The 288358-nt window shown below is 42.3% G+C and overlaps 2 protein-coding genes and 2 pseudogenes across 4 annotated transcripts; 3 read left to right on the forward strand and 1 right to left on the reverse strand.

Moving 5' to 3' along the window:
- Positions 1–13661: 13661 nt before the first annotated feature.
- Positions 13662–203551, forward strand: LOC148020560 (chitin elicitor receptor kinase 1-like). The gene is made up of 12 exons (XM_087699387.1): positions 13662–14904; positions 44760–44793; positions 44913–44939; positions 44992–45269; positions 61145–61317; positions 61402–61491; positions 128429–128531; positions 201932–202080; positions 202166–202248; positions 202359–202503; positions 202644–202742; positions 202828–203551. Exons 1-12 carry the CDS (start codon positions 14265–14267, stop codon positions 202969–202971), a joined length of 1965 nt encoding a protein of 654 aa, XP_087555513.1. The 5' UTR covers positions 13662–14264; the 3' UTR covers positions 202972–203551.
- On the reverse strand, positions 18117–21907 carry LOC148020561 (uncharacterized). Of its 3 annotated transcripts, none has more exons than XM_087698339.1 (4): positions 21711–21907; positions 19323–20486; positions 19188–19232; positions 18117–18958 (listed from the first exon to the last, which is right to left on the reverse strand). In XM_087698339.1, the coding sequence occupies exons 2-4, from the start codon at positions 19449–19451 to the stop codon at positions 18269–18271; spliced, it is 864 nt and encodes a 287-aa protein (XP_087554465.1). In that variant the 5' UTR covers positions 19452–20486; positions 21711–21907; the 3' UTR covers positions 18117–18268. The 3 variants fall into 3 exon arrangements, with proteins under 3 accessions (XP_087554465.1, XP_087554464.1, XP_087554466.1); XM_087698338.1 differs by having other exon boundaries at positions 18117–19081; positions 19176–19232; XM_087698340.1 differs by lacking the exon at positions 19323–20486 and having other exon boundaries at positions 18117–19081; positions 19176–19232.
- Positions 95334–102010, forward strand: LOC148020562 (uncharacterized; annotated as a pseudogene).
- Positions 203552–277686: 74135 nt separating the features above from the next.
- LOC148020563 (uncharacterized) lies at positions 277687–278214 on the forward strand (annotated as a pseudogene).
- Positions 278215–288358: the final 10144 nt, after the last annotated feature.

Raw genomic sequence — 288358 nt, forward strand, 5'->3', positions numbered from 1 at the left:
GGAAGGCCAGGGAGCCTTATAGTGCAGTGCACAGGAATAAATCATGCATTGTGCATTGAGAGGCCCAACCAGTGCTTGCAATACTCCGTTCACACATCTTGTCTCTCATTTGATTTAAAGGGAAATATTGGTCACTCACTCCACCCTCTGTCTCACACTCTTTTGATAGATACAGAGAGCAACCCATACTCACATCCCCATCCTATTAGGATGAAAGCTCGCATCACTTAGGGGGTTGGTGATGAAGATCGCGTCGGCTGTTATTATCACCAAAGTATTGAAGGTGATGCGTACCCAGGGAGGTAGCTGACACATCTGGTACTTCAATGATTGGTATGAAAAGTCGTCTATTAAAGAGGGCAAACTAGCTGATATTGCAGAGATAGTGCACCAAGGGAGGTGGCTTCAACTTGCTTGCGAAAATGTGTTGCTGATGAATCAGCTATCCTGAACTATGAGGTGTTACCACCTTTTCCACAGCCAGCTTCCCGCCCAAGGGTGTTTACCACCTTGTCTTGAAACGAGGCCTGCTATGACATGGAATTTCTTCCTTTTCTTCCATAACAGTTTTCTTTTCCTTTTTCTTTTTCTTTTTCACTTTCAGAAGGAAAATGGTAGAAACACCATTTTTCAGAACCATCCTCTCCACCACAGTTGATTGAAAATAGAGGATAAGAGATCAAGGACAGGAGATGGGCCAGAGGGAACAAAGGGTTGTATGCACCTCTTCAGGGGTGGTAGAAGAACGGCTATCAAAAGTAGCATCAAAAGAATTACAGTGCCACGCCAATGAGGGAAATGAGGGGGTGACTGTGATTGTCAAGATCCCCAAGGAGAGAAATACTTCTTCAGGCGATAGCCATTAATAAGAAAGGGATCATCAGAGGCATCAACGGTCTGCACTTGGAAAGAACCATTAGGGTTGACAGCAAGTACCTTGTACAGGCCCGTCCATCGTTGTTGAAGCTTACCAAGAAACTTGCCAAATCTTGAATCATAGGCTAGGAAAAGGTCACCTTCTTTGAACTCCTTGTGCTTGATGAAATTGTCATGATAGGCCTTGCGTCGCACTTAAGTGGTTTCCATGGACTGTAGGGTCATCTGCTGAATCTCATCTAAACATTCCAACTGCAGGAGGTGTCGTTTAAGTGACTCATCATCTCCCAATCATTCTTTAACTGCCACTTGCAAAGAGGGCGATTCCAGTTCAACAGGGAAGACGGCTTCAGTACCATACACCAACTGGAAAGGGGTCTGTCCTGTAGCAGCCTTATGGGAGGTTCTGTACGCCCAAAGGGCCTCTGTAAGTTGATCGTCCCATTCATGACGATGTGCGAAAATCGTCCTTGTCAGGATCGAGTAGAGGATGCAATTGGTGACTTCAACTTGGTCGTTGGCTCTGGGGTAATAGGAAGTGGACTTGCGATGGCGGATCTTATATAGTTTTGTCAACTCTTTCATGATCTTGTTAAGGAAATGAGTACCTCTGTCACTTACCAATTCGAGGGGATTGCCAAAACAGGTGATAATATTCTCATACATGAACAGGGCTACGCTGTTACCATCGTCCCGCTTCAAAACTTTAGCTTCATACCACTTTGTGAAATAATCCATACATACTAAGATGTATCTGTTCTGCTTCCGTCTGGTGGCCGATGGATCAATGGGACCCACGAAATCAATCCCCCACTTCTCGAACGGCTTTGGGGGGAGAATAGGTTGCAATGGCATGGCACTTGTTTTGGTGGGTTTTTTCATTCGCTAACAAGCATCGCATCTCTTGCAGTAGTCATATGCATCCTTGTGGAGGGTCGGCCACCAGTATCCTGCTAACAGAGCCTTTCTGGCTGTTTCTTCTCTTGCGAAGTGTCCACCACATGGTTCGTCATGGCATGCTTTCAATACTATGCCGATTTCGTCTCCTGCAACAATCTTCGCAACACTTCATCTTTGCATTTCTTGTATAGTGCACCGCCTAGCAAGGTGTAGGGAGCTGATTCTAATAGAAGCTTCTTCTTCTCACGGCTTGAGATACTAGGAGAATACTGTTGAGTTGCCAGGAGGTTGGCTATGTCTGCATATCATGGAATAACTGTTTCGACTAAAAACAAGAAAGCATCAGGAAGGTCTGGATCATCATATTCCTCTTCTGCAGTTTGAGAGATCTGTGACACAGATGATAGGCTAGGACATGGGAACGACCAAGCTTAGTGACCACTTCAAAATCAAAATCCTAGAATAGGAGTAACCATCTCATTAGTCGTCCTTTAACGTCTGCTTTGTTCGTCAGGAAGGACAGGGCTTCATGATCCACGTAGAACTTGAAATGCATTGACAGTAGATAGTGTCTCGAAACTTTTCCAGTGCAAACACCATTGCCAAGCACTCAAGCTCTGTCACTGTGTAGTTCTGCTCTCTATCAATGACCTTTCGGCTTGCATAATATATTGGTTGATCTAATTTAGAGGGGCCCTTTTGACATAGAACAACACCTAGCCCTTCAAATGATGCATCTGTGTGCACATGGAACTCCTTTGTCCAGTCTCAGGAGGCTACAAGATGGGTGCTTTGATGAGGCATTGTTTTAGGGTATTAAAGGCTTCTTTGCAGTTATCAGTTCAAAGGAAATCCGTATCTTTCCTTAGAAGCTTGTGCAGAGGGGCTGCCTTGGTTGCAAAATGTGCAATAAATCTTCTGTAGTAGCCCACATGGCCAAGAAATCCTCTTAGTTGCTTGAGGTTTGTTGGTGTTGTCAAGGCGACAATCTTCTCAATCTTCGCTGGGTCTGTTGCAATCCCTTGTGCAGGGACAATATGGCCTAAAAGAACTCCTGATGAGACGCCAAAGACACATTTGTCAGGGTTGAGAGAAATCCCATACTCTCGACATCTGTCAAAACATTGCTCTAAGTGTCCCCAATGCTCACGGATTAAGCTATAGACACAGAAGTCATCAAGATACACCTCAATGAAATCATGCAGATGATTCTGGAAGGCAGCCATTATTACTTGTTGGAAGGTGGCATGAGCATTACAGAGCCCAAATGGCATCACTCTATAGGCATAGGTCCCCCATTCTGTGGTGAAGGTTGTTTTGGATTGGTCCTCTTCTGCAATTTGGACTTGGTTATATCCGTTGAATCCATCCAAGAGGGAATAGAGCTCATGGCCTGCCACTGTGTCTAACAGTTGGTTTGTGAAAGGGATAGGAAAATGATCATTCTTCGTCTTCAAGTTCAACTTTTGAAAGTCCACACATATTCAAAATTTCCCACTTTTCTTGGATACTACTACAATGGGCGAAACCCATTCATTGTTAGCCACGGGATAAATGAACTTGACTTCAATAAGCTTCAATAATTCGGCCTTCACCAAAGCTGAATAATTAGGATTCATATGCCTTTGTCTCTGCCTCACAGGTTTGGCATCAGGGTCTAGGTCAATGTGTTGTTGGAATACTGTGGAATCAATCTTCTTTAGGTCTTTATATGACCAAGCAAACACATCTAAGTTCTCCTTCAATAGATCTCGCAAGACTACTAGTTCTTCTTCTAGAAGATTTAGACTCACTTTCAGGTGACGTTCAGTACCGCCAGTATCTAGGAACGTCACTTGCCTTTCACCTTCCACTTTGTGGATAAATGTCCCATGGATTGCTTCTAGATAAAGGTCTAACTCCTTCAAGGAAGTAGTGTCATCATCTGATGTTTCACTAGAATCAGTGTCCTCCTTCTGAACAAATGACTCATTTTTCTGTTGAGATTGCTAGAAGGGTATCAAAGCTTTGTTTGCTTCTGTATGAGTAGTGATTTCTTCTGGACTTAGGGATTCATCTTTAGAGGATGCGTCTAGGAATGTCAAATAGCACGAACCCTCTATAAGCCGTGGCTCTGATGGCTCTGGCTTCTGTTGACAAGGGACATCATCATCATCTTTTCTCCAGAATGACTAGTCAAGGTGACAAGAGCCACTGGTGAACTTAATTTTTATGCCTTTGATCCATTGCTTATGCAGATTCTGCATACTTTGTGGTCTATTGGTCAACCCAAATGGAACCATGGTCATTCCATCCAATACCCTGGGATCTTCGGTCTCTGAGGTCTCTGTAGGGACATCAACAAGATCATCCACTATTAGAGGAATGTTTTCATCTGCTCTTTCATAACCTGCTTCATTTTCTTCCTCATCATTTTCATCCTCTTCCTCTGGAGACTCTGTCTCTGCTTTTGTAGAGGCTCTGTAGGAGAATAACACATCTTTTGCCTTTGCGTATGCTTATGTTTCTGCCTCTGTCTCTGTCTTTGCTTTTGCCATGTAACAGGGAGAACAATGCATCCATGCTTCTATTTCGCTGTCAGGGGTGATTTCAGAAGCCAATTCGGATTGAGGCAGGAGGTATTCTCCCATGGACAAAGACTTTGCTTCCTTCGGTAGTTGGCTTACAGTGCCCACTGTTAGGGACTGTGCCTCTGTTTTCTTGGGAAATATATGTTTAACAATCTCTTCGTCTCCTGATGTACCATCTATTACTTCATTGGAGGAGTCGGTTATAACTTTGATGGATGTAGATTTGTTGCCTTTTTGTGATCCATACAATTTCTACACCACTTTACATGGTCCTCTGCCTAGAGTCAGGGTTCCTTTGAACTAGTCCGTCCTGGCTCTTACTTCAAAAAGCCAAGGTCTTCCCAACAACAAAGGGTATGAGGTCCCATAAGAATTTGGTTTGACCACTAAATATGCCAGCCAATAGTCTCTTCCTACAAGGGTTGTTTTTACATATGGGAGGATGCCCAATGGTTTGATTCTGCTTTGGTATACCAATCTGATAAGCCACTGTGTAGGTTGCATACCTTGTAGGCCCAAGTCCTTCATTGTCACATCCGTCATTATGTTTATTGATTAGTGCCTCCATCAATCAATGCATTTGAAATACAGCATCATTCTATCCATACACTAGTCTCTGGGCTTTTAGGGTCTAGGAAGGCGTTAGCCACATCCACATCTACTTCCTTCATAGGTTCTGAGGCTCTGTTGGACTTTGTTGTTGTTAGGGAAGCAATCCGTAGGCCACATCTTTGAGTCAAGATGCTTTTGAATTTCTTTCGGCAGCTGGGAGATAGCATCAACAACTATCAAAACGTTAAGTTTGGTTTAAAAGTATCTAGGTTTTTTACCAAGTCATATTCTTTTATGGGATCCATGAGCTTCTCTAGCCTGCTAGGGAATGGGGCTATACCCATTTTCATCTTTCCTTTTTCTTCTAGCAATGGCAGCATTGGCACTTCCTCTGTTTTTGGAGGTGCTTCTGTATCATCTATCTCATGGATCTCTAATCCTGTTTCTGGACTCTCTATGACTCTCTGTAGCACTGCAATGCTATGTACTGCATTGTTCTATCCTCTACTGCTTTGTCCCTCTGTTGGCAGGTCAAACTTCACAGTCTTGGCAAGGGAGTTGTCTTCTTTCTAGATAACTGGTTCCTTCTGCTTGGCGCGTGTGATAGTGACAACTTCTAACTCTACCAAATTAGATGCATGCTCTTGTGCCTTCTGCTGGCTATTAGTGGCATTGGCCTTTACAGGGGCTGGACTTGGACAATCCTTTACAGTGTGGTCTTCTCCTTTGCATTGGCTGCATAAGGGCTTGTATTCCATAGATCTTCTAGGGTTTGGACAATTCGGTGAGATATGGCCATTTTCTCCACATCTGTAACATTCCACCTCGGATCTCTAACCACCACTAGACTATCGTCCTCAATAACTTTGAGAGAAAAATCTCATTGGACGAAATTAAGACCAAACTTCCTAGGCTTTGCTCCAATGTCCTACGTTGTCATTTTGGATTCTAGTAAGTTGAATCTTGCATTTTCATCTTTTTGTCTTCATTCATGCATCTCTTTCAAAGAGCAGATATCCTCTGTATGGTTCTTCCATAAATAATAGGAACCAAAGCTCGAGGAATGGTTGGTTTTCGGGTACATTCAGTGGCTAAATGTCCCGCTTGATGGCACTTTTCGCACCATGTATTAAACGTATCACATCTCTCCCAGCTCCTGGGGGAGTGGATATATTGGCAGTATTCACCTTCAGCGTCTGTAGCTACTCTGTAATCACATCCATAAGCTCTTTCTTAATACTTGCGACTGAATTGGATAAGTAGTCCTTCAGATTTTCACCTCTTGAAGTACTTGTAGTAGGGTTTTGGGAAGCTTCTGTAATTATTGCATACATTGGTTGGGTTGATCCAGAGGGTCCTCTGTTCTGATCTGATTCAGAGCTCCTGTTGAGACTTGAGGTTATTGATTCTAGTTGGTAGGGTTTCACTGTTGTTGAGTCACCATTGGAGGAACTGTTTGAGGCCAATGTTATTGTGATTGAACCATCATTTGAGGCACTGCCATCTGCGGTGACCACTATGGATTAGGTACATTGTACTACATCACTATTTGCATCTAGGAATAGGGGTAGGGAATTGTCCCTGGGATTGCATTTGGTAGGTATACCATTGCTGGCATGGGAGGAGGTAAAACTCCTCTTCCTATAGTCATTGATAACCTTGCTTCAACTTCGTCATACAATCTTGCATCTTCCACTGCAGCTTGCAGATTGACGAGTTTTCTCAATTTCACGAATTTGTGAACTTCTAGTTGTAGACCTCTAAGAAACACTCCTTTTTGGATACCCTCATCCAAATGATGGTTAGTCCATCTCTTCATAATGGATTCCATTCGCGAAACATAAGGTTCTACTCTTTCTCTAGAGGACTGACTTAAAAGTGGCGGAGAATATCACTAACCAATGCTCAGAGGTTCTGGCATTGTTAGCCACACATGCTACCATAAACTCTGTTACATGAAGATCAGGGTCTTCATTGTACTCTCCCTTAAAAATTGGCAATGGGACTACATTTGCTGGCATGTCATCAATATTTCCAGGACGAATCTCATTAGGAAGGGGACCTTGAATCACCATGGGGACTTTTGTAAAGAGTACTTTTAGGGCGTCAAAAGAGGCTTCTACTGCAAGCTCGTTCTTGCATTCTCTCTTCTCACGTATCTCTAGACTCGTTCTAATGCTTGCCTCTTAATTGCGTCATTCATCAGGGGGTTTGCTCCAACCACTTAGTCTATACTCAACAGAATAAAATCAGAGAGGGCTTCAGTCTCTTGAGGATTCTCTTGCCAACATCTCTGAATTCGGCTTTCAAACCACTACAAAGGGGAAGATATTCCGTTTTGAAAGTATCAAAACTCATTCTTGTTAGGATCGTAGTTGCGCCATCATTATAATAATGCCAACTTTTGAGGGTTTCAACAGTGTATGTTATGAAAAACACTCTGTCTACCAACTTCCAGTGGGTTGCTAATTGGACAAACAGAAGATTGTCAGTGCACCAAGCATCTCACGTATCTTGCTGTTGAGCATCCACGAACAAATTCCAACTCTTTTCTTTCTTGTTTTCGTAAACTTCCACTGACCACGACTCCTAAAGCTTCTTCACGATCTCCCACTTGATGATGTCTGGAAACTTCTCAATGAATACCAAATCTTCCATGGATGGTCATTCTCTCTGTTTCTACCCTTCAGTTTGTTCCCAAACAATTTGCCACCAAGATGCAAGTTTCTGTTGCTTCAACAGGAAGAGGAAATAGTCCACCACATAGAGCTTGCATCATGATGGTAATATGTTTACGCCATTGTGGGATAAACTTCTTGTATAAAGTGGCTTTGGCAATAAAAATCTCCAACTCTTCAGTGGAAGAAGGAACTTTGCAAGCATCCATTGAATTCTCCTCTTCTTGGAAATGCTATTTCCTTCATTTTTAGCCTCTTCTGATGCTTGTTGATGGCAAGTTTCCTCGACTGCGCACCAAAAACATGAAGTCCCAAGAGAGACACCAAGGAAAAGAGGATTCTATTATAAGAAAATCTATCTTGTAACATCAACAAGCTTTTATTTTATTCTTTTGATGACCAAAACAAGAAAAACAACAAATCTTCACGCAGCATCATAGTAGATATCTCCCACGGATTTGATAGAATCAACCATAATCTTCAACATCTTCAAAGAATCCATCAATAGAATAAAGAACACAAAGGAATACACCACTTTTGAATGGAAATCAATCACATAGTATTCATCTTCATTGTCTTCATAGTTTTCTCTCTCAATCTCTCACAGTAAATACATTGTTTTGATAGAATTGGCTAGCTCTAACTCTCATTCTCTCTCTCTCTCTCTCTCTCTCTCTCTCTCTCTCTCTCTCTCTCTCTCTCTCTCTCTCTCAATAGTACATTATCTCCTCACTACAATACTCAAGAATGGCACTTAATAATCCTTCTTAGGTCGTGGATGCACCTCCCAAGAGGTATAGGAGGTATGAAATGGCACCAGAGCCACTACAGTGTCTCTTCATAACTCACTATTGTCACTGTCACTTCAGTCTTCAGCAGCTGCTTCTTCCATTTATTTTAGCTCTCTTGAACTTAGATTCATCCTTTCCAAAAGTTAAAAAACTTTCCCAAAGTTACACATACATTCTATAGAACACTTACAAAAGATCTACAAAACAGAACAAAACATGAACAGAGCAGAGACAGAGGCTCTACAGAAGGTCTACAGAGGGCTACAAAAGGTCATCAAAGAACATTCTATAGAACACTTACAGAAGATCTACAAAACAGAACAAAACATGAATAGAGCAGAGACAGAGGCTCTACAGAAGGTCTACAGAGGGTTACAAAAGGTCATCAGAGAACATTAGATCCTTCTAACTCATACCAAAACCATTCCAAACTATCAAAAACTATTCAATAAGCTTTCAAAAGATTTCAACCTTTATCAATCATCAATCCATGCTTCATACAGAAGAAAATCAAAACAAAACAGAAACTAAACAAAAGGTATTAGAATCAATCAGAACCTCAAGAGAACCTATTAGAACATCACAGAGCTTCATATTTCCACACTAAGAATCATCATGAGCTTCCAAAACATAATCAATATAATCCAAAACACTCTCAAACATTCCCAAAAACAACCATACATCACTCAAAATCCATCAAAAATCAACCATTCAGACCTCAAAAACAACAAAAATCAGTCTTTTTCCACTCTCAACACTTACATTTCATGTCTTAAAATGTACATCTTAAAATGTTTATTTTGACATAATGTAGATCCTCATATTTTAAAGTGTGTGGGTAGGTGTTCTCTATATAAATGTCATAAAAAACTCCACTATTTCAAAAGCATATATATATATATATATATATATATATATATATATATATATATATATATATATATATATATATATATATATATATATATATATATATATATATATATATATATATATATATATATATATACGTACAAATTTTGCATATAAAACCAAATTATTACACAAACTCAAATAAAAAATACTAAGACTTCGTACGCTACATGAGACTCAGAGAGAGAGAGAATATAGAATCTTCCACTCAATGTCTTAAAACCAGTGTAGAAGATAATAAAATAAACATAGATTTAAATCCCCATATTGTTGATATCTTAAGATGTTGATATCTTCCATTTCATGTCTTAAAATGCATATCTTATAATGTTTATTCCAATCTAATGTAGATCCTCATATTTAAAGTGCATGGGTAGGTGCTCTCTATATAAATCCAACATTGAAAACTCCACCATTTCAAAAGCTAAGAGAGGGAAACACACACACACACACACATAGAGCTACTTTCCATACTCAAATGTATGCAATATATCACCCTATCCATTTGTTTTCACAGAGAGAGAGAGAGAGAGAGAGAGAGAGAGAGAGAGAGAGAGAGAGAGAGGTATCTCATCCACTACAATCTATTTATTAGAGCAAGATAGAGACAAATATGTGCTCTCCCTCCCCCCCCGTTTCTCTCCCTCTCTCTAACCAACCAACCAACCTACTAACAAAACTAACCAACCTATCGACAAAACTAACCTACTTCATATCGTATATAAAAGAGAGAGAGAGAGAGAGAGTCCATAACTAATCAATCAAATTTTCTTCCCCTCCTCCCTTCCCTTCTCTCCCATACCCGATTTATTTATCAATTAATTAAAATTAATAAAACCAATAATTATTAATTAATCTCTCTCTCTCTCTCTCTATCCCCATACTTGTGTCAAGAGAAAGAGAGTCTATAATTAAGTAATATTCAATTAATTAATTATTAATCGATCAATAAAACTAATAATTAACCAATAATTAATAATCTCTCTCTCTCTCTCTCTGTCACTCATAACAAACATAAACTTACTAACATACATATGCAAGCTTACTAATATAAACTTGCTAATAATTATTATTATTATTATGATAAACTACTAACAAACCAAATAAACACACACACACACACACACACACACACATATGCATATGTGTATGTGTGTGTGTGTGTGTGTATAACCACTCAATCATTCTAATTTTCTCTCCCATACTTGATTTATTTATCAATTATTTAAAATAAAAAAACCAATAATTATTAATTAATCTCTATTTCTTTCTCTCTATCCCCACACCTGTGTCAAGAGAAAGAGAGTCCATAATCAAGTAATATTCAAATAATTAATCAATAAATAATAATTAATAATTTCTCTCTCTCTCTCTCTCTCTCATAACAAACATAAACTTACTAACATACATATGCAAGCTTACTAACATAAACCTGCTAATAATAAAAATTACGATGATAAACTACTAATAAACCACACACACACACACACACACCCATCCCTAAACTAATAACATAAACACCATATTGAAGATGAGAGACCAGCAACCCTAGACAACAATTGTAAAAAACCACCCGAAAGACCAAAACATGCACAAAGAGCAACATCAACCAAAACTTTAGTCAAAAGCGTGCTCTCTCTCTCTCTCTCTCTCTCTCTCTCTCTCTCTCTCTCATATACGTCAATAAAAAATCAACCAATACTAATAAAAAATCACTAAACTAAATAAACAAAGTAATCATTAATAAATCAATTATAAATACTTAACTAACAAAATACTTCACTAAATAAATATATCAAAACAAACAAATATAATAACAATCTCTCTACCTCTCTCCACTAATAAATAAAATAACCAAACAAAATTAATTAAAACCAAATCAATCAATCAACTAATAATAATAATAAATCATAAAACTAAATAAATAAAGCAATCTTCAATCAATCAAATATAAATATCTAAATAATCACCAAAATAAATTAACATATAATAACACACACACACACACACACACACACACTCTCTCTCTCTCTCTCTCTCTCTCTCTCTCTCTCTCTCTCTCTCTCTCTCTCTCTCTCTCTCTCTCTCTCTCTCTCTAAACTTAACTAATTTATATACCACTTTATACATAAACATAAATTATAAACATAAACAAACATCAACTAATAATAATAATAATAAAGACTAAGCCAACAAAACAATTTACTACATAAATATGTACAAAAATAAACAAATATATAATAACAATTTCTCTCTCTCTCTCTCTCTCTCTCTCTCTCTCACTCCCAATAATAAATAATCACTAAACTAAATAAATATATATTACTTTATAAAAATCACTAAAATAAATAAACAAAGTAATCATCAATCAATCAATTATAAATACTTAGCCAACAAAATAATTCACTAAATGAATATACCAAAACAAACAAATGCAATAACAATCTCTCTCTCTCTCTCTCTCTCTCTCTCTCTAATATAATGAATAAAATAACCTAACAAAATTAATCAATACCAAATTAATCAACCAACTAATAATAATAATAATAAATCACAAAACTAAATAAATATAGCAATCATCAATCAATTAGATATAAATATATAAATAATCACCAAAATAAATAAACATATAATCACACACACACACACACACTCTCTCTCTCTCTCGCTCTCTCTCTCTCTCTCTCTCCCTCTCTCACCCCCCAATAATAAATAATCACCAAACTAAATAAATATATATTACTTTACAAAAACTCAACCAACACTAATAAAAAATCACTAAACTAAATAAGCAAAGCAATCATCACTCAATCAATTATAAATACTTAGCTAACAAATAAATATAATATAAATCTCTCTATCTCTCTCTATACTAACAAGCAAAATAACCTAACAATATTAATTAATACCAAAGCAACACTAATAAATAAATATACCAAAATAAACAAATATGATAACAAATTCTTAATCTCTCTCTCCACTAACAAATAAAATAACCTGACAAAATTAATTAATACCAAATCAATCGATCAACTAATAATAATAATAAATCACAAAACTAAATGAACAAAGCAATCATCAATCAATCAAATATAAATATATAAATAATGACCAAAATAAATAAACATGTAATAACACACACACACACACACACACACACACACACACACACACACTCTCTCTCTCTCTCTCTCTCTCTCTCTCTCTAAACTCAACTAATTTATATACCACTTTATATATAACATAAATTGTAAATATAAACAAACATCAAATAGTAATAGTAATAGTAAATACTAAACCAATAAAATAATTCACTAAATAAATATATACAAAGATAAACAAATATATAATAATAATTTCTCTCTCTCTCTCTCTCTCTCAATAATAAAAAATCACCAAACTAAATAAATATATATTACTTTATAAAAAAATCAACCAACACTAATTAAAAAAAGCACTAAACTAAATAAGCAAAGCAATCAATCAATCAATTATAAATACTTAGCTAACAAACAAATATAATAACGGTCTCTCTATCTCTCTCTCCATTAACAAACATATATAAACTAACAAAATTAATTAATATCAAATCAATACTAATAAATAAACATACCAAAACAAACAAATATAATAACAATCTCTCTATCTCTCTCTCCATTAACAAATAAAATAACCTAACAAAATCAATTAATACCAAATTTGTCAATTTACTAATAATAATAAAAAATCACAAAACTAAATAAATAAAGCAATCATCAATCAATCAAATATAAATATATAAATAACCACCAAAATAAACAAACATATAATAGCACACACACACACATTGTCTCTCAACTCAACTAGTTTATATACCACTTTATACATAACATAAATTATAAACATAAACAAATAATAATAATATACTAAACCAATAAATTAAATCACTAGATAAATTATATATGCAAAAATAAATATACATATAATAATTTCTCTCCCTTCCTCTCTCTCTCTCCCAAGACACGTGGGGTGGGGGGGGGGGGGGGGCAGACGGATGGATGTGCTAAATATTTATCCTCTCTCTCTCACTCACTCACTCACTGACTGTCACTGTCACTCTCACTCATTTATTCTCTCTCACTGTCTCACTCATTTCACGCGCGCGCGTGCGCACACACGTGACACACTCTCTCTCAAGCTGGGCGGGCTGGGGAGCGGGGGGCCAGACGGACAGGTGGGCTTTGCAGATGGGGGAGCAAATGGACGAGCGAGCTTTTTGGGGCGGGGCAGTGTGGCGGTGGGCTTTGGTAGAGGGGCCACCGGCCAGGGCTACAGCCTACCGGGCGAGAGAACGGGGCCCACTGACTCCAATCTCCCGAGTCCCACGCCTTCTTTCCTCCCCCGACACGCAATGACGAGTCGACGACGATGCACCGAGCCTAGTGGGCTGGCGGCCCCGTCCAGGCTCCCACTCCCGCACCCTGACTAACTACCCACAGTGCTGCCCTGGCTGACGACACGCAAGGCCTCCCTCGATGGACGACACGTGCGCCCCTCCTGACGACACGAGAGAGAGAGAGAGAGAGAGAGAGAGAGATTTACCAGTCTGTCGGTAGGCAGGAGCAGCACAAGCATGCAGGATCAGTCTGTCGCCCACACGAGCAGCAAGAGCAAAATGCGGGCAGGATTAGGATGGTACAATAGGAGAGTGGATTCAGTGGAATCTATCAATCAACACCACACCTGGTCATAATAATCATGAACGTCCTTTCCATAGAACACCCGATTTAATTTTGCTTCGGTGATAAAAGGCAGGTTCTGAGGTTTGGAAACTTTGTACATCACCTAAGGTACAGATGCATCGTGATTCGTCACACTGCAAGTCCGGGAAAATTGTCAAAAGAACTTGCTGATTCTGCCTGAGTATCAATCGGCACTTTGATGAATTGCACTCTCTCACTGTGAGCTGTCCGTCTACTGCGCACATCCCCATTCGCGCGATCGTGATGAGTCTTTCTCACAAGCTTACCCTCTTTCTCTCATCACCACTCTTCCTTTGCCTGTACAGGCTCAGCACGAATGCGAAAGGAGACTGCATTCCCCCATCTGGATGTAGCGTCGCTCTGGCTTACTACAGAGTGACGCCGAATGACACAGTGGGTGACTTGGCCCTCCGCTTTGGCACGAGCAGCAGCACTATACAGCAATACAATAACTTACTAGACATTGACAGCATTCTGGCAGGCCAGATACTTTACATTCCTTTTCCATGTGGCTGCACTGAAGATCAACTGGGTCACTCTGTACTCTATGCAGTTGTTAGTGGAGATAGCGTGGACAACATTGCGCGCCTAAAATTCAAGAATCTTACTCGCCCCGAATGGGTTCTCGCTGCTAATAACGTTGACCCGTTCAATTTACCCGTGCATACTGTCTTGGATATCCCTTTGAACTGTTCATGTGGGAATCCAGATGTAAGCTCTCAATATGGTCTGTTTGCAACTTATGTGGCACAACTGGGTGATAATGCTTCAAGCTTAAGTGCAACCTTTGGTATTCAAGCACAGATTCTTAGAAACTACAATAATGGTTTGGATTTGGACCGCCTGACAGCCTTTGAAGATATTATTTTTGCTCCTGTAAAAGGTAAGGCATCGAACTATTTGCTGTTTGATTATCTTTTCATTGATTCCTCTTCTTGCCGGACAATCTTTGCAGTTAGTGTTTCCACGAGGCAACTTCTAAACAATGCTTAGTACACGATTCAACTTCCTAACGCCCAGGACAACCCACCAAAGAAGAAGAAGAAGAATCCTATCCTATTTGGTGGCTGAGAAGAGGGCTGTTTTACCACTGAATGTAGGGTGTTTGGTTCCACTGGAAAGTTGCATTTGTATGTTGTCCTTAGAATAATGATGGAGCATGAATGGGTTTTTGCTTGCATGTCTTGGCCCGTGACATATGGATAGTAATTCTATCAAACTTTTAACCTTGGATTATTTGCTGAAAGGAAGTTTTACTAGAATTTATTTGTCAATTGAGGCATAAGACTTTTTGAGGACTCATGCGAATGCATAACCTGTGGGAGCACTCATACAGGGATGTAGGAAGGGTGTCTTCACTGATTTATTTCCTACATCTATCTAGAATCGACAGAATGATTCGACCTCCTACTCGTTGTTGAGACTTGTGGGCACACCACCATATGCATCATGTTATGGCACCAGAGGAGAGAGCTTTTGCAAGGTTTGTCTAGAGGGGAAGCAACATTGTACCGCCTTTCGTAGATGGTTGATGACTATTCTTGTCAGATTTACTCCTTGCTTGCAAGTCGGAGATTTAAGTTTGTAGAGGAGTGAGCCTTGTTTAAGATTGAGGTAGGTAGGCAAGTGAAACATATTAGGGGTGAAAATGGTGGTGGGTTTATCGATTGGCATTTCAGAGTTTGTGTAGGGGCAGATGCATTGGCTGCCGATTCATGAGAACTCATTTTAGCGCCTCAGGCGTGTCCACCTTAGGAGGACTGAGCAGCCACTCTTTTGGTCACTTTGCATTTCTCTCGTATGGTGGCCACTTTTGAGTTGTATCCACACACACACACACACACACACACACACACACATATATATATATATGTCCTTGGGTGTGAGATCCTTGCTCTTGCAAGTGGAGAGAGGCTGCTATATTTTTGGTTCCTCCTTGCTACAGTGGTGGCTGTTGTATTTGCTTTGGTTGCCCTCTTATGGATGAAGTTCTGTTGCTTTCATTTGTCTCTATATGTTCATGTGTTGTGCTTCATTCTGCTTTATCTGGAGCCCATTTCGGATTGGGAGTAGCAAAACACAAGGGCATTTTCAGCCTTGGTATATCTAGTGGTGCCCAAGGTCTAATCATCTCTACTTGTAAGATAGTTGAGGTGGTTTTGGATGACCTATAGGATATGTACGAGCAACAATTTTCTATGAGGGTTGTTCATCCTCAAGGCTAGCTCTATTCCTTCAATTATAGTTTGGATGAGACCATGCAGTCCTTCCTCGTGTAGATAAAGGTTATCCATGATGAGTTGGTGACTTTTGTGAGAGTCTTTGAATGCAGAGCCTCGTGCTCAAGCAATCAGTTTGAAGTTGCTCTTTTCTTGTTTATGTGATCCCTTATGGTAGGAGATTCAATGGGACACATCTCTCGAAGCCACAGCTCCAATGTGAGACGGTGAAAAAAAGTGCAAACCTCAATAGGTTCTAAAGCTTGGTCCACACTTGTCTCCAGTATGTAACTCCTCCAAATCTACAAACAGACTGCTGTCACTGCAAGTAAGGAAGAATAACATCAAGGATGTAGCATTGACTGTGTTCCATACATTAACTTGATCTTGTGAATCTCCATCAGCAGGGGTAGCACTTGGGCAGGGAATGGGTTGGGAGACAAAGGTCCACATCTTGTAGAGTCAAGAAAGAACTTGGCCTTACTATTTGGTGCCAACCAACATTTGAGCATCCATAATGAAGAAGTTAGAGGCACAACTAAAGGATAATGATCATAAAAGGTGAGAGATGAATGCAAATACAAACTGCTGAAGCAAAGATTACTAGGCTAGAGACAAAGATATTGAATGTGCAATGAAGATGTACAAAGGAAACTTTTAGGTAGGCAAAACTGGAGAATGCTTGCCGAGTTGTAGGACAACAATTTGAACGATCTGAAAATCATCATGTGGATCTGACCTAAAATGGTTGTCATACTTGACATATTATTGTGTGCCTCGATATGGAGCTAGACACATGCTCTCAAATTTCAATACCCCCTCTTAGCAATAGATTGGGGAACAAACAAGAACGAGAATGAGCTAATGGGCGAGGTCACAAATGAATATGTACAAGAGGAGGGGGTAATGAAAGTGGGCCCCCTCTTGACCAAAGTAATGATACAACTCACAAAGGCCCAATTCCAACTCTGTAGAATAGGTCTCTAAGGCTGCTGAAAGGGAAAAGCCTTAGAGAGAACATCCATTGTAAATGGCAATGGCCCTCAAACTGTTTACGTAGTTATGCATAAGATGACCTTGTGAATTCCGAGATGTCGAGATGATCTTGGGAATTTGAACCTCAAACTTTGGAGCTGGCAAACTTTCGTCATTTGAAAATGGGAGAGAGGAAGATCCTGTCGAGTCTCTAAAATTAAAGGCGTGTGTTAACACAAAAGTATAATGCATCTTGGCCTAATTTTACTCCACAAAAACAATCCCAAAAAGATTTATTAATAAAACAAAATCCATTATTCTGTTTTTAAAGTGAAATTATTATTTTATTTCAGTGTGACAAATGTCCAAAAATCCCCTAGAAAAGGATGTGTTCCTCAGTCTTGCTTTATCAGCCATCAGCCATCTCACACTCCTCTAGCAAGGCATGCCCTCATTTAGAGCTGTCCCCGGCTTGAAGGACTTGCCACCCTGCTGTAACGCTGTTGGAGGTGCCCCAGCAGCCCTCAAATTTGAAGGGTACCATGACTTTTCTTTTTGAAGGGCAAAAATGAGTCTGCACTTCAAAAATGATGGCTAAAAATAAGGGTTAACTTTCATTAGATAAGTACATTTTTTATGAGCATTTCTAAGTTGAAGGATGCTTTTTAAAAGTTTACTTCAACTTTCATATATTGTAGTATAAGAGTAGAATAGTCGAATCCACATATAACACAAGTAAAGTTGGATTAGATTATATATGCACTTACAAATTGACTTAAATAGACTTTTTAAAGCACTTACAAATAGACTTAAATACATGAAAAAGAGAGAACATGTATATTTGATATCATATAAATTTAGGTAAGCTGCCAAAAAAAATGTTAAAGATCATTACAAAAAATTTCTATTGTCGTAGTACTCATAAGAGGGCATGTACATTGCATATCATATAAATTTAGGCAAGTTGCCAACAAAATGTTAAAGTGATTACAAAAAGTTCTTGTACAATGCCCATGACATAGTATAATATCCAAAAGTCATTGTTGTTACTTCTTATGATGCCCCTAAAGCTTGAGTGCGTCTCACCTTCATATTTTTCCATACCTCAAAAATCAAATTCCAATCTACTTCTTCCAAGTTTTCTGGAGAAGAAAGAGACATGAACATGAGCATATCTAAAGTGGTGAGAGATAAACATGATCTCTCATCACTTTTAACACGATTCTGTTTTGAAAACCCTCTTTCACAAGCAGCTGAACTTGCAGGTAGGACTACCACAATCTGCCATAACTTGTACAAAGCAGGAAACATTTGCATCCATTCTATTTCCCCACCACATTGTCTCCAAGCTTCAAGAAGTCCCTTTGAGGGATAGGATTCAAAGAGATATAGAACAAATCTTTGCAACTCACCTTCACATTGCTCGGGCTGAATTAAAGACCTCTCTCCTTTACCAAATTTCTCGCAAAGCTGAGAGAGATATTGTCGAACTGATTGGCCTCGAATTTGTGGATCTTTGGAATAGTTTTTAGGAGAAAATAGCTTTGCTGCATTGAACAAGTGATGATCTTGAAACCTTTCATCAAAGTTGATTATCAACCTCTGAATAAAAGCCTTTGCTAACCATGTACATTCGTCAAAAGTGATCTCTTGTGCTTTTCCCACTAATGAAGTGAACTGCAACACATGTAGATGTATAACACCTTCTTTGTCTTTCACTGAGAACAATCCATTGTTTGTTGCCTTAATGAAGCTAGTTAAGTACTTAGATCCATTTGCAAATGTATCAGTCAAATACCAACCCTTCAAGAGATTGATAAGCACATCTATCTCTCTTCCAATCATTGTAATGTCACAATCATTTTCCTGAAATTTTTGGCTCAATACATTAGTTTCTTTAAGTAAATCTGCCATGAAATGAATAATAAATAGCAATTGAAAATTTGTTGCTTTTTTATACATTGCTGGATACTTTGTCTTCCAACATTCCAACAATATAGGCAGCACTTTTACCAACCTACAATGACAAAACAACTAAGTTTTAAAAAAAACAAGAATAAAATTAGAATTAATCTAATCTAAAGCTAATAACTAATCAAATGTATACCTTTTCATGACATTTCCACGCGACAACCATCTCACACCATGAATTCTCATTATCTCGTAATTTCTTGGTAAAAAGGCAAGCATGAGCTTGCTCACTTCGGCTCTTCGAAGAGACGAATTTCCTATCCATTCTCGAACTTTGTTAGCAAAGCTATCCACATAGCTAATCTCTGCAAAGCATTCACATGTATCTTTAACTACAAGTGCTTCCTTATGGGCAATACAATGTACCCCAAGCAAATGTGGTACATCCTTGCAAAGCTTTGCAAATAATCCAGATCTTCTTCCAACCATAGACGCAGCACCATCCGAGCCCATAGCAACCATCTTAGAAAGTGGAAGATCTAATTGATGCAGCACTTTCATAATGCCTTCATACATGGATTGAGCCTTTCCATCATCAATACCAATGAGTTTCACAAAGGAGGTTTTAGGAGAGCCTACACCACCATCCTTTAAGTATGTGATATAAAGGATGAGATGCTTCTCAAACCTTCTATCCGTGCTTTCATCTACAATGATAGAAAAAAACGGACTGCGCCCAATCTCCTCCTTAAGTTGTTCCCAATATACCATATACATGGCTGAGAGAAAATCTTTTCCAGAGGATGGATTGATATAAGCTGAATACTCGCAAGAAAGAGGCATGCTAGGAGTTTTCATATACATGAGAAATTTACATTCATCTTCAAATGCTTCTAAAGACATGTCCTTTATGGCAACCCTATACATGATTTGTATAACACTAATAATTCTACACTTCTCATTGTCTACCATAAGTTCCACATGCTTTTCAATATGCTTTACATTTTCACCAGCCATAAAGCTTTTGCGCTGAACTGCTAACTTATGCGACTCGGAGGCATTATGGATAGCCAATGCTTGCTTTTGAATGGTAGTGCTACCTTTTCCTCCAAAAGGATTTGACATGTTCAATGAAGTGCAAATTGAGCACTTCACTCTCTCCTTCCCCTCTTCATCCAAGATTGAATAAGACCAAGGATAGAGAAGCTTCCACGAGGATACATAGCTACGAACATATACTCTCTTTTTCCCATTAAGAATACCATTTGCACTTTCATTCTCTAAACATTCTGCATTTGGAAAAGTAATCCCAATCTGCTCAAGCAATCTTTGACGCTTATCCTTTTTAGGCCTTCCCATCCTAAAATAACATATCAACAAGACTTTAAAACTAACATGCATGTAGCACTTGATATGCATACATCCACTCCTTTCTTTACATTTTGATGAATTTAATAGTGTGGATGAAGTTGTAGAATAGAGAGCTACCATTAATAAATCATATTCACTTAATATCACATAAAATAGAGCAAGCTTACCTATTTGCTTACTTATATATACAAAAAATAGCACAAACACCCAAAAATCACACCAAAACCTAAAAAGTGACATGAAACTAATTAACATATGCATCTAAACATGCATTCAAATTATCAAAAAAAAAAATAGCACAGCCACCCCATAATCGCATTCAAATAATGTATTTAACTGAAACTGAAGCAAGTTAATTCTATATTACATGTATCTAAACACAACTCAGAAGATCAATGACTTGAGTAGAATCAAAAATCACAAGTCAAAAAGCTTGAAACTAAAATAAGCTGATTGTAGACATGCTTGAATATGGAATAAATTGAGGTGTTAAGCACACATTTTTTTTTCAATGTCTTATACAATTGCCACAAAGAATAGCTAGCAAATGTAATAAGATAGTTACCATATTCAATGCATGCTACATAGTCTACATTGTTCAATCTATGCCTAATCTTATCCATGGCAATACCTACCAACTGGCAATCATATTTTGTAATGCATGGACTTGCATTGAGAAGGAACTTATTTCTATGTCTCTCCACACAACTCTTCAAGGAGCAATTAGCATCTCTATTTACTAGCATAGGTATAATAAAACCATTGCATTTGTGATGAAAACTCTTCAAGTGGCAACTGTGGTTTCTAGTGAGTCTTCAGTGCTAACACCTTGCATTTACCACCACGTTTAAATGTGACTCAACTAGAATTTGTGGTTAGGAAATCATTATTATGTTCTCTTTCATGGGATTTGCATAGCAAGATAAATTAATTCAAATTTCACCATCTTTATTTTCAGCATAGCAAGATAAACATAGCATAATGACTACAAAGCAAGATAAACATAGCACAATGACTACAGTACAGCTCTATTTCTGCATTATAATCTATTGTTCTTGCTCATCCAAATTTGCAGGTTTCATTTCTATGATTATGATATTACAAGACAGATTATAACCAAGAGATTCACCAATGCTTGATAGATGGCACTCCCAATAAGGACAAACACACACAAATTTGCAAAACAAAGTTTCAAAATCCTAACCCAATTTACCTTATCAAATTCGACAATACTGGACTTGGAAGTTTGATGACTGGAGAGGTAGAGCTGAGTCTCCAAGATCAGGTGGCAAGTCGAGTTGTGAGAGAGAGACTTGGGGACTCGGGAGCCCAAGCCACAGCCTCTAGGGCCCAGGCCGCAGCCTCCAGGGCCAAGCGAGAGAGAGAGGGGGAGCCCAGGCCACAGTCTTCAAAGCCCAGGCCGTAGACTCCCAGCCGCCAGCTGAGTAGAAGCCTCCAAGGGGGAGCCCAGGCCGCAGCCTCCAGGGCCCGAGTGAGGGGAGAGAGACAAAGCTCCCCCTTAGGCCGCAGCCTCCAGGGCTCGAGTGAGGGGAGAGAGACAAAGGGACTCCCGAGTCCCAACCACAACCTCCAGGGCCGTCTTCACGGGAGCGAGGGCAGGGGCCACTGGGCCAGTCCGCCACGGCAGGGGCCACTGGGGAGAGAGACAAAGGGACTCCCGAGTCCCAACCACAGCCTCCAGGGCCGTCTTCAGGGGAGCGAAGGCAGGGGCCACTTGGCCAGGCCGCCACGGCAGTCTTCAGGGGAGCGAGCGTGGCGGTCTTCAGGGGAGCGAGGGCAGGCCGCCACGGCAGTCTTCAGGGGAGCGAGGGCTGGGGCCAGTGGGCCACTGGGCCAGTCCGCCACTGGGCCAGTCCGCCACTGGGCCACTGGGCCAGTCCGCCACGCAGGGGCCACTGGGCCAGACTCCAGTCCGCCACGGCAGGGGCCAGGCTCCAGTCCGCCACGACAGGGGCCAGGCCCGAGGGGTCACGGCGCACGCCCTGCGGCCCTAGAGGCTAGGGATTACAGGGGCCTTAAAGGAATCAGGGCCCAGGCCATACTTCAACGAGAGGTAAACGGTAACAGGTTCCAGAGTCCAGACTCCATACTTCAACGAGAGGGCTTCAAGCGAGACTCGAGAGGCTTTAGAAGTTCAGCCCTCAAGGCTCAAGGACATTCCAGCGGCCAGCCTCCAAGCTCCAGCGAAGAGCGAGAGGGAGACTCGAGAGGACTCAAGTCTCAGGAGGAGAGACTTGAGAAATTAGGAGGAGAGGACTTGAGGAGGAGAGACTAGAGTCTGAGACAGTGAGACTTGAGAAATTAGAAAGTGCCCGCTGATGAATGGCCCTTGAGGCTTGAGGCTTGGCCCTTGGGCCTTGAGGCTTGGAAGTTGGCCCTTTAAAGTTTAGGTACCGACTCCACATGGCACAGGAATTTAAGGATTTTGGAAGGTGGACAATAACCAAATTTATTATTTTGGAAGGTGGGTGACAGCCTACAGGTGTACCGTGTACCCCATAGTAGAAGTCTAGAACTTAGAATCTAGATTCTAGAGACTAGAACTTAGAAGTCAGGATTCCAATTTCCAATTTCCAAATCTAATTTTTCAAAATTAAAATTAAAATTAAAATTTATTATTAGATTTTAAAATTTTATTTGAAGGGTGTCTTCGAAATGCACCCTTCTTTTGAAAAGTGTACTTGTTTTTTACATTTCTCTCTGAAGGCTGATTTTATTTTTCAACTTTCCTTTGAAAATTCATAAAAGGTTTAACACTTCAATTGTTGAAGGTCATTCTCATGAAAAGCGTTTTTTTTGAATGTCACATAAGTTGTTAGGCTTCTAGAGAAGGGTTAAAACCCCTTTGAAGGGCGTTGCAACCTTCAAATTTGAGGGCTGTGCCCCAGCCTTGCTGCTGCCATTTTCGAGCAACCAAAATCATGGCATGTATTCAACATTAAATTGTAGTGCTTTAATGCCTAATTTTTCTCCTTAATAACAGCCCCAGAAGGCTTTATTTGTATTTATTGACTTTTGTTTTTCACAACAGGACCAAGGCCCAAAAACCCCCGTTATAAGAACATGTTGTGGGCATCCTCTCGAGTCTCTACCCCCGTTCATTTTTTCACCCCTCCTCATCAGTCACTCTCCGTCTCCATCGGCTGGGGACCTGCTTCTCACTGTTGTCACAGATCTAGGAGCTGCCTAGCCAGCCACCATCTCTCTTGGAGGCTCATCTTCTGCAGACGACTTGGTTTTCTGCATACTATATGCTGCATTTTTTATCCTGGTGGCCACCTAGCTGATCAAGGTCCACGGCAGCATTTGCCTTCAGCCCTAGTAGCACTTGTGTTTTGCTGATTGGAGGCATCCTACCAGCTGTCGACACCAGATTTCTTGCATTTTGAGCTCCACCCAGGCATACCCTACAGCCATCCAGCTTGCTGCACACATTCGGAGTTCTGACATCATCATATTCTCATTCTTTGCATTTTTGTTTTAATGTTGCTGGACCTGCATATACTGCTGCCATCTTCATTTGGAGGATTCCCATCACCATCATCGACACTCCTTTGCTTGAAAGACAGTGTCTCGTTCCCTTCACAGTGCAGCTCCCTTCATCGGTGCTACTGCCTAGTCAGTCATTAGGAAATCATAGTCATCTACAATTGATCAATGCCATCGACTCATCTCAGCTCACTTCAGTACGGATCTATGAGACACGGAACCACAAGGCACCTTGTATTCATTACATTGTACATTACATTCATCTGTCGAGTTTTTGAGTTCATTCCCTGTCTTTCATTTTACTCCACACACACTATGTTTCCTTTGCGAATTGTATTGTTTTTTCACATGGTATTAGAGCAAAAGTGCCTTAAGAGCTAAAGATCTTCATCCTTTGTCATTCAGCCTGGTTCAGTGCCCTCACTGATGCTTTGGGTTGCATGCAGGGACTGATCAGTTTGCTTTGTATCCAGCATTCTATTCAGATTAGTGCAGTTCTTTCTATCTATTTTTTGCATTTATATCACTCTCTCTCTCTCCCTGTTTGTGTTCTTCTTTCATTGTGCACTCTTGCATGGTATCATTGCCAAAAGAGAGGACTTGGAGGTTCTAAGAAGAGGAGACCACACTCTACTTGCTGTTTTGTGCAGATTTGTTGCAAAGATTGCAGATTTTGTGCATAGTTCGAGCCTTCTACGACATGTGCAAAGCATCTACATCCTGTGTTGCAGCAGTGTAGCTGATTTCTCCTCTGTCTAGGAAGCCCAACGTCAAAATACAACAGTTTCTTATGTGTTTTGTAGATATCTTGAAGGAAGTATTTCTGGTTCGGTAGGTTTGATGACATCGATGAGGAAACTGACAATATTCTGAAGATTGATGTTCTTTGTCAGTCAAAACTTTGTGAAGATAGTTCTGATTGTCAGATCACAAAGATCAACATGAAGAGGACTGAAGACCAGAGCCCCAGTCATCTAGAGACTGTCACCCCGATAGGCCCAGAAGAATGGACCAGTCTCAATCACCACCAACTTCTCTATATGTTTCAAATAGGAGGGCTCCTATAGAAGGACCGCACATGGCCATTCTGGCGCGCTTTGTGCATGTGCTTCCTCTCACATTGCTCAAGAAGGATTGACTTGATGGCACCAACTACTCCCTTAGGTCTTGCAAAGTGGAGTGCATATTGGATACCTTTGATCTATGGGCTTTTATGACTACTTCAATACCCTGTACCTTGGAGGATCCTTGTATTGGTTCTACTATTGACTAGGCAGCTCTTTGGGATTAACTCAACTCTCGAACATGATCTTTTCTCTTTATGAGCCTTCCAGGATTTAGTTCTTGTTCTTGTTCATCGTAGAATAGGGACCATATTGTGAAGAAAATTGCTAGGGTTTGCATTGAGGAAACACAAAGTGTATGACCATGACAGAAACACAAAGAGACAGACACAGACATAGAAAGCAAAACCCAAAACCTAAATGCAAAACTCAAAACTCAAACCCTAAATGCAAAACTCAAAACTCAAACACAGGAACTCAAACAACACGAATAGAAGAAGGAAAAGAAGAACACAACTCTGAAGTGAATGAATACTACAAATGAATGCAAGAGTGTACAGATACTCAAGGGCATAGTAGTGTGTCACATGATCGTACTCAGCTCCCTCACCATACAACCCTAGCCATTGCATTATTTCACAATCCTACCCCTCACAATCCTATACCTTTACACGATCCTACTCTCCACCAACCCTATCCATCAATCCTACATGATCCTACTCTCCACCCAACCTATCTACCAATCCTACATGATCCTACTCTCCTCACCAAACGACCCTAGCCATTGCACTATCACTATGCCACCCAACCATCTTCACATAATCAATGACAAATAATCCTACCATTGTATCCACCATCCTACAATTCCACAACACTATTATACCATCCACATAACCAAGTGGCATGGCTACAAGCACTACCCTAGCCATGAGTGAGTCACTATCCATAAGCCCCCAAACTATTGTATCATACATCACCCCCCAACCACCATGAGGGAGTCACTATCCATAAGCCCCCAAACGATTGTATCATACATCACCACCCAACCACCATCACATCTTGGCCTATAATGCATACACAGTTATTCCTTTCAATAATACTATAGGTCTATAGCCAACATATGATCATGAGTGAGGACTTTGTATTCTTCACTGTATTCTTGCCTCTTAAGGTCAACACTCCATTGGACCTTTTTTTGCTTATGTAATGCACATCTATAAATCACCCACACCTCCAAGCATTCCTTGGAGAAAAATTGCAATAAAAATGGATGCTATGTTTTTGAGAATTCTAGGATATTCTAATAATATCATTGCTAGGGAATAATCATATTTTATCTATCATTGAAAGCTTTAGTATACATGCAATCCTGATCTTTGGTGATACAAGGTTTCAAGACCACTCGATAGTGATGGCCATAGAAAATGTATGTATCTATGTTATATGTAAGCATATATGTATGTATGTTAGTTATTTTCATCCCTGTGTGTAAACATGCATTATTATGTGTAAGAGTACATATTTAGGTGTAAACACCTTTACCCCACTTAATATATGGAGGGGATGCAACAAATGCAGATCTCAGGAGGACCTAGAGCACCAAATGCAAGCTGGACAGATGACGAAGAGGACTGGCAGTTGTTGCCTGGTGTGGAGGAGCTGTTGCCTGATGGAGGAAGCTATTGCCTGGGAAGATGACACCAAATGCAAGCAGTTGAGGGTGATGAAGATGCTGGCGATGGCTGGAAGATGAGAAACGTGTCAAAAGATGACGTACCAGCGAGACAGTAGGGTTTGCGGGGAGGAACACGGAGTGAACTCAGCAAACATGGAGAAGAGAAGAGAAGGGAGAAGAAACTCTGATGAATGGAATGATTGTGATACAAGGAAACAAGGGTGCCGTAGCACAAGGAAGATGATGAAGACACCTAGGAACCACGAACCGCAATGTCCTCATGACGGGATGTGAGAACAGTGGAGAGGCTGGAGAGAAGAGGTGATGGACTGAATGAATTAGCCGTAAGGAATGAATGAGAGAGCGGCCTATAAATAGACATAGTTAGTCTAGGATGACGCTCGTTTTTGGGGCTGCAAACCCTAAACGCAAAATGCAGAAATACAAACTGCGGGTGAAGGGTTTCTCAACACCCCCTCTCAGGCCCAAAAAGGGAAACAAGAGAAGAGTGAGGTGGAGATGGAATGCTACATGCTGAAGAATGTGCATGCAGCAAGTGCCACTTGGACAGTGTCACTCGTGGAGAAATTGTTCACTTGCCCAAGCACCCTAGTACAAAGATGATGAAAAAACATGCAATGCAGAGGAGGAATGTTAGACTTTGTGTGGTGCCGAGAACCATAAGGATATGCTCGTACTCAAACTTGAGAGTTGGCTCCATGCTGACCAAGTGACCAAGGCAAGAAGAAAAGAGAAGGAAGAAGATGTAGAGGATCCCTAAGATCCAAGATTTCCACCTAAAAGGTAACCTGTAGTAAAGAACAATAGACAGAGTGAATTGGAGAACTCGAAACTCAACCTTGGGAGAGAAGCCACTAGCTCCGTGTATCCATGCTGAAAGGAATATGAAGGCCTCGTCACTAAGTCGCGGCTATAACCTTCAAGGTTCCGATCTAGGTGGTATCTGAAGTTCCTGGGTATCTGTAGAAGAGATGACTGGTTGAAGATAGATACCCCAAGAAAGTAGAGGATAGGTGAAGAACTTGATGTGGAGTAGGTTTTCCCTCTGAGGTGGGAGATGGAGGGACCCCTGCTGAAGTCAAAGAAGTAGATGCCCCCTCTGAGGGCAAAGAAATAACATCTCCCCTCTGAATTCCCCTCTAAAGTAGATAGGGAATCCCAAAACTCATGGATCACGGACTTCGAAATGTTTGATGACGAAGGAAGTATCGCTGGTCATGCCGAAGAAGGTATCTAGAGTGCCAAAGAGCTCCCAGAGGTAGCCTCTTGAACTTAAGTAGTCGAGGGTGGAAAAGGGTGGGGCTCAAAATGGGCAAGAGGTGGGCAACAATCACTGTCTCTCAGTGGAGCGGATTGGGTAGCCGAAGAAGAAGAAGGAGTCAAGCAACTAGTGTCTCTCAAAGGAGCGGACTGAGATGAGGCGATGATATCAAACAATCACTGTCTCTCGATGGAGCAGACTGTAGAATCGTGGGCCGTGGTAGCCACTGTACCTGAAAATAGGTGGGAGAAGATTGCCGTTGGCATTGCGACGATCTCCAGGAGGTCGTAGCGCCAATCGATCCTCCATGTGCTCGAAAGGACTTAGTGTGTATTCGATGCGTCTTATTGCCTTGAGCATAGTACTCTGATAGTCAATGCAGAACAATCTCTATGGCCCAGAAAGGAGAGGTGGCACAAGGAGTGCCTGGTGGAAGACACATATACTTTGGGGGGGTGGGGAGCAAAGGTCGATGCCGACAATCTTCGGTGGGATGACCGTTCGTGCCACAGTAGGAGCACCGAGTAAAAGGGCAATTTGTTGGTGGAGACGCCATGGTACCGGTGTGGTAAAGTGATTGGATTGCCTATTCTATATGGTGTATCTAGTTTTCTCTTCTTGATTAGGCAATCAAGATCAACACCACCGCATGCTCTACTATAGTGTTCTATATCTTGGTCCATGATGGTTCTATGAGATTAAACCCACCTCTTTTACATTGCATTGTTAATTGCACCGCTTAATATTTTTGATCATCGTCTGACTTTAGAGAGTCAGTAGTGGCGAACTCGACGAGTAACCACCGATATTCAGCTAGCTTGACTTTCAAATCATCCCCTTCCTTAATAGAGAATTCTTGACGCTCAAAGTTGAGATTGATGCACCGAGTACGATCTCGGGCCGCATAGCGGTCAAGAAGGTGACTTCAACGCTCTTATGCGAGCGGGAAGTGTTGTAACTGAGAGTGAAACTCAGGAAGCAATCCCTGCATTAGCTCAACATTGGCTATGGCATTGCGGGCTCTCCATTGACAGATGTAGTCCGGGTGAGCTAGTCGAGGGTCCGTGGCATAGGCTCTAGACCAATGGCGAGGTCCCAAAGACCTTGAGACTCAAGCACTTGTTGCATGAAATTCGGCCAAGTGGTGAAATTTGACCTATTAAAACGAGTCTTATCCGTGAAGGCATTCTTGGCCGTTGCAATAGGAGTGGTAGTGCTTGGAGATGGGTAGTGTGAAAAAGTGTAATGGGGGTAAGATGGGGGAGTGGAGTACACTTGGAAATGGATCCTAGAGTGCCCACCAAGCATGCAAGTAGTGTGCAAAGTGGATCCATAGGTAGGGATGGGTTGACTAGGGATGGGCATGGTAGCCGTATGAGTAGCCCATGGTGGAGGTGGGATGGGAACACGTGGAGTAGAAGATGGAAATCCTTACGTAGGTGTAACCAAAGGTAAGTGGGATGATGCACCATAAGCTGAGGATGGAATCCCCTGCGGCTAAGTGGTCATATGAGATGTGAATCTAAGGATAGTGAGGGGGATGCCCATCACAGTCGTCCCAGGTGCTATGGGTGTGCTCATTTGCGGAATGGTTAGAGGCATTGTGTTAAAGGGTGGCATTTCTCCTAACGAAGTACCATGGTGCAAAGAGGTAGAGAATGGGTTAGAGAAGGAGACGCCCATCACAGTCGTCCTAGGTGCTATGGGTGTGCATTCCCCCTAACGAAGTACCATGGTGCAAAGAGGTAGAGAATGGGGTAGTGAGGGGGATGCCCATCACAGTCGTCCCAAGTGCTATGGGCGTGCTCATTTGCAGAAAGGTAAGAGGCACTGTGGTAAAGGGTGGCATTTCCCCTAACGAAGTACCATGGTGCAAAGAGGTAGAGAATGGGGTAGATGAGGAGAAGGTGCTAGGAGTGGAGATGGAAGATCCAACCCCTAGTGTGTGTGAAGCAGATGTGGAGTGTAATCTGAGATTTTGAAAGGATGAAGAGAGATGATCAGGGGTGGAGGTAGAAATAGAAGTTGTAGATGTACCTGAATTCCGTCTGCTTCGTGAGACTCCTCTATTAAAGTTCACATACATAAAGCCATCCGGATCCTGCACCTCAAAAGAAGAAACATGCGAGGGTTTTGATTCATTAAACTCAAAAGGGTTGTATGAACTTGACATTGGACTTGGCTGAAATGATGAAGATGGATCGCCAGACGCTCCAAATGCCGTATGTCTTGCATGATCGGAGAGGTGGCCAGTCTCACCAACCGGTTCGAATGTGGTAGCAAAGCTTGTAGGAGGGGTGCAAACATTACCGTACCTGTTGTGATAGTACTCCTCAAAGTCCTCCTTTGTCATGTTAGTGAAATCTAGAATAGGAGTAGAAAAAGAAGGTAAAGGTGAAAGTGGAGTGTCGTCTTCCTCACCGAGTCCATAATGCCGTCTCAGGGCCTCCAGTGATGGAGAAGCCTAATAGGACATTATAGGAACTGGAGAAGAAGGTGTTTGGGACATTGTGATTCGGTTACGAGTCGTATTGTGTGCCTCGAACAAAGACTAGCTCTGCACAATATCCGCAGGATACTCTTTACAAGAGCACCAGCTTTGATACCATGTGAAGAAAGCTGCTAGGGTTTGCATTGAGGAAACATAGAGTGTACAACCATGACAGAAACACAAAGAGATAGACATAGATATAGAAAGCAAAACCCAAGCCCTAAATACAAAACTCAAATCTCGAACACAAACAAAAAAAGGGAAAGAAGAACACAACTCTGAAGTGAATGAATACTGCAAATGAATGTAAGAGTGTACAGATACTCAAGGACATAGCAGTGTGTCGAAAAGTGACGTCCACCAGAGACGGATTCCAAGTGTGTGACCACCAGTCGGAGTGTAGGATGGAGAGGATGCAGCAAATGCAGATCTTAGGAGGACCTAGAGCACCAAATGCAAGTTGGACAGATGACGAAGAGGGCTGGCAGGTGTCGCCTGGTGTGGAGGAGCTGTCGCTTGGGAAGATGACACCAAACGCAAGCAGCTGAGGGTGATGAAGATGTTGGCGATGGCTGGAAGATGCCAAACGCAGCTTGGAGGAAGGCACCAAGGCACTGCAAGGGCTGATGGAGAGGTGGCAGCAGTCTCGAAGGCTGGACAGACACGTAGAGGTAGACTGATGGCTGAAATCTGCACTCAAGGGTGTGAAACCTGCACAGACAGAAATGAGAATGAATGGGGGCAACCTATCTATTTATAGATGTTGAAGGGTGCCCCAAAGAATTAGGGTTTTTGTGGGACCGCTGAAACTCTCTCGGACCGCTTTTCTTTTTAGGATTTTTCATTAATTAAGTGTGTTTTGGGGCTGTTTTAAGAATGCTAATCAGCTGAAAAGCGTGTTTTAGCTCAACACATAGTGTAGATTGTTGTTGTAGCATTTTAGGATCGTCTCAAGTATGACACTCTTGGAGGTGTTTTTGGCATCTTTGACACCACACTTGACTCATCTCTGCTTGGTCCTAGAGACATGGAGATTCAAAGTTCCTTATATAGTCTGCACCTCTATACACCCTCATCTTCATTTATCATATTGTCTTACATTTGTGTTTCTCTATCTTGACCCTAGCATTTCTTTGCATGATATCAAAGCCAAGTGCTCTTGACTAACACCTGAGCCTTGATTTGGAAAGCTTGGCATTTGAGAGCATATAAGAGAAAATTTAGGGTTGTCTCAACCAACATTACCAAACCAATCTCCCTTGAAGCCTATTCATTTGGTGTTAATTTTCCCATCATTGTAGACTCTAAGGGATTGGTACCATAAATCTTCAAATAAGACTAGAGGAGAGGATGATGGATCCCCTTTAAGATCAGTTTATCTCTTATCTAGTGATAAAAACATGGAAGTCTTGTTATTGAGGCATCAAAGACTCATAAGAAGCAAGTCCAAGCCCTCCTTTGAGTCAAATTTGGTCTCGTAATACTCCTTTGTTGCCTTTGACATATGATCCCAATGACTAAGTCCACAACCTTGAGGGAGGTCCACAATAGTGAGAGCTACAAGCTTGAGAGAATTAGGAACTTCGAGCTCAAAGGTGACACACTGACATGGGCACAATGGGATATCCAATGTCTACACTCCCATTGGAATCGGTGTAAGATATGTATGATTTACACTATGCTATTCCCTCTTTTGTTACTCCTATTGAAGTGCAAGCTATTGGTATAATTTACCATGGAGACCCAAACTCATACTAGTACATAATATGAGAAGAGGTGGGTCTAGAGATAGGACTTGTATACCTTCTCAAATTATATGCTTATATTGATGATTTTGCTTTTGATGCATTATCAAATAACACTCATAAACCCACCCATCTTAATCTTAGTGAGAGTGCGCAACAAAAAGAGGAAAGTGAATATGGAGAGGAGGAGGAGACAAAGAGAGCACAGGAGAGAGAAGGAACAATGTAAGTACAATGGTGAAGGTACAAGGCTGCAATAGTTAGCCCCAACACGTAGCTCTAAACATAAGTGTGGGCGCCAGACGGTAGTAGGGGAATGAGAGAATGAGGAGGGCTGGCTGATCACGAAGGATCAATGATGGATAATGGATAATGAAAGTGGGAGGGCATGCTACCTATATATAGGCGAAAAAGAGGAAAAACCCTAAATGTGGTCAAACCCCTAAAAAAATAGCCAAAAGTACACAAAAAGAAATGCACTAATGTGCCCTCCATCTACAGTGTCTAAAACACATAAAATGACAGACAAAGACAATGTTAGAGCTTCTAATGTTCTCTTCTGACTTAGATTGAGATTCATAGGCAGGAGATGACCACACAAGGCATACATGACTGCTAACACCCTTCTCAGATCTTGGATGTGGTAGAAGGCCAAAGGAGATGCGGATCCAAGGGTAGTAGGAAGAGTGCCAATGCTGATCTAGTCTGTCGATGAAGAAAGCCAGCCAAGGAGTAAGACCCCTCTCCATATAACAGTCGATCAAGTGGAAGGCCACCAAAGGGCAATGGAAATGAAGAGGCCTCAAATGGATCATTCCAAAAAACTCTAGTCGAGGATGGGTAAGCTAAGCCTCTAACCCAACTATGAGATGATAGTGAGGAACTATTGAAGGTGCCATAAGTTGCATAGAACCACCAGGGACCAAGGGCCAAGGAGTAGAGAATGGTAGCTCGATGGGTAGCCGCATAAAAGAAAGGCCCAAAGTAGATTGGAAACCTTGAAGAAACTTCTCACGATCTTGGGAACCCCCCTCTGAAACACAAAGGGCTAGGAAATCCACAGCCGCATCACCAATATCATCCCCCTTTGAAAGGGATGGGAGGTATGAGGAAACCACCAGGAAAGATGGTGGGGGATGGGATGGAACCTGTGGAAAAAATGGTGCACAATTGGAAACAAGTGTGGCTGTAGAAAGATGCCTTAGAGGGCCCTGCACAAAGGAAGAGGAATGGAGCATAGATAGCTCCCTCTTGCCAACTTGTCACAAATGTGGCTCTAATAGAAGAATCCTCAACAAAGATGGTCAGGTCGGTGAAGACAACGCGGGTTCTGAGACGAGGAAGGCCATGAATCAAGAAGAGAGGGAGGCCCAAGTTTGGAACATGTAGGGCCTTAAAAACGAAGCTCGATGGGCAGTTAGACAATAGAGCCAAGGTGCCAAACCACTAGGCATGGAAGAATAAATGTGTAGAAACACTGACACAATGGAAATAGTGGGTGCCGAAGTAGAGGTGGACAAAGACTTTGATGTAGATCCACCCTTTGCTCTCGGATGAAGGTGAAGGTATATCCTTCAGCACTTCTCCTCGGGGTGGGAGGTCTTCCCGCAAGTCAAAAGACAACTCCAACTTCTTCCTCTTCCCTTTCTTTTGCTTGACTTATCCTATACCTGTAGATAAAGCTACATAAGTATGGCCATGTGCATGGGTTCTACAAGAATTTGGTTCATTGTGACGTGCAACCTCCTTAAGCACCAATGAGACTAGCTCCTTCCAAGTGAGTCTCCCGACTATGAGAAGTGAGAAGATTCATGTAGAACACATCATAATGTTAGTGATGGAAGATGTGAGAGAAGTGTCACAACTAGATCCTTCGAAGACATGTCGGCACCAAGGAATGAAATCTCATCCCGAATCTCCTCCATCTTGTGGATGTGATCCCTCATCATAGAGGAATTTGTGACAAAGAGCTGTCGTAGCTTCAACTCGAGATAATCGATGCCCAAATGTCTGGATCCGCAAGAGAGATGCCAATCTTCTCCAAATCGCTATAGCGGTGTGGATACATCAAACATGCATGAGCATAGAATCTATATAACTCAATAAGAGAAAAGAGCGGGCTCTGGCATTCAACCAATCCCATAAAGCTGTGAAATTCATGGTCACACCATCGTGATGATCCATGATAGGTCAGGGTGTAGGGATAGTAAGAAAATCCCAAAGGTCACAATTGTCGAGGAGACACTCCATGCAGTACGACCATCGACCATAGAGGGTTTGTCCCATCTAGCTTATCAGATGCGGAGAGAGAGGGTAGGACTGGCACTTGCATAGCAGATGCCATCAATGCCAATGGGGGGACTAGAAGCCCCAAAAGAATACAATAGGAAAGAGTAATAAGATGGTGGTCGGTCTAAATGATCTCAAAACACATGATCCCCCATAGCATACATGTCGGCCATAGATGTCTTGTACTTGCAAGAAAACAAAGAAGATGCTACAACTGGACTGTCCTCAACCTGTATGGGGTCCGTCAACCTATGAATCGGAAAAGATTGATGGAGACGGGGGAGCATCCAAGGTAGGAAGGGAGAACTGGATGCTGGGAAGATATGCTGACAGAAAACACAGGCTGTAAGCTCTGCAGATGATGATGTCAGCACCAAAAAAGGGGTTCCCAGTCCAAAACAGAGATGGATCCAGTATATGCAGCAACAAAGTGTGTCTGTCCACGTGATAAACAGGCCCTCCAGCCTACAAACACTGAGGTGCTGTCCATGTGAGGGGAAGACCCTCAGCATGAAAATGCAGCAAACACAGGTCTGTCAGCCTGGAATGGGGTTGCCCTATTTGCAGGAGTAATTGCTTGGCTTGGAAATAGAGTATCCCACACAAAACACAAATTTTGCTGCCTGTAAATAGGCCACCCAGGCTGCTGTGATGCCGTCCAGCTCAGGGGGAGACTCCTAGCTGTTAAGCACAGGTTGTACATGTCGCTTTCCACCTGAAAATGAGCCACCTGCTCCTGGAAATGGGCCGCCTGCACCTGCAAAGGACTTGCCAGCAATTAGGAGCTGCTGCTTGCCTGTAAGAAGTACTGGACTGAAGGGCTGCCTGCAAAACGCAGGTCTATAGATTAAGAAATAGGCCGCCCAGCCTATCAAAAGACTGCCCAGCAATGGATGAGGCAAAACACAGATATGCTGCCCCCAAAGCTGGTGATGAAGATGACTAGAACCCCAAACAAAGTGCTCCTCTTCAAGATCTCCGGCTCCCATGTGTGACTTTGATACCATATGAGAGTGCACAACGGAAAGAGGAAAGTCAACATGGAGAGAAAGAGACTAGGAGAACGTAGGAGAGAAACCAGCCTTTCTCCTTGGATAGGATGATAAATAACCTGATTAAGCACTAATCACAACAATTAGGAAATAAACATAAATTGAAATGCACAATTTACCTTAATAATCTTGGATAATAGACACCTTGTTAGTCTGAAAACTGATGGCCCTTTTGGTATTTTTAAACTTCAATTGCCAATGGATGTATTACAAGCTGAGAGATGGAACCACATTGAACCTTTTTTTAAAGTTTTTTTTTTTTGGGGGTCTTTTGGGTGGAAAGTTAATTTTAGGGGTGGCGGCTGATTAAGTAATAGTGGTCCTAAAGACGTGAGTACGAATGGTACACCCAACACATCACAAAACAGTACAAGCCTATCCAACCACTCGAGGATGTCGATGATGAGGAAAAGGTGATGAAGTATCATGGGAAGAAAGATCGTGGTGTAATTTGCTAGTGGAAACAACTTAGGATCGGTCTAGTGGTGCTCTACACAATGGGATGCATGGTATACTACATGGTGAGAAATGCTCATGCAATAGGTGCCATTAGTGTATCTCGTGGAGACATTGTTCACTTGTCCAAGCGTCCTAGTACAAAGATGATGAAATCATACAATGCATAGGGGAAGGTAAAACATGCGAAAAGGTTGATGTCGAAGACAAGTGCCGAAACCTGTAGAATACCAAGAAGGGTAGGAATCCCCTCTTAACCTAGATATCAATGCTGAAGAAGAGGAGCTTGAGAATGTCGGTCTTTGTGTGGTACTGAGAACCATGTGGATGAAAATGATGAAGCGTCCCTATTGGAATAGCAAGGATAGAAGACACTACCATGATAGCATTAGAAAAGACGATAGCATTAAAAAAGATATTGCACGATCTGTTACGAGGGAGGAAGTCTCCATATTGATAGAAGAGCAAAACTCCAAGTAGATAGAACCATGAAAGGAACAGTGTGCATCTCCTGCCTCCAGTTCAAGAAGGACTTGTGCAAGCCTGTATGTTAGCCCTACACTGAAATACAAAACCTTGCAAAAGAGATCAAAATCTGCTAGCACAGAGGTGGGTAGTGAGATGCTCCAAAAAACAACATTGAAAATAAAATAAAAGAAAGAAAAGCTAAGTGCAATGCAATGAGTATGGAAGTATGTAGCGAAAGTCTGAAAAGAGAAAGGCTAAGTGTATGGCCACCATCGCGTACGGTGAGCCGGGGAAGTGGTTCTAGAAGGTGTAGTGAATGTCTTAGGAATGGATGTGTAAAGTGCAATAAGTGAGCCACTAGCAGACCAGTTAGTCAATCCTCCAGGTATAGTGAAGGAGGTAGGTTAGGGAGACTGTCTGCGTGCCACATATTAAGTAGCCATCGGGGTAGATAGAACAGATGGTGTAGCAGTGGGAGGCGTAGCCCCACTGGACTAGCCAGCCGGAGTGGAGACTGTCACAGCAGTCTGTGGTGGCTTTCTAGAAGGAAGACCCTAGGCCTTGGTATGTCACTTCTCATCCACATGGATTGACCTATTTTTCTTAGGAATTTGTTGTGAAAGAGGTAGTATTTCTTTGGTTCCGTCTGAGGAAGTGGTGTCACCCTTGTTTTGGCTTGCCTTCGCATCTTGTGAGTTCTTGCCATTGCTGGTTTTCCCTCTTTAAGAAGAGGCAAATAACCCTTGTCCCTTTGAATGGATATATATAGAGGACTTCTTGGGGACGTGATTATTCAACCTCGCGTAACGCAAGAATTGGCACTATCACAATGATGTGAAATTTAGGACCCCAAGGATGCAGTGGGTGTCAAATGTGAAAGTTGTAATAAGTTATCTCGATAGGTACTAGGTGGTACCCAGTGTTAGATTTGGTCCTAGACTAATTTATTGGCCACTAATGCCAGTGGTGACATTAGAGACTAGGCATTAATTAATGCCAGTCTAAGGATCAATATTGCTCAAGGTTACTTGGAAGACAAATGCGCCTAGCCAATTTAATTATTGGTTGTTGAAATTAATTTTTTGAGCATTAGAATAATTATTAAATTAATTTTCAGAATTAATATTTTAAAAATTAATCTAATAAGCTAGATAATACTGAAAAATGGGATTAGAAGACTGTTACTTGGTAAAACTTGCCCATGCAAGTGGGAAAAAGGTTTTTAGGGGCTTGTGGAGTCTATTCCAGCCATTGTAAGAGAGAAGGAGGTTGTTAGAGAGCAAAAGAGAGGTTACTGATGTGATTTTTGCAGCCACCGAGGATCAGTCCTATAGGAAGTGATAGCGATTTGGAGTCCTCCGGGAGTAGGTGATAATAGCCCAAGGTCCTTTTGGTGCAGGTGATAGCATATAAGAGGGAGTAACAGTCTTTTCGATGGTCCTAAGGCTATAGGTGATAGGTTGCATGATTGTTTGAGCAAGGTAGCAGCAGGTTTTTAGTGTTTCTTGCGATGAAACTCTGAAGTTTCTCTCTCTATAGCATTCTCTCTCATCTCCTAGCCATCTCAAGTTATCTTAGCATTTTCTAGCAGTTTGAGCCATCAAAGGAAGAGAATTTCATCAATCTCTATTGTAAAGTCTAATTTACAGTAGAAATTAGGGTTTTGACAACCCCCTTGGGATACATGCTCAGAATTGAGGGCCTGGGGCTTGAATTTCAGCAGCTGAAATTAAGGAACTTTAGGGAGATTCAAGAGGCCATTTAGGCAATATCAAATTTGGGGCTGAAATTGTCTTTCAAGGAGCAAGGTGAATGCCAATCGCCAAGCAAACCAAGGGGCAAATTGGTTTGGAGGCTTGCCAGTCAATTTTAACAGCAAGAGGTACTTGGATTAGCTGAGGAGATTAGAGGATGTTAGTTGCACTCCTTCCATTTGCAATATAAGATAAATAAATACCGAAAGGGGCGCCAATTTTGGACAGTAAGAATGGCTTCGGATTGTGAGATGGGATCAAGCAGGGATGATGCCTCTCGATCTGATAATTCACAAAGTGTTGGGAAAAATGCAGTGCTTCATCTTGGACAAGGCACGCAACATGGACAGCAAGTTGATAATGTTGGTTTAGACCAAAATGTGGATGCTTCTAGGCCTTTAAAAGTTGATGACGAGCAAGAGCAAGAGGAATTTGATAACATTTTAAAGATCAGCTGATGACAATAGCTAAAATGTTTGTGTAATTGACAAATTATCCTTAGTTCATGCACTTTTTGAATCCCTTAAAGGAGGGTAGTAAAGGCAAGAAGAGGAAATCGTCTTCATCAAGAGCTTTAGGGCAACAAGATGCACCGAAGAAAGAGTCAATACAACAACATGATGCTCCAAATATGGGTAGTGAGCATAATCAAATGGAGTGAGTGGGGCAATTGATGCATATGCAAGGCCAACTTGGAAGTGCCAATCCAATGCTTTTTGGACAGCAGGACATGCGTGTAATGATGGGGCAGCTAGGGTACTTTGGTGGTGGCACTAGTTTCCATGCTATGGTGGACGAGGGACAACATATGGGTATGTATGACACAACCCCTTATCATATGCAGTTGCCAATGCATGGGGTGCAAGGCCCAATGTATCTGGGTATGGTTGAGAATATGCATAAATGAAGGATGGAAAAAAATCATTGGCTTATCAGATTCTTTATCAGGCTATGAGGCAAATTAGGCGAGAGACCAATAGAAATGTATAGCAATGTTGGATGGGGGCACAAAGTGGCACATTTGGCAATGCATATAGATAGCCCATTGTGCTTGGGACTCATGGTATTAATGCTGGTCATGAAAATGCTCTATATAGTGTTGGTTATAAGGAAAAATGCAACGAGTAATGCATGCAATGTATAGGAAAATGTATCTTGGTATGGCTAGTACTATGTAAATTCCCATGCACAGTCACATTGCAATGGTCCGAAATATGGAAATAAGAATGTTTCCTTATGCATTTGGTGCTCCTAGCATGCTAGGTACATGATGGGCTAGTTAATTGGATGCAATGTTGCATATTAGTTAAGTTGAAATTGCAACAGTGTGAAAGTATAAATCATGGAAATGCTTAAGGGGAAGAAAGACCTACAACCTAGTGGAGGTCTAGAGGCAAGTAAAGTTAGAGATTAAGTTTCCATATGCTTCTTGGTGAAGCTTCGGCATTGTTTCATCAATCGATGCAAAATGGATGGAAGAGGATGACTTGGTAGGCCATCCTTAGTTATTGCAACTTTACCAAGATGCCTTTCAGCTAGAGCTGACTTAGTTCAGACTAAGTCAGGTTTAGTAAAGTAGGGGTCTGAAGCATTGCCTAATGCTCAAGGGGAAGGTAGCACTTTCACTCCACGAGTTTTGGACAGCTCTCGTATGTAGTGTATCTCGGATGTATTTAGTATGTATCCAAGATACTGTGTTGATTGTATGTCTGCCATGAGGTTACTACTCAGTGTAGTCACTATGAGATGTATGCAAATGAGTATGAGTTTTACCTCGGCACTGAAACTATACTTTTGTATTAGTTTTGGCATGGGTTTTTGTCTCAATATTGAGATAAAAAATTCTGATCTGTTTCATCTTAGTTTTTGATCAGTTTGACAATTGTTTATGGTCACTTTTGGGATCATTTTTGCATTAGTTATTGATTAGTTTTTGCAATTAGTTTGTGATCAGTTTGGGGTCACATTTGCAACAGTGTGTGATCAGTTCTTAGAGCAATAAGTGATCAGTTTACGATCAAATTATGCTTAGTTTTCAATGGTTTACAGCTGATTCCATGCACAAAAATGTGTTAGTAAATGCCATTGATGATTTCAGTCATGGTTTATGCTGAGAATATGCTTTACTATGGTTGTGAAGTCAAAAGAGTTGAGAACATGAGTTATGGATGCATCCAATGGGTTTCTAGCAACAGTTTTGGATAGTTTTTCAAATTTATGTCATGTTTATACTGGCTTGAAATTTTCAGCAAGGTTTGGGGCATGTGGCATGGTTAGACAAGAGTGGCTAATGTTGTGATTGCGATGCTTCATGGAAATTCTAGTGCAGTATGCTTTGCCTTTGATACAAAATGTAGTGCAATCGAGGACGATTGTAGGGATTTTAAGGGGAGGATCTATCACAGTAATGTGAAATTTTGAGATACTCTAATCTTGCTGATAACATTTGATTAAGATATTAATCAAATGTGCAAGGTTATTTAGCACATGTGATGCATATGGCAATTATTTTATGGTAACAAGTCAAGGATGTTGAGGATATAGTGGGTGTCAAAGGTAAAAGTTGTAATAAGTTATCTTGATAGGTACTAGGTGGTACCCGGTGTGAGATTTAGGCCTAGACCAATTTATTGGTCACTTATGTTAGTAGTGACATTAGAGACTACGCATTAATGAATTAATTAATGCCGGTCTAAGTGTCAATAATTGCTCAGGGATACCTCGAAGACAAATTGGCCTAGCCAATTTAATTATTGGTTATTAATTTTTTGACTACTAGAATAATTATTAAATTAATTTTTAAAATTAATATTCTAAAAATTAAAGGTTGCCACTTGACAAAACTTGCCTATGCAAGTAAAAAAAAAGTTTTTAGGGGTTGTTGGAGTCTATTCCAGTCATTGTGAGAGAGGAGGAGGCTGTTAGAGAGCAAGGAGAGGTTGCTGATGTGATTTGCAACCACCAAGGATCAGTCCTACAGCAAGTGACAGCAATTTGGATCCCTCGAGGAGTATATGACAACATATAGAAGGGGGCAATAGTCTTTCCGGTGGTCATAGGTGATAGGTTCCATGGCTGTTTGAGCAGGGAAATTGTAGTTTTTTAGCGTTTTGTTGCGATGAAACTCTGAAATTTCTCTCTCATTACCCAATCATCTTTCACGTTATCTTAGCATTTTCTAGCAGTTTGAGCCATAAGAGGAAGAGGTTTTAGTTAATCTCTATTGTGAACCCTAATTTACAGTAAGAATTAGGGTTTTGATAATTGTCTTGGGATGCGTGCTTAGAATTGAGAGCCTAGAACTTGAATTCTAGTAGTTGAAATTGGGAAATTTCAGGGAGATTCAAGAAGCCATTCAACCAATATAAGATTTGGGGCTGAATTTGTATTTCAAGGAGTAAGGTGAAGGCCAATCTTCAAGCAAACTAAGGGGCAAATTGGTTTGGAGGCTTGTTGGTCAATTTTGACAGTAAGAGGCACTTGGATTAGCAAAGGAGATTGGAGAATCTTAGTTATACTCCTTTTTTTTTGCAATATAAGATAAAAAAATACTGAAAGAGACATGATTTTTGGGGCCAATCGGGTGTCCAATGTTCAAGATTAAAGTGGTAAAGTGTGCATTTTCAGTTTATGTAAATTTTATGCTTGCTGTAATTAGTGTTAAATTAGGTTTTCTTACCACCTTATTTGAGAAGGAAGGATGGTTTGAGGCACTCAAACTCATAGAAGGTTGGCAATCTCGGTAGTGAGATAATGTGTTGGATGAAATGGAAGTATTTATTGGGCAACTTGTTCAAGAAGAACGTGACCTGATCGTCGTTTGACTTCAGGGAAACAGTAATGGAAAACTTAGCGAGTAACCGCCGACATTTGGCCAACTTGACTTTCAAATCACTCCCTTAATGGAAAATTCGTGAAGCTCAAAATTGAGATTGATACGTTGAGTGCGAAGATCTTGAGCCGCATAGCGGTCAATGAGATGAATCCAACGCTCAAATGTGAGGGGAAAATGTTGTAACTGAGAGTGGGATTCAAGAAGCAATCCCTACACTAACTCAACATTGGCTGTGACATTGCTACCAATGATGAGGTCCCAAAGTCCCTGAGATTCAAGCAATTGTTGCATGAAGTTTGATCAAGTAGTGAAATTCAATCCGTTAAAATGAGTCTTGTTCATAAAGGCATTTTTGGTTGTTGCAACAGGAGTGGTAGTGGTCGGAGATGGAGAAGGTGTGTAATGGGGTTAGGCTGAATAGGGGGGATAGGGTGAGGTGAGTGGAGTACATTGAGGAAGGAAATCCCAGAGTCCTCACCATGAATACGAGAAGTGTGCATAGTGGGCAAGAGATAGGGTATGGACATGGTAATCGTTAGTGAAGCCCAAGGTGGAGGGATAGGGACACGAGGAGCAGAGGATGGAAATCCTTGTGTAGGAGTGGCCCAAGGAATGCGTGATGGCAGTCCATAAGTAGAGGATGGATATCCCTGTGTTTGAAAGGTCATGCGAGGGGGTTGTGAGTATCTGGGGGTAGCGAGGGGGATACCTATCATAGTTATCCCTAGGTGTAAGGATGTGGTAAAGTAGGGGTATGCGGAAGGTACAATGTTCAACGGTGGCATCCCCCCTAACGGTGCACCAAGAGGTGGAGGGTAGATAGATGGTGGGATGGAGAAAGAGAAAGTGTTAGGAGCGGAGATGGAAGATCCAACCCCTAGTGTACTTTGGGCGGAAGTGGAATGTAATGCAAGATTTTGGAATGAAGATGTAAGTAGATCAGAATGTGGAGAAGATAGTGGTGGGATGGGAGGGAGTTGAGAAATGTGGTTTACTTGCTCAAATGAAATAGATGGTAAAGATATACATGATAAAGAGAATCTGCTTCGAGGGACTTCTCTATTAAAGTTAGCATACTGAAAATTGTCTAGATCCTACACAACAAAAGAATAAACAGGAGAGAGTTTTGACTCATACGACTCAAAAGGGTTATACGAATCTGACACAAGGCCTGGCAGAGATAAAGAAGATGGATTGCTAGATGTGCTGAATGTCATTATCTCTCCAAGATTAGAGAGATGGCCAGTCTCACCAATCCGTTCAGACGGAGTAGTAGCACTCTTGGAGAAGTGTAAACGGAATTGTATGTGACGTGCAAGTATTCCTAAAACTCTTCATTTGTAAGATGACCAAAATGAGAAGAAGATGGTAAAGGTGAAGGTGTGTCTACCTCCTCCTCAAGACCATAATGCCTTCTTAGAGCCTCCGGTGATGGAGAAGCCTGATAGAGCATCATAGGATCCGACGAAGAAGGTGCCTAAGACATTATGAGTCACAATCAAGTCGCGTGTGAGTCTCACACAAATACTAGCCTCCACAATCACGGTAGGATACTCATTAGAAGAGCATCGGCTTTGATACCATGTGAAGGTATGTTAGGGTTTTGGGGGACCACTGAAACTCTCTCGAACCGTGCACCAAATTTGTGTTTTTCATTAATTAATTGTGTTTTGGGCCTGTTTAAAAATGATAATCAGCTGTAAAGCATGTTTTTGCTCAACATGAGGGACTTTCTGAGGAGTGGTAGCCATAGGATGGGCCGCAATGATCTTGAAGGAACTAGGCATATACTGGAGAACTTGTGTGTACTAACTATGGGTTGATGACCCGTGTTATGTAGGATAGAGAGTCGATATACATGAAGGAGACATTGTAGTCTAATCACTGGTGGGCGGAAGGCCATGGAGCAGGAGTTGGAGGCTATTGGGCAGGATGGCACTTGGTATCTTGTGCCACGTCCCGTTTATAAGAAGGTGATTAGAGTCAAGTGGGTCTATTGGTTTTGAATGGGTTGGTCCTTGGAGACTTGGATAGTTTGGCACTCCCATGTTGGTTTCCTCTTTGGTTGAGCTTCACCCTTTTGGACCAGCAGGGAGGCTTCCCCTCCCAAGGCTAAGACTCAACCTTTCTTGGGGCCATCATAGAGGTCATTCATTTCATTGGTTTCTAGGTTGAGACACGTACTTCACTCTCCTTTGTCGTCAAATGGTTCTCCTCCCCTCTTTGGCATTGCAATGATAGGGTGAGAGGTGGTGCGTACTTCTCCTTCCACCTTGTGGCAGTGAGAGGGGTAGTTTATTATCTTGGTACTTACAGGGATTTGATCATTGTATCTATTTCATTATGTATTTGCATCATCCTCTTTTTGCTCGTGCTATTTTCCCATAAAAGTGTCTCTACTCATGCAAAAAGTCTTTATTGTCAGAGGAGCTTCTGCCTTTCACTTCAACTTTCTGGTGATGCTTCTTCTTGTGAATATGATTACTGTTTTCTCTTTTTAATTCACCCTCCTCTTTCACAAAGAAAGCACCGTACAAGCATTACCTCATTGAATGCATAATGTATTTCTGAAAATGATAGCTAATTCTCATTTGCAAGTTCTGTGAGGTTCTAAATTGGTGTTTCATGGGTTGGATTCCAGATGGAGATGGCAACTACCCACCATTCAACATAAGGTAAAAAAAATCTCTGTTGATCTTATAAAGCATGTAACTGTACAGTTGGATGTTCAGTTTTATGAGGTTATTACTGACTAGGTCCTATTACTTGTGTATTATATTCTTTTTTTTTTCAGCACAATCGGTAAGGAGCTAGGGCTTCAGTTCATTATTTATTCACAATATCATGCTATGGGAACAATCCTGGTGGTATAGGCTTCTATGGAAAATAGAAAATCTCAGGATCATGTTTGCCCAACAAACTGTGGTGAAACCTAGTCTCATACTTGTCTTTTCCCCCTATTCAGAACAACAAGCAAGTGAACTGAATAAGTCGGCCATAATTGGGGCATCAGTTGGTGGAACAGGCCTGCTTGTCATTCTTTTTGCTGCTTTGTTATACTGGCTGTCCTTGAAACATAAAAAAGCAACAGGATACAACAAGCAGCAAGTTACTGTTGATACATACAACAGTTCATCGGGAGAAGTTCCAGGTCAGCTACTTCAATGCATCTTTCTTCCAAATTTTGAATTTTTACCTTTTTCAGAAGCACATCATGAAAATGGTTGTTCTTCATTTTCTGTTCACTGAGAATATGGAAGGTTAACTGCTTTACTTCTTTAATTTTTCTGCTGATTATTACAAGCTTTTCTCATTCCTTTGGACATTGCGCTGCAGAGATAGTCATGGTCCTTCGTCTTTGTGCTAATTGGGAACCTGGCAGTTCATGGAGACTGAACTAGTCATGGTCCTTCGTCTTTGTGCTAAATGGGAACCTGGCAGTTCATGGAGACTGAACTGTTAAAAGGAAAACGGATTACTAAGTAGAAGATGTAAAATAGGCCATCAAAAACAGAAACTGGGGTGAATGATATTTAAAAACCCTAGCCCATTTTCGCTTTCTGCTCATTCTCAACATTCAGATGTTGCTTTTGGGGTTAGAGGGCTGTCCAAAGCAGGGGTGACCTGCTGTCTGCTGAGGCCGTTCTTTCCTTTCATGGGAAAGTTGGTGAAAGCCATGGCACAACTTAATTGGAATTAGTGGGGATAAGAGCAGTTGCCCTTTAGTCTTTATGAATTGAATGTTGTTGTTACAGTAGTGCAGGTTTGAATTTACTCAGTTTGACAGTGAATTGGGTGTCCAAAGATTAGGACAAATCATTGGGATTGATGCATAATTAGGGCTGAGGCTTCTTACAATAGATTAGGTCAGTTTGGAATTGAGATTTGTATCTATCACACATTGTTTGTAATGCGCAACAGTGTGGGACCAAGTTTGCACCTCTTATGTTACATTTTAAGGTCAATTGGACCAAGAGTAACATGTATTCATATGGATATACTTGTTGAAGTGTGATTGGGGATAGATTTGTCATGCATTTGAGAAAAGTTGGTGAGAGGAACTAAAGACATTGCGGTGATACAAGTCTGGGCTAATTCAAGAGCAAGGCAAATGGAATCATTGGACATTGAGAGTGTTGGTTTGTGATAGCAGCTGACTTATGATTCATGGAAGCTTTGACTAATGATGAAGAAGTACTGTAAGTGGTGTAAACCTTTTGGGCCTCTTGTCTTCACTACCTTTTAGATTATGTCTACAGGTAGGTTTCATAACAAGCCCATGCATTCTACCAACTCATGTCGCCCAAATGCAGGCTGCCACATGGACGTTGACATCCAGCATTGGTGTGTGCTGGTCATATATAAAACCCCCAAAGATATAAGCTTATCATACCCTTTTGTAGCCAAGGTTTGCACTGCATGAAATTTTTTCTTCCCTTGTAAAAAATTTTCTACTTCTTCCCTCTTCTCTTTGTAAGGACAATTCCATGGAGAGTGGGTAGGTAACAAACAAGAGAAAAATAAATTTTCTTTCTTAGGCTTATCAAAATGCTCTTGATTTAGCCCTAGGATTAGTAGCATTCATGCTCTATCTTTTATAAAACGGGGTTGGAGTTTCCTACCCTTGGTAAAAGAAAATTTCCTTTTACATTTCCTCGTACATCTAAAGGATGGTTCCTTTGGTTTGGGCTTTTTCTCAATGGGATTTGTAGATGCGCCCAAGTATATATTATTTTCATATATTTGTGCAAACTTTATCATCTCTTCAAGGGTCTAAGGTGGACTATGTTTTACTTCCCTTTTACAAGCATTATCTTTCCCCCATATAAAACCTCTGGTTTTTTGAAAATCAATCCTTTCCTAGCTTGAGAATTATTTTGCGATCCTCTACAGTGTATGCCAACAAGGGTCTACCCCTTTGCATGAACTCATTCATGTTAGAATTTGCCAAAGAAGTTGCTATTTTAGAAGAGAAGTTGGTGTTTTGGAGGAACTGTTGATGTTTTCAGCCTGTATGCAATTCCGAACATAGTCTTATACATAGCCATGCACATGTGGTCTCTCTTAGCTTTGCTCGTGATATTCTTAGCCTTGCGTGCCATTTTCTGCAAATGTGAAAAAAAAAACGTAGAAACCCTGCTTTTTGAATTTGGGGGTTTTTAAAAAATTCTGCAATTTCTCATCTATCTTGCTCATCTCATCCCCAATTTCAAAGAAATTTTCAATTTCTCACACTTGATGTCAAGAAAATTGGGGGTTTTCGATTGACTTGTCCAATTTTTGAAATTTCCTAAAATTCATCTGAGGAAATTTAGGGTGTTTGCCTGATTTGAGCTTTTGTGCGTAAATCTCTACCAAAATTGGCAACATTGCACAATTTCTTCGACATTGGTTGGAGAAATTTGGGGATTCTTTGAATTTTGGGTCTGGCTTGCATCTTGAAGTGAAGTCAAGTTGTTGGTTGGTGTTTGCATTTCACCCTTTGTTGAATTTGTCTTTGAGGGGGGGCATGGCAGCCCCTCACATTTGTGGAATTGACATGTCTCTTGTTGCAAGAGGAATAGACTAGGAAGAATGTTGCTATGTGTTTAGGTGATATAGCCATGCTTTCTAAATACAAAGGCAAAGAGAAAGAGGTGTAAAAAATCAGCCGACGGCTGATGTGGGACAGCCATCTTGCAAGGTTGCCCATGATGCAAATAAAGACAAGAAGAAAAGAAAATGCCACTATTGTAAGAAGCTTGGTCATGAGTCATGACATTGAAGAATGCAGAAAAAGTTTGGCCAAAGAGAAGAAGAAAGACTTTGGTTTGGTTGTCTAGGAGACATCTATCACTTGATCTTCGGATGGGGATGCTATAACCAACCTCATTGAGGAGGATTATGCATTTTTGACATGCAATTATGATAGTTCTATGGCTGATTTTGCATTTAATGCTGTTGAAATGCAGCATACATGGTACTTTGACAATGGGGCATCCAAGCATATCACTCTAAGAAGTGTCTATTTACATCTATGCATTTAGTCCTTGCAATGAAGAGAGTTACATGTGCAAATAACTCTACCTATGATGCCAATGGCATTGGTTCAATGCCGATTATTGTTGCAAATGGATCAAAATTTATGCTTTTGGATATATTGTTTCTACCTAGGATTACATAAAATCTCTTGTCAATTTCAACATTCAATAAACAAGGATTTCAGTGTCATCTTTGAGGATGACAAGTGCATTTTGGGAGACAAAGAGCTTGATTATGCTCCTCACTTTTTAGGCACTTTGTATGAGGCCTTTTCTTGTCGGATACATAATATGACGACTTCAATGTTGTTAGATGGTGGATGCCTTATCTCCTATTGAGACCCCATCTCGCCATACATGTGAGGGATGTATTTTGGGCAAGATGTATCCTTTTGCCTTCAAAAAGGATGGTGCTGTCCATAACTTGCAGCTTATACACTCCGATGTATGTGTCTTGTGTGGACACGAGCTCTTAGGGATCATCTATATTTTGTTACCTTTAGAGATGACTACTCTCGATAAACATGGGTGTGTCAAAAGATGACGTATCAGCGAGACAGTAGGGTTTGCAAGGAGGAACATGGAGTGAACTCCGCAAACATGGAGAAGAGAAGAGAAGAGAGAAGAAACTTTGATGAATGGAATGATGAAGTTCTGAATCACGGAGTGAATGTGATACAAGGGAATAAGGAACCACGAACCACAATGTCCTCCTGAAGGGGTGTGAGGGTAGTGGAGAGATTGGAGAGAAGAGGTGACAGATTGAATGAATTAGCTGTAAAGAATGAGTGAGAGAGTGGTCTATAAATAGGCATAGCCAGTCTAGGGTGGTGCCTCTTTTTGGGGTTGCAAACCCTAAAAGCAAAACACAGAAATACAAAAACGTAAATTGCGGGTGAAGGGTTTCTCAACACCCCCTCTCAGGTCCAAAAAGGGGAACAAGAGAAGAGTGAGGTGGAGATGCAATGCTACATGTTGGAGAAATCTCATGGAGCAGGTGCCACTTGGACAGTGTTCCTCGTGGGGAAATTGTTCATTTGCCCAAGCGCCTTAGTACAAAGATGAGGAAAACATGCAATGCATAGGAGGAATGTTGGACTTTGTGTAGTGCCGAGAACCACAAGGATATGCTCGTACTCGATCTTGGAAGTTGGCTCTATATTAACCAAGTGACCAAGGCAAGAAGAGGAGGAAGAAGATGTAGAGGATCCCTAAGATCCAAGATTTCCACCTGAAAGGTAACCTACAGTAAAGAACAATAGACAGAGTGAATTGGAGAACTTGAAACTCAACCTCGGGAGAGAAGCCACTAGCTCCGTACATCCATGCAAGAAGGAATACAAAGGCCGTGTCACCAAGTTGTGGCTGAACCTCTAAGGCTGGTAGGTAGATCCTTGAGATCTTGGGAATCAATAGGTGAGATGACTGCTGGAAGGAAAGAGTCAGTGTATCCCATGACTCTTGTATCCTTGCCACCACAATAAATGCACATAGCTGTCGTGCCCTTCAAGTACCTCATGATACTCTTGACGGCATCTCAATGCCGTCGGCTAGGAGTAGCCATATAGCGTGTCACAAATCCCATTGCAAATGCTATGTCAGGGCAAGTGGCGATTATAGCATACATCAAATTGTCCATTGCAGATACATAAGGGATCTTGGCCATCTCAGCCTTTTGCTCATCAAATTACAGACAATCGGCCTGACTAACCTTCACATGAGAAGATAAAGGACAACTAATAGGCTTAACATCCTGCAGATGAAACCGCTTAAGGACCTTTTGGATGTACTCCTTATATGACAAGTAAAGGAGTTCCTTAGAGCGATTGCACGTAATACGCATGCCAAGAATATGTGAGGTCTATCCCATGTTTTTCATCTCAAAGCTTTTATTGAGCTGACCTTTCAAGGCATCCATCTCATCATGAGCACTCCTAAAAATTAGTATATCATCCATATAGAGGATCAAAATCATAAGGTTGCCATCACGAGCCTTCTTCGTGTATAAACACGGATTCATATTACTGCGGGAATATCCCTGTGAATGCATAAAAGCATCAAACTTGTGGTATCATTCCCTAGGTGCTTGCCCAAGGCCATAAAGGCTCTTTCTCAATTTGTATACTAGGTAGTCCCTACGAGGTTCTGCAAATCCCTTAGGCTACTCCATGTAAATCTCATCATACAAGTTCCTATGAAGAGGTGCCATCTTGACATCCATTTGATAAAGATCCAAGTCAAGGTGAGTAACCAAAGCCAGTACTAAATGTAGGATAGTCATCTTCACAATAGGAGAAAAGACTTCATAAAAGTCCACACCATACTTTTGCTTGAAACCCTTAGAAACCAATCTGGCCTTGTATGCCGGCTTGGGGCATCCAGGGATACTTTTCAACTTATACATCCACTTGCATGGCAAAGCATGCTTTCCACTGGGCAAAGGAACCAAATCCCATGTATGATATTTTTGTAGTGAGTCATACTCTGACTGCATGGCCCTCTTCCAAGAGCGACTATCACCTTTACGCATGGCCTCATCATAGGTAAGAGGCTCAAACTGCGCAAGCTATTGTCTATCTCTAGTAGACCGCTCAAAATAGGCTGTGGAACCTGGACATCTTGTGGACCATTAGGGACTTGGGCCACGAGAGCATTAGCCGTTGCTGCAAGCTGTACAGTAGTAGGAGGCCCCTCTTGAAATATTACCTTGCATATCTCAATGACATGCTCATGTTGCTTATGCATTTTATCCTTGTGGAAAACAGCATCATGGTTGCGGATAACCTTTCGAGCCTGCGGATCCCATAGATGATAGCCCATCTCACATGCATCTCCATAACCAAGAAAGATACATTTCCTAGACTTAGGATCGAGCTTATTGCGCTTGTCCTTGGAAACATGGCAAAAAGCCTCACAGCCAAAGACATGCAAACGAGCATATGAGGGAGGTTTTCCAGACCATACCTCCTTTGCAACTTGATAGTTAAGAGAAGTACATGGGGACTAATTTATCAAGTGTACGGCAGTAGTAACTGCTTTAGCTCAAAAATGCTGTGGTAAGCGTGCTTGACTAAGCATATTGTGAACTTGCTCTTAAATTGTCCTATTCATACACTCAGCCATACCATTTTGAGGTGGGGCATACGAGGCGATCAACTGACGCTTAATATCCTGCTCATTACAAAACTGCTCAAAGGTTTTAGAGACACACTCACCCCTATTATCTGATTGTAGACATTTCGAGCTATACCTACATTGGTTCTCTATGAAAGCAAGCCAATGTTGAGATGTAGCCAAGACTTTTGATATTTGTGTAATAGGATATGCCTAAACCTTATGCGTATAGTCATCAATGAAGATAACCAAATACTTTGTGCCATCTAATGATTTGCAGGACACAGGACCATATATGTTTGAGTGAACAGGAGCCAAAGGCTCACCCTTGCGTGCCATAGTAGACTTTTTTATGCGTATTACGTGTTTGCTAGCTATAGAAACAATGATCACAAGTCTCAAAGCACTTATAGTCAAGGGGCGGAAGATACTGCAAACGGGTAAGCATTTTCATTCCTTTCAAGGAGATGTGCCCAAGGCGACGATGCCAAAGAGATATATATGGAATTGCATCCACTGCCAAAACATAGTCAATTGACCCAGATACAAGCAAAGGCTAGAGAGTATTGGACTTAGCACTACGTGTAATCTTCCATGAGAAATCACCAAAAGAAACTACATAGCCTGCATCATTCAAAGTGCCAGCAGAGATAAGGCTTTTCGTTAGAGCTGATACATGATAGACATTATGAAGAGTAAACGTGCTACCTGAGTCAAACTGCAGTTGGACATCACCAATACCAACTATCTCTAATGCCAGGTCATTACCCAAACGGACAAATTCGGTCAAAAAGCGATAAGAGTGGAACCACTCTCTATGAGGGGTCACCTGAAAGGAAGCCCTTGAATCTATTAGCCAACACTAAATATACCCTGACAAAGCATCAGTCGGTTGTTAAGTATCAAGAGAAGAAGCTGTAAGTATGAAATCATCATCAGAATCAGCCTCTGCATGATATTAATCTCTTCAAGTTTAACGTTGGACTTGCTAGGGACAATGTTGTGATAATCATTTTTGTCATGTATTTTACCCTTGTCCTTTTCCTTGCGCATTTTATGACATTGTCGCCAAATATATCCTACTTTCTCATAGTAATGACAAGTCAATGAGGACTTACGGCCACGGGACTTACTACAAGACTGTCCACGTGACTGAGAATGAGACTGTTGAGAGTCTCTTCCACGGCGGTCATCACGGCTCCTACTATTATTTCGTCTAATTGTCAAAGCATGGGAGGTACGGGAAGCCTTGACATTCTTTTTGTTAACCTCTTCATTCAAGAGTGCACCCTCTACATCCTGTACTGCAGCCCATCAATAAGCATGTTTACACACATAGCAATATGAAATGTATTCCATGATTCAAGCAATGTAACCAAGAGGAACAAAGGGGGAAAATTACCCTTAAATTCAATCCCCTGCAAATACAAATGGCTGAGAATAGAATGAAACTCATTTAAATGGACTGACATGGAAGTGTTCTCCTTTATGGGAAGGTCCATGAGTTGTTTGAACGAATACATTTGAGAAGCGGGGCTTTACTTGTCATAAACATTACGAATCTTATCCCACAAGTTCCATGCGAATTGCGCATCAGCGCGACAACACTATAGAACACTTGTTTAGAGAGGAATAATATGATGGTGGAGTTACATAGCTCATCTAATTCAGCCCAATCCTCTGCATCAATACATTCAGGCTTGATACCCTAATGTTTCAAATGCTTAACCTGCATTCTCTGCACTAAAACTTTGGAGATTCAGGCCTTCCAATAGTTGTAGTTGGTGCCATCCAACTTGTTAACATTAAAGATAGCACTATCATTGGAACCACCAGCTATACTGAGACCAATTAAATGCACAGAAGGGAAAAAGAGATTGCTGTAATAACCTGTAAATCCGCCCCAAAACCATTGCCAGATCAAGCTGAAAACAAGTGGTACTGACCAAGTAATGAGCTGTCCACAAACTCAATGCAAAGAATTGTCAAATGGAGGTGACTGCTTGCATAAATAGTGTAGTAAACTGTAAGTAAAGCATGCTGAAAATGAAGTACAGCAGTAAGAGATCAATGCCAAAGAGGGGTAATCATAGATACAAGACAAACTGCAACTGCCAGGAATAGCTCCAACTAGTAGTGAGTGAATATATGACTGGCATCGAGAACTGTCAAAGGATCAGTGTGTTAGACTAAGATTCATCCCATAGGCATAACCATCATGCATAGAGTAGGTCTCATGGGTAACAGAAGAGACCAACCCAAGGCACAATGGACTGAGCAATGTAATGGAAGCTCAATACATAGCCACCTGAGATGCATACATCACTGATACCATTGTGATAGAGGTAGGTGCCGACCCAAAAGGAATGTCAGATCAGCCCACTAAGCGTACATAAAGCATGATAAGAGCATGTACATGTCACTAGGTCCCATAGTCTCATTGTAAGACCCTCAAGGTCTATTGCAACCAAAGGCTCAATGTAATATCTAAGTGTCAAGTAGCAGCTCCCACTAGAAAAAAATTTGAATGCCAGATGAGCAAACAAATCTCAAAACATCATGTGGAAGGCATCCATACATCCAAAGATCCAAGTAGCATATAGCGGGGAGCACCCGACAAAAGTTACATCTCCCATTGGAAAAAAAGTTGAATGCTAGAAGAGCAAACAAAGCTCAAAACATCATGTGGAAGGCATCCATACATCCAAGATCCAAGCAGCATATATCCGGGTGCACCCGACCCAAGTAACTTTCAAAGCTCTTACTGTAGCATCCAATGACAATACGCAACAATGAAGGACAATCAATGTCAAGAGCTAAAGCTCCAATCTCAGCTCAAAAGCAATCCGGAAGCCTAACCAAGCATGTAAGATCAATGGTATACCCCACTGTAGCATTCAAAGTGCTCAGGAAGCATCCAATAGCAATAGGCATATAGGATCCCTGATAACATAGTATTTAGCCCTACTTATCACAACAGTAAAAAACCTCTGTAAAACTGAGCAAAAGAGTGCTCAAGTCAGTCCCATAGCATTCCAATACATTGGCATTACATTCCCAGACGATCCAGCATCAAATAGACATCCTGGGAAGCATAAGTGACCTCTAGACAACGAGTGAAGGGCTGTCCAGAACTGTAATACAGCAAACTGTCATAAATTGTAAGCTAATGGTTGAACCTAGGAGCTCCAACGAATGCCCAAACTCATGCTAAAGGTGCCGGGTACAATGCCAAGTGATTGCCCAAGTTTGGAAGCAATGCTAGGAGTTGGAGATGAGGTAGGATGAAGCAGACTTGAGCAAGAAAGGGGGCAGCCCAGTCATTGCAAATTGCGCCTACTGTCCTGGGCTTAGTGCTGGCTGGGCTGAGGTCAATAGGGCTCAAGGGGAGCTCAATGAAGCTTCGAAACATGCCTTGAAAAGTTGGGAAGTAAGTAACAATACATACCACTTCAAGCTGGCTGCCATTAAAACTGTGAGCTGAAGGTATTCTCCACAAGCTAAAGCAATGTCGGGTCGGGCTCGAGCTCTCGGGGAAGATAGCTTTGATACCAGTTGAAGGGAGTGAGCCTTGAAGTGGAAGCATGGAGCACAAACAAGAGGTATGGTGGAAGAGGAGAGAGAGAGAGAGAGAGAGAGAGGATGTGAGATGAGAATCAGTGGGATGCCTTGTGTGCGGTTGAGCACAAGAGTCATGGTGAAGCAGGAAAAGTTGTGGATTGCCATGGATTTCGCTTGTTTTATGCAGGGACACATGCAAGGCATTATTCTGGTGTGCTTATGATTGTGCATGAGAAATATCAGCCTGTTCTTATTAAAAATGATGTACATGGCCGCTTTGTGGTAGTTGAAGTTTTATTTGAAGGAGAGATCTTATGGTTGCTGGGCCTCTATGCTCCGAATGATCCTTTATCCCGCCGGGATCTTTGGCATTCTTTGAAGACCTCCTTGTCACTTGGCAGACGGGGTTTCTTAATGGGGGATTTTAATATGTGTGTGGATTCTTCACAGTCCACTTCCGAGCATTCGGTGATGGACCCGCCGGAAAGTCCGGTGTGGAATGCGTTTGCACTTGCGGTACTTAAGCAAGATCTATGGTCTTGGCTCCACCCTTCTTCTACAGGGTTCACTTTTCGTTCGGCACAGTATGCAACTACATGGTCGCGGTTGGACCGAATGTACATTATGCAGGATGATGATTTTCTTCCTGAGATGCTGGAAATGACAGTCTTACAGCAATATGCCTTGTCGGACCATTTCCCTCTCCAGCTGGAGATGCTTGCACAACCTGTTGCACCTTTTAAGCAATTGCTGGATAGACTCCCTTTATGTTTCAACTCGTCTTATTTGAAGCACTCAATCTTTCGGGGCTATATGCAACAATTGATTGACAGATTTTTATTGGACTTCGCCATTGAGGGCACTGCTTCCTTTCAACGATTGCTCTCAAATTTGCAGCGGGTTGCTCGGCAGTATGGGATTCACCATGCCTCGCTTTGTCGGCGGCGCCAACACGCAGCGGAGGACTTACTGGCTTTGGTTCGTTCTCTACTGGTGGACACTCCAGATGATGAATTTCTGCTATCACTGGCAATGCGCTTGGCCAATCTTATTATAGAGTTTCAGTTAAAATCTTATCAGCAGGCCAAATTGCACAATTTGACTGAGAATTTGCAAGATAGTGCGTGTCAAACTCATAAGTTCTTTCGTGCTCTACATGCCTCTCCTGCTCGAGAAAATATGACTCGACTCCAGAATTCAGACGGTCGAATGGTCACACTGACCCTCGGACTATTGTCAATATGTGCCGGAATTATTTTCTAGATCTTCTTGGTTCTTCTCAGTCACCTTCTGACCAGGTTACGCAGGCACGTTCAGTCTTCTATGACCTGGCCCGACATCAAGTTCCACTTGATATGCAAACTGCGTTGGAGATAGATATTTGTGTGGAGGAGGTTATGGAGGTTTTGTTACACCTGCCCAAGGATGAAAGTCCTGGTTGGGATGGTCCCACCAATGAATTCTTTGAGAGTTCGGCTACCCAACTGGTAAATCCATTGACGGCTATGTTTCAGCAGGTTTGGGAAACAGGGTCCATGCCTTCCTCCTGGAAAGGTCTTATCAAACTGCTTCCAAAGGTCCCTTCGCCGTCGATGTTGCAACATTGGAGACCAATTTCTTTGATGGGTTCGACGTATAAAATCTTTTCCAAAGTGCTGGCGAATCGGCTCCACAAGCATCTTCCGGCCATTGTGCATCCTCTTCAATATGGTTTCATTAAGGGTCGCAATATTTTGCATAATATCTTAAATGTGCAGATAGCTATTGACTATGCAAGGCACTCTAGTCAGGAAGTGGTCTTGATTCAATTGGATCTGGAAAAGGCTTTTGACTATTTAGACTGGTCTTTCATTGCACAACTTATGTCTACTATGGGCTTTGGTACTTGGATGTCCCGCTTGATCTACACCATTAGTGTTGCGGCTTCTTCGCGAGTGATGCTAAATGGTGGAATTACCGAGCCCTTTGTCCTTGCACGCTCTGTGAGACAGGGCTGTCCGTTGAGTCCTCTCTTCTTTGCCCTGGCAACTCATCTGGTTCTTTCGATGTTAGCTTCCATGGCAGCTTCTACTGAGTTGGCCTGATTGTCTCTTCCGTTTGGTCAGCACTTCATTAGTCAATCTTTGGTTGATGACAGCTTCATGATTTTGCGAGCGGACAAGGACAATATTCACAAGGCATTAGATGTTTGGAAGCTCTTTGGCCATGCTTCTGGTCTTTGTATCAATGCTTTCAAATCAGCCATTCTCAGTTGCACGGAGTCCGATTTACAGTCATTGGGCTGGCAGGGACAGGTGGTTCCCCGTGGCTCCATTGTCAGGCATCTTGGGTACGCGTTGGGTGTTGATATTCGGCCAAAACAACTACTATAGTGGATTTCACAGAAACTAGCAGCTAAGTTTCTGTATTGGAAGTCGCAAGCTTGGCTCTTCCATGTCCGCCTCAAAGTGGCTCAGATAATTATGCTGCAAATGCTCACTTATTTCTTACCATTGCTGCCTTGGACTTCTACGACTTTGAATGCTCTCACTCGGCCCATTCGTTTCATGTTATGGAAGAAGGATTCACTGCATGCAGGTATTTCATGGATTTCGTGGTCACATACATGTACTCCCAAGTGCCTGGGTGGTGGAGCTATTTTGGATGCCGAAACTCATATGCTGGCTCTTCGTTGGTCTCTTTTTCGTGCCATGTGTATGGAGCATCACCCGTAGGCCGTTATAGCCTGGTATTTTCTTGAGGACCATGGGCTTCTGCATGGCAATACACAAATTCGGAGCTCCTGGTGGCATATTCTTAATGCAGACTCTCGGTTTTCGAGTCCTTCCTCATCCCTGCTTGTTCATTTGGTTGGCTCCTGGCAATTGGTTCTCCAGAAGGCGCCTTGGCATCCAGCGGAGCAACGCTTACATACTAACTCTTTTCAACTGGAACTGTTGGTAGCCTCGAGATTACTTTCATGGGACGGCAAGCAAGAGCTCAGACCAAAATTTAACCGTATGGCCCGTTTGGGGTTGACTTCAGTTTGCAGATGCCACCGTTGCTAGTCGCAATGTCTTCATATCGTTTCGTACGGCCAGGAGGCTTTTCAGAATCCCTCGTGGCTACCGTGATTTGTGGGAACACCTTCTGTCAGTGCTTCAGAGCAGGCAACCCTTTCCTGCCCTTGCTGTGGATCGTCCTTGGCAAGACTGGGTCCTTGTAGGTCGGTTGAATTTGGAAAAGGCCTCAACCAACCAGGTGTACCATCTTCTGATTAAAGATCATCAATGGCTGGTTACTAAAGCTAATACTATATGGGGGTTGCGCAAATCTCAGTCATGGTGGAAGGCAACTGTGATGGAGGGCTGGTTGAACAAGATACCTTTCAAATGCAAGGTTTTTCTTTGGAGGGTAATGATTGGTGGTCTTCCTCTTGCCTCGGCCCTTTCCAAGCGTCGAATCTCTAACGGCAATTGTTTCTTCTGCACCACTACTGTGGAATCGGCCTGCCATCGATTTATTTCTTGCCCTCTCGCAAAGAAGATCTGGTTGCTTTTGTCGGCGGTTTGGCAAGCTGTGGTGGGTTTTTTACTAAGCCCTTTTGATTGGGTTTTTGTACGCCCAAAATACCCCGCACCAGCTCAGTTGCATGAAGATCTTGTTCCACTTTCTTAGATACTGGGGATGCTGGCACAATTGGACCACTCGGGATGCCTTCCTTTTTGATTCGGCCTCTAATGTTCCGGTTCACATTGCCAGGCTTAAAGGCCTCTTGCTTTGGCAGATAGATCTCATTCGGCACTCTAACTTGCTCCCTAGGGAAGACTTACTCCCTTGGCATATGGCAATTTCTGCTGTGTCTTTGCCATGATTTTTGTAACTCCTTGGTTTTGTACTGATAGTTTACACATGTTGGCTTAGAGTCAAAAAAGAGAGACAGAGAGAAATGAACTTTACACATGATGGCTTAGTGTCATCGTGTATCTTGTAATCAAGTAAACTTGTACTCTTTTTTCGTAATTAATACAATTACCTTTTACGAAAAAAAAAGAGAGAGGATGTGGGAACTCCAAGAGTCACAATGTGTGACAGGCTTTCCCTTTATTCAAATGTCATCGAAAGAATAAAGAATAAAGTGACATTGATGGGCATCCGCCACTTGCATTGTACAAGTGTGTAGGTAACTAATACACGGTGCGGGTATTGTCAGTGTAACTAATACACGGGTGGCTAGGCATAGGTCCTTTACCCCCAACACTCCCTGCCTAACATCTGTACAAATGATTGGGTGGATGAAGATGAGGGGGAGGATGTGTTGTCCTCATTGAGAGCATGGTGTTGCCTCAAGGTCTCTTGTAAAGGAGAAGCTGAGAAGACAATGGCTTCCCAAGAGTAAGATGTGTATCTCTTGTGTTTTGGTTATCATCACTCATGTATCTTGCATAAGCCAAGACTTCACAAGTAGCTGCATGATACTGTTCAATAGGGTATTGAATTTGATACTAGGTGAAGATATGCTAGGGTTTGCACTAAGAAAATATAAAATGTACAAACATGACTAAAATGCAATAACTTGGACAAAAATGCACAATGCAAAATAGCGATGAAGGATGAAACTGAGTGAATGGATGAATCTAGACAATGCTCAAAGGCAGAGCAATCCGACAACTAATGACTCTTGTGGAAGTAGGCTAAGGGAGGTGTTTGATTGTGTTGTCCACTAGAGATAGATCCCAAGTGCAGTAACCACTAGTTAGAGCAAAGGATGATGTAGAAAAGTGCTGAAAACTCAAAAGTGACCTATTGTAGATGTAAACACATATCAGGCTGATGCAAAAAAGTGCCGAAATACTTTACACACAGCAGCTGACTGTATGGATGATGACATGCCAGTCAGGGTGGCCTGATCAGCAATTATCGAGAGCAGACAAGCAACTAGGCAATGATGAGGGAGTGCTGTGAACAATGAAATGCAGCTGTGGAAGGTGATGGAAACAATGTAGATGTTCTCTAGATGACAAACAGTAGTAAGGCAGCCTGTTCTAATGAGAATGAGCAGTTCACCAAGTCGTGATGAGCAGGGTGGCAGCTGGAAACTCTCTGATAGGGGCTGGAGTAGTCGCAAAGGGGACTGGTGGCAAGAGCAGCTAGAACCAAATGTAGATTTGGGCAGTCTCTAAATGGTCACTACAGCAGCTGGTGATGATGGGCAGACTCCAGAGGCTAGGGATGCAAAAGGATGCAAGTTACCTAGCACACTCTCTACTAATAGAGGTGGAACTAACCAAAGTTGAGGGTTTTGGTCATGCAACATTGAAGCACACTTGTGCATATGAGTTTTGGAGCTTTTAATGAGCTAATCAAGGTTTAATGTGTAATGCACCTTTCTTAGCTTAACGATCCTATGGTTTTTCCAGTTGTAATATGCAGTAGTTTGAAGACCTTGTAATCATTTCACTTGGGTCTCTCCAGGTACTTCAGCAACATGTTGTGATATGCAGTAGTTTGAAGACCTTGTAATCATTTCACTTGGGTCTCTTCAGGGACTTCAGCAAGATGTTGGGGCTGCTACATACAGATCATGCCTCACAAAGTGGTGGTAGCCAATCAGGTTCATTTGGCAACCATGTGGTATATCACTTCATGTTTGGCCTTTTCTAGATCATGGATTGGCTAGATGTCGTCCAGCTCCATGCTAGAAGCAAATAAAGCCTCCAGCTTGTGGCACTAGTTGTGGCTGCCATAAGTTGTCATGATGATTGTGTTTGATGAGGATGGTGGGATTATTACCAGAGTCATACGTGGAGCAACTTTAAACATTATGTTACAGCATGATTGCAGGCTGCTGCACTTGTTTGTTTGTTTGTTTTTCCAGATGTACCTGAATTCGGGTTGATTATTGTAAATAGATGGCAAGCCCCTTGACAATCTACTATAGTTTTTCTATAGGTAATCTGAAAAGTTGTTTTTGTGTTTCAAATTCACATGGTTCTAATGGTATGTCTCCACCTTTAGCCTATTGAAGAACTGATGACCTTTGTCTGGAAAAGTGGCTTGTGAATTCTATTTGGTTTTGACCTGGTCCTATGTGCAATTGTACATTAACTTCAGGTCGATTGACACCAGGTCCATAAGATATATTCCCTTTGGTTACATAGAATTTTTCTAAAAAATTAGCATGTGAGCACTTAGAAAATTTGTGTAAGTATCTTGCTTGTGTTTTCATCACAAGGATGACAAAAAAGTTTGGCTGATTAAACAAGTTCTGCTGAGCAGTGTTTCTGTCTTCTGCACAAGTTAGATAGCTGGCTTATGCAGAACAGTCATGTTTAATATTTTTGTTAAGCAGGGACATCACAGAGTAGCATCTTCACAGATGGTGCATCATTGACATATTCTACAGACAGACCCATTGAGTTTACTTACAAAGAGCTCGCAGAAATGACTGATGGCTTCAGCAGCTCAAATCAGATTGGTGCTGGAGGATTTGGAGCTGTTTATCTTGGTGAAACAAACAAGAAGGTACTGCTTTCCTGTGAGACCCAGTTTTTCCTTGTCTCTTATTTCGGATATTTCTTAGTCATGTGAGTCAGGGTGTAATTGTAGAAATTGGCAATAAAGATGATGGCTATGAAGGAGACAAGGCAGTTTTTGGCAGAGCTTAAGGTGCTTGCTCGTGTTCATCATACAAATCTTGTAAGACCTCTGTGCCTTCCACTTAGCAGGACATCTCATTTGTATGGTTTAGTCTCATACATAATTACTAGCTGTTTACCAATTGTAACCTCGTGTGTATTTCTACTGAGTGTACAATAGAGAAGTGTATGTAGAAGTGAAATTTTTATAACTAGAGTGTAAAAGACAAATCTCCAAGGTCCGAGTTGTCAAATTAAAAAAATTTGGAGGAGTGTTGGTACATAGAAGGCATCATCAAGTGCCAAATTTATTTGATATGAATCCTACTTTTCAAATGATCTTTACTAAAGATTACGTGTCCAAGGTATCAAGAAAATAATCAATCACAGGCATTGAATTGTAATTATAATGATTAATCTTATTTGAGCCCTATGATATAGATGCATATTGGCACTACCTCCTTTACAAGCTATACTGGACAAGGAAAGGGTTTTCAGCTCCAAACTATAATCAAGCACAAGCATCTGTTCAAATACTTCAGTATATTGAGAGGGGACATGCTAAGAACCTCCAAACAGTTTTTGCACAGCTATGATAGCAAAATCTCATGCTCATCCAAAAAGGAGATGGTTGTAATTGAACCAATTCAATAAACTCAAAGGTGGTCTATAACTGATGCATGATATCAATCACCTTAGTGGCATGAGAACCTATCATGATAAGATCATCCACATGCGAGATAATGAACCATGTGTGATGAGCTTGCTTCAGGCCATAAAGGGCCTTTCACAGGAAGTACACACTAAACATTGTGTCTTTGGAATGATGAAACCCTTGGGCTACTCCAAATAGACCTCTTGTTCAATCCCACCAATAAAGAAAGCACTTTTAACATCCATTTGATGATAGGCAAGTAATGAGGAGCCAAAACAAGCCATATAGTAGTCGTCTGGGCGATAGGGAAAAAGTATCTGTCATCATGTATGCCCTCTCAATGGACAGCCCTTGGCCACAAGACGGGCCTTGTACCTATCCATCAATGTATGATTAGGACAGACCTTCACTTTGAAGATTCACTTTGCAATGTGAGAGTCTATCTATCAAGACCAAGTGTAATCCTGGCAATGGAACCAGGTTCATCCTCCATGGCATGTCTCCAATTATTCATGGAAAGAGCTTTTGACATGGAAGAAGGAACTGTGGTGTCAAGCCAAGCATGGCTTGTGTGAAAGGATGATACTGGGGTTGAAGCACAGTGAGGACAACATTGACCATTTGTAGGCTTTAGAATCTGACAAATAGTAGAGCCATGAAGTGTGGTCTTGTATCAATTTGGAACGGCCCTCATAGATGAGGAGGGAGGGGTGAGCTGGGTAGGTGGATTCAAGATTGGTGCAGAGGGGATGGGGATGAGAGGGGTAGGCTGTGGAATGGCTGTGCTTAACTGGGAGGGGAGGGCTGTCATGCAAAAGTGATAGGCACCTGATCTTGCAAGAAAGGAAATGTGGAGTGCTGTAGATTGGATCCCTTTGAAGAGTAGTAAGTACTCAAAAAAAAAGTCATGGCTGATAAAAACGAAAGCATTTTCAGATCCAAAAGTTGGTCGGGCATAGGACTAGTGCTATGATCAATGAAGATGCCGTTTGGACTTATGAACCCAACATGTATCCTTTTCCATCTAACACTATACATAGGCGTTACAACCAAAAATGTGTACATGAGATACATAGGGCTGTATACTTGAATAGGCCTCATAGAGAATGATGTCTTGTAGGGCTGGAATAAGACTGGTCAAGATGATAATCCACAGTGATAAGAGAGGCCATGGAGTTGAGTCCATCTTTAAAACTGTTTGCTCTTCTGCTCAACAACCCTACTCTGCTGAGGGGTGTGAGGAATGAAGACCTGATGTTTGATATGTCTGTCTCTGCATGGTTTTTGAAACTGGTGGTTACAAACTCACCATCATTGTCATTGCGGATCTTCCTGAACTGCCTGCCTATCTCTATCTGAATTGAGGCTAACCAATGTTTAAGCCTGGACTAAAATAAACCCTACACATGTGGGAGTAATCATCAATCAGCACAGGGAGAAGTACTCAATAGGGCCACCATTCATGTGAACCAAATCAAGACTAGCTGAAGCATGAAAGCTGGCCTCTCTTGGAAATGCAGCAACATGCCGCTTGGCCTGCAAGGGCCTTAAAGGTGCCTTCTCTTCCTTCAGTTGAGATACTCCTGAAACATTGGACTTGGCATGAAAGCATACTGAAGTGGAAGGACAGAGGACCAACATCTGGTGCCAATGGTAGATCTTGCATGGTGGCCAAGGGCCTTAAAGGTGCCCTTCTCTTCCTTCAGTTGAGATACTCCTGAAACATTGGACTTGGCCTGAAAGCATACTGAAGTGGAAGGACAGAGGACCATATGTCTGGCTCCAAATGTAGATCTTGCATGGTGGCCACGAGACTAGCAAATGATAGAGGGACGGATCTTTGTCAACTAAAGAGACGTATGAAATGAATCTGCTTGAATATTGACAGCAATCTTGAAGGTGCTGAAGGAGTTCAAAAGCAAATATTTGCATGGATACGTGACACTTTTACTGCCAGAAACTGACTATCTGGTTTTCTTGAGCTGATCATATAGCTCAATGTACTTTTGGACTTAATGAAGAAGTTTGTGTCCATCAAGCTTTGAATTCATAAATCCAATGTTGAAGGAAAACAGTGCATACCAGCACTCTCGTTCTCAATAAAGTTCCTAAAGAGAAGTTATTTTGTGTCTACCTTGCATAACTGAAAACAGTGCAAACGCCTTCTCCAGAATGACAGTGATAAGGCAGCTAGGGTTGCTTGATTCTTCAAGTCCGATTCTTGAGGGCATTGGGATCTTGGAATGTTGGCTCCTGGCCTTCTATTGTCCCAATCTTGGTGCATCTTTAAGAATTTACATTTTTTTTAATGGACTACTTGTCATCTACTGCTGAGGATGAAAGCCACAATTTCTGGGGAGTATGGATTGATCTTGAAGAATAGGTCAGAAATGGAGTGCAGGCAGCTCAGCTACCAAAATGAAGTGGTCATGAACTAGGGCAGCTTCAACTTCAGAAAATTGTCGAGGGTTGAGCTGCACGAGATGGGATGGACTATGGTGGATACAACTCTGGTTGTGGTTGGAGAGAGAGAGAGAGAGAGAGAGAGAGAGAGAGAGAGAGAGAGAGAGAGAGTCTTTCGACACTTTCTTTGAGGACCTGATGGTCTGATGTAACAAAATGTAAACACAGAGAGAGAGAGAGAGAGAGAGAGAGAGAGAGAGAGAGAGAGAGAGAGTTCTCGGATGACCTGATGGTTTGATGTAACAGAAAGTAAGAGATACAGAGAGATTGCTGACTTGATGGTCTGATGTAAATATTTACTACTTAATTCAATTATCTTCACGAGAGAGAGAGAGAGAGAGAGAGAGAGAGAGAGAGAGAGAGAGAGAGAGAAGGAATAAACTAGGGCTGAGGGTCGAGGAGCGATGGCGACTCTGCTCGTGACGGGACGTTTCCTGCTGACGCGATCTTCCCTGCACCTCCTGCTCGTCTAGGGCAGCGCCTCGACCCAGGTGTGAGAGAGCGAGAGAGAGAGAGAGAGCGAGAGCGAGAGCACATGCGCCTGCTTCGGACGCCCTTTGCGTTGCCCTGCGCGCTGCCCTGCCCTGTCGCCCGTCACTACCCCCTGCGTGCCCTTCGTCGCCCTCTGCCCCGTCGTCCTTCGTCGCCGCCTGCACTGTCGCCCGTCGATACCCCCTGCGCACCCTTCGTCGCCCCCTGCCCCGTCGTCCTTCGTCGCCTGCGTGACGTCCTTGACCTACCTGCGTGCTGCGCTGCTCTGCCCTGCGATTTCTTCGCCGCCCTGCCCTGCGTGCCGCCTGGCCCCTTCCCCCAGGGCAGCGCAGGCTTGACTGGACCCTGCGTGACGCTGGGGACCAGCAATCCGACCCTGCGCAGGATCGACCTCATCTAACCCAGCTCGCCCTCTGCCAGGACGTTCCGTCGCCCCCTGCCTGCTGCCCGCCCTGAGCCACCAAGGGCCAGCAGCCAGTCACCCCCAGGTTGCCACACAGAGCGCGCGACAGCGTGAGTCAGTAACGGGAACGAGCCCGTCTCTGCCTGCGAAGAGGTAGAACGGCCGGTGCTGTCTTGCTTCCCGTGAGATTTTCGTTCAGCCTCTGACCGGTATATGCAGCAATACACCATGGCCGGTTTGGACTTGGATTTTATAGACCAAACGGTGGCAGCGCTTGGTCCGGACTCTGATACCGAGGAACCCGATGATATGGTTCCGTGCAATGAAGAGACGCCCACTGCTCCTGACTTTCAGCCTGCAGGCAAACGCACCAAGCACACTCCGGAGGCGTCAATGGATCATCAGGATCGTTCTTATGCGCAGGTTGCTTCGGACTCTGCAGACTCTCAGGATGTTGACTGGGAGCATTTGCTAGAGTTTGCAAACACTTTACTTGGTGATTATGTTCAACATAATCAGGAAGCCTTTTCTGAATCTGCACCGGAAGATGTTTTGGAAGCCACTGTTGACCCCAAATCTGTCTTGCGCTCCTTTTCAGTATTCTATGATCGCGCGGTGATACTCTTCTTCACTGGTAGAATCCCCCAGATTTCCCGTATTCGCCAGTGGCTGCACAGCGTGCTACAAGGGGAATGTGTTGAAGAGATTTTTGTGGGCCCCCGCGGGTTTTTTGAGGTGTTCTTAAAATCTGAGATGCACCGTGTTGCTCTTCTGTCTAAACTGCCTTTGTTTCTTGATCGCCGTTTGGTCCATGTAGTACCATGGCGCCCAATGGCAGATTTTCAGCGCCTGCTACAACGGGAGTGCCCTGTATGGGTTGAAGGGGAAAATTGTCCGGCTGTTTATTTGCCACTGTTGAAGGAAGCCATGGCTGCTGTGGGCACGGTTCTGGTCCCTCCAAGTTTAAGGGCAGTGAATCGTAATCGCTTATGTATGTTATGGGACACTACCAGGAAAAGGCCCGCGTGGTTACGTCTCAATTGCTCTGGCATGCATTCCTTACACTTTCGTTTGAAATGGGGCACTTTTGCAGGACACTGCTTTTCCTGTGGCAAATTAGGGCACTTCATGGCCGAATGCCCAGAACAGCAACACCCTTCAGATGCGGGGCATGTAGCGCTCCCCATGGAAGATATGGTCTGTGATGTCCCATCGCAGGATGCTATTCATCCACCCAAAGCTCTGGATAAAGGTAAAAAACAGGTTTCGGTTTTAGCCTCCCATGGCACCGACTGGGTTGAAGTACGCGCAAAAAAAGGTAACAGGGCGACTGCTGGTATGGAGAATTCTGTGCCTTCTGCGCCACAAGATTCCATGCATACTTATATGTGCAGGAAAGAAATGTTGCCGTCAGAGCACTCTCCTCCTGCGATGGCTTCCTCTGCCCCCCGTCCTCAGCCTCCTCGGAGAGTGTATTCGGATCGTCCAAAGTGTCCACCAGCTAAGCTGACTTTTGATGCCCGAGGCAATGTCATTACCCCCTGGGATCGTCGTTATCCCCGCTCCATTCCCAGGCCAGCAGATATGCCGTCCACCTCCAAATCTGCTCCGTAGAACTCTTTTGCCGTGTTGGCTGATTTCTTGGATGAGGGAGTCCTGGATATTCTCGCGGATAAGGTCAAAGCAAGGCAAGCCGTGCCTTGTACCTGATTTTCTTTTACAACAACCATGAAAGTAGCCACTTGGAATGTGCGAGGAATCTGTTCTCGCCATAAGCAACATGCCATGTGGACTGTATTGCATGAGAATCAGCGGGATGTCTTGTGTGCTGTTGAACACAAGAGTCACGGTGAAGCTGGAAAAGTTGTAGACTGTCATGGCTTTCATCTGTTCTATGCAGGGACACAGGCCATGCGTTATTCTGGTGTGCTTATGATTGTACACGAAAAATATCAACCTCTTCTTATTAAAAATGATGTGCATGGGCGCTTTGTGGTGATTGAAATTTTACTAGATGGAGAAATCTTATGGTTACTTGGTCTCTATGCACCGAATGATCCTTTATCGCGCCGGGAGCTTTGGCATACTTTGCAAACTTCTTTGTCACTTGGCAGACGGGGCCTCTTCATGGGCGATTTCAATATGTGTGTTGATTCTTCGCAGTCCACCTCGGAGCATTCGGTGATGGACGCGCCGGAAAGCCGTAGGTGGCATGAGTTGGCTCTTGCTGTTCTTAAGCAAGATCTCTGGTCCTGGCTGAACCCCTCTTCTACAGGGTTTACTTTCCATTCCGCTCAGTATGCAACAACTTGGTCGCCGCTGGACCGCATATACATCATGCAGAATAATGATTTCCTCCCTGAGATGCTTGAAATGAAAGTCTTGCAGCAATATGCATTGTCGGACCATTTTCCTTTGCAGCTTGAGATGCTCGCACACCCCATTGCACCTTTCAAGCGATTCCTGGACCGGCTCCCTTTGCGCTTTAACTCCTCTTATTTGAAGCATGCAATCTTTCAGGGTTATATGCAGCAATTGATTGATAGATTCTTACTGGACTTCTCTTCTCAGGGCACTGCCTCCTTTGAAAGATTGCTCTCTAATGTGCAGTGGGTTGCTCGCCAGTATGGAATCCATCATGCCTCTCTTTGTCGACAGCGTCGGCAAGCCGCCCAGGACTTGCTGGCTTTGGTCTGTTCTCTGCTGATGGATGCTCCAGATGATGCGTTCTTACTAGCACTGGAAATGCGTGTGGCTCATCTTATTCAAGAATTTCAGTTGAAATCGTATCAGCAGGCCAAACTGCAGCATCTGACGGAGACTTTGCAAGATAATGCGTGTCAGACTCATAAATTCTTTCGAGCCCTCCATGCCTCTCCTGCTCGAGAGAATATGACTAGACTTCTGGATGCAGACGGGCAACTGGTCCTTGATCCGCAGACTATTGTGCATATGTGCAGGGATTATTTCATTGATCTTCTTGGTTCCACTTCGCCACCTTTAGCCCAAACTACTCAGGCCCATTCAGTCTTTTATGACCTGGTTCGTAATCAGGTTCCGCAAGACATGCAAGCCACTATGGAGTCAGATATTTGTGAGGCGGAGGTTGTAGATGTTTTGTTACACTTACCCAATTGGCGAAACCATTAACGGCTTTGTTTCAGTAGGTGTGGGAAATGGGGATTATGCCTTCCTCATGGAAAGAAGGACTTATTAAATTGCTTCCGAAGGTTCCTTCGCCGTCTATGTTGAAACATTGGCGCCCAATTTCTTTAATGGGGTCTATGTACAAAATCTTTTCCAAAGTAATGGCGAATCGGCTCCACAAGCATCTCCCTGCCATTGTACATCCACTTCAATATGGCTTTATTAAGGGCTGAAACATTCTGCGCAACGTGTGAAATGCGCAACTGGCGATTGATTATGCACGGCATTCTAATCAGGAGGTCGTACTGATTCAATTGGACCTGGAAAAGGCTTTCGACTATCTGGACTGGTCTTTTGTTGCAGAGCTTATGTCTGCTATGGGCTTTGGTGATCGGATGTCTAGACTGATCTACATCATCAGTGCAGCGGCGTCTTCGCGAGTCATGTTGAATGGAGGCGTTACCGCACCATTTGCCCTTGCCCGGTCTGTCAGACAGGGGTGTCCATTGAGCCTGCTCTTCTTTGCCCTTGCGACCCATCCGGTTCTTTCGATGTTATCTCATATGGCCGCTTCCACTCAGTTGGCTGGATTGTCGCTTCCTTCTGGACAACATTTCATTAGTCAATCCTTGGCTGATGACAGTTTTATGATTCTGCGGGCGGATAAGGATAACCTTCGCAAAGCATTGGATGTTTGGGCTCTCTTTGGTCAGGCTTCCGGCCTTCGCATCAATGCGTTGAAATCAGCCATTCTCAGGTGCACGGAGTCGGATTTGCAGTCATTGAATTGGCAGGGTATCGTTGTGCCTCGTGGTTCCATTGCCAGACATCTTGGCTACCCCTTGGGTGTTGATGTTCCACCAAAGCAGCTTCTTCAGTGGACTTCTCAGAAACTGGCAGCTAAGTTCCTGTATTGGAAGTCTCAGGCTTGGCCATTCCATGTTCGCCTCAAAGTAGCCCAGACAATTATGTTGCCGATGCTCACATATTTCTTGCCCTTGCTGCCCTGGACTACTACTACTCTGAATGCTCTGACTCAGTTTATTCGTTTCATGTTATGGAAGAAAGATTCCTTGCATGCAGGCATTTCCTGGATTTCTTGGTCGCATGCGTGCACCCCCAAACGCATGGGTGGAGGAGCTATTTTGGATGCCCAAACCCACATGCTGGCCCTCCGTTGGTCTCTTTTCCGTGCTATGTGCTCAGATCATCATCCGTGGGTCGTTATAGCCCGTTATTTCCTTCAGGAGCAGGGGCTTCGGCATGGCAATACCCAAATCCAGAGTTCGTGGTGGCATGTCCTTAATGCCGATTCCCGATTCGCTTGTTCTTCTTCATCCCTGCTTACCCATTTGGTATGCTCCTGGAAACTGGTCCTCCGGAAGGCTTAGTGGCATCCAGCGGAGGATCACTTGGTTGCTAATTCGTTTCAACTGGAAGTGCTGGCAGTCTTGCGGATACTTTCATGGGAAGGTAAACAAGAGCTTCGACCACAATTCAACCGTATGGCACGTTTGGGCTTAACTTCAGTCGCGGATGCCACCCTTGCCAGTCGCAATGTGCTAATATCATTTCGTACAGCCAGGAGAATCTTTAGGATTCCTCGTGGATCCATGCATTTATGGGAACAGCTTCTGATGGTGCTTCAGAGCAGACAACCCTTTCCCGCCCTTGCTTTGGATCGTCCTTGGCAGGATTGGGACTTTGAAGGCTGGCTGAGTTTAGATAAAGCTTCCGCTAACCAGGTCTATCATCTCCTGATTAAAGATCATCACTGGCTGGTCACTAAAGCTAATGCGCTATGGGGATTGCGTAAATCCCGGTCATGGTGGAGGGCAACTGTGATGGAAGGGTGGTTGAACAAGACACCCTTCAAATATAAGGTCTTTCTTTGGAGGGTGATGATTGGGGGTCTTCCGCTTGCTTCAGCTCTTTCCAAGCGACGAATATCCAACAGCAACTGTTTCTTTTGCACCACTAGTGTCGAATCCGCCCGTCACCGATTTATTTCTTGCCCTATTGCTGAGAAAATATGGTCATTCTTGTCAGGCGTTTGGAGAGCGGTGGTTGGCTTCTCGCTAAGGCCCTTTGATTGGGTCCTTGTGCAGCCCAAATACCGAACATCGGCACAGCCACATATGAAGCTTGTGTTTCACTTTCTTCGATATTGGGGCTGTTGGCATAACTGGACCATTCGGAATGCTTTTCTTTTTGATTCCGCCTGTAATGTTCAGCGGCATATTGCTAGGCTTAAGGGTCTCTTGTATTGGCAGATAGATCTTCTTTAGCATTCTGACTTACTCTCCCGGGAGGACTTGCGTCCTTGGCATATGGCAATTTCCTCTACGTCTTTGCCATGACTTTGTAACTCTTAGTACTGGAACCTTTTCACATGATGGCTTAGTGTCATCATGTATCTTGTAATCAAGTAAACTTGGTACTTTTTTCGTAATTAATACAATTACCCTTTACGAAAAAAAGAGAGAGAGAGAGAGAAGAACGATGGCGGGAGCGGGAGATGTCGCCGCCTGTGCGTGCCGTCCCTTGACCTAGCGCCCCGTCTGTGCCTGTGCGTGTCGCCCCCTGACCTGCACCCGTCGTCACACCTGTTCGTCACGCGTACTTGTTGGCCGTCACGTCTGACCAGCCCGCCGTCACACCCTGCGCTTGTCGCCCGTCCGCGTCACCCCTGCGCCCCTCGTCAGCTGTCCTTTTCAGACCTGCCCCTGTTGTCCCTCGCCGTCTGCCCTGTGCTCCAGACCATCGCCCATCGCCCATCCGCGTCAGCCCTGCGCCCGTCTTCTTCAGACCAGCGCCCGTCGTCCCTCGTCGTCAGCCCTGCACCCGTTGTCAGTCTTGTGCCTGTCGTCGGCCGTCGTCAGTCGTCATCAGACTTGCCCGCTACCAGACACTGCCGTCGGACCTGCTCGCGCTCAAACCCGCCCGCCTGAGTGACAGAGAGAAAGAGAGAGCGCGCGCCCGCTGCCTGGACGTTCCGTCGCCCTCTGCCTGCTGCCCGCCCTGATCTGCCCGTTTTGCCACCAAGGGGCAGTAGCCAGTCACACCCAGGTTGCCACATAGAGCGCGCGACAGCGTGAGTCAGCAAAGGGAATGCGCCCTTCTCTGCGTGCGTATGTGCCTTCTCTGCACAGCGGCTGTCTGTTTCTGCGCACGCGCTTCCCAAGCTTCTTCGTCAGTCCAGTGCCGGGTCCGTTTTGCCTAAGAAAGAGGGAGTGCAGCCTGCGCATTCCTGCCTCCCGTGAGATCTTCATTCGGCCTCTGACCGGTATATGCAGTGATACAACATGGCTGGTTTGGACCTGAATTTTATAGACCAAACGGTGGCAGCGCTTGGTCCGGACTCTGATACCGAGGAACCCGACGATATGGTTCCGTGCAATGAAGAGATGCCCACTGCTCCTGACTTTCAGCCTGCAGGCAAACGCACCAAGCACACTTCGGAAGAGACAATGGATCATCAGGATTGTTCCTATGCTCAGGTTGCTTCGGATTTTGCAGACTCTCAGGATGTTGACTGGGAGCATTTGCTAGAGTTTGCCAACACTCTACTTGGTGATTATGTTCAACATAATCAGGAAGTCTTTTCTGACTCTGCACCGGAAGATGTTTTGGAAGCCATTCTCGACCCCAAATCTGTCTTGCGCTCCTTTTCAGTATTCTATGATCGCGCTGTGATACTCTTCTTCACTGGTAGAATCCCCCAGATTTCCCGTATTCGTCAGTGGCTGCACAGTCTGCTACAAGGGGAATGTGTTGAAGAGATTTTTGTGGGGCCCCGAGGTTTTTTTGAGGTGCTGTTAAAATCTGAGACGCACCGTGCTGCTCTCCTGTCTAAACTGCCTCTATTTTTTGATCGCCGTTTGGTCCATGTTGTACCATGGCGCCCAATGGCAGATTTTCAGCGCCTGCTGCAACGGGAGTGCCCTGTATGGGTTGAAATGGAACATTGCCCGGCTGTTTATTGGCCACTGTTGAAGGACGCCATGGCTACTGTGGGCACTGTTCTGGTCCCTCCAAGTTTAAGGGCCGTGAATCGTAACCGCTTGTGTATGTTATGGGACACTACTAGGAAAAGGCCTGCGTGGTTACGTCTCAATTGCTCTGGCATGCATCCTTTACACTTTCGTTTGAAATGGCGCAATTTTGCAGGACATTGCTTTTCCTGTGGAAAATTAGGGCATTTCATGGCCGAATGCCCAGAGCAGCAACACACTTCAGATGCTGGGCATGTTGCGCTGCCCATGGAAGATATGGTATGTGATGTCCCGTCGCAGGATGCTATTCACCCACCTAAAGCTCTGGATAAAGGTAAACAACAGGTTTCGGGTTTGGATTCCCGTGGCACAGACTGGGTTGAAGTATGTGCAAAAAAAGGTACCAGGGTGGTTGCTGGCATGGAGAATTCTGTGCCTTCTGCATCACAAGATTCCATGCGTACTTATATGCGCAGGAAAGAAATGTTGCCTTCGGAGCACTCTGCTCCTGCTATGGTTTTCTCTGCCCCCCGTCCTCAGTCCACTCGGAGAGTGTATTCGGATCGTCCAAAGGGTCCACCTGCTAAGCTGGCTTTTGATACCAGAGGCAACGTCATTACCCCGTGGGATCGTCGTTATCCCCGTTCCATCCCCAAGCCAGTAGGTATGCTGTCTATCTCCAAATCTGGTCCGCAGAACTCTTTTGCCGTGTTGGCTGATTTCTTAGATGAGGGAGTCCTGGACATTCTCGCCGAAAAGGTCAAATCGAGGCAAGCTGTGCCTCGTACCTGATTTTCTTTTAAAAACACATGAAAATAGCCACGTGGAATGTGCGAGGAATCTGTTCTCGCCATAAGCAACATGCCATGTGGACTCTATTGCATGAGAATCAGCGGGATGTCTTGTGTGCTATTGAACACAAGAGTCACGGTGAAGCCGGAAAAGTTGTGGATTGCCATGGCTTTCGTCTGTTCTATGCAGGGACACAGGCCATGCGTTATTCTGGTGTGCTCATGATTGTACATGAAAAATATCAGCCTCTTCTTATTAAAAATGATGTGCATGGCCGCTTTGTGGTGATTGAAATTTTATTCGACGGAGAGATCTTATGGTTACTTGGCCTCTATGCTCCGAATGATCCTTTATCTCGTTGGGAGCTTTGGCATACTTTGCAGACTTCCTTGTCACTTGGCAGACGGGGCCTCTTCATGGGGAATTTCAATATGTGTGTTGATTCTTCGCAGTCCACATCGGAGCATTCAGTAATGGACGCGCCGGAAAGCCGCAGGTGGCATGAGTCGGCTCTTGCTGTTCTTAAGCAAGATCTCTGGTCCTGGCTGCACCCGTCTTCTACAGGGTTTACTTTCCATTTCGCTCAGTATGCAACAACATGGTTGCGGTTGGACCGCATATACATCATGCAGAATGATGATTTCCTCCCTGAGATGCTTGAAATGAAAGTGTTGCAGCAATATGCCTTGTCGGACCATTTTCCTCTGTAGCTTGAGATGATCGCACAACCCATTGCACCTTTTAAGCAATTTCTGGAGAGGCTCCCTTTGCGTTTTAACTCGTCTTATTTGAAGCATGCAATCTTTCAGGGTTATATGCAGCAATTGATTGATAGATTCTTAATGGACTTTTCCTCTCAGGGCACTGCTTCGTTTGAACAATTGCTCTCTAATGTGCAGCGGGTTGCTCGGCAGTATGGAATCCATCATGCCTCTCTTTGTCGACAGCGTCGGCAAGCAACGGAGGACTTGCTGGCTTTGGTCCGTTCTCTGCTGGTGGACACTCCAGATGATGCATTTCTACTAGCACTGGCAATGCGTGTGGCTCATCTTATTCAAGAGTTTCAGTTGAAATCGTATTAGCAGGCCAAATTGCAGCATCTGACGGAGACTTTGCAAGATAATGCGTGTCAGTCTCATAAGTTCTTTCGAGCCCTCCATGCCTCTCCTGCTAGAGAGAATATGACTAGACTCCTGGATGCAGAAGGCCACCTGGTCCTTGATCCGCAGTCTATTGTGCACATGTGTAGGAATTATTTCATCGACCTTCTTGGTTCCACTTCTCCACCTTCAGCCCAAACTACTCAGGCCCGTTCAGTTTTTTATGACCTGGTCCGCAATCAGGTTCCGCAGGACATGCAAGCTGCTATGGAGTCAGATATTTGTGAGACGGAGGTTATGGATGTTTTGTTACACTTGCCCAAGGACAAAAGTCCTGGCTGGGATGGTCTCACCAATGAGTTCTTTGAGGTCTTTGCTACCCAACTGGCGAAACCATTGACGGCTTTGTTTCAGCAGGTGTGGGAAACGGGGATTATGTCTTTCTCATGGAAAGAAGGACTTATTAAACTGCTTCCAAAGGTTCCTTCGCCGTCTATGTTGAAACATTGGTGCCCAATTTCTTTAATGGGTTCTATGTACAAAATCTTTTCCAAAGTAATGGCGAATCAGCTCCACAAGCATCTCCCTGCCATTGTGCATCCTCTTCAATATGGTTTCATTAAGGGCCGAAACATTCTGCACAATGTATTAAATGCGCAACTGGCGATTGATTATGCAAGGCATTCTAATCAGGAGGTCATACTGATTCAATTGGACCTGGAAAAGGCTTTCGACTATCTGGACTGGTCTTTTGTTGCAGAGCTTATGTTTGCTATGGGCTTTGGTGATCGGATGTCTCTACTGATCTACATCATCAGTGCAGCGGCGTCTTCGCGAGTCATGTTGAATGGAGGCGTTACCGAGCCATTTGTCCTTGCCCGCTCTGTCAGACAGGGGTGCCCTTTGAGCCCTCTCTTCTTTGCCCTTGCGACTCATCCAGTTCTTTCGATGTTATCTCATATGGCAACTTCCACTCAGTTGGCTGGATTGTTGCTTCCTTCTGGACAGCATTTCATTAGTCAATCCTTGGCTGATGACAGCTTTATGATTCTGCGTGCGGACAAGGATAACCTTCGCAAAGCATTGGATGTTTGGGCTCTCTTTGGTCAGGCTTCCGGTCTTCGCATCAATGCGTTGAAATCAGCCATTCTCAGCTTCACGGAGTCGGATTTGCAGTCATTGAACTGACAGGGTATCGTTGTGCCTCGTGGCTCCATTGTCAGGCATCTTGGCTACCCCTTGGGTGTTGATGTTCCCCCAAAGCAGCTTCTACAGTGGATTTCTTAGAAACTGGCGGCTAAGTTTCTGTATTGGAAGTCTCAGGCTTGGCCATTCCATGTTCGCCTCAAAGTAGCCCAGACAATTATGTTGCCGATGCTCACATATTTCTTGCCCTTGCTGCCCTGGACTACTACTACTCTGAATGCTCTGACTCAGTCTATTCGTTTTATGTTATGGAAGAAGGATTCCTTGCATGCAGGCATTCCTGGATTTCTTGGTCGCATGTGTGCACCCCCAAACGCATGGGTAGAGGAGCTATTTTGGATGCCCAAACTCACATGCTGGCCCTCCGTTGGTCTCTTTTCTGCGCCATGTGCTCAGATCATCATCCGTGGGTCGTTATAGCCCATTATTTCCTTGAGGAGCATGGGCTTCGGCATGGCAATACCCAAATCCAGAGTTCTTGGTGGCATGTTCTTAATGACGATTCTCGGTTCTCTAGTTCCTCTTCATCACTGCTTGCCCAGTTGGTATGTTCCTGGAAATTGGTCCTCCGGAAGGCTCGGTGGCATCCGGCGGAGGATCGCTTAGCTGCTAATTCTTTTCAACTGGAATTGCTAGCAGTCTCGCGGTTACTTTCATGGGAAGGTAAACAAGAGCTTCGACCACAATTCAACCGTATGGCACGTTTGGGCTTAACTTCAGTCACGGATGCCACCCTTGCCAGTCGCAATGTATTAATATCGTTTCGTACAGCCAGGAGGATTTTTAGGATCCCTCGTGGATACAGGCATTTATGGGAACAGCTTTTGAGGGTGCTCCAGAGTAGACAACCCTTTCCTGCCCTTGCTTCAGATCGTCCTTGGCAGGATTGGGACTTTGAAGGCCGGCTGAGTTTAGGCAAAGCTTCCGCTAACCAGGTCTATCATCTTCTGATTAAAGATCGTCAATGGCTGGTTACTAAAGCTAATGCTCTATGGGGATTGCGTAAATCCCGGTCATGGTGGATGGCAACTGTGATGGAAGGGTGGTTGAACAAGACACCCTTCAAATATAAGGTCTTTCTTTGGAGGGTGATGATTGGGGGTCTTTCGCTTGCTTCAGCTCTTTCCAAGCGACGAATATCCAACAGCAACTGTTTCTTTTGCACCACTAGTGTCGAATCCGCCCGTCACCGATTTATTTCTTGCCCTATTGCTGAGAAAATATGGTCATTCTTGTCAGGCGTTTGGAGAGCGGTGGTTGGCTTCTCGCTAAGGCCCTTTGATTGGGTCCTTGTGCAGCCCAAATACCGAACATCGGCACAGCCACATATGAAGCTTGTGTTTCACTTTCTTCGATATTGGGGCTGTTGGCATAACTGGACCATTCGGAATGCTTTTCTTTTTGATTCCGCCTGTAATGTTCAGCGGCATATTGCTAGGCTTAAGGGTCTCTTGTATTGGCAGATAGATCTTCTTTAGCATTCTGACTTACTCTCCCGGGAGGACTTGCGTCCTTGGCATATGGCAATTTCCTCTACGTCTTTGCCATGACTTTGTAACTCTTAGTACTGGAACCTTTTCACATGATGGCTTAGTGTCATCATGTATCTTGTAATCAAGTAAACTTGTACTTTTTTCGTAATTAATACAATTACCTTTTACGAAAAAAAAAGAAGAGAGAGTCTCTGACACAGAGGAGGTTCACGCGCTGCTTTTGTTTTTTCGTTTTCCTTTTCAGTTTAGGGCGGGGTCACATCTGACCTGCCTGCACACCCTGTTCTTTCCCCTGCAGCTGCAGTATTAATTGTCCACCTGCCTTTCCACCTCACGCCTGTTCCTCCTACCTCTCTGTAGCGCCCGACTGAAAGACAGCAATAACCTGTCCACTGTTTCTGCATCTATGCAGACAGTTTCCACAGTGTGCCTGAAAGAGGCAGTCCCAGCTCAGTTCTGACTTTGCCAGTCAGGGTTTAGAAAGGCATTTGTGATCGGAATTGGGTTCTGCTATTGCAAATCTGCAGGAATCTAATGGTATTGATATGGCCTTTCTTGATCAGTAGATTGGGCAAGGGAATGACAAAGACTTGGCAGATTCGGATGGTGATTCGTTGGCTGAAGAACTCGGGCTGTTGCTGGATGGTGATGAGATGGGCGAATGTCGTAGGATGTCGGTTGAAGAACCAGTCTTAGGCTCGAATTTGTCTCAGCCAGAGGTTCATGTTTCGTACTCACAACCTGATGGGTTTCTTTAGTTCATTCTGGCCATTGCCAATCATCTTATGTCGGATTATGTCCATTGTAATGAGGGTAAAGCTAACTCATTACCGGATGGAGATCAAGTAGTTGCAGTCATGGGAACTGACCTGATCTTACAGCAGATTGCTGCTTTCCATGAGAGGGCAGCCATCTTTTATTTTACTGGAAGGACTGCTTTGATCACTAGAATTCGTGCTTGGCTGCAGTCCATGCTCGTCAGTTTTGAACAATGCTCAGATGATGCTTCAAGGCGTATGTAGATCCCCCTGGTTGAAGAGATTTATGATGGTCCGAAGGGGTTCTTTGAGGTTCATTCCTCCACGGAAGTATGGGCTCTTATTATGCAACATATTTTTTTGTTTATGGACGGGAAGCTAGTTCATGTGGTTCCTTGGAAGCCCATGGCTAAGTTTCAGTAGGTGTTGAAACAGGCATGCCCAATTCGGGTAGAGATGGTTGATTTCCTTGCACATTTCTGGAGACTCCTCCCTTTGGTTTTGAGAACCCTTGGGGAGGTTTTGGTGGAACCTCAACTGGCTTCCCGCAATTAGAATATGACATGTGTGCCTTGGGATATAGGGAAACCTCGCCCAACAAAAATTAGTTTTGAGGTTCCAGGGTTACAAACGTTAGTGTATGAGTTGAAATGGGGTACTTTTGCAGGACACTATTTTAGATGTGGCCAATTGGGCCATTTCATTTCGGAATGCGACAAAAATATGGAGGTAGTGCAATGCCCTATGGATCCAAACATGGAAATGCAAGACCACCTCCCTCAGCAGACGATTCGGAAGCTAGTAGCTGATCCAGAGCATCTCCCAACATGGTCGTAATGAAGGCAAGAAGGATATTTCCCACGTTGGTGGGGAGTGTGCTTTGCTTGTTGGTGGGCGAAATTTGTCTCCTCAGGAGGATTCTTGGGTCATTGTGGTTCGTCGTAATGCCAGACAGGATTCTTGCTCCCATCCTCTGCCACCCCCAATCACTCAGACCTTTCAATGTAGAGGTAGGGGGTTTTATATGAAACCTCAATCTTCGCGTGCTCCGGTAGTGGAAGATAAAAGGACTTCTGATTCCGCTTTGTGCTTTGATGCGCGTGGGAGGCTTGTGCCTCCTCGGGATGTTTTCCATTCCCAACAATTGGAGTTTCCTTCTTGTGCTTCGATTGCAGGTTTGCAGAGGGTAGATCTTGTAGGTGTTATCCGAAGTGAAATGGAGAGATTCTAGGCTGCCAAGGCTATTGATGTAAAAGGGAAAGGGAAAGTGGTGGTTCAATAGTTTTTCTCATTTGTGATTGATCATGAAAATTGCTTTGTGGAATGTGAAAGGTATTTCTTCAGGCAGCAAGCAATATTGGTTGTGGAAAGTTGTGTTAGCTAGAAATTGGGATGTTTTTTGTACTGTGGAGCATAGCAACACGCTTTGGCTGGATCTTCTTATGTATACAAGGATTATGCGGTTTTTTTTAGTGGTTGAGCTTCGCATAAATGGGGAGTTATATTGGTTGTCAAATCCTCCCTGCAACCATCGTTGATTTCTCATGACCCTCGTGGCCGATTTGTGATTCTGGAAATAATTTACGAGGGAGAGGTCTTGTGGTTTGTAGGCGTGTATGCTCCTTCTGCTGCAAGGGAATGTCGTCAGCTTTGGGATGACCTACACTGCCTTGCCATGGCTTTGTTATGGGTGATTTTAATGCATGTGTTTCTGGGGATCAAGCAACTTCTCTGCATTCGGTTATGGATGGTCATGAGCGACAGGCTTGGGATGCTCTTGTAGCGGTATCTTTGAAATAGGACATGTGGTCTTGGATGTATCCATCACAAGCCGGATATACTTATCATTTTTTTCAGCATCCTAATACTTGGGCCAGACTGGATAGAATCTACATTTTCCAAAGTGACTCTTTTCTTCTTGCAGTCATTGATATGTGGGTGGAAAGACAACATGTTTTGTCAGATCATTACTCTTTGGTCTTGGAAATGAGCCACAGACCTGTTCATGCATTTAAGGCTCTCCTTGCTCATTTTCCTCTTCAGTTTAATCAATCTTTTCTGCAGCAAAACCAGTTTTTGGAAGGTGTTCAGCAATTGATAGCTTCTTTTAGCTCGAGGGTCCTATTTGGAGGGATGGAAGCATGGGCATTTTTTAGGGATAATGCGCGAGCGTTATCCCGACAATATGGTATTCAGCATGTTTCCTCTTTTCAAGCTGAATTGCAGCATGCTCAATCTTTATTGGCTCATTCCTTATTCATGTGTCAGATTTGGGATTCCAATGATGACTTGCTCACATGCATTGAATGTTTGGAAGGCAGGGTTCCATCTCTTCAGGAAGAGGAATATGGAAAATACAAACAGCTGGCCAAAGCCGAAGCTTTACATGATAATAACTGTCAAACTCATCAATTTTTTGCTGGTTTGCATCAGAAATATGCCCGGGAAAATATTGTGCGCTTAAAGGATGGGCAAGGTGATATGGTGACTAATCCTGCCTCCATCTTTCGGATGAGTGTTGACTTTTATAGGTCCTTGTTGGGTCCGCAAGAGATTCTTTCTGGTGTTGTTCTCTCTGCTCGAACATATATTTGTGACCTGGTTAGTAATCAGGTCAAACCAGAATGGGTGAACTTAATGGAGGTTGATATTTCAAAAGATGAAGTGGAAGAAGTGCTGTCCCACTTGTCTCGAAGGAAAATTTCCTAGCTCGGATGGGCTTCCTAATGAGCTGTTTTCAGTCCATGTGGAACTTCTTAAGGACCCATTAACTCGCCTGTGTTAGCAAATGTGGAATTTTGGTATGATGCCTTCAGATTGGAAGATTGTTGTCATTAGGTTGTTGCCCAAGGTTCCCTCTCCAACCTCTTTGAAACAATGGAGACCCATTTATGTTATGGGGTCATTATATAAAATCTTTTCCAAAATTATAGCCAACAGATTGTAGAAAGTATTTCCGCACCTTGTTCATCCATGTTAATATGGTTTCATTAAAGGTCGGAATATAATGCACAACATTTTGAATGTTCAATTGGGAATTGACTATGCCAAAGCTTCTAGCCAGCAAGTTGTTATGCTTCAGCTGGATATTGAGAAGGCATTTGATCATGTTAGCTGGTCATTTTTGCGGCAATTAATGTCTACAAGGGGTTTTGGTTCCTGTATGATTTCTCTAGTTGATACCATTAGTTAGGGTGTTGTGGCTTGTATTGCTCTTAATGGAGGGATTATGGAGGAAATTGCCTTATCTTGATCTCTTCGGCAAGGTTGTCCTCTCAGCCCTTTGCTGTTTGCTTTGGTAACTCACCCGATGCTCTCATTATTGGATAAGTTGGTAGCTCAAGGTGAGATAGTTGGCTTATCTCTTCCCTTTGGTGACCAGCTTGCGAGTCAATCTTTGGTAGATGATTATTTTATGTTCCTCAAGGCCGATCGCACTAATGTTAATCGGGCAATGGTGGGGTGGAATCTTTTTGCTTTGGTATCGGGTCTTTATATTAATACTCAAAAATCTGCCCTTGTCTCTTGTACGGAGAATGATCTGCAGGCCTTGGGCTAGAATGGAATTGTGATTCCAAAGGGCAATATGACCAGACACTTGGGATATCCTATTGGTGTGGAGGTAGGTCCCCGTGCCTTGCTGGATTGGATGGCCTCCCGGATCATGACAGGTTCATGTACTGGAAATCTCAGAGCTGGCCTCTACATGTTAGACTAAAAGTGACTCAATGCATTATGATCAGTATGATTTCGTTCTTTCTGCCACTGCTTCCTTGGACTAAGAAGTCCCTTTTGGATTTGGTTCAGCCTATGAGATTCATGCTGTGGAAAAAGAAAGGCAATCGTTTGGGTCAGGTATGGATTTCGTGTCAGCATGTGACTACTCCGAAAAGGATGGGGGTGCAGCTTTGTTGGATGTTAATTTGCATACGGCCGCTTTGAGGCTATCCCTTTTGCAAAGTCTATGTATTCAGAGTCATCCTTGGTCAGATATTGCTAAATTCTTCATAGAAAAGATAAGCATCTCTCATGGTAGCACGGTTATTCACGCTTCTTGGTGGCACGTGCTTAATTCCACTAGGCCTATTAAGGTCTCTCAGTCTTTCCTCCTTTCTCATTTGATTGCATCCTGGCAGGAGATGCTACGTTTTACAGTTTGGCGCCCTCCTGATATTCGTAAGGAGGAAAATTCACTGCAAGGAGAAATACTGGCTTCCTCAAGGTTGTTGGATTGGCCACAAAAAGATTTGTAGCAAGACAAGTTTAATTGGATGGCTCGGTTGGGGTTGAAGACAGTCCTCGACGGTGTTATTTCTGGGAAGCCCCGTCTTTACTCTTTCAGGCATATTCGTCAGTACTTTAGGGTGCCTCGTGGATATAGTGACATTTGGTCATCCATATAGGATAGACTTCAAAGGTTCTCTCCTTTGCTTGTGTTACAGCCATTGTATCTATGGCGTGACCGGATGTTTGTGCTTCCGGATGATTTTGAGAAAAGGTTAGCTAATTAGATATATCATCAGATGGTGGAGGCCAAGAGATGGGTCACTGGGAAACTTAATAAATTATGGCATCTTTGGGATAGCAAAAAGAAGTGGCGGGAAAGATTTATCTAGTTTGGAAGTCTAAGGTTCCGTATCAAGGTAAAGTGTTCATGTGGAGGCTGCTCATTGGGGGTCTTCCGACGGGAGATGTGCTCCATGCCCGAAAGATCTCCGTAGGTGGTGGTGTTTTCTGCACTACATGTGATGAGACATTGCTTCACCTCTTTGTCTCTTGCGCTGTTGCGTGACAAATTTGGAGTTTCATTTCCGGAGTGTGGTCCTCGGCGACTTGGCACCGCACACCAGCTCATTTGTGGATTATGGGAAATATGCCCTCTATGTCTTCTTTGCATTCAGATTATTCTTGCCTTTTCCATTTCCTTAGATGGACAGCCCTATGGCATATATGGCGTACTCAGAATGCCCTTATTTTTGATTCAGCATCAGGGATCCATGGGCATGTGGCCCGTGTGCGTGGATTAGTGCTATGGCAAATCTCTTCTATGATGTCAGGTGACTTGGTGGTTCTTCTGCATATTGTTGCTCCCTAACTGGCTATTGTTTGCTAACTGTTCTTTCGTGTGATTTATTAGTGCTACTCATGTAATAGGTTGTTCAGGTTGTTTTGATAGCCTGCAGGCCTCATGTAAATATCTCCATAGAGAGAGAGTTTATGTCTGTTAGTTCTATGCTGACCTGATGGTCTGATGTAAATATTTACTACTTAATTCAATTTTCTTTACAAAAAAAAGAGAGAGAGAGATTACATAAGGCCAATGTGGCCTATGACAATCTAGGGTACATTCATGACTAATGTCATCTCATCAATAAAGTGAAGTTAACAATAAAAGTAGCAATAAAATAAGTTGTCTATGCAATGAAAAAGAAGTCCTAATCTAACACTACTACAATGCTAGGGACTACAGACAAAATTGATCTCAAGATCTGCACATTATGTCATCTATTATGTGGTCGCTAGTTGCTTGATGGATGTGCTTGGTAATCAGTCTCCACTGTCTCATAATGATGGCTCTGATCTGAGTGTGGTACAACCTCCTTAGTCATGGTCCTGGTAGATAGGGTCGTTGTGCTTAGTGAAGTGACTCCATAAATGGCTTTGTCCAGTGTGACTCTGCATCATGGAGTGGGAGGTGCTTAGCGTGTGGCTGTGTCTCTGATAGACTAATAGTGTCTGTAGGATCTGATCTATGAAAACAGTTTGTCATTGCTATCTATGTGTGAAATCAGCCTTCTTTCCGTAGAGGGGTGGTAATAACCTGATTATAACTCAATTACAGCAAGTAATAATTAATCAATGAAATGCTGAAAGACAAACATTTACCTATCAATCTTGGACATTGGATACCCTGTTGGCCCCAAAAATAGCATCCCTTTTGGTATTTCTTTATTTTTAATTGCGATTGAATTTGAATACAATGGGATTCCTTCAATCCCCTTCACCGTCAATAATGACCACCAAGTTTTCAAATTGATTTGCTCAGGCAATTGGCCTTCACCGACTCCTTGGGAAACAATATTTGCCCCAAATTCAAATGTTGGTTGGTCCCTCACTTGAATCTTGCTGAGAATTAATTCTCAGCCTTAAAAATTCAAGTCTTGAGCCTTTGATCTCTTGGCACGCTGCCTGAGGTTGCTATCAAATCCTAGTTTCTATTGGAAATTAGGGTTTACAGTAGAGAAAAATACAATTTCTTAGCCTCCAAGGATTAGAATGCTAATATCTTCGGAGCAAGACTGGGAAATGTTTGGAGCATGAAGAGAATGCTGAGGAGAGAAAATATTCAGAGATTCATTGCGAGAAGTTGCCTGATTTGAGCCAAAAACAGCTGCTGCCCTATCCTAACAGCCACAAGAACTATTGCTAGCACTTAGAGAAGCCCAAAATGGCTGTTGCCTAGTTGAGAGGACCCCTAGCTACTATCACCTACTCCAAAACTGCTCATGACTTGCCGGAAATGGCCAAAACCTGCTGGCAACCTGCTGTTGCAGCCTCTCCACGACTAAATTCCAACAAGAATGAATCTTCTCTCTCTCTCTCTCTCTCTCTCTCTCTCTCTCTTTCAGAGCTACCCAATAGCCTCCACCAGCTTGCAATTGGCAAGTGTGCCAAGTGGCAGCCTTCCAAACTCAAAATTTCAGCATTATCTGCATTATTAAATTAATTTTCAGCTTTAAAATTTTGAAAACTAATTTAATAATTATTTTAGTCCCAATAGCCTCCACCAGCTTGCAATTGGCAAGTGTGCCAAGTGGCAGCCTTCCAAACTCAAATTTTCAGCATTATTAAATTAATTTTCAGCTTTAAAATTTTGAAAACTAATTTAATAATTATTTTAGTGCCTAGAAAATTAGCCTGACCAGTCAACAATTAAATAGGCTAAGGCAAATTCATCTCCCAAGTATTCTTGAGTCTTCTCTAGCCCTTGGATTGGCATCAAATCCCTAGTGTCACCAATTGACAGTTATGGCTAATAAAATGTATTGGGCCAATTTCTAGCACCAAATACCACCTAGTATTTGTGCAACATTACTTGAGACAACTTTTGCCTTTGACATCCATTGATTTCCTCGGGTCCTTGACTCATAAAATGAAATAATCTCAGTTGGACTTCACATGTGCAACTCATAAAATTAATCCAAATGTTAAGTAAAGCAATTAAAATTTCAAATCCTTGTGACAATGTGGGTCCATATAGGTGAGATGGCCTCCTGTCTTGCAGTAGTGTTGTGTGATACCTCTAAAGCTCTAGGAGGAAGAGACCTAGGCGTCTCTAGTCATGTGGCAAAGAGGTCCAAAACCATCATTTCTTCATATATAATGGCCACATCTTCAGAACCCCTAGTGCTTTCTGGTATTCTAGTTGCTAGATAAAATGTGCTTACCCACATGTACCTCCGCACATTTGGTAATGGATTACCTTTACATTGGTGTGTTTCTGTGTACAAGGCTATGCCTATATTTCAGAAGCTATCTTCAAAGTAACCAACATCCAAGCCTAGACTCCTAGAGCTCCATTGTGGTTCCATACTGACATCTTAAGTGTCTTATAGGTCTCATAGCATCATGTGGGCCTTCTTTCAATGATGATGACTCATCCATCCCTATAAACAGCCCATTTTCCCTCTTTGCGAGATTTCAACACTTTGGACATGTGTTCCTTGCAATGTGCTACCTATGTTGGGGTAAGGTCCTCATCTAAATAAATCTTCTCATATTTGAGGGTGTTAGCCTAGGTATGAAGTAATTGCACGATTCATTGATAGAGAATGAAAGATAATGAATTAATTAATTGATGTAGAATAATGCTCAATCACAAAATGAGAGGTGTTGTATTGATGATTGAAGGAGAGTACAATGCTCAAGGCGACCACAATAGAAAATGGCACACTTATGTGCTAGTGATGTACAAAGTGCCTTTATAAATCTAACCTCGGATGACTTAATCATCATATGTAACCCTCATTGAAATGCTAACCCTAGTATGACTTAGTGTCTAGGACACTAGGGGCAAAACTTGCATAGTTTAAATGCGTAGGAAGCCCGGATCATGAATCAAAGAGCATCAATGTATAGCCCATGAGATTTCCATTATAGACTAACTTAGGAAAGATGACAAAATCCTAGAAGAAATCACATATTTGGTCATGATTGCACATACTCATCTTGATGGATATAGCAACTTATGACAACACAATGAATGGAAGATTATGTTTTGAAAGGTATCACATGTAGAGATTACCGAATAGCTCGAAACTCTGATGAAGTAATAGCCTCTATAAAAAGATATGTCAAAATGTCTTCTAAATAACCAACCTAATCATGATCCATGAATCCACGTATAAGTGAAGAAACAACCTTAAAGAAGGCTTAAATCCTAGGTGTCCTTGAGATGTGTGAAGATACTCTTCATTGCTTGCCAATGGTTCACAAAAGGGTTGTCAATGGTTCACAAAAGGGCAGCTGAATACTCTGTTGGTGCATAAGAGGGATTGCTTGCACACATGGCTATGCCCCCCCTTAGGTACATGAGAAATAAATGAGAACAAATCTTGACAAGAAGTGATGTGCTAATTCCTTTGGTGTTTGGTGAGGTTGCCAGTCTTGTTGGTAATAGCAAGAGTGGGCTCCTCCTCCTCCGATGCAATGCACTTATGACATTCAACGATGTTGTTCCCCAATTTTTGGCAGAAATTACATCTCTTTGCTTTTATGGATGCACCTTTTGAAGAGTAGGAAGAGGATGGACCAGCATGGAAATGTGTCTTGGAGAAATTATTTGATGAAAAAGATGAATGACCAGCATGGGTCTTTGCTGGTTTTTGACCAATGTGCTTGTTCTTTACTTTATTCTCCCCTTTACCATGATGGTGGGTAGAAAAGGCTTATTCAATTGCCATGGTAGCATTGCGGTTGAGACAACTTTATTCTTCCTACAACAAAAGTGACAGAAGCTGGTTGAAGACATAGGCAACTTTGTTGCCCGTAGTTATCGACCACAAAGTGGTAGCAAAACCTTGATATGACTCCAGCAGATCTTCAAGGTGATGGAAACAAGCTGATTATTTGGGATCATTTCATCAATATTTAATAATTGCTCAATAAGATCTTTGATGCTTATAAAATAAGCAGTCATATTACCTCCTTCCATGTGAATGTCTTCTAGTTGCTCACATAGGCAAGCAACACAAAGTTCATTGTGCACTTGATATAATGATCCTAGCTTCTCCCATGCTTGTTTGGCTATTTTACTGCTTGCACAATCGGATGTGTGGAATGATACCTCTCTTCATTGATAAGGCAGTTAAGGCATGAGCTTGGGTGTTAGGGCCATCCCACCGAATTTGCTCTTGAGTAGGAGGCAATGTTGAAGAGGAAGATGACTCAACATCATGAGAGCCGATTATGCAAATAATAGTAGAAATAAATAATATCTGCCCAGTGAATGCACCCAAAAGATACAATCTTTAATCTTGATGGAAATCAGCAAGTTTTGTAAAGGACGTCTTCAATGCGTAGTAGCTAAAGAAGATTATTTGAGGCAAAGGCCTTTAGTTGTAAAGAACATCTTCAACGTGTAGTAGCTAAAGAAGTGTTGGAAAATGAAAGCCAGCTATGGAGGAGAGAAAAGAGAGACAATGAGGTAGTGTTGAAGCAAAAGAGTAGAGTGTACTTGCTGAACTGAAAGAATGAGAATGAAAAGTACAAGATAGGTCTAAGATAGACCTAGCTCTAACTCAACTAGATTTAACCGACTCTAACTCTAGCTCTAAGAGTGGTGACACAACTTATAACTTTAGTTGTGTTCACACTAAGAACTGAAAAGGAACTAAAGACTTGAACATTGGGCACTACCCATAGAATTGGTGAATTCTAACACCCCTTAGTAGTGCCAATGTGGTAAAGTACAGGAATGATCAATCACCAAAGGGTAGTAAGTTTAAGGACTTGTGAAAGCCTCAAAACTTCTCATGAGGTAGTACCTTGGTGAAAATGTCTGCAACATTTTCCCTTGTAGGAACATACATCAAGCTGATCTCTCTTGCATAACATCTCTCTTTGACATAATGGTAATGTACCTCAATATGTTTTGTGCGAGCATGAAACATAGGATTTTGTGCCATTGCAATAGCACTCTTAATTGTTAGAAATAATGGGTGTTGGTAAATATAGATCAACCAAACAATCTAGGCAACCATACATATTCCAGTGTTGCCATGAAGGTTGCCCTGTACTCAGCTTCACAGGACAAGGTAGCCACTGTAGGCAGTTTCTTACTTAGCCATGAAATGCATAAACGGCCCAGAAAGAAACGGTGTCCACTAATAGAGTGCCTAGTGTTTGCATCACCAGCCCAATCTGAATCACTGTAAGCCTATAAATGCAAGTTTTCCCCCTTGGGAAATAATAATGCATGTGACTAAGTACCTTGCATGTATTTGAAGATTCGCTTAACAACTTGCCAATGTATAGTCTGTGGGCTATGTATATACTTGCTCACCCGAGATACTGCATACTGAATGTCAGGGCGTGTGTTGTAAGGATGAATAAGACAGCCAACAGCCTGGCTGTAAATTGTAATGTCACACATCTCTTCACCATCATGCATAGACAACTTTAAGCTTGGCTCCATATAGAAGTGCATATAGGTCATAGTTGCCTTTGTATGTGGTACGGACTGGTTCGTACGGTACAAACCGTATAGTACCGTACGGTACATATCCGTACGAATTCGTACGAATTTTTGGGCCTGTTTTGGCCACGTCGCCTGCGTCGCCTGGATCCCGCGTCTTGCGTTTTTGCGCCACTGCTTTTTCTCTGTGTGCTTGCGTGTCACTTTTTGGGGGGTGGGAAGCCTTGGATACCTCACCCCACCCCCTTTTCCAACCATGCACTCCCCTCCCCAGCCCTCTTTGGATTCCTTCTAGTTGGCAGCCCTCTCTTTGACTGTTGACCCCTCTTTGATTGTTTGAGCTTTGACCCTTCTCTCATCTACAAAGGTGCTCCTCTCCTCCATGCTTCCACACCAATTCAGCAAGCACTTGTGACTTACCATTCTCATCTTCCTCTCTTGGATCTCGTCACTCGATTCTTGAATGGATGTGTGATTTGTCATTCTCGAATCTCACGAGTCACCTCCCATCTCCTCTTTCCCGCACCCTATCGAAGCATTTGCCATTCTCAAATCTCATCTCCCATCCCCTCTATCCCGCACGGTGCACCCTATCAAAGCATTTGCCATTCTCATCTCCCATTCCCTCTCTCTCACTCTTGCTCTTTCAATTTTACCCCAACCCTCGGGCCTCTCAAGTCTCCCTCTCAACTTTCAAGAGTTGAGACTCAAGCATCTCTCTCTCTCTCTCTCTCGGGCCTCTTTATCCGTTATCCGCACCATGACTCGTGAGAAGCATGAGGCCTTCAATTTGCATGCGATCCATATGGAGAGGAACACAAAGAAGTCCAACTCCCACCATTGGACATGCAAGTATTGCAGGAAGCGCTATACAAGTGGTGTAACTTGGCTTCTCCAACATCTTTCCAAGACGGGGGGGCAAGTTGCTTCATGCAAGGAGATCCCTTAAAACATTGCAGAGGAGATTCTCGCCAAGATGAGAGGGGGATCCACAAGAGGAGGAGAAGTGGCTTATCGGCACCAACTCCTATGCCTACTAACGAGGAAGTATCCAATGTGGGCGTGTCTTCAACCGATGCGGGAGAGACCTCTACCATTGGTGGTGGGGGCTCCATATCTGCATCCGGATCCGATAAAAGACAAAAAGTGGAGGCTCATGCGATGTCGGAGAGACAATAGTCTCTCTCTCAAGCTCCCAGTCATGTGCGTAGATCGGTTGTCTTTCTTAGAGAAAGGCAACGACTTGCGGACATTGAAATTGCACGCACGGTGATTGAGTGCAATCTTGCATTCAATGTCCTAAAGCAAGAGCAATGGAAGAAGATGGTAAAATCCATTGCCAATGTGGGTCCATGTGAAAGATGGACCAGTGTCACATACAACGACATGAGGACGAGAAAGATTGATGAAGAGAAGGAGAGGATTGATAGAGCCCTTGATCCTATTTGGGCCGTATGGATAAAATATGGTTGCTCCATTCTCACCGACGGATGGAGTGATCGTAAGAAACGGGGCATCATCAATATACTCGTCTCATGTCCACTTGGCACTTACTTTTTGCGGGCCGTAGATAGCGACAAGAGGGGGAGAAAAACGACGGGCGCATTCATCTACCGCTACATTCGACAAGCTATCATTGAGGTATACATTGCAATTTGCGTTTTAAATTTGTTTCACTTTCTTTCATTATGATAATATCATGATTTATGATTGAAATTTGATTTATACATAACTTGTAATTTGTAAATTGTGGTCGTAGGTGGGCCCCTCAAATGTGGTGCAAGTTGTTACCGACAATGCATCGAATTGTCGGTGCATGGGCCGTTTGCTTGAGACCGAGTTCCCTACGATTGTGTAGACTCCATGTGCAAGTCATTGTTTGGACTTACTCATGGACGACATTGGGAAGCTCAAGTGGGTGAAGAGGGTGGTCCGCAAAGCTACATCAATTGTCACATTCTTCACGGTAAAGGTAAAGGTGCTTGCAATGTATCGTGAGCATAGCACATTGGAGTTGAAGAAGCCTTCTTCAACTCGCTTTGCTTACATGTGGTTATTGCTGGAGCACCTTTATGAGGTGCGGTCTGCCTTGCGCCAGACAGTGGTGTCCACTCTATGGAATGAGTGGGATGAGCATGAGACAGAGGAGGCTAAAGCCATGCAGTGCTTGTGCCTTAATGAGCAGTTTTGGCAAAAAGTCCGTGCCGTTGTCATTGTCGTGACTCCCTTTTATAGGGTGTTATGTATGAGTGATTGCGAGGGGCCCACTATGGGCCTTCTCGTTCACTTCTTTAGAGCCGCATTGGCAGAGGCATGTGCTTATACAGTGATCACAGAGACATAGCGTGCACATGTTTTAGAGATAGCAGATAGGAGATGGGAGTGGATGCATAAGCCCATCCATGGTTTTGCCGCATTGGTACATCCGGCCTACAAGTCACCGGCGGTCATGGATGATAGAGAGTTGCGTTCAGACCAGCTTGCTTATTTAACTCGTGTGGTCCTTGTGGATGACCACAATGCAGTGTTAGAGGAGCTAGAATGCTATGCAGATCAGAGAGGGCATATGGCTTTTGCTTCTCCCACTTGTTGGAGGAGAGTCTCACTTGTGAAGCCTTTATTTTGGTGGCAAAACTTTGGATATGTACTAGAGACCCTTCAGCCCTTAGCCATGAGGGTCCTTGCTCAGGATTGCTCTTCGGGTGCATGTTAGAGAAACTGGAGTGCCTATTCTCTCATTCACACAAAGATTCGTAATCGGCTTAGCACATGACAGTTAGAGCGACTAGTCTATTGCACATGATGAGGGCTATGATGAGCATGGATAGTCCAAAGCAGGTAAAGTTTAAACACTTAACCATAATATTTAAAATTTGTTGTTTTAACTTTTAAACTTTGAACTTTGAAGTTTAAACTTTATTCTTTACAATTTAGACTTTAGCATTTACAATGATCAATCTTATATGCATCACTGCATTGTGTAGGTGAATGTTGATACATTTAAGTTGACGGGCGACACTCTTCCGAGTATACATAAGGAGGTGGACGAGGAGGAGGAGATGATTTTCACAGAGCTCTATAGAGAGCTTATAGCAACAGATACTCGTGACACTCGGAGTCAGCATGCTCATGGGCGAGGAGTTCGAGTAGGTAGTAGCAAGGGCATGGTCATTCGACGCCCTTCATCATCGAGGAGGGGTGGTTTGAGTGGCTTGCAGACATATGTAAGGCGGGGCTCTAGTAGCTCACATCCTATGCCTCATGATGACATTCCCCCCTTGCCTACACAGCCGCCACCTAGGGAGCCATCATTTGATGATGATGGTAACCTGATCAGTGAGGATGAGTATGAGTGTCTCATCATCGGATGCCGAGGAGTCATCTTCAGACTCTCTTGATGAGCAGTTAGATGGTTCTGATGATGATGATAGTGATGCCTCATCATAGATTCATATGACATAGATCTCTTTTTTTTTGTATCAGATATACTAGACTGTGGACTATAGTTGTATCGCATGTTTTGCGTAGCCCATGTGACCGTGATGATCATCCTCATGTATTCATCTTATTTTGTAATGAAATGGCTAGTTCCACTTTAAACATGTATTCTATGATCTATCATTTAATGTTTTATGATTTTTGTTATTTAAAAAATCATCTTAAATTTTTTTTTGGTACTAATATCGTACCGTACCTTATAAAATCATAAGGTATCAATTAGTACCGTATTTTATCGTACCGTACCGTATCGTATCGTACCTTTTGTGCCTGACAACTGTGATATAGGTTTGCAATCTTGCATATTAAAAACCTATGTAACAACTTATCCATGTACTATGACTGTGACATGATGATACCATGCTGATTTTGGGTGAACTAAATCCCCCAATAATAGTGTAGACAGCCCATATCTGACATGGCAAATGCATGTTTTAATTCAGCCTTGAAATTTGCAATTTTTTCTTCTAAAGGTCTAGTGAGCAACATGCCATCTACATAAAGAATGATAATCAATAAGTTCTCCCCCTTCATTCTCAATGTATAGAGTGGGAGCAGTTGGATTGTTTTTGAACCCTTTGCTGGCTAAATATGCATCAAATTTAGTGTACCATGCACAAGAAGTCTATTTGAGACCATAAAAAGCTTTGTTTAGCTTGTATATCATGTGCTCTTCCGTTTCACCACAAACCTTGGAGGTTGTGACACATAAATATGCTTATGCGAATCCCCATTCAAGAATGTTGTCTTAATATCCAACTGATGTACCTTCCAACCATAATTTGCAGCCATAGCAATTACACATCTTACCATATTCATACGGGATGTAGGAGCAAAAGTCTCTTCATAATCTATGCCCTTCTTCTGTGTGTAGCCTTTTGTTACAGGCTTATCATCATCCAACAGTGAGCTCATAAATACATGTTTATTACAATTATCTATACTTCGTAAAATTAGCCAAATGGGCTCCCCTTGTATCATGTGGTGCTACATGTCTAACAGCTCCATAGTTGCATTCGTACTATGTACGGACTAGTTCGTTCTGTACGGTTCGTACCATACCATACGGTACATATCTGTACCATTTCGTACCAAAATACATGCTAGTTTTGGCCTCTGAAGACTAGACCATATAATATCTTCCAACTCCTAAGCCTTATGTTATTATCATAATTCCAAGTCTCACACACACACTCTCGCTCTCTTTCTGATACACGACAGAGTATGGCGGATACCACTACTACTGCCACACAGCCTACAGGAGTACATCATCATTGGACCTCATCTTCTATAGGTGTCCCTTTGGATAGAGCAGTGGCACTTAGCCGGTCTAGGTGTCCACGTCCACCCGGATGAAGGCCTAGACATCCACACCACAAACAAATTAAAGCCATCATTGAGCACCACAGGAGACAGATGCCGAGACGTCTCAACCATGCAGAGATACACCTCCTTAGAGGACAAACATCTCATTGATGGAGAGTTTTCCTTTCTCTACTTTCACTTTTAGCATTGACATCTTTTCCTTTTATAGAACACTATTTCATTTTTTCAGTCTTATAGGCATGTTTTTCATCTTTTCTTGTTCTAGATGAGAAACACACTATCATTATATGTATCACTTTGGTCTCATAGGCCACATTGGCCTTTTAGAGACGTTAATATACACACTCTCTCTCTCTCTGACAAAGGAGAATGCTGTAGTGAGAATGCTGTGACGAAGGTACTGACGCAGGAGCACTGAGAATGCTGTAAATGTACTGACGTAGGAGTACTAAGTGAACAGTGACGGGATGTACCTGCAGTAAATAGTGGTGGGCCTTGTGAACAGTATCTGCAGGGATGCGCAGTGACTGATGGGACAGTTTTGTGTCATGACTGTGACTGTATAAGAAATCTGTTGACTCCCTCAGACTGACGTGAATGCAGACTTGTGTGAATGTATTGAGATTGCAGATGTACTCAGACTGATGTGAACCTTGCCGTGCTGTGTAGACTGGAGACCTGCGTGAATTCACACTGACGCACATTAACATTTCATGCTACAGTGACAGTTTAGGTGAGATTGACAGTTCTATGCTACATTGACAGCTTATGCTACAGTCATATTTTATGATGCAGTCACATTGACAGTTCATGCTATAGTGATAGTTTATGTTACTGGTTTACTATTCTAGTCAGATTGTAAACAGTTTTATGCTATAGCACATACTATAATCATGATGGAAGAAACTGACAATGAAGGAATCACAAAACCAACCATGGAAACAATGTTCCATACACTGCCAAAGAACACGGGATACAAAACCTATGGGCGTAAAACCCGAGATTGGAATGTCTCTCCAGGGTCAAGTAGATATGGGAAGACATCCCACAAAATTAATGAAACACTATATGAGGAGATGTTGACCATACTCCGTGCTAAAATGCATATCATGAGGAAGGAAATGGAAAATGATATACAAGAGCGGGTTCGAGCTGAAATGATGGAAGAACTAAAAAAGGAGATGCAACAAACATTGGATGCACACATGGCAGAGAAAGACTTAACGATCTCTAATCTACAAGAAGAACTAGAGGAATGCAAAAAGAAACTGGATGCACAAAAGGAACCACAAATCACACTGGAACTACAAAAAGAAATGGATGTTTTAAAAAAGGATATGCACACCTATGCAAGTGTGGTGGAAGGCACCCAAAAGAAAATGGAGAATGTTGAGAATATTGTTAAAGAAAATGCAGAATGGATAGATGTGGCAAAAAAGAACAAAGGAATGCATGGCAACAAAGTGGAAGTTATGAATGCCACCTTGGAAGAAGAGGCAAAAAGACGGGCACGCGCACTCCATGTAAGAGTGGTTGGACTAGATGAGAAAAGATCCCCAATTGAAGATGCTACAGCTCTTGCCACCAAAATTAGGGCTATAGATGTACCCATCATTGGGGCTTGGCGAGTCGGGAAAGCTGACACAAAAACAAAAGTCCTCATCTTGAAGTTTGGAGACTTGGAAAGAAGAGAGCCTTCCTCTCCAAGAGGATCGCTCTCAAAGGAGAAAAGATCTACCTAGATAAAGACCTCACCCCAGCCCAGATAGCCCACGGGAGGGAAAATATGCCACGTGTTCTAGAGGCACGGAAAGCAGGTAAATGGGCTATCTACAGAGATGGAAGAGTCATCATCACAGAGAAAAGGATAGCATGACGGTGCGCGGCCTATGAGACCCTGAAGTTCACACTGTGGAATTGCAATGGCTCCCTTAAGACAGATGTAGGTTATTTTGAGGATACTTTCAAAGGGATAGACATTGCTATGTATACTGAGACACATCAATGTAAAGACAGCCGTCTATCTGATGTATATGGATATAGATGGGAAAGTGTATATCGCCCTCGGCCTAGGCGGCCTGGAGGGATGAGGGGATCAGGAGGTGTGGCAATTCTATTTAGAGAAGAGCTCCGAGATACAGTCCAAGTGGTACATAGAGATGTAGAGGCAAGATACATGTGGATCAGGTTACGTACAAGTAGAACTCGAGACATGTATATTGCCATATGCTACTTTCCCCCTGCATGCTCTAAGTTTGCTCCTAAAGAGGCATCCCCGTATACACCACTATATGAGGACATAATGAGATTTATGAGAATTGGGGATGTTCTACTAACAGGAGACTTTAATGCACGCACAGGAAACAACCAATCTGCTTTCTTTGACACTAGTGATGAGATGTTCAGAGATATTGCATTAGATGAAGTGGGATTAGTTAGATCAGCCCAAGATAGAGAGATAACAGAATATGGAACACACCTACTGGCATTGGGAAGTGCACATGGTTTGGCCATCCTTAACGGGCTGCCACAGTGGCCAAGATCTAATGGTTTCACATGTTGGAATAACAAGAAAGGGTCAAGCACAGTGGACTATTTGATTGGATCACCCAACTTGCTACCTGACATAAAAAGCTTTGAAATCTCAGACAGACCAATTGGATTAGCAGCAGACCATGCTATTCTAGCTTTCACAATGCAATATGGGCATATACACGAAGCACAGCCATACATACCAAAATTACCATGCTATGATTTTGTGGAAGCGACCTCACACATATACAACACTACTGTGCGAGATGCATTGAGGGAGCTAGACACACAGGCCTCTCTGGATGAGTTTACAGAACAGTTGGCCGAGATAATACACACTTCAGCAGCCTACGCTTTCCCACACACTACACCGTCAGATAAACCTCCATGAGGTAATGCCCCACAGAATGGTTGGTATGATGATGAGTGTAGAGAGACACGAGCACGTTTTCAGCGAGAGGTGGCACTTGGCATATGTACACATAAGCATGCTCGAACACTCTTCAGACGATTGGTACGCAAAAAGAAGCAGGAATACCTGAGCAGACTAGAAACAGAAATGTATTCCATGTTCTTGGGACAGGACAGCAAGAGAGCATGGAAAAAGATGCATGAGAACCAGCCACCCTTACAGATTACTAGACCGGATGGTTGGCATGGATATGCTTGCACACTCTATGATGTTCCTGGCCAAGAGCGTATGCCACTCCCCTCAACCTCAAGACCAGCAAATTGCAGATTTTTCACATAAAAAAAAGTGAGGAATGCCATATGGAAACTGAAAAATGGAAAAGCCCAAGATCATGATGGTTTAGTAGCTGAACATTTCGCGCATGCCTGTGATATCTTGGCACCAACGCTGGCTCACATCTTTAATAGGGCAGTTTGTGAGGGATTTCCAACCTATTGGTTAGACCATATTGTTGTGCCACTCTTTAAGAGTGGAGACCCCGCGCTACCTAGTAACTATCGAACTATCATGATTGGACACATGCTGGCCAAAATATATGGCTCTATCGTGGAACAAGCATTGAGTGAATGGGCCGAGATGCATGGCCTGAGATCAAAAGGCCAGGCTGGCTTCAGGAGGGGATATACAACTCTAGACCATATCTTTACATTGAGGGCAATCATCGAAGAAGGCAAGGCATTCAAGAAAAAGATCTACTGCTGTTTTGTGGACTTTCGCAAGGCCTTTAACACAGTGCCACGTGCTAGACTCATGAGAAGAATGCAAAACATTGATGTGCCTATAGAGATACAGTGGAGTATCTATGCCTTGTATGAGACAGTGATGGGCAGAGTACGAACACCTGAGGGCATCTCAGATACAGTCAATAGCACCATTGGGGTGAAACAAGGCTGTCCACTTTCACCGACACTATTTGGGTTGTACATAGATGAAATTTCAGAATATGTGGACAGAACTGGTGGAGCCGGAGCCAGCCTAGCTGGAGTGCTGATACCATTACTGCTTTATGCCGACGATATTGTACTTATATCTGACTCACCTGAGGGACTAAATAGACACTTGGATGCATTATCAGCTTTTTGCAGAGATAGAGATCTTAAGGTGAACCTTGGGAAAACTAAAGTTATGGTATTTAACACTTCAGCTGCTTGGGTGACAAGAGCTGAGCACCAGTTTACTTTTGATGGAGAGCTAGTGGAGATGGTTAGGAAGTATGTCTATTTGGGGGTCACATTGAAGGGACCACAGTTCTCTTGGAGAGAGACATCAGAGGCTCGTTTGACAAAAGCATATGCAGCCTTAGGTGCATTGGAGAGGCAATGTGCTCACATACAATTTCATGAGCCGCGCACCAAATTGTGGCTTTTTGACACCTTGGTTACACCTACACTCCTATATGGGGCAACTATTTGGGGTCTGAGTCTCTTTCACACGAGGAGACAGCCTTTGGGAGACCAGGATGGACCAGAGAAGGAATACTATGACGGGTGGGAGCATATGGAAAGACCACTGGTCATGATGATCTTGGGTATGATATGAGCGAAGAGCTCGACCCCAAATGAGATTAGCAGAGCTGAGTTGGGAGCATCACCCATGGTGGCTGAGGCCTTGGTCCAGGCAGTGACTTTCATACATAGACTATGGGAGCTCCCCCAAGATAGATACCCACGGCTAGCCCTGGCCTCTTCTAGACAACTAGCAGCAAATGGTGACAGACATTGTTGGTATGCTCAGATGAGTACATGGATGAGTCTACATGGGCTGCAGATTGATAGACTACCCCCCTTTGACTATAGCCTAGATTGCCCTATACTTGACCTAAGCCGATCAGAGCTAAACCATGTGATTAGAGCAAACATACTGAAGTTAGATACGGAGAAGACCTGGATCCGACCCCCCTCTCCCCATGGCACGAGGATGGCACACTACCAGACCCACTTCCTTCAGATATTTGAGGATGGTTTCATCACCCGACCCAATTACATGGACACACAGTTGCCTCATGGACTATGCACAGTTATTGGTCAGATCCGCACCTCATCCCATCACCTGAGGATTGAGACAGGCAGATGGGAGGGTATACAGACAGAGGAACACTACATCTGCCAATGCACTGTATATTATGATATACGAGGTAGATGCTACTGTCTGTTTCGAGAGGGTTTTGGACCCTTGAGACGGATCATGCAGTTTGAGGATCAAAGATGCTTGGGATTCTTCCTCTTGGAGCTCCAGAGGCGTAGAGCAACAATTCTATGAAGTAGGAGGCCCCCACAGCTCGGCTCACATAGACAGAGAGTAGTCACTGACTTTTTCACTGATACAGGACAGAGTATGGCAGATACCACTACTACTGCCACACAGCCTACAGGAGTACATCATCATTGGACCTCATCTTCTGTAGGTGTCCCTTTGGATAGAGCAGTGGCACTTAGCCGGTCTAGGTGACCACGTCCACCCGGACGAAGGCCTAGACATCCACACCACAGACAAATTAAAGCCATCATTGAGCGCCATAGGAGACAGATGCTGAGACGCCTCAGCGATGCAGAGCGGGACAGTCTGGGGCGCAGGGCAGGGATCCGGCGTCAGCCAAAACCCTAACGCACAGGGCAAATGGGCGAGAAGCAAGCGCAGAGGCCGCAGTTCAGGCGGATGAGGGACGCAGCCGATGGGCCTTCCGACAGGAGGGCGGCGGACTCAACCGTAGTCGACGGGACTTCAGGGGCAGGTGATGGGCCTGCGGGTGACGACCAGAAGGGGGCGGCAGGCTCGATGAGGGCCAGGTGATGACGACGAGGCACCAGGAGATGGCGACGGGGCTGAAGGCGACACATCCTCTCTCTCTCTCTCTCTCAAGCATACATGCCTCTTATTTGTATGATCATTCATGTATGATGTATCCACTCCTATGTATGTACTTATAAGTTGTAGCACATGTTGCGCATGCGGCATATGCCATAGAGGTTTTGGCGTGTTACCCTCAAGTATTCATCTTATATACTCCAATAGCATTGCTATTTAGACTCTTAACATCTGTTCTATCATCTATATTTCAAAATAATGAAGTTATTTTTTTTTCGTACTAATATCGTACCGTACCTTATAAAATCTTAAGGTACCATTTAGTACCGTATTTTATCGTACCGTATCGTACCATATTTTTCGTACCTGACAACTATGGACTTGTGGGACTATGTTACAGGTGATTTGCATTGTCCAAGAGATCTTGCACCTCAAACACCTCAGCATAATACTAGAGGACAGGCTACTGGTGCTGTTGCCCCTCCTCCCCCTCCTACAGAGGATCAGAGAAGATGAGACTCCAAAGATGCACAAGTACTTTCTTTGATTACCTTATCAGTGAAAAGATCGATCATTCCACACATCCAGTCTTGTAAGACCTCAAAATCAGCATGGGATTGACTTGAGTGTATGTTTGCAATATGTAACAAGCTAGAATATCTTATCTCTGTAGAGACTTGGCCAATGTGAACATGGATGGGGTTGAAAGCATGACAGATCACCTTACTCACATACAAAATTTACGCGAGCAACTGCTCAATGTGGATGAAGTCATTCAAGATGCTGAATTGGTAAACGTCACATTGAACTCTCTTCCAGAGTCGTATCTTGGTTTCCACACCTCTTTAATGTTGTCTTTGGAGGAGGGGTAGTTGCCTCTTACATTTGTGGAGTTGTAAGGCTTCTTATTGCAAGAGGAACAGACTCGGAAGAATGTTGCATTACATTCAAGACACGTGGCTATGCTTTCATAGTTCAAAGGCAAAGGAAAAGTCAAGCAAAATGCAAAAAATCAGCAAAAGGATGATGCTGGATAGCCATCAAATAAGGCTGACCAAGACATAGAAAAGTCTTTAAAAAATGGAAAATGTCATTATTACAAGAAGCCAGGTCACTATATTGATGAATGCTATAAGAGATTAGCCAAAGAGAAGAAAAAGAACTCCGATTTGTATATCCAAGAGACATCAACCAGCAAATCTACTTATAGTGATGCTTGAACCAACTTAATGGAGAAGAACTATGCATTTCGAACTTGTAGTTATGATTCTTCAATGGCTAATTCAACATTTAATGCTACTGAAATGCAATAAACATGATATTTTGACAGTGGAGCTTCAAAGCACGTCACTTCTTTTGTTTTCCTCTTTGCATTCAGCCCCTCCTGGGAAGCGTGTTACATGTGCAGACAGTAACATTTATGATGCTTATGGCATTGGGACAATCACTATTACTGCTGCAAATGGTTTTGACTTTATGCTTCCAAATGTCTTGTCTATGCCTATCATTACAAAGAACTTATTGTCTATCTCTAGTTTTAATAAGCATGGCTTTTGAGTCATTTTTTAGGATGACAAATGCATTATTAAAGACAAGGAGATGGATTATGCACTCGGGTTGTCTAGGACTATGTATAAGGGTTTTTTTTTTGTTGCATACCTATGATGCACAGTCTCATGATGCTTTGGCAGTCACTACTCTATCTTCCACTATGCAGAATGCGAAGCTATGGCATGCATGCTATGGACATATGAGTTTTGGGAGTTTGATGACCCTTCAGAGGTGTCATATGGTAGATGCATTGCCTCCAATGGAGACTCCACCTCCTCGTGCATTGGAGGGATGTATTTTGGGTAGGATGCACAAATTTTCCCTCAAAAAGGATAGTGTTGTGCATGTTGTCGAGAAATTGCAGCTTATTCACTTTGATGTTTGTGGTCCTATGAGGACACGTACACTTGGAGATCGTCTTTACTTTGTTACATTTATTGATGACTATTCTTGGTATACATGGGTGTATAGGTTGAAAGCAAAATCTGATATGTTTATGCATTTTAAACATCTTGTTGCAAAACTTGAGGTTGAAACTAGCTTGAAAGTGTAGACACTTCACACGGATAGAGGCGGGAGTACATGTCTCGTGCTTTTGAGACATATTTGCTTGATCATAGCATTACACATCAAGCCATTGTTAGAATGACTCCTTAGCAGAATGGTGTGCTGAAAGGAAGAATCGCACTCTTATGGAGATGACTCGTCGTATGCTCAAAAGCAAGGTGTTGCCTCATAAATTTTGGTTAGAAGGCGTTCAGTGTGCAAATCATGTGTTGAATCGTGCACCCACTAAGGCACTAAAGGCAATCACCCCATTTGAAGCTTAGCATGGCAAGAAACCCAAGGTTGACTACTTTCGGGTGTTTGGTTGCATAGCCTATGCACATGTTCCCAAAGAGCTTCATGGGAAGCTTGATAACAAGGGTGTAGAATGCATATTTACTGGCTATAGTTCAGAAAGCAAGGGCTGTTGCTTCTATGACCCACGCACAAAGAAAATTTTTGTCAATAGGGATGTCATATTTCTTGAAAATGCTGCATTTTCACATAATCGGTTTCAAATGCCAGCCATCCATGACATTGGTGATGTTTTTGAGGGTCTCTTGCCACTTTCTTTGGAGTCCACGCCTGATGTAAACTGCCGGACAGACATAATACAGCAAGTTATTGCTACACCACATGCACCTGAATAGCAGGGTATTGATGAAAATGCTGCATTTTCACATAATCGGTTTCAAATTCCAGCCACCCATGACATTGGTGATGTCTTTGAGGGTCTCTTGCCACTTTCTTTGGAGTCTACGCCTGCTGTAAACTGCCAGACAAACATAATACAACAAGTTGTTGCTACACCATATGCACCTGAATAGCAGGGTATTGATGATGGTTTGCCACCTGCAATGGAAGATGCAATACAACATAAAAGGGCTGCTGTAAATGCAGCAAAAACAATCCGGAGATGGCTGTTACAAACTCTCTAGGACAGTAAAATGGATGCTCTTTTAGGCCACGCTATTGCCTTCTCCAGAAGAGGATATCGCCATTCCAATAGTCCTGGCCATACTTCCTTGGGCATAATGGGTTACTGGTTGATGGAGGAGCTTGATAAGGAGGTGGAGGTAGTTATAAGTGCTAATGAAGGAGGTATGGGCAATTAGCAAACTCTCTTGCAAAATGTGCAAAGGAGGGGATTAGGTCAATAGGCTAGAACAAGTTTGTTCTATCAACATGGGTTGCTCTAATATTAGGGTTCTTTTGGAAATTGATCTCTCGTGTTCCTTTTCTTGATAATCTTGGTCATGCTTTCTTCGGTAGGGATAGAAAAGTGGATAAGCCCACCGATCTTTCTTTTGTAGATGAAGGCTTCTACCTTATGATTTTATAAGGTACAGTATGATATTAGTATGAAAAAAAAACAGAAACTTGGTTATTTTGGATTATAGATAATAGAACACATGTTTAAAGCTAAAATAGCAATGTCACTTGAGTTAATAGGATGAATACATGAGGATAACAAGGAAAAACCTCATGCACATCTGTCGTCGACTGCCAGCCCTTTGTTTCGCCCTCCTGCCCCTGCACTGTTAGGGTTGTGCCTTGTCACACGTGTTATTGGGACAGGCCACGACTGAGGCCGACAGGTAAAGCTCAGGTTTCATCGGCTGTGCTTGCAGAATACGCCCCTTGTCACAACTCTGTAGAAATAGAATTTGTATCCTTTTTCATTAATTTGTCTATATAATGATTTATTAAATTTGTTTACTTTGCACTAATTAGATATAAAGAAAAGTGCATTGGAGCTGGCCAATGATGAGTGGTCACAGGTTATGGTGGACCCACGCGGTGGATTAGAGAAAAGATAGTTCACACTTCCACCTATATGGCCCGATTGGGCGCCTGTGACCAGAACTCACGCATATCAGGGTTAGACTCGCACACAGAAAGGATAGATGCCTTGAAGTGTGGGCTAAATCCGCCAGAACAGACAGTTACAATCAACAAGATGGCATGATCATGAAATGCTTGTACAATGTGCATGTGTGGGCTGAAAGCTTGAAATGCACATTTCTTTACATAGGAAAGTCACATGAAGATTCTGATACCGTTTTTGCGATGTACACTGAAAAAGCTTTCATATGACACCCATATTGGGGGGGTCCCTATTTTTTAGGAGGTTTCTATTCTTGACAGTATTCAGCCCAAAAAGGAAGGCCATAGAGAAGAGACAAGTGTCAAGACACTTGCCACACAAGTTTCCAAGTGTTCCACCACTTGTCACATCTCATGACATGTGGCTGGGCACTTGTCTTGTGCTACTCCACTTTCCCCTTTTGTACTAGCTCTTCCCTCTCCTATAAATAAGAGCTCGTTTTTCTTCATTCAGCATCATTTTCCTTTGTAAACTCATGTACAGCATCCACAGATAGCCAGAAACTGGCCCCATCCATCCCCATCATCATCCCCCACTTCTCCATTATCAAATTCCTCCATATTCCCTCTTCTATCACTGCTATTTTACAGGACAGCAAGCCTGTAAATTCATTACAGCACCCCCTTCTCAAGCTCTTTCTTCCATTTTAGCAACAAGAAGCAAGCCCTATCCATGCTGATCAACGATGAAGAAAGGCTGATTTCCCCTCTTTCTTCTCTCATACTGTAAAGAAATCAGTACTCATCATTGCATAATAGATAATGCATGTGTTTGTACATCTTTGCATGATCTTGTGAGAGTGAGAATTACTTCTCCTCACTCTCAGGTTGATTGTAACTGAGCTCTTTCCTAAGGGACTTGGGTTGAGCAGAAATACATTCCTTCCGGGGGGGGGTTGCCCATCTTCAACCCTCAATCTTGTCTCCATTACTTTTACATTTTTATGGCTGTAATTTTGTGAGTAATTTTCATTTTCAACTTTAAGTGTTCATTCTCTTTTATATTAAATCTCGAAAACAAGTGAATATCATAATTGTTAAGCATACTACGTGGTTCGGGGCGTTTACACCCCTGGACAGTGCATCTGTACAGAAAAGAGAGAGAGAGAGAGGGAGAGAGCTAGAGAGAGGCCTGCGTGTATCTGCCTCCCGTGAGCTCTTCACTCGGCCTCTGACCGGCATACGTACTGATACAATATGGCTGGCTTGGATCTGGCTTTTATAGACCAAACGGTGGCAGCTCTTGGTCCAGATTCTGATATCGAGGAACCAGAGGATATGGTTCCGTGCACAGAGGAGATGCCCCCTGCTCCTGACCTCCAGCCTGCGGGCAAACGCACCAAGCATACTTCTGTAGAGACAATGGATCATCGGGATCGTTCCTATGCTCAAGTTGCTTCTGATTCTGTGGACTCCCAAGATGTTGATTGGGAGCATTTGCTGGAGTTTGCCAACACTTTGCTTGGCGATTATGTTCAACATAATCAGGAAGTCTTTTCTGACTCTGCAACGGAAGATGTTTTGGAAGCCACTGTGGACCCGAAACATGTCTTGCGCTCCTTTTCAGTGTTTTATGAACGTGTTGTAATACTCTTCTTCACTGGTAGGATCCCACTGCTTTCCCGTATTCGCCAGTGGCTGCACAGTCTACTACAAGGGAAATGTGTCTAAGAGATTTTTGTTGGGCCCCGGGGTTTTTTTGAGGTGCTGTTGAAATCAGAGACACACCGTATTGCTCTCCTGTCTAAACTGCCATTATTCGTTGATCGCCGTCTGGTCCATGTTGTGCCATGGCGCCCAATGGCAGATTTTCAGTGCCTGCTGCAACGTGAATGCCCTGTGTGGGTTGAAGTGGAAAACTGTCCGGCTGTTTATTGGCCACTGTTAAAGGACGCCATGGCCGCTGTGGGCATTGTTCTGGTCCCCCCCAGCCTAAGGGCCATGAATCGCAACCGTCTGTGTATGTTATGGGACACTGCTCGGAAAAGGCCTGCTTGGTTATGTATTAACTGCTCTGGCATGCATCCTTTACATTTTCGTTTGAAATGGGGCAACTTTGCAGGACATTGCTTTTCGTGTGGAAAATTGGGGCATTTTATGGCTGGATGCCCAGAGAAGCACCACACTTCAGATGTCGAGTATGTTGCGCTGCCCATGGAAGATATGGTGTGTGATGCTCCGTCACGCAGGATGCCACCCAGCCACCTAAAGTTTTGGATAAAGGTAAACAATAGGTCTCGGGTTTGGATTCTTGTGGCAACGACTGGATAGATGTACGCGTGAAAAAAGGCAACAGGCTTGTTGCTGGCATGGTGGATACTGTGCCTACTGCCTCACCAGATTCCATGCGTATGTATATGCGCAGGAAAGAAATGTTGTCTTCAGAGCACTCTGCTCTTGCTATGGTTTCCTCTGCTCCCCGCCAACAGCCAACTAGGAGAGTGTATTCGGATGGTCCAAAGGGTCCACTTGCTAAGCTGGCTTTTGATACTAGAGGTAACGTCATTACCCCATGGGATCATCGTTATCCCCATTCCATCCCCAAGACAACGGATATGCCATCTACCTCCAAATCTGGTTGTCAGAACTCTTTTGCCGTGTTAGCTGATTTTTTGGATGAGGGAGTCCTGGACATTCTCGCAGAAAAGGTTAAATCGAGGCAAGCTGTGCCTCGTACCTGATTTTCTTTTGAATACACATGAAGATAGCCACGTGAAATGTGTGAGGAATTTGTTCTCGCCACAAGCAACATGCCATGTGGACTGTATTGCATGAGAATCAGTGGGATGTCTTGTGTGCTGTTGAGCACAAGAGTCACGGTGAAGCAGGAAAAGTTGTGGATTGCCATGGCTTTCGTTTGTTCTATGCAAGGACACATGCCAGGCAGTATTCTGGTGTGCTTATGATTGTACATGAAAAATATCAGCCGGTTCTTATTAAGAATGATGTGCATGGCCGCTTTGTGGTGATTGAAATTTTATTCGAAGGAGAGATCTTATGGTTACTTGGCCTCTATGCTCCGAATGATCCTTTATCTCGCAGGGAGCTTTGGCATACTTTGCAGACTTCCTTGTCCCTTGGTAGATGGGGTTTTTTGATGGGGGATTTTAATATGTGTGTTGATTCTTCATAGTCCACATCAGGGCATTCGGTAATGGATGCGCCGGAAAGTCGTATGTGGCAGGAGTTGGCTCTTGCCGTTCTTAAGCAAGATCTCACGTCAACATACGTCTCGTCAGACTCTTGCAGAGAGGCATGTACACCAAGCTGATCGTACACCAAGCTGAATAGAATGATGTGGTAGCTGGTGATATGAAAGTACAAGGCTAGGGATTTATTTTATAGCATTGGGATTCCTCCGAAACCTAACCCTAGACTTACTGAGGTATATTCACTGTGCACACACTAACACACTTTAATGTGGTGTGTTCACACATGGAGATAGTAGCTAACTAACAAACCCACCTTTGAGTCATGGGTGACTGAGTGTGTGACATATAACATAAGAAAAGCTCATGGGAAGGTCTTACCTCAAATAGGGTGGTGTCTAATCATGTACAATAGGTTTGGGAGAGGAGATACATAAGAGTGAAAACATGTTTTAGGATATTTATTTATCTAATTTATATTTTTGGGTTGAACAAACTTTTTGTTTAGGAGGGAGAGGCCTTGAACTTTACCTACCCGTGTTTCGGTTTTTGGCCAACATGCAATGTGTTTTAGTTCTTAGCTTTTGATTCTAGCCTTCAAATTACACTTTAATTGGATGTGTTTGCATCCCTATTTCTCTTCATTAAAGCCATTTATAGTGAGAGCAGGTGAGCAATTACTAACTCTCAACTCTTCTCCTTATCTATCATCAAGGTTTCCCCAATTTTCAGCAACACATATAGGGCCGTCGATAGCTCAACCCATCACGTCGCAAGCTGCTCCCCGCTCCGTCTAATCGCACCCAACACATATAGGGCCGTCGATAGCTCAACCCAACACATATAGGGCCGTCGATAGCTCAACCCATCACGTCGCAAGCTGCTCCCCGCTCCGTCTAATCGCACCCACCATAGCTCAACCACGCCATTGCCAGTGCCCAGCTCGACGACTCGCCCCCCCCACGCCGAGTCCCCCCCCCCCCCCCCCCACCTTGACAATTCGCCCTATTCCGCTCTCGGCCCCGCCCCAACAGATTCGGCCTGCTCCAATGGTTTCGGCCAACAGATTCATCCTTGCCCCCCGCTCCAATGGTTTCGTCTCTCTCCCCCCCTCCCCCCCCCCTCCCACTCCAACAGATTCGACCGCCCTATCCCCGCGCTCGCCTACTCCCCCCCTTCCCTCTAGTTGTTCCCTTTATCTGCAGCAACTCTTTCCCCTCAGGTAGTACCGTGACGTGATTGGTAGTTGTCTCCAAAGGGACGCGCAATGGAAACCTCTCGTCAGACGCCGGCGCACTCAGCAAGTGCCCCCAGTCAAACACCTTGCACATCGTCCTCTCTGAGGAGCAGCTCTTAGTTGTTTGAGCTAAGGAGCTGGAGCTAAAAGAAACAACGATTTATGGTTAGGTAGTAGGACATTTCCCAGCCAGGGCCCAACTTCGAGACTGGCGTCACTCCACGTTGCACATCGGCACAGTGCAGATCGTGGAGGCGGTCCTATGGGCCAAGGGATCTTCGTGGTCCGGCTCAGTTCTATAGACGCAGGTTGCGAGTTACTTGCCAGTTCACCATATGGGTCCAGGAAGGGGTTCATATACATGGTCCCTTGGTATAGTTGCTTTACTGTGGAGGCATTTGCACTCCACCACAGGTTTCTTCGGCACCTGGTCACCCTTCTTTTCCCTGGCATGGCGATAGAGTATCGCCATTTGGTGGAAGACTTTGGACAGCTCTTCGGCACTATCCTTCCTACATCTTTCGCGGATGCAGTGACAACAGCAAGAGTCCCAAAGGTATCGGTGGCAGTGAAAGAGGTCAAGAATATCCCACAGCTCCTAAAGATTAAGGCAGGCAGGTACTTCTTTAGACAGTAGGTCATTGTGATTGGGCAACCAGGCCAGTGTTTGCGTTGCCACGACTTTGGGCATCAGGCAGCAGTTTGCACACGTTTCGGAGCCAAGGCAACTCCGTGGATAGGCCCGCAGGTGGACATTGACAGCTTCACACGAGTCCAGAGACGACAGAGAGGGAGACGGCAGGGGAGGGCGCAGCTAGCTTCTCAGACCCAGTCTCATCAATAGGGAGCAGGTGGGCGAGTGACGTCCCCTCGACAGAGCGCTCCACAGCCCCCCCCGCCCGCCCCACCCGGCAGGACCGCAGCCCCCCACATCCACCACCCACACCACGGACTACCTCACCTGAGATCCCATAGCCCCCACACCCATCCCCCCCCACATCCCATGCCCCCTCTAGCCCCCCACTGACCCTGGCCCATAGCCCCCCTTTCTAGGGCCACCAGCCCCCCCCCACACCCGCCATGCACGTCCGCCCATCCCACCATCCCTCGATCCTCTTCCCCTCCACCACCTCCCCTACCGAGCACCCCCCTTGATCCACACCTGGTTCAAGTGATCCCCCCCAGACCCACCCCCCCTCCTCCCACAGGAGGTGATGAGCCACACACGCCTACATCATCCTCGCACCAGCAGTCTTCCCCCTCCCATACAACCATGAGCTCATCCGCCCTTGCCGCCCGTCACACTTTCTCGAGACAGGTACAGTTGTTGCCACAGGAGTTCTTCCGCAGTGGCCCATGGTCCTACCTGAGAGTTGCGGAGTGCGGAGAGTTTCTACTACCTCTAGAGGTGGGGATCTTTGTGGTTCGTAAGTCAAGGAGGGGCAAGGTCCATCTACTAGTACCACCAGATGGACCAAACTACGCCTTTTTTCTTGAGTCCTCTCACTCAGGGGAGCGGACGACTACATAGATAGAGGAGTTAAAGAGTCAGTTGGGGCGGACCGCATCTCCCAGTGGATGGGAGAAGGACTAGCATTGTTTGCACAGTAGTGGCCTGGTTGCATGATGGACATTAATTGGTGGACTGGTGCCGAGGTCCCACACTTGAGCATTATCTTTTGAGCCCCTCCACAGTGGAGAGCTCCGAGGGATGTGATCGAGTGGCCCTTGGCACAGGCGACTCGTTTCTGCTAGTGTACAGAGCCACGACTCTCAACATGCTTGATAGATGCATTGATAGTACCACTTGGAGCATCTATCACCCATATGGTCTAGCCGAGGGCCACCACAGGGGACTGGAGTTTGCCGTCCAGACCAGCGACAAAGCATACTTGCATGCCTCATAGTTTTTGCTCCTCATCAGAAACCTCCACACCGAACAGATGCCTGTTCGATCAGTCATAGGTTTCCCCATGAGCTTACACCTTGCATCTTGAAATGTGAATAGTCTCCACTACAGTTGGGCACGTGGTTTTAGGAAGTTGATTGTTCAGTAGGATTTGCAACCTGCCCTTGCCGGACGGATCGACATCTTACTTCTACAGGAGCACAAGCTCACCCCCACCACCTAGGCCCAACGGGTCGGAAAGGTACTTCCGGGCAGCTCGCACACTTACTGGGAGCATGCCATAGGTGCCCATTGCAGAAGTGGAGGCGTATGCACCTCTATTGGCCCAAGTCTCACCGCCTGTGTATGAGACCACGAGACGATAGTGGTAGGGAGGGTTCTATGGATCAAATTGGATATTGGGGTCTTGTGCATTGGAGTCCTCAATGTCTACGCCCCTACGGAGGTTAGGGCACGCAGAAGGTTCATGGTGGAGATCGCGGATGGACTCCCAGAGGTGAACTCCTGTATTGTTGGAGGAGACTTCAACAACTTGGAGGCTTTGGAGGATTAGCAGGGTAGAGACAAAAACTACCACGGCATGGCTAGGGAGGAGTACGAGGCATGGGAGGTCTCTTTGCTGGCAGTAGGAGCACTCGATGCTTGGAGAGACCCTTCCTTCCACAGGAGGGAGAGATCATTGGACTTCTCTTGGGGATACAAGCGGCTAGGTGGAGTTGTGCTAGAGCGGTTGGACAGGTTTTATGTGGAAGAGTGGGGAGGCTCTCGTGGAGGCCAGATTGAGCAGTTGGCAGGCACCATGTTGTCCCCCGGTTCTCTTGACACTTGATCCCCCTGCATCCGCCCTAGACACACGATCCTGTCAGATCCCTGACTCGATCTATGGATGGAGGAGGTAACAAGACAAATAGAGCAGATTTGGACCAGAGAGTGAAACAGGAGGGACTGGATAGCTGAGGAGGTTGCAGAGGTTCTAGCTGAGTCGAGCAGAATCTGCCAAGCGGCAACCATACAGGCTAGGTAGCAGAGCTAGGAGGAGGAGAGAGCACTCTGGCGGGACCTTGTAGCCACACAGAGATTATTACAGGAGGCACTAGGGGATCCCACCCTCCATGCACAAGAGGTGCGCGCGTGAGTAGCCATTGCTGGCCTTGAGGACAGGCGTTCGGAGTTCTCTTTCCAAACCTCAGTAGCCTTCTGGGCACGGAAGGGGGACACGATGTGCTGGGAGTTCTTCCAGGTGCACCAGCCTTGCACCGCAAGAGAGCAAATATGCAACCTTCGGGATTAGTATGGGAGGACACGCGAGGTGATGGAGTTTGCTACCGACTATTACACGCGCCTTTTTCAACAGGAGACAGCTTCAGCTAGAGAACAGAGATGTAGACCGCAGGTTTGGGATCACATCACGTCCCTTATCACAGAGGAGATGGGATGCTCCCTCCTAGCCCCCTTCACAGAGAAGAAACTAGAGGAGGCTTTCCATACACAAGATGGGCAGAAATGCTTGGGAGAGGATGGCCTCTCTAAGGCCTTCTTCACTACCTACTGGGAAGTGGTGAAGGCCCCTACTGATGGCCTTCTAGGAGACCGTTGGAGCTTTCCCAGGCCTTATTAGTCCACAGGCCTTATCAGTCTTCTCCCCAAAGGGGGGGACCGGTTGGAGCTTTCCGAGTGGAGACCGATCACCTTATTGTCTGTGGCCTATAAGGCACTAGCAAAGATGATTGGTAGGCAATTATGCCCCGTGCTTCCAGACATCATCCGTGACACACAAATAGGCTTTGTCTAGGATAGGAGCATCCTAGACAATGTATTTACCTTCTTTGAGGCGACAGAGTGGGCTCAACATAGTGGGCAGAGACTGGCCATACTACTCTTGGATTTCGAGAAAGCTTATGACAGGGTGGACTGGGATTTCCTAGAGGGGACCATGATGAGGTTGCGATTCCCCCAGGTTTGGATTTGCAGGGTCTCCACCCTTTACAGATTGGCCACCAGCAAGGTTCTCATAGGCGGAAGGCTAGGGGAGGAGCTTCGACAAGAGAGATCGATTCGACAGGATTGCCCCATGGTCCCTTACCTATTTCTACACTTTGCAGAGGCGATGTCTCACTTCCTCACGTCACGTGTAAGCGGATTGCGCGGCCTCCGACTTCTAGTGAGAGAGGAGACTAAGTTGTTAGACTCAGAGTATGCAGATGACACATCACTCTACATAGAGGACGATGAGTTGATGCTGGAGTGAGTGAGGCTGGCTCTTGATGTGTTCTGTTCTGCGACGGGAGCGAAAATCAACTGACGAAAGTCGGTTGGTTTCCTCACATACCCGGACTCTAGCACGGAGTGGGGCGTCCACTTGGGATTTAGATGGGTGAGCAGAGGGCAGACCGTCCGGTACCTAGGGTTCCAAGTGGGACTCGACATCACTCCTGTCCAACAGTTTCTTCATGTCCTTGATTCTATTCGGAGGAAACTGACCTACTGGAGCATGGCTCGCCTCTCACTAGCGGGCCGAGCCCTGGTGGTTACCCGGGTCCTCCTAGCGACGGCTTGGTACATCGCCTTGTGTTAGTGCTTCTCCTCATCATGCGTAGTGCAGCTTCGCCGCCTAGTCCGGAATTTTCTTTGCTCAGGGTTAGATTGTTCCAGGGATTTGAGGGCCGAGGTGGCGTGGGCGACCATCATATGGCATCGGTCAAAGGGAGGGCTTGGGATCAGACCCAGAGTATTGGAGTATGCCCCTCTTGGGCAAGCTAGTTGTCCACAGCCTCACACTAGGCGGGTAGACTTGGAAGGTCTTATTGTAGGAGAGCCTTCGGGACTCTAGACCGAGGCTAGGCAGTGAGTGGAGGCCGTCCCTGAGATGGATCTTCACATCAGCCCAGATCACCTTTCCTACGCAGCTTACTCTGGGTGTGGTAGGGTCTCTGTAAGGCCCTAATCCAGAGCCCCCGAGGCTGCCAGGAGGAGATAGACTGTCAGCGGGTGATCTGGAACCCGCAGGTCAAAGATCGGGAAGGGGCACAGATTGGCTCGTACCATCAGGACATGACAGGAGGTATATAGGATGGTGAACGAAGAGGTGCTGCAGCGAGTATCAGGCTGCGAGAGAGAAGTGGAGTTGAGGAGAAGGGAGAGACGCATCAATACCTATGGAGTGGCTTGCTCCCCTGATATGAGAGCCGATAGTGCCCGGGGAGGTATGGGCAGCTAGGTTTTCACCAATAGGCATCTCCCTTCAAGTGGGAGGTAGAGTGGGTGGTGCCCCATAGGGGACTTTCTTTGCCGTTTAGGAGGGGGGGCGTCTGGCCCTTGACAAAGGGCAGCAAGACGAGGGGATAACTGCCCTTTCGTGGAGGAGGATTCGGGTGGTGGGCCTTTATGGGAAGACTGGATCCCTATGTTTTCTGGAAGGAGCTTAGGGAGTGGCGCCTATGGATATGGGAGAGCAGACTACTTGATGAACTGGAGTGGGATCCAGGAGAGTGTCTATGGCCGGCCTCTGCGGTCGCCAAGAAGCCACCCAGGTTCTTAGAGTGCACTGCCAGGATTAGTAGATACGTACTAATCATAGTTGTCAGGTACGAAAAGTACGGTACGGTACGATAAAATACGGTACTACATGGTACCTTAAGATTTTATAAGGTACGGTACGATATTAGTACAAAAAAAAAACTTTATTATTTTGAACTATAGATGATAGAACAGATATTAAGAATCTAAATACCAATGCTATTGGAGTATATAAGATGAATACTTGAGGGTAACACGCCAAAACCTCTATGGCATATGCCGCGTGCGCAACATGTGCTACAACTTACAAGTACATACATAGGAGTGGATACATCATACATGAATGATCATACAAATAAGAGGCATGTATGCTTGAGAGAGAGAGAGAGAGAGAGAGAGAGAGAGAGAGAGAGAGAGATGAAATGACACGAGCGGATCGTGGTTGTGACTTGCCGCCTGCCCTATTTCGCCATCCGTTGGCTGCTCCCACCGGCATGCAGACAGCGTATGCGCCACTCGTCAGTCGTCCGTTCTGGGGGTGGGGGTTCTTGCCGTCGCCCTTCAATCCCGTGGGCCCTCGTTTCTTACGTCCCGGTCCTGAGCGCCGCCCTGCTTCATCCCGCCCTTTCTACTGCCCAATCGCGCTGCCACGTCTGCAGTCGCCCCGTTTCCTTCGACTGTTCTGCTGTTCGCGGCTCCGCCTGCTTGTGTTTGTCCTTTTCTTTCAAGGCGCCCAACTGCTGTAAACCCTACGCCCGACAGTCATTAGAGAGGTAGTGTCTCGGCCAGAGTGCCCACTAATCTATAAAAGAGAGAGAGAGAGAGAGAGAGAGAGAGAGAGAGAGAGAGGAGAGAGAGGCCCGCTGCCAACTTGTGAGAGAGAGAGAGAGAGAGAGAGGGCTTAGGGGGAGAGAGAGAGAGAGAGAGAGAGAGAGGTGGGTTGAGCGATGGCGGGAGATGGCGCCCTGTTGCCTGCGTGCCCCGTCGCGCCGTCTAACTGCCCGACGCCTGACTGCCCGTTGTGCCCTGTCACCTGACTGCCCATCGCGCCCCATCGTCGTCTGACTGCCGCTGTGTCCTGTCGTCTGCGAGCCTGTCGCCTGAGTGGCCCGTTCTCTGCGCGCCCAGTCGCCTGCCTGCCCCGACACCTGCGCGCCCCCGCCCACGAGCCAGGGTGCCCCGTCGCCACGTCGCCCCGTCCTGTCCCTGCCCTCGCCCTCGCCCGTCAGTCGTCTGTCCCCTTCAGTCAGCCCTGCGCATCGTTCCGCCTTGTCTACTGCCTGTCCCGCTGAAACGTTTGCAGCCGCCCTGTCAACTTCGCCTGTGCTGTTGTTCGAGGCTCCGCCTGCGTGTGCTCCTCCTTTCGTGCAGAGGCGCCCAGCTCCTGTAAAACCCTAAACCTGACCATCGTCAGAGAGGCAGCGTCCGGGATAGCGTGCCCCCTGCTCTGTACACAGAGAGAGAGAGAGAGAGAGAGAGAGAGAGAGAGAGAGGGAGAGAGAGAGAGAGCGGTCGTGATCTGCACTGTCGGTCAGTCCTTCTTCGAGATCAGCTCGTCATACACGATGGCTGGTTTGGATCTGGATTTCATAGACCAAACGGTGGCAGCACTTGGCTCGGACTCTGATGCTGAGGAACCGGAGGATATGGTTCCGTGCACTGAAGAATTGCCCCCAGGTCCTGACATCCAGCCTACGGGTAAATGTACCAAGCATACCCCGGAAGAGATAGGTGTTACTCCGGATCGTTCCTATGCGCAGGTTGCTTCGGATTCTGTGGACTCTCAGGAGGTGGACTGGGAGCATCTGTTGGAATTTGCCAACACTCTGCTTGGTGAATATGTTCAACATAATCAGGAAGCCTTCTCTGACTCTGCTCCAGACGATGTTCTGGAAGCTACCGTCGACCCAAAAACTGTCCTACGCTCCTTTTCGGTATTTTATGATCGCGCGGTGATACTCTTCTTCACTGGTTGAATCCCGCTGCTTTCCCGTATTCGCCAATGGCTGCAGAGTCTGCTACAAGGGGAATGTGTTGAAGAGATTTTTGTTGGATCCCGAGGTTTTTTTGAGGTCCTCTTGAAAACAGAGACGCACCGTGCTACTCTCCTGTCTAAACTGCCTTTGTTTTTTGATCGTCGGTTGGTTCATGTGGTTCCATGGCGCCCGATGGCAGATTTCCAGCGCCTCTTGCAACGTAAATGCCCTGTGTGGGTAGAAGTGGAAAATTGTCCGGCTGTTTATTGGCCGCTAGTGAAGGATGCTATGGCCGATGTGGGCACGGTTCTGGTCCCTCCCAGTCTCAGGGCTGTGAATCGCAACCGCTTGTGCATGTTATGGGATACTGCAAGGAAACGGCCTGCTTGGTTACGCCTCAATTGCTCTGGCATGCATCCGTTACACTTTCGTTTGAAATGGGGCAATTTTGCAGGCCATTGCTTTTCCTGTGGACAGTTGGGGCACTTTATGGCTGAATGCCCCGAGCAACAACACGTTTCAGATGCGGGTCATGTTGCTCCGCCCATGGACGATATGGTGTGTGATGCTCCGTCGTTGGATACTATCCACCTGCCCCAAGTTCTGGCCTAAGGTAAACAACAGGTTTCGGGTCTGGATTCCCGTGCCACTGATTGGGTTGAAGTACGTGCCAAAAATGGCAACAGGTTTGGTGCTGGCATGGAGAGTACTTTGCCTACTACCTCACAAGATTCCATGCGAACATATATGCGCAGGAAGGAAATGATGTCTTCCGAGCGCTCTGCTCCTGCTATGGTTTCCTCAGCTCCTCGTCATCAGCCCGCCAGGAAAATGTATTCGGATCGTCTAAAGGGTCCACCTGCACAGCTGGCTTTTGATACCAGAGGCAACGTCATTACTCCGTGGGACCGTCGTTACCCACGTTCCAACCCCAAGCAAGCAGATATGCCGTCTACTTCCAAATCTGGTCCTCAGAACTCTTTTGCGGTGTTGGCGGATTTCTTGGATGAGGGAGTCCTGGACATTCTCGCCGACAAAGTCAAATCGAGGCAAGCTGTGCCTCGTACCTGATTGTGTTTTGTATACACATGAAAATAGCCACGTGGAATGTGCGAGGAATTTGTTCTCGCCACAAGCAACATGCCATGTGGACTGCATTGTATGAGAATCAGTGGGATGTCCTGTGCGCTGTTGAGCACAAGAGTCACGGTGACGCCGGTAAAGTTGTGGATTGCCATGGCTTTCGTTTGTTCTATGCAGGAACACAGGCCATGCATTATTCGGGTGTACTCATGATTGTACATGCCAAATATCAGCCTGTTCTTATTAAAAATGATGTTCATGGCCGCTTTTTGGTGGTTGAAATTTTATTCGAAGGGGAAATCCTATGGTTACTTGGCCTCTATGCTCCGAATGATTCGTTATCTCGCCGAGAGCTTTGGCAGACTTTGCAGACTTCCTTGTCACTTGGCAGACGGGGCTTCTTCATGGGGGATTTCAATATGTGTGTTGATTCTTCCCAGTCTACATCGGAGCACTCGGTCATGGATGCGCCGGAAAGTCGTATGTGGCAAGAGTTGGCTCTTGCTGTTCTTAAGCAAGATCTTTGGTCCTGGCTACACCCGTCTTCTCCAGGCTTTACTTTCCATTCGGCCGAGTATGCCACAACATGGTCGCGGTTGGACCGTATATATATCATGCAGAATGATGATTTTCTGCCTGAGATGCTCGAAATAAAAGTGTTGCAGCAATATGTCTTGTCGGACCATTTCCCTCTGCAGTTCGAGTTGCTTGCACAACCCATTGCCCCTTTCAAGCAATTTCTGGAGAGACTCCCTTTGCGTTTCAACTCGTCCTACTTAAAGCATACAATTTTTCAGGGCTATATGCAGCAATTGCTTGACAGATTCTTCTTGGACTTTTCCTCTCAGGGCACTGCGTCATTTGACAGATTGCTCTCTAATGTGCAGCGGGTTGCTCGGCAATATGGGATCTATCATGCCTCTCTTTGTCGGCGCCGTCGACAGGCAGCGGAGGACCTACTGCTTTTGGTTCGTTCCCTGCTGGTGGACACTCCGGATGATGCATTTCTGCTTGCACTGGCCATGCGGGTGGCCGATCTTATTAAAGAATTCCAGTTAAAATCGTATCAGCAGGCCAAATTGCAACATCTGACAGAGACTTTGCAAGATAGTGCATGTCAGACCCATAAGTTCTTTCGAGCTCTCCATGCCTCTCCTGCTCGAGAGAATATGACCAGACTCGAGGATGCACAAGGCCACCTTATCCTAGATCCACAGACTATTGTGCATATGTGCAGGAATTATTTCCGTGACCTTCTCGGTTCCGCTTCTCCACCTTCAGCCCAAATTACTCATGCCCGTTTGGCTTTTTATGGCCTGGTCCGCAATCAGCTTCCACAGGACATGCAAGCTACCCTGGAGTCAGATATTGGTGAAGCAGAGGTTATGGATGTCTTGTTACACTTGCCCAAAGATAAAAGTCCGGGTTGGGATGGTCTCACCAATGAGTTCTTTGAAGCTTTCGCTACCCAACTGGCGAAACCATTGCAAGCTTTGTTTCAGCAGGTGTGGGAAACGGGGATCATGCCTTCCTCATGGAAACAAGGACTTATTAAACTGCTTCCAAAAGTTCCTTCGCCATCTAAGTTGACACAGTGGCGCCCCATTTCTTTGATGGGTTCAATGTACAAAATCTTTTCCAAAGTAATGGCGAATCGGCTCCATAAGCATCTCCCTGCCCTTGTGCACCCTCTCCAGTATGGTTTCATTAAGGGCCGAAATATTCTACACAATGTTTTGAATGCCCAATTGGCCATTGATTATGCCTGGCATTCTAATCAGGAGGTGGTACTGATTCAACTAGACCTGGAAAAGGCTTTTGACTATCTGGACTGGTCTTTCGTTGCTGACCTTATGTCTGCTATGGGCTTTGGTGCTCGGATGTCTCATCTGATCTACACCATTAGTGCTGCGGCGTCTTCGCGAGTCATGCTAAACGGAGGTGTTACTGAGCCATTTGTCCTTGCCCGTTCTGTCAGACAGGGGTGCCCTTTGAGCCCTTTATTCTTTGCCCTTGCGACACATCCAGTTCTTTCCATGTTATCACATATGGCCGCCTCTTCCCAGTTGGCCGGACTGTCGCTTCCTAGAGGACAACACTTCATTAGCCAATCCCTGGCGGATGATACTTTTATGGTTTTGCGTGCGGACAAGGATAACCTTCGAAAAGCATTGGATGTTTGGGGTCTCTTTGGTCAGGCGTCAGGCCTTCGTATCAATGCGCTCAAATCAGCCATTCTAAGCTGCACGGAGTCGGATTTGCAGTCCTTGGACTGGCAGGGTCTGGTTGTTCCTCGAGGTTCCATTGTCAGGCATCTTGGATACCCTTTGGGTGTTGATGTTCCCCCAAAGCAGCTTCTGCAGTGGCTTTCTCAGAAAATGGTGGCCAAGTTTATGTATTGGAAGTCTCAGGCCTGGCCTTTTCATGTTCGCCTCAAAGTAGCCCAGATAATTATGTTGCCAATGCTCACATAGTTTTTGCCATTGTTGCCCTGGACTCCTACAACTCTGAATGCTCTCACTCAGTCTATTCGCTTCATGCTATGGAAGAAGGACTCATTGCATGCAGGTATTTCCTGGATCTCGTGGTCGCATGTGTGCACCCCCAAACGCATGGGTGGCGGAGCTATTTTAGATGCCCAAACTCACATGCAGGCACTTCGTTGGTCCCTTTTCCGCGCCATGTGCTCGGATGATCATCATCCGTGGGTTGCTATCGCCCGTTATTTCCTCGAGGGCCATGGGCTTCGGCATGGCAATACCCAACTCCGGAGTTCTTGGTGGCACGTTCTTAATGCTGATTCGCGGTTTTCCAGTTCTTCTTCATCGCTGCTTACTCATTTGGTGTGTTCCTGGAAACACGTCCTTCAAAAGGCTCAGTGGCACCCAACGGAGGATCGCTTGGCTACAAACTCTTTTCAATTGGAATTACTGGTAGTCTCGCGTTTACTTTCGTGGGAAGGTAAACATGAGCTTAGACCACAATTCAACCGGATGGCACGTTTGGGCTTGTCTTCAGTTGCGGATGCCACCCTTGCCAGTCGCAATGTGCTTATATCGTTTCGTACTGCTAGGAGGCTTTTCCAGATCCCTCGTGGATATAGGCCTTTATGGGAACAGCTTTTGACGGTGCTCCAGAGCAGACAACCCTTTCCTGCTCTTGCTTTGGATCATCCCTGGCAGGATTGGGACCTACAAGGCCGGCTGCATTTGAGCAAAGCTTCTGCTAACCAAGTGTATCATCTTCTGATCACAGATAATCAATGGCTGGTTACTAAAGCGAATGCTTTATGGGGATTGCGTAAATCCCGATCATGGTGGAGGGCAATTGTGATGGAGGGCTGGGTCAACAAGACACCCTTTAAATACAAAGTCTTTCTTTGGAGAGTGATGATTGGGGGTCTTCCGCTTGCTTCGGCTCTTTCCAAGCGACGAATCTCCAATGGCACCTGTTTCTTTTGCACCACTACTATGGAATCCGCCCGCCACCGATTCATTTCTTGCCCCGTCGCTAAGAAAGTCTGGTTATTTTTGTCGGCCGTTTGGCGAGGGGTGGTTGGTATCACACTGCGCCCCTTTGATTGGGTTTTGGGCCAGCCCAAATACCCTACTCCCGCACAGCCACATATGAAGCTCATGTATCACTTTCTTCGATATTGGGGCTGTTGGCATAACTGGACCATTCGGAATGCTTTTCTGTTTGACTCCGCCCATAATGTTCAGCGGCATATTGTAAGGCTTAAGGGCCTCTTGTATTAGTAGTTAGCTCTTCTCCATCGTTCGAATTTGCTCTCTACGGAGGACTTCCGTCCTTGGCATATGGCAATTTCCTCCGCATCCTTGCCATGAAATTGTAACTTGTAGTACTTAGCACCTCTTCACATGATGGCTTGGATTGTCGTCATGTATCTTGTAATCAAGTAATCTTGTATTTTTTTCGTAATTAATACAATTACCTTTTACGAAAAAAAAAAAAGAGAGAGAGAGAGAGAGCAAGGCCGACGCCGTTTCTGCTTTCCGTGAGCTCCTGGTTCGGCTGACCGGTACACGTAGTGATACAACATGGCTGGTCTGGATATGGCTTTTATAGACCAAACGGTGGCAGCTCTTGGTCCGGATTCTGATACAGAGGAACCCGAAGATATGCGACTCCTTATAATCCGCAAGTGAATGGACAAGTCGAAAGTACTAATAAGCAGCTTGTGGGTATCTTGTCTAAGATAGTCTCTGAGAAGAAACGAGACTCGGACAAGAAGCTGTATGTGGCAGTATGGGCCTACCAGGAAAGTATATATGGACAGTCCAAAGGATCCACCTGCTAAATTGGCTTTTAATACTAGAGGCAATTTGATTACCCCATGGGATCGTCGTTATCTCCGTTCCATCCCCAAGACACCAGATATACCGCCCACCTCCAAATCTGGCCGTCAGAACTCTTTTGCTGTGTTAGCTGATTTTTTGGATGAGGGAGTCCTTGCCATTCTAGTAGAAAAGGTTAAATCGCGGCAAGCTGTGCCTCGTACTTGATTTTCCTTTTGAATACACATGAAGATAGTCACGTGGAACGTGCGGGGCATTTGTTCTTGCCATAAGCAACATGCCATGTGGACTGTATTGCATGAGAATCAGTGGGATGTCCTGTGTGCTGTTGAGCACAAGAGTCACGGCGAAGCAGGAAAAGTTGTGGATTGCTATGGGTTTCGTTTGTTTTATGCAGGGACACATGCCATGCATTATTCTGGGGTGCTTATGATTGTTCATGAAAAATATCAGCTGGTTCTTATTAAAAATGATGTGCATGGCCGTTTTGTGGTGATTGAAATTGTATTTAAAGGAGAGATCTTATGGTTACTTGGCCTCTATGCTCCGAATGATCCTTTATCCCGCTGGGATCTTTGGAATACTTTGCGGACCTCCTTGTCACTCGGCAGAAGGGGTTTCTTGATGGGGGATTTTAATATGTGTGTTGATTCTTTGCAGTCCACATGGGAGCATTCGGTAATGGACGCTCTGCAAAGTCGTGTGTGGAATGTGTTGGCTCGTGATGTTCTTAAGCAAGACCTTTGGTCTTGGCTACACCCTTCTTCTACAGGGTTTACTTTCCACTCTACGCAATATGCGACTACGTGGTCGCGGGTGGACCGCATGTACATCATGCAAACATATGATTTTCTTCCTAAGATGCTCGAAATGAAAGTGTTGCAGCAATATGCCTTGTCGGACCATTTCCCTCTACAGCTTGAGATGCTTGCACAACCCATTGCACCTTTTAAGCAATTTCTGGATAGACTCCCTTTGCGTTTCAACTTGTCTTATCTGAAGCATTTAATTTTTCAGGGCTATATGCAGCAATTGATTGATAGATTCTTATTGGACTTCTCTTCTAAGGGCAATGCTTCGTTTCAACGATTGCTCTCTACTGTGCAGCGGGTTGCCCGTGAGTATGGGATCCATCATGCCTCTCTTTGTCGGCGGCGTCGACACGCAACGGAGGACTTATTGGCTTTGGTTCGTTCTCTGCAGGTGGACACTCCAGATGATGTTTTTCTGTTGTCACTAGAGATGTGTTTGGCTGCTCTTATTAGAGAGTTTCAGTTGAAATCTTATCAGCAGGCCAAATTGCAAAATCTGATGGAGAATTTGCAAGACAGTGCTTGTCAGACGTATAAGTTCTTTCGAGCTCTCCATGCTTGTCCTGCTCGAGAGAATATGACTAGACTCCAGGATGCAGGTCAAATGGTCCTTCATCCGCAGACTATTGTGAATATGTGTAGGAATTATTTCCTCGACCTTCTTGGTTCCACTTCTCCACCTTCAGACCATATTACACATGCCCGCTCAGTTTTCTATGATCTGGTCTGCAATCAGGTTCCATAAGACATGCAAGCTACGTTGGATAAAAGTCCTGGTTGGGATGGTCTCACCTATGAGTTCTTTGAGGTCTTTGCTACCCAATTGGCAAAACCATTGACGGCTATGTTTCAGCAGGTGTGGGAAACGGGGTTCATGCCTTCCTCATGGAAAGAAAGACTTATTAAATTGCTTCCAAAAGTTCCTTCGCGGTCTATGTTGAAACATTGGTGACCAATTTCTTTGATGGGTTCTATGTATAAAATATTTTCCAAACTAATGGCGAATCGGCTCCATAAGCATCTTCCTGCCCTGGTGCATCCTCTCCAATATGGTTTCATTAAGGGCCGCAACATTCTGCATAATGTATTAAATGTGCAATTGGCTATTGACTATGCAAGGCATTCTAATCAAGAGGTGGTGCTGTTTCAATTGGACCTGGAAAAGACTTTTGATTATCTGGACTAGTCTTTCATTGCAGAACTTATGTCTACTATGGGCTTTGGTGCTCGGATGTCTCGTTTGATCTACACCATTAGTGTTGCGGCTTCTTCGCAGTCATGCTAAATGGAGGTGTTACCGAGCCTTTTGTCCTTGCCCGCTCTGTGAGACAGGGTTGCCCTTTGAGTCCTCTCTTTTTTTCCCTTGCGACTCATCCAGTTCTTTCGATGTTATCTCATCTGGCAGCTTCTTCGCAGTTGGCTGGATTGTCTCTTCTTTGTGGACAGCACTTCATTGGTCAGTCCTTGGCTGATGACAGCTTTATGATTCTGCATGCGGACAAGGATAATCTTCATAAAGCATTAGATGTTTGGGCTCTCTTTGGTCAGGCCTCTGGTCTTCGCATCAATGCTTTGAAATCAGCTATTCTCAGCTGCACGGAGTCGGATTTGCAGTCATTGGACTGGCAGGGAATGGTTGTTCCTCGTGGTTCCATTGTCAGGCATCTTGGGTACCCTTTGGGTGTTGATGTTCCGCCAAAGCAGCTCCTAGAGTGGATTTTATAGAAACTAGCAGCGAAATTTTTGTATTGGAAGTCACAGGCTTGGCCCTTCCATGTTCGCCTCAAAGTGGCTCAGACAATTATGTTGCCAATGCTCACATATTTCTTGCCATTGCTGCCTTGGACTATTACTACATTGAATGCTCTTACGTAGTATATTCGTTTCATGTTATGGAAGAAGGATTCCTTGCATACAGGCATTTCATGGATTTCTTGGTCGCATGCATGTACCCCGACACGCATGGATGGTGGGGCTATCTTAGATGCCAAAACTCATATGCTGGCACTCCGTTGGTCTCTTTTTCGCGCCATGTGCTTGGATCATCACCCGTGGGTTGTTATAGCCCGTTATTTTCTTGAGGATCACGGGCTTCTACATGGTAATACCCAAATTCGGGGTTCTTGGTGGCATGTTCTTAATGCAGATGCTCTGTTTCTAGTCCTTCATCATCTTTGCTTGCCCATTTGGTATGTTCCTGGAGATTGGTCCTCCATAAGGCTCAGTGGCGTCCAGCGGAGGACTGTTTAGCTACTAACTCCTTCCAACTGGAATTGTTGGCAATCTTGCGGTTACTTTCTTGGGAAGGGAAACATGAGCTTAGACCAAAATTTAACCGCATGGCACGTTCGGGCTGGACTTCGGTCGCAGATGCCACCCTTGCCAGTCGCAATGTGTTGATAGCGTTTCGTACAGCCAGGAGACTTTTCAGGATTCCTCGTGGATACAAGGATTTATGGGGACAGCTTTTGATGATGCTCCAGAACAGACAACCCTTTCCTTCCCTTGCTTCGGATCGTCCCTGGCAGGACTGGGACCTTGCAGGCCGACTGAGTTTGGAAAAGGCTTCAGCTAACCAGGTGTATCATCTTCTGATTAAAGATCATCAATGGCTGGTTACTAAAGCTAATACTCTATGGGGATTGCGTAAATCTCGGTCCTGGTGGAGGGTAACGGTGATGGAAGCCTGGTTGAACAAGACACCTTTCAAATATAAGGTCTTTCTTTGGAGGGTAATGATTGGTGGTCTTCCGCTGGCTTCAGCCCTTTCCAAGCGTCGCATCTCCAATGGCAATTGTTTCTTTTGCACCACCAGTGTGGAATCGGCTCGTCATCGATTTATTTCTTGCCCTCTCGCTAAGAAAATCTGGTCCTTGTCGGCAGTTTGGCGCGTGGTGGTCGGTTTCTCGCTACGCCCGTTTGATTGGGTTTTTGGGCAGCCCAAATATCCCACACCGACACAGCCACATATGAAGATCTTGTTTCACTTTCTTAGATATTGGGGCTGTTGGCATAACTGGACTATTCGGAATGCTTTTATTTTTGATTCCGCCTCTAATGTTCAGGGGCACATGGCCAGGCTTAAAGGTCTCTTACTCTGGCAGATAGATCTTATTCGGCTCTCTGACTTGCTCCCTCAGGAGGACTTACTTCCCTGGCATATGGCAATTTCCTCTGTGTCTTTGCCATGACTTTTGTAACTCTTGGGTTGTTTACTTCTTGTAGCGAGAGAGAGAGTTCTTGCACACGATGGCGTAGAGCCACCGTGTATCTTGTAATCATGTAAACTTGTACTTTTTTTCGTAATTAATACAATTACCTTTTACGAAAAAAAAAAAGATGAAATGACATGAGATGCTTTATTAACGTCTACAAGAGGCCAAAATGACCTGTGAGACCAACAATTACCAAACAAACCACCAAAGGTTTTGGTAAAAGATTTATGAATTTTGTTATGGTTTTGTTTGGCATTGCTAAGGCTAAAGCAACTACCGATGGTACATTCACTAATTCGTGTACTCTTAGAAGGTATATTAGGCCAAGCTATCCTCTGGCCTAGTTTTATTAGCAATGTGTACTAATGCTTTGGGTTGGGTGGTGCAAAATGAGCTGTGAACAAAGGTAAAATTAGTAGGATTAGGCTACTTGATGATTCTCAAATGGTGCTGAATTTATTTATTTGATGACACCAACATATTGTGAAAAATGATGGGACATCAATTAGAAATGTTTGGAACTGCTTGAATACCTTATGCATGGCCTTTGGCTCTAGGATAAATCATAACAAAACATGTATGAGGAGTCTAATTAAGCTTCCATCCCCTTTCTTGGTTGATCGATCAAGGCTACAAAATCACCACCACCACCACAACAACAACAGTCAACAACCCAAACCACCACCACCACCACAACAACAACAGTCAACAAACCCAAACCACCACCAACAACAACCAAAAAAGAAAAAAGAGAAAAAAAAGTGCTTGTTTTTTGGTACGATTTCGTACGAATTCGTACGATACGGTACGGTACGAACCGTATAGTACGAACCAGTTCGTACTACATACAAGTGCAACTATGGTACTAATGTGGGAGAATATGGACTGGGTGCCGTCACGTAGCAGGCACTGGGCAAAGCATAGCATCATGGAGCCCTTCCGATGGACCTTCTGGCGCCACTTCTTCAATTTACACACTTCAGTTATGATTTCTCATTGACAAGCCTAAAAAAGGATTGGTGTCCACACAGTGGTGCACAACCCTAGAGGCTAGATAGCTTATGCCTATAAATAGGCCGTCACTTCATTCATTCTTCAACCCACTTCAATCATTCTTCATCCCTCTTCCTTCGTCATTCCAACATTGCTGCCCATGCCCCTATTGGAGGACATCACAATTCATGGTTACCCTTCCTCTTCTCCTTAGGCATCCTGTTGCCTCATCATTAAGTTTGCATTTGGAGATCTTCTACAGTTGGTGACCTTCTTTCCTTGCTGGCAACATCTCTTTCGCCCATTAGGTGCCTTTTGGATCATTGCATTTGCTGTATCCGGAGGCTCTCCACCAATAGGCATCAACTCCCATTAGCTTGGTGACTTGCTGTCATTTGTGTTTTGTATCTGCAGGCCTTCCCTTTGCCAGGTGTCAACTCCCAGCACCTGGCGACAACATTTTGCATTTGGTGATTGCCTTCTCACCCCTGGCTTCAGTTCGACACCCCCCAAGTATTTGTGTTTTACAATCTAAGGATTTCCTCTACATATGGCATTATCACCTGGTACTTGGCGTTAGTATCTGGGCTGCTTTCCTTGCGTTTGACAGCTTCGAGACACTTTGGGATTTGCATTTTGTGGCCAAGGTCACTCCCCGGTATGTGAGGACTATGGCTTGCTCCCTTGACAAATTTGGTGATAATCTTTCTCATTTACGACGGCATCAAAGGACCACAGTTCGCTCCCTTGACAGTTTTACTTCACCTTTCAATGATTACTTCGATAGCCCACTGCTTGGAGATTTGTGTTTTGCTCCCTTCATTGTGCAGATTCTCGACAGATGTTGCCGCCTAAGTCAGACAGGACAGTGCAGTTATCTTTTGACCTTCGGCTTGTTGTACCAGCTTTTCTTCTCATAGCATGATTCAATGCATCATCACTGTGTTCTTCTTGTGTTTCTGAGTTTTTCTTCTCTCTCGATGTTTGTCGTACACATTTTGTGTTTTTCCCTGCAAATAGTTTGTAGGTTGGGCATCATCTGTTGATTTTTCCTTTCATTTCTGCTACATCAAAGATACCCTTATGTTCTTCTCCTAGCTAGCCTCCCTTTTACAGGTTGAGACTCCAGTGCTATGACTTCTCCATCAGTAGGCGTTAGCTCCCATCAGCCTGTCAACTTGCTATCATTTGCGTTTTGCATATGGAGGCCTTCTCTATGCCAAGCATCACCTCTCAGCACTGGGTGACTGCATTCTGCATCTGGCGACTGCCTTCTCACCCTTGGCTTCAATCCAACACTCCCCCCATGTATTTGTGCACTGCAGCTTGGGGACTTCCTCTACATTTGGCATCATCACTTGGTACTTGGCCCTAGCATCTAAGGATTGTGGTTCGCTCCCTTGACACCTAATGATCATCTTCCTCATCTTCGACGGCATTAGAGGACTGCGGTTCGCTCCCTTGACAGCTATCCTTCAACTTCCAATGATTACTTCAATAGCCCACTGCCTGGAGGACCGCCTTTCACTCCCTTCACTGTACAGATTCCCCATTGATGTCACTGCCTAAGTCAGACAAGATAGTGCAGTCATCTTTTGAGCTTTGGCTTCGTTGTATCAGCTTTTCTTCCTATAGCATGATTTAGTGCCTCATCACTATGTTCTTCTTGTATTTCTGAGTTTTTCTTCTCTCAGTATTTTTCGTACACACTGTGTTTCTCCCTGTAAACCCTATTCTCTCTCTGCACCATTGCATATTTTTTGAAAACTCTCTACATGTCTCCTCCATAGAAAGGGAAAACTGGGACAGGTCTGAACTCACTTTTGCTTTCCTATTCTGAAATGTAAAGAAATAATCTGATGCAGTGCTTGCAGAAGTGAAATTAACATCCTTTGGTGGTGTCAAAGGTGTGTTATCTCTCTCAACTACAAGAAATGTGACTTGTAGATTTTGAGGGACATGTCTTGTCAAACATAGGGATCCATCGGCTACAGTATCATAAAATGTGTAGGCTATCTAGCATCTCTAAATTAAATGGTATTCTGATGCAGAAACAAGGTCAAAAGTGCAACAATTTTCTTGCTCCATGCTCATACAGAAATCTGACATCTGGAATCAATTTTACAAATTTGCACCCACTGTTTTGTATTCACCAGACTACATTTGTAGATTTTTGGGGATAATCATACTGTCTCCAATTCCAACTAAACTAGTTATGTATATGTTAGTAGATATGTTATCCATTGTCTTCTTCTGTGTACATCTGCTGCTTGTGAGCTTCAGTGTGAGCCAGATGAGGATTTTGGGAGTTCTGTCATTGTCACAGACTGTCAGTTCGTCTTGTGTGTCAGTCTTTTCCATTTCAGGAACATTATGTGGAGATTAGCCATTTTCCACCAGTTTGTCCTGATCTTAATGGATTGCATATGCCACTTATGCCACATGGCAGCTGGGCACCTTATCTGCAGCCTCTAGGTTGGCCATTTTCAACTGGTCAGATAGCTTTCCAGACATTTGCAGCAGGTTGGGCCTGTGTAAAACATTAGGCTTGAATTGCTTTCTGAGATCAGTCTGGTGCCCTGCCCTCACTCAGAATCTCCCTAACACACCTCTGCAATGTGCAGGGGCTGATTGTGTGCAGCCTTGTATCAATGTTTGGCATTAGTGTTTTTCTTCTGTTCTTGTGTGTTTCATCTCTGCTGTCTCTCATCTCTGTGTTTCTTCTTCCATGGCACACTCTCACAGTATAGCATGTATTGCCTTTCTAGTATTACTATGTTTAATTGGATTGTTGCATATAAAAAGTTTGTTTATGTTTCTCAACAAGTTTTGTCATACTTACATTGGCACTTTTATCTCTCTCTCTCTCTTTTGAATGCATTCAATTTTTTATTGAATGCTACATGTGCTACATGTCAGACATCTCCATTGGCATTGCATTCAGTTAGTTTGCCTTGAACCATTTTATGCAGGTCCAGCTAGTTGGATTCTGCACAACGGACTCATTGTTTCTTGTGTATGAGTTTGTGGAGAATAATACACTCAAACATCATCTTGATGCTTTCAAAAGAAAAGGTACATGCCATAATTTTCTTTTGACTCTTACTTTTGAAGACATAGTTGTGGATTGGCATAAATTTTAGACAAGAATTTTTTTGTCAATCATTGTCTTGGATTAGTCCTTTTTGACATGTGATTACAAACTATTAGGAAATCTGAAAAAACTAATTCGAGCCATCACAACCTCGTATATGTGCATCAAGAAGGAAATTGGGCCAATGTGGGACTTAGAATGCTACATAACTCATAATCAGGATGCCGATAATTGTCAATGATTTGAGTCTCTATTTTCATTTTGCTAATTCAAAGCTTCTAGTAGAAATTAAATTCAGCCCTAATAGATGGGAAACAGATACCTGTGGATTACCCATATCCTTCTTTAAATTCCTAAGTGAAGAACTTCCCTTGTCCAGGAAAATAAAACATGATCTTATGGTGATGCTAATATGATCTAGAAGGGGTAAGGAAAGTCATGTGGTCCACCAACTTCCACGTATATTTTGTTTGACCTTAACTTACAAACACCCAATTTCAAGGCCAGGTGTGCATATCTGCGATTTGACACGGTAAGTTTAGAACAATGTTCACTCTGAGGTTGAGTTTCTGTCCATCATCACCAACAAGTAGTATCAAAGCCACATCGGCCACCCTACAGCCACCTCGGCTACCCTGCAGCCACCTCAGCCACCCTGTAGTCTGCTGCCAGTTCTGCTCGAGCCATGTCCGCCAGCTCAGCTCTGCCCACTAGCTTGCCAGTTCTGCAGCAGCCCACCTGCCAGCTCTGTGCCACGCCAGATTTGCCCACAGACGCCACCCTGCAGTCAGCCGCTGCCCTGTGCCTAGCGTTCTGCCAGCTTCGCCTGCCCTGTTTGCTACAGCTCCACCAGCTGTTTCAGCAGCTCCCCCCTGCCATGTCAGCATCCTTCTGGCTCGTCTTCAGCTGTCACGTGTATATTTTATTATTTTATTCAGAATATCAGAGCCAAAACAAAGGGCTTTTGCAGGGAAAGGTCAATTTCTGCTTCAGCAAGTGGTTCAGTGCACAAATTGCAGAAATTTGCAGGCATTTGGGTGAGAAAATTTGGGGCTTTGTGTCTTTGGTAGACATTGGCACATGTTTTGTGGTTTCAGTCTGAAATTGACTGAAATTATGCACATTGGATGGTCAAATTTTGGGGCTTTTGTGTTTTTTGTGCTGCTGAGCACTCTTATTGCATTGGGCAGTGTGCAGCTTGCTGAAATCTGAAAAATTTCAGCACATTGAGGCAGTAGCGGTCAAGTGTGACATTGTTTTGTTGATTACAACTTGGCATTTGCTGTATTTTCTGGAGATTTGCAAATTTCCAAGTCAAGTCAGCTTTTGTTATGGCTCTTGTGTATTTGGGACCAACATGAGGCGATGTACCAGGCCATCGCTAGGAGGACCTGGTTAACCACCAGGGCTCGCCCGGCTAGTGAGAGGCGAGCCGTGCTCCAATAGGTCAGTTTCCTCCGAACAGAATCAAGGATAGGAAGAAACTGCTAGGCAGGAGTGATGTCGAGTCCCACCTGGAACCCTAGGTACCAAACAGTTTGCTCTCTGCTCACCCATCTAAATCCTTAGTGGACGCCCCACTCCATGCTAGAGTCCAAGTCTGTGAGGAATCCAACCGACTTTCGCCAGTTGATTTTCGCTCCCGTTGCAGAACAGAAGACGTCAAGAGCCAGCCTCACTCTCTCCAGGATCAACTCATCGTCCTCTATGTAGAGGGCTGTATCATCTGCATACTTTGAATCTAACAATTCAATCTCCTCTCTCACTAGAAGTTGGAGTCCACGTAATCCACCCACACGTGACTTGAGGAAGTGAGACATTGCCTTTGCAAAGAGTAGAAACAAGTATGGGGCCAGGGGGCAGTCCTGTCAAACCAATCTCTCCAGCCGAAACTCCTCCCCTCGCCTTCCGCCTACGAGAACCTTGCTGGTGGCCGATCTGTAAAGGGCGGGGACCCCACGAATCCACACCTGGAGGTATCCCAACCTCACCATGGTGCCCTCTAGAAAGTCCCAGTCCACCCTATTATAAGCTTTTTCAAAATCCAAGAGTAGTACGGCCAGTCTCTATCCATTGTGTTGAGCCCACTATGTCGCCTCAAAGAAGGTAAACACATTGTCAAGGATGCTCCCATCCTGGACAAAGCCTGTTTGTGTGTCATGGATGATATCTAGAAGCACGGGGTGTAGTCGCCTATCAATCATCTTTGCCAGTGCCTTATAGGCCATTGACAATAAGGTGATCGGTCTCCACTGGGAAAGCTCCAACCGGTCTCCCCCTTTGGGGAGAAGATTGATAAGGCCTGCCGAGAGACTCCTTGGCATCTGTCGTGAAGTGAAAATCTCCTGGAAGGCCATCAATAGGAGGTCCTTCACCACTTCCCAGTATATAGTGAAGAAGGCCTTGGAGAGGCCATCCTCCCCCGGGCATTTCTGCCCATCCTGTGTATGGAAGGCCTCCTCTAGTTCCTTCTCTATGAAGGGGGCTAGGAGGCAGCGACCCATCTCCTCTGTGACGAGGGACGGGGCGTGATCCCATACCTGTCGTCTACATCTTTGTCTTGTAGTTGAAGCTGCCTCCTGCTGGAAAAGGCACGTGTAATAGTCGGTGGCAATCTCCATTACCTCGTATGGGCTAGAATGAGTCCTCCCATATTGATCCCGAAGGCTGCGTATCTGCTCTCCTGCGGTGCGAGGCTGGTGCATCTGGAAGAACTCCTTGCACATTGTGTCCCCCTTCCGTGCCTAGAAGGTTGTTGAGGTTCGGAAAGAGAACTCTGAGTGTCTGTCCTCTAGGCTAGCAATGGCTACTCTCGTGCACACCTCCTGTGTGTGGAGGGTGGGATCCCTTGGTGCCTCTTGTAATAATCTTTGTGTGGCTGCAAGGTCTTCCCGGAGTGCTCTCTTCTTCTCCCAGCTTTGCTGCCTGGCTTGTATGGTTGCCTCTTGGCAGATTCTGCTCGACTCTGCTAGGACCTCTGCAACCTCCTCTGCTATACGGTCCCTCCTATCCCAGTCTCTGGTCCAAATTTGCTCTATCTGTCTCGTCACCTTCTACCTCCTATAGATCGAGTCAGGGATCTGACAGAATCGTGTGTCTAGGGCGGATGGTGGGAGGTCAAGTGTTAGGAGAATCGGGCAATGATCGGACAACATGGTGCCTGCCAATTGCTCAATCTGGCCTCCACGAGAGCCTCCCCACTCTCCCACATAAAACCTGTCCAACCACTCGAGCAGGACTCCACCTAGCCGCTTGTATCCCCAAGAGAAGTTCAACGACCACTCCCTCCTGTGGAAAGCAAGGTCTCTCCAGGCATCGCGTGCTCCAATTGCCAGTGAAAAAAACCTCCCATGCCACGTGCTCCACCCCAACCATGCCCTGGTAATTTTTGCCTCTGCTACCCTGCTGGTCCTTCAAAACCTTCAAGTTATTGAAGTCTCCTCCAACGATCCAGGAGTTCCCACTACCTCTAGAGGTGGGGATCTTCGTGGTTTGTAAGTCAAGGAGGGGCAAGGTCCATCTACTAGCACCATCTGATGGACCAAACTGTAGAAGAACTCTTGTGGCAACAACTGTGCCTATTTCGGGAAGATGTGACGGGCGGCAGGGGCGGCAGGGGCAGATGAGCTGGTGGTTGTATGGGAGAGGGGGGACTGCTAGTGCGAGGAGGAAGTAGGCATCTGTGGCTCGTCACCTCTTGTGGGAGGATGGGGGGTGTGTCTGGGGAGAACCACTTGAACCGGGTGCGGATCACGGGGGCTGCTTGGTAGGGGAGGTGGTGGGGGGAAAGAGGATCGAGGGATGGTGGGATGGACAGGGATGCATGGCGGGTGTGGGAGGGACTGGTGGCCTTGGAGAGGGGGGGCTATGGGCCAGGGTCAGTGGGGGGGGGGGGGGCGGGGGGGGGGGGGGGGGGGCATGGGATGTGGAGGAGGGTGGGTGTGGGGGCTGTGGGAAGTCAGGCGAGGGAGTCTGTGGCGCGGGTGGTGGATGTGGGGGGCTGCAGTACTGCTGGGTGGGATGGGCAGGAGGGGCTTGTGGAGTGCTTTGCCCAGGGGGCGTCGCTCCCTCTTGCCGTCTCCCTCTCTGTCGTCTTTGTACTTGTGTGAAGCTGTCCGCATCCACCTGTGGGCCTGTTGGTGGAGCCACCCTAGCACCGAAGTGCGTGCAGTGTGTTGCCTAGTGCCCAAAGTCATGGCAGTGCAGACACTGCCTTGGTTGCCCAGTCACAATGACCTATTGCCTAAAGGAGTACTCGCCTACCTCAATCTCTAGGAACTATGGGATATTCTTAACCTCTTTCACTGCCACCCGTACCTTTGGGACTCCTGTGGCTGTCACTGCGTCTGCGAAAGATGCGGGAAGGACCGTTGCGAAGAGCCGTCCAAAGTCTTCCACCAACTGGTGATACTCTATCGCCAGGCCGGGAAAGAGAAGGGTGACCAGGTGCCGAAGAAACGTGTTGTGAAGTGCAAATGCCTCCACAGTGAAGCCATTGTACCAAGGGACCATGTATATGACCCCCTTCGTGGATGCATAGGGTGAGCTAGCAAGTAACTCATGAGCTGCGTCTGCCGAGCTGAGCTGAACCATGAAGATTTCTTGGCCCATTAGAACCGCCTCCACATCTGCACTGTGCGGATGTGCCGCATGGAGTGAAGCCAGTCCCAAAGCTGGACCCTGGCTGGAGAATGTCCTACTACCTGACCATAAATCGTTGTTTCCTTTAGCTCTAGCTCTTTAGCCTGGACGGCTAAGAGCTGCTCCTCAGAGAGGATGACGCGCAAGGTGTTTGACTAGGGGGTACTCGCTGAGTGCGCTGGCGTCTGACCAGAGGTTTCCATTGCCCATCCTTTTTGAAAAGCTACCAGTCACGTTGCGGTACTACCTGAGGGGGAAAGTTGCTGCGGATGGAGGGAGCAACTGGAGGGTTGGGGGGGGAGGAGTTGTTGTTTTGGTAGTGGGGGAGGTGTTGGACACTGCGGATGTCGGGTTACAACGGATACCACATGGGGGGGTTGTATGTCTGCCGGACGGAGCCGAGATTGTGGAGGAAAGGTAGCGCATCGGGGAGGGGGGTGGAGGGGTGGTTGGTGCAGAGGGGGGGGGGGAGGGTAGACAGTGTGGGAAAAATAGCAGCGTCATGGGGGAGGGGGATGGTAGGGAGGCAGTGTGTCCCAGGATGACGGGAGGGGTGGAAGGGCACAATGGAAGCGGCCAGACAGGGCGGGCGTGAGCTATCGGGGCAAGGGCGAGCAGTCGAGGATGGCACGTCAGATAGGGCGGGTGCATCAGATGGAACAGACGCATCAGACGCCCGTCAGACAGGGTGGGCACATCAGGCGGAGCGGGTGCGTCAGATGGGGGGGGGGGGGGGGGCGAATCAGTGTGGGGGGCGAGCAAACGGGCTGGGGTGATCAGTCGGGCGGGGGGGGGGGGGGGGGGGGGGGGGGCGTGAATAGTCGGGGCGAGGGGCAGCAGTGCGTCGTGACGGGACGGAAGCTTCAAAAGTCACAACTGGTATCATTGGCACATTATGTTATGGACTTTATGAGTTAGATGCTCACTCAGTTGATCAGTCAATTTATTTGGCATCTACTCGTACTCTTGCTATGTCGTCACAGGCAGAGTTATGGCATGCTCGTATGGGGCATGTGAATTATGGTAGTTTGATGCTTATGCAATGTACTCGGATGTTGAAAGGCTTCTCTCTCTTGAAGAGACCTCCTGAGCATATTTATGAGGGATGCATTTTGAAAAAAAAATGCATCAATTTTCTTTTCCTCGTGATGTTTCCTTTAAAGCTATGGCAAGGTTGCTGATTGTGCATTTAGATGTATGTGGACCCATGCAGACAAAGTCATTGGGTGGATGTTATTACTTCGTCACCTCCATTGACGACTTTACACGTTTTCATTGGGTTATTCATTGGTTAAAAAGTCAGAAGTGTATGATGCATTTTTGGCTTCTACTGCACTTGTGAAAAATCAATTTAGCTCTCAAATTAAGACTCTCCATTCGGACTGAGGGGGGAATATATGCCCCGAACTGAGGAGGGGAATATATGCCTTTTTTGTTGAATAATTTTCTGAAGCAAAAAGGCATTGCACATCAATATACTACTGCATATACTCTATAGTAGAATGGGGTTGCAAAAAGGAAGAATCGGTCACTCATGGAGATGGCCACATGTATGCTAAAAGCTCAAAAATTCCAACATGGATTTTGGATGGAAGCAGTTATATGTGCTTGTCACATTTTGAATAGGTGCCCTACTAAGGCATTGAAAAATATAACACGTTTTGAGACTTGGAACAAGCATAAACTTTCAGTTGGTCATTTTTGTACTTTTGGGTGTCTTGCATATGCTTATATTCCCAAAGTATTGAGAAAAAAGTTGGACAATAAGGCTGTCAAGTGCATATTTGTGGGGTACAGTAGTGAAAGAAAAGGGTACAAATTGTACGATCTTGTTTCCAAGAAAGTTTTTGTCTATAGAGATGTGATTTTTCATGAAAAATGAGAATTATCTCTAGCTGGTTATGACACATATCAGGCTGCAAAAGATGTGTTTGAAGGGCTGCTGCCTATTTCTTTTGATGATACAACTAGAGCTTCATTAAATGAACAACATGTTCAGTCAGCTGCTCCATTAAATAATATAGAAATTCAGCCTATAGCTGATTTGAATATTCAACAAGATGTTGAACATGAGGTTCATCAAGAGGATGTACATAATCAGAAGGCTAGATATATACCTAGATGGTACTTGTAGACTTTATAAGACAGTCATTTGGATGCTCCTCTTGCTAGTCATACTTGAAGACAAACATGTCTGCATGATAATGCTAATGCTATGGAGTTTGTTATGACAACAAACACGCTTGATGATGATGAGCTTGATTCTTTTGAGGATTCACAACAAAGTGTGCATTGGATGGCAACAATGCAAGTTGAATATGATTCTATCATGAAGAAACAAACATGTGATTTAGTTACATTGCCTGTTGGAAAGAAAGCCATTGGTACTAAGTGGATCTATAAGTTAAAATGAAAAGCGGATGGATCCATTGATAAGTACAAGGCTAGGCTTGTAGCTAAAAGGCTATGCACAAAAGAAGGGCATTGATTATGAGGAGACATTTACTACTCCATCTCGTATGACCACTCACTATTAGTTGTATGGTTGCATTGACTGCCCATTATAGTTAGATTGTGCGCCAACTCGACATTAAAATTGCATTTTGACATGGGGAACTTAAGGAAGAAGTGTATGTTCAGTAGCCCATGGGTTTTGCAGTTAAAGGATCCGAACACTTGAAATGCAAGCTGAAAAAGGCTTTGTATGGTTTGAAACAAGCTCTATGAGCTTGATATGCTAAAATTGATGCCTTCTTAATCAACCAAGGGTTTATTAACAACCCATCAGATTCTACTCTTTACGTATGCAAAGAGGGGGAATCATTGTTGGTCATTTGTCTTTATGTGGATGATCTTCTGCTCACAGGGCCACATGCTAGTCAAATTTTAGTATTAAGAAATATTTGCAGTAAACTTTTGATATGTCAGGTTTGGGGCCGTTGCATTACTATTTGGGCATTTGGTTTATTCATAATACTAGAGACATTGGTTTTTCATAGTCGAGATATATTGGTAAACTCCTTGAGAGATTTGGTTTCCAGGATTGCAAGCTAGTATCTAGTCAGGAAAATGGGAGAGTATCTCCATGGATTTTATTGTTGCTTTACCCAGAACACAGAGGGGGCACGACTCTGTGGGTGATTGTGGATAGGTTAACCAAAATGGCTAGGTTCATTCCAACTTCAACTGATGTTAAAACACCAGAATTGGCTAGATTGTTCATAGAGAATATATACCGATTGTATGGCCTTCCGGCAAATATAGTTTCTGATTGCGATAGAAAATTTGATAGTCAATTTTGGCGTGCGGTATTTAGGAAGTTGGATACTAAACTTAGCATGAGTACGGTGGATCACCTGCAAACTGATGGGCAAACTGAAAGGGTTAACCAAATCCTTGAAGATATGCTTAGGGTATAAGTAAGTAAAAGGCAAACTAATTGGGAAGAGTATCTACCGATAGCAGAGTTTGCATATAATAGTGCCAAACACTCTTCCACTAGATATAGTCCATTTATGTTAATGTATGGATTTCAGCCCAGAGCTCCTTATGCAGGAAAAGGTTCAGGCAGCCAAGGATTTTTTGGAGGATATGAATAGTATGTTAAATTTTGCTCAAGAAAATATTAAAAAAGCTCAAAATTGAGCTAGAGCATATGCAGATCCTCACTGAAGAGCATCTCAGTTACTTTTCAAGAAGACCTTCTCTCTCCTCTTTTCCCCAAGCTGTCATGGAAGCTCCAGCCCAAGAAACTCAGAAATCTTGCTCCCCCTCCTCTTCCTCAGCAAGATTGGCTTGTCCCAAGGTCTTCCTCTCAGTTGGAGCAGCACATTGAGCAGCAGCATCCTTGGCTTTCCCCTGCTTGTGGCCCCCCAAGAGCAGCCCGAAATTTGCGGTGCAAAAAACGGGCTGCTTCCTGGCCTGCAAGACAGCCCTCCCAACCCTCCTCTCCTTCCTGGCTTTACTCCTGGCCCTTGGCAACTTTCTTGGGCAGCATCAGAGACATCTTCCTCAGCCCTTGGACTCCCCTTTTGCACTCAAGAAACCCTGGTCTGGTGCAGTCCATGGCAGCCATGGAACCTTGACATCAAGCTCAGAAATCTTGAAGATTTTGGTCTCTCCTTGGTCCTCGGGAGTCCCTCTTCAACATAGCTCAAGATTTCAGCCATCAAGCAGAACGGGAAGAAGATTACAAGCAAGATTTGAAGGCATGCACTTGTGGGCAGCCATGGCTATGGAGTAGGACTTCAATTTTAGCAAGAACTCTTCATGGGAAGGTCGTGAACCATCCTGCCCCAAGCTTGACTTCACCCCTTCTTGACGAAGCACACCCATTTTGGAGCCATGGAGCATGCGGGATCAAATTGAGCTCTCATGAAGGACTGAGGTGGCATTTGTGGCTGCCTTCTTCTCCAAAAGACTCAAGGTAACCGATTCTTGGCTATCATTCTCTCCGTTTAAGCCTCTTGTTGAATCCCATCAATTTGTTTGAGAGAATGTATGAGTCCAAGTAGATAATAGGAGGCCCCAGACCTTGAATGCATGCTGAGTATTAGTCCCAATCATTTCCCTTTGATCTTATAGTGCTGAAATGGATTTTACTCATGCTGAAGCTTCATTGTGATTATATTTTACTTACCCATAACCCGTTTGGCTTCTTGTGAATTGGCTGAGCCAAGAAGTGATTAAAAAAATCCATTGTATAAGGGTGAGTAGGCAGTGAGTCACTGCCGGTAAGCTCTCTATCCCTATTTCCCATTCCAATTCCATGCACTTTATGAAAAGCCCAAAGTTTTGATTCTTGAAATGCATCTCATGTTGGTTGTTTAATTAATAAATGTCTGCCATGTATATTCCGGGTGAGGAAAAGCCCGATGCCAAGCGAGATGGCAAGACAAAAGAGGGGTGACTCCCCCTTGCCATCAAAGACCCTGAAGGGGTGCACAACCCGGCCCGGGGGGAACTTTGCCCACCTCTCGGTGATCCGGAGCCCAACAATTATTGCAGGTGCATGTACATTTGATGGAATAGCCCAAACCCTGATCACTTGAGCTTACAAACCCCTACATGCATTGGTAATGTCATAAACCACTTGGTAATGTATGGTGGATGCAATGCAAGAAGGGCAGGGTATGCAGTTGTGAAATGGGTCTTAGCAATGAGCTATGGATGCAAAGGATGTATGAATTTATGGGGCATTGAGAGCCACCATTAAGGCCCTGGATGTCTGGGATAAGACCCTCACCATTGGGATAAAGTACGCTCCTTGAGGGGGTCTTTGCAGGATATTGCAGACAGCCAGTACTACACAGTCAGCCCGCAAGAATTGACTACAGCAAAGCCTTCTCGTGTGACAGAGTGCGAGCTCTATACCTTGATTCGAAGAGGGCATCTTCCCCTTCGATCTGAGCTAAAAATCTCCCCGTTCCGCCCTACAGTTTGGGAGATACACTCAGTTTTGTGCTCAGAGGTACTGTGGGACAGGCAGCAGTCCTACACAGTCAGCCCGCAAAAACTGATTACAGCAAAGCCTTCTCTTGTGAGTGAGCGTGAGCTCTATAGCTTGATTCGAAGAGGGCATCTTCCCCTTCGATCTGAGATAAAAACCTCCCCATTCCGCCCTACGGTTTGGGAGATACACTCAGTTTTGTGCCCAGAGGTACTGTGGGACAGGCAGCCCACAAAAAGTGATTACAAAAAAGCCCTGATCATTTACTGTCGGAGATATTTTTACATAGTCTCGTAGAGGGGATCGAGGGCTTTCATTTGAATCAGAAAGTTTGGCAATCGGAGTTCCCTAGCTCAAGTTATCGTCATTTGTGTAACAAGGGGTCTGGTGGACTGCACTTGGGATGGCAGGCCACAAGGGTAAAGCAAAGGCCCAGGAGGAATTTCAGCGTGAAATAAGGGACTCGGGTGCCTCAATGAATGATCCTAGCTCAGCCTAGGAGGATCGTGAAGACTTGTTTGAAGAAGGTGCCCCCGAGATAGATCGCTTGTCTCTACTCAACCAAATTGTAAACGCCCCGAACAACGTAGTATGCTTAACAATTATGATATTCGCTTGTTTTCGAGATTTAATATAAAAGAGAATGAACACGTAAAGCTGAAAATGAAAATTACTCACAAAATTACAGCCATGAAAATGTAAAAGTAATGGAGACAAGATTGAGGGTTGAAGATGGGCAACCCCCCCTCCCCGAAGGAATGTATTTCTGCTCAACCCAAGTCCCTTAGGGAAGAGCTCAGTTACAATCAACCTGAGAGTGAGAAAAAGGTAATTCTCACTCTCACAAGATCATGCAAAGATGTACAAACACACATGCATTATCTATTATGCAATGATAAGAACTGATTTCTTTACAATATGAGAGAAGAAAAAGGGGAAATCAGCCTTTCTCCATCGTTGATTAGCAGTACATGGATAGGGCTTGCTTCTTGTAGCTAAAATGGAAGAAAGAGCTCGAGAAGGAGGTGCTGTAATGAATTTACAGGCTTGCTGTCTTGTAAAACAGCAGTGATAGAAGAGGGAATATGGAGGAATTTGATAATGGAGAAGTGGGGGATGATGATGGGGATGGATGGGGCCAGTTTCTGGCTATCTGTGGGTGTTGTACATGAGTTTACAGCAAAGAAAAATGATGATCAATGAAGAAAAACGAGCTCTTATTTATAGGAGAGGGGAGAGCTAGTACAAAAGGGGAAAGTGGAGTAGCACAAGACAAGTGTCCAGCCACATGTCATGAGATGTGACAAGTGGTGGGACACTTGGAAACTTGTGTGACAAGTGTCTTGACACTTGTCTCTTCTCTATGGCTTTCCTTTTTGGGTTGAATACTGTCAAGAATAAAAACAACCAAATTTAGTAAGCACAGTCAGAGTACAGAACTTACTATTTTTAGAATGACATCCCTATTTTTTAGGACTAGCATTTTTAGGCTAATTCGAGGCTCCTAAAATTTAGGGACCTCCTAAAATTTAGGGATCTCCTAAAATTTAGGGACCCCCCCAATATGGGTATCATATGAAAGCTTTTTCCGTGTACATCGCAAAAATGGTATCCGAATCTTCATGTGACTTTCCTATGCAAAGAAATGTGCATTTCAAGCTTTCAGCCCACACATGCACATTATACAAGCATTTCATGATCATGCCATCTTGTTGATTGTAACTGTTTGTTCTGGTGGATCTAGCCCACACTTCAAGGCATCAATCCTTTCTGTGTGCGAGTCTAACCCTGATATGCGTGAGTTCTAGTCACAGGTGCCCAATCGGGTCATATAGGTGGAAGTGTGAACTATCTTTTCTCTAACCCACCGCGTGGGTCCACCATAACCTGTGACCACTCATTAGTGGCCAGCTCCAATGCACTTTTCTTTATATCTAATTAGTGCAAAGGAAATAAATTTAATAAATCATTATATAGACAAATTAATGAAAAAGGATACAAATTCTGTTTCTATAGAGTTGTGACATAAACCCTATGCCAACATGAGACCCGTCATGCTGAAAGACATCGAGAGATAGAGCAACGCCACAGGAAGATGGAAACCCGCCAAGATCATCGTCATTCCGAGATGATGGCCAAGATGGATTTACTCATAGAGCGCATGGTCGCCCTCATCCCCGCCATTGCCCTCCCCTCGGATCGACCCAAGGAGTATGTCCCTCCCCGTGAGGCTAACCGCCCCCCCTCCTTGGAGATCGGGCGCAGCCCACAAGGTCTTGGTGGTACCCATGGCATTCCCCATAGCACTTATGAGACGGGTGAGCCCTCCACTCGACATGATGAGCCCCTCCTTCCCTCCCCCGTTACGAATCATTACAGCCCATCATTGGCACCCCAACTCCCCTGTAACAGAAGCTACTTGCACACTCAAGGGAATGGCTCCAATGCAAATCTTGGGCAGCATGGAATGCACGGAGTGCATGGGCAGTATGCATATGGCAATGGGCAGCATGTATATGGTAATGGACAGCATGGACATTTTGGACAGCAAGGTCCTAATGGGCAATTTGGTCCTCATGTGATGCACAGGCAGCATGGCCCCCATGGGAATTTTGGACAGCAAGGCATATATGGGCAGCATGTAGCACATGGCATTCATGGGCAACCAGGCCCAAATGAGCTGCGTGACAAGATTGTGTTTACAAAATTCAATAGGCAATCCTCATTCCCAGCTGAACTAGAGGAATGGACCTCTAAATTGGAAGCCTATTTTCTCACCTCCCCCCGTACCGATGAAGCAAATATCATTTTTGCCTCCCTTCACTTAGAAGGTTTTGCCCACACATGGTGGAGATTTGTTCAATGAGAAAACCAGCAGTTTTGTGATTGGGAAGAGTTCAAGATGCATATAATCCAAGTTTTTATCTCCCCGGTGAAAAAAGAACGCTTGGCTAGGCAATGGTATCAATTTGATCAACGAAATCTCACCGTGAGGGAGTACACCAACCAGATTATGAACCTATCCATGTATGTTGAGGCAGTTAGTGATGAGGCCAAATTGCATAAATACATTTATGGGCTGGATGCGCATCTCTCAGCTGATGTAATGGCTCAAAAGCCAGCCACCCTGTTTGCAGCCATAGAATTGGCCGAACGCTATGGTCGAAAGTACCGCCACAATGAGAGCATGCAGCCCATTGCAGGACAGCAAAGATACCCTATTAGGCAATCCCCATATGCTAATAATTATCGCAGCGACAATGTAGGGAATGGCAGCCCCAAAATTCCTACTTACCCCACTTTTAATGCTGAAAGGAAATATAGCAGTTTTGGGACAGCACCACCCTCCAAAAGTGACCCAAAGTATGCTGAAAATAAGGCCAGGAATGGCTTCGGTCCCAAACGGTCAAAAATTCATTCCTCCTGAAGTTGTCAAGGATAGAAAAGCCAAAGGCTTGTGTTTTAAATGTGGGGATAAGTACACGACTGATCATGCAACCAAATGCCCCTTTAAGAACGCCACTGTCAAGTTTAATAGCATGTATGTGCTGGAAGATAGTGACAAGCTGGAAGAGGACATGCATGACAGCTCTCAAATAATGACACTTGCTGAAAATGCTGAATATGAGGAGGATATTGATCCCGATCAGTTTTATGGCTCACCGGACGGGTTCTCTTTTGACCCCGGTGGCTGCCCCATTGATGACATGCTTGGGAATGACCCTTGGCACCCCTCATTCACCGCTATATCAGCCTGCTCAATCTCCATGGATACATGGACCAGCTCTAGGAGTCCGAACACCTTACGGGTGCATGGTAACATTGATGGCAAGAGTGTATACATCCTCATAGATGGTGGCAGCAGACACAGCTTTGTAAATAAATCAACTCTTGGCCGTTTGACATGTGTTCCCATTGAATTACAGCAACCTCTTCGGGTTCAAGTGGCCAATGGAAATGAGGAAGTGAGCTTCCATGTATGCACACAAGTGTCTCTTATGCTAGTTGAAAATTACACAGCAAAGGTGGACTTGATTACCCTTGATATGGGCCCCGTGGATGTTGTATTGGGATGTGATTGGCTTCAGCAGTTGAGAAAAATCTCTATGGATTTCTCTCAGCTGTATATGGAGTTTGTAATGCATGGGCAGCTTGTACACTTGGAGGGAATCAAAGAAAATGCAGATTTTCAGCTTATAACAGCAAGACAACTTTAAAAGGAATTCAAGAAATGCTCCCAAATCTTTGTCTTGCATTTGCATAAGGATAATGATGACCAACACACCTTGGGGAAGCAAAATGCAGCACTAAAAGTACTTTTGGCTGAATATGACGACCTATTTCAGTCCCCCCACTACCCTTCCCCCTCAAAGATTGGTGGATCACCCGATTGACTTGGAGCCCCATGCCAAGCCCATCAATAAACCCCCATATAGAATCTCTAAATGTGAGAGAGAGGAAGTAGCAAAGCAAGTCAAGGAGCTCACTGAGATGGGATTCATAGAGCCTAGCTCTTCCCCTTATGCCTCCCCGGTTCTATTGGTTAAGAAAAAGGATGGATCTTTCCGGTTGTGCATTGACTACCGTGATCTCAATAAGATCACCGTCAAAAATAGATACCCCATCCCTCGAATTGATGACTTGCTTGATGAACTCAAGGGAGCACGCTACTTCACTAAGATTGATTTGCGATCCGGTTACCACCAAATCAGAATGAGGGCGGGTGATGAAGTCAAAACAGCCTTTCGGACTGACCGTGGCTTGTACCATTTCCTTGTCATGCCATTTGGGCTCACAAATGCACCCGCCACATTTCAGAGCTTAATGAACAAGATATTGCAGCCATGGCTTTTCCAGTTTGTGTTGGTATTCTTTGATGATATACTCATTTACAACAAGATATTGCAGCCATGGCTTTTCCAGTTTGTGTTGGTATTCTTTAATGATATACTCATTTACAGCAAGTCAATGTATGAGCACTTGAAGCATGTCAGGCAGATTTTTGATGTACTGAGAGAGCACCGCCTCTTTGCCAAAGAAAGCAAGCGTGTCTTTATGCAAACAGAGGTTGAGTACTTAGGACACATCGTTAGTGAAAAAGGCATCCAAGCTGATCCTAAAAAAGTGCAATGTGTCCGAGAGTGGCCCACCCCCACTAGCACTACCTCCTTGGGTGGTTTTCTTGGTCTCTCCTCCTTTTATAGAAGATTTATTCGCCATTATACCACAATTGCAGCCCCGCTAACAGACAAGCTGAAAAAAGAGGCTTTCCTATGGGATGAATTGGCTGCCCGCAGTTTTCAGCAGCTGAAAGACTTGCTCACTTCAGCCCCCATCCTCGTATGCCCTAACTTTTCAAAGGATTTTACCATCCAGTGTGATGCTAGTGGACGGGGTATTGGTGCAGTTTTACTGCAGGAACACGGGGTAATAGCATTTGAGAGCCAAAAATTGGATGATAAAGAGAGAGAGAGTTGCATGTCTATGATCAGGAGATGTTGGCAGTCATTTATGCTATCAAAAAGTGGCATCACTACTTGTATGGTAACAGATTTAAGGTGAAAAGTGACCACCGTGTGCTCAAATATTTCTTGACTCAACCTAACCTCACTCCCCAACACTACAAAACTATGACTTTGAGATTACCCACACCCGTGGCAAGGACAACGTAGTGGCTGATGCACTCTCTCGCATGTGGGCATGCAAGGTTTCATCCATCACTGAACTCCACCATGATTGGATTGAAGAGCTCCAAGAGGCATACTTGCTTGATGCTGAATTCAGCCCTCTTTTCCAGAAATTACAGCAAGGTGTCATGGATGACAATTCCCAATATCAGCTCCATAATGGCCTCATTTGGATCCATGGCCGTATTGTGATTCCCCATGCCTCTCCCTTCACCCAAAGGATCCTTGAAGAGATGCATTCTTCACCGATTGCTGGCCACTTAGGGGTCTTCAAAACATATGATCGAGTTTCAAAAAGCTTCCATTGGAAAGGCCTATGGTGGGATGTAAAAGACTTTGTGTCTAGATGTGTGCCTTGCCAACAAAATAAAGATAGCTCTCTTAAACCGGGTGGCTTGTTGCAGCCTTTACCTATTCCCGAAGGAAAATGGATCCACATTACCATGGATTTCATCACAGGTTTACCTACAACCAAGAAGGGTTGGGATAGCATATACGTGGTAGTTGACCGACTCACTAAAGCAGCCCATTTCATCCCTACAAAATCCCAGTTTACAGCATCCCAAGTTGCCACTCAGTTTAAGGAGCATGTTTTTAAGTTGCATGGCTTGCCCCATAGTACATGACCGGGACACCAAATTTATGAGTCAGTTTTGGCAGACCATTTTCAGCTCCATGGGGACCAAATTGGCTCCGTCCACAGCCTATCATCCCCAAACGGATGGGTAGACCGAAAGAGTCAATAAGTGGCTTGAAACTTATTTGTAACATTTTTGTCATGATGTGCAGAATTCTTGGGACGTATGGCTGCACTTGGCTGAATTTTCTTACAACAACTCCACTCATTCAAGCATTGGAGTCTCTCCCTTCGAAGCATTGTATGGTTATCGAGTGCCCCTTCCTACCGTGATCTTCAATGAAAAGCTCAACCCCTTGGGAAAAGAAGAGTTGGACCGCATGCAAGCTCTACTTCAACAATGCAAGGTAAACCTCAAAAGGGCTCAAGAGCACATGAAGCTCCATGCTGATGCAAAAAGAAGACCCCTTGACTTTCAAGAGGGTGAAATGGTACTCCTCAAGGTCCCCAAGTCCCGTTATGCCACGCTAAAGGACGGCTCTTGTAACAAGTTGGCACACCGTTACTATGGGCCCTAAAAGATCATTAAGAAGGTCGGGGACTTGGCTTACCGTCTCCAACTCCCTCCCACCACTAAGATCCATGATGTCTTCCACGTGAGCCAATTGAAACCTTTCATTGGCACTCCCAAAGATCATGTAGAGGAGCTCCCACCCATAGATGAGGAGGGCCTTATTCAGTACATTCCGGAAGCGGTCATTGGGCAATGTGAAAAGCAACTCCGCACCCGTTCCATACATGATTACCTGATCAAATGGCAAGGCCTACCAATAGAGGAAGCCTCTTGGCGCCCAGCATCTATATTGGATGAATTTCCACACCTCAAGGAGGCTGTGTTGGCTGGCACTTCACCATGACCCCTGTTTTGGGCTGCAGTCTGCATCTGGACAGCCACCTGTTTTGTACCAGATTTGGTCTCAATCCATTCTCAGCCCCATCCTCCATACATGGGCTGAAAGTACACCTCGAGGGCTCCGTGCCGACACCTTATTTGCCCCGATCGGAGTTCCCTAGTGGAAGTTATGGCTGTTTTTCTCCAGCCATACCACCTGGGACTGCACACTAGAAATTCCTGGACAGCCCTTTATTTTGTACCAGTTTTGGTCCTGACCTGATTGCAGCCCCGCCTCACCCACATGGGCTGAAAGTACATCTCATGGGCTCCGTAACGACATCTCAATTGTCCCATTCGGAGTTTCCCACACAAAGTTATGGCTGATTTCCTACAGCACACCCTTACAGTCCATGACTACATCCCTTGTTTTTTAGGACAAAAACTTTATGAGACGGGATGGTTTGTAATGAACGGGGATCACAAGAATATGGCATGGGAACATACCAGTCACACTGACGGTATATAAGGTGTAAAAGGGTATTTTGAGGCATCACAGAAATTATCAAGAAACTCTCTTTTCACCTTCTCAAGCTTCCATGGCTTCCTCTTCTTCTTCCTCTCTCCCTCTTTCTCTCTCTTCTTCTTGCCTTCCTCTCTCCTCTCCCTCTTCTTCTGCAGTCCTTCTCTCTCTCTTTCCCCTTAGTTAGGACAGTTAGGTCTCCTTCATTACATTAGAATGATAAAGTGTGTGGGCAGAAGACTGCTATATATAGCAATAATATGGGACCAACCAAAATAGCTGTCAGCCAGTCTAAATCTGCCTGACCTGGTCAATTTTGGACAATAGCCCAAATAGCCACCTAAGATAGCAGTTAAATTTGTTGCCTCTAGTCCGCTGACAGTGTTAGTAGTAAATGCGTCACCCTGATTAGCACATGAAAACTGCAAGCCTGCTGCGAACTGTTTTGGACTACATGTGACACCTATCTACCTACTCACAACTGACAATACTGACCCAACCTATCATACAAGAGTCATAGTTGATAGGTACAAAAGGTACGGTATGATAAAGTATGGTACTAAATGGTACCTTATGATTTTATAAGGTACGGTACAATATTAGTACGAAAAAAAAAAGGATGATTTTTCAAATAACAAAAACCATAAATCATTAAATGATAGATCATAGAATACATGTTTAAAGTGGAAATAGCCATTTCATTATAGAATAAGATGAATACATGGAGTAATCATTGTGGTTGCATGGGCTACACAAAACATGCGATACAACTACAGTCTAGTATATCTGATACAAAAAAAAAAAAAGAGATCTATGTCATACGAATCTATGATGATGCATCACTATCATCATCATCATCAGAACCATGTGAGTGCTCATCAAGAGAGTCTGAAGATGACTCCTCGGCATCCGATGATGAGACACACTAATACTTATCCTCACTAATGAGGTTACCATCATCATCAAATGATGGCTTCCTAGGTGGTGGTTGTGTAGGCAAGGGGGGGATGTCATCATGAGGCACAGGATGTGAGCTACTAGAGCCCTGCCGTACATATGTCTGCAAGGCCCTCGAACCACCCCTCCTCGATGATGGAGGGTATCAAATGACCATGCCCTTGCTACCACCTACTCGAACTCCTCTCCCACGAGCATGCTGATTGCGAGTGTCACGAGTATCTGCTGCTATAAGCTCTCTATAGAGCTTTGCAAAAATCATCTCCTCGTCCACCTCCTTGGTGAATGTATCAACATTCACCTACACAATGCAGTGATGCACATAAGATTGATCATTGTAAATGCTAAAGTCTAAATTGTAAAGTATAAAATTCAAAGTTCAAAGTTTAAAAGTTAAAACAACAAATTTTAGAATTTAAATGTTATAGTTAAGTGTTTAAACTTTACTTGCTTTAGACTACCCATGCTCATCATAGCTCTCATCATGCGTAAGTTAGCACGGCAATAGACTAGCCGCTCTAATTGTCGTGTGCTAAGCCGATTGTGAATCTTTGTGTGAATGAGATAAGCACTCCAGTTTCTCTCACATGCACCCGAATAGCAATCTTGGGCAAGGACCCTCATGGCTAATGGTTGAAGGGTCTTCAGTGCGTATCCAAAGCTTTTCCACCAAAATAAAGGCTTCACAAGTGATTCTCTCCTCCAACAAGTGGGAGAAGCAAAAGCCACATACCCTCTCTGATCTGCGTAGCATCCTAGCTTCTCAAGCACTGCATTGTGGTCATCCATAGAGACCACACGAGTCAAATAAGCAAGCTGGTCCGAACGGAACTCTCTATCATCCATGATCGTTAGTGACTTGTCAGCCGGATGTATCAATGCAGCAAAACCATGGATGGGCTTATGTATCCACACTCATCTCCTCTCTGCTATCTCTAAAACATGTGCATGCTGTGTCTCTGTGATCACTGTACAAGCATGTGCCTCCACCAATGCCGCTCTAAAGAAGTGAACGAGAAGGCCCATGGTGGACCCCTCGCAATCACTCATACGTAACACCCTATAAAAGGGAGTCACGACAATGACAACAGCACAAACTTTTTGCCAAACTGCTTATTGAGGCACAAGCGCTGCATGGTTTTGGCCTCCTCTGTCTCATGCTTATCCCACTCATTCCATAGAGTGAACACCACTATCTACTGGTACAAGGCTGACCGCACCTCATAAAGGCGCTCCAGCAATAACCACATGTAAGAAAAGCGAGTTGAAGAAGGCTTTTTCAACTCCAGTGTGCTATGCTCACGATACATCACAAGCACCTTTACCTTTATCGTGAAGAATGTGACAATTGATGTAGCTTTGCGGACCACCCTCTTCACCCACTTGAGCTTCCTAATGTCCTCCATGAGCAAGTCCAAACAATGACTTGCACATGGAGTTCACACAATCGTAGGGAACTCGGACTCGGGCAAACGGCCCATGCGCCGACAATTCGATGCATTGTCGGTAACAACTTGCACCACATTTGAGGGGCCCACCTACAACCACAATTTACAAATTACAAGTATACTTATTACTAACAATACTTAGAAATTGGAGGTTAGAGAGAGAAAGAGCCTAGAGAGAGTTGAAACTTGAGCCTTTCAAGTTTTAATTTTCAACTTTAAACTTTCAAGATTCAAGAATGAAGAGAGATGGGGCTCAAGGGTTGGGGGCCTTGCGGCCTAGGGGGAAAGAAAGAATCGAGATAGATCATAGATACTAGAGAGAAATTAATTACTAGAATAGGGAGATAGATAGTCATGCATATGCCATTATTCATAAATCAAATTTCAATTACGAATCATGATATTATCATAATGAAAGAAAGTGAAAAAAATTTAAAAGGCAAATTGCAATGTATACCTCAATGATAGCTTGTCGAATGTGGCAGTAGATGAATGCGCCCGTCATTTTTCCCCCTCTTGCCGGTATCTATGGCCCGCCAAAAGTAAGTGCCGAGTGGACATGAGATGAGTATGTTGATGATGCTACGTTTCTTACAATCACTCCATCCGTTGGTGAGAATGGAGCAACCATATTTTATCCATGTGGCCCGAATAGGATCAAGGGCTCTATCAATTCTCTCCTTCTCTTCATCAAATTTTTCCGTTCTCATGTCGTTGTATGTAACACGGGTCCATTCTTCACATGGACCCACATTAGCAATGGCTTTTACCATCTTTTTCCATTGCTCTTGCTTTAGGAAATTGAATGCAAGATTGCACTCAATCACCGTGCATGCAATTTCAATATTCGCAAGTTGTTGTCTTTCTCTAAGAAAGGAAACCGATCCATGCACATGACCAAAAGGTTGAGAGAGAGAGGATTGTCTCTCCGGCACCGGATGAGCCTCCACTCTTTGTCTTTTACCGGAGTCGGATGCGGATGTGGAGCCCCCACCACCAATGGCAGAGGCCTCTCCCGCATCGGTTGAAGATACGCCCACATTAGATGCTTTCTCATTAGTAGGCATAAGAGTCGGTGCCGATAAGCTACTTCCTCCTCTTGTGGATCCCCCTTTTATCTTGGCGAGAATCTCCTCCCCAATGTTTTGAGGGATCTCCTTGCATGGAGCAACTTGCCCCCTGTCTTGGAAAGATGCTGGTGGAGAAGCCTAGTTGCACCACTTGTATAGCACTTTCCGCAATACTTGCATGTCCAATGGTGGGAGTTGGATTTCTGTGTCCTTGTCCAGATGGATCACATGTAAATTGAAGACCTCGTACTTCTCACGAGTCATGGTATCGATAACAGATAAAGAGGTGAGAGAGAGAGAGAGAGAGAGAGAGAGAGAGATGCTTGAGGCAGGGGATGAGAGAGAGAGAGGGGAGAGAGAGAGAGAGAGAGGAGAGAGAGAATGTCGTCGTCTGAGCGCCCAGCCCTGCCGCCGGTCGTCTGACCTGCGGGTCGTGGTCGTAGCCCTATCAGTCCTGCGGATCGGGGTCCCTGTCGTCGCCGTCAGACCTGCGGGTCGTAGTCCTTGCAGTTGCCCGTCAGACCTGCGCGTCGTGCTCCTGAACCTGCTTCGTTAGGGTTGCGCCTTGCCCTATGCGTCATCTATACTCCCTCTGGACAGGCCACAGCTGAGGCAGACAGGTAGCAAACAGGTATGTAGCACTTAGGGGAGTGTGTAGCAACGTGGAGATGTCAAACAATAGACCAACGCGTTGGATCAGACTCATTACCGACCTGCCTGTAACCCTGTCTGAACTGACAATTCAGATTATCATGGGACAACTTGGACAGGACATACCGGGACAGTCGTTCACACTGCACATGTGACTGTGGACAGGGTCACTTCAGACAGCGATTAATAGTGCATACAGTAACTTGTGCGCACACACACACACACACACACACACACACACACACACACAGCTGGAAAGTGGTGCTCCAAAAGGTGCGTTGGCATCCAGCGGAGGACCGCGTGCATACTAACTCCTTTCAACTGGAATTGTTGGCAGTCTCGAGATTACTTTCATGGGAAGACAAACATGAGCTCTGACCAAAATTTAACCGCATGGCCCGTCTGGGTGTGACTTCAGTTGCGGATGCCACCCTTGCCAGTCGTAATGTCTTTGCATCGTTTCGTAGGGCCAGGAGACTTTTCAGAATCCCGCGTAGATACCATGACTTATGGGAGCAGCTTTTGTTGGTGCTTCAAGGCAGGCAACCCTTTCCTGCCCTTGCTGTGGATCGTCCTTGGCAGGACTGGGACCTTGGAGGCCGGTTGAGTTTGGAAAAGGCCTCTGCTAATCAGGTGTATCATCTTCTGATTAAAGACCATCAATGGCTGGGTGTTAAAGCTAATACTGTATGGGGATTGCAGAAATCTCTGTCATGGTGGAAGGCAACTGTGATGGAGGGCTGGTTGAATAAGACCCCCTTCAAATGTAAGGTCTTTCTTTGGCGGATGATGATTGGTGGTCTTCCTCTTGCCTCGGCCCTTTCCGAGCGTCGAATTTCGAATGGCAATTGTTTCTTTTGTATCACTACTGTGGAATCGGCCCGACATCGATTTATTTCTTGCCCACTCGCCAAGAAGATCTGGTCGCTCTTGTCACAGGTTTGGCGTACAGTGGTGGGGTCCTCTCTAACCCCTTTCGATTGGGTTTTTGTGAGGCCAAAATACCCCACACCGCCATAGTTGCATATGAAGATCTTGTTCCACTTTTTCAGATACTGGGGATGCTGGCACAATTGGACCACTCGGAATGCCTTCCTTTTTGATTTGGCCTCTAATGTACCGACACACATTGCCCGGCTCAAAGGTCTCTTGCATTGGCAGATAGATCTCATTCGGCTCTCCGACTTGCTCCTCGGGAGGACTTGCTTCCCTGGCATATGGCAATTTCCTCTGGGTCTTTGCCATGACTCGTGTACCTTTTTGGTGGTTTAGTACTGGGATCTTACACATGTTGGCTTAGAGCCCTCGTGTATCTTGTAATCATGTAAAATTGTACATTTTTTCGTAATTAATACAATTACCTTTTACAAAAAAAAAAGAAGAGAGAGAGAGAGAGAGATAATGTGGGAGCACGCGACCGCGACCCTCCTCAGATCAAAGAGTTGACCTGCCCTTGTACACACACACACAGAGAGAGAGAGAGAGAGAGAGAGAGAGAGAGAGAAACGGTGGCAACCCTTGGTCCGGATTCTGAAACAAAGGAACCAGAGGATATGGTTCCTTGTACAGAGGAGATGCCACCTGCTCCTGACTTTCAGCCTGCGGGCAAAAGCACCAAGCATACTTCGGAAGATACAATGGATCATCAGGAACGTTCTTATGCTCAGGTTGCTTCTGATTCTGTGGATTCTCAGGATGTTGACTGGGAGCATTTGTTGGAGTTTGCCAACACTCTGCTTGGTGATTATGTTCAGCATAATCATGAAGCGTTTTTTGACTTTGAAACTGAAGATGTTTTGGAAGCCACTGTGGATCCAAAAAATGTTTTGTGCTCATTCTTAGTGTTTTATGAATGTGTTGTTATACTCTTCTTCACTGGTAGAATCCTAATGCTTTCCTATATTCGCCAGTGGCTGCAAAGTCTACTACAAGGGGAGTGTGTTGAAGAGATTTTTGTTGGGCCTCGAGGCTTTTATGAGGTGCTATTGAAATCCGAGAAGCATCGTGCCGATCTGCTGTCTAAACTGCCATTGTTCTTTGATCACCGTTTGGTCCATGGCGCCCAATGGCAGATTTTCAGCGCTTGCTTCAACATGAATACTCGGTGTGGGTTGAAGTGGAAAACTGTCCAGCTGTCTATTGGCCACTGTTAAAGGATGCTATGGTCGTTGTGGGCACTGTTTTGGTTCCCCTGAGCCTAAGGGCCACGAATCGTAACCGTTTGTGTATGTTATGGGACACTGCTCGGAAAAGGCCTGCTTGGTTACGTCTTAATTGCTCTGGCATGCATCCTTTGCACTTTCGTTTGAAATGGGGTAACTTTACAAGGCATTGTTTTTCGTGTGGAAAATTGGGGCATTTTATGGCCGAATGTCCAGCGAAGCAACCGACTTCAGATGCTGAGCATGTTTTGCTTCCCATGGAAGATATGGTGCTTGATGCTCCGTCGCAGGATGCGACCCAGCCACCTAAAGTTTTGGATAAAGGCAAACAATATGTTTCGGGTTTGGATTCACGTGACAATGACTGGATAGATGTACGTGCAAAAAAAGGTAAAAGGTTTTATGCTGGCATGGCAGATACTGTGCCTAATGCTTCACAAGATTCCTTGCGTACTTATATGCGCAGGAAACATGTTGTCTTCAGAGCACACTACTCATGCTAGGGTTTCTTCGGCTCCTCGCAATCAGCCTACTAGGAAAGTATATACGCATGGTCCGAAGGGCCCACCTGCTAAGTTGGCTTTTGATGCTAGAGGTAACGTTATCACCCCATGGGATCGTCGTTATCCCCATTCCATCCCCAAGACAGTGGATACACCATCTACCTCTAGATGTGGCCGTTAGAACTCTTTTGCCGTGTTAGCTGATTTTTTGGATGAGGGAGTCCTTGACATTCTAGCAAAAAAGGTTAAATCAAGGCAAGCTTTGCCTCGTTCCTAATTTTCCTTTTTTGAATACACATGAAGATAGCCACGTGGAATGTGCGAGGCATTTATTCTCGCAATAAGCAACATGCCATGTGGAGTTTATTGCATGAGAATCAGTGGGATGTTTTGTGTGCTGTTGAGCACAAGAGTCACGGTGAAGTAGGAAAAGTTGTGGATTGCCATGGGTTTCGCTTGTTTTATGCAAGGACACATGCCATGCATTATTCTGGTGTGCTTATGATTATACATGAGAAATATCAACCTGTTCTCATTAAAAATGATGTACATGGTCGTTCTATGGTGATTGAAGTTTTATTTGAAGGAGAGATCTTATGGTTACTTGGGTTCTATGCTCCAAATGACCCTTTATCCCACCGGGATCTTTGAAATACTTTGCAGATCTCCTTGTCACTTGGCAGACGGGGTTTTTTGATGGGAGATTTTAATATATGTGTTGATCCTTCACAGTCCATATCAGAGCATTTGGTGTTGGACGCTCTGAAAAGCCATGTGTGGAATGTGTTTGCCCTTGTCATACTTAAGCAAGATCTCTGGTCATGGCTACACCCTTCTTCTACAGGGTTTACTTTTCATTCTGCACAGTATACAACTATATGGTCACGGTTGGACCGCATGTACATCATGCAAGATGATGCTTTTCTTCCTGAGATGCTGGAAATGAAAGTGTTGCAGCAATATGCCTTGTCGGACCATTTTCCTCTACAGCTTGAGATGCTTGTTCAACCCATTGCACCTTTTAAGCAATTTCTGGATAGACTACCTTTGCGTTTCAACTCGTCTTATTTGAAGCATTCAATCTTTCAGGGTTATATCTAGCAATTGATTGATAGATTTTTATTGGACTTCTCCTCTGAGGGCAATGCTTCTTTTAAACGATTGCTCTCTAATGTGCAGCGGGTTGTTCGGCAGTATGGCATCCATCATGTCCCTCTTTGTCGTCGGCATCGACAAGCAGCGGAGGAATTATTGCCTTTGGTTCGTTCTCTACTAGTGGAGACTCTAGATGATGTATTTCTACTGCCATTGGCTATGCGTCTGGCTGATTTTATTAAAAGAGTTCCAGTTGAAATCTTATCAGCAGGCCAAATTGCAAAATTTGACTGAGAATTTGCAAGACAGTGCTTGTCAGACTCATAAGTTCTTTCGAGCTCTCCATGCATCTCCTACTCGAGAGAATATGACTAGACTCCAGGATGCAGAAGGTCAAATGGTCATTGATTCTTAGACTATTGTGAATATGTGCATGAATTATTTTCTAGACCTTCTTGGTTCCACTTCTCCACCTTCAGACCATATTACACATGCCCGCTCAGTTTTCTATAATTTGGTCCGCAATCAAGTTCCATAAGACATGCAAGCTACGTTGGAGACAGACATTTGTGAGGCGGAGGTTATGGATGTTTTGTTACACTTGCCCAAGGATAAAAGTCTTGGTTGGGATAGTCTCACCAATGAATTCTTTGAGGTTTTTGCTACCCGATTGGTGAAACCATTGACGGCTATGTTTCAGCAGGTTTGGAAAACGGGGTTCATGCCTTCCTCATGGAAAGAATGACTTATCAAACTGCTTCCAAAAGTTCCGTCGCCGTCTATGTTGAAACATTGGCGACCAATTTCTTAGATGGATTCTATGTATAGAATATTTTCCAAAGTAATGGCGAATCGGCTCCATAAGTATCTTCCTGCCATTGTGCATCCTCTTCAATATGGTTTCATTAAGGGCCGAAACATTCTGCATAATGTCTTAAATGTGCAAATGGCTACTGACTATGCAAGACACTCTAATTAGGAGGTGGTATTGATTCAATTGGACCTAGAAAAGACTTTTGATTATTTAGACTGGTCTTTCATTGCAGAACTTATGTCTACTTTGGGCTTTGGTACTCGGATGTCTCGTTTGATCTACACCATTAGTGTTGGGGCTTCTTCGCGAGTTATGCTGAATGGTGGTGTTACCGAGCCATTTGTCCTTGCACGCTTTGTGAGACAGGGTTGCCCTTTGAGTCTTCTCTTTTTTGCCCTTGTGACTCATCCGGTTCTTTCAATGTTATATGGCAGCTTCTACTCAGTTGGATGGATTGTCTCTTCCTTTTGGACAGCAAGCACTTCATTAGTCAATCCTTGGCTGACGACAGCTTTATGATTTTGCGTGCGGACAAGGATAATCTTCGCAAAGCATTAGATGTTTGGACTCTTTTTGGTCATGCTTCTGGTCTTCGTATCAATGCTTTGAAATCAGCCATTCTCAGTTGCACAGAGTCAGATTTACAGTCATTGGACTGGCAAGGAATGGTTGTTCCCCGTGGTTCCATTGTCAGGCATCTTGGGTACCCTTTGGGTGTTGATGGAAATTGGTTCTCCAGAAGGCTCAGTGGCATCTAGCGGAGGACCGCTTAGCTACTAACTCTTTTCAACTGGAATTGTTGGTAGCCTCGCGATTACTTTCTTGGGAAGGTAAACATGAGCTCAGACCAAAATTTAACCGCATGGCACGTTTGGGCTTGACTTCAGTGCAGATGCCACCCTTGCCAGCAGTCGCAATGTGTTGATATCGTTTCGTACAGCCAGGAGGCTTTTCAGGATCCCTCGTGGATACTGTGATTTATGGGGATAGCTTTTGATGGTGCTCCAGAGCAGACAACCCTTTCCTGCCCTTGCTTCGAATCGTCCCTGGCAGGATTGGGACCTTGCAGGCCGGCTGAATTTGGAAAAGGCCTCAGCTAACTAGATGTATCATCTTTTGATTAAAGATCATCAATGGCTGGTTACTAAAGCTAATACTATATGGGGATTGCGTAAATCTCAGTCATGGTGGAAGGAAACTTTGATGGAGGGCTGGTTGAACAAGACACCTTTCAAATGCAAGGTCTTTCTTTGGAGGGTGATGATTGGTGGTCTTCCTCTTGCTTCAGCCCTTTCCATGTGTCGAATCTCCAACGGCAATTGTTTCTTTTGCACCACTAGTGTGGAATCGGCCCATCATCGATTTATTTCTTGCCCTCTCGCAAAGAAAATTTGGTCACTTTTGTCAGCGGTTTGGCGAGCAGTGGTTGGTTTCTCGCTAAGTCCTTTTGATTGGGTTTTTATGCGGCCCAAATACCCCACACCGGCACAGTCACATATGAAGATATTATTTCATTTTCTTAGATATTGGGCGTGTTGGCACAATTGGACCATTCGGAATGCTTTTCTTTTTTATTCAACCTCTATTGTTCAGGGACATATTGCTAGGCTTAAAGGTCTCTTGCATTGGCAGATAGATCTCATTCGGCACTCTGACTTACTCCCTCGGGAGGACTTACTTCCCTGGCATATGGCAATTTCCTCTGCGTCTTTGCCATGACTTTTGTAACTCTTTTGTCATTTAGTACTTTATAAATATAACATCCATTACGGAAAAAAAAAAAAAGAGAGAGAGATGCTTGAGTCTTGACTCTTGAAACTTGAAAGTTGAGTCTTGAAAGTTGAAAGGGAGGGAGACATGAGAGGCCCAAGGTTTGGGATAAAGTTGAAAGAGCAAGAGTGAGAGAGGGGATGGAAGATGAGAATGGAAAATGCTTTGATAGGGTGCGGGATAGAGGGGATGGGAGATGAGATTTGAGAATGGCAAATGCTTCGATACGGTGCGGGAAAGAGGGGATGGGAGGTGAGATTTGAGAATGACAAATCACAAGTCCATCCAAGAATCAAGATCCAAGAGAGGAAGATGAGAATGTAAGTGCTTGTTGAATTGGTGTGGAAGCATGGAGGAGAGGAGCACCTTTTGTAGATGAGAGAAGGGTCAAAGTTCAAATAGTCAAAGAGGGGTCAACGGTCAAAGAGAGAGTTGCCAGCTAGAAGGAATCCAAAGAGGGTTGGGGAGGGGAGTGCATGGCTGGAAAAGGGGGTGGGATGAGGTATCCAAGGCTTCCCACCTCCCCAAAAGTGCTACACAAGCAGGTGGAGTAAAAGCAGGGCACAAGAAATGCGTGATGCGGGACGCGGGACGCACAGGATAGGTGGCCTAAATAGGCACAAAATCACATGCGAATTTGTACGGATATGTACCGTATGGTACCGTATGAATCGTACGGTACGGACACATACGTACGTCGTATGGAGGCAACTATGACAAGAGTGCACAACTGCAGGCAACTACTCTAGAATGCCTAGAGTGACAAGAAATGCATGTAATTTGCCCATCTCTGAGGAATGTCTGTCCAAGGGATAACCATATCTCTAATGCCATGGTGATGGGAGAAGAGAAAGGTGTAGTGAATAGAGAAGATTAGAGTGGGTGGAGAGATTTGAGAGATTGTTTTTGTCCAAGTATACAAACATGGAGTATTTGAGAGAGAAGATGAGATGTTGTAGCATTTTTCTCTATGTTGTGCAACCTTTCCTTAAATAAGCAATTGCATGTCGTTCTTGATTTAAGATTCCACCAATGCAATCTGTTGAAGCATCACTTTCCAGAAAGAAAGGTTTTGACAAATTTGGTTTTATCAAACTGGTTAGTTGTTGCTGATACAAAATTTCAGAGCTTCAATAGCTTTCTTCTCCAATTTGGTCCATTGAAATACCACTGCTTTCTTAGTTGATTCATGCAATGGTTTGGCAAACACCACAAACCATTTGATGGATCTCCTTAGAAAAGAGCATAATCTCAAAAAACTTCTAATCTCATGAATATTGGTCAATTTTGGCCATTCATGGTCCGACTAGTGAATCATTTCTAAAAGAAATTACTCTTTGTGCAATTAACATTAAGTTTATGTTTTCAGAGTTCTTAAAATACTAGTTTCAAGTGTTGCTTATGCTCTTCTTCATCTTTTAAAAAGAACCAGAATATCATCAAAGAAAGTACATATAAACTTTTGATGTGTTCTGAAGATTGTTTCCATCATTCTAATGAAGATTACAGGTGCCTTGGTGATACCTCCAATGATATTCTACTTTCCTATGCTATGTATACAATTAGGATACTTATGGTGGCAAAGAAAATTTTGATTTGCATCCCCTAAGACTTCAAGCCCTAGAAAATATTGTAATTCGCCAAGATCTTTCATGTCATATTCCATTTCCAATTGATGTTTGATAGCATTCATGCTTGCAATACTAGTCTTGGTAAGTATGAGATCATCAACGAGAGATTAAAGAAAGATCGATGTAGTATTCTTACCTTCTTGCTTTATGCAGAGATTAAGATCAGCATTGCTGTTCCAAAATCCATGAGCTTGCAAGGAGTTTATCTTGGTGTGCCAAGATCTAGGAGCTTTCTTCAACCCATATAGAGACTATTTTAGCTTGCACACCTTGTGTGGATAGTTGGCATCTACATATCTCGGTGGTTGTTGCATGTAGACTTCTTTTGAAAGAATGATTTGTGCTAACAATGTAAATCAAATGGGACATCTAAGGGCCAAATCCCATCATTTACATAAGCTAGGCTAGAAAAGACCATTCTAAATCATCAAAGGCTTTCTCTTAAGTCCAATTGAATCATATATTACTATTTCTTGATTTGTGTATTGAGCATAGTCAATCCTGGTTGTGCATACAAGATATTTCTCCCCTTGATAAACCCAAATTGAGCAGGATGGAAAATATCAAGAAGGTATTGCTGCAATCTATTAGGCAACACTTTTGTAGAAATTTTATACATGTTACCCATCAAAGAAATAGGTCTCCAATGCTTAAGAGCGGAAGGGAACGACACCTTTGGAATCAATTCTATAACACCCTCTTTCCAAGAGTTAGGCATATGCTTAGTTGCTCAAACTTCCTACATGACACACGATGGAAAGATGTTGCCAGTTGAGTTGCATATGTCGCAAAAAACTCATTGGTAAGGGCATACCAATCAAGGCTCCATGTTTCATTTTCTCAAATTTTGGGGATGCTAGCATAATTGGGTCACTTGAAATGCTTTTGTTTTTTATTCTAGTTTTGGTGTTCAACATCATGTGGCGGGACTAAAGGGCCTTCTTCATTGGCAACTCAATTTTGATCATCATGTGAACTCTCTCTTTCTTTCTCTCTTTTTCGTAACCGTCAATTGTATTAATTACAAAAAAAGTACAAGATTACAAGATGCAAGATGGCTCTAGGCCATCATGTAGAAAAAGATGGAAAGTCATTGCAATTGAATAGAGAAGATTGTCGTATGCCAACAAACCAAATCCTCCCGATGAAGAAGATCAACATATTGAATAAGATCTAACTGCCAATGTGGAAGATCCTTGATTTTGGCAATGTCCTTGAACACCTATGGCTGAGTCAAAGACGAAAGCATTCGAGGTAAACCAATCATGCTAACAACAACCCAATTATCCCACAATCTAAGAAAATGGAACACAAGCTTCATATGTTGCCGTCGGTAGGGTGGGATATTTTGGTCGGGCAAAGACCTTGCATTTAAAGGGTGTCTTATTTAGCCAACCCTCCATCATAGGGTTCTTTCACCAAACCTTAGAATTATGCATACCCCAAGTCGAATTGGCTTTATTGACTAGTTAATGATGATCCCTAATCATGAGATAATAAACATGGTTATTTGAAGCCTTTTGAAGGTTAAGACAACCAAGAAAATCCTAATCCTACTAGGGATGATCAAGACTCTATAGGTTGCACAAGTTGCAACATCTTGTCTAGCTGACCCCATAACTCACGATATCCATGAGAAATCCGATAAAGTCTCCTATCTATGTGGAAGGACATGAATCCCCATGGATGACAAGGGTGGCATCAGCAATAGAAGTCAAACCTAAATGCGCCATATGGTTAAATTTAAGACAAACCTCCTATTTCCTATCCCAGAGTCATGACACAACCAGTAGCTCTAAAGTCTAGCTAGAAAGAATTAGCCATTGAGCGATCCTCCATAGGATGCCAACGCACCTTTTGAAGAACCAAACGCCAAGAACAAAGCAAATGATTCACCAAAGAGGAGGAAGGTGTCGAAAAGTGGGCATCAAAATTAAGATTGTGCCACCATGAAGCCTATATGCTAGTATTATGGTGGATGAGGCTCCGATCTTCCAAGGAAAATTGGACAATAAAGACCCAAGGGTGATAATCAATGCACCGAGCTCGAAAGAGTGACCAGTGAAGGGCCACCATGTGAGTCTTTGCATCAAGAATAGCTTCATACTTTTAGGGATACAAGCATGACTGCAAGAAATGCAAGATATTCTTGCATGCAAAGAATCCTTCTTTCACAACATGAAGTGTACATGCTTCATAAGGGCATTTAGAGTGGCAGTAGTCCAGGGCTGGAGTGGGAGGAAGTGAGCATCACTAGCATGATGGCTTGTGCAACTTTGAGACACACATGGAAGGGCCAAGCCTAGGATTTCCAATACACAAAATTTACCTTCTTTTGCGAAATCTAATCCAAGAAAACTTTGGGCTGAAAATTGACCCCCAAGGGATACCTTACATATCTGGCAACATTGCCACAAGGTATGATCAACCCCTACGATCCCAAGGACTAAAGATCAGGTTCAATGGAGCTGACAAGAGAGAAGTTTGCAGCGTTGACATGAAGACCAAAAGCATGACCAAAGAGATTCCAAACATCCAATACCTTATAAAGATTGTTCCTTTTTGCATTAAGGATCATGAAGATATCATCGGCCAAAGATTGTTGAGCAATAAAATGTTGTCCAAAAGGAAGGGACAAGCCAAACAGTTGCCTAGTGGCCACCATAAGAGATAAGATAGTAAGGACCGAATGAGTTACCAAATCAAAAAACAAAGGACTCAAAGGGCAGCCCTATATGATCGAGGGCTGAAGAGAAATGGGATTAATGACACCACCATTTAACATCATTCAGGAGGATGCATCAACGCCAATCGTATGGATCAACTAGGACATATGTAGCCCAAATCCCATAATATGCATAAGTTTTGCAATGAAGGACCAATTTAGATAATCAAATGCTTTTCCAAGTCTAGTTGCAATAAGACCACTTTCTAATTAGAATGCTTGGCAAAGTCAATCCCCATTTATATGTTCAGTACATTATGCAATATGTTCTTGCTATCACAAGGACGTGAAATTTTGACATGCTCTAATCATGCCAATAACATTTGATTAAGATATTAAGCAAATGTGGAAGGTTGTTTAACATGTGATACACATGGCAGTTATTTCATAGTAACAAGCCAAGGACCCCAAGAATGCAATCGATGTCAAAGGAAAAAGTTGTAATAAGTTATGTCTGACAGGTACGAGGTGGTACTTGGTGTCAGATTTGGGCCTAGACTAATTTATTGGTCACTAATGTCAATTGTGACATTAAAGACTAGGCATTAATTAATTGATTAATGCTGGTCTAGGGGTCAATAACTACTCGGGGATACTTGGAAGACAAACTGGCCCAACCAATTTCATTATTGGTTGGTGAAATTAAATTTTTGAGCACTAGAATAATTATTAAATTAATTTTCAGAATTAATATTGTAAAAACTAATTTAATAAGTTGGATAATGCTGAAAAGTAGGATAAGAAGGTTGCCACTTGGCAAAACTTGCCATACAAGTGGGAAAAGCGTTTAAGAGATTGGTGGAAGTCTATTCCAGCCATTGTGAAAGAGGAGGTTGTTAGAGAGTAAGGAGAGGCTGCTAATGTGATTTGCATCCAACAGGGATTGGTCTTACAGCATGTGATAGCAATTTGGAGCCCTCCAAGAGAGCAAGTGATAGCAGCCCAAGGTCCTTCTCGTGCAAATGAAATCATATAGAATGGAGCAAGAGTCTTTCTGGTGGTCCTAAGCTGTAGGTGACAGCTTCCATGACTGTTTGAGCAGGTTAGCAGCAAGCTTTGAGTGTTTCTCGCGATGCAACTCTGAAATTTCTCTCTCTACAGCATTCTCTCTCATCTCCTAGCCATCTCTCAAGTTATCTCAATATTTTCCAGCAGTTTGAGCTATCAAAGGAAGAGGATTTAGTCAATCTCTGCTGTAAACCCTAATTTACGGCAGAAATTAGGATTTTACAACTGCCTTGGGATGTATGCTTAAAATTGAGGGCCTACTTGAATTTCAGCAGCAGCTGAAATTAGGAATTTCAAGGAGATTCAAGAGGCCAACCAGCCAATATCAAATTTAGGGTTGAATTTGTCTTTCAACAAGCAGGGTGAAGGCCAATCCCAAGCAAACTAAGAGGCAAATGGTTTGGAGGCTTGCTATTTAATTTCAACGACAAGATGCACTTGGATTAGCATACATGATCAAAGGATCTTTGTTGTACTTCATCCATTTGCAACATAAGGTCATTAATTTTTGGATCAATAGGGTGTTCAATGTCCAAGAATAAAGTGGTAATATTTGCATTGTCAGCTTATGTGAATTTTATGGTCGATGTAATTAGTGCTTCATCAAGTTATCTATAACCCTATTCGAGGAGGAAGACTGGTTTCACATGCCCTTGATGAATCCATATTGGTTGGGGTGCACAATGTAAGGGAGGCACTTGTGGAGGCCAAGACTCTAGAGAAGATTTTATACATTGATCCTGTTAGAGAGATGGGTCTCCAATGTTTCAACATGAAGGGAGAAGGCACTTTCAGAATCAATTTAATGACTCTCTCCTTCCAAAATGCTAGCATAAATTGTATTTTCTAGACTTGTTGGCAATGTGGCCAAGGGTTTCACAAGACTAGTGGCATAAGTGCCAAAAACCTTGTTAATGAGGCTATCCAACCAGACTTTTATTATACATGGGTAAATGCAATGATACATCCATCACTTCATCCTCACAAATGCCACTTTCTAAGGCATCATAGATGTTAGGTGAAACATGATCCCTAACCAAATTATAAAAGCCACATGAGTGTTGGATATCTGTACAGAAGGGGTTTGAGCCAAGCCAAGAAGATCTAGAAAATAGTTTCGGCACATTTGAATAATAGTCTATGGATCCGTGACCACGTCGCCCTACTAGTTCTGGAGTCTAACCATATTCTCCTACTTAGGGGAAGGGTGCAAACCCCAAAAGAATTTATGGGTTTGGTAGGAGGCATCTTGCAAATTTTCAATCAGAGATTTCAATTTTGTTGGGTATTTGACTCACGCCTCACTTACGCCTACGCTCATATGGGAGTGTCAGTGATCAGTAGGACACTGGGGCACTTTTTACTCTCGGTAGGAGAGGTTTTTTCCCCCAGACTTATGATCTTATTGTCGTATGTACTTATGTGCTTATGTTACACACTTATGGGCACTTAGTGTGTGTCGGGTGTGAACACCCCCTACAACCCTAAGGTTTAAGGGTTGTACTTTGTACTTTCTGGACACACTCTTTCAGTCTATTCTCTTGGGTGTCGTGCTTCACTCTGTCTCTCACTCTCACACTGTCTATTGAATCTCAGCTGCACCTCGATCCTTCCATCTCACATTTGGTATCAGAGTAGTCTTCAGTCTGCTGTCTGCAGCCCCCGCCAGCTCTGCCCAGTCGAGCCGCAGCTCGTCTGCCCACCCGTCTGTCAGAAGATCGTCATGCATTACCAACGACCAGTCAGCCAGCTCGCTTGGGAGCGTTGCCTTTCTGCCTGTGCCTCCCCTGTACCACACCCGTCAGCAGCACCGCTTGTGCCTGTACCTGCGCCACCTAGCCCTACCTACGAGTGATGAACCTGCGTCTCCCCTGTAGTGCGCTCGCCAGGGACGTCAGCCCGTCTCCTACACCCGTCTGCGTGTGCAGCACCGCCTAAGCCGCCTGTCGTCCAGTCGTCACTTCAGACACACGTTCGCGCGTCAATCGCCAACACAGATTCAGACGACACACGTCTACTCGCTAGTTGCAGCCATCCTGTTCATCAGCGCCCAAACGGCCGCCGGCCTGCCCAGTCCACGTCAGCATTGTCGCCTGCTGCACGTCAGCCGTAAACATCTGCTCAACTTTTCAGCACGCCCGACTTCCGTCAGACCAGTGCCCGCCTATCAGTTTGCCGCTAGTTGCAGACGTCATGCCATCACGTCCTGTCCGCCCGCTGCAGTCCACGTCAGGTGTGTTTTTTTTAAAAAACAAAAATATTTAATTTTAGCACAGAACAAAGTTCTGGAACAGGAGGTTCATACGCGGCAGGCACTGCACGAATACATGCGACAAATTTGATGCAAATTTCTGGACTGGATCATCAGAAATTTTGGGGCTTTTGTGTATTTTGAGGACAGTTGCATATGAGCTGCTGATACAGTCACAAAAAGACTGTTTTGACAGACATTTTGGCAAAAAATTTGGGGATTTTGATATAGCAGTGTTGCTGTGCACTGTTTGCACCTTGGGAAGCGTGCATAAAAAGACAGTTTTTGACAGAGTACGCCCTTGAACATTAATTGCAGAAGCGTGTTTGCTGCAATTTCTGGAAATTTGCAGATTTCCAGTCCATACTGCTTTGACATTGCTCATTTGTCTTTGGAAATTTGTCATAATGGCAAATCAGGGAGGTGATGTCTTTACGTATGTATCCAAGGAAGACAGATTGGACGGAAACAACTATTCCCTTTGGTCATTCATGATGAAGAATGTATTAGTGGCCAAGAATTTATGGGATTATGTCAGTGGAGAGGAAACTCGACCGAGAGTTGTAGCTCCCGTTACTCCTCCTTCCCATGGCGCACGTGGACAACGGGGACCTCAGCCCGCTCCACCTCAGCCACTTCCTCCAAGAACTGCAGCTCAAAAAGCTTGGGATACACGTGATGCACAGGCCTTGTCGCTGATTGCTCTGGCAGTTCAGCGGTCCATCATACCTCACATCCGTTCGGCATCTTCTTCACGAGATGCATGGTTGACTTTGGAGCATATGTTTGCAGGAAAGAATGAGACTCGGATCTCTTTCTTGAAGAAAGAGTTGGAAACTCTGAAGATGCATGAGGGTGATTCTATACAGGATCACTTAAATAAGATTCAGGACTTGAGAGAGCAGCTCATGAATGTAGATGAGTATTTTTCGGATGCACAGTTGATATCCACCACCTTGAATTCCTTACCTCCTTCGTACTTGTCTTTTCATATTGCATTGAACCTCACCATGAGGATTGCTAAGCACCCACTCACTTTTATTCAGCTGGTTAGTTTTGCGTCTAGAGGAGGAGCAAACAAGAAAAAATAGTGGTGTGGATGCTATAGTCTCTGAGCAGGCTTTTGTGGCAAGACAGAAAGGCAAAAACAGCAAGGTGAAAAATGCTCCACAGAGTTCTGGCACTTCGGGCACATCGCAGAATCAGACACAAGGGGGGACGCAAGCTAAAAAAGGAAAATGTCACTATTGTAAGAAGCCTGGCCACTATATCACTGAGTGCAGGAAGCGTATCGCCAAAGAGGAGTCAGGAATGTCTGTTTCTACTACTCCTTCCACTGCTAGTGAGCCCACGTCCTTTGTTGTGGACAAGGACTATTGTTTTTACACTTGCAGTTATGACATCTCTTGGGCCGATAGAGCACTTAGCTCTACAGAGGATGCTAGCACTTGGTTCTTTGACAATGGTGCTTCTAGACATATTACATCTCGCAGAGATTTGTTTGCTTCAGTTAGTGCACCTCCCGTTGGGAAATCGGTAGAGTGTGCCAATAATGCATCATACCCTGTTCGTGGTATTGGGGAGATTCAGCAAACAGCCATTGATGGCTCTATTCTCCGCCTGCAGGATGCTTTGTTTGTGCTTGGAATCAAGAAGAATTTGCTTTCTATTTCTTCTTTTGTCACAACTCTATAGAAACAGAATTTGTATCTTTTTTCATTAATTTGTCTATATAATGATTTATTAAATTTATTTCCTTTGCACTAATTAGATGTAAAGAAAAGTGCATTGGAGCTGGCCACTGATGAGTGGTCACAGGTTATAGTGGACCCACACGGTGGGTTAGAGAAAAGATAGTTCACACTTCCACCTATATGACCCGATTGGGTGCCTGTGACTAGAACTCACGCATATCAGGGTTAGACTCGCACACACAAAGGATTGATGCCTTGAAGTGTCGGCTAGATCCACCAGAACAAACAGTTACAATCAACAAGATGGCATGATCATGAAATGCTTGTATAATGTGCATGTGTGAGCTGAAAGCTTGAAATGCACATTTCTTTGCATAGGAAAGTCACATGAAGATTCGGATACCATTTTTGCGATGTACACGGAAAAAGCTTTCATATGATACCCATATTGGGGGGGTCCCTAAATTCTAGGAGATCCCTAAATTTTAGGAGGTCCCTAAATTTTAGGAGCCTCGAATTAGCCTAAAAATGCTAGTCCTAAAAAATAGGGATGTCATTCTAAAAATAGTAAGTTCTGTACTCTGACTGTGCTTACTAAATTTGGTTGTTTCTATTCTTGACAGTATTCAACCCAAAAAGGAAGGCCATAAAGAAGAGACAAGTGTCAAGACACTTGTCACACAAGTTTCCAAGTGTCCCACCACTTGTCACATCTCATGACATGTGGCTGGACACTTGTCTTGTGCTACTCCACTTTCCCCTTTTGTACTAGCTCTCCCCTCTCCTATAAATAAGAGCTCGTTTTTTTTCATTGGGCATCATTTTCTTTGCTGTAAACTCATGTACAGCACCCACAGATAGCCAGAAACTGGCCCCATCCATCCCCATCATCATCCCCCACTTCTCCATTATCAAATTCATCCATATTCCCTCTTCTATCACTGCTGTTTTACAAGACAGCAAGCCTGTAAATTCATTACAGCACCTCCTTCTTGAGCTCTTTCTTCCATTTTAGCTACAAGAAGCAAGCTCTATCCCTGTACTGCTGATCAACGATGGAGAAAGGCTGAATTCCCCTTTTTCTTCTCTCATACTGTAAAGAAATCAGTTCTTATCATTGCATAATAGATAATGCATGTGTGTTTGTACATCTTTGCATGATCTTGTGAGAGTGAGAATTACTTCTTCTCACTCTCAGGTTGATTGTAACTGAGCTCTTCCCTAAGGGACTTGGGTTGAGCAGAAATACATTCCTTCGGGGGGGGGGGGGGGGGGGGGGGGGTTGCCCATCTTCAACCCTCAATCTTGTCTCCATTACTTTTACATTTTTATGGCTGTAATTTTATGAGTAATTTTCATTTTCAGCTTTAAGTGTTCATTCTCTTTTCTATTAAATCTCGAAAACAAGCAAATATCATAATTGTTAAGCATACTACGTTGTTCGGTGCGTTTATAGTGGCCAGAGGGCTGTCACAACTCTATAGAAACAGAATTTGTATCCTTTTTCATTAATTTGTCTATATAATGATTTATTAAATTTATTTCCTTTGCACTAATTAGATGTAAAGAAAAGTGCATTGGAGCTGGCCACTGATGAGTAGTCACAGGTTATGGTGGACCCACACGGTGGGTTAGAGAAAAGATAGCTCACACTTCCACCTATATGACCCGATTGGGTGCCTGCGACTAGAACTCACGCATATCAGGGTTAGACTCGCACACACAAAGGATTGATGTCTTGAAGTGTGGGCTAGATCCACCAGAACAGACAGTTACAATCAACAAGATGGCATGATCATGAAATGCTTGTATAATGTGCATGTGTGAAACTGGCCCCATCCATCCCCATCATCATCCCCCACTTCTCCATTATCAAATTCCTCCATATTCCCTCTTCTATCACTGCTGTTTTACAAGACAGCAAGCCTGTAAATTCATTACAGCACCTCCTTCTTGAGCTCTTTCTTCCATTTTAGCTACAAGAAGCAAGCTCTATCCCTGTACTGCTGATCAACGATGGAGAAAGGCTGAATTCCCCTTTTTCTTCTCTCATACTGTAAAGAAATCAGTTCTTATCATTGCATAATAGATAATGCATGTATGTTTGTACATCTTTGCATGATCTTGTGAGAGTGAGAATTACTTCTTCTCACTCTCAGGTTGATTGTAACTGAGCTCTTCCCTAAGGGACTTGGGTTGAGCAGAAATACATTCCTTCGGGGGGGGTTGCCCATCTTCAACCCTCAATCTTGTCTCCATTACTTTTACATTTTCATGGCTGTAATTTTTGTGAGTAATTTTCATTTTCAGCTTTAAGTGTTCATTCTCTTTTATATTAAATCTCGGAAACAAGCAAATATCATAATTGTTAAGCGTACTACGTTGTTCGGGGCGTTTACAGTGGTATCAGGGCTGTCACAACTCTATAGAAACAGAATTTGTATCCTTTTTCATTAATTTATCTATATAATGATTTATTAAATTTATTTCCTTTGCACTAATTAGATATAAAGAAAAGTGCATTGGAGCTGGCCACTGATGAGTTGTCACAGGTTATGGTGGACCCACACGATGGGTTAGAGAAAAGATAGTTCACACTTCCACCTATATGACCTGATTGGGCGCCTGTGACTAGAACTCACGCATATCAGGGTTAGACTCGCACACAGAAAGGATTGATGCCTTGAAGTGTGGGCTAGATCCACCAGAACAGACAGTTACAATCAACAAGATGGCATGATCATGAAATGCTTGTATAATGTGCATGTGTGGGCTGAAAGCTTGAAATGCACATTTCTTTGCATAGGAAAGTCACATGAAGATTCGGATACCATTTTTGCGATGTACACGGAAAAAGCTTTCATATGATACCCATATTGGGGGGGTTCCTAAATTCTAGGAGATCCCTAAATTTTAGGAGGTCCCTAAATTTTAGGAGCCTCGAATTAGCCTAAAAATGCTAGTCCTAAAAAATAGGGATGTCATTCTAAAAATAGTAAGTTCTGTACTCTGACTGTGCTTACTAAATTTGGTTGTTTCTATTCTTGACAGTATTCAACCCAAAAAGGAAGGCCATAAAGAAGAGACAAGTGTCAAGACACTTGTCACACAAGTTTCCAAGTGTCCCACCACTTGTCACATCTCATGACATGTGGCTGGACACTTGTCTTGTGCTACTCCACTTTCCCCTTTTGTACTAGCTCTCCCCTCTCCTATAAATAAGAGCTCGTTTTTTTTCATTGGGCATCATTTTCTTTGCTGTAAACTCATGTACAGCACCCACAGATAGCCAGAAACTGGCCCCATCCATCCCCATCATCATCCCCCACTTCTCCATTATCAAATTCCTCCATATTCCCTCTTCTATCACTGCTGTTTTACAAGACAGCAAGCCTGTAAATTCATTACAGCACCTCCTTCTTGAGCTCTTTCTTCCATTTTAGCTACAAGAAGCAAGCTCTATCCCTGTACTGCTGATCAACGATGGAGAAAGGCTGAATTCCCCTTTTTCTTCTCTCATACTGTAAAGAAATCAGTTCTTATCATTGCATAATAGATAATGCATGTGTGTTTGTACATCTTTGCATGATCTTGTGAGAGTGAGAATTACTTCTTCTCACTCTCAGGTTGATTGTAACTGAGCTCTTCCCTAAGGGACTTGGGTTGAGCAGAAATACATTCCTTCGGGGGGGGGGGGGGGGTTGCCCATCTTCAACCCTCAATCTTGACTCCATTACTTTTATATTTTTATGGCTGTAATTTTGTGAGTAATTTTCATTTTCAGCTTTAAGTGTTCATTCTCTTTTCTATTAAATCTCGAAAACAAGCAAATATCATAATTGTTAAGCATACTACGTTGTTCGGGGCGTTTACAAGACAAAAGGGGAGAGCTAGTACAAAAGGGGAAAGTGGAGTAGCACAAGACAAGTGTCCAGCCACATGTCATGAGATGTGACAAGTGGTGGGACACTTGGAAACTTGTGTGACAAGTGTCTTAACACTTGTCTCTTCTTTATGGCCTTCCTTTTTGGGTTGAATACTGTCAAGAATAGAAACAACCAAATTTAGTAAGCACAGTCAGAGTACAGAACTTACTATTTTTAGAATGACATCCCTATTTTTTAGGACTAGCATTTTTAGGCTAATTCGAGGCTCCTAAAATTTAGGGACCTCCTAAAATTTAGGGATCTCCTAGAATTTAGGGACCCCCCCAATATGGGTATCATATGAAAGCTTTTTCCGTGTACATCGCAAAAATGATATCCGAATCTTCATGTGACTTTCCTATGCAAAGAAATGTGCATTTCAAGCTTTCAGCCCACACATACACATTATACAAGCATTTCATGATCATGCCATCTTGTTGATTGTAACTGTCTGTTCTGGTGGATCTAGCCCACACTTCAAGGCATCAATCCTTTCTGTGTGCGAGTCTAACCCTGATATACGTGAGTTCTAGTCACAGGCGCCCAATCGGGTCATATAGGTGGAAGTGTGAACTATCTTTTCTCTAACCCACCGTGTGGGTCCACCATAACCTGTGACAACTCATCAGTGGCCAGCTCCAATGCACTTTTCTTTATATCTAATTAGTGCAAAGGAAATAAATTTAATAAATCATTATATAGACAAATTAATGAAAAATGATACAAATTCTGTTTCTATAGAGTTGTGACAGAGGGCTGTCACAACTCTAGATACCAGGACGGACCGGGTTATCTTAGCATAAACATAACTCTTTATATTTGTATTGTTTGTTATGTTTTCATAAGCCAAGAAGGTTTGGACTACCTTTACTAGCGGAATATCAGGATGCATTTGTTTAAATGAATTAGAGAGAATCGCCGATAACCACTTTAATCCATTCGCACTAAGTTTATAGCCTTTTCATTTATCTCTACTTACTTCATGATTCAAACGCAATCATTACGTTCCTCAACTCCACTTTGAGCATAACAACAACATATCTACCTGGCGACGCTTGCAACCGAACGACTTCTCGGTGGTCTGCGAGTTAGAACCTTGCGGCGCGTTCCCTCTTCCGGATAGACTTGGTCGCTGCACACCACAACCGTATTTTGATTTCTTTACTACACGGTGTAAGGAGTCTTAGAGCATAAGGGTTGTATTCTTCACAAGAGAAATAGATACAAGAGTGAGATAAAAGGACTATAACTTAGGCTTATGGATTATTGGGTTATGGCTATCTCCCTAAGGGGTTTCTAAGCGCTCATCGCAAGTTCCCCAGAGAGATGGTGTTTCTCTCCTTCGTCCTTGGACGAGGTCTTCTCTCTTCTTGAGCTCCCCGAAGAGATGGTGTTTCTCTTCTTCGTTCTCTCGAAGAGTGTTCTCTTCCTTCCTTCGAATCCCCTAAATGAGAGTCGGGCTTGAGTTTATATAGGCGTTTGTAGTGCGCCATGCTTTTACAAAGTTGATTTGACATGATGTAGTGCGTGGTAGTGCGCTACTTTTATAAAGTTGATTTGACTTTTTGGTTTGCGTGGTTTATTCGGGCACGCAATCCTTTTACATTTTTATCACTTTTGAGGTGGAGGAAAATGGCTGAATGCGACGTATACACTTGTCACATTCTTTTGTGTGATTTTCTTTACAGAATACCTCGCGACATTTTTCCGAGGATTCTACATTTTCCATTATGTCTCTGATTACTGTATCTATAGTTGTAATGTCCTTTTCGGACATGGGAGCATAATCTTGTATTAATATGGTGACGTCAGCCTGTTGATAGACTTTGCTGACCACGTGTCCTGTTTTCTCCTCTTTTATCTTTTTCAATTGTTTTAGAATAATTTTCAGCCCTTAAGCTCTTTTGAAGTATAGATTGTTAATTTCCAATCTATTTTTGTTAATTGGATTTTCCGAGTTGTCAATTTGAATTGATTCTTGCTTGTTGATTTCTCGGAGGATGGCCAGATGGACTCCTCTTGGCCAACTAGGTTCTAGGGCCGCATTGAAGAATTTGAAGTTGAGTTTGGCGGTTAGATTTTTAGATTGAATAAGGTTCGCGCTCCATTGGAAGATGTGCGAGAAACCTTTAATCTCTTGGAGGTTGCCGGTGTAGAGTTGATCAAGATAGCCGAAGTAGAATAGCTTGCTTGTCCATTCTTCATTGGCTTCTGGTAGGCATATTATTCTGGGATATGCCGTTTGTGTTAGCTTGATGCTTTTATTTTCTTGCTTCTTCATTTGTATTATTTTTTGGGTTATGATTTGGTACTCTTTACCAAATTCTTCTGGTTTGATTGCTTCGTATCTGTTATCTTCAAAGGTAATCAAATCGTTAGAGTTATAATCTGCCACTCGTTTGGTCGGCAGAGTGTTATATACTGATTCTTGCGAATTCAGTATGTTATCTCTCGATCCTTGCGGATTCGATACAGTTATGCTTTCCTTTTCAGGAAAGGAGTTATACGACCCGAGGAGCACCGGGATAACCTCCTGCTCCTTGTCCTTCTTTAGCTGCATTATCTTCAAAGTTTGTAGGTTAGTCAAAACATTTTGAAGATTTATTTTGATGTTATCGACTTCTTGAAGAAGTCTCTTGATTTGATCCTCTATATTATCCATCGGCTGCTTCTCTGGTCAAAATATCAGCCAATACGTTAGTAGCACTTTTAATATGAATAATATCGAAATTATAATAGGAGAAGAATAGTTGCCAACGCTTAAGTCTGGCGTATTGTGGTACGTTTTTTAGGTTATTATATATTAATCCTCTTACCTGCGTATTATCTGTCCTAATTATGAATTTCCTTGGTAATAGGAAGAAATTGAATTTTTCTATTGTCCTTTTTATTGCTAGTACCTCTAGCTCATTGATGTGATAATTTTTCTCTGTTTTAGTAAATGTACCACTAGTATATCTACAAATATTTTCGTTATCATTGTTATCTTCTTTTTCCTTGAGTACACCCCCCCAAAAATTTTCTGAGGCGTCAGTCTCAATTATTAATAATGTATTTTCGGCTGGTAAGCGAAGCCGAGGAAGATTTTTGGAGTAGGATTTGATGGTCTGAACCGCTTTCGTGTGTTCAGGCTGCCAATGCCATGGAGCATCCTTTTTTAATAGTTTTTGTAGTGGGTTTCTATGTTTCGCTAGATTTATAATAAATATTTCAGCATAGTTAGCGCACCCTAGAAATCTTTGTAGTTGCTTAGCATCTATCATTTCATCGGGAAATGTTTCTAACTTTGCCGCTATGTGGGGTTGTAATTCTATTCCTTTATTATCTATTATGAGTCCAAGATACTCGATTCTTTCTTTAAAAAGTTCGATCTTTTTTAGAGAAAGGTTGACACCATTTTTCTGAGAAATTTCAAGGAATTTCTGCAGATGTTGTTCATGTTGTTTTTCGTTTTTACTCATTATTAAAATATCATCTACATATATTATACAAAATTCATGTATTTCAAGATAAGTTTTATCAAGCCATTGTTGGAATTCTTGTGGTGAATTCTTTAATCCAAAGGCTAATATTGTCCATTCATAATGCCCTTGGGGCGTACTGAATGCAGTATATGGTATGCTGTTAGGTTCAAGCTTAATCTGCCAGAAACCACTTTTACAGTCGAATTTTGAGAATATATTTTTATATCTGATTTTATCTAGTAGCTGGGATTTGTTGGGTAGAAAATACCCATTAAATTTCGTATATTTATTTAGAGTTTTATAGTTAACAACCATTCGAGCTTTTTCTCGTTTTTGTTCAGAATGGTTTCTTACCATAAAAGCCGGTGATGAATGAGGGCTTTTACTATGTTGGATTATTCCATGTTCTAGTAATTCTTTTAATTGTTTATCAAATTCAATTCTATCATCTTCGGAATATATCATTGGTTTACAGCGTATGATTCTATTTTCTGTTAGTTCTATTTTTGCTGTCGTCCGATGTTTCTCCCAAAAATGTAGGGGATTATCGTGACATAATTTTTCAAAATGACTCATATATTGTTTTGCAAGGTCTTTATATTTTTCTTGTAATTGTTCTAATTTTTTATTTTGGAATATTCTATTGATTCCATAATTTAATCTTTTTGTTTGTATTATTTCTGTTCCTAACACAAATGTTATAGTGTGTGAGTTTTGTCGATATTCATCAAAGCAATTTATGAAATTATTTCCTAAGATTATATCTACCCCTGTTTGATTATTTTCGAATATTTCATCGATAGTTAATTGTTTTCCTTCTATTTCAATTTTGACATTTGCTGCTTTGTTTTTGTATTGTGTTTTATGACCTCCCATGTCGAGGCCGATAACTTTGTCGGTTTCTGGGATCCATTCATCATAATGTAAAACTTCTCGTTTACATACTGATATGAATGATCCATTATCAAGGAAAGCGTCAAACTCTCTCTTGATATCTTTGGTGTATATCATTATTTATATATATATATTATTATTTAGTTCTCCTAGGGTTTTGCCGTATTTCAGCATTTTCTAGTCGTGACTTCTTGATTATTAATTTGTATTGTTAAAACATTGTTCTCTATTTTATATTTTTGACAATCAGCTTCTAAGAATTTCATTCCTAGAATGATTTTATATTGTTCATTAGTTATTCCTTCGTCTATTAACAAAGGGATTTTGAATATTAAGTTTTCTATTTTTATCTCAACTTCTACAGCTTGAGATGTTTCATATGTTTTACTTGTCCAGAGATGGGCATAGCTTTGTTTAGCTATCAGCTCTGTTGGGTATAGATATCCTATATTATTTCTTCTAATATAGTTGTCTGCACAGCCTGTATCAATAAGTATCTTAATAATTTTCCAATGTTGACCATTGAAGTATTCTCCTTTGATTTTAAAATGTTCATTGTTGTATTGATTATACGAAGAATTAATTATTTGTTTTTCTTTATTCTGGTCTCCTCCCCTTTTGAAAGAAGGGGCGCGCAAAAATCCATCATTATCCACAATGTGGCGGGGTTTTTGCGGTATTATTTGAAGATTTTGTTTAGGTTTAAGATCAAGATCCCATTCTTGATCATCTTGTATTAATGGTCTGTTTATAGTGGGTAACTCTATTTCTTCGAAAGAAGAGTAGAGGTCATCTATATGTATTATGTCTTGATCTTTATAGCGGACAGAATGTACGCTATTTGTCAAGGCGTAACTTATACCATAATGAATATTGAACACTTTTGTTCCTTTAAGGAAGTTATTAAAGCGTTCAAATTTATATGCTAGGGTTAATGTTGAGTCTAGATTTTTATCATTAAGATTGATTGTATATTTTGGAAATAAATAGAAACCTAGCTGCTGATAGGCGAGGTTCCCTTTCATTATCCCTAGTAATGAATCTGATCTATCGACTATTCTATTATCTAGAATAGCTAACTTGATAGGTGTGTCAATTCCTTCGCGGAAATGAGCTTTGATTAGTATATGTACACCTCCTAAATGTAGGAACTGTATTTTGTTTCTATCAGTTTGTTTTATCTGATTGATCTTTTCTAATAGATCTTTTTTAAGTATTAATGGTAAATTGACATTTCCTGTTGCATTTTCGATATCTATCGATTGTTCTTTTATCTTTAGACCAAAATATATGATATTTTCTCGCTTGAATAATGTCATCCACTGTTTATACAGGGACTTATTAAAGGCTTGTTCTGTAGTATCTTGTATTTTATCTTTAGATAATTGCCTAAAGATGTTTTTATCGAACAACAATTGTCGAGAAAACTCATGTGAGTTTTCTGTTTCCTCTTTGTATATCGGATTATCCATTATTCTGAATCCGTATCTGTTGCAGTTTCGGATTCGATTATGAAATACTCATCTTCTGATGAGGATTGTCCTTCTTGATATTTCTCTAAGCCATAGGAATATAATTGATTATATTTTGTTGATTTTTTTCTTTTTGGGCATTCGTTGGCGTAATGTCCTTCTTCTTGACAAAGCCAACATTTACATTTCTTTGGTTCTTTTGTTTTACGATTTTTCCTCATTATTCTTTTCTTAAATTTATATTTAGGAATATATTTTTTAGTTATTCTTTTTGGAAAATATTTTCTTTTTGGTGTATATTTTCCTTTTCGTTTTCTATAGTTTCTGTTGTATCTTCGGACATCTCCGAATGTTAATTTCTCGCTATTTTGTGGACAACATAGTCCATAGTTTACATGCTTCCTTATTATGTATTCTTGTTGTGCGTTGATGCACCATTTATTGATACTATTTCGTGTATATCTGATTCTGGCACCCAATGTGTCAGTTTTATCTTTTAACCAAGTCTTATATCCAAGACTTAATCGTTGATTATATGGATATGGTAGCTTTGCAAAGTATAATTCCTTTGCATTTGCCAGTCTTTCATCTCCAAGTCCCTCATAGTAGAACTTTGAGAATGCACATGTGTAGGCTTCGAAACCACACATTGTTACAAGTTTTAATCTTTGAATGTTGTTATATGCATTATCGCGTTGTATTTTTTGTTCTTCCTCTTTGTGGGTCGTCCACTCTTCACCTTGAAATTCTTTTCGTACTGCATTTTCAAATCTTGTGAGGATTCTTTTAGCAGTATCGTTTGCTGTAACAGTGTCTGTTGCAGCGTTTCCTGTTTTAATTTCATTTTTGACTTCGTCGGTTTGTTCTTCCCACCAATTGGTGACATTGCCTTGGAAGGATGTTACTATAAATGACGGTATGTCTTCTAGTTCTATTTTCTTTGTAAGTAAGGCATGGTTCATACTTTTGACCCATGTCTCTATAGCTTTGTCTATATCTTTTTTACAATCGAGATTAAGCCATGTGCCTCCACTTGGCATCTCTGTCATATTTTCATAGCTATTTTTCCAGGCTTCTGCTGGATCTTTATATGGTCTATAGGATGTAGATGTTTGTCTCTTATATCCAGGTGCTAACCTTCTATATAAGTAAGGTGGTGCACTAGGTTCATATGTTGATTCTAAGGTATTAGGACGGACCGGGTTATCTTAGCATAAACATAACTCTTTATATTTGTATTGTTTGTTATGTTTTCATAAGCCAAGAAGGTTTGGACTACCTTTACTAGCGGAATATCAGGATGCATTTGTTTTAATGAATTAGAGAGAATCGCCGATAACCACTTTAATCCATTCGCACTAAGATTATAGCCTTTTCATTTATCTCTACTTACTTCATGATTCAAACGCAATCATTACGTTTCTCAACTCCACTTTGAGCATAACAACAACATATCTACCTGGCGACGCTTGCAACCGAACGACTTCTCGGTGGTCTGCGAGTTAGAACCTTGCGGCGCGTTCCCTCTTCCGGATAGACTTAGTCGCTGCACACCACAACCATATTTTGATTTCTTTACCACACGGTGTAAGGAGTCTTAGAGCATAAGGGTTGTATTCTTCACAAGAGAAATAGATACAAGAGTGAGATAAAAGGACTGTAACTTAGGCTTATGGATTATTGGGTTATGGCTATCTCCCTAAGGGGTTTCTAAGCGCTCATCGCAAGTTCCCCAGAGAGATGGTGTTTCTCTCCTTCGTCCTTGGATGAGGTCTTCTCTCTTCTTGAGCTCCCCGAAGAGATGGTGTTTCTCTTCTTCGTTCTCTCGAAGAGTGTTCTCTTCCTTCCTTCGAATCCCCTAAATGAGAGTCGGGCTTGAGTTTATATAGGCGTTTGTAGTGCGCCATGCTTTTACAAAGTTGATTTGACATGATGTAGTGCGTGGTAGTGCGCTACTTTTATAAAGTTGATTTGACTTTTTGGTTTGCGTAGTTTATTCGGGCACGCAATCCTTTTACATTTTTATCACTTTTGAGGTGGAGGAAAATGGCTGAATGCGACGTATACACTTGTCACATTCTTTTGTGTGATTTTCTTTACAGAATACCTCGCGACATTTTTCCGAGGATTCTACATTTTCCATTATGTCTCTGATTACTGTATCTATAGTTGTAATGTCCTTTTCGGACATGGGAGCATAATCTTGTATTAATATGGTGACGTCAGCCTGTTGATAGACTTTGCTGACCACGTGTCCTTTTTTCTCCTCTTTTATCTTTTTCAATTGTTTTAGAATAATTTTCAGCCCTTAAGCTCTTTTAAAGTATAGATTGTTAATTTCCAATCTATTTTTGTTAATTGGATTTTCCGAGTTGTCAATTTGAATTGATTCTTGCTTGTTGATTTCTCGGAGGATGGCCAGATGGACTCCTCTTGGCCAACTAGGTTCTGGGGCCGCATTGAAGAATTTGAAGTTGAGTTTGGCGGTTAGATTTTTAGATTGAATAAGGTTCGCGCTCCATTGGAAGATGTGCGGGAAACCTTTAATCTCTTGGAGGTTGTCGGTGTAGAGTTGATCAAGATAGCCGAAGTAGAATAGCTTGCTTGTCCATTCTTCATTGGCTTCTAGTAGGCATATTATTCTGGGATATGCCGTTTGTGTTAGCTTGATGCTTTTATTTTCTTGCTTCTTCATTTGTATTATTTTTTGGGTTATGATTTGGTACTCTTTACCAAATTCTTCTGGTTTGATTGCTTCGTATCTGTTATCTTCAAAGGTAATCAAATCGTTAGAGTTATAATCTGCCACTCGTTTGGTCGGCAGAGTGTTATATACTGATTCTTGCGAATTCAGTATGTTATCTCTCGATCCTTGCGGATTCGATACAGTTATGCTTTCCTTTTCAGGAAAGGAGTTATACGACCCGAGGAGCACCGGGATAACCTCCTGCTCCTTGTCCTTCTTTAGCTGCATTATCTTCAAAGTTTGTAGGTTAGTCAAAACATTTTGAAGATTTATTTTGATGTTATCGACTTCTTGAAGAAGTCTCTTGATTTGATCCTCTATATTATCCATCGGCTGCTTCTCTGGTCAAAATATCAGCCAATACGTTAGTAGCACTTTTAATATGAATAATATCGAAATTATAATAGGAGAAGAATAGTTGCCAACGCTTAAGTCTGGCGTATTGTGGTACGTTTTTTAGGTTATTATATATTAATCCTCTTACCTGCGTATTATCTGTCCTAATTATGAATTTCCTTGGTAATAGGAAGAAATTGAATTTTTCTATTGTCCTTTTTATTGCTAGTACCTCTAGCTCATTGATGTGATAATTTTTCTCTGTTTTAGTAAATGTACCACTAGTATATCTACAAATATTTTCGTTATCATTGTTATCTTCTTTTTCCTTGAGTACACCCCCCAAAAAATTTTCTGAGGCGTCAGTCTCAATTATTAATAATGTATTTTCGGCTGGTAAGCGAAGCCGAGGAAGATTTTTGGAGTAGGATTTGATGGTCTGAACCGCTTTCGTGTGTTCAGGCTGCCAATGCCATGGAGCATCCTTTTTTAATAGTTTTTGTAGTGGGTTTCTATGTTTTGCTAGATTTATAATAAATATTTCAGCATAGTTAGCGCACCCTAGAAATCTTTGTAGTTGCTTAGCATCTATCATTTCATCGGGAAATATTTCTAACTTTGCCGCTATGTGGGGTTGTAATTCTATTCCTTTATTATCTATTATGAGTCCAAGATACTCGATTCTTTCTTTAAAAAGTTCGATCTTTTTTAGAGAAAGGTTGACACCATTTTTCTGAGAAATTTCAAGGAATTTCTGCAGATGTTGTTCATGTTGTTTTTCGTTTTTACTCATTATTAAAATATCATCTACATATATTATACAAAATTCATGTATTTCAAGATAAGTTTTATCAAGCCATTGTTGGAATTCTTGTGGTGAGTTCTTTAATCCAAAGGCTAATATTGTCCATTCATAATGCCCTTGGGGCGTACTGAATGCAGTATATGGTATGCTGTTAGGTTCAAGCTTAATCTGCCAGAAACCACTTTTACAGTCGAATTTTGAGAATATATTTTTATATCTGATTTTATCTAGTAGCTGGGATTTGTTGGGTAGAAAATACCCATTAAATTTCGTATATTTATTTAGAGTTTTATAGTTAACAACCATTCGAGCTTTTCCTCGTTTTTGTTCAGAATGGTTTCTTACCATAAAAGCCGGTGATGAATGAGGGCTTTTACTATGTTGGATTATTCCATGTTCTAGTAATTCTTTTAATTGTTTATCAAATTCAATTCTATCATCTTCGGAATATATCATTGGTTTACAGCGTATGATTCTATTTTCTGTTAGTTCTATTTTTGCTGTCGTCCGATAATTCTCCCAAAAATGTAGGGGATTATCATGACATAATTTTTCAGAATGACTCATATATTGTTTTGCAAGGTCTTTATATTTTTCTTGTAATTGTTCTAATTTTTCATTTTGGAATATTCTATTGATTCCATAATTTAATCTTTTTGTTTGTATTATTTCTGTTCCTAACACAAATGTTATAGTGTGTGAGTTTTGTCGATATTCATCAAAGGAATTTATAAAATTATTTCCTAAGATTATATCTACCCCTGTTTGATTATTTTCGAATATTTCATCGATAGTTAATTGTTTTCCTTCTATTTCAATTTTGACATTTGCTGCTTTGTTTTTGTATTGTGTTTTATGACCTCTCATGTCGAGGCCGATAACTTTGTCGGTTTCTGGGATCCATTCATCGTAATGTAAAACTTCTCGTTTACATACTGATATGAATGATCCATTATCAAGGAAAGCATCAAACTCTCTCTTGATATCTTTGGTGTATATCGTTATTTTGATATATATATTATTATTTAGTTCTCCTAGGGTTTTGCCGTATTTCAGCATTTTCTAGTCGTGACTTCTTGACTATTAATTTGTATTGTTAAAACATTGTTCTCTATTTTATATTTTTGACAATCAGCTTCTAAGAATTTCATTCCTAGAATGATTGGATATTGTTCATTAGTTATTCCTTCGTCTATTAACAAAGGGATTTTGAATATTAAGTTTTCTATTTTTATCTCAACTTCTACAGCTTGAGATGTTTCATATGTTTTACTTGTCCAGAGATGGGCATAGCTTTGTTTAGCTATCAGCTCTGTTGGGTATAGATATCCTATATTATTTCTTCTAATATAGTTGTCTGCACAGCCTGTATCAATAAGTATCTTAATAATTTTCCAATGTTGACCATTGAAGTATTCTCCTTTGATTTTAAAGTGTTCATTGTTGTATTGATTATACGAAGAATTAATTATTTGTTTTTCTTTATTCTGGTCTCCTCCCCTTTGGAAAGAAGGGGCGCGCAAAAATCCATCATTATCCACAATGTGGCGGGGTTTTTGCGGTATTATTTGAAGATTTTGTTTAGGTTTAAGATCAAGATCCCATTCTTGATCATCTTGTATTAATGGTCTGTTTATAGTGGGTAACTCTATTTCTTCGAAAGAAGAGTAGAGGTCATCTATATGTATTATGTCTTGATCTTTATAGCGGACAGAATGTACGCTATTTGTCAAGGCGTAACTTATACCATAATGAATATTGAACACTTTTGTTCCTTTAAGGAAGTTATTAAAGCGTTCAAATTTATATGATAGGGTTAATGTTGAGTCTAGATTTTTATCATTAAGATTGATTGTATATTTTGGAAATAAATAGAAACCTAGCTGCTGATAGGCGAGGTTCCCTTTCATTATCCCTAGTAATGAATCTGATCTATCGACTATTCTATTATCTAAAATAGCTAACTTGATAGGTGTGTCAATTCCTTCGCGGAAATGAGCTTTGATTAGTATATGTACACCTCCTAAATGTAGGAACTGTATTTTGTTTCTATCAGTTTGTTTTATCTGATTGATCTTTTCTAATAGATCTTTTTTAAGTATTAATGGTAAATTGACATTTCCTGTTGCATTTTCGATATCTATCGATTGTTCTTTTATCTTTAGACCAAAATATATGATATTTTCTCGCTTGAATAATGTCATCCACTGTTTATACAGGGACTTATTAAAGGCTTGTTCTGTAGTATCTTGTATTTTATCTTTAGATAATTGCCTAAAGATGTTTTTATCGAACAACAATTGTCGAGAAAACTCATGTGAGTTTTCCGTTTCCTCTTTGTATATCGGATTATCCATTATTCTGAATCCGTATCTGTTGCAGTTTCGGATTCGATTATGAAATACTCATCTTCTGATGAGGATTGTCCTTCTTGATATTTCTCTAAGCCATAGGAATATAATTGATTATATTTTGTTGATTTTTTCCTTTTTGGGCATTCGTTGGCGTAATGTCCTTCTTCTTGACAAAGCCAACATTTACATTTCTTTGGTTCTTTTGTTTTACGATTTTTCCTCATTATTCTTTTCTTAAATTTATATTTAGGAATATATTTTTTAGTTATTCTTTTTGGAAAATATTTTCTTTTTGGTGTATATTTTCCTTTTCGTTTTCTATAGTTTCTGTTGTATCTTCGGACATCTCCGAATGTTAATTTCTCGCTATTTTGTGGACAACATAGTCCATAGTTTACATGCTTCCTTATTATGTATTCTTGTTGTGCGTTGATGCACCATTTATTGATACTATTTCGTGTATATCTGATTCTGGCACCCAATGTGTCAGTTTTATCTTTTAACCAAGTCTTATATCCAAGACTTAATCATTGATTATATGGATATGGTAGCTTTGCAAAGTATAATTCCTTTGCATTTTGCCAGTCTTTCATCTCCAAGTCCCTCATAGTAGAACTTTGAGAATGCACATGTGTAGGCTTCGAAACCACACATTGTTACAAGTTTTAATCTTTGAATGTTGTTATATGCATTATCGCGTTGTATTTTTTGTTCTTCCTCTTTGTGGGTCGTCCACTCTTCACCTTGAAATTCTTTTCGTACTGCATTTTCAAATCTTGTGGGGATTCTTTTAGCAGTATCGTTTGCTGTAACAGTGTCTGAGGAGAGAGACACCAGCCACCACGGCAGGGGAAAGCTTCAATGTGTCAGATTAAAATGCAACGGCTTCCCATAAGTAAACTTTCCGATCCAGCAAAACTACCACAAGGACTCCACATGATGCTAGCAGGAACATCACATCCCGAACAAAGCACGCAAGGTCAATTCGTATCAACCCTGCTTTGTAACTCCTGGCTGTCACAAGCGAGACAACTCCTGAAACCACTGTGGTGACGAATAGCGCTCCTCTCCTCTTCTCCCTGTAAATGCAACTCGTAGATACAACATGCATAGGACTAACTTTGATAAGCCTTCCAAGCTTTAGTCCATTGTGCTTCCTCTACAGGATGGTTCTTAAATTTTACTAGATATCTAGAATACCTTCGGCCAGTTCTTCGTCGGTTTGTTCTTCCCACCAATTGGCGACATTGCCTTGGAAGGATGTTACTATGAATGACGGTATGTCTTCTAGTTCTATTTTCTTTGTAAGTAAGGCATGGTTCATACTTTTGACCCATGTCTCTATAGCTTTGTCTATATCTTCTTTGCAATCGAGATTAAGCCATGTGCCTCCACTTGGCATCTATGTCATATTTTCATAGCTATTTTTCCAGGCTTCTGCTGGATCTTTATATGGTCTATAGGATGTAGATGTTTGTCTCTTATATCTAGGTGCTAACCTTCTATATAAGTAAGGTGGTGCACTAGGTTCATATGTTGATTCTAAGGTATTAGGATACCTTGATGTTAATTGTTCAATTGCACTTATTGCCTCTTCTAAACCCATTTGTTCTGTGAGAACTTTTATTGGGTCATTTGATGCTTTTGATGAACTTGGTTTTCCAGAATTCATCATCGTGTTTATATTATCGTTATCTGTATTATTAATGTCCATCTCCCCCAGTTGAGAAGAGATGTCATCTTCATAGTCACTAGAGAGATAGTCCATTAATTATCTCCTGGTAATTCTAGATAATGATTATGATATGTTATCATATTTCTTGTTCGTCTATTTTCATATGTGAGTTTATACAAGATATAGTCTTGTCGTAATTCTTGTTTAATATGTCTTAATGTTTGTGGATTTATATAATCCCTTATTGATTTATTCATGTATCCTGCAAACGTGGCGAGATTTGCTAGATACCAAATAAGATTATTTATATTATGAAAGGACGGTTGAAACTGTCCGTTGTTATTATGACAATTCGCATATTCATGCGATATACGCGTTTGTAAACGCTGTACATTATGTTGTTGATAAGCCTCAAATAGATTAGGCTCGGTCATTGATTCTAAGAGTTGAACTTCTCTGTATGGTTCTGATTTCTTGGACTGTAAATACATTTCCAAGAATGAACTCAGAATAGACTATAGCTCTCCAAAACATTTTGATGAGCTCGATTCTGACATTGATTTCTCGAGATACTTCGATGTCAATGTCTTGGAATGTCTCCACATTTCCTCCAGAACAAAGGACGTAGAACGTTCCTTTGATTAGTCTTTTGACTGCAACAATATGTTCGGCGATTTCGTCGACCTTTTGACGGAAGACTTCGATCTCCATCTGCATGTTTATGTTAAAGATCTACTTATCTCAGATACTGTTTTTGACGTCAGATCTATTGGATTGAGTCTTTTGTTTATACTTTCTATAGATTTTTCTATTTTAGAAAGTCTTTTTTCTATGTTATTTTCTTTTTCTATAAGTTGTATTAATTGTTCGTTATTCTCAACCTTTTCGATTTGTTTTATTTTTTCTTTGAGGTTTTCTATTTGTTCGTTTAGATCATTTATTACTTGTTCTTTTGATTGTATATTGGAGTTGTTGATTCCAAATGTTTTTATTAGATATAGCGATATCCAGTTTAATTGATTATTTCCCCAAACATCAGAATCGTTGATCAAGTCAAATGGCTGAAATCGGCCATATTGAGCTGCTCTGAATCTGTAGCTGTTTGTGGGTAACCTTATTGGTTCTATATTTTGAGATTGGATACTTACGTTGGGTAAGTTATCCATCTGTGGATCCTATTGACCCTTGTAGTCTTACTCGATCTGAGGTTATTTCGATTGGATTATTATTATTATCTGTAAATTGGATTGGTATTATTTTTCTTATTATCATTTGAGCAATTCTATCTTGACTTTTTATTGTTATGTGTCTTAATGCCTTAATTATTATTTTTAATTCTCCAGTATAATCTGGATCTATTATACCTGGTTGGATTAAAAATCCTTTTACTATATTACTTGACCTATTATGTATTTCTACATAATATTTTTTGGGCAATTCTAATCTTATTCCTGTATTTATAATTTTGATTTCATTTTCTAGTATTGTTATTTCATTATTTATTTTTATGTCGTATCCTACACTTGACTGTGTTTCTTTGCTTATATATCGCATGAATATGCGAATTGTCATAATAACAACGGACAGTTTCAACCGTCCTTTCATAATATAAATAATCTTATTTGGTATCTAGCAAATCTCGCCACGTTTGCAGGATACATGAATAAATCAATAAGGGATTATATAAATCCACAAACATTAAGACATATTAAACAAGAATTACGACAAGACTATATCTTGTATAAACTCACATATGAAAATAGATGAACAATAAATATGATAACATATCATAATCTTTATCTAGAATTACCAAGAGAGAATTAATGGACTATCTCTCTAGTGACTATGAAGATGACATCTCTTCTCAACTGGGGGAGATGGACATTAATAATACAGATAACAATAATATAAACACGATGATGAATTCTGGAAAACCAAGTTCATCAAAAGCATCAAATGACCCAATAAAAGTTCTCACAGAACAAATGGGTTTAGAAGAGGCAATAAGTGCAATTGAACAATTAACATCAAGGTATCCTAATATCTTAGAATCAACATATGAACCTAGTGCACCACCTTACTTATATAGAAGGTTAGCACCTGGATATAAGAGACAAACATCTACATCCTATAGACCATATAAAGATCCAGCAGAAGCCTGGAAAAATAGCTATGAAAATATGACAGAGATGCCAAGTGGAGGCACATGGCTTAATCTCGATTGTAAAAAAGATATAGACAAAGCTATAGAGACATGGGTCAAAAGTATGAACCATGCCTTACTTACAAAGAAAATAGAACTAGAAGACATACCGTCATTCATAATAACATCCTTCCAAGGCAATGTCGCCAATTGGTGGGAAGAACAAACCGACGAAGTCAAAAATGAAATTAAAACAGGAAACGCTGCAACAGACACTGTTACAGCAAACGATACTGCTAAAAGAATCCTCACAAGATTTGAAAATGCAGTACGAAAAGAATTTCAAGGTGAAGAGTGGACGACCCACAAAGAGGAAGAACAAAAAATACAACGCGATAATGCATATTATAGAGTTGTGACAGAGGGCTGTCACAACTCTATAGAAACAGAATTTGTATCTTTTTTCATTAATTTGTCTATATAATGATTTATTAAATTTATTTCCTTTGCACTAATTAGATGTAAAGAAAAGTGCATTGGAGCTGGCCACTGATGAGTGGTCACAGGTTATGGTGGACCCACACGGTGGGTTAGAGAAAAGATAGTTCACACTTCCACCTATATGACCCGATTGGGTGCCTGTGACTAGAACTCACGTATATCAGGGTTAGACTCGCACACACAAAGGATTGATGCCTTGAAGTGTGGGCTAGATCCACCAGAACAGACAGTTACAATCAACAAGATGGCATGATCATGAAATGCTTGTATAATGTGCATGTGTGAGCTGAAAGCTTGAAATGCACATTTCTTTGCATAGGAAAGTCACATGAAGATTCGGATACCATTTTTGCGATGTACACGGAAAAAGCTTTCATATGATACCCATATTGGGGGGGTCCCTAAATTCTAGGAGATCCCTAAATTTTAGGAGGTCCCTAAATTTTAGGAGCCTCGAATTAGCCTAAAAATGCTAGTCCTAAAAAATAGGGATGTCATTCTAAAAATAGTAAGTTCTGTACTCTGACTGTGCTTACTAAATTTGGTTGTTTCTATTCTTGACAGTATTCAACCCAAAAAGGAAGGCCATAAAGAAGAGACAAGTGTCAAGACACTTGTCACACAAGTTTCCAAGTGTCCCACCACTTGTCACATCTCATGACATGTGGCTGGACACTTGTCTTGTGCTACTCCACTTTCCCCTTTTGTACTAGCTCTCCCCTCTCCTATAAATAAGAGCTCGTTTTTCTTCATTGAGCATCATTTTTCTTTGCTGTAAACTCATGTACAGCACCCACAGATAGCCAGAAACTGGCCCCATCCATCCCCATCATCATCCCCCACTTCTCCATTATCAAATTCATCCATATTCCCTCTTCTATCACTGCTGTTTTACAAGACAGCAAGCCTGTAAATTCATTACAGCACCTCCTTCTTGAGCTCTTTCTTCCATTTTAGCTACAAGAAGCAAGCTCTATCCCTGTACTGCTGATCAACGATGGAGAAAGGCTGAATTCCCCTTTTTCTTCTCTCATACTGTAAAGAAATCAGTTCTTATCATTGCATAATAGATAATGCATGTGTGTTTGTACATCTTTGCATGATCTTGTGAGAGTGAGAATTACTTCTTCTCACTCTTAGGTTGATTGTAACTGAGCTCTTCCCTAAGGGACTTGGGTTGAGCAGAAATACATTCCTTCGGGGGGGGTTGCCCATCTTCAACCCTCAATCTTGTCTCCATTACTTTTACATTTTCATGGCTGTAATTTTTGTGAGTAATTTTCATTTTCAGCTTTAAGTGTTCATTCTCTTTTATATTAAATCTCGGAAACAAGCAAATATCATAATTGTTAAGCGTACTACGTTGTTCGGGGCGTTTACATCTTTGGCACGTTGTGGTTTGCACGTCACATTTGATGATGACCGTTGCATGGTTAGAGATAAAGAGCGCATGACTTTGGTCTTGACAGGATCTTTGTGTCATGGTTTATATGAGTTGGATGCTCTTTCAGTAGATCAGTCGGCATACTTGACATCCACTCTTACTCCTGCTATGATACAGACGGAGTTATGGCATGCTCGTTTGGGGCATGTAAACTTTGGCAGCTTGATGCTTTTGCAGCGTACTCAGATGCTGGATGGCTTACCTCTCTTGGAGAGACCTCCTGAGCACTTATGCGAGGGATGCATTTTGGGAAAAATGCATCGTTTCTCATTTCCTCGTGATGTTGCTTTCAGAGCAACAATCAGATTGCAGTTGGTGCATTCAGATGTTTGTGGGCCTATACAAACCATGTCATTGGGCGGTTGTTATTATTTTGTGACATTCATTGATGACTTTACACGTTTTTGCTGGGTCTACTGTTTGAAAAAGAAGTCAGAAGTGTATGATGCATTTTTGGCTTTCGGTGCACTTGTTGAAAATCAATCTGGATGCAAGATTAAGACTCTCCGTTCGGACCGAGGGGGGGAATACATGTCCTCTATGCTAAATTATTTTTTGCAGCAGAAGGGCATAGTCCATCAGTATACTACTGCCTATACTCCACAGCAGAATGGGGTAGCAGAGAGGAAGAATCGGTCACTCATGGAGATGGCCAGATGTATGCTGAAGGCAAAGAGCTTGCCTCATAGTTTTTGGATGGAAGCAGTCATGTGTGCTTGCCATATTTTGAACAAATGCCCTACCAAAGCCTTGAAGACCATCACACCTTTTGAGGCTTGGAATAGCCGTAAACCTTCTGTTGGTCACTTTCGTACCTTTGGGTGTCTTGCCTATGCCCATATTCCACAGGTACTTAGAAAAAAGTTGGACAACAAGGCTGTTAAGTGCATTTTTATGGGATATAGCAATGAGAGCAAAGGCTACAGACTCTATGATCCTGTTACAAAGAAGGTTTTTGTCAGCAGGGATGTTGTTTTTGATGAAAAATCAGAATTATCCTTGGCTGGTTTGAACACATATCAGGCTGCCCGTGATGTTTTTGAAGGGCTGCTGCCCATTACTTTTGGTGATTCAGCTGGAGCTTCAGAAAATGAACCTAATGTTCAGCCAGCTGCTCCTATGGAAAGTGCAGAAATTCAGCCATCGGCTGATCGGAATATTCAGCATCATGCTGAAACTGAAATTCAGCAAGAGCTTGCACACAGTCAGGATGCTAGACAGTTACCTAGATGGTATTTGCAGACTATGCAAGATAGTCCTTTGGATGCACCCATGGCTGGTCGTACTAGAAGGCAAACTCGTTTGCATGATTCAGCACATACCATGGAGTTTGTTATGGCAGCAAGTACTCTTGATAATGAAGAGCCTGAATGTTATGAGGATGCACAACACAATGTGCATTGGATGGCAGCTATGCAAGCTGAATTAGATTCTATTACTAAGAATCAAACTTGGGATTTGGTGTCCTTGCCATTTGGGAAGAAAGCCATTGGAACGAAATGGGTCTACAAACTGAAAAGGAAAGTAGATGGATTCATTGATAAATACAAGGCACGGCTTGTAGCTAAAGGCTACGCACAGAAAAAGGGCATTGATTATGAGGAGACATTTGCTCCTACTTCCCGTATGACGACCATCAGGTCTATGATTGCTTTGGTTGCACATTATGGTTGGACAGTGCATCAACTAGATATCAAGACTGCATTTTTACATGGGGAACTTCAGGAGGAAGTTTATGTACAGCAGCCCATTGGTTTTGCAGTTGAAGGCTCAGAACATTTGGTATGCAAGTTCAAAAAGGCACTATATGGATTGAAACAAGCTCCTAGAGCTTGGTATGCAAAAATAGATTCTTTCTGGCTTGGTTAGGGGTTTCTAAACAGCTCATCTGAGTCTACCCTTTACGTATGTAAAGAAGGGGGATCTATGCTGAGTATATGTCTTTATGCTGATGACCTTTTGCTCACTGGAACACATGCTGATCAGATTTCAGCATTCAAACAAAATTTGCAGCAAACTTTTGACATGTCTGACTTGGGAGTTTTGCATTACTACTTGGGCATCCAGTTCATACATAATGCTCGAGGTATTAGGCTATCACAGTCAAGGTATATTGGGCAGCTTCTTGAGAAGTTTGGCTTACAGGATTGCAAGCCAGTTTTGTACTCCCATGGAACCTGGACTGAAACTGTCATTACATGATGATAGTGATTTGTTTGATATACATACATATGCTCCTGTAGTTGGATGTCTTATCTATCTATGCAACACTAGGCCGGACATACAGTTTGCAGTTTCAGCTTTGAGCAGGTATATGCATCAGCCACGTATGTCACATTGACAAGCTGTCAAGCGTGTTTTTCGCTACTTGCAGGGTACTCGATCTCTTGGGTTGCTTTATGCCAAGGGGGGACCACTGCAGTTATATGCTTACAGTGATTCTGATTGGGCTGGTGATTATGATACACGTCACTCCACTAGTAACAATTGTTTCTTTCTTGGCTCTTCTTGCATTTCTTGGCTTAGCAAGAAACAATCCACTGTTGCCACATCGTCATGTGAAGCTGAATACAAGGCAGCTTTCACTACCACAGTTGAATGCGTATGGCTTAGACGCTTGCTAGCTGATTTGGATGTATCTGTTACGGAGCCTACTTCTTTGTTCACTGACAGTCAGAGTGCCATTGCAGTGGCACGGAACCCAGTGTTTCATGCCCGCACGAAACACATTGAGATCCATTATCACTTCGTCAGAGAGAGGCTACATGCAGGTGATATCAGCCTTGTCTATTGTCCTACCACCAGTAATGTGGCAGACATCTTCACCAAAGCTCTTCCTCGTGACAAATTTGAAGCATTTCGCGATGCTTTAAATTTGATATCCTTTGGTGGCGGATGATCCTTGTACTCTTGATCACTCTTCACTCCAGGGGGGTTTGTTGTGTATTTGACTCACGCCTCACTTACGCCTACGCTCATATGGGAGTGTCGGTGATCAGTAGGACATTGGGGCACTTTTTACTCTCGGTAGGAGAGGTTTTTTCCCCTAGACTTATGGTCTTATTGTCGTATGTACTTATGTACTTATGTTACACACTTATGGACACTTAGTGTGTGTCGGGTGTGAACACCCCCTACAACCCTCCCTACAACCCTAAGGTTTAAGGGTTGTACTTTGTGCTTTCTGGACACACTCTTTCAGTCTATTCTCTTGGGTGTCGTGCTTCACTCTGTCTCTCACTCTCACATTGTCTACTGAATCTCAACTGCACCTCGATCCTTCCATCTCACAAATTTCACTTGTTGGTAAGTTCTTACAAGATCAACCAATCTTGTGGCCAATGGGGACTAAAGCACATCATTTGGTAACTCAAAATGCAATGAGCAAACCAAGGCTAGGAGAGCTCCTTTGCCACGTGCTGGTGCTATTTGCAAAGGGAAGCATAATGAATACCATATTGTTGAGCAAGCCGTTGCACATTACTAATTACTTTCTCAAAGGGTCGACTGCCACTCATTGGAAAGTTTGACAAGAAGCGGTTAAGCAACTGTCCCATGTAGCCATTTAAAACCAGGTGTTTCAAATAAAAGGAATAACAGCACAAAGGAAGCTTTTCCAAGAATTGTGCAAAAGGTGCAACAAATTGCGCAAGCATCTCGAATTGCAGAGGAAAATGATATAATAAGGCATATTGATTCAAGGCTTGCATATCCAAGATCTCTAGCAAAAATGCATCATCGTGCATGACATATATTTGATCCAATCTAGACAATGTAGCCGAATATTGTGCCGAATGAAATGTAAATCCGAGATCCAATAAATGTAGTCCGTACCAAATGTCTTATTTAAGAATATTCAAGGCAAAAAAACCCAATTCTCAAGAGCATCCATCACTAAATGCCTAGAAGTAGACTGCAATGAATCCACACACATATTGAAGTTGCCCACTAGCAATCCCAATGTGCCAAGTGTTATAGAGGTTGTTAGTCTACTCCATAGAATACGTCTAGACATGGAATCATTTGAAGCATAGAGACCAACTAGCCACATGACCTCCCCATCAAGTACAATTTCAATCACCACAAAGCAGCCATGCACATCATTTTTAACAAGGACCGGCTGAAATCTCTCATGAACCACCAGGAGAGCGCCAGAGTAGTGTCGTGTAGAGCCCCTAACATAAAACAAACAAAAACCATAGCAATCCACAATCCTTCCTACTTCACCATGACTTTGGTGTTTGAGGGTGCATAAGATATCCCACTGATTCTTGTGCAAGATGTGTGTAACATACCCGCCTTTGATTACATGATGAGTAACGCTTTAGTAGTTGCCTAGAGTTTATCTCCCAGCCGTCGCCATCTGTACTCTAACCAGAATGGTTGGATTTTGTCCGACTAGTTAACCCTAGGTCTACCCCACAAGGGAAGTGTCCTACCGTTACCCACGGAGGACCGACCTGAAGGTTTCTAATTGACCTAACAGTCACCTATCAACAACTAACTCACATCCGGAGATGTCCTTCGAGAGGCTTCTTGTCCGAAAAGAGCAACTGCCATTACCCTTGGTTCATGGAGTACAATGCTTTTTTCCAGTAGCAGACTAAGGATTTATGGAATCCCTCGCAATGCTCTAGCACAGCTGCCGTACCTTTCCTCTAAGATAATTTACAATTCTGAGACCAAACCCTAGGTAAGTTAGCGAATCGGTCCTTCTTAGAGTTTCTTCCTAGCGTTTGTTTTTGGGGAAACCTCTCGGCTAACCGAGACCACCCTACCATAGGACTGGATTCGTCGAGACCCATCCACCCGCTTTCCTCTATGGAAGTTGTTAGTTATCTAATTACCTACCACATTACGTGAAACATATAAAAACAGCTTCATTAATTAAAATTCCCTTTATGCACAGTTATTCATTTACGTAATTTACTCACAGACAAACAGTCAGAATAAAATAAATTCATTGATTATATTCCATAATGTGTGTTCTCCCGCCCGTACAGGAGAAAAATTACAATTTCACATACTGCCTCGTCCGGTGCATCTGCATGTCACGTGCTGTCTCATCTAGCACATCTACACGTCACCAAGATCAAATCCACCTATAGCTAGCGTTCATAGGTGTCCCAAGTAAAACTCGGGCCATACAGGGAACCAAGTAGTTCCTAGGTGCGAAAGGGATTTACTAGCTAGAGCCCCCCTGGCACCCTATCCACCTCCTACTTAATACGATCCGTGCTGGGAAACCTCTCGCCATCGGAGCCGGTCCATGCTTCCGCAACGGTAAAAGCATTCCCTCTTGGTATGGGGATTTAGCACGTATCCTTGGGGGAGGCATAGGGCTCCTTAATTTTTATCTGTTCCAATATTTAATTCAATCGGGATCTAATCTAGAAAATCACAAACAAGATTGATGACTTCAAGCAGTTATGACTTCAATCAATCATGCAACTTTCAAGTGATGCTTAATCTGGTAGCAATCGACACTTGAGTTTCACATAATGAAATCTTCCCCTTGGAATTTAACCAGGAGTATCTAGATTTTTGGAGTCTCTAACTTCCCAATTCTTGTAACCAAGTTTCTTGGCCTTAAATCAGTATTTCTCAAGAGACTTATCTTATTTCTATTGAATTTGGATAGAACTTTTTTAGAAAAACTTGTGGTATCGCAATTGGTAAAGGGTTATTATCTGCGCCTGTGACTCCGTTCGAACTGTTGCTTCCACATTAGTAGGGTCATTCGTGATTTCTACTTTTGAATTCTTTTTGGGGCCATGACGGAATAGAGATATGATAGAATAGAATAGAGTTCTTCAGTGTTTTCTCTTCTCGGATCAGAGTAAAAGAGGATGAGAGACCTTCAGCATATCCCTTTCCTTGGGTTGAACAGGATGATATCTCTTCATCTCGTGGAACAATCTCTCCTCCTTCTCGATCAGCGTCTCGTCCTCGTCAAGATTGCATGTTGTCGCTCCTCCTTCTCGATCAGCACCTCGTCCCATCAAGATTGCTCTTGTCCTTCCTCGTCTCACGTGGGAGCCATGGAAGAAGCCTAATGGGTTTGAGCAACGCTTCTGCATAGGGTTGGAGAGAGAAAGAAAGATAGAGAGAGAGGCTCGGCTGATTACAGCAGAGCTTCGTCGCGTCAATAGCAGCAGAGAGACTTCTGCATGGGTCGTTGTGTGTCTGTTACGTGACACTCTACCTCTGTTTATATAGTAGTCAGAGGGGGGGGAAGGGGGGTAAAGAGAGGGCGCTTGCTTTTTTGTGTTTTTTATGACATCATCGATGACAAAGATTTTCATTTTTTTCTGCCTTGCAACTTATTTGGATCATAACTTCGTCGTATGAACTCCAAATATAGTTATTCGGATACTCAAAACAATCAAAACATATCTGGTCAACAAGCCTACGCAAGTAAAATTGTGAAAATCCATCAAAAATAGGTGAAAATGATTATTTTTATAAATTGCGTTATTTTTATCCATCTTTTGTCTTAGACTACTTATTCCCTTCAAAATAAGTCACAGTATATATTTTGATCCATCTAAAGTCAGAATTAAGTCATCTAAACATGATATTAGAGATTTCAGACTATTCTAGTAAACCAGTCCTGCTTCTTGTAAATCTTGTAGACATTCTGCAGGTTTTTTTTTTCCATGTGTGGACATGTAACATAAATCAATTTTCTTTGGAATGTATATGCACATTGTTTATTAAAATAAACTAAGTAATGGGAACATTACAATGTGCCACATGTCATATTGCTTGTTGTGCAAGCAAATGCCGCACACATTCCAAGTAGTAACTTTCATATGTAATTAGGAGCAAAATCAAGGCTGAGGCTGGTCATGCCTCGCTTTAACTTTTTGTACTAACAGCTCAAGTATTTTCTCATCCAAGAAATGTGCCAATACTACAAATAAGTTCATGCACTAACTCATCAATTTAGAGGTAGAGGGATCATTCCCCTTCTTGGGAACAAATTTGGGATAGTGATGATCCCATGGAGTGATCAGCTTACCTTTTGTATCAATAGCAAGTACAGCTAGGGGTTCTTTCACGTGATCCACAAGCATTTTCCCAACAAAAACATTATGTAGAGCAAAAGAGACCCTATCAACAAATGGACATACCATGGGTTGCTTATCCTTATGTCGCACATAGATCCGTAAGGAGTCGTGGGAAGTGCCAAATTTAGCACTTGAGATGGCCATACTAGTCTTTCTATTCCTTTTGGAGCGGACATCCATCCAACCCTGTTCCGATTGAACTTGGGACTGCATAGGCTTTTTCCCTTTGTCTATGTTGGTGGGTGCTCGAACCTCCTCATCCTGAGGCCTTTAGTCATGAGATCTTCCTCAGCCCAATGTGTAAAAATTACGCGGTGTAGCGAACAGAATCTGAGAAAGAGATAGAGAGTACACAACGGATAAGAGGAGAATTAAAAATTTTCTTTAGCTCTAAACAACTGATACAAAGATGGCTCTGTCCTCGTGTACTTCCACTGTGAAGCTTAGATAGCGATCTAGATAGAAGATAGGTGAAGAGCTTAAGGCTAGCTGGAACAACTCTAATTGGTGGGTGAAAGATAGATAATTACTGGCTATGAAGGGGTTTAGCTTTTATAGCCTATGAAGGGGGTCATGATGGAGGACCTTCCATGTGCCCATGTGTCTGTTGACCTTCCATGTGCCCATGTGTCTATTGACCTTCCATACGCACGTGTGCTTATTGACCTTCCATGTGCATCTCCACCAATATTCCAAGGAATATTCCCTTTGCCGTTGGCTAGGGCCCTTGATAACTCCCTTACCCTGCAACTCGATGCAATGTTCCTCGAGTTGCTACCAGCTTAATTACTCCATCTAACCCAAAGATTAGACTCACAATGGTCATCTTTTTGCCATCTGGTCACATAGACCTCATCTGACATACAAGTCAGGACGCAACCAATATCCGAGCTCACATATGGCTTCTCCTCGTAATGGGGGCCTTACAACTTTGAGCACCATGGATCATTGGTGGCACCTTATGAGGGTGGGGCATTGAGTATATCTAACACCCCTCCTCAATGTCCACCCGCATGTGATTTATCTCCTCGGCCCAATGTCGAGTCTCTGAACATTAACTTGACGCAAATCCTTCGTAAGTGCTTTGGTGAAGATATCCACTCCATTCTCCTCTATTGGACAATAGACCAGTTCCACTATCCCATCCTCGATCAAATCACGCACATAGTGATACTGGATCTCTATATGTTTGGTGCGCTCATGAAACACTGGATTTTTGGCAACAACGATGCAACTTTGACTATCACATCTCAACACAGTTGGTTCTTCATCTTGCACTCCCATATGCCATAGGATCCTTTTTAAGCATATTGCTTCACATGCAGCAAAACAAGCTGCCTTGTACTTTGCTTCGGTAGAAGACAGTGCCACAGTTGGCTGCTTCTTACTAATCCAAGATAAAATTCCTGAATCCAAAGAGAAACAATAACCAGAAACTCACTTCTTGGAATCAGGCTCCTACCTAATCTGAGTCACAGCTCCTTACAAGAGAAGTTTTGGAACTGTATGTGATACCATAGTCAAGAGTTTCCTTCAAGTATCTGAGCCCTCGCATCCCAACTTTCCAATGACTCTCATGAGGTTTGTTTGAGAACCTGCTCAAAACACCAACAACAAAATTAATATCTGATCTAGTGTTACACAAGTAGATGAGCCTCTCGACCAACCTCCTGTACCTCTCAATGTCTGCTAGTGCTAATGTATCCTCAACGGATAACTTTACATTCACCTCCATAGGTGTAGCTATCTCCTTGCACTCGGTCATGCCAAATGCCTTCAAGATCTCCCATGTATACTTCTTTTGAGAGATTAAGATCTTTCCTAGCTCTTGTCAGACTTCAATCCCCAAACAATAGTGCAGCAAGCCCAAGTTTGTCATTGCAAACTCAAAACTCAAAGCCTTTCGAGTTTGTTTGATCATATCTTCATAGTCACCTATAATAAGAAGGTCGTCCACATATAGGACAATCACTACAGACTTTTTACCATCCTTGTAAACATACAAGTTAGCATATGAGGCACATCTTTTGAGGTTTAAGTTTAAAAAGAACTTATCTATCCACTGGTGCCATGCTCTGGGGGCTTGTTTCAGCCCATACAATGCCTTCTTTAGCTTACACACTTTGTTCTTAGAATGGGGGGCCTCAAACCCTGGTGACTGAGCCATGTATACCTCGTCCTTGATATCTCCATTTAATAATGCTAACTTAACATCCATTTGGTAAGCTAGCCACTGCTTGTGGGTGGCCACTGCAAGTACTGCGCGAATAGTGGTCATTCTAGCAGCTGGGGCAAATGACTCTTGAAAATCAAACCCTTCAACCTGTGAAAATCCTTGTGTAACCAGTCTAGCTTTGTACTTTTTTAAGGTACCATTAGCCTTATACTTTACCTTCTAGATCCACTTCCTGCCAATTAACTTTTGCTTTGTTGGCCGATCCACTAGCTCCCAAGTATCATTTTTCATTATGCTGTCATACTCGGCTTGCATAGCTACCTTCCATGTGGGATCTGAGTGCTTCTTCTAAGTGAGTTGGCTCCTTTACTTCTCTCATAATCTCAGCCATCAATTCCATATTGACTATGTGAGCAGAAGCCCTCCTTTGCTCCTCTATTTTTTGAGACCTCTTTGGTCTATCTGCCTTCTCCTCAACAAATGTAGGCATAGGATTATTGTGGTCATAGAGGTGCTTCACCCAACGTGGCAATGGCTTTTCTAGTGGGGTGGTGTCAAGTTGGTGAGCTTTTTCCTCATCATTTGAAGATGATGCTTCCTCCTCCTTAAGGATAGGGACAGCTCTCGAGACAAGTTCATGGTGGACTACTTCGCTTGATGATAAAGTGGAAGAACTTGCCTTCTTCTCCTCCACTATATGTGGTTGCTCCTTGAACACCACATCACGGCTCGCGATGATCTTCTTTGCCTCTTGGTCATATAATTTGTAAGCCTTCTGCTCATCACTATAATCCAAGAAGATACATTCTTTGCTTTTTGGTTTTAACTTGTTTCTCTTCTCATCTGAAACATGTGTATAATATTCGCATTCAAAAATTCTGAAATGTGAGACTGATGGTTTCTTACCAGTGTAAGCCTCTTGAGGTGTTTTTCCCTTGAGAGCCTTTGTATAGCTCCGATTTGGAATGTAGACTACAGTATTAATAGCTTCAGCCCCAACAATGGAAGATTCTTCTTACGCCAAGGAGTACACTTCCTCAATAGTCGCCATGAAAAACTCACTCTGCTTCAGCCGTATTGGTTGTCTCTTTCCGTTTACTTTTAAGGGTACCATTCTTTTCATTTGCCTTCTTGACCCGACAATCTGCGATTGCATGTCCTTTTTTCTTGCAGTAGAAGTACTCTCCTTGAAACTGCTTACCGCCGCCCTTCTTTTTGTCACCATCATTTTTTGTGGAGGAACCACCTTTGCCTTTTGCATTGACAGAGAATGCAGCATCTCCATTGTTGCTTCCTTCTCGGGCTTTCACCCTCAACTCCTCCTCCATTAATAATGCACAAAACTCCTCAAAAGTCAAAGCTTGAGATCTCACCTGAGTATTAAGGGCAGTTACTAGTTCATCAAACTTTTGTGGAGAAATCTGAAGACACCTCCAATGTAGCTCATCGCTAGTCTTTTGTATCCCATCGCTAGCTATCTGGTCGCGTAAATTCTTAATCTGAGTGATGAATGCTTCAGCGGTCTCTCCTTCAACAAACTTCTCCGCTACTAGTTGATTCTCCAAGCTTTGAATCCTTGTTTGGTTTCACATTTTATCCGACTCCTCAGTATATTCTAAGCCTTTGATGCTTTGGTTATATGTTGAATCAAAGTCAGAACACTGTCAGAACAGCTTGTAACTAAGGCACACAATGTATCTGCATTCCTTCGTTTCCAAGCTTGTAGAATATCTGCTTTCGAAGAAATCATCACACTAGAATTTGATGGGTCGGGGATAGGCTATGGTTTTGCGTTAGTTCCCATCACAGCCTCCAAAAGCTCATCAGAATCAAGGATAGTTGTAATTTTGAACTTCCACAAGGTGTAGTTTGTACCATCGAACTTGCCTTCGCTGAAGGTTGGTGGACGAATCCTCAGTGTTTGAATAGTCGGTACAGCAACACCACCTCTTCCATCGCTTCCTGATGCACCAGAACCGCTTTCGGAAGACAACATCATTCCTCTTTACTGTTGAAGTCTTTGCCTCTTATACACTCTTCGATCCCCAGATCAACCTGGGCTCTGATACCATGTAAAATTACATGGCGCAGCGAACAGAATCTGAGAAAGAGATAGAGAGTACACAATAGATAAGAGGAGAATTAAAAATTTTCTTTAGCTTCAAACAACTGATGTAAAGATGGCTCTATCTACCCGTGCACTTCCACTACTCTGAAGCTTAGATGGCGATCTAGACAGAAGATAGATGAAGAGTTTAAAGCTAGCTAAAATAACTCTAACTGGTGGAGGGTGAAAGATAGATGATTGATGGCTGTGAAGGGGTTTAGCTTTTATAGCTTGTAAAGGAGGTCATGATGGATGACCTTTCATATGCACCTGTGTCTATTGACCTTCCATGTGCCCATGTGTCTGTTAACCTTCCATGTGCACCTCCACTAGTTGGCTAGGGAATATTCCCTTTACCATCGGATAGGACCCTTGATACTCCCTTATCCCGTAACTCGATGCAATGTGCCTCGAGTTGCTACCAGCTTAACTACTTTGTCTAACCCAAAGATTAGACCCACACCGGTCACATTTTTACTATTCGATCACATAAACCTCATCTAACATACAAGTCAGGACTCAACCAATATCCAAGCTTACATATGGCTTCTCCTCATAATGGGGGCCTTACAACTTTGAGCACCATGGATCATTGGTGGCACCTTATGAGGGTGGGGCATTGAGCATATCTAACACAATGGTGGAATTCCTGCCTTTGAAATTACCTTTTTATCCGGGCACTCAGCCATAAAATGACCCAGCTACCCGCAAGAGAAACAACGACCAACAAAGGTGCCCCATTTCAAACAATAATGCAAGGATGGTATTTCGGGACAATTTAGCCTTAACCAATTAGGCCACTTGCAAGCAGTATCCCATAGCATACACGTGATTGCAATCGATGGCCCTCAAGCTAGGGGGCACCAAGATCATGCCAATGGCTGACATAGCTTCTTAAGGCCAATACATAGCAGGCAAGCCGCCACTTCCACCCAAACCAAACATTCCTGTTAGAGTAAGCGCGGAAAGCCAGTCATTGGTCTCCATGGTACCACATGAACAAGGCATCAATCAAAAAACAACGACACTTTGGCTAAGTGGTTGTCACAGAGCTTGTTGATTTGAGCATTACTTCATAGAAGCCCCATGGTTCTATGAAAATTTCATTCACATTGTCACCCAAACAGCATTGAGTTGAGCCATTGGCTGATCCATGAAAGCAGTGAGATCGTACCCGTGAAAAAGAGGATGACCCCTCTTTCATAAAATGCCAAGAAAGAACACAGCACTGTGTTGGTATCAATGGTTGTATCTAAAATATCATCCTAATCCTAATCAGAGAATGCGTCACAGTTGTGTTGAAGGTAATCACCCAGCAAAGTATTGGCAAACTCCAGCAAGTGTTCCCAATCAAGATCATGAGAGTCTTCAGTGATTGACGGACGTGACCTATGCATAGAAGTGCACCTGATTATCAATTGGTGGCATTCCATCAATTTCCTCCCTCAAGGCATTAGAGGCATGTTTGCTACATTTGATCAGTGACTACACATCAAAGCAAGGCAGAACCTCGGAACAGGGGACCTCCATCTCGGTACAGGGAACCATGTATTCCCCTTCCTTAGCATAGGAATCAAGCCCCAAAGCATCTACACTTGGTTGATAAAAAAAATGTTTAACTTGGACGTGCCTGCTGCAAATTACTGTGTGCGCGTGCACGCGTACTTGTTTGCAGGAACAAGCAAGCACACAGATTATTGTGCAGCCCGCAGGTTATAGACCTTGGTCACCATAACCTCAGGGGCAGCACATCAAATGGGGGGCACCAGAGGGCAGCATCTTCTGTTCTATTCTATTCTCTTCTTTTTTCTTTTCTTTTTTTGGGTAAAAGGTAATTATATTAATTACAAAAAAAGTACAAGATTACATGATTAGAATATGCAAGATGGCTCTAGGCCATTGTGCATATACTGTGTGTGTGCGCGCACACGTGACCACCGGGCCATAAAGCTAAACATGGGTCATTTGAACTCCCAAAAGAGTTCCTATCACCACTTCGATTCCCAACAAGAGCTACTCTCTCTTTCTCTATTCCCAAATGCTCTCTCCATGCGCAAGTTTTCAATAATGATTCATCATGCCACTATACCATTTCAAAAGCATATGGTCGAATGGGCAATGTTAATTAACCCTAAGGTACAAAATGAAAGGAGGGAGGTCACATGGGGCAAAAACCCTACCCCAACAAGAAGGTAAAAAATGCCCGTGTGCTAGAGCCTGTTTCACATGCACGAATGGGGGAGGTTATGAAATGGGGGAGAAAAATACCTCAAAATGCCTCAAAAGCGATCCCAAATATCAAACTGCCACTTTCGACCTGTGCCAAGTCACATAAGTTATGCTGTCACATAAGTCCTGTTGGTCACATGTCTCAACAGTAGACTGCATGCTTGAGACCGATGGACCCAAATCACTTATGCTACACCGCAAGTCTGCCGGTAGACACATTGCCTTCAAGCAAAGGTCTTGCAACTTCTTCAGTGTGCATTGATCCACTAGATACTGATGACAAAAGTTTGCCATACAATGTCACACTGGCTTCTGTATGATTATGAAGTTTTCTGTCGAACTCCCTCCACTGCCTTCATCCTTCATTTATGTACTTTTTAAATTCAATAATTTCTTACCCAACATCATAGTGAATTGATATGGTTGTTTAAATGTTTCAAGTCTGAATATGCTTCTAATTGTCGCTAATTAATTCCTCTCTCTTGAAGAAACCCCCTTATCGTGGGCTGCCAGAGCTCAAATAGCCCTTGATGCTGCAACGGGCTTGGAGTATATTCATGAGTATGCTACACCATCTTATGTACACCTTGACATAAAGCCAGAAAACATCTTACTAGACATTAGTCTTCGAGCAAAGGTTATACACGAACACCTAATGAAGGGAGCTTAACTTTGAAATGGAAGGAGGGATCAATACTAATGGAAAATGGTTCGACCTGCAGGTTGCGGACTTTGGCTTGGCTAAACTTAGCGAGGCTGTTGGAACGCTACATCCTGCAGGAACACGAGGTTACATGGCTCCAGAGTGAGAATACACTAACCACATTTTACAAAAACAGTGTGTATACCTAGGTGTTCTCAACGGATTAACGTTCACTCCCGAAGAAATGATACTTAGTGCCTTTAACTGGACAGATATGCAACATATGGAGAAATCTCGCCTAAAGTGGATGTGTACTCCTTTGGGATAGTGCTGATGCAACTCATATCTGCTAAAGAAGTTATCCAACACATGGATCGCGACAAACAATCGTCCATCATTAAGACGCTGCCTTCTCTGGTAAACATTTAGATAGCTGCATGCATACTTAATTCAAACGTGCGACTATATTACATCCTTCAAGTTTCATCCAGCGTGCCCATGCTTCTCTTTTCTCGTCCTGAGACTCAATCACAAAAGATACTATTGATTGCATGCAGTTCGAAGAACTGTTGAATGAATCCAAGCCACAAGAGAAATTGCAGGGACTTATTGACCAGACGCTGGAAGACCATTACCCAGTAGATTCAATGTGGAAGGTAAGTTTATCTTTCCCATCTGGGTTTCCTTGGAGTTTACGAATTGGGAACGCTATTGAGAAGGCTGGGTACTGTCGATGGACAGATGATTCGTTTGGCTATGGCGTGTACTAACACAGAACCGCATCAAAGGCCTAGCATGAAAACTGTTGTAAGCTCGCTGAAGGCGTTATCTTCTGATTCTGACACTCAAGAGTGGAACTCTGGTTCATCATTGAGGCCAAGGTGAGCGCTGCTGCTACTGCATGTGATGGAAGGATAAGAGCTTTGACACAAGATTCCGAAATAAGTAACTGCAAGGGCTAACATGGAAACTGCTGTGAGTGAGCTCACCGATGGCCTTCTTCTCTTCCGATACTTGATGAGGTGGAAGGTAGATTCTTTTTATTTTATTATCCTTAGGGGACGCGAAGCTTTGTCGTCGTACACGCAGATTATTGATACCATTAATCTTGTTGTGTTGAAGTTAACACTTCCATATTTTAATACAAGCAATAATCTTTGAAAGAGGAGAAAAAAAAGTTGCTTTTTTTCCTATTAGAAGAAATACAGCATCTCTTAATGTGATGCACCGTGTTGTCATTGGTTTGGAAGCCCAACTATATGCAAGTTTTTTCTTTCCGTTACACAGAAGCATTATGGACGCCTTTCTAGGCCTGATTGGCTCCTTATGTGCAAAAGTGCTTTTAGGTCCTTACGAATTTTGACCAATGATTGTGTATGTAAGTATTAATGAGAACATGGATTCGTGACATCACTTGTTCAACACCTTGCATTGATACTTGTTACATCACAATGTGAGTTGTTTTTGGTAGATTGGATCGTGACTTGGATCTAGAGATCATTTTGTAGTTTGTTCTCTTGATACAACGGATTTTACATGTTGCACCATTCGCAACACCTACAGCGAGGTCAATGTTCTCTATTATCATTGTTGTCGTTCCAATTGCTATCTTTTCTATTTCATTGAAGTTCTTGTCTTGTAGTGAGTTCTACAATTTTGGCTCTTTGGTTGTGTTTGTTTAAACTTTGAAAGTATGGATGTGTTCGATTGTATAGTACTTGTGTAAAAATTGTTTATCGTACTCGTGAATGTCATCCTTGTGTGTACATATGATTGTTGTTCTTTGATCTACAAAAGTTAGAACGTCCTTGTTAATAATGCTCTTGATGAATGGGAATTTTTGGATGGTTATACTACATCAACTAATGGAGAGATGAGCAAATTTTTGTATAGATGTGGTGATGTACACTTTGAGGTCTTGCTCATTCACCACGAGACCATGGAGCTAACACTTAGTGTAGTACGATCGGACATATTTTCATTGCTTATCAATTTGCTCTCAGATTTGAAACTAGCTAATTGTAATAGCATGTCGAAGAAGAAATCTTTAGTTTAGTGGCCTATATGAAAATCATTGAAGATTTGAAATGTGGTTTTAGTGATATTGTAGGTTTCATGGTAGTAATAGAACGTCAGGTGGCCTAAGCTTGATGGTTGGGCATAGTACTAGTCTATTGGGTGCATGATGATATTTCATGTCCTTGTGAGCTTTCATTGTCATGCTTGTAAGGGAGGTGTCGATATACACACAATGCCTTCATTATGTACTTGAGCAGGTAGAATGAGATGGGTGAGTTCATTACTCCTTGAATATTTATGTGGGCTCACAAAAGCAATACTATTAGATGATACAACACAACATTTCCATTCTTATCTTGAAGATGGTGGTAGATGTATTGTTGGGTTTCTAGGTCTATTAATGGTTTTGGATCGTTGCATGGAGCAAATGGAAATCTGTACGTGCATTTTCCATGGCCGTTACTACCAATTAGATAGTAGGTACCACAACACCTATGACATTTTACCAAGACTAACTTTTAGTTTTTGTGTCGAATTGCATCGCTCATTGGATGGAACGTATGGGTAGATCTTGTTTGTCATATTTTTTAATGTCTACATCGTGCAACCATAGGATGATGTGTGTGCAAGGAGCCTCTATGTTAGATCTCATACAAAATCGCATGTGTTTGATACTCCCCATACAAGCAACTTTTCCAACAATGATTGAAGAATAGATAGAACTTGGTGTGAAAGAGAATCGTGCACTCAATGAGGCAATCTTTCCATGAGAGTTCTGGATTAAACTCATTTGCAATGATTTCCAACATGTTGATCTTTATTCATCTTGTACTAGTCACCTCATCTAGAGTGAATGTAAAAAAGAAGTGAGGCATGCCTCATACATCTTCCATTGTGATAAGGTCCCTCAAGTTGTATCAATATCAAGATGGGAAACTTGATATTGATATGGGTACAACGTAGCAAAGTATGTACTTTGATCACCTCCTCACTAGTATGATTCTTATTTGCTCACATGTTGTCAATGTCTCTTTCTAAGCAAGTTATGCTCGTATTATTTGCGATCAAGATCGCTTATTTTAGTTGGTTTATACAATTAGGATACAAGGCTTATGCAAGATGTAGATGGAGAACATTGTTAATGTGTGTATATGGGTGTACTCACTAAGATACATGTTACCATTGTATATGTCATAACCAAGTGGGAAGAGGAATATGAATAGTATGCTCTCCAAGGTGATGTCTAAGTAGGATGAGCTTGTTGCAGGCAAGTCATTTGTTTTGAATTCTATTATTATTTCTAGAAGCCAGTTATTATCATGTATGATGATGCATGCAAACTCATGTTAATCGGCTCTTTGAAATACTTGTCTTTGATTAGGCTTGATTATGTTGTCGAGCAAACTATAACCCGCTTCATTTAAGTTTTCTGCTTCTAGCATTGGGTCGAACGGGGATCTTTCATAGTGGGCTTTTTGAATCTTTTCAATTGATTAGTTGCTAAGGATACAGAGACCTATCTTTGGATGTGGATATTTTGCTATTGTGATGTATTTTTGCATCACTAGATTATGCAACATATTGAAAACAAACACATCAGCAATGCTAGATACAGTCAAGTCTAGTGGATGGCTAAGCAAATGGTGCATCATTTCGTGACACTAAAGAATTGTTGAGAATTGATCACAATTGCTATTGTCATTTTTTACATCGAGATCGATACGTCAATGATGCTCAAAAGTTGAAGATATAGTCGTTTAGTATGGAGAATCCTTTTTGTGTAGTCTGCCAATAGGGTGATCATGTGCTTGTTTCGGTCTTCACTTTCATGACATGGTCAACATTTTGTGTTTATGATATTGACCTTGTATTGTTGGCATGCAAGCATGAGGATTGTGCTTGACAGGGTTGTTGAAACTTGCATTTCTTTCGTATTACTACTTTTTCTAGAAGATTTTAATGAAGCCTTGCAATTTGGCATCGACATGGAGTGCATTGCTATTGCATATTTTATCAGTATAAGAATGTATACTCATTCATGACAATAGGACCATTCTATAATCAAACATGTTTTAACATCTTAATCTATATGTTTAAAAGAGCTACATGATTTTTTAGAATGTTTGATTGAGTTTAGTTACTCACAAGTTCTTGAAGGATCAAATTTGGGTAAAAACTTGTCATTTAGCTTAAGATGTCATGTTAATAAAGAGTACCTTGCAAAACATAAAACAAAAAAAAGAAAGTTGCTTGGTCAAAGTCTAAGATGTGGTGGGTTTCACATTTCACTTATAATTTTCTAAAAGCATAACAATTTCACTAAAATTTTGTTTTATAATAATTATTATGGAAGAATGATAATTTTCTTATCTTTCAAAAATATATGTAATTTTATTTGCTTTTCTTTACTTTTCTTTGTTGTTCAACATGTGACAAAGGAGAAAAGGTAGATTCTAACCTTGTGGAACATTGTGTATGTGAAGATTATAGTTGCCTTTGCTAAGATGAAGCCTATAACAATGAGAGAGAACTAAATAAGAAAACTACATTAATTCTAAGGATATAAGTATTAGTTTTATATTTTTAAAGTGTAAATTAACTAACTAATTATAATTATGTATGTAAGACTATGTAGGCAATGATAAGTCTATTTTTCTCTCTTCGTGTGTGTGTGTGTGTGTGTGTGCACATCTCTATATTTATTATTATCTAATTAATTAAGTTATTAATAACTTATTCAATTTATATATAATAATTTATATAAACTAATTTGACTAACTTTAACTACTTCTAATAACTCTCTCTCTCTCTCTCTCTCTCTCTCTCTCTCTCTCTCTCTCTCTCTCTCTCTCTCTCTCTCTCTCTCTCTCTCTCTCTCTCTCTCTCTCTCTCTCTCTCTCTCTCTCTCTCTCTCTCTCTCTCTCTCTCTCTCTCTCTCTCTCTCTGATAAGATTATTAATGAAATTAAGCAGGTTATGAATAAATCAATTAATTTATGATAACTAATTAATATTTTACATAAAACTCTCTCTCTCTCACATGGGCTATGTACAACCATTGGGCAAATTTGTTCCTCAATACATCATTTAAGGATTGAGACAGGTAGATGAAAAGATATGGAGATAGAAGGTCACATGTGTCAACTTTGTGAGAGAGAATCAAGGACAAAGGAGCATTGCATCTGTTGATGCACGGTATACTACAACATTCGAAGTAGATATTGTTGTCTATTTTGAGAGGATTTTTTCCCTATATTGTAGGTCATGCACTTTGAGGGCCAAAGTTATTTCAGATTCTTATTCTTAGAGCTTCAAATGTATAGAGCACTTATTTTACAAGATAGGAGCCCCCATAGTTAATTCCTCCCAGCCAAAGGGCCATTATAGACTCTTTCGCTACCACATAGTCCAATATGAGATCGGCCACCATTGCGGATAGACAACTAGCAAGGACACATCGCAAAGTAGCTTCATCTTCAAGAAGAATCTCCCTAGATAAAGTTGTGGCACTTAATAAAGTGAGACACCCACGTCCACCTAGGAGGAGACCTAAACACCCTTATCATAAACATATAAGGGCTATCATTGAACGCCATAGGAGACAGATGTTGAGTCATCTTAACCACATAGAGCTACAAGTCCACCTGAGAGAGATACTTCACTAATGGGAAAAGCATTTCTACTATTTCAGTAATATTATTTACATTTGTACCACGAGTAAATTTTTACCTGGAATACTTCCTAATTTCTAGTCTCATAGGCATATCTTTTACCTTTTAAGATGAGAGATGCATGTCATTGTATGCATTGGTTTGGTTATGTAAAATAATTAATAGTTTAGTTAAATAGACTAATTAATATAAGTAGATTAATAGTTTACTTAAGTAGACACACTTGGTTGGACACCTCGAGTTCAAATTCAGCTCACCATCTTTGTCTTGTCAATCTCATCTGTGTATTGTCAAACACTCCTCTCAAACTCACCTTTTGCTCCTTGTGTTGCCTCTTGAATTCATTTCATGTTCTGTGTGTTGTCAAGCACTCCTCTTGTCGAACTCCATTGTTTCTCATCAATCACTACTCTCGAACTCACTCCATACTCCACGTGTTGTCGAACACTCCTCTTGTTGAACCCCTCTATTATTCTCTCATCTTGTCAATCACTCCTCTCATTGAACTCCTCTAGTACTCTCTTATCTCTTCAATCACTAGTCTTTTTATAATTGCTCTATTGTATCATCAATTGCTATACCTTAGATCAAAACTCTTGCTTGTCTAGGAACATCTTCTCTATCCTTGCCTCCAAAGAAACAGTTAAGGTTGGCTTGAAGAGTGTCATTCTCCTCCATCACTCACCTTTGCTTTCATCTCTTCTATTTCCTTGGTCTATCCTTCAGCTCCATCTATGCTTCCAAGAGTTATCAAGTTGACTCTTGTACATACTCTTGGTGAGTTGCTTTTTCGTCATCTGATTATAGTTGAATTTCTTGTTGCTCCTCGATAGCTCTCGTCTTATCTTGTGAATGACAATTAGGAAAATCCTCTAGCAAGGTCAAGTATAAGTATATCGTCAGTGAGTCATGTTAAACTACTAGAACCTCGTGCTAAGTTATTTCCCACATACTTGAGACCTTCCGTAGTGAAACTCGTAGTAGACATGGCAGTCAATATGGGTGATAGTATAGTTGACAACATCCATTGTCTTGACAAGACAGCTTTAGTTGGTAGAGCATTGGGCTTTTAACTCCCTGGATTGGACCTACATTTGTTAGATGAAGACACTATAATGATACTAAAAGATCTCCCTTGCTCTTGGGAAGAGCACGAATTCATATTCACTAAGCACACCCCTATTGCCAAAGAACTCATTGCCACACAAATTAGCAAAGAGCAAGCCATGAATACACTGCCAATTAATCTCATCTTTTAAGCATAGTCGTGTAGAAGCCTCAAAAACATAAATAATAGACCTAGAGAAGCTAGCCACATTAGAACATGCATTCCTTCACAAGTGTTCACTCTACATGCACAGTGGGAATGACTCAATTATCAAATAATGACTAATGTGGAATGATGACGAGCCATCAAGACCAATGAATGATCCCACTTACACTGTATCCACTTCCTTCTGGGTGCTAGCCATCGCCTAAAAGACCCTTCTGGAAGATCATGTACTACTACATCCATATTTGGATAGAGTACTATGTGAGGAGGAGCTACATATTGCTAGCCACCTAAACATAGAAGATTTCCGCACAGTTTTTCTCACTTATATAATGCATGTGGGCATCATACCAATTGACATGAACCATTATGATGCCATGGATTCGATCCTCATTTCTATGATTGGTTTCTACATAAAGTTCTAACTCCATCTCCTTAAACTCCATTATTGTGTGCATCTCTCTCAGCCACCATGTACAGATCTCATTCTTTTTCTTTTCTTTTCTATCATTTCATAATAACATGTGTTGAGCCTTGTGCTAGCCCAATTATTCCCCCACTCACCCCTTGCAAGCTACGAAGCATTGCTAACTCTCTAGGGAGGGGAGGGAGTGTTCATCAATGTTATCAAGTGTTCATCAAGTGTTCAAAGTCAATCATTGCATATCACTATTAGCAATTTTTGTAATAAGGAAAGTAGCACTTTATTTTTAAACAAGCAAAGGATTAAGCACATATAATATTTCAAACCTTCCTCTCATCATAGTTTTTTCTTTTTCGCAGAAGACATATTAAAATGGCAAGAGTCGATAAGAACATTATTCGTGAGAAACATAGGAATCCACAAATCTCCTTTACAAATGCAAAGCAAGCGAAATACAACATGAATGTTGCTATCTTACACAAACAAATACAAAATCTCAAACAAGCAGTGGATGACAAATGAAAAAGTCAAAGAACTAGTGGAACTATGTTCCTTGGTTAATTATGTGAAGGAATTTGGGGGCAAAGTTAACCACCCAAAATGCACTGAATTCACAACAAATTATGATGGAAACAAAAGAACAAGGACCATCATGATGAAGATATCTAAAAGACTACAGAAGGTGAAGATTCCACTCTCCGTAGGATTGGTGCATCAAGCCTTAGGTCAACCACAATGCCCCAACAAACCGAAGGGAAATAAAGATATTGTGGCCCAGTTTAATTCCACAAAGCAACGAATGGACAATGATGGCATCAAGTTTGAGGTGATCCTTGACCTCGATCTGTAGCTACATTTCAAGTTCATCCACACATTGTTCTCACATGCTCGCCACAATGCCATGATAAATAGGATCCACCTTAACATGTTTGAAGATTTGGTCATAGGATATTTGAAAGATGTGGACATGAATGCATACACAAGGAGCACCATTCATGCAGCAACCATGCTACTTAGTGAGCCCACAGAGTCTGACGAGGTCATAGTGGGAAGCCAAAAGCATGCTAGGGGAAAAGCCATTGGGAGAACAGCCATGGTTGCATTTGGAGGGGTACTAACAACCATCATTGAAGAAGCATTAAATGATCCCAACATGCCCAAAGAGGTGATAACAAATATCCAAGATGATACAGCCACGTCTTTAGCAACATAAGACACAATAAGCAACACGAGATCCAATTATCAAGGATGATGAGAGCAAACACAACAATAAGAAGGGTCCCAAACCACACTTAGCAAAAAGAAGCAAAGGGCACGAAGAAGAGAGGAGGAAAAGAGAGGAATATGCACAACAAGTAGAGCTAGAAGCCAGTAAAAAGTAAAAAGAAGAGAAATCCAAGAATGAAGACGAGCCATGGAAAGACGAATAGGAGAAGAATAAGGAGAAAAGCTCTGCAAAAGGCAAAAAGAAGAAGGGCACCACCAAGAAATAGGGTGAAGAAGAAAAGACTCTGTCAAAAGAAGAAGATGCATTGGAAATTGCCATGGAGGAGTCCACAAAATCTAAAGCAAAAAGACAAGCCAATGAAAAAAAGGAAAAAGAGAAATATCGTCTAGCTATACAAAAGCCAATGGACGAGATGCATAGAAGAGAAGAAACCCCAACGGAAGCCCCACCCAATACCAAATCAACCAGGCATCAGCTCGAGCAGAGCAAGAAGCAAAGCTAGTGGAGAAGGGTACAAGTCAATTGAGGGTAAGGGGAAAGAGCCAGTCCATCTCTTATCACCACCACCATAACCTACCCGAGTACTTGAAAGAACTGCACTATATATTACCCCACTGTCATTGCCACTACCTCCTACGTCGAAAGGAGGTAGTCAGATCTTAAGTGAAGGTTGGCAATGGGTGGAAGCATTCTACTCATTTTTGTCAGGAAGTTCATCAGTGGGATCTGCCCTTACAGGGTCAAAGAGGCTTGCAACAGAAGAAGTTGAACAAAAAAGAAGGATGGAGAATGTGCCATGGCTAGAGGACACCTCGTCTCATGTTCCCTATATCACTCAGGGAACTGGACATGACTTTGTTGAACTTATCAAGAATTTGGAAGAGCAAACAAACCAGAAGAGAGAAGAAAGGAAGCAAGCAGTATTAGCCCTAGAAAGGAAAAAGGAAGTTTATGTAATGATCCAACAACTATACACTAGGAAGGTTTACACTCTTAGAACAGAGCTAGCCATCTTGTCTAGAAAAATGATGGATAATCACATGTATGAGGCATTACTGGCAAAGTATAAACAAGAGAAAGAGAATAGGGAAAAGGCGAAAGCCCTCCATGAGAAGACCTCAAAAATTATGGTAAAACCAGAAGAGAGATTGAAGGATCAAGACCGACAAATTGTACAATTACTGCTAAATGATGAAAAAGTGAAGTAGATGAAGGAGAGAACCTTGAAATTGATAGAGCAGTAGGAAGAGGCCACCAAAGGATTGAAATATCTCAAGAGTGTAGGGTTTACAGGGCACAATGGATAAAATCTAAGCAAGGAGTAGAGAACACATAGCAAATATAATAAGAATATCTAACACCCCCCCCCCCCCCTCAATGTCCACCTACAAGTGAATTATATTCTCGGCCCAATGATGAGTCTCTGAAGATGAATTCAAAGGAGATCCTTTGTAAGAGCTTTGGTGAATATATTTTCTCTTTTCTCCTCCATTTGAGAGCAGACCAACTCTACTATCCTATCCTAGATCAAGTTACACACAGTGATTATGGATCTCAATGTGTTTGGTGTGTATATGAAAAACTAGATTTTTGGCAATGGTGATGCAATTTTGATTATCATATCTTAGCAATGTTGGATCTTCATCATGTACTCCCATATGCCATAGGATCCTCCTTAATCATACTACTTCACATGTAATAAAGCAAGTTTCCATATAATCTGCTTTGGGAGAAGACAATGCCACAGTTGGTTGCTTCTTACTGATCCAAGAGAAGATTCATGAACCTAAAGAGAAACAATATCCAAAAACTAATTTTTTGGAATCAATGTCACTACCCAATCTAAGTCACAATTCCCCATAAGAGCATTTTCAAATTGTATGTGATACCACCGTCAAGATTTTCCTTCAAGCATTTGAGCACCCCCATCCCAGATTTCCAATGACTTTCTTGTGGTTTGTTTGAGAACCTACTCAAAATATGAATTTAAAAATTAATATATGTCCTCATGTTACACAAGTAGATGAGGCTACCAATCAACCTCTTATACCTCCCAATGTCTGCTAGTGTTGATGTATCCTCAATGGATAACTTCACATTGACCTCCATAGGTGTAACTATCTCTTTACACTTGATCATGCCAAATGCTTTTAAGATCTTCCATGCATACTTCTTTTAAGAGATGAAGATTTTTCCAAGCACTAACTTCAATCCCCAAAAAATAATGCAACAAGCCTAAGTCAGCCATTTCAAACTCAAAGCTCAAAGCATTTTGAGTCTAATGGATCATATCGTCATAGTCACCTATAATAAAAAGGTCACCCACATATAGGACAATCACTATAGACTTTTCACCATTCCTATAAACATACAGTTAGCATCTAAGACATATCTTTTGAAATTCAAGCCTAAAAAGAATTTATCCATTTTTTGGTACTCTGCTTTAGGGGGTTGTTTCAACCCATACAATGTCTTCTTTAGCTTAAAAACTTTGTTCTCAGAATAGGGGGCCTCAAACCCTAGTGATTGAGTCACGTACACCTCCTCCTTGAGATCACCATTCAAGAACACTAATTTATCATCCATTTGGTAAACCGGCCACTTCTTCCGAGCGGCCACTGCAAGTACTGTGTGAATAGTGGTATTCTAGCAGTTGGAGCAAATGATTCGTGAAAATCAAATCCTTCAACCTATGAAAATCCTTGTGCAACTAATATGGCTTTGTACTTTTCTAAGCTTTCATTAGCCTTGTAGTTTACCTTTCAAAACCAATTGGTGCCAATAATATTCCTCTTTTCTAGCCAATCCGCTAGCTCCCAAGTATCATTCTTCACTATATTTTCATACTCAACTTGCATAGCTACTCTCCAAGATGGATCTACAAGTACTTCTTCCAAGTCTACTGGCTCCTTTACTTCTCCCATAATCTCAATCATTAAGGCCATGATGACTATGTGAGCAAAAGCCTTTCTTTGCTCCTCTTTTCTCAAAGACCTCATTGGTCATTTTACCTTTTCATTAGCTATAGTAATAGGCATAGGATTAGTATGATCATAGAGTTGCTTCACCCAGCACGACAATGGATTTTTCACTGATCTCCTTACATAGCTTCTTGAGTCTAGTCACACTTCTTGGCATGAGAATTATCTTACTAGGTTTTTCTAAGGAATTGTTGGTATATTCGACAACTTTTCCTATTTGAGAATGGATGGTCATTTCTCATGTTTCTTTTCTCTTTTTCATCTCAATGCACATTTGCAAACAACCTTTGCAGATCATTGTGAGCAATGGATATTTTTTGCTACATTTTTGTTGTTGTTGTTGGAACTCTATCCTTATCTGACCTTGGCTAATTCTATGTCTACCTGTTGTGTCACAAATTAATTTTGTTTTCTCACATCTTCCTTAAAGGACATGCTCATGGCCATAAGGGTATCTTCACAATTCTTGGCATGAGTGGCTACTTGGACCTCGATTCTTTTCTAGATTCTTCTAATGCAACACAAAACGTGGTCTCTTTTGCCTCACTCCTAGAGGTTGACTTATATGTTATCATCTAATCCTTTACTCTATCCCAATCAATTGTATTGTTTCTTCCCTTTGTCTCGTATTGAATGATTATCTTCCCCTAATTCAATAACAAAGAAATTTATGTAGTATTCTAAAATGAACAGCATATGCATGAATGTTCAAGTATGGGGACATGCATCCATTCAATTTGATAAAAAATACATTTGCATGTATATAAGTTGATTAATAGTTGGGTTTATGTCTTAATCATTAGTTTGATGGGCTTTTAATCTCTTAATAGAATTTGTTGGCGTGATTCATTTGTATTGGAACATTTCCTACTAAAGCGATGTTTGCATGAAAGCATTGTGAACAATACATACTAACTATGTATTTTGTTGACCTAACTTGTGTGCTCATGAATTTATTTGCAGCAAAGCATTATGATAATTGCTTTGATAGGCTTTTAGACTCTCAATAGAATTTGTTGGTGTGATTCGTTTGCTTTGGAACAAGGCCTACTAAAGCGATGTTTGCATAAAAGCATTGTGAACAAATATATACTATGTAGTTTGTTAGCCTAGCTTCAGTGCTCATGCATCTATTTGCAATAAAGCAATTTGATCCCTTTTGAAGTAATAATGCAAACTATTGGTGTATTATAAATTTTGATGAATCAATTTTTTGTTAGACAAAGAATGAGCTCCTCATTGAGCACATCCTTAGCTTAGACGGAAAGCTTCTTAGCGTATCAATGAGGAAAATTTATCCAATTCTAAGTGGCTAACTATTTTGATATACAACAAGAGAAAGCAATCAAAGGTTTACTTGCACATGTTATTGACAAAAAAATTTATGATTGCGAATTGTTATACCACAAGGTCTACTAGGAACTATGGCTTAATAATGAGATCACTTGTAAATTTGTGGCACATTTGGCACACAAGAGATGAAGTGCAACCCAAGTAGATCCCTCTTCCTATAAAATTGCTTGGGTAATAGTGTTTGGAAAGATAGTTTTGGAGCATTGGAAGAGTAAGCCCATGCTTGAAAAAGGAAAAATATGAAAATGTGGAGACTGTAAATACTTCAACTACAAGCTCGTTAGTCCACATATTAAGTAGCGACATTGAAGACACAATGCTAGCTAATGAGTTGCAAGGAGACGACAAATCAAATGCCATATCCTTACATATAAGGAGGTATTCAATGCATAGATTGCATCACTAACTATAAAATAACAAGTCACAATTCAAGAATTAATAATACTCCTTTTAGGAGAAATGGGATAGTGGGTTGAGAATTAAGGAATCTCAAATGTCACTACATTGCTTACGTTAAAGATAGAGTCACTTTAAGCAAAATGAAAAGATATCTCCTTGGTGGGAAGAAGAATAAAACTTGATGCTAAAATCTCTTCCCTCCAAGAAACCTTGGTTTTACTAGGGTTTAATGCCTCTTGAAGTACAAAGTCTAATATGAAAGCCCTATGGCAAAAGATTCACCTTATTCATGTGAATTCTTATGTTATATAAGATACAAAGATAATATTATTCATGTACATATGTAGGTAGTCTATAGAGTATTAGTAGGTGCATTACCCATCATTACTTCTAATATTCTATCTAAGATAGATTTTAGCTTACCTAGGATCTCACAAACTAAGAGTGTTTCAAATAAAGTGGAAAAAGTCCCATGGTATGGAAAAATTGAAATTGGCAAGGGCAATATTTTTTGTAATGAGCTTTGTCTAGTATCACAAGTTTTAAAAATGGATAATAGGTTTAAGAAGTATCATTTTTTGTGTGCTTATCTTTTTTTGATTTTGAGCTTTGCCATGTGACCAAGCCTAATATCCATGCTTTGAATATGGTTGGACCATTTGAATAATGTTGATATTCTTATTCCATGGTAAATATCGACGATGACATGGTGATAGTGTACAATATGTTAGAGCACTTCAACAATTCCAACAATCAAATCTAGTAATAAATCTTAAGCAAGAGTGTTGTTTTGGAACATCTTAGAGTTATTTCTTTCAATCAATCTCAAGTATTGATTTTGGGTTTCCTTGCTCCATATGCAAAGTCTTCTCAAGCCAAAAGATCACCTAGTTTTTGTAAAAAGGAATTAGATAATTAATAAAAACTAAGTTGAATAAAACTTGAAAAAAATTTATATTTGAGCTACATGATCACTTACCTTGACATATTGTTTGGTGTATTCTCTCAAACTTCACTAAGAAAGTAGACTTGATTGTACCTTCTCACATGCAACCTTTGGTAGCTTCACTCTTTTATGTTGACTTTGTTTGTTTGGCTCCCATGCCCAAACAATTGAATGAACATTTTCCCATATCTTTGGGTCTACCTTGTTCTCCATCCAATAATCATTCCAACAATGCACATGGTGTCCAATACTATTGAGACATTGAGCTCTACATAAGCTAGTGTTGAGTGTTGAAATGACTTGTTTTTTGGCTGATTTTTGTTGTTTTTGAGAGCTGAATGGTTGATTTTATGAGATGATTGGTTGATTAGGAAGTGGTTTGAGAGTGTTTTGGATGATATTGATTGTGTTTTGGAAGATTATGATGTTTGTTGGTGGTTCTGTGATGTTCTGATAGGTTCTGATTGGTTCTGTATACCTTCTGTTTTGCTCTGTTTTGCTCTGTTTTTGATCTGATTGTCTTCTGTAAAGAGGGAAGGAGTATTGATTGATGAAGAATGAGATATTGTGAAAGCTTAGTGAATGGTTTGTGAGAGTTTTGAATGGTTTGAGAGTGAGTTATGTAGTTCTGATGACCTTCTGTAACCTTCTGTAGGTCTTCTGTAGAGCTTATGTTTCTGTTCTGTTCTGTACTGTCTCTGTTCTGGTACTGTTCTGTAGACTATTCTGTAAGTGTTCTGTGGAATGTATGTGTGACTTTGGGAAAGTTTTCTAGCCTTGGAAAGAGGTGAATACAAGTGCAAAAGAGCTGAAGGAAGTGGAAGAAGTAGCTGCTGAAGACTCAAGAGAAGACTAGAGTGAAGTGACAGTAGTGAGCTATGAAGAGACACTGTAGTGGCTCTGGTGACCTTTCATATCAGACATACCTCTTGGGAGGGGTATCCACGACCTAAGAGTGATTATTGAGAGTAATTTTGAGAGATTGTAGTGAGGATATGATGTATTATTGATGGAGTGTGTGAGAGAGAGTCAGAGATAGCCAATTCTACTAAAACAGAGTGATTGTATATGAGAGATTGAGAGAGAAGACTATGAAGATATTGAAGATGAATACTATGTGATGCATTTCCATTCAAAGATGGTGTACTTCTTTGCTTTCTTTGTGATATTGATGGATTTTGTGAAGATGTTGAAGAATATGGTTGATTCTATTAAAACCGTGGGAGATTTACATGATGCTGCATGAAGATTTGTTGTGCCTGGTGTTCTTTTCTTCACTGTGATCATATGAAACATGATAAACAAGCTTGTTGATGTTACAAGATAGATTTTCTTGCAAGAGAATTCCCTTTTCCTTGGTGTTCCTCTCGGGGCTCCATGTTTTTGGTGCGCAGCCGGGGAAACTTGCCATCAACAAGCACCAAAAGAGGCTGAAAATGAAGGAAATGGCATTGTCAAGAATAGAAGAATTCAATGGATGTTTGTAAAGTTCCTTCTTCCACTGAAGAGTTGGAATTTCTCATAATAAAATCCACTTTCCACAAGAAGTTCATCCCACAATGGCGGAAACACATCACCATCATGATGCATGCTCTATGTGGTGGACAGTTTCCTCTTCCTGTTGAAGCAGCAGAAACTTGCATCTTGGTGGCAAACTGTTTGGGAACAAACTGAAGAGCAGAAACAGAGAGAATGAACATCCATGGAAGATTTGGCATTCATTGAGAAGTTTCCAGACAACATCAAGTGGGAGATTGTGAAGAAGCTTCAGGAGTCTTGGTCTGTAGAGGTTCACAAAGACAAGAAGGAAAAGAGTTGGAATTTGTTCGTGGACGCTCAACAGCAAGATACATGGGATGCTTGGTGTACTGATAATCTTCTGTTTGTTCAATTAGCAACCCACTGGAAGTTGGTAGACAGAGTGTTTTCACAACATACACTATTGAAACCATCAGAAGCTGGCATTACTATGATGATGGCACCACCACAATGCTCAGACATATGCATTTTGACACCTTCAGAACCGAATACCTTCCTCTGCGTAGTGGCATGAAAGCAGAATTCAGGGACGTTGAGAGGAAAGAAGTAGAAGAAATGTTGGCAAGAGAGTCCTCCAGAGACTGAAGCCTTCTGTTAACCCTCTGTGGAGCACTAACAACATAGTGGAGTCAACCCCCTGATGAATGACGCAATAAAAAGGCAAGCGTTAGAACGAGTCCAGAGGTACGTAAGAAGAGAGAAAGCAAGAATCAGAGCCGAGAGCGAGCTCGCAGCAGAAGCCGCCTTTGACGCCCTTGCGGAACTCTTTACAGAAGTCCCAATGGCACATCAAGCCCTTCCTCCTCCTGCTGGAGGTCCACTTCCAAGCCAGATCCGTCCTGGAAATATTGATGACAGACCAGCGAATGTAGTCCCATTGCCAGTTTTTAAGGGAGAGTACAATGAAGACCCCGATCTTCATGTAGCAGAGTTTATGGTAGCGTATGTGGCTAACAATGCCAGAACCCCTGAGCATTGGTTAGCGATATTTCCCGCCACTTTCAAGGGCGCGGCGTTTCAGTGGTATGAGAGACAAGCAGCAGGAACTTTTGGCACATGGGACGACCTGAAGTTGGCCTTCCTCACTAAATTCAGGCGTGAAGGCTTTGAAGAGCGGATGAGAGAGGAATTCATGAACCTAAGTCAGTCCTCTGGAGAAAGAGTAGAAGCTTATGTCTCACGAATGGAATCCATCCTGAAGAGATGGACTAACCATAATCTAGATGATGGCATTCAGAAGGGAGTGTTTCTCAGAGGATTACAACCAGAAGTCCGTAAGTTTGTGGAGCTGCAAAGACCAGCCACCCTGCAAGCTGCAACAGAAGGTGCAAGACTGTACGATGAAGTGGAAGCTAGACTAGCAATGAATACAGGAAGAGGAGTCCTACCTCCTCTGATGCCAGGAATGATGTATCCACCAAATGCAGTTCCAGGGACTGTTCCCTACCCCTACCAACAGATGCCCCCGGTATCACCGTACAGTGCACCAAATCCACAGTGGCCACAATCCATGCCTCAAATGATGGCTCAACCACAACAACAATGGTCTCAACCAATTTCCTCAATGCCAAATCAACAGCAACAGTGGAACCCTACCAACTGGAGTCAACAGCCAACAGTTCAAACAGGAGCTCTGAATCAGAACCAGAACAGAGACCCCTCTGTACCAACCCAACCAGTTTATGCAGTGATTACAGAGCCTCCTCAAAACCCTCCTGCCAATACGCCCGGAGGAGAAAGCTTGAAGGATTACTTATCCAACTCAGTTGCAAACATAAAAAAGGAGTTGATGGAGGTGATTACAGAGCAACTACAGACGCTGAAAGTGAACACAGCGAGCATATCCAACGTTGCAGGAGCAGGAAGAGATGTGATGCGGTCAAATACTTGGTGTGGTAAGTGTCATCAAGCAGGCCATTTAGCCACTGAATGTACGCGGAAACCAACCATCCCTGGAGCCTTCTGTTCCTACTGTTTGCGGAAGAACCATACAGAGGACATTTGCTCTCTGAAGGAGATGCATGATAGGAGAAGAAAGGAAGAAGACGCAAGATTTAACTTGCTGGAATCCAAAATGACAACACAAGATATTGGACCCAAGCCTAGAGAGTTTGGTCCTAATTTCGGACCCAGAAGATTTCCTTCTCAAAGTTACAGAGGAAGACAGTCTGGCGATGGTCAGAGATCAGAGGTGGAATGTTACAGATGCGGGGAAAAGGGACACATCTCACCAAACTGTCCAAATCCTCGAAGGTCAGTGGATTACAAGCCCTTATGCAGTCGATGCAAAGGAGAAGGCCACACTGCAAAAGACTGTCCAAGCCCAGCCCCAGTGAAAAACAGTGCTACTGATAGTCCGTCCAAGGCCCAAGAGCCTACCTCCAATTTAGTGGAATTGGAAGTTGCTGCCATCACTCGTGCAAAGCAGAAGGAACCACCTACCCAGAAAGAAAATAACCCTCCTGCCAGAGCAGTGAAGTTCAATCTTTCACCAGAAGAACAGAACAGAACAGAGCCTAACAGTGCCGTACAGAGCCCTACAGAGCTACAGAGAGTTACAGAGACAGTTACAGAGACAGGACCAGAGGTCCAGGATACAGAAGAGGAGGAAGTGCCACAAGTGGCAGAAGAAGTTCCTGTAATTCCTCTGTTGGAAGAAAGAGGGAAAATGAAAATGGGTGTTGCCCCATTCCCTAACCGATTAGAAAAGCCAGTGGATCCTATTAAGGAATACGATCTGGTCAGAGATCTAGATACCTTTAAACCAAACCTCACATTCCGACAACTACTGATGTTGTCTCCCAGTTGCCGGAAAAGGTTCAAAAGTATACTGACGAAAAGACGTGGTTTAAGGATTGCTCCCTCAACCGTGACAAAGTCTAACAAGGCTCCAGAGCCTGTGAAAGAAGTGGATGTGGCTAATGCTTTTCTAGATCCGGGTACTCCAGAGACTGGCGTATGGATAGAAGGTTGCTTTATTTCAAATGCACGGATTGATGGTGGTTCATCAATAAACATTATGACGGATGTTACAATGAAGGATCTAGGCTTACAAGGTGTGCAACCAACCCAATGGCTCATCAGACTGGCGGATCAGAGCAGAATCAAGCCTCTGGGCATTCTTCCATATGTGAAGACTACAGTGGCGGGAAAAGATTATTGGCTGACCTATTTGGTGGTGAAGCCAAACTCTTATGGTACATCCTATCCTCTGTTACTAGGTAGACCATGGCTTTTTGAAGCCCGAGCAAGGACGGATTGGTTTAAAGGAACTTTGACCTTGGGCAGAGGACCCAACAAAGTGGTGCTGAAACTGTATGGTTCTCAAAAAGGACATGGATCCACCTCCTTGGAATTATCTTCTAATTCCCCTAACGAGGCTACAGATGGAACATCAGCAGACGAAGATGCTGTCAAACAGATCCTTCCTAAGAAAACAGTGGCACATTCTTTAACAGTGGATACTGTAAGCCGACTTCCAAAAGATGCAAAGCCATTATCAATGGGTGAATACTTCTTGCCTGAACCAGGAATGTCTTCTGAAATCACTTCTGACAGTGAGATAGAAGCATGGATGTACTGCTCTCCCTGTTACATGGTCACAGCAGAAGCAAAACCAGAGACAGAGGCAGGAGAGGAAACAGAGAATCTGTTCTTCTGTTACAGAGCTCCTACAGAAGCAGAAGCAAGAGCAAAAGCAGAAGCATCAACAGAGACAGAAGCAGAAGCAGAAGCAGGAGCAGAAGCAGAAGCATCAACAGAGACAAAGACAGAAGCAGAAGCAGAAGCAGAAGCAGAGACAGAGACAGAAGAGGATGAGTATGATATGGACGAAGAGGATTATGAAAGTGAAATGGAAGAATCTATCCCCCTTGAAGAGGATACATTTGGGGAAGAAGTTCCAGAAGCATCAGAAGCCGATGAGCTCATGCTATGGGACAGAATGGCGATGGTACCATTTGGTCTGGTAAATGGATCTTCTCATATGCAAAACCTTTATAAGAAATGGATGAAGAAGAACAAGCCGTCTTTCAAGTGTGGCTCCTGCCGTCCTAACCCATCCTTGCCAAAGAAAGATGATGATGATGCACCGTGCCAACAAGCACCAGTCCCATCAACCCAACAAGCATCAGAGGGTCCCTGTTATGTGACGTTCCTGGATGTATCATCAGAAGATGAGTCTTCAAGCCAAGACGTAATTAATCTTGAAACCAACTCCGAAACGGCGCTTATCCCATTCCAACGTCTTAAGGAGCAACCTAAGTCTCCACCAAAAGACAAAGTTGGTTCTAGTGGGACATCAGAAGAGGACACCACTCCCTTGAAGGAGTCGGATCTGTATCCAGAAGCAGTCCGCGGGACCTTCATCCGTGAAGTAGAAGGTGAAAGGCAGTTGACCTTTGTGGATGCAGAAGGCACTGAACGCCACTTAAAGGTGGGTAGCAGTCTCCCAGAAGAGGAATTGTCAACTTTGTACAATTTGTTGAAAGAGAATTTGGACGTGTTTGCATGGTCTTACAAAGACCTAAAGGGGATTGATCCCACAATATGTCAACATCATATTGACTTGGAGCCTGATGCCAAGCCAGTACGGCAACGACAAAGGCGAATGAACCCGAATTATTCCACATTGGTGAAAGCGGAGCTGCTGAAGCTTCTGGAAGCCGAGTTTATCTATCCAGTGGCAAACAGTGAATGGGTTTCACCCATCGTGGTTGTACCCAAGAAGAATGGAAAATTGCGCATATGTGTGGATTTCCGAAAGCTTAATTCCAAGACAAAGAAGGATCACTTTCCTATCCCTTTCACAGACCAACTGTTGGACACAGTGGCAGGACATGAGCTTTATTCTCTTCTGGATGGGTTCAGTGGATACAACCAAGTGCAGATCGCAGAAGAAGACCAGTCCAAAACAACCTTCACCACAGAATGGGGGACCTATGCTTACCGAGTGATGCCATTTGGGCTCTGCAATGCCCCTGCTACTTTCCAACGAGTCATGATGGCCGCATTTCAAAATCATCTGCATGACTTTATTGAGGTATATTTGGATGACTTTTGTGTCTATAGTTTGATCCGTGAACACTGGGACCACCTGGAACAATGCTTTGATCGATGCCGGGAGTATGGGATTTCCCTTAACCCCGACAAATGCATCTTTGGGGTCTCTTCTGGAGTTCTGTTGGGCCACATTGTCTCAGCACAAGGGATATCAACAGACCCTGCAAAGATCGAAAAGATCTCAGCTCTGAAAGCACCCACCAACCTCAAACAGTTGAGGGGATTCCTAGGCCATGTGGGTTACTACAGAAGGTTCATAGCCCATTTTGCGACAAAGGCAACTTCCTTGCACAAGCTTCTGAGGAAAGATGCAGAGTTTACTTGGACAGAAGAATGTGACAAAGCCTTCCACACTCTGAAGCAGTGTGTGATAGAGGCACCCATCCTGCAACCTCCTGATTGGACGAAAGAGTTCCACGTACACACTGATGCATCAATTGAAGGTTTAGGTGCTGTCCTCTGCCAGAAGGGATCCTCGAAGCTGGATCAACCGATCTATTATGCAAGCCGAAAAGTCACTGATAGGGAACGAAACTATACAGTGACAGAGCTGGAGTGCTTGGCAATGGTGTTTGCCCTGGAGAAGTTTCGCCATTACCTCCTATCTACCCACTTTAAATTTTATGTGGATCATGAGGCCCTGTCCTTCTTGATGAACAAAGCAGATGTGAAAGGACGGATGATGAGATGGCTCCTTTTATTCCAGGAGTTCGACTTTGAGGTGATTACTAAGCCCGGTCGTTCCCATGTTCTGGCTGATCATCTGTCGCGTATCCCACAAACTGCAGACGAGGAGCAAGATGATCCAGACCTCCCCGATGCTTCCCTATTCTTGGTGGAAACTGTCACTCCCTGGTATGCGGATATTGCCAATCTGTTGGCAACCCAACAGTACCCTCCTGGTATTTCTAGTCGGGAAAGGAAGAAGCTCATGCTAGAATCAGCCCCCTACACCCTGCTAGGCGGTGCACTGTACAAGCAAGGTAAAGATGAAATGCTCAGAAGATGTGTTGCAGGAGACGAGATTGGGATTGTTCTGAAGGCTTGCCACGACGAGCCATGTGGAGGTCACTTTGCAGGAGAAGCTACAGCCAGGAAGGCTCTGCTAGCAGGATATTGGTGGCCTACTATTCACAAAGATTCCTATGATTACTGTAAAAGATGTGATGCTTGTCAAAGAATGGGGAAACCCACCAAGACAAGTGCCATGCCGCTGCACCCTATCCTTCCGTTGAAGCCGTTTGAGAAGTGGGGCATTGACTTCGTAGGTCCAATCGATCCTCCTACTAGAAGGAAACAGAACAGATACATCCTCGTATGTACGGATTATGTCACAAAGTGGTGTGAAGCTAAAGCCCTCAAGCGGGACGATGGTAACAGCGTGGCCCTGTTTATGTACGAGAATATCATCACCCGTTTTGGCAGTCCCTTAGAGTTGGTAAGTGACAGAGGCACTCATTTCCTTAACAAAGTCATGGAGGAGTTGACAGAATTGTATAAGATCCGCCATCGCAAGTCCACTCCCTATTACCCCAGAGCCAATGGCCAAGTCGAAGTCACCAATCGCATCCTCTGCTCGATTCTGACAAGAACGATTGCCGCACATCGTCGTGATTGGGACGATCGACTTACAGAGGCCCTCTGGGCGTACAGAACCTCCCATAAAGCAGCAACAGGACAGACACCTTTCCAATGGTGTATGGTACAGAAGCAGTTTTTCCTGTTGAACTGGAACTACCCTCTTTGAGAGTGGCGATCAAAGAGCGTTTGGGGGATGACGATTCACTGCAACGCCGTCTCCTGCACTTGGAATGTTTGGACGAAATTCGTAGGATGGCTCTACAGTGCATGGAAGCCACGCAAGCTCGACGTAAGGCTTACCATGACAGCTTCATCAAGCACAAGGAGTTCAAAGAAGGTGATTTGGTCCTAGCCTATGATTCACGATTTGGCAAGTTTCCTGGCAAGCTCCAACAGCGGTGGATGCGCCCCTATAAGGTACTTGCCGTCAACCCTAATGGTTCTATCCAAGTGCAGACCGTTGATGCCTCTGATGATCCCTTTCTGATCAATGGATATCGCCTGAAGAAGTACTTTCCTCCTTGGGGATCTTGACAATTACGGACACTTGATCTTTTCCCTCGTTGGCGCGGCACTGTACTTCTTATGATGCTACTTCTGATAGCCGTTCTTCAATCACTCCTGCTGAAGTGGATGCAACCCTCTGTTCCCTCAAAACCTCCTTTCAGCCTTGATCTCTTATCTTCTATTTTTCACCAGCGGCAGTACAGAGGATGGTTTTGACACATGGTTTTTTCCACCATTCCCTTGTTCAATTTGAAGAAAAAAAAAAAGAAAAACACAATATATCGGTCATGGGAGAAAAGGACTTAGGTCCCTGTCATGCCGACCTCTTCTTCGAGAACAGGTGGAAAGACCCTCGGGAATAGGGGAAAATAAGAAAAAGAAAGAAAAAAAGAAAAAAGAAAAAAAAAACAAAGAAGAAAAAAAAGAAAAAAAAAACAAACAAACAAATCTGTTATGAGAGAAAAGGAAGCAATTCCCTGTCATAGCAGGCCTCGTTCCAAGAAAAGGTGATAAACACCCTTGGGCGAGAAGCTGGCTGTGGAAAAGGTGGTAACACCCAGCAGTCCAGAAAGTGGATTCATTGATTGATATCCCTCGGATCCAATTCCGAAGCTGCCTCCCTTGGTACGCTGTGTCCTGGGTCTCTTTGCAAAGTGACTAACTGTCCTCTAGCAGACGACATATTCCTATCCAACACAATGTTCGAATTTGATGGCTACCTCCCTGGGTACGCCTCTTCAACAACTGATGACGCGATCTTCATCGACAACCCCTTGAGTGATGTGAGCTTTCATCCTAACCGGATGGGGACGTGAGTATGGTTGCCCTCTGTAACTATCAACAGAGAGTGAGACAGAGGGTGGGGCGAGAGACCAGTCTTTTCCCTTCCAATCAAATGAGAGGTGAGAAGTGTGAATGAAGTGTGCACCCACAGGATGGGCCTCTCAAAGCACAAAGCACGATTTGTTTCTGTGCACTGCACCATAAGGCTCCCTGGCCTTCCTTCTTGCACTGTATGCCGACACAGGGCGGGATGCACTGTTGCACCATCAAATGCGCACAAGGCATACACTTTTGCACAAGTGACTGTGAGGATTACATCAATGGGTTTCAGGAAAAGGCTGCCCTCCTGTATCTATCAACAGAGAGTGAGACAGAGGGTGGGTTGAGTGTGACTGGAGTTTCTTCAATCAAATACCGAGAGGTGAGATTGAGGGACGTTACGACACTTGGAGTCAGGTATGTTTCTGTTTCCCTGTGCACCCACGGGATGGGTTTTTACCGTCATCACAAGACACATCACCCTGTTCTGTACACTGCACCCTAAGGCTCCCTTGCCTTTCTCCTTGCACCTATGCCAGACGGGTTGGACGCACTAATGCACCATCAACTGTGCACCCTGGCATACTCCTTTCTGCACCATTCCCCCTTGTTGATTCCTCAACCGGGTATGAGTTACGGGTTTTAATCATTCTTTCTCGAGTGATATTAGTCATGGGGCGAGTGACTGTTCCTTCATTCCAATTGAGTGACTGTGAGTTGAGTGCAATATCTCTCCTCATCGACGAATTTCCTGCGATTCCTTCCATCAGCTACCTCCCTGGGTGCTGTTGCGTGGTCCCTGCCATGACGAACGTGTGCCAAGAAGATGCCTTGGTCCCTCTAGCGCCGACAACAACTCTGGACGTGCCGTCGACACTCAACCTTGATTCTTGACGAAACGGGCCAAGTTTTTCTAACCCTACAACTTCCGTTTCTTAGTGATGTTCATGTTTTAAGTGTGGGGAAGTTAGTGGATGGTCTGTGGCATGGTCCTAGGTCCCTGTTGTTCGGTTAACCCTATCCGTTAAGGTCTTAAGTGTGGGGACGCGTCCCTGCGCGTCTATGTTGCATACCCATCTGCATATGCCTTATCTTGCTCATGCATGAATGCCTTGCCTTGCTTTTACCCTCCTGGGGTACCTTCCCACCCACCCGGTTATTTTCCACCCACCCTTGGGGCTGTTCCCTTGCAGTTTTCCTTCATTCCCTGATTTTGAGGTCCTGCTATGTAAATGCCTCTTACGTTCACCAAAGTCCCAATCCAACCTTATAGCCCTGTTCCTCCCTTTGACCGGACCATTTTTCCTTTTTACCTACCCCTGTTCCGGTGCACGGTTTTTGAGTTATTAATTTTTGAAGCATTTTACGCAATTTAGCTGGTTTTCCATGTGAACGCACTTTTCTTGCTTCGGAACCGTGATCTGACATCATAGTCCTGCCAACCGCTTTTCCCCTGAGATTTTTCCTTTTTATTTTGCATCATTCTGATACATGGTTTGACCGTTATTAATTTTTCGGGTTTTTAAGACTTTTTTCGTGCGTATTTTTGACATTTTTCCATGTGAACTTGCCCTATTGGCATCGGAATTCCAATTTGATTTGACAACCGTGTCTCCTGTGCCTTCCCCTCCCTTTTTCCTTTTCCCTCCACCCTTTTTCGACTTTCGGATTTTTACTTATTAATTTTTAAATGAGTTTTCGGGAGTCTTTTTGGAGTTTTTCACATGTGAACCCCTCCTATTTCCGCCGGAACGACGTTTTAACGTGATCACCCTGTGCCACCTCTTCCTGCGGACATTTTTCCTTCTTACTGCATGACCTTCCGGTAAACGGTTCGTCCGATATTAATTTCCGATCCCATTTTCGGGTTTCTTTTTTGGGTTTTCCCCATGTGAACGCGTCTTATTTCAGTCGGAATTATGTTTTGATAGGATAGGATTGTCGGGCACATCTTTTTGCCCAGTTTTCCTTTTTTCCGCCCTTCATTCCGATGCACGGATCTTTCGATATTAATTTTTCAATTGCGTTTTTGGTTCGTTTTTTGTGTTTTTTGCACGTGAACGCCCTTTACCCCTCCCGGAACCCCCGTTCCGTATTTTTCCTGTTTCCCTCCTGTCGTCCTGCCCACTTTTCGTTTTTACGATATTTCGTTTTGACATGCGGATTGGGAGTTGTTCATTTTTCTTTATTTTTCCGTTTTTTCTCGCGCTCGTTTTGCGCGTGAACGCGCCCGTTTTCGATTTAACGCGTCTCCACGCGCCCCAGTCGTGTCCGCGTACCCCGTACCGTCATCCCCGCATCGTTTCAATCCCGTCACGGCAAATTTTTTTACCCCGCCCCGCGCACGTGCGCGGGACGGGGATCCGCCTTTTCTTGACCCCGCCCATCCTCCCTAGCCCCTGCCCACCCCAACCTGCCTGCCCACCTCTTTTTGAAACAAAAAAAAGAGAAAAGAAAAGAAGGAAAAAAAAAAAAGGATGTGTGTTTAGCGCGAATGCGCGTGGAAACGGTGGGTGGATTAAAGGGTGTATTTTAACAATTAATTCGTGATTAAGGGGGAAAAGAAATAAATAAATAACAGAAAATAAATACCTGGCAGGGTGTGTATGAAATGCAGGAATGCGCACGGAAGAGTCCCAGGAGAGGAAAAGCAAAAAGCACTGATGAAACAACAAACAACACCTTAGCATATGTGTTAATTGGATTTATGTTGGTTGTTTATTTTATTTATTTTATTGTATTTTTAGTTGTGATTTTTTTTTAATGTTGGAATAAATGGAAAATGAGCAAGGGAGGTGAGTGAAATTTTTTTAGAAGGTTTTTAGAATTTGTGAGAATTTTTTACAATTTTTTAAATGATTTTTCCTATTTTTTTGACAATTTATGGGTAATTTTAGGAAAGATGGATTTTTCTAAAATTATAGGAAAGGCAATGCCTAGCAGACAAAGGTCCAAAAATTAACAAAAGACAGAAGGAATTTTTTTAGAAATTTTTTGAAATTTTTTTATGAAAAAATGAAGGTTGTGATTAAGTAAGTCACATTGATCACATAAATCACATAAGTCACATTAGTCACAAGTCACATTAATCACTTAAGTCACTTAAGTTACTTAAGTTAGGTTGGTCATGTTAGTCAGGGAAATCAACCTAGGTTAGTTCTGACTAACTAAGTTAGTTAATTAAGTTTTAACTAGGTTAGGTTAGTCATGGTGGTAACTAAGTTAGGTTAGTTACTAACTTAGTTAGTGAGTGACTAACTGAGGTTGGTTAGTGACTGACTTAGGTGAGTTAGGTACTAACCTAGGTTAGTGGGAGGTGGGAGGTGGAAGGGAGGGGAGGTGGAGGTGGAGTCGGCGCCGAGGGAAGGTGGAGGCGGAGAGTGCGGGGGCGCTGCGGCGGCAGGCGTGGCGGTCCGGCGGCGGCGACAACGGGGCCGGGCGGCGGACGACGGCGACGACGACGGCAGGCGACGTGGCGGGGCGGTCCGGCGCAGAGGGCGGCGACGACGGGGCCGGGCGGCGGACGACGGCGACGACGACGGCGACGAGCGGCGCTGGGCAAGGAGAGGAAGGAGAAGGGGAGAAAGAGGAGGAGGGAGGGGAGGAAGAAGGAGGAAGAGGGAAGGGAGGAGCAATGGCGGGCAGGGAGGGAGAAGGAGGAGAGAGAAGGGAGAGGAGAGAGAAGAAAGAAGAAGGGAGAGGGAAGAAGAAGGAGGAAGAGATGGCAGGCAGGAGAGAAGAAGGAGAGAGAAGGGAGAGGAAAGAGAAGAAAGAAGAAGGGAGAGGGAAGAAGAAGGAGGAAGAGATGGCGGGCAGGAGAGAAGAAGGAGAGAGAAGGGAGAGGAAAGAGAGATGGTGGAAATGGAGGGAGAAGGAAGAGGGAGGAGAGGGTACGCGCAGAGAGGAAGAGAGAGAGAGAGAGAGAGAGAGAGAGAGAGAGATTTTGACCGATTTTAGCAACGAGACAGAAGAAGGAACAAAAATTAGAGGAAAGAAGAATAACAGGGCGAAGCAGCCAGCAGAAGTAGAGAAGGAAGTATGTCGACAAGACAGGCTCGGATCCTCCCCCCAGGTCTCGATTCAACTGGCAAGCTAGGTCCGAGGAAGAGCTCCTTCATCAGCAGGCCCTGGCCATGATGCTTTACCAGCAGCAGTTGATGCTTGAGAAGTCCTCCTCACTGCGCTCCCTGGGAGCCTTTCTGAAGCAGAACCTTCCCCGAAGTGCAAGTGCATGGCCTCGGCATGCTAATGACCCCATTTTGCAGCAGCATCAGCTTGGTCTACCACCACAGACATATAATTCTTGGGTTTAGAACCTGCGAGAAAGAGAGAAAGATTTGGTTTAGAACCTTCCTGTGAGTGATCGTTGGAAGCATATCCGGATTGCTGGGTTGTCCTTTCAAGCATTCTTGGCTATAGGCAACCTCTACCCTTGTCTCCCCCGTAAGGAGGAGGGGGAGGAGGAGGACCAAAAGAAGAAGAAAAAGCAGCAGCATAGGGCAACAGAGGGGTTTTGCATTGTGTATGTGCTCGATCTGCCCTAACCAGCATCCTTTGCACAATTTGTTGTCGGAGCTTTTCGCCCTATGTCAGTTGGCGCTTCTTGGCCAGAACCTCATTAACGGATTCGCATTACGAAAGAGCTTTTGTGACACACCAGGCAGTCTCGATCTCTTGCATGATGATCGGCCATGCTGAATTTGTTAGAAGATAGGATCATTATTTTAATCGTCCGTCACCTCCACCTCAGCAGCAGAAAAACACGAAGGTCTTATTGATGAGCAAGGACAACATGATGGAGCTATTGTCCTAGCATCGACATCGTTATCTTTAGCCGTGACAAGAATGGCAATAACATCGACAAGCAGGGGAAGGTCCAAATCGCAACCATGAAAGAGCCTCCCAGTTGTACCAAGAAGAGGAAGAGGAGGAGGTGAAAGGAAGAAAGAGGTCATTCCCAATCGAAAAGATAGAACAAAGGGAAAATAGAAGAGGGATTCCTCTACCCAGAGTATCTACCAAAAATGCAGTGCGAACACACTGCACACTCCTTTCCACCAGGGGGATGTCAATGGCGGTGGTGAAGGAGACAATGCGATTGCACCCCAAGGGGCCTCTCATGTTTAGTGCTGGAGTCGATACATCGACCATCACCATGGAATGGGACATGGTAGATCTATTGAAGAATCTGACTGAGTTACAGAGGCTAAGGGCTAAGATAGACTCGGTGGTGGGGAAGCACCGGATGGTGGAGGCAATCTCAAAGAAGAAGAAAGGGCAAGTTGGTCCATGACCTCGATAAAGGCCACTATTCAGATCTCCAACAGCCACAAAATATGGGAGATAGGGTTATTATCTCTTTGATCAATCAAATAATAATGTTTTTTTAAAACTTTAATATGCTTATCCCTTCCTAAGGTAAGTGAAAGAAAAATGTGTACCTTTAACCTTTATGAGAAACACAACCTCACATTAAGATAAACTCAAGTCATACTCAAGCTGCCTATCCTCCCTCTCTCACTTTTCCCAACAAAAAAAAAAAAACAAAAACAAAAACAAAAACAAAATGCCATCTATTTTTTTTCCTCTTTGCATTTTGAAAAAAACCTTTGCTACATCATCACAAGCAAGCAAATTATTGCCCCACCTCAAAATAGCAAACAACTCTACCATTACCACCATCTACATTTCCATCCCCATCCTTGTTAATTTTATACTTCCTAGTTTTGTCCTTCCCAAGGTGGTAACCCATATTTTGTTTTTCTCCCCTCACACATAAGCCCATAGGAGAGAGTTGTCTCACATGAAACACGTTCACAAAGGCTCAAATACAACAACAAATCCCATTCCTTTAAGTATTTTTTAGCTAAATGGTGGAGTTGTATTTCTTTCTTCATTGGAATGGAGGAGTTGTACTCATGATCCATGTGGAAGATAGAACCCTATCTTTTGGAGATTATACAAGTTTTCAGTGTGGGAGTAACCGAGGCAGGAGTTCCCTTACTCTGGTGGTCATGGATTTGGAGTCCCATACCCTACCATGGCTAGGCCTTATGATCGAAGTTGTTTTACTAACAATTTTGGAAGTTGTTTATGTTAGAGAGTGGTTCTTCTTTGACAAGGTTCGCGAGGACGCTTCACATTTCAGTGTGGGAGGAATATGATGACACCCAAAAGAAGCATAAAAACAAGGCACAAAAATGTCCATGCATATATCATAATTTCATCTTTTGTAAAAAAGATAACAAGTACGTTGTTACAAAATCACTAAAATACACACCTATATGAGGGGGCCACATCCACATCCACACACACATACATTCATCATAAATAAATGATATACACAAAAGTGTTACGTGCATGCATTTGTGAAGGGTCGGAATACTCAAAATTAAAGGCCAAAGGCCTTATAATATCAAATGTATCAAAGTTTCAAAGAAATAATAAAATACGAAGGGGTGTGCTTTTTGGGGAAGAGGTGGGGTGGAGTGCACGAGTGGTTATGTGCCTCTTTCCCTTCTCTCTCTTGTCCAATTGCATATTCTCCTTTTTGGTGGTGCAAAAAGTTGTTCTCTCTCCTCTTTCCTCTGTCTTTTGTGCAGAAATTCTTCTTTTCGCTTTTGTTCTTGTATAATGGTTGAAGCTATGGATGAAGATGTTGAAGATAACGAATCGGTTCATTATTAAGTGGAAAATTTATGGTTTCTTTTCAGTTTTGAGATTAATGGCTCAGCCATGTGCATAGATTTTGCATGCTTCTACCTTGGTTTCATGTTTATTTCCTGCCGTGGGAGGGTTGGTGTCAGCTAGCATCCACTATGTGTCTTGATGATGTGGTAGGATATTATTCACAAGCATGTTAGGTGACTGACATGAGGATATGCCAATGATTCTACAACTAGACTACACCCATGTAGTCCATTCTTGGTTATGGTCAATTCATTGGGCCATCTCTTCTTTTCTTAGCGGGTTCACACTTTAGTTACTATGTGTACATATGTTGAGGTGTTTTCATATGCGTCTTTTATCATGTTGTAGACTTTGTTCTTTGTGTGGAGGAGGAATGATGAAGAAAAAGAATATTTCAGCCCTATCACTTTGTGTACTCAAGTCTCCATTGTCTTTGTGTATATGCTCTTGATTCTTCATCTCTCTTTCCTCTTGTCTATTTCATGGTATCAAGACCATCCCATGACTATAGGAGTTCAATTGAAGGCTGAGGAGAAGGTGTTGGAGCATGAAAGTAATCAAGAAAGAAAGGGGTGAAAAGCTCTTTCACCTTGCTCAAGTTGCCTTGGGTTATAGCCGCAAGAGGCTCTTGAGCAGGCAGGGTTGCAGTGTCCAATTGCAATAAAACTTGGTGCATAGAAAGGACAATGTACATATTGCACATCAGCCCTTTAGGGCTATCTCGTTGTAAATGTTTACATTTGAGGTCATTTCGACCTCCGTTTTGGGCTTGTAAGTGATCTTGACAATAATTTTTGGGTATACTGCAGTTTGGGCTATGTCAGCCATTTATAGATGCACAAGTTACACATTTCAAATCTGTAAGATTCCAACTATTTGTTGGGTTGCAAACACAAAATACATCTGCATACATATTGTAGATTATGGTTACTGTTGTGCAAATAGTGAAAAATATTGGATGTTTAGTTGTGGTGCACCTTGTATTAGCTTGCTTGCATATTGAAGTTTTTCGCAAGTTGTTTGTTTTGTCAAAATATTTAACAACTTCAATCACATTATCCAGCAACGAGATTCTTGATAAGAATAATTATCCTACATGGAAGTTCAAGATGACAAATTTCTTGAAGGACAAAAATGTTTGGAAATATATTGAAATATATTGAAGAGACATGGGAGTGGCACTTGAAGTTCTTGTGCGAAATACTATTGCAAAACAGGTAAAGACTAAGAAAGATTAGGAGTAGACAGAAAGTAAACTCATGTATTGTATGTCTATTTGTGTCATAGATAGCATGATGGGAAACTCCCGCTATTGCATGGAACAATCTGGAAAGGCTGTTCGAAATAAATGCAAAGGCCAGAAAGCTATAGCTCAAGTCAGAGCTGAACTAAGTGAAAAGAGAGGACTTTTCCATTAATGATTATGCCTTGAAGATCAAGAGTATTGTGGAAGCTCTTGGATCTATTAGTATGGTAGTTAATGATGATGATATTGTTCATACATGCTTAGATGGACTTGGAGATGAATACAAGACCTTTAGGTCATTAAGGAATATGAGAGATGATATCCCTGATTTTGTAGACTTGATTCTTATGTTGATACTTGAGGAGATGATTCCTATTCTTCTAAAAGCAAGAAAAACTCTGGATATGTGATTTACTATACTAATAGAGGTAGAGATTGTGGTAGAGGCCAAGTTGGTGGCCATTCTCTAATAGGCAACAAAATTCTAGTAATATCAAAGAGTATTGGCATTGTGGTTAGAAAGGTCACACTGCTAAAAATTGCTTCAAAAATAAGGTTGAAATTCTAGTAATAGTAGAGAGTATTGGCATTGTGGTTAAAAAGGTCACACTGCTAAAAATTGCTTCAAAAATAAGGTTGAAATTAGAACTGAAAAAAAGTAGCAAGACAATTATGCATCTAGCAACAAAAACAATAATGACAAAAGTGAATAATTGTTTGTTATGCAACACTTGATGAATACTATGACTGCTAATGGTTCATCAAAGGAATGATGTATGATATGTAGACTCAGGTGCCTCTAACCACATGACTTCTCACAGAGGGTGGTTTAGAGAGATGTGCAATCCTAAGTCTCTAAGCTATGTGGAGGCAAGGGGTGATACAACTCACCCCATTACTCATATTGGAAATGTTCCTTTGAGTATAGAGGGTGGTTTAGAGAGATGCACAATCCTAGGTCTCCAAGCTATGTGGAGACAAGAAATGATATAACTCACCTCATTACTCATATTGGAAATGTTCCTTTGAGTAGAGAGGATGGTAAAACTAAGTACTTGGCTAATGTGTTACATGTACCAAATATTACAAATAACTTTTTTTTTGTTGGTCAGATGGTAGAATAGGGATTCTAGGTTTGGTTTACATCTTATGGTTGTTATGTAGAAGATCTCAAAAATGATTGGAGGTTGATTACAAAGGGAAAATGTGCTAGCAGATTGTTTGCTCTTGATGTAAGTCTGCGTGAAATGGATGTTATGATGTTTGCACAAGGTCCAATTGTTGTGGCTAATATTGAAATTTGGCATAAGAGAATTAATCATGTGAATGTGTAGTGGCTGAAAGACATGTAGTCAAAACAGGTTGTGAATGGGTTGTGTAAGTTTAGAGTTGATGGGATGCATAAAATATGTGAAGCATTTCAATTTGAAAACCAAGCAAGACATGTGTTTCCACATGAAAAGCATGTATGTAAGAAGCCACTTGAATTTATACATTTTGATATGTGGGGTCATGCAAAGACTGCAACTTTGAGTGGTTGCAAGTATTAATCTCCTTGATTGATGATCATACTAAAAAAGTATGGGTTTATTAAGTACTTTATGTGAGAAAAATGAGGTATTTACTTACTTTAAAAGCTTTAAGGCTTTGGTTGAGAAGGAGAAAAGTTTGCATATTAAATGCCTAAGGTCAGATGGAGAGGGAGAATATTGCTCTGATGATTTGTCTGATTTTTTTTACAAGAAAATAGTATAGAGAGGTAGTATATAGGTAGATGTACTCTATAACAAAATGAAGTTGCTGAGTAAAAAAATTGGCATCTTGTAGAGGTGGTTCATGCATTGATCCCAGAAAGAAACTTATCTCAGTACTATTAGGTTGAAGCAGTTGCTCTAATGTGTACATTATGACCAGGACATCTATTGCCATTGTACATGATATGACACGTGAAGAGAAGTTTACGGGTGGAAAGTCAAATCTATCCCATTTGAAAGTACTTGGATGTATTGCTTATGTGCATATTCCTGATCAGTTGCATAGTAAATTGGATCCCAAAGCAGAAAAATATATATTTGTTGAATATTATCTTGAGCAAAAGGGATATTATAGATGTTATAACCTTGTTACATATGAGCTAAGGGTTAGCAAGGATGTTGTTTTTAATGAAATGAGTAGCTGGTACAATAATATGCATAATGCAAACAAGGTTGATGAGCATGAGAATGACTTGCAAAAAATAGGCCAACTGTCACAAATGTTGAGTGGACCACAAGAGTCTCTTAGTCATGGTTTTGTTGATAGAACTTGGAGTGGCAAATTGAGGTCACTGGTTGGTCCACCAAGTACAAAGAAATCTTCTCATGAAATTCATGACCGTAATGTGGATGCTGCTACCCATGAAACGATTGATGATCACCATCATAATACAAATCGTGTGATGGTTGATCATCATAAAAATAATGATCAACATGATGTCCACATTCATGTTGTTGTCTATAATATGCATGATCATTCACATATTGTTGCCTATATGAATTTGTATAATCATCATATGCATGTTGTTGCCCATAGTATGCATGCTACTCATATAAGTGTTGCCGCTCATACCAATGCTCATTGTCCCCATTATCATAGTCCAACTATCCATAATGCCCATGCCTCCTAGGACTAACTTGTGTTCCTGGTGCTTGCTCATATCTATGCTCTAAGTATATATTTTTATATATTTTATCGCTAAAATAAGTCAATTGATTGTTGCATGAACATTACTCAAGCATACCTTGCTTCAAATTCGAAATGATGACTAATAGTCATCATTGCTGTCAATAAGGTTGTGACTTCATTGACGATTGTAGTGACATTGCGTGATCAAGCCCTAAATCTGCACTACCTAAACAAGCCTTGGATAGGCTGAAACACATTAAAGTAGGCACTCAAGATGAGGAAGTAAATTAATGTATAATGTGTTCTTGATCATCTAATGCCAAGCCCTGAGTTGAATGTGGAAGATGCAGTTACTCAAAACTGGCTATGCTATTGGTTCTTGGTGAATTTGGCACAATTATTCAAGCACTTACACGAATAAATACCTTCATTGAATAATCCTTTTTTGTTTTTCTTATACTACAAGAAGCCTCTCAAATCTGCCCCATCTATACACTGCTCAAGCTCTCTACACGGTTCTAGTCATCCATTCACATGCCTAAGACCCAATGTGCTGGTTTGAGTTGTGGCAGCTTTAATCTTGAAATCAAATCCAAAGAAGAATTGAGGTAGCCACATAATAGATTACTCAATGTTGAGGCATGGAGATAACCCTAATTTGATGTAAGCACCTATATTACTTTAATACGAAGTCTACCTACAACTTTGAGAGTCAAATTCAATAATATGCCATTTGAACTATTGGCGATGTTAAACAAGGTGGCATTCTTGCTAGAGACAAAGTACCTTTTCGAAAAGGTTGTGAAGTGCTATACTTGTGATACTACACTTGCTATGGTACAACTGTAGTGTGGGGTGCAACAATTGCCATGCTTTAAGTGCCAATATCAATATGAGCTTATGTCACAAAATGTAATTAGTTGCAACAATTCCTTCTTTTGTGGTGAGATCTCTAGATTAGGTTGCTCAAATTCACAAGTTTGCTACTGTATTAGCTAATGTTCCAATAGTCATAACATGATAAAAGACTAATATAAAAGTACCGTAGCATATGTACATGCAGTCACTAAGTGTGAACCTACTAAGGAAAGAAGAGGTGGTACAATGAATGTGCCATAACCAAGGATAAACTACGTAGGTGCATTCTAACTATAGAATCACTAGTGTATTCTCATGCCAGCCACCTAACATGCTAGTGAATAATAACTTGCATCCAAACCAACTGTGTAGTTTAGGTCTCATCAAATAGATAAGGCTATCCACAGTCTTCTAATACATAGTGACATCCTCAATCAAGTCACCCTCATGTGGCCTAAGCTTAGCATTAATATCCAAAGGTATAAAAATAGGCTTATAACCAGCCATGCAATACTTCAATATATCCAATATATACTATCTCTATGACAACCATATACCCTCTAGAGTCCTAATTATCTTTATGCCAAGAAAATAGTGCAACTCTCCCAAATCCTTCATCTCAAATTCAATCTTGAGGAGACCCTTCACATTGTCAATCTTTGTCTCAATCACCCACAATTATCAAAATACCCACATATATAGTAATGACCATAATGCCTACATCACTCTCACATACATAGAGTGAGTGATCAGCTTGTGGTGTATGAAATCCAATGCTGACAAGGTATTGTACAACCCTATCATGCCATGTCCTAGGTGCTCGCTTCATCCTATACAAGGCCTTATAAAGCCTACATACATAATCTGGATGACTCTCATCTACATAACCACGTGGCTGCTCCACATTAATTTCCCCTTGCAACTCCCCATGCAAGAAGGTATTTTTTACATCCATTTGATGCATGATCCAATACATGTAGCCACTACTATGACAGCCCTTATAGTATCCATTTTAGCCACTGGAGTAAAAAACTCCCCATATTCAATACCATGAGCCTAGGCATAACCTTTGGCAACCAATCATGCCTTGTAGCAATCAATAGATCCATTTGACTTATGCTTAACCTTGTAAATCCATTTGTAGCTTATAGCTTTCTTGCCTTCAAATAAGGGCACCAACTCCCATGTGGTATTATCTATAGTATAGCCATTTCTTCATACATAGCATAATTTGAATACTCATTACCCACTACATCCTCAAAACAAGCGGGTTCCACATCATGTACAACATTAACCATGTATACATAGTGATGAGCTACATAGCTATCATATGCCAATCACTGCATTGGCTCTCTCTCTACTTAACCTATATGGATGTGGATCACTACCAAGTGCTTTAGCATCCTCTTGTGTCTTCCATATACTAGGTGTTTTAATAGACGTGAATCCCAAACTCCTCATCCAAGCTTTACTAGGAGCCATTTAAATTAGCATCGAAACCTAATGATATACCTATCACAATAGGTGGGCCTCCAACTTTCTCTTTACCTTTTCTTGACATACATGATGTACTTGGTGAAGTAACATATTACATAAGGCTTCATATCAAGAAACGAATTTGGGCTTGAGGCGTTTTAAAAATTACTCGTCAAGCTGTCACATATGTGACATCACGTAATTTACTTGATATCGAGTCTCGCATTAAATCAATCTCGCAATCCGATATGAGAAGATGCCTCAATGATCCTAGCCAACAAAAAGTAAAGACACCTTGTAAATAATATTACAACGGCTTAATCATATAACTTTTTCCACATTATATTTGATTTGGCATTCCCGATTCCATTTAATGCATCGAGGATTGCATTGCTTTTGTAACTGCAAGACATTTCAAAAAAGAATCAATTAGTAGATGAAGAACACGCAAGAACAAGCATGATATTAAGTAAGTTAAGTATCAAAAATTATGACATGACTTTATATACTAGATAAGTCATGAAGTAACTAGGCCAAAAACCACCAAAAGAACTCATTTTGAAGAAAAAAATGTGTTTTGGAAAAGTACGCTAAAATACATGACATTTTTTACACCTAGAGGGAGATAAAACATTAAAAAATGATCCCCATGCCACCATCCAACAGGTAAGCAATCAAAATGAATATTTAATAAAGCTCAATTGGCTATTGTGAAGTAGCCAAATGAATCAGACCACTACATACTCCCCCTCATGCCCATAAATACACCCCCTCTCCTTCACCAAAAAAAAAGAAGGAAGACCTCCTGATGATGGAAAATTTTCTCTACTTCTCTTATCCATTGACGCTTTGAGCCTTGAAAGAGGAAAATGCCCCCCCTTCTACCTCATTTCCATTTTATCTACCCCTTGTTACACCTTTGTCCCATACAATCAAATCACCAGGCAAAATGCTAGCAAAATTTTTCTGGACGACCATCAACTCTCCCTAAACTACCACGTCAATTTTTCCTGACATTCGATGGCTTCGCGAGGTCACATATATTTAAAAAGCACATTTGAAGCAAGGGAAGCAAGGAACGCCGGTCGATGGAGAAAATGACACAGTAGGAATTGACAGGATCCCCATCATAGCAAACTTGAGAGAGGTAACATCTCGTTGGTTTGAAAAAAATTAATATTTTATAAGCTTATCACTTTATTTGGCTTTAAATGATTACAAACGCATTCTAATGAAAATGCATATGAACTGCCATGTAGGAAAATAACTTAAGTAATATAATGATTAAATATTCAATGAAAAGGCTCTTTCACTTGGAAAAGAATTATATGGCTATCATTAAGAAGATATTTTAATTATGGTTTATTTCATGATATTTATTGTTATTTAGTTAAAGACGCGTGTGATCATAATAATAGAAAAATGATAGATGTTGTTAGGGAAGGAAATATTTTATCAATTTTTTGTGAATGTGACTATCTCTATTTCATTTTGCTAATGATAAATAGATGCATATGAATTTAATACTAATTTATGAATAATCATTTAGATAATATCATGAAATAATCAATGCATTAAATCAACATAAAATTGTATAGGAAAATATATACTAGATGCCCATAAATTAGGTGCGTAGAAATATAATTCGATGTTTAAAAGATGAAAGAAAAATTACACTTATGATTTTTGCATTGCCTAGAATAAAATTTTTAGAAAAACAATCACCATTGCACTTAGGACATAGCTAAAAGATATTTGATCTTTCTAAATAACGTTGAAAGTTTGACAAATGGTTGAACATCGTCAATTAAACCATAGAATATGAGTAGAATAAAATAAAAATTATTTTCTTGTTGAAAATACACGTAATGGAAATATTAATGATTATATTAGTGAGAGCATCAATATCATGATTTGAGCCACTTATGAATTAGTGAGATAACCTAACCTAAAATATCGAGAATGTTCAAGCGAAAACAACTATGAAATACTTGAAAACCCTGACACTATAAGTATCACGAAACTAAATAAATGTTGGAAGTCTGTAGGACTTGTTGGACATTTATAACAATTTGTCGATACAAATTCTAAAGTCTAAATAGACTTGGAAAAGCATTTGAAATCCTGCTAAGCACGGGTTAGGGCACAGCAGTGCATGAATTGCTTGCCATAGGCATAAATGCCTATATTATCTTTTAGGATGGAAGTACCAAAATTTTCATAAGGATAAAATAGACTTCTCATAATTAATTAGATTCGCAAAATAACTTGCGGATCTCAAAAAAGAGTTTTAAGTAAGAAGTGAAACCCTAAGAATAAGGTGGGACCTTAACAGGTAAACCCTAGATTTGGGTGGGGTTGCTTCCTATGCTAAAAACACTTGCTGCTGTTATTTATTTTTTATTTGTGCATGCATTGATGGTTGCACATGAAAGATTGATTGTACTTGCAGTAGCTAAATCTGATTGTAAATATATAATCGAAATAATAAGAGAAAAGATCACGCTATGCCTCCCCCATGGCTAGACGTGGAACCTTGCTCCAAGGGGGATTGTTTTGCACTGCCACGAGGAGCTTTGGACCGGCCCTCAATGGCAAGAGGTCACTTGGTGACAAATTCATTAGGCAGGTGAGAAATTCATTAGGTAGGAGGAGGCGGGAGTGCCAAGGGGCTCTGGCCGTAAATCTCTTGATCGCTCCTCCTAAGAACTACCTGATACTCGCACGAATCAGGATGGGATCCTGGAGTCCCAAGTACTAGTGAAGAGATGGAAATCTGGGAGGGTTTCTTTTCTTCTGTGCAGACACAAGTGATCTTCTAGTGAACGGAGGTTTATCTTTTGCATAGGAAGAAGGAAAAAATCATTATAAATAACTTTGTAAAATAATAAATAAATATATTTTACCAAAAGATTATTTTCTCTGTCTTTGTGTTGTGCCATAAAATTATGCGAAGGAACATGTGATAACATTTTAATTAACAAATCTACTTTTATATGCTATAACTTCATGTGATAGATAATTAGAAAACTAAGAAAACCATTTGTGGGAAGCGGGTGGGCGAGATCCTTAATGGATTCATCCTACGGATGGGTGGTTTCGGTAAGTTGGGAGCTTCTCTCAAGAGATTGAACGAAATGTTAATTAGAAAAAATTAGATAGAGTCAAGCGTTGACTTACCTAGGGTCACGTTTTAAAACCTTGATTAGAAATTATCTTAGGGGAAAGATGTGGTGACTGTACCAGAACTCTGTCAGGATTCCTTGAATCCTAACCAGCTTTATTGGAAAAAAGTGTTGCACTCCATGAACCAAGGGTAACTATGATCGCTCCAGTCGGACAAGAAGCCCTTGTGGGACACCTCCGATGGAGCTAGCTGATGTATCAAGACCTCAGTTGTCAAATTAGGACCTCGAGCTAGCAGGTCAATCCTCATGGGGATGGCCCATACCTTCCATTACGGGTTGGACTATGGGAAACCTAGATGATAGATCCTATGCATTCTCATGAGTGCCAAGCGAAGTTGTCTAGGATAGTTCCCCAATGAACCACTAAAACATGCTGCCATGGAATTGTTTGGCAAGCATGTGACATGCGGTATCAGAGCATAATTGATTAAAAGTATCTATGGTTTTTAAGACAAACTGTTCTAAGTAATAATTAGTCTGCTAATTGTTAAGGGATAGACTTTGGCAGAATAATGAAGCCTAGAACCAGTTCCTTGTTTTTCGAGCAATGTACATATCTACACTGAACTCCATGAATGACAAGTGGAGAAGAGAAATAATGAGAATACTTGATTGCCTATACGATCCATCCCTTGTGAATTGCGAAAGAAGATGGTTCTGGGATGATCGTTACTATTACATCAAGGCCGATTAATTCTTCAATATGCAGACTAATCTAAAAAAAATTGAATGGATAGAAAATTTAAAAGTAGTTGAGGCCTTTATATTTTGTTCGGCCAGAAGGAATCCACTTATGATTACCAATGTTCGGGTTGATTTATCTAGACCGTTATGTCTATGACAAGGTACTGAAGGTAATCCCAACCAATAGGATTATAACCCAAGGATGTTGCAAGTATCGAGATTACTGTATCCATGGTTTTCCAAATCTGCCATTTTCAGAGCATAGGTTCTTGGACATAGACAGCAATCGACCTACTTTCTTCTACATAAATGTAACTAATATCCATCCCTAAAAAAGAAAGGTACAGTGATATCCTATTTTGGAAATTATACATAGTATCTAGCCTAACATATCAATGTTTATGTATCTCTACTTGTAAACATCTACCATTTGTAAATATCCCTAACTTGCAAAAATCATAGCTTATGGATATACTGATAATAAAAGATAACAATGCTAGATTTTGTAAAAATATTGTGCTCTTTGGCACATCATTGTTTTACAAAATTAGTAAGATATATTAATGTGAAAACGAAGCTAAAAAGTTTAAGCGCTAAACTAATTCGTGAAACTTATGATAGCCCAAGATAATACAGCTATCGCTAGTTTGACTGAAATTCAAGTGAAAAAGTATCTCCTTAAGCAAGTTAAGCCATCGAAATTCAATGGCAAGGGAAAATACATTGAAGTTGAGGCAAAGATTTGGATTTGAGACCATCGAAGACTACTTTACTACCATGGGAACTACCCCTGCTAATCAGGCTATGATCGCCAAGTTGAAATTGACTGATGAGGCATGCCTGGTGAAAACAATTATATAAAGACCAAGGACTTGCTGAGAAAGCTATTACTTGGAAAAAGCTGAAAGAAGCTTATCACATGCTAAAAATGAATGAGTTCTTTAACTTAAGACAAATCGGAATGATTCCCTATGCATCAACCATGGGCAGTCTTATGTATGCCATGATAGCCACCCATCTAGATATTGCTTTTGTAGTTGGGATTGTGGCACGTTATATGGCTACACCTGGCAAGAAACATTGGGATGCCGTGAAGGGTATCATGAGGTACCTGAAGGGCACAACAGATATGTGTATTTGCTATGGCAGCCAGGATACAGGAGTCGTGGGGTACACTGACTATGATTGTGCAGGACATGCAAATAGTAGGAAGTCTACTTATGGCTATGTGTTCACTTATGCTGGAGAGGCTATCTCTTGGATGTCTAGGGTGTAGAAGTGTATGGCTCTTTCTACTATAGAGGCTGAGTATATTGCAACCACAGAGACTTACAAGGAGGCTATTTGGTTAGGCCATTTGATTGCAAACCTTGGTATGACAAATGTTATGTGTACACTGGATTCGGATTCTATGCCGGTCTTCCATGCAAAGACGAAACGTATTGAGGTGAGGTATCACTTCATTCGCGAGGTTGTTGAGGACAGGTCTATTGACCTTGTCAAGATTCTGACTGAGTAGAATTCTGCAGACTTGCTCACGAAGAGTCTTACTATAGAGTGCTTTGCCTTCCTCAGAAGATTGATGGGCATTGGATGAGATGACATCTTTTTCCTCATCATGTTGTACATGTGTACAGAGTACTGTCTTTTCTTTTCTTTTCTATCTCACTAGGGCAGATTCACCTTTAAGTGGGAGGTTGTTGGGGATAAAGGCACCTCTACCTAGTCACCCATATATTACTACACTTTACTACACTGATAGTACCCGCCACTGCACACTACAGGTGGCAGGCGCCTGTCTCACAGTCACTTATTCTTTATTCTTTTAGTGACAATTTGAATAAAGGAAGGCCTGACCACACATTGTGGCTATTGGAGTTCCCACTTTGAGTTTCTCTCTCTCTCTCTTGCTCTTGCTCCCCATCTGCCATAGCTCTCACCGCTAAGCTTCTTCCTCCTGGGTTCTACCTCCCTTTCATATAGAGTGATGGTATCAAGTGCAATTCTCTAGCTATGGCCTTTTGGATGTTCTTTATGACTTCCTCAACAACAGCTACATAGTGGGAGCAAACATGTTGTTGCTCATCCCAAGTCAGGGGTTCGACTATGAGCTTTGTGTGCTCTGGTGTTGGCGTTCCAATGTCCACATGGACATATGCACATGTGATGGCTGTCAGCTTATGATCGAGCTTTATCATGCACTTCATTTCATCGATCAAATGTGCTATCTCCTTGGCCAAATCTTCAAGAGATTTCTCCTCAAACCTAAGCTTTAGGTGCTTCCGAAGTGCTAGAGGTATCAAGGTTGTTGGTTGCAACACCTCTTCCACAAGTGAATTGCTAAGCACACATTCCGCAAAGAAGTGTCGCCACGGCCAAAGGCTTGACTACTGTGATTCCTGATTGGAAGTAGTAGCGAGTAGTTCACTACTTGTGCCGGTCAGATGCCGAACCAGGAGCTCACGGGAGGCAGAAACGGCGCATGCCTCTCTCTCTCTCTCTCTCTCTCTCTCTCTCTCTCTCTCTCTCTCTCTCTCTCTCTCTCTCTCTCTCTCTCTCTCTCTCTCTCTTGCAGAACGGACCCTGCACTAGACTGTCAAGGGGCCCAGGCAGCACGCAAGCAGGAACAGACACCTGCTGGGCAGGGAAGGCATGTCCATAGGTAGGGAACACGACGCCTCTTTCCCTTCGCTCTTTTTTTTCGTAACAAGTAATTGTATTAATTACGAAAAAAGGTACAAGGATACATGATTACAAGATACACGATGGCTCTAAGCCACCGTGTGTGAACTTGTCAATACAAAACACGGACTGAGATACACAAGTCATGATAAAGTCACAGAGGAAATTTCCCTACGACAGGGAAGCAAGTCTTCCCGAGGGAGCAAGTCAGAGTGCCGAATGAGATCTAACTGCCAAAGCAAGAGGCCTTTAAGCCTAGCAATGTGTCCCGAAACATTAGAGGCCAAATCAAAAAGAAAGGCATTCCGAGAAGTCCAATTATGCCAGCATCCCCAGTATTTGAGAAAATGGAACAAGGTCTTCATATGCAACTGTGCCGGTGCGGGGTATTTTGGGTGTACAAAAACCCAATCGAAAGGACTCATTAAGAAACCAACCACACCTCGCCAAACCGCTGACAAAAGCGACCAGATTTTCTTAGCGAGAGGGCAAGAGATAAATCCGTGACGGGCCAATTCCACAGTAGTGGTGCAAAAGAAATAGTTGTCGTTAGAGATTCGACGCTTGGAAAGGGCCGAGGCAAGAGGAAGACCACCAATAATTACCCTCCAAAGAAAGACCTTGTATTTGAAAGGTGTCTTGTTCACCCAGCCCTCCATCACAGTTGCCTTCCACCATGACTGAGATTTCTGCAACCCCCATACAATATTAGCTTTAGTGACCAGCCATTGATGATCTTTAATTAGAAGATAGTACACCTGGTTAGCCGAGGCCTTTTCCAAATTTAACCGACCTGCAAGGACCCAGTCCTGCCAAGGGCGATCCACAGCAAGGGCAGGAAAGGGTTGCCTGCTCTGGAGCACTAACAAAAGCTATTCCCATAAATCATGGTATCCACGAGGGATTCAGAAAAGCCTCCTACCAGTACAAAATGATATAAAGACATTACGACTTGCAAGGGTGGCATCTGCAAACTGAGGTCAAGGCCAAACGGGCCATGCGGTTAAATTTTGATCTAAGCTCCTGTTTGCCTTCCCATGAAAATAATCTCAAGGCTGCCAACAATTCCAATTGAAAAGAGTTAGTATTTACGCGGTCCTCCGCTGGAGACCAACGCACCTTCTGAAGAACCAATTGCCAGGAGCCGACCAAATGAACAATCGAGAGTCTGCACTAAGCACATGCCACCAGGAGCCTCGAATTTGTGTATTCCCATGCAGAAGCCCGCGGTCCTCAAGAAAATAATGGACACATGGCACGAAAAAGAGGCCAACGAAGTGCCAGCATATGAGTTTCGGCATCCAAAATAGCCCCACCCCCTAGGCGTTTGGGGGTACATGTATGCGACCACGAAATCCACGAAATACCGGCATGCAATGAATCCTTCTTCCACAACATGAAACGAATGGGCCGGGTGAGAGCATTCAAAGTAGTAGGAGTCCAAGGCAGCAATGGTAAGAAATATGTGAGCATTGGCAGCATAATTGTTTGAGCCACTTTAAGGCGAACATGGAAGGACTAAGCTTGTGACTTCCAATAGAGAAACTTCGATGCCATTTTCTGTGAAATCCACTGTAGTAGTTGTTTTGACCAAACATCAACACCCAAAGGGTACCCAAGATACCTGACAATGAAACCACGGGGCACAACATGTCCCTGCCAGCCCAATGACTGTAAATCAGACTCCGTACAACTGAGAAGGGCCGATTTGAAAGTATTGATACGAAGACCAGAAGCTTGACCAAAGAGCGTCCAGACATCTAATGCCTTGCGATTATTGTCCTTGTCCGCATGTAAAATCATAAAACTGTCGTCTGCCAAAGATTGACTAGCGAAGTGCTGACCAAAAGGAAGAGAATCCGGCCAACTGAGCAGAAGCTACCATGGAGGATAACATCGAGAGAACTGGATGAGTCGCCAGGGCAAAGAAGAGAGGACTCAAAGGACAACCCTGTCTCACAGAACGTGCCAAGACAAAGGGCTTTGTAACACCATCATTTAGCATAACTCGCGAAGAGGCCGCCGTACTAATGGTGTAGATCAAGCGGGACATCCAAGTGCCAAAGCCCATCGTAGATATAAGTTCTGCAATGAAAGACCGGTCTAAATAGTTAAACGCTTTTTCCAAATCCAATTGGATCAATACCACTTCCTGACTAGAGTGCCTTGCATAGTTGATAGCCATTTGCACATTTAAGATATTATGCAAAATGTTGCGGCCCTTAATGAAACCATATTGAAGCGGATGCATAATGGCTGGAAGATGTTTGTGGAGCCGATTCGCCAGCACTTTGGAAAAGATTTTATACATCGAACCCATTAAAGAGATTAGTATCCAATGTTGCAACACTGATGGTGAAGGAACCTTTGGAAGCAATTTGATAAACCCTTCTTTCCATGAGGAAGGCATGAACCCTATTTCCCAAACCTGCTGAAACATAGCCGTCAATGGCTTCACCAGTTGGGTAGCAGAACTCTCAAAGAATTCATTGGTGAGACCATCCCAACCGGGACTTTTATCCTTAGGTAGGCGCAACAAAACATCCATAACCTCCTCCTCACAAATATCAGACTCCAAAGTAGTTTGCATATCGAGTGGAACCTGATGTCCGACCAGATCATAGAAGACTGAACGTGCATGTGTAACCTGGTCAAAAGGTGACTGAGAAGAACCAAGAAACTCCAGAAAATAATTCCTGCACATATTAACAATAGTCTGAGGGTCCGTGACCATTTGACCCTCTGAATTCTGGAGTCTAGTCATATTTTCTTAAGCGGGAGAGGCATGCAGTGCATGAAAGAACTTATGAGTTTGACAAGCACTATCTTGCAAATTCTCAGTCAACTTTTGTAATTTGGCCTGCTGATAAGATTTCAGCTGAAACTCTTTAATAAGATCAGCCAAACGCATTGCCAGTGACAACAAAAATTCATCATCTGGAGTGTCTACCAACAGAGAATGAACCAAAGTCAGTAAGTCCTCCGCTGCGTGTCGACACCGCCAACAAAGAGAGACATCGTGGATCCCATACTGCCGAGCTATCCGCTGCACATTAGAGAGGAATCGTTCAAAGGAAGCAGTGCCCTCAAAGGCAAAGTCCAATAAAAATCTATCAATCAATTGCTGCATATAGCCCCGAAAGAGCGAATGCTTCAAATAAGAGGAGTTGAGACGTAAAGGGAGTCTATCCAGTAGTTGCATAAAAGGTGCAATGGGTTGTGCAAGTATCTCAAGCTGGAGAGGGAAATGGTCCGACAAGGCCCTCAGGAAGAAAATCATCATCCTGCATGATGTACATTCGGTCCAACCGCGACCATGTAGTGGCATACTGTGCCGAATGGAAAGTAAACCCTACAGAAGAAGGGTGTAGCCAGGGCCATAGATCTTGCTTAAGCATAGCAAGAGCAAACACATTCCACACCCAACTTTCCGGAGCATCCATCACCGAATGCCCTGAAGTGGATTGTGAAGAATCAACACACATATTAAAATCCCCCATCAAAAAACCCCGTCTGCCAAGTGACAATGAGGTCTTCAAGGTATTCCAAAGATCCTGGCGGGATAAAGGATCATTCGGAGCATATAGGCCTAGCAACCATAAGATTTCTCCTTCAAATAAAACTTCAACCACCACAAAGCGGCCATGTACATCAGTTTTAATAAGAACCGATTGATATTTCTCATGTACAATCATAAGCACACCAGAATAATGCCCGGCGGGTGCCCCTGCATAAAATAAGTGAAACCCATGGCAATCCACAACTTTTCCTGCTTCACCGTGACTCTTGTGCTCTACCGCACACAAGACATCCCACTGATTCTCATGCAATACAGTCCACATGGCATGTTGCTTAGGGTGAGAACAAATGCCTCGCACATTCCACGTGGCTATCTTCATGTGTATTCAAAAAGAAAATCAAGAGCAAGGCACCACTTGCCTCGATTTAACCTTTTTTGCTAGAATATCAAGGACACCCTCATCCAAAAAATTAGCTAACACGGCAAAAGAGTTCTGACGGCCAGCTTTAGAGGTAGACGGAATATCCACTATCTAGGGGATGGAACGGGGATAACGACGATCCCATGGTGTAATCACATTCCCTCGAGTATCAAAAGCCAACTTAGCAGGTGGGCCCTTTGGACCGTCGGTATATACTTTCCTAGCAGACTGATTACGGGAGCAGAAGGAACCATAGTATGCACAACATGCTCTGAAGAGAACATTTCTTTCCTGCGTATATACGTGCGCATGGAATCTTATGAAACATTAGGCCCAGTAGCTGCCAGGCCAGCATCAACCTTTTTACCTTTTTTGGGATGTGCCTCTACCCAGTCATTACCACGGGAATCCAAACCTGAAGTAGATTGTTTACCTTTATCCAGAACTTTATGTGGCTGGGATGCATCCTGGGACAGAGCATCAAGCACCATGTCTTCCATCGGCTGCGCAACATGCTCATTATCTGACGATGGTTTCTTCTCTAGGCATTCGGCCATAAAATGCCCCAATTTTCCACACGAAAAGCAGTGTCTTACAAAGTTGCCCCATTTCAAACGAAAGTGCAAAGGAACCATCCACAACATCGAAGTCGTGGTGGCCAAGGAGGAAGCAGTCATGAGGGTAGTGGAATAGTGCAACCTTACAAACTATATTGAAAAATTCTCGCAGGAGCCGGATCACTTAAAATGCGTAGAATTCCTCAGAACATACAATCTAGACCAAGAAGGTGGCATTGTAACAGTGGACCGAGGAGAGGGTGCAAAGCAGGTGCAAGTTCGGTTGGATCCAACCTTGGTGGAAAAGGCTTTGGGATTGGTACCAAGGACAGAAAGGAGACAAAAAAGGGATGTTTATGCCTTGCTAAAAATGAAGAAGGAAGAGGTGCTCACGAATGACGACATAAGCATCCAGGACATCCCTGGCATAGAAGCCAGGTTGCAGGCCAAGTTGGTGCACGTGCTCTTCTCCAGCCAACGTTACAATTCCTTAATGCATCGAATTAGTGTACCAGTGCTGGAGAATGTAGCAGCCCACACCCTAGACAAGGTGTATTGGAATGGGTACGTGCGGAAGACGATTGATCAAGCGGCCAAGGCACTAGCCCTGGGAAGTGCACCAACAGGAGGAGAGTCCCAGGCTTCTAAGGTTACAGAAAGGAAGAAAGCCTCCTCCAAGGCCTCTTTCATTGGATACGGAGGAGTCTTGACTGCACTCATTCACGAGGCAGTAAAGGAAGCACAGGAGGTGGAGGAGGGAGAAGGAGAAATGCCGGAGAGGTCGCCTCCTCGCCAGGACAAAGACAGGTCCACCGACAGAATGGAGACAGAAGAAGAAGGGGAGGGGCAGACTAGCAAGAAGACAATCAGGACAACGAAGAAGAAGGCGACGTAGAGGAAGAAGAAGAATGACGAAGACAAGAAGAAGGAAAAGGAAGACTTGGAAAGGGCGAAGAAGGAATCCCTGAGAGAAGCAAAGGAGAGAGAGAGAACAAAGAGACAGGAGGAGGAGAGGGAAAAAGAGCAGTTACAGAAAGCAAAGGAGGCGTCAAAACAAGAAGCTGAAGAGGAAAAAAGGAGGGAAAAAGAAGGAGGAGCAGAAAAAAAGAGAGGAAAGGAAGAGAAAAGCGGATGACGAAGAGAAGGAGCTACGAAGAAAGGAGGAAGAGGACCTGGCGAAGGCCACCCGCCGATCCATCGAACAACAGTGCCGAGCAGATGAACTAAGGAACCTGAGCCCGTGCAGAGAAGAGGAGCCAGGGTCTAGCACCCAAGTGCCAAAGTTTGTGCCACTTCCAGTCCTTGAAGGCAAAGGCAAGGCCCCACTCCATCCGATCCCTACCCTCCTGGTGCCTTCCGTGGAACTCACCACCATCACCCCCAGCATCCCGACTAGCACAGATGTGTCAAACTTCGTGGCGTGGATTCAGTATTTCATCACCCTGGATTGTCTTCTTTCTATCAATAGTTCATTAAAAATTATGCTCATTTTGCAACTCCATTAATTGATAGGTTGAAGAAAGAAATTTTCTCTTAGGATTCTATAGTGGACAAAAGCTTTAAGAGTTGAATACTATGTTAGTTTTAGCACCCATTCTAGTGTGTCCATACTTTTCTAAAGAATTCACTATATGTGTGGATGCTAGTGGAAGAGATATTGGAGCTATTTTATATCAAGATCATGGAGTAATTGCTTTTGAGCAAAAAATTGGATGAAGAAATGTACCAACTACATGTTTATGAGCAAAAAAATACTAGCCATTCTTCATACAATCAAAAAATGACATCACTTCATCTATGGCAAACATTTTAATTCAAGAGTGATTATTGAGTACTAAAATATTTTTTATCTCAGTCCACTTTATTTCCTAAACCAAGACTATAGTTGTCACTTTGATATCTTCTACATGGTGGATAAAGACAATATTGTGGGACTGATGCCTTGTCAAGAATATGGGTATGTTCACTTTCTTTTATTTCTACATTGTAGAAAGAGTGGATTCATGATATAGAAGTAGAGTACTTGCTTAATGAAAACACAATCACTATTATGATAGCATTTAGTGTGAGGAAGAGGTGAAGAGTATCCAAATTTTACATGGCATAATGGATTATTATGATACAAAGGTAGGGTTTCTTTGACGCCTCAAATATCTTTCAAGCATCTCATTTTGCAAGAAATGCATTCTTTACGTTTGGAAGTCACCATGGGCTATTTAAGACATTTGACACTATCCATGAGAGTTTTTATTGGAACGGCATTTAGTGGGATGTCCGGGATTATGTCAAGCAATATCTAACATGTCAACAAAATAAAGTTTACATGCTTCTACTCGATGGATTACTTCAGCTGTTATTTATTCCTCAAGGCAAGTGGAGTGATATTAGTATGGATTTCATCATGAGATTGCCAATAATCAATCATGATTGGAATAGCATTTATGTGATTGTTTAATCGATTGACAAAATTTACCCATTTCACCTCTACTAAAGTCTAATTTACAGCCAAATTAGTAGTTGATCAGTCTATGGAGAGTATCTTCAAGCTTCATGGAATGCCACTATAGATAGTATCCGATCGTGATACTAATTTCATGGGTTTTTTTTTTTTTTTGAGTATTTTTTCTTCTATGGGTACTAAGTTGACTCCTAGTACGGCCTGAGAATGATTAGGTTTTCTCAAAGTACCCAAGTCTAAGTATGCTTCTTTGAAGGGAGGCAATAATAAGCTAGCTCATCAATTTTATGGTCCTTACCAAATCCTCAAACAAGTGGGAGAGCTTGCTTATAAGCTTGAATTCTACATGCATTCATGATGTCTTTCATGTCTCTCAATTAAAGATGTGGATCCAACCACTACAGTTTTAAAAGAGTTGCCTCCAATGGACAAATATGAACTTATCATTTATGAACCGAATAAATTCATTGGTAAGAGAGAAAAAGTCTTGAGAAAGAGAACATTGTGCTGACATATCTTATTGAATGGTGGGGTTTGCCTCTTAAAGAGTCTACTTGACAATCATTCTCTTATCTTGATTCTTTTCCATGGCTTTTACATGAAGAATATTGAATTTATGAATATGACAAGTTGTTGTATTAAAATTTTGTAGTGAAATTAATTGGTCTAGGTCAAAATGGCACTTACATATAAGATCTCTCTCTCTCTCTCTCTCTCTCTCTCTCTCTCTCTCTCTCTCTCTCTCTCTCTCTCTCTCTCTCTCTCTCTCTCTCTCTCTCTCTCTCTCTCTCTCTCTCTCTCTCTCTCTCTCTCTCTCTCTCTCTCTCTCTCTCTCTCTCTCTCTCTCTCCACCATTTGTTGTATTCATCTATTGCAAAGGTGACCACCTCAAATCCTTTGCTAGACTCTATTCTCTTTGCTCATTTGGCACAAAAGCTTGTCATGGTGATGCTTAGAAATGAGGTACACATCATTGTATACATCAACAATAAAGATCACGGTAAAATCTCACGAGCGAATAGGTCACTTGTTGTATTATGGAATAATTAAATATGCTTACATCATGCACTTGATCAACCATCATGCATAGAGTGAACGTTTGAGGTTCTCCTACTTTCTTCTTTCTTGCTTTACACTCTAGCCCTTGTGGGATGAAGAGCAATTATACTTGCAATCTCAAGAACACTTGTGGTTGTGCGTTTTATATTGTAAACCTTGTGGAAAGAACAATTGTGTTAGATGATCTTGTAAGAAAATTTAGATAGGGGCAACAATAATCCCTCTCTACAATTGTGCACTTGTCAACTATAAGCAGATTTTACATGAGAGGCTCTAGCTTGTAAACAGCCTCCATGATGACCTATGTTGTTTATTGCATATACATTTTATATGAGAAAAAGAGATGAATTTTCATTTACAACGTATTTTGATAAGTACTTGTAGCTTTTTCTTGAATGCCAAAAGAGAATGCAATCATGGAGAAAGATTGTTATAGCTCTACAATTGTTTTACAGCTTGTAGATAAGATGTATAGGAGCTTCACTTATCCACCATAGTGTAGAGATCGAGATTTCATTGTACAATCCAATGTAATTATTTATTTGTTGTATGAGATACTTTGATATAGTTTAATTTTGTATATATTACTTACATGTCAACATGTTGTGCACTTGACTATAAGAATAATATATTCATAAAAACAAGTAAAACTAGTTACAATAGTAAAAATTGCTTCAAGGAGACCGCCTAATCACACTTGAGGAACTTCTTGAGAAATAATATAAAGACCTAATGGTACTTCCTAAGTTTGCTAAGCACCACTACCATCTAGGATCTTAAGACATCCAATCTACCAAGGGGAGTTGAGACTAGATCACGACTAGATGCTAGATTATTTTCGCAAATCCATACATGGTGCATGACTGCATGGTTAGCATCGAAGTGATCACAAAAAGGGGAAAGGGTTGTCTTCATGATATCCTTACTTTGACTAGAAGCCTATTGAGAGTAATTCTTTGTAAAAACACATTTAACTTGTTGGAAGAGGTAGCTTTCTATACTCTTGTCTCTCTCTTCCTCCATGTGAAAATGTGAGAGAATGGGAATTTCCTTTTCTCAGATGCCCAGGTTTGCATTGTCACCTATAGAGAGGGGCATAAATATTCCATGCTTTCTTACAACTCCATAGAGTCTTGCCCAATTCAACAACTAGGAATTTAGCTAGGTGATCAAGCGTTGGAGCATAGGCAATAGGCCAACAGGATTTCAACCTACTCACCACCTTGCTAGGTCAAAGTGTTGCATTATCCAATGGAGATCTCTCCACATGTTTGTTGCTAGGTCCCATAGGTCAAAGACTAGGTTCTAATGTCTTTCAAATGAAGAACCTTTGACAACTTACTATGTTTTCCCACAAGGGGGCAAGGAGGATCGAATGGGTAGGGGGGAGAGCTAAACATTGAGCTAAAGGAAGGATCATCCTTATTAGTGATCTCTAAAGGCCATTGGCCTCCTTCAAAGTCACATTTTAGGCCTTAACAAGGGCTTGAGCTACAAAGGATTTCTTAATCTTGATTGAGAGTTCAGTACCCAAAACATCAAATCATGTTAAATGGGGCCAAGAGCCCCTAGCTATGTAACAAACCCCATCATCTAGCTATGCATAAGAATGGCCCAATGTGGCCCAATGTTGATCATCCTCAATTCTTTTGAGAAGCATGAAGCATAAGCAAGTAGATTTCAAGCATAAGGATTTCAAACCCATAGTCATCATTGTCTTTATCTGTAGTAAGCATAGACCAAGATAACTAGGTGACCATCTTGCCATCTCTCTTACACCAAATAAAGGACCTGAAGGATTTTTCAAATATCCTACCATGAATTCTCAATAAAAGGCAGGATTGCAACTAGAAAGATTACGATGGAGGCCACAATTTATTTGACCATAGTAAGCCAACATGCCAATGAGGAGGAGGTCATACTATTTACCCACCTTTCAATCCAACTTTGACTTAAACCATCCAAACTCTTTTTTTAGGTATCCCAAATTCCATAGGATAGCCCAAATATTTGAATACTTCCCCTACTTCAATAAATATAAAACCATAGGAAAGCAACCAATGCTAATGTCCGAGAGGGAGATCAAACCAACTTCGTTTTGGAGGTATGACTTTGGAGGCTGAACGTGCAACAAATTCACCATAAATTTAGACTAGGTTATCCAAAGATTTCTTCTCAACATAGACAATGCTCCTATTTCATCCACAAAGAATTGTGCAAGAAACTAACCCCCTCCAAGAAGGGAAAGATCTTTGATGACGTCTAGAGCTACACTTTGATCTATTCTTCTCAGGAAATGGATCAATAAATCAATGCAAATAGCAGGGGGCTAGAGGGCACCCCTATATGATGGATCTTTTCAATGAAAACATGCATAAAACCAAACCATTGACATTAACCAAGGCTACCACATTCGAGAAGAGGAAACCGACCATTCTAATGAAGATAGGCCCAAATCCAAATGCCTAGAGAGTTGAAGTTATAAACCTTAGCTAACCTTGCCATATGCCTTGTCTAGGTCCATGTTGACCAAGACAAAATCTTATTGTTGAGACAAAGCATGGTAAACCAAATTGACACAGGGAGGATAAACCTAGCAATCAGTATCTTAATCCTTGAAGCTAAAGCTTTCACTAAGATTTTGTAGGAGAATGGTAACATGGTTAATGGCCACCAACGGGAGGGTTTGGACCTTTCAATGAACTTGGGGACAAGCTTGATGAGACCTCTATTCAAGTCAAGGGGCAAATACTCGGACTTCCTAACCCAATTTAATAAGTCTAACATGTCCATAGAACATACCTCCCACAGTGCTAAGAAGAGCTCTAGCTAGACACCATCAAACCTAGGGCTTTTCCATGTTTCATGGAAGGAAGAACCATTTTAATTTCCTCCAATGTGAAAGGGTGCTTAAGAAGAAGAGCCTCTTTAGAAGCGATGGGCTGAGCAACATCCTGTCAAAAGGAGTCTACCCTACTATCATAGTCCTCCACCATCAACAACTCATAGTCCACAATGGAGACAATATACTCTTTAAAAACCTTTGCAATGTTGTAGTCATCCAACACTATGTTGCCTTGTTGGACTTCCATTGAAACAGTCAACTCTTTTTTGTGCTCACATTTAAGAGCATTAAAAAACATCAAAGAGGGGCTATCATATTGAGTTCCCAAGTACCCTTCTATTGAACCTTGGCTAACTTGACCCACTCCTCCTCATGTAGCCACATATGCTATTCAAGCAAGAGAAGAAGGTGTTGCAATACTTGATTGGACAAGCTTGCCTGAGGACATAATAGTAGAGATTCACATGCATAACATGCCTTACAATCATCATTCCCACACTCAACAATTGCCTTGAGATGCATCTCCAAAGCAGCCACTACGACTTCTGGCGTTTTGTACACTTTAATTTCAAGTGACATTGAGATCTCTTGCGCAGTCTCAAGTTCTCTTCTAGCCATCCACAAAGGCTTTATCTTGCAAAAAGAATGTGTTGAACTTGAAACAAGGTGAGCCCATTAACCATTTGTCTTAAAGTCTCAAGTTCTCTTCTGCCCATCCACAAAGGCTTTATCTTGCAAAAAGAATGTGTTGAACTTGAAACAAGGTGAGCCCATTAACCGATTTGTCTTAAAGAACTACTCTAAATGACAAAAGGACAATTCGAAGAGATTTCATTCATAATCGATATCACCTTGGATCCCTAACTCACCCACTAGGCATCTTGAGTGGCATACACCTTGTGAAGTCAAGAGGCTCTCCAAGTATTCCCAACAATTCTATTGTGCCAAGTATAGATGGCTTCACCCCCCATCTTACTAGAACCAAGTCACGAAAACCATAAGACAATTCCAAGTCCTGCCAAGATTCTTTTTATCACTTAGCATCCACCCACCACCATGCGAGCCTCATCTAGGGATCACTACAAAGAGGTTTGGAGTAGCAAAAATAATGTCATTGGGAGAAGAGCAAAGAGTAGTACATTTTTGCTGAATTAGGTGCATATACTAAAATGACCACCTATTTTGCACTAGAAATGGAGATTCTAATAGCCATAATAGAGCCTTTGTTAGACTTCCATATCAATTTAGGGAAAATATCTGCTTTGACAAAACGCAAATTACCACCCCTACCTCTAACATAGGTATTTACAAATAAAGAGAACATGGTGAGATTAAATCTCTTTACATCAACTTCAACTAAGGTGACCTCCTATAGAGGAACCACAATCAACTTAGGTCTTCCAAACAAATTGTAGCAAACTCACTTTCTTTTCTATGACGTGAGCCCCCATACATTCCAAGAGATGACAAATGTCTTTTGGTCCAATCAATGGGCTCCACCCACATCATCAATGAGGTTTTTGACACCATCAATCACAACAAAGAAATTACAATCCACCAAGGGGGTTGGGCCAAATTTTTAGGCAAGATCCTTGACTAGAATTTTGAGCTCTTAGCTATTCCATGCACTTTTCGAAAGCATTGCGTAGCACGACGGGGGGGATTTCCTTCTAAGACGATAGAGAACATTGTGGGGGATCAACCATAGATTTCAATGGCTCGCCTTTCTTCTCACCTAATTTAGGACGGACAGCCTCTGCTACTTACCTTTGTCCACCTCCTTATCCTTAGAACTAGATACTTTAGTAGGCTAACTATTAGTGAGGGGATCCTCATGCTTTTGCATGTACACATCCTTTTGATTATTTGATTGGTCTCCTTGGGCATTTCTCTTCAAGAAAGAACAAGCAAAATGGTTGTTCTACCAACATGGATAGTAGGAGTCAAGAAGGAATAGAGAGAACCGCACTTCGCCCACAACTTCAAAACTATGCCGAATCAGTGATTTCCAAGTGGGGACATATAGAACTTTGCCCAATGTCTACACAATTTTTTCCACTTCCTCGTCAAGCTAGATAGGGAGATGAGGGAAAGTAACCCATGCAGGGCATTCATGTTGTAGTATACCCTCGGGAGAGGAGGACCACCAGAGCAAAGTGTATACCATGTTTCCTCTGTGATGGCTGAAGGCAGATCCGATCCCTATCCATACGAGACCAATCAAGAGAGAAGGAAGAACACCAAAGCAAAGTGTACACCGGGTTCCCTATGTGACCAATGGTTGAAGCCAGATCCAATCGGGAGAGAAGGAGGAACACTAGAGCAAAGTGTACACCAGGTTTCCTTTGTGACCAATGGCTGAAGCCAAATCCAATCCCTATCCATAAGAGACCCGACAAGAACAATATAAAATTCTTTCCCAGTAAAGTGATACTGCAAGAGCATAGCTTTTCCTTGAAATGTTGCTTCAAATCAGTGTCTGAATTCATCCTCACCAGGATGATGGCTAAGAAGACTAAAAAACATGCCTACAAAGACCCTGGTTTGCATACCTCTACCTGACTTCTTGAGGGAAAAAGGGACAGAAGCCTTGTGAACTTGGTTCCCAAACTCCTGAATGATAGCCTTTCGAACAGCATCGAAAGTTGCTTGATCTGTGGCAAGTTTCTTGGCAACACCTGAGCTTCCAACAGATTGCAAATAATACCTCTCATGTTGCTTTTGGCAAAAACCTTGGCCACTTTGAGGTCACTTCATCCTCCTCGACATCCTGCCTCTTGCCATTGTTACTACATAGTACACATGCAAGCATGCAAGCAAAGGGAGCATTATGCCACTTGACAGTCGACATGTATCAGTATAGGCTCCTTAAATGTATTAAATATCCACTGTCAGAGCACCTGTTATCGAGAAGCTTCCCTTCCTATCCAAGTTCCAAAACTGATATTGGTCTTTTCCCTTCAACTACTTCTCTACTTGAAGTTCGTGGGGGCCCTTGAGAAGGTGTGGAAGATCGTGGATACTAAAAGCGCTGCCACCTCATTATGGCTTGGCATGGCAGTAGCTGAGCATTCAAGCCACCCTACACAGCCACATGGCAGGCCTCGTTGCAAGGCAAGAGACAGAGAACCGAGGAGATGCATGCTGATCCTTCAAGTGCTCATCTCAATTACAGGCAGGCTCTACAGAATCATGAGCAAGACATGGCAGAGATGGAGAAGGCACTGTGTAAGGACCAGGTCGAGCACAACTTGGCGTGCAGAGCCAAAGCACAGGATGGTGCTTGAGTTCACAAAGCGGTGGTGGGATTGTCGCATGACGAGTTTGCCAAATATACACCACTCTCTTGGCCACCGGGGTCTACCTCTACTTCATGGCCTGCCCTCCGATGGAAGATGACTTCTGCAGATGGTTCGACAGTATTTACAATGGTAAATCTGGTCTAGTATAGGTTTGTTGGCAAAAGATTCTATTTGGCACTCTTGGGCTACAAGGTAGAGTGGGATATTTACCAAGGTAAATCTGGTGTAGTACAGGTTTGTTGGCAAAGGATTCTATTTGACTCTCTTGGGCTCCAAGGTGGAGTGGGATTGGGTCCTGGCTTCGACTATTAAGTATTGGGGAAACCTGGTCTATGTACTTCCATGGTCTTCACTCTTGACAGTGTGCTTCATCATGAATGTCCTATCTGGGTTGAGTTCTTTGATATGCATCCTTGGCTGGTGGATGAGGTATCAGCTATTGCAGCCATGCTAGGCAAGGTGCTATATATTCACCTACAGCTGCCACCTCCGGGGGTCCTATTCAGCTTGTAAGCCATGCAAGCATTTTATGGGATAGAAGAAACGAGACGCCGGAGTACCTGCAGCTACAAGACACCTTGGGAATGATAGTTATCCTCTCTTCAAGTCTGCAGCGTTCCCTGATGCCTGCTATCACTGCAAAGCAAATGGGCATTTTGCACGCAACTGCCCTAACAAGGCAGCCATGACAGCACCAACATAGACCATGGGAGATGAGAAGGAGAAAGCGACTACTGGTAACTCTGACCCAAAACAGGCTGCTCCCGTGGATGAAGAAGAGGGTAGGAAACATGAAGCTGCCAACGGTTCGTCAGAGGGGAATGGTGTCCTCAAGGGGGGGGAGTCCTCGGCAGCGAACGGCTTGGCCCCTGCAAGTAAAGAGAAGACTGGTTCGAATACCAAGCAGAGAAACAAAGAAAATAAGGGTGGGTTCACACTTGCACGGTGGACAAAAGGGTGAAAAATCCCATTTTCCACCCATCCACAAGGATTTCTCAAGAGTTGTCCGCCATCTCATTCACATTAGTAGTGGACAAGGAAAGGAGCCAAAGAGAAGACATAGTACGAAGGAGAAGTATCTGTGCTGGGCAGGCTGGAAGAGAGGAGCAAAAACTTGGCCATGACGTGTCAAAAAAGGCCCCTAATTTTTTTGGCCTTCCACCATGTGTGCGAACATACAGTTTCCCATGCTGAAATTTGATTGGCCATCTGTATTTGGGATGCCTGTTTGTCTGCCGGGTCTGAACCCACCCTAAGCCACCCAAGAATTATGATGTAGGAGGCAAAGCCAAGAATAACAATAGCAAGACTTCTCTCAAACAACTTGCGCGCGCTCCTTGGTAGATAAGAACTACTATGCGCCTATCAATGATCATGAGCTGTTGGATCAACTGCATGAAATGTGATGCTAGGGCGTCACTCTCTAGGAAGGTGAAATTTGTATCATGGAATTTACGAGGGATGACCTCCGACCTAAGAAAGTAGCTAACCTTTAGCCTAACCAAAAAGATCAAACCTAGTTTTGTTGCATTGCAAGAAATCAAACTTGATGATGAGGCTTGTCAAGCATTTCAAGTCCCCCGCTATACAACCCTATATGATGTAGTAGGAAGAGGAAGGAGAGATGCTCTTTTGTTGGTAGACCAGTTCAAGCCCAGTAAAGCCTTTGAAGTGGGTGATGGCAGTTGTGTGGCAACCTAGGTAGAGATTAGCAATGAGACATATATAGTATGTTCAATCTATGCTTCGAACTGCTCGTCCACCAGAGCCCAAAAATGGCAAGCACTGAAGCATCAACTCCAAGGCTAGAACACGTTCATGGGGGGAGATTGGAATATGACAAAACGGCTTGAAGAGAGATCCCATGGCAATGGCTCAATGGTCCTTGAAGAAAGAAACTCATGGCAATCATTCTTGTTCTCATGTGACCTTGAGGATTTAGCACTAAAGGCATGCATTGATGAACAACCAATGTTCACATGGAATAATAAGCACGTTGACTCCACTTAGAGAGGAGGTAGATTGGATAGAATATATGCCACCAATGGGGTGTGGTGTCTTAATGGAGGATTGAAATATGCCACACTTGATAGCTGTGTCCCGTTGGGCCATCTCCCTATATTGGTGGTTTGCGAACTCATATGTGTGACCCAATTCAATGTCTCTCACTTAGAAAACAAAGGCTTTATGGATAAGCTACTGAGCACTTGGGAATAGGTCAAGGACACCTTAGGTTTTTTGGACTTTAGATAGTTAAAATGTTAGGAGGCCATTAGCAAATTAGCGAACTATGAACGAAGCAAAGCAACCTATAGGAGGAGAATACATAAGCATGTATCCTCGCATAGAACTAGAGTGCTGGCCTATCTGATATTATGGCTACATGATGAGATCATACATTGTTGCCTCAAATATATTGAGGATCACATGGGGAAGGAGGAGAAGTCGTTAAAGCAATGAAGGTCTAGCTTAAAGGCTAGCGGGAGCTCCTAGGGGATGGCCATAATGTTTTTTTTCTAACCAAGCTGAAAGCTAAATAGAAGAAAGATAGATTACTAGTGTAATCAATTAGCAAGGCAAGCTAGTGTAGGATCAAAGTGCCATTTCCCTAGCATTCAAAGAGCACTTAGCTGTGATTGTGGGCTCTAAGTAGTAGGAAGTACTAGACTATGATGGAAGAATGCACACATTTCTAGATGATATGATAACTCCAATCAATTTTGAGCAAGACCTTCTTCTAGATAGACCATTCTCATATGAGAAAGTCAAAGATGTAATATTCAGCATGAAAACATGCAAGTCACTTAGCATTGATGGATTACTAGCTGAGGTCCACTAGTGTTGTGCCTCCATCTATGAATCAGTGGATGATCAAGATTGTTCCTAAAGCTGGATAGAACTAAGCACTTGAATTAGAGATCTCTCACTATGCTCAACTTCTCATATAAGGCTCTAGTCAAAGTAATGGCAATGAGGGTAAAATTCTTATTTGCTAATGTCATTCATTGTAAACAATTTGATTTTGTCAATGGATTATGTTGTAAGCTTGCAAAAGGGCATATTCCTAATCAACATGGATTGGGCAAAGCCAATTATAGAGTGAATTAGTCTTTTATCCTTGTTGTCTTGGTAGCAATAAGGTTTGGTCCCATTTTCATCAATCTTGTGGCCACTCTTTTCAAGGAAGCAACTTTCTTAGTTAGCAAATGGTATAGTCATAGCCCCCTTTGCCTACAAGAGTCATCAGACAGTGATGCCCCCTAGCTTCCTCACTTTTTTCCCTAATTACCAATCCCCTACTCAGAATAATTGACAAATCCATTCAAGGTGGGTCTATCAAGGGTCTGCTGCCTCTGCCATATGGATCAAAAACTACAACCCAATTTTTTGCATATGATAATGCATCCATTGTTGAGGCTAAGAAAGACTCCGACTTGAATCTACTAGAGATATACCCTAAGTTCTCGCAACTCTCAGCATCGAAAATGAATCAATTCAAAACTAAGTTGTTTTATCTCTCCTTGGGGGATCTTGAGTAATGGCTCAAGTAGCTGGGATTGGCCCACTTCTATGGTTAGGAAGGAGGGTCTGATTTTGAATGACCTTGTGAATGCTTCTCACAAAAGTCTCTATCATTGCAGGTCTAGCTGTGACTTCAAGTCACCATAATGAAGATTCAGCATAACTAGAAGATTCAGCATAATGCCAGTCATCATAATGAAGATTCAGCATAACTAGAGGCATGAGTGTCTCGTTGCAAGGATGGAAACATGGAAGAGGAGAGTCAAGAAACTATGGAGGTTAACTCCATCATGGAGGGTCAATGTGCTATGATGGAGGCTAATGCTAAAAGGATTGCCACTGTGCACTAGGTTGATGAAGAGAATTAGAATTTCCCCTCTCCACCCTCTCTATGGTCAAGTGGAGGAGAGTGAGAAGCAGTTCTAGAATTGCATCTAGCTGATCCCTATATGGTAAGCATTGAGAAGATGGCTTAAATAAGCTAATTTGAGAGCAACTTTGGCATGACCACTCATTTATTTGCAGACCAAGCCAACTTGGATGATAGTACCTAGAGCTTGGTTAGTTTGCTACATGGGGCAATCCTCAAGTTCATATGGAATAAAAGATTTTTAACTTTTTTTTGGGGGGGGCAACCAAATATTGGTGTCAACTAGCTAAAGACAAAAAATTTGGCCTCGCTACATCCTTGTGAACCCAAGCACTAGGTTTTCAAACTCTTTTGTAAGAAGTAAAGTCATTTGCCATGGTGCCACATTGCACCCAACAATGGTGCTATAAACACTTTTCCCTTTTGAAATATAATCTATACATTATAAAAAGACTTCCAAAACCACCTTTTCTATTTCTTTAGCACACCCTCCAAAAAAGGATGTCAAGGGTAGAAAATATTAGAAAAAAGAAGAATCAACTACCTTCTAATTTTCACACTTAGCCTTCCCTCTTTGTTGCCATGTACAAACCACTAACTTGTGTTCATATATAGTGTAGATTATAATTTTAGTACATGAAGCTCCACCAGCCCCCACTATACTTACACCTATGTAGGAAAAAGGAGCATTGTGTCACTTGACGTGGATGCATGTGCATGTCAACAAAGGCTCCTTAAATGCATTAAATATCCACTGTCAGGGCACATGCTATTGAGAATTTTCCCTTTCTATCCAACTTCCAGAACTAGCTTTCCTATTTCTTCAACATGGACTCCAAACAAGGATGTAAAAGGAAGAAAATATTTGCAAAAAGAAAAATCAACTACCTCCTAGTTTGTTAATATATAGCATAGATCCTAATTTTAGTACATAAAGCCTTGTGTTTTTAATATTAGCATATGATGAGGTAACCAATTAAGGAGGTAGGAAACTTTTTTATAATGTGTGGTATAGATTATATTAGCAAAGAAAAGAAAGTAAGTGATTGCATAATTTAAAATGCAACAATACCGATTGGTTTAAGGGCAGTGCCTCAACGTCTTTACAAATAGTCTAAAAATTTAATGAGGCTTTCCCATTTTCCCTAAAACAAAGATCAAAACTAGCTTGAGAAGACTAATTCTATCAATAGGGGATGAGATGTTTCTAGATCTAAAAATGGCCATATTCCTACCATACCAAATGTGCTTTTAATGGCTAATGCTCTAAGCACATTCCACAGCTTAATTCTAGCTTCATCAAGGCCATAAGAGTCACCAAATAGAGCATTCCTCATGGAGAGCGAATCGCTTAGGTTCGCCTCTCTTAACCATTGATTAATCTTTCTCTGCACTGGATGAGACTAGGGACAATCCTTGAAGGGATTCTAATTATCCTTGACAACCTAGCATGGAGGTAGGAATCTTTAATAGAAAGGCATGCTAGTTTCACGCAATCAAGACTGAGTCTAGTCATAAAATTTTCAAATATAGAGATTGTGTTTTGTATTACATATGCCTTGAAGCACCATGCATGGTGAAGATGATGACAATATCTACGGTGGTAGCTCAATTTGTATTTTGAAGTAGGTGATGCACATTTGCTATGCTACTAGAGTGGTGTTGATATACTATAAGATGAGTATCATCTCCTCTTTCATTCATCTTTTCTTCATCATCTTACATGCTTTACAATGTCAATTGTTCTTCTTTTTTGTTTAAAGATAATCATCGTGATCTTCACTTTGTCATGTAGCCACCAACATGTCATATATTACAATTTATGTGCCCAACACTTTTTCAAGAATGGGTACTTAGATTGCATTGTACCCTTCATGTAGTTAATCTCTATATTAGTTATAATGTGTTGCTTTGTTTGGAAGAGAGAATCAATTAGCCACCATTGAGTTAACATTAATTGTGAGATGTCCTTGGTTTGTTAAGTTGATATTGAGGAGTATTAGCATCCTAGTTGTTTCTTTTAAAGTCTTTTTCTTGGTCATTGTGGCTTCTTAGTGTTTCTCTATTTGGTATGAAGATAATGGTGTTTATGCATTTGTTTAAGCTTTGCATTGACATGTTTATTTAAACTTTATGTCTCCATGTTTGCTTGTAATTAATGTCAAAACCAAAGCTTCTATAATCTCTCTAATTTTCTAAATGAATAAGAAGATTGAGATGTTATGAAGCTTGATTTTGAATTGGCTAAGATTATTGAGGGTCAGAGTGGTACATGTGCTTTTATGTGAGAGCCTTTCCCAACTGCTTGAGACTCCTATGCAACAAGGAACTTCACCCCAAAGCCCTTTTGGTTATAGCAACCATAGTTGTTAGAGGGTGCCCTTGGTAGCATTTTACAAATGTCAATCATCTTACAAAATTTTCCCCCACCCCCCAACACACCTTGATGACATGCCTACACACAAAACAGAAGATGCATGGCCCTGGTAGGACCACATATAACTACTTGTGCCACGTATTTTAGCTTGACATTTTCCTAAGCATGATTTGTGGCCAAACCAAGAATATCACCAACCACACGCCTCTATTCTTAGGCTTCATTAGCAACCATAATATTTAACTTATGGCACACCTTGCAATTTGTTGTGTATATGGTGATAGATTTGGTTGTGAAACCAAATAGGACGGTGCATATTGCACTTATTGTAGTTTGAGCCTCAAATGGTGTGTTATCCTTGTGGGTACTATGATAATAAGTTGAAGAACAAACCAACCCAACTCTTGATTGCAAGAGGCGATAGTCAAACTGAAGCAAGCAAACGATGGGTTGCTAAAAGTAAGGCTTGATGACAACATTGAACAATGACTGATGACGAGTTTACTAGAACAATCTATAACTTTCATTAATGTAATGCTTGCCCATTAGTAATAAAAATTAAATAGTCTCTCTCATTTAAATGCGATTACTTAGCTTAAATAAGTCTACTACTGCACCTATGACTAGTCTCGACATGTAGACCAGTGTGAAAATATCTCTTCTTTCTTTGAATAAATTACAAATGTATCAAAATAGATAATGCTACTTACAAAAGACTGTCTTCTCACTACAATATGGGGGTTGGCACATAAAATGGGTGGACCTAAGAAAGGGAAATCTTTTTTGGGATATTGTATATATCTACACTAAGGCCTTCTTGTCCAACTCATTCTTAACAAACTCACACCAACAAGCTAAGAAAATCCATCTGGATGAGCTTTCAACTAATTATGGAACATTTTCAATACCTTTCTTGGAAATCATGGCAACAAACAAGGTAGATTCATTATGCAAAAAGTGAATAGGATAGGAGTTGGTTGTTGATACTTGCAACATAGGATGACTATTTTAATTCTTACTAACTATTGTCATGTTCAGTTTTGCAGGTAGTAGGTCATGCACATTTCAAGTAGTTCTACTTTTTGCAATGATTGCAATGGCAGTGAAACCAAGTCTCGTGTATTCACTCTTCTTCTTTCTAAAAAGAATGAAGATTAGCCTAGATCTACTCAAAAGAAGAAGAATTCAGCATTGAGTCATTTGTTAGAGGAATACAAAGACATATTCCAATCCCCATCTTCATTGCCACCAATAAGAGAGGTTGACCATTTGATTGACTTGGTTTTTGATTTATAGGTTCGACTTAACCAAGTCAACCAACTAGGACATTCTATGTCTACTTAGATATATTATCTTCAAGGTACAATATAAAACTTCCCAAAAAAAAACTTGGAATTGTGTTTATCTCTTTCTCAATGGCAATACCTTGCCCAAAATTATGTGTGTAGAATAGTTATCATCTTGGGATTAGAAGGCCAATGATTAAGGGCAAAAACCTCTTATATGGATAAATCATGCTTTGTGATAGTGAGCTACTAGATTTACAATAGCCAAAATGCCATTCCTCCCTAATGAGAATCACTTAAGGTTCTAAAGAAACCTTGGCAAAATACTGTACTCAAGGAATAAACTTAGAAAAGGGAAAAGGTTTTTGAGCTCCTAAAAGGAAGTAATCGTGCATGGTTAAGTTTTGCATTTTGTTTTGAAAAGTGAAAAAGAGGAGGCCTAAATTCCCCTCTTAGTGACCATCATTAGAAGATTACTACCATCATGCCAAAATTGAAGGAAGTAAAGAAATTTCCTTAAGTTTTGTTAATATGTAGGATAATATTAAAAGATCAAAACTACATGAGTGCTTGAGATCCATCAATCAAGGGATTGAAGCTTTAAAAGCTTGAAGGATCGCAAGGCTACAATCCAAACTAGAAAAACATTTCAAATATAAATGAGCTCAAAGAGTGCGATTAAGGTAAAATAAGATGAACATAAGAGATAAACTTAGTTCTTCAAGACCTTGGAAACCCTAGGAAAAATCTAGGGGAAGAGTGAACCGAAGGACTATTATAGGGATGGCCTACTAGGGTAAATCCCATTTAAAATTGTGTATATGCACCATGAAATGAAATATTTGTGCTTGTATGATTTAGAATTCTAATTGAATCTTAACAATAACATGTTCATATGGTTGCACTAGACCTTCCTCAAGGCTAGTAATGGAAACACGATGCCAAGATTTTTTTGACCACATTGGGAGCTAGGACTAGCCCTGCTTGTGAGAGGTTTGTTTGTAGGGAGGACATTAAGTTAGGAGGTGGTAAGGATGCCAATGGGGTCTTTGATTGTAAATTCCTTATCCACCTAGGACTTGTATAGTCCCTATGAGCTCAAGATGGACTTTCTAGAAGGCCCTGCTACTAGTTAATGATAAAAAATTTGGTGGAATATACTTTTAGATTCATTGTTACGGAGAAAAAGGATATTGTAATAAAATATACCTTCAAAATGAATAAAATGCTATTTTGTAAGAATTTTTTTACTTTTTTGAGTGTTGTGATCTTAATTTATACGTAAACAATATTGTATTTAAAGGTTAATTAAGGAAGTTGCTTTATGTGTTCTCATAAATGTGGTAGATAATCAGATAACTAAAGACTGTCCAAAGAGGAAATCAGTAAAGAGAAACCCCCAACAAGTTTGTCCTAAGATTGGGAGGTCTTGGTTAGTTGAGAGCTTTTCTTCAAAGTTGTGTTAATTAGGAAATCACACATTGATCAATCAAGAAAGTTAGTAGAATTCTAACTTCGTGTCATTTTAAGGACCAAAGTGAGACTGTGCCCTATGAGCACAAGGGTTAATGTGCTACATTCCCCCTCATTTCTCACTCTTTTTGAACCAAGTGGGACATGGATCCACTTCAATTCAAGTGGATTTGTGTAAAGAAAATGATCAAAGACCGCCGATAGGAGACCATTAGGCGACTTTAGTTTATGTAGGAGCCCCGATTGATCCTTGTGGTAATGGCCAAAACCTTACCCTACAAGGTGGACTTAAGTGGTTTAGGTGACAAGCTCTATGGTATTCCAAGGAGTCCTAGATGGTATTTCTTAAAAATATCTCTTAATGGACCATCAAAATCATATCACTAAAGGCTCTTCAACCAAGCACGTCACATGTGCCATCCACATCTGATTAGTTTGGCAATGAGCTACCATGTTGGTTTTCTGACAAGAAAAAGGTGGGATGTTGGATGAGGTAGTAGGATAGTAGTGAGGTGACCCTCTCGTACTAAATACTCTGAAGTAGTAACCAAGCTTAGGTTGGAATTTTTCATATCCCTTGGTGGTCTTGAGCCCATTCAAGGAACCTTGACTATCAATATATCCCTCACCACAAGTACGTGAGTGGAGAATGAAGACCCTTTAAATATCCAAAATAGTTGAAGGTGGTTTCAAAGTAGTCACAAGTTTATTGCAGATTCAAACAATGAAATTACAAGGTACTAAAGAAATTCCTATAATCCCACAAGTGTTTATAGGTGCTGACATGTACTATAGGGAATATTGCAAGATATTCAAGTGTTTACATGTGTAAAACAAAGATTACATGTCATTACAAGGGACAAATAGAGTTCAAGCAAGTTGCTATCATGTTTTGAACATATATGAAAAAGTGGTTGCAAAAATTTACACATTGATTTTAATAGGAAAAAAAAGTAATCATCTTGAAGGGGACATTACACCTTTATTTAGAACCAAAAATCTTGTCATTTGACACCCGAATCAAGAGTTTTAGATAAAACACTAACAATAGGACATATAGGCAATACTCATATACCTATAGCTAAGAACAAGAAAAATGATCAAATGATGGATGCTATTAATGAGGAAGTGCAAGCATATCATAATGAGCAAAATTTGTATAATGATGCCATCAATCATGAGTAAGAAAATGTGGGAATTAGCATGTCTAATTTGCATAATGTCCATCACTTAGATGAGGGCAATAATGCATATCTTGCTCTAAGGACTACCACATCTAGATGTCTAATGAGATTAAGCACATGAATAAAGTAATACAATAACTAAATAGGAGTATTGATTCAAAGTTTGATAAGTTAATTGTTGCATTCACTTTACTTAGTGACAAGTTTACTCCTATAGCAATCCTTACTATTTCTAATTTAGCCCCAACTAAGCCTATAATGCCAAGGTAAGAAAATCAGCAAAATGGACTTAATTTTAAGATAGGAAAACCATCAAAGATGAGAGATCCTCAAATGCAAGCCAAGTACAAGGCAAAACCTCAATTTAATCCAAGGAATAATGACAAGAATGAGTTCAACTAGAGGCAAGAGGATGATTTTCATTGATGTGATCCATTTTATAAGTCTTTCTATCCACAGCCCATAAGCATGCATAGGAGAGTTGGAGCCAACAATCAGCCCACTCATGAAGACAAGAATGAGGAGAGACAATCATCTTATGGTTAAGCAAATGAGAACCACCACTCTTTTGGACTACCATCACAATGCATAGGAAAAATTCATGGAGTCATAAACCACATAGGTGCAACCCTCTTATGGACAGAAAAATGGTAGTATCCAAACGTATTACTTTGATAAGGAATAAAAAGAGAAAATAAATATTCTAAATTGAAAGGATAACAACCCATGCCCTACAGAGTTGAAGGAATGGATTGATAAATTAGAAATGTATTTCACCTTGTATCCATGTATGGAGAAAGCTTAGTTTTTTATGTTGTACTTCATCTTGAGGGGTATGCACACATGTAGTAGAGGTACATCAACAAGACTGGGTAAACTTTTCTAACATGGGAACCATTCAAAAGAGTTATGGTTGAAATTTTTGTTTCACCAATGGAAAATGAGAAGTTAGAAATGCAACGATATGGACTTTAATAAAGGGGCCTATCAGTTAGACAATATTCAAGCTTATTTTGAATCTTTTAATGTATTCAAAGTTATTTCAAATGTGGCCAAAGTAAGTAAGTACATTGACCTATGCAACCCACAATTGTCCATGAGTCCATTTAGCTCACTAAGACATTTGATCAAAAATACAAGAGGGATTTGTCAAATTTTCAACATAAAGCAATGGGATTCGTAAGCAAACAATTCACCATATCCATGTAATGTTTTAGCCAATCAAGAGAGATAAAAAGGAAAGAAAACATGGGTCCAAATACCTATAGCAATATCTACAACAACATGCCTGTTTTTCTTACTGCAAACTCTTCAAAACATGGGAATAATTACATTTCTAATGTTGAAGTAAAAAGCAAGTTTAAAAGGGTTGAAATTGGAGCCAAACCTTCATCTAACAAGGTATACCAATACCAAGATATTATCAAGTAATAAGATTTGTAACATTATAAAGGGTTGTGCTCTAAATGCAAGGAAAAATGAACTCCCAATCACAAGCAAATGTGTAAGGCTAAAAATGCTAGATTTAATATGATCATAATTGAGAATTCATATGAAGAAGAGAACTGTGAGGGTAATTTGTTGCAAATTGAAGCTAATTCTTCCTATGAAGAGCCACATGGAATGGATGGTGATATCCATGCTAAATTTTTTAATCCAATGGATGGTTTTCTATTTGTACTGGTGGTATTCTATGTGATATTTATCATGGTGCTTGGATGTAGTGTAGAGGAGAAAACACACTTCAACTCAAGGGGAGTATTAATGGAAAATTTGCTCATATACTCATCAATACGAGAAGCTGACATAGCTTCATCAATGTCAAATATTTGTATGGGCTGAAGTTGTTACCAAAAAGATACAAATATATCACTGAGAGTACAAGTGGTAGATGGGACCTATGCTCGACCTATGAAACTAGCAATGAGTCACCATCTTGCACCATTAAGGTTGATCTTATAACTTTGGAGATGATACCAATTGATTTGGTTATTGGTTGCAATTGGTTAAGGATACTTGGAAAATTTTACATGGATTTGGATCACATGCAAATGGAGTTTTCTTGGAAATCAATAGCACCTAATATTTAACGGCATAAAATAAAAGCAATAAAAGTTGATTACCATGAAGAAGCTAAAAAGGGAAATCAATGCCATGTCTTACATCTTCACTCTTTTACTTTCTAAAATAGATTAAGATTAGCCATCTTCTTCTTCATCATAGATGGATCCATGTTTGAGCAAATTATTTGAAGTACAAGGATATTTTCAAGCCACCTTCTTCTTTTGCCCCTAAGAGACAAGTAGACCACCCAATTGACTTGGTGCGAAATAATAAACCCATAAATAAACCACCTTATTTGCTATCAAATTATGATCTTGAAAAAGTGACAAGTCAAGCCAAAGAGTTGCTACAAATGGACTCAATTCAACCTAGTCAATCACCATTTGCTTCTTTGATATTGCTTGTCAAGAAGAAGGATGGGTCATTTTGAACGTGCATTGATTACAAAGACCTCAAAAAGTTTACTATCAAGTATAGATACTTGGTCCCTCATATTGATGATGACCTTTTAGAAGAGCTCAAGGATGCGAAGCTCTTCACTAAGACAGATCTTAGATCAAGTTATCATGAATTATGCATGCAAGAGGGAGATGAGTTCAAAGGAGCCTTTCAGATTGAAAGGAGTCTCTATCACTTCTTAGTCGTGCCTTTCAAATGCACCCCACCATATTTTAAGCATTGATGAATAAAGTGTTACAACCCTTCTTGTTCAAATAAGTCCCAAACTCCTTTAACAACATCCTCATCTATAGCAAGAATCAAAAAGATGATTTACAACATGTGGTAGAAGTATTTAACACATTAAGGAAGCATAAATTCTTCACAAAGAGAGCAAACATACCTTTATGGCCAATAAGGTTGAATATGTAGGACACATAGTTGGTGAAAATGGTATTAAGGTAGATTCCAAGAAAGTATAATGTGTCAAAGATTGGCCCACTTCCATAAACACTACTTCTTTGAGAGGATTTCTTAGACTTTTTTCATTCTATCAATGGTTTATGAAGAATTATGCCCATGTAGCAGATCCACTTACTAAACTGATTGAAGCATGAGACATTCTTTTGGGATGCAATAGACACTAAAAGCTTCAATTAGATGAAAGCTCTTCTTATTTTAACACCTATATTGGTGTATCCAAATTTCTCTAAGTTCAGCATTTGTGCATATACTAGTAGCCACAAAGTTGGGGTAGTTTTATACCAAGACCATGGGGTTGTTTCTTGTGAGAGTAGGAAACTTGATGATAAAAAATGACAACTCCATGTGTATGAACTATAGATGCTTGCAATTCTTCCCGCCATTAAGAAATGGGATCATTTCCTATATAGTAGCCATTATAAAGTCAAGAGTGATCATTGGGTTCTAAAGTACTTTCTCTCATAACTAAAACTATCTCCAAAGCAAAGATAGTGGTTGACCACATTACAAAGTAATGATTTTGAGATCTAATATATAGAAGGAAAGGACAATATTGTGGTTGATGCATTATCATGCATGTGGCCATGTTTCATCACTAACATCTCTACAATACACAAGGATTGATTCATGATATTTAAGAGGAGTATTTGTTAGATGATCAAGCTACCAACATGATGAAGAAATTACAACAAGGTGAAGGAGAGGAGTATCCAAATTTTAATTGGCACAATGGACTACTTTGGTATAAACAAAGAGTGTATTTTACACTTCAAATAACTTTCAAGAATCACATCTTACAAGAGATTCATTCTTCACCATTGGTGGATCATCATGGAGTGTTTAAAACCATTGTCAACATTCATAAAAGTTTCTACTCGAAAGGGATTCGGAATGATGTTAAGAACTATGTTTGACAATGTTTGCCTTGTTAACAAAACAAGGATTCCACTCTTTTGCCCGGTGGCTTACTCCAACCTTTACCCATTCCTCATGGGGAATGGATAGATGTTAGCATGAACTTCATTTTATGAGGCTACCAACCACCAAGAATGGATGGAATAGTATTTTTATTGTGGTAGATTGATTAACTAAGTTAGCTCACCTCCTATTATGAAAGCCTAATTTTCAGCAAAGCAAGCTATGGAGCAATTTATGCAAGGTGGCTTCAAGCTTCATAGACTTTCATCAAAGTTTTTGTTTGGTGGGGATAACAAATTCATCGGTAATTCTTGGAGGAGTTTGTTCACTTCCATGGGTACCATTTTGAGTCCAAAAAGTATTGCTTATCATCCTCAAATGGATGGACAAACCAATTATTTTAACCAATGGTTACAATCCTATTTGCATCATTTTTGCTATGATACTCAAACTTCAGGGGATCAATGGTTACAACTTGTGGAATTTCTCTATAATAATACTTTATCATGAAAGCATTGGAATGTCCCCATTTGAGGCACTTTATGGATAGTACAAGTACCAATTAGCCCTCTTTCATGAAGATATGAATCCTCAAGCCAAGGTCAAGTTAGAGAAGATGCAAGCATTAATAAATCAATGTAAAGAGAATCCACAAGGCACAAGATGTAATGAAGGCATACGCTAATGAGAAGCAAAGGCATTTGGAGTTTGAAGAAGGAGATTAGGTTTTTCCCAAGGTTCCTAAATCTTGGAATTCTTCACTCAAGGTAGGGCATAATAAGTTAGCTCATAGACTTTACAACCCTTGCCAAATCATAAAGAAAGTTGAGGATCTTGCCTACAAACTTGAATTGCCTTCCACTACTTGAATTTGTGACTTTTTCATGTATCTAACTTAAAAGTTATGTAGGTCCATAAGTCAAGGTATTTGAGGAATTACCTCTAATGGACAAAAATTACATTATCATATATGAACCTGAGAAGATCATTAGAAAGTAAGACAAGATTTTAAGAAGTCGTACAATGCTAATGTATCTCATCAAATGGCATGGTTTACCTACGGAGAAGTCAACTTTGCAATCAACATCTTATTTTGATTCTTTCCTTGGATTTTGTAGGAGGAAGATTGAATTTCCTAGGTACGACAAGTCGTTGTATTGAGTTTCTACAACTAATTAAATTGTCATAACTCAACCAAAATTGGATTTTTATGCTTGGAGGACATACCACTATTGTCTACTTCGTCAAAATACCTCATTTGTATGATTGGGAGCTACCAATGCAAAGTTATGGCCATTTTACTATGATCAGTCCTATTTCTTACAATTTGCAAGGATTTCATTAATGATCCTCTATTGGGGTATAAGCATCTTAACGTGTCACTAAAAATGTTGTCCTGAACAATACTAGTTACTTGTGCTTATTAGCATATATTGAAAATCAAAGAGTAAGTGTAATTTCAATTTAAAATGCCCATGAAATTTTATTATCCATTCCCTCCAATTTGGAGTGTGGCCTTTTTTTTCAATTTTACTGGAATCATGGAGCAGTGGACTCTCTCTCTCTCTCTCTCTCTCTCTCTCTCTCTCTCTCTCTCTCTCTCTCTCTCTCTCTCTCTCTCTCTCTCTCTCTCTCTCTCTCTCTCTCTCTCTCTCTCTCTCTCTCTCTCTCTCTCTCTCTCTCTCTCTCTCTCTCTCTCTCTCTCTCTCTCTCTCTCTCTCTCTCTCGCTCTCTCTCCCCCTCCCCCTCCCCCTCCCCCTCCCCCTCCCTCCCTCCCTCCCTCCCTCCCTCTCCCTCCCTCCCTCCCTCCCTCCCTCCCTCCCTCCCTCCCTCTCTCTCTCTCTCTCTCTCTCTCTCTCTCTCTCTCTCCCTCCCTCCCTCCCTCCCTCCCTCCCTCTCCCTCTCCCTCTCCCCTCCCCCCCCCTCTCTCTCTCTCTCTCTCTCTCTCTCTCTCTCTCTCTCTCTCTCTCTCTCTCTCTCTCTCTCTCTCTCTCTCTCTCTCTCTCTCTCTCTCTCTCTCTCTCTCTCTCTCTCTCTCTCTCTCTCTCTCTCTCTCTCTCTCTCTCTCTCTCTCTCTCTCCCCAATTGGCATAGACCTACAACGATGGAGAACGAACAACAATATTGCCACTAGCTCCAATATTGGAAATGCAACTGCGGTGTAATATGTTGGTAAGTAAATTTTCAATGTTAACTTATGAAGCCAACATATATTATAGATCACAATATCTGATAGATCACAATATCAAGTTTTGAAAGCTGCAGCAGTTAGCACACCTTGTACTCTAGTTAGCACACATGTTATGTAGTCTAGCATACCTTGTATGTGTGTTGGCACACTGAGTATGGTAGCTAGCATACCTAGTATGCTAGTTTAGCATACCTCATATGCTTAAGTACACAATGATTATTCTTGTTAACATATCTAGTATGCTAGTTAGCATTCTCGGTATGCTATGTTATTTAGCACACCTCATATATTTGTCGACACACTAAGTATGCTAGTTAGCATATCTAGTATGCTAATTAAAACAGTGTGTATGCTAGTCAACATACCATGTTACATGCATGTTAGCATATGTGAGTGTGTTGGTTAACACACTGCTTTGTTTTGATTATCATGATGGATGTCTTGGTTAGCAATCTTTATGTTTCAATTAGCAATCATTTATCCAAGTTAACATACTGATCATTTATGGATATTACAAGTTGAGTTCTTTCACAAATTGCAAGATTGGCATGAGAATGTTTGAAATGTTGAAGCCATTCTTTTCTAGACATCTAAAGGATAGATATGCATGCTATTGTGAAATACCATGTGCAAATGTCCTTTCTAAAGGACACATTGAACCACATGTGATCTTGTGCTTTTGGGTTGCATGATGCAAGTTGCAACGATGTATGCAGTATTTGTGCCACGAGTGACACCATTAGCATGGGTTGCTTGGCTTCATGTCACACATTTGTAGGAGTCAGTTCTTTGTCCAAAGCAACCAAATGTAGTTTTCCATAGAAGGGAATATCTGATGGGAGATTGTAAGATATGTGGAGTGAAGAGGTTAGAATTATGTTGCTTAGAGACTCCTTAGAGATAGCAAAGCCAAGTAATAGTATTACTGTGAAAGTATTTGCACATGTAGAAGCAAAAGACAAGCATGGAAACAATAAAAAAAGAAAAGATCTTTTGCATAAACAAATATAGTGTTGGGAGGTCCTCCCACTCTTCAAAACTAAGTTGAAGCTCTTCATTACTCATAACCATGTAGCTCGATGGCAAGGACAACAATTCAAAGATTGTCTACTTCAGTTTTTGGATGATGTGGTTGCCTCTATTGTTGATTTTTCTAAGAATTATGCCTTCAAGGAGAAAAATGAGATTCAATCAATGCGATATCACTCTAGCCAAGTAACCATTTTTCTACACAACATACTACCATAGAGAAGGGGAGGTAGTCAAAACAATCCACTTTTTCATATCAGATAACAAGGTGCATGACACATTATTTGTGCAACATTGCTTAATGCTACATTGCGATCGATAAAACAAGAGGGTGTCACTCCTAAATAAACAACATTGAATGTGGTCTGATGGTGCAGCCTCATAGCTCAAGGAAGCCATGCTTTTCTATTTTCTTGAAAGATATGGTGGACTGACAAGGATGGGCACAAGCTAGTTCTTCTTTGGATCAGGGCATGGCAAGGGAGAGCACGATGGTGTAAAGCAATTGTGAAAAGAGCCTTGACCCATGAATAGCTAAAACCTAATGGAGCTATTGTAAGGTGTGTAACAGATGTGGTTACTTATTGCCAAGCCAATCTGTCATGGGGAGCACCTACATCATATCCTTCCTCAACAAAAAGGAAATGTGGACGTGTGTTCTAGGAGGTTAAAGTAGGGGATGTGAATAAGGAGGTCAAGTGGAATTGTGCCACTATGATGAAATCTTGCTCTTTGCATGCTTTTGTGGTCACAACCCACATGATCTAGCTATCCTTGCAACAAGAAACTTAGCATGTTTCTATGATGCATGCATGCACACAAGGTGGAATCGATGCATCAATAAATCTCACATGCAACCTTGGGATTATCACATTCTAATTCCATTACGTTATGAGGTTGTGGCCGACTTTGAGCTAACAAATGAAGTTCCAATAGATGAAGTCATTGGCTATGACAACTTCACATACGGAGATTGTCAAGATGTGTTGAGTGGCTCTCTATCTTTTGTGGTAAATTCAAATGCTTCAACCAATGTTGAGGATGTGGATTTCAACTTGGTCAAGTGTGTTGTAGCAAGGGAGAAGGTGGAGAAGGCGTGCATTGATGAATGGAGCAATGTGATTGATAGATGATCATATGTTGTGCAAGGACTATATTACAAGAAATTGGATGCATACACCTTCAAGCTAGACTACAAGTAGCCCATCATCCACCTACTTTCACATCTAGTACAATGTATCAAAATACCTATGGAACACATCCCCATGAGAGGGCACGTGTACACAATCGGCTCAAAAAGCTATGAAGAAACCTATAATAGTGTGCCCTTCAAGTTTTAAGTTCTAACCTAAGGATTTTCGATATACTTCTTGCTACAAATAATGTAGTTTTCTCACAAAGTCGGTTCTGTATCTCTTATGTCTATACATGGCTATGGGGTTTATCACAACCAATAGCACATAACTACATTGTATGTTGGTTAAACTATCTTTACAATCAATATACAATTCTAACTAGCTTACTTAGTGTGTTTACTAGCACTCAATATGCTACCATTTCATTCTTAGAATGTTTATAAGACAAAAGAGTATGCCAATAATAGACAATGTATGGCCCAAAAGAATCAAATAGTATAAAATTTGATTCTTACAATCTCAAATGGAAGTCAAAATAGGTTTGGACATTGAAAAGGCAATCCCATCATGATATTACAACATTCCATGATTGTACATAAATTTACAAATCTACAGAGTCTTCTACTCTTGAGCATATTTGTGGTGCCCATGGCACTTGTAATTATGAGCCTGTTTGCTGTGCCCTGTGCTCTTGTGCTTGTACTTCTATTGAGCCTCTAACCTATGCAACTACCTTTCTTGTTCTTCCTACATCTTCTCCTCTAATTTTTCCCTCTCTAACCTTTCCCTCTCATTCCTTTCAACTTCTTTTTCAACCTCCATTTGTATTCGATGGATGGCAATCCTCAATTCAAGTTCATGCCTTGCTCAAATATCTGATTCTAGCTTTTTGGTGACTACATCAGAAAAGAAGTCTTGGTTGATATCAAAACACACTGACAGTTGTATACACTGCACAATCCTCTAATGGCAACCATAGAAACAGCTGATGAGTCAAAGTGTCTCCCAAGAACCATTGTCGCTACTCAACAAATTGGTGCTCTAACTTGGGAGTTATAAGCCAAGTTCCTACATAGTTCTAGCACACTTTCGATGTACTATCATCAATCATCAGAGTGTTTTTAGGCTCAAAGTATGGAAAGCCCCTCCAAAAGAGCCTCAAGCTCTTGAAGAACACAAGCTTATTACCTATCTACCAAGCTTGGCCGCTGAAATACTCCTATGTAAGAACACCTACCATCCTTGCTTGTTGTAATTTGAATACACTATTTAGAATCACATTCACTTTACGCTACATACTGATGTTCCATATATACAAATGGAAATATCGGAGGCACCAATCCAAAATTTTGTGGCTTTCTTTGTGATAAAAATCCTACGGCCTATCATTGATACAATACTTTACTATTTTCCCTACATATGCATGGGGCAATTTGCCATATTGAGGCTCTACAACACAATGGCAAATTCTAACTCATGCATGGAAATTAACTATTGTTTCTCTTCCCCTACAACACAATAGAGGTATCAAATGAAGACATCATAAAGGGAAAACAAAATATATTGAGCTATTGCATACCAACAAGAATTTCTCCATTACAAACATTCACAGAGTTACATGCCCTAAGATGCACACGCTAGCTTGCTAACACCATAGAATTTGGGCATAATAGAGAATAGGTTCAACATAGTCTCTTGCAAGCTCATGAGTGGGCGGCTTTCTTTTCACCTTTGGTGCATTTTGTTACATTTTGTAGCATGCTCTTCAAGGCAACACAAGTGTTGTTTTCAACCTATTCTAGAATCAGTTCTAGGCCACCTTCCCTCTTCAACTTCACTTTCTTCACAAACCCACCAGCATCCTATGCATTCTCCAAGCTATCAATCCTCAAAGTCTCCTCGTGCACTCTTGACTATTTCCTCTAAAGCACTTACTACTTCAACTGCAATAGGCTTGAGTTTGCGATGAGTAATCATGATGAAGTTATCATCACTCACCATTTCTTTACTATTTATAGCACCACCAAGGGATTCCACATGCTATGATCACACATCCACCCCTTCATGCATTTTATCCTATTAACCCCAATGCAAGACAAGAAAAAGAAAATTCAAAAATATGGAATATGCAAAAAAAGACAGCCATGCAAAGGAATAAGAAAAGAAAGGCCAAAAGCACAAGGGTGACCTCAAAGGCCAAAAGTTAAAGACAAAGGCGTGGGTGCCAATAAAATTTTGTAAAAGAGCATCAAGCTCCCTTGTGTGCAAATTGTAAAATCTAGATGGGCATAGGTGAAGGGATAAGGCAACTAGAAGAGAATAGGTAATGAGGACCTTGGCAAGATGCCCGGTCATGTAAAAAGAGGATGGGGGCCCAAGGGATTTAGGGCTTGTGTATAAACTCAAAAAGTGAATGAGAAGCTCATTCTTTGGTGTGTGACTAAAGTGGTCTCTTCTTACTCTCTTCTTCTCTCCTTCTTGCTTGCTTGAGGGAGTGTGAGAGTGTGAGAGTGTGAGGGAGTGAGTGTGTGAGGGTGAGGGACTGTGGTGGAAGTTCTCCGTCATCTCCTCTCTTCCTCTTCTCTTCTCTTCTCTTGTCTCGTGCGCGGCTATGGAGGATGGAGCTTAAAGGAGGAGGCTTGAGGTTGCTTGAGCTCCCATCTCGAATCGTGGAGCTACCGGCTTGCTCGAGGGAGGAAGCTACTCATTTGGCCATCAAGGTAACTACACCCCCATAAGATCAAATCCGCGTCAATTAGGTGAGAGATTTGTGCTTGCCTGAAACACTTGAAGCAATAAGCGATATGTGGGTCTTGACATATGAGCATGAGCACCAACGGATTCAAGCTTGAGCACTTGTGCACCTCAAATCGAGTGTCGAATTAGGGTTTCATCCCCAAACTGGTGCTTGATATAGGTAGGATATTTGGGGTTTTTAATCTTCAAAACAAGTAAATATTTTGGGTTTTTGATGAGTAGGCAAGTAGGATAAATCATTTCAGTATTTGGGTTTTGATTTTTGTTACATTTAGAGTAGGATAGGATTGAGAAATGGAAGCAAAACGCTTTAGGATTGCTTCTATAAAACAGGCACAAATAAGGAAAAAATGGGAAAAAAGAGCGCTTAAATGTGTTAATGCCACAAGGGGAGTGATTGAAAAGGTCAAGGTTGAGTGGAAGAAGGGTTTAAGACCCCAGAGAGCAAGGGGGAAGCTCATTTTCACCTTCAGCAAAAAGGGAGAGAGAGAGAGAGAGAGAGAGAGAGAAAGTTTGAGCTTTGGGCAGATCGATCATCTTCCACGTGCATTTTTTGCACATACCAAGTATATAGAAACCTTCCTCTGTGTCCATTCTTGTATTCTAGAGCTCATTACATGCTTGCGAGGCCAAAATTGTTGCTTCGATTTGATTTTTTGTCGTTGCTGCTTTCATGCCGTCGGAATCAAATAGGGCTCGCAAGATCCAATTCCTAGAATCGGACACTTGGACGTCCGATTCTGGGCAATCGAATGCTAGGACTTCCTCGGCCTGTTCGATCGGACGCTACCCATCCGATTTCAAAAATCAGCCCGAACAATTGAACCATCTTTTGCCTGTTCAAGATAGGACATTCGCCATGTACGATTTGGACGATCAGATGGCCTACAATTGGACACCTCCAAAATCAGATTTGGATGCTCAACCATCGGCCACTTGGACCACTCACAGTCGAACCACTCGTAGAATCAAACACTCAGATCATGAAAATTGGACGGACTGGAAATTGGACCACAATTGGATGCTAGAATCGGACAAGTCTAAATCAAATGCTCAAAAATTGGATGATTGAAAATCGAACGCCCGATTTTGTGGATCGAACACTGTAGAATCAGACAAAAAATCTGACAAGAAAAAAAAGTAACAAATCTAGCGCATCCTAGACAAAGCAAAGCACCTCCCACAACAGGGGAATACTCGAAAGCCTTACAGGTGCAATTGACCTTAGATTTGCAATCGGATGGCTAGACACGACTGCTGACAATCATGTCAGCTTTTAGCCCCTCTTAGAGCCATAAACTAGCATGCATGCTCCAATTGACCTTGACCGAGCTAAATAACATAGTACAAAACCTAGAGACCTGTGAGAGCCCAGTGTGATTGAGTCTAAAGCCCTATTCAGCCAAGAATATAAACCGAAGTGTGAAAGCTGCATTTATCATCTTGTGTTCCTAAGTGAATGTAAATTGAGGATTGTCTATAAATAAGAAGGAACACACTTAGAGTTAATGAACAAAACGAACCCACCAATAGGAGATGGCCCTAAACTTAGACGGGTGATCAAAAAACCCAATTGGTAGGACCGAGTGAGAGACGCAACACGAAAATCTAGACACATAGAAGGATCGACACCATTGGGAGTGCGACACTGCCGAACTTGATCAACCTCATCGACAACTTGGTGGAGCAAGAGACTGCAGATATGGTAGAAACTAGTACAAACCCCAAAAATGAAGAGCTCATCTACCTGGGGATTCCCTAGTAGAAATCCAGTAGATGATGAATAAATATAACTCGCAAATTAGGCTGGACTACCATGGAAGACCATCAAAAGACATCACAGCGGAACTCGAGGAGGAAAGAAAGCTAGTGTGGAAAGCTTTGCAAAGCATAGCGACACACAACCAGCAGTAATAGACTAGGAGATTATGGCATGACATAGAAATGTCAGAAGTCCAGCTAGCCCTAGCAAATAGAAATCGAACAAGACTGAACACAAAGAGGAAAAGAGTGCTAGAGGTAGATTTAACGATGAGCAAGCTTCTCTCACGAAGCGACTAACAGACAACATGTCGACATAACAAAGTGCCGCAGCACTAGCAACATCATTGCTCGCATGATTAGGAGTTACCCAAGGCTCCAAAAGCCAATCAAAAATCCTCGCAATTGCAAAATAGCTAGACGAATACCAGCCAAGCAACGAACTATATAATTTCATAGAGCAGTTCAAGCAAGTCTGTGAGGCTAATGGTCTCACCGATCTTGCTCAGTGTGCAAGCTTCCTACCTATGCTTGGGTGATAAGGGTAGGGCATGGTACACTAGCTTAGACGCTAAGGAGCATAATAATTTCAATAACATCAAGTTTCTCTTCATTAAGAGATTCTCGGAGACTAGGTGCTCAGATAATCTTATAGTGAGGTTGATAAATGTCAACAAGCAAAGGGACAAAGAGGACATTAGGGACTACGTTACTCATGTGCAGAGTCTCTATAAGAGAATTCCAACTAACAAACAATCCACTGAGAGAGCGGTATCCACCATGTTTATCAATGGAATACGTAGTGAGGAACTCTACAAGGCCTTGATAGACAACTCAAGCTTACAAAGAGATGCACCAGCTAGGGTCTTTGAAGAGGCCATACAAGTGGATGAATAGCTCAAGGAGAGAAGCTCCATGAGCTCGAATTGAAACGAAGCCAACTCTAGAATGTCAGAAAGGGCAACAACATTTAGGAAACAATCATGCCCAAGCAATCAAGACAAAGGGAAGGGCGTTGACCCAAGTCAAAAGCTAGCCAAACTACAAGAGATGATGAGAAGACCTACAAGAGATGATGAGAATACCACTTTCAGCTAAGTGCCAAGATCTTAGGTCCCGACCTTACACCAATTGTGGTAGGTTCAGCCATGATGCCATGCACTACAGACTGCCGAGGAGACTCCCATACTCACAACCTTACCTAGGGAATAGGCCTCCAAATTTCTTTGAGAGAGGAGCCCCATTAGGTCTTCCAACATCAAACAATGTGAAACTAGCCATTCCTAGGATGGAGATCAGCTCCACAGACATACCTAGCCTGCCTAGATCTTTCGTAACCGATCCACTGAGCGACACTCCAATTTGCTACATAAAGGAGCTGAATGATGAGGAGCCTTATATAAACCCTTACATCTCATATGAAAAAGAGGGCAATCTAGTTCTCCTGGGCTATCAATTGGTGCTAGTGATGGCATTAGAAAGAGGGAGAGGTAGAAGCTTAGGAGGGCAGACCCAAGGGTTGACTTCTTGTTGGACTTGCGGTCCATCCAAGATGTATTTCTTCACACTGTCCCAAGAGAGAGCAAGCCAATCAAGATAAGATTGATCTCAAATGTGCTGAGTGTGGAATCATCCACCTCTTTGTTGATTGCCCTAGACAAAAACCATCCTCTAGTTTGGCAATTATATCATCAATTCCATTAGGGCTATTTGGTATTAAAACACTCGACAAGGAGGCCAAGCCCATCCAAAATTGCATGTTATGACCCATGCGCAGACGAAGCATGTCGGCATATCATTTCCAAGGCCTAGTAAGCTAGACACAGCCGCAATTGGAAAGAAAATCCATAGGCGAAGAAACAAGGAAAACGATGCAAAGTGATCACACTTAAAACCGAGAGCATAACGACACTACCTATTGGGAAAAAAGTCACGAATGCAGAGGTAGAAACATCCGCTCCAAAGATTCCTAAGAAAGGGAGTGCTAAGGTGGGGGAGTACCCCAAGCCAAAGTGCCAACTTAAAGCCATTGAAAAGGTCAAGGAGTGGGTGAGAGAAGCCCAAGAACACCTAAAGGATGATGAGCCCATCTTGGAGGACAATATTGATGATCTCTCTAGCATAAGCACACTAGTCTCTCCCACATGACCGAGAGACACATTTGCACCTTAAGTTGTTTGGCCTAGACAGAGCTTGAATGCCACATGCCAACAAACTAGTCAAGGCCATTAACCAAGGAGCGCAGAATTAGGAGAGAAGCAAGCAACCAACAATCTTCTTACAATGCTAGTGGCCTCCCCTGTAACTCTAAGCTTAGGAGACCTACTTAGACAGCATCCAACACTATGGCAAGAGTTAAAGAAGTGAGTAGAAGAATCGCTAGAGCAAACGAGAGTTGACTTGCAAGACCACGACATAGTAATGCAAATAATGAGCCTGACGCTTCACTCAATGTCCAAGTCCTTGCACATTAGTGCTTTCTGGAAAGGCACAGAGATGCACATAGTCTTGCCAGCCCTTGCTCTAGGTGATACCACGAGGAAAGGGATTGTAGATACGGGGGCAGAAATCTATGTGCTTAGCCACACAATACTCCAAGCTTGGGTAACCCACCTATCAAGAATGCTAGGTTCAACGTCACACAAGCTAATGAAAAGAAAGTAAAGCCATTCAGAGTGCTGAAAAATTGGCCATTGAAGATCGCAGGAGTCCAATTCTCTGTGGACTTCATAGTCATGAAAGGAATGAACTACAATATCCTATTACGCCGACCTTGGATGCGCAATCACGAGTCATAGAAGATTGGGGAACGGTCTAATATTCTTAGGCAATCAAACAGAAGCAGTGAATTACGTTCTTTCTTAGGTCTTGCTAGCTTTTACAAAAAATTTGTGAGAAATTTTTCATTTCTTACATTACCTTTAACAAAGTTATTAAAGAAAGGTATTGTGTATCATTGGTCCAATAATCAGCAAAAGTCCTTTGATTTACTGAAACATGCTTTAACTCATACTCCTGTATTGTAACTTCCTGATTTTATTAGACCATTTTTCCTAATAGTCACTGACGCTAGTGGATCTAGAATAGGAGATGTTCTTATGCAAGACTCTCATCCCATAGCTTACTCCAACTGCAAGCTTAAACCCTTTGAACTCAAGTACTCTACTTATGATAAGGAATTGCTAGTTGTAGTACAAGCTTTACGTCAATGGAAACACTATTTAATGGGATCTAAATTCATGATCAAAACTGATCAACAAAGTATTAAACATCTCCTTAGTAGATACTTGGAAGACTACGCCAGCCGACCTAGACACCATCTCAGCCATGCTGAAGGTTGATGCGCAAGTTAGAAAATATTACGAGCCACTAACCAAGTATATCCCTTGCCACGAGGATGACTGAGATTGAATGCATGTGCTAGCCACAATTGATCTGCCATTCTCGGATGACAAGAAGCATGAACAGGCTACCAAGGCAGATTTGATGAGCCCAAGAATAAACCCTTAGTACCACTCTGTATAATGGCTAAAAGCTCTCATAGATGACCCACCCCCTTCATGCTCCATGTCCCAAACAACAAAAGAGAGCTCCACGAGAACTTAGAGCACCTGACACGAACAGATTAGCTAGTAACCTAGCCACAAATCTTCAACCACTCAAGGTTCTCTTAGACGAACCCAAGTGGTAATGGACCAAGGTGCATGATCTAAACTTGATGTATAATTGGACCTTAGTCCCCAATGATAAGAAAATGCAGTATCAAGAGCTAAGGATGACGAGCAGTCAGATGATGATGACTCAGATGATGAGTACGAGGGTGTGACAAGAGTGAAGGAGAGATCAACATAATAGAGTACGACACTGAGGGACACGCGATTGATTAAATAGGGGCAGACTTTGAATTGCAAAAGAAGAACATCTTCAGAATCAAGAAAGGAGTCATGCGAATGGATTGCGATCACACCTGGTTGGAGCACATAGGAGCGATTGATTATGAATGAGTGGGTCTTGCCCAACCAAGTGCTACACTAGAATTCAAAACAAAATCACCATCTGAGCTACGACCTCCAAGAGAGACTTTCTCTTCCATTAAAGACAGAGAATTTGATTCCAGAGTTGGAACTAAGCTCAGACAGTGATCCTAAAATACCCCGACCACCACCTAAGACCAAACGCACCAAGGGAGGCCTACCAGTCCACCTAAGGCACCAAAGGTTGAAGGAGGAAAGAAAAAAATAGCCTAGGGATCCACAAGCTGAGGAGCATAGGAAGCCACAAGACCTATTGAAATGATTCGTGAGATTTAAGAAATGTGATAAGGTAGTGATCTTGCTAGGAGCCAAAAGACAAGGGCAAGCGAGTGAGCCTATAGAAGGACCTACCAAAGTCAAGGAGGTCAATCTAGCTAAGCAAGGGGAGATGCCTCGACCTGTTTTCATAGCCCACAACTTGATCAAGGAAGAGGCAAGTCTCATTGCTCTCTTGCGAGAGTACATAGACATATTTGCTTTGTTCCTCGATGTCTTGAAAGGGGTAGATCCAAGTGTAGTGACTCATAACATCCCAATGACACTCGATGCAACGTCAGTCAAGCATTGACCATATTCTATGAATCCCAAACACATTTACATTGTCAAAGAGGAAATCGATAAGATGTTAAGAGCAGGACTCATTTATGAAATCGAGCACACAGATTGGGTCTCGCCCATAGTGATTGTAATGAAGAAAAATAGAAAGATCAAATTGTGTATCAATTACAAGAAATTCAACGCTCCTATGAAGAGTGATAATTATCTGTTGTGGTGGTACACTAAGCATATGCTTGAGAGAGTAGCCAGTAAATGGCCTATATTTTCTTGGACGGCTTCTCAGTGTATAATCAAGTACATGTACATCCTGAGGATAGGCATAAGACCGTGTTCACTACCGAGTGGGGCATCTTTGCCTACATAGTCATGCCCTTCGAGTTGATGAATACACTAGCCACATTCAAGAGGCTCATGTGTTCCATTTTGAAAAGACATGTTTAGGCAAGAGTTAGAAGTATTCATTGATAATTTATATGTTCACCCTAATTGGAAGGAACACCTAAACAAGCTCCGAACAATCTTTGAAATATGTAGACTATATCATCTCTCGTTAAACCCCTTGAAGTGCTAGTTCTAGGTAAAGCATGGATACATCCTAGGGCACATGGTGTCAAAGAATGGCGATCTTCCACCATCAACCGATTACAAGGGAGTTCAATGCTTCCTAGGCCATACAGGGTAATATCGACGATTTGTGTTGAACTATGCATTAATTGCTAAACCTCTATACAAATTGCTGATAATATTTGAATGGACCAAGAAATGTCAACGTGCATATGAAGAGTTGAAGAAGGCTCTAACCACATCACCAAACCCAAGAGTCCCAGACTGGACCATAACCTTCCATGTTCACATTGACATCTCGAAGTTTGTCGTGGTAACTGTGTTGTGCCAGCCTGGTGAACACAATTTAGACTATCCAGTGAACTTTGCTAGCAAACAACTCACATATACTAAAATGAACTCCACTATGGAGAGGTAAGGGTTAGCCATGGTGTTTAATGCAAGGAAATTTTAGCATTACCTTTTGGCTACACCTTTTATCTTCTTTGTTGACCCCATCAAGACTTGTTCTATCTTGTTAACAAACCCTATGCTATGGGAGGCATTGCTCGATGGTTACTTTTGCTTCTAGAGTTTGACTTCTCTGTGGTTGTACACAAAGGAAGGTAGCACCACATTGCCGACCATATGTCTCACATACCCATAGGAGAAGCCGTTGGACAGGGCATCACAGA

This window comes from Lygodium microphyllum, chromosome 18, assembly GCF_053477565.2.
Source record: "Lygodium microphyllum isolate KBCC chromosome 18, Lygodium_microphyllum_v1.1.10, whole genome shotgun sequence".
NCBI classification, from domain to species: Eukaryota; Viridiplantae; Streptophyta; class Polypodiopsida; order Schizaeales; family Lygodiaceae; genus Lygodium; species Lygodium microphyllum.

What these genes read in the sequence shown, in the direction of transcription:
- LOC148020560 (XM_087699387.1), top strand. Translation starts at nt 14,265, where the DNA reads ATGAGTCTTTCTCACAAGCTTACCCTCTTTCTCTCATCACCACTCTTC. An exon ending in TTCATCGGGAGAAGTTCCAG is followed by an intron (nt 45,270 to 61,144) that starts GTCAGCTACTTC and finishes TTTGTTAAGCAG; the next exon opens with GGACATCACAGAGTAGCATC. An exon ending in CAGTAGATTCAATGTGGAAG is followed by an intron (nt 202,743 to 202,827) that starts GTAAGTTTATCT and finishes GTCGATGGACAG; the next exon opens with ATGATTCGTTTGGCTATGGC.
- LOC148020561 (XM_087698338.1), bottom strand. Translation starts at nt 19,451, where the DNA reads ATGGATAGGAAATTCGTCTCTTCGAAGAGCCGAAGTGAGCAAGCTCAT. An exon ending in CGTGGAAATGTCATGAAAAG is followed by an intron (nt 19,233 to 19,322) that starts GTATACATTTGA and finishes TTGTCATTGTAG; the next exon opens with GTTGGTAAAAGTGCTGCCTA. An exon ending in AAGACAAAGTATCCAGCAAT is followed by an intron (nt 19,082 to 19,175) that starts GTATAAAAAAGC and finishes CAAAAATTTCAG; the next exon opens with GAAAATGATTGTGACATTAC.